At 51.0% G+C, this 243793-nt stretch overlaps 9 protein-coding genes and 1 pseudogene across 18 annotated transcripts in view; 5 read left to right on the top strand and 5 right to left on the bottom strand.

Moving 5' to 3' along the window:
* Nucleotides 1–6183, bottom strand: part of MED20 (mediator complex subunit 20) — a 53343-nt gene extending 47160 nt beyond the window's left edge. For both annotated transcript variants that reach the window (XR_014795555.1, XM_084890314.1), the window contains exons 1-2: nucleotides 6058–6183; nucleotides 3795–3949 (exon numbers count right to left, since the gene is read on the bottom strand). Coding sequence is in view for 1 of the 2 variants with exons in the window: in XM_084890314.1 (XP_084746440.1) it covers nucleotides 3795–3949; nucleotides 6058–6071 (169 nt within the window). In the remaining variant the exon portion in view is untranslated. The remainder of the gene's footprint in view (nucleotides 1–3794; nucleotides 3950–6057) is intronic.
* Nucleotides 6184–6224: 41 nt separating this feature from the next.
* Nucleotides 6225–15903, top strand: BYSL (bystin like). Its single transcript, XM_084890275.1, has 7 exons — nucleotides 6225–6850; nucleotides 10668–10830; nucleotides 12424–12562; nucleotides 12875–13008; nucleotides 14014–14174; nucleotides 14341–14443; nucleotides 15203–15903. The coding sequence occupies exons 1-7, from the start codon at nucleotides 6583–6585 to the stop codon at nucleotides 15546–15548; spliced, it is 1314 nt and encodes a 437-aa protein (XP_084746401.1). The 5' UTR covers nucleotides 6225–6582; the 3' UTR covers nucleotides 15549–15903.
* Nucleotides 15904–17498: 1595 nt separating this feature from the next.
* CCND3 (cyclin D3) lies at nucleotides 17499–67073 on the bottom strand. Of its 2 annotated transcripts, none has more exons than XM_084890304.1 (5): nucleotides 66949–67073; nucleotides 22885–23100; nucleotides 19820–19979; nucleotides 19120–19256; nucleotides 17499–18637 (listed from the first exon to the last, which is right to left on the bottom strand). In XM_084890304.1, the coding sequence occupies exons 2-5, from the start codon at nucleotides 23053–23055 to the stop codon at nucleotides 18470–18472; spliced, it is 636 nt and encodes a 211-aa protein (XP_084746430.1). In that variant the 5' UTR covers nucleotides 23056–23100; nucleotides 66949–67073; the 3' UTR covers nucleotides 17499–18469. The 2 variants fall into 2 exon arrangements, with proteins under 2 accessions (XP_084746430.1, XP_084746429.1); XM_084890303.1 differs by lacking the exon at nucleotides 66949–67073 and adding an exon at nucleotides 23820–24204.
* Nucleotides 67074–107885: 40812 nt separating this feature from the next.
* Nucleotides 107886–131458, top strand: TAF8 (TATA-box binding protein associated factor 8). 2 transcript variants are annotated; one of them, XM_084890276.1, is made up of 9 exons: nucleotides 107904–107995; nucleotides 108736–108892; nucleotides 111938–112036; nucleotides 112350–112412; nucleotides 113473–113597; nucleotides 117305–117452; nucleotides 118796–118938; nucleotides 122182–122321; nucleotides 122632–125655. In XM_084890276.1, the coding sequence occupies exons 1-9, from the start codon at nucleotides 107951–107953 to the stop codon at nucleotides 122642–122644; spliced, it is 933 nt and encodes a 310-aa protein (XP_084746402.1). In that variant the 5' UTR covers nucleotides 107904–107950; the 3' UTR covers nucleotides 122645–125655. The 2 variants fall into 2 exon arrangements, with proteins under 2 accessions (XP_084746403.1, XP_084746402.1); XM_084890277.1 differs by lacking the exons at nucleotides 122182–122321; nucleotides 122632–125655 and adding an exon at nucleotides 130968–131458 and having other exon boundaries at nucleotides 107886–107995.
* Nucleotides 131459–141045: 9587 nt separating this feature from the next.
* On the bottom strand, nucleotides 141046–176481 carry LOC311625729 (uncharacterized protein C6orf132; the record flags this gene model as incomplete). The annotated part of the gene is made up of 5 exons (XM_084890261.1): nucleotides 141046–142922; nucleotides 143596–146563; nucleotides 149343–149418; nucleotides 165396–165502; nucleotides 176340–176481. The coding sequence occupies 5 exons, from the start codon at nucleotides 176479–176481 to the stop codon at nucleotides 142817–142819; spliced, it is 3399 nt and encodes a 1132-aa protein (XP_084746387.1). The 3' UTR covers nucleotides 141046–142816.
* LOC311625684 (large ribosomal subunit protein uL6-like) lies at nucleotides 170906–190632 on the top strand (annotated as a pseudogene). The gene is made up of 3 exons (XR_014797063.1): nucleotides 170906–171058; nucleotides 188073–188590; nucleotides 189139–190632. The product of XR_014797063.1 is annotated as a large ribosomal subunit protein uL6-like (transcript).
* On the top strand, nucleotides 176365–196055 carry CIMIP3 (ciliary microtubule inner protein 3). Of its 3 annotated transcripts, none has more exons than XM_084890326.1 (2): nucleotides 176365–176651; nucleotides 195516–196055. In XM_084890326.1, exons 1-2 carry the CDS (start codon nucleotides 176553–176555, stop codon nucleotides 195849–195851), a joined length of 435 nt encoding a protein of 144 aa, XP_084746452.1. In that variant the 5' UTR covers nucleotides 176365–176552; the 3' UTR covers nucleotides 195852–196055. The 3 variants fall into 3 exon arrangements, with proteins under 3 accessions (XP_084746452.1, XP_084746453.1, XP_084746454.1); XM_084890327.1 differs by lacking the exon at nucleotides 176365–176651 and adding an exon at nucleotides 192382–194691; XM_084890328.1 differs by lacking the exon at nucleotides 176365–176651 and adding an exon at nucleotides 194875–194959.
* Nucleotides 196056–202004: 5949 nt separating this feature from the next.
* Nucleotides 202005–208100, top strand: GUCA1A (guanylate cyclase activator 1A; the record flags this gene model as incomplete). The annotated part of the gene is made up of 4 exons (XM_084889163.1): nucleotides 202005–202205; nucleotides 206984–207133; nucleotides 207431–207524; nucleotides 207776–208100. 4 exons carry the CDS (start codon nucleotides 202005–202007, stop codon nucleotides 207937–207939), a joined length of 609 nt encoding a protein of 202 aa, XP_084745289.1. The 3' UTR covers nucleotides 207940–208100.
* A 3335-nt stretch (nucleotides 208101–211435) lies between these two features.
* On the bottom strand, nucleotides 211436–221041 carry GUCA1B (guanylate cyclase activator 1B; the record flags this gene model as incomplete). The annotated part of the gene is made up of 4 exons (XM_084889760.1): nucleotides 211436–211563; nucleotides 212418–212538; nucleotides 215413–215562; nucleotides 220835–221041. The coding sequence occupies 4 exons, from the start codon at nucleotides 221039–221041 to the stop codon at nucleotides 211436–211438; spliced, it is 606 nt and encodes a 201-aa protein (XP_084745886.1).
* An 8238-nt stretch (nucleotides 221042–229279) lies between these two features.
* MRPS10 (mitochondrial ribosomal protein S10) lies at nucleotides 229280–243333 on the bottom strand. Of its 4 annotated transcripts, none has more exons than XM_084890318.1 (7): nucleotides 243253–243333; nucleotides 238843–238907; nucleotides 238683–238755; nucleotides 233887–234023; nucleotides 232681–232789; nucleotides 230936–231025; nucleotides 229280–229614 (listed from the first exon to the last, which is right to left on the bottom strand). In XM_084890318.1, the coding sequence occupies exons 1-7, from the start codon at nucleotides 243298–243300 to the stop codon at nucleotides 229531–229533; spliced, it is 606 nt and encodes a 201-aa protein (XP_084746444.1). In that variant the 5' UTR covers nucleotides 243301–243333; the 3' UTR covers nucleotides 229280–229530. The 4 variants fall into 4 exon arrangements, with proteins under 4 accessions (XP_084746444.1, XP_084746445.1, XP_084746446.1 ...); XM_084890319.1 differs by having other exon boundaries at nucleotides 238683–238752; nucleotides 243253–243305; XM_084890320.1 differs by having other exon boundaries at nucleotides 243249–243304.
* Between the last annotated feature and the right edge of the window lie 460 nt (nucleotides 243334–243793).

Raw genomic sequence — 243793 nt, forward strand, 5'->3', positions numbered from 1 at the left:
TCCTTAAAAACAAAGGTGTGATCAGGAGGAAAATAGCCCACACCAGGTAATTTCATAGAAGTAGTGTTTCTGTATATATACAAACCGGAGGCCCAGTACACGAATTTGTGCACCAGTGGGGTCCCTCGGCCTGGCCTGCGGGATCGAACTGAAACTGGCTCTCCAACATCCCCCGAGGGGTCCCAGATTATGAGAGGGCACAGGCCAAGCTGAGAGACCCCACTAGTGCACTATCAGGGCTGAGAGGGATGCAGGAGGTTGGCCAGCCAGGAGGGACCATGGAAGGGCTCCAGGGCATGTCTAGCCTATCTCAGTCCCAATCGGCCAGACCCCAGCAGCAAGCTAACCTACGGGTTGACTGTCTGTCCCCTGGTGGTCAATGCATATCATAGCAACTGGTTGACGAGTTGACTGCCCCCCTGGTGGTCATTCCATGTCATAGCGAGCGGTTGAGCCACCTTGGCATATCATTAGCATATTACGCTTTGGTTGATTGAATGGGTGACCAGATGACTGGACACTTAGCATATTAGGCTTTTATTATATAGGATGTTTTATTTTCCAAATGCTTTCGTAACCATTATATCTCTTGATTCTTATGTCCTTCCTACTGAAGGCAAAACAATGGTTAACACTGTAATTTTACAAATGATGAAACTCAGTATAGGTCTTAGCTACCGCTTATTAAAGGTTCATTACAGCTGAAACTGGTTTGGCTCAGTGGATAGAGTGTCGCCCTGCGGACTGAAAGGTCCCAGGTTCAATTCCGGTCAAGGGCATGTACCTTAGTTGCAGGCACATCCCCAGTAGGGGGTGTGTAGGAGGTAGCTGATTAATGATTTTCTGTCATCGATGTTTCTAACTCTCTATCCCTCTCTCTTCCTCTCTGTAAAATATCAATAAAATATATATATATTTTTAAAAAGGTTCATTACATGACAACCTCAGTTCTTGTGCTTTGCATGTATTAACTTATTTAATTTAATAAGTACTACACTAAACTTAATTTTAGGGTGCAAAAACAGAACCCTCACCAGACAGTTTCATTGGCGGTGAGGTGGGGGTGGGGTGGGATTTAATACAGGGGATAGAAAAACTAAAACACCAAATGGAATGATGATGTTATCCAAAAATTAGCAACACAAGCAGCCATTATATCCCTAAGCCTGGAAGGAAATGGATAGAGATGTGCTGATATTAGAGCCATGAGCAAAGGCTGCACAGCAGGAGCTAGAACCAAGAACACAGCCGGAGACACTGCCTGAGGGAGAGACAAACTGTGGTCTCCCTTTCTCCCGTCCTCTGATCTCCCCCAATGCCTTTGCAGGAGAAGTCCAGGGAATGGATCTACGGGGAAATAGGAAAATTACCAGCATAGAAACGGCCGCAGGTTGTGGGACTTACCTATGTGTGGTTAGTATGTGGCAGAGCTAGGATTCATTTATCTGATTCCATGTCTAGACTCTGAATCACTGTGCTATGGAACTGTCAAAGGGAAAGTTACTGCAGAACCCAGATTCCCCAACTCATATTCAAAGATCCTCTTCGCCTCCTTACCATCACCACCACCACCACTATCCACAGCCATCTCATCTCTTAATACATTTAATACAAAAGGTGATTCATCAGTTAAGGTTATGCTAACAAGGTAGCCAAAGCCACTGTCCAAGTGTGGGAAACAGGAAGCCTTTCTGCAAAAAACTCTAGAAACTCTAAAACTCTATCAGAATCCTACACAAAAACATCTGAGCTTAAAGGAGTCTTTCTCAAACTTAAGAGTGCATTAAGGGAAGCTCGTTAAAATGGAGATTATGAGGCCCACAACACCAGTCAGTCCATAAGCAGAGCCAGGAAATTGCATCTTTAACAAGTAGCCAAGATGATTTTGATGTAGTTAGTAACCAACCCTCTGAGAAGCACTGCTTTAAAAATGCAAAGTGCAAAAAGACTAGAACATGAGCCAGGTCTAAGATGAAGGATCAAGAATTAATGAATTGCTGACACTGGTTTGGCTCAGTGGATAGAGAATCGGCCTACAGACTGAGGAGTCCCAGGTTCGATTCGGGTCAGGGGCATGTACTCTGGTTGCGGGCACATCCCCAGTGGGGGCTGTGCAGGAGGCAGCTGATCGATGTTTCTCTCTCATCGATGTTTCTAGCTTTCTATCCCTCTCTCTTCCTCTCTGTAAAACATCAATAAAATATATTAAAAAAAAAAAATTAATGAATTAAGCCCTACCTGGTTTGGCTCAGTGGTTAGAGTGTTGGCCTGGTGACTGAAGGGTCCCAGGTTTGATTCCAGTCAAGGGCACATGCCTGGGTTGTGGGCTCGATCCCCAGTAGCGGTGGGGGAAGGGGAGGCTTCAGGAGGCAGCCAATCAATGATTCCCTCTCATCGTTAATGTTTCTCTCTCTTTCTCTCTCTCCCTTCCTCTCTGAAATCAATAAAAAATATATATATAAAAAAAAATCTACACTAGCCAAAACCAGTCTGGCTAGTGGATAGAACGTCGGCCTGTGGACGGCAGGGTCCCAGGTTCGATTCTGGTCAACGGCATGTACCTTGGTTGCGGCAGCTGATCAATGTTTCTCTCTCATTGATGTTTCTGGCTCTCAATCCCTCTCCCTTCCTCTCTGTAAAAAAATCAGTAAAATACATATATATTTTAAAATCTACACTAATAAAAGAGAAACACACAAATTAACCATCACTCCACTACGCTAAGCCACACCCACCAGCCAATCAGGAGCAAGTGTGCAAATTTACCCAACCAAGATGGTGGCTGGCCACCGAGCTAGAGCAAGCAGGTTTGGGTTTCCCCCAATGATAGAGGAAGCCAAGCTTCCCACCCGCCCTGGCTGGCCCTGGCTTCTGCTCAAGGCTACAAAGTTTCAATTATAGAAGATAAATAAATCCCAACAAAAATGGCAGTAGCCACAGAGCTGGAGAGAGCAGGAGGCTTGGGTTGCCCCCAGCATTGGAGGAAGCCAAGCTTCCTGCCAGCCCTGGCTGGCCCTGGCCTCCACTCAAGGTTACAAAGTTTCAATTATAAAAGATAAATAAATCCTAGATACTTGCTTCCAGCTGGCCCTGGCCTCCGCTGAAGGAGGCGTTGAAAAAGAAAAAGAAAAAGGAAAAGGAAAAAGTAAAAGTAAAAGGAAAAGGAAAAGGAAAAGGAAAAGGAAAAGGAAAAGGAAAAGGAAAAGGAAAAGGAAAAGAAAAATAGGAGGGGCTGGGACCTTGGGTCCCTTGGGGGTAATCAGGCCAAGATGGAACTGCAGGGGCTGTTGGTGGTAAGTAGATCAGCAGGGGGCCCAGTGGGGGTGAGTAGGCCATCAGTGGGGGTCAGTTGGAGGTGATCAGGACAGCGGGGGTGGGGGCACAGTTTGGAGTGAGCAGGCCAGCAGGGGGGCAGTTGGGGGTAATCAGGCTGGCAGGGGGCATTTGGGGGCAAGCAGGTAGGCAGGTGAGCGGCTGGAGCCAGCAGTCCCAGATTGTGAGAGGGATGTCTGACTGAAGGTTTAGGACCGATTCCTGTAAACCAGCAGTAGGGCATCCTTCGAGGGGTCCCAGATTGGAGAGGGTGCATGCTGGGCTGAGGAACACCTGTGCACAAATTTCATGCACCGGGCCACTAGTGTGTGTGTGTTTAAAAAAAAAAAAAAAAAAAGAATAAATTCAGAAACACATCTGCCACATGTTCAAGAATATCACTCTTAGAAGATATCAGTGAACATAAATGTCTATCAACTCCAAGCCAGGATGCAGCCATCCCGCAGACGCATCTCACTGACCTTGGCTGCCAAGGGTAGAAGCAGCCGTGTGATAGGTCTCACAGTCTACACAAAATGTTCCTTGCTTCTCTGCCCCGAGCATCTCCAATTTCCGGGTGAGGAGCTCCACGGTCTGCTGGACACTCTTGCCCTCCGCCACAGGCATCTGGGACACACTGGAAGGGAGAGAATCAAATTGTCAGTATCCAGAGACATGAGCACTGGCTAAGCCACTCCATCTCCCACGGAATCACAGCTCACCAGGACCATAGAGACCACCTACTGCGACCCATTTATTTTAAAGATGGGAAAATAAAAGACCTACAGTCCCTAGGAACATAGATCTTGTGATTCTCTCACAACAGCGCAGTGAACGTCCTATCACACCAGAATTTCCTAAGCATGGCAGGTGCACCAACATTCAAGAGAAGATTTTAGGAGACACATAGACAACCCTTGACAACACTGTCGTGTAATGAGTTTCCTTCACAATTATTTCAGTTCTGACTATCTCAAGGAGATAACCTTAATGTGAGGTATGTTTATCCCAACTCTTAACACTCCGAATGTGTGTAGCCAGTACAGTAAACCACAAGCCACACGTGGCCATTTACACTTAAATAAGAATGTAATCCAAACAATGAAACAAAAAGATGTTATTTCAAAGACTTCCTTCTATGGTAAGTAAAACTAGCTTCCCCTTTAGAGTGGTAGTTAACAGTCCCAAGCCCCAATTATATGCCAGACAGTGTCCAAAAGCCTTGAGATAAATAAACTATTTGAATCCTCACAATGGCCTTAGGTGTGCTATTATTTATCTCCTTATTACAAACGAGGAAACTGGAATACAGAGCGGTTGACTTGCACAAGGTCACACAGCTTGATGTGGTGTAGCCAGGATTCAAAATCAGGCAAACTGGCTCCATATCTGTGTCCTTAACTCCTATAGTAGACTACTTCCCTAGGGATATAATTAAAATACTTTTAAGAAATAGATTTAAACGGAAACATTAACAAATACTAGCATATGTAGTACTTAGCTATGTAAAAATCAGAAAGATGGCCATTTGTGAGGGAATTTGGGGAGACACTGCATTACTTGATAATCAATCAACCAAATGAAGCTATAAAGGTGGAGTCCTAGTTGTTGCTAAAAATTGTCACCACTCTCCATCAAAAAAGTACTAATAAGGAATGATGATGATGTACCTTATTTTGAAACATAAGAACATTCCTAAAATGATGCTACTGGGGTGAGAAGTGCCAGGAGTCTGAAAAAGTTGATGAGGATCCTAACAGAGAGCCCTTTCCCTCGGTCTGCCCTCTCTACCGAGAGAAGAGGGGCTTCCAGGGCTCCAAGCCTCCGTGCTGCACACTCGCCATTCCCATCGCCCACACATCCCCCTTACCCTGGGAATCAGAGGAGGCCCGTGGTGTCAAATGTAGTAAACACAAACGCAATCACTGACAAACTGGCAAGAGCCTGTGCCAACAGGAGTTTCCACAGGCTCTGACCCGGGAAGCCGAGAGTCAATGACTTCAGATAGCCTGGCCTCCAGGCCTCTCCGATTGGAAATGCTTACACTTACTGCTGTTAAAAAAAAAAAAAAAAAAAAAAAAAAGGCTCTGAAATCTAGCATTTTGGAACTAATGACTCCAAGAGCATATCTTTCCCTATCACCCTGACTTACAGTGAGTTAGAGATTTTAGAAGTTCACAGAAACAACACAAATCATGTAGAAAACAGGTCCCGAAGAAGTGATGTGCCTAAAACCCAAATCTCCTAATTCCCAATAGCCCTCCCCTGACCCCCAAACCGAAGACTTTAAAATGATCAAGCTAGAAATTGACATAGACTGGTCTAACTACATTTAGTGGCTGGAAGGAGAAACAGGTGAAAACCTAAAAAAAGATACTGTCTCCTCTTAGCCCAGCCCTGCCTGCTGATGAGTTCTAGCCCACACATCCTCTTCCCGACCTTGAGGTCCCAACCCCGGCCTCACCGGCGGGAAGATGTGCCAAGAAAACGGGAAGCAGGCACCCAACCACTGATGGCTTCCTAGGATAAAACCCAGGAGGAAAGGGGCGCATCTCCAAGGCGCCAGGCCCGGAGACTCCACAGCCCTCCCTCAAGGTGTCCCCGCACCCACACAACCCGAAGACACGGTGCTCAACTCCCGAGGGACGACAGACCCGAGCCCGACCCTCCTCCAGGGTACACTCCGGGCTCCGAGGGCCCTTCACGACCCCAAGTCCAGCCCCACAGTGTCCCCTGCGGCCCTACCAAGTCACTCCCATGATGTCGGAGCAGGAGGATGGCAGGATCAAAGAGCTGAAACGCAGAGCTCTCCGGCCGCGCGCAATTAGAGAAGCCCCCTAACGCAAGCTCTGGTGGAGGGGGTGCGGCGGGGGAGGGGGGCGCTCCGGAAGTGACGTAAAAACAGAGCGCCCAGTCGACGCACCACGAGGAACAGGGGCGTGTCTAGGCGCCTCTTCTGTGACGCCTTTCTTGGTATCACCGCCCAGCTGCTGCTCCCAGGCTGGCAGCACCCTGGCCCAAATCCTCCAAGGTCAGGGAAAACAACGTTTAATGCACAGAGTTCATCTGGGAGTCTAGCAGCTCCAGCACCCGCGAGTTCTTAGCACGCGGGCGGCGCTGATGGCACCGCCGGCCTCCGAGCGGTAGGGGGCGCTGTGCTTCTCGGTGGCCTCTTGGGAACGGGGAGGACCCAGCGCAAACGCACTCAGGACATCTTCTGCGTCTCCACGTGTGAACTTTCCCGGCAACTTTTTGAGAAGAAAAAAAAAAATGCCCAAATTCAAGGCGGCCCGCGGGGCCGGGGGCCAGGAGAAACATGCTCCCCTTGCCGAGCAGATTCTGGCCGGGGACGCGGTGCGCGCCGGGGCCCGGGAGAAGCGGCGCGGGCGCGGGACCAAAGAGGAGGAGGAGGAGTACGTGGGGCCCCGGCTGACCCGGCGGATTTTGCATCAGGCGCGGCAGCAGCAGGAGGAGCTCGAGGCCGAGCATGGCACTGGGAGCCGGCCCGCGGCGCCCCGGGAGCGCACCACGCGGCTGGGTGAGTGGCGGGATGGGTGCGAGAAAGAGGGAGGTTAGGAGAGGATGGACGGGCATCGGACAAGGGAATAGCTTGGAGTAAAAAGGGTCCGTAGTACTCCCTTAAAAAGGTACTGCAATGGGAGGCTCAGCCCTGGAGCGGATGTAGGATAGTCAAAGCCCTCTCTTCTAGGTACCCCTGACGTTGGGAAACGGGAAGTGATTGCCGGCACCACTAAGTTCTCCTAGTATTTATCCATCCATTTGCCCTGTAAATACTTACGGGATGTCTCCTAGAGCTTGGTACGGTGTTAGAAGTCTAGATCTAGTTTGGATCAAGAGGTAAACGAGGTAGACATGCGCCTGACTTTAGGTTATAGACAGTAGACAATGAGAGAATAGACAGACAGTAGACAATGAGAATAATACATTCCATGGAAAAGTGTAATAGATTCTCTGGTAACAACAGCATTGATCTTGGGGATCGGGCTCCCCAGATTGCATGACCTTTGTGCTGAGCAGAAAGAACAATATTGTTTAGGGGCCACAGAGGCAGTGAGGGTGAGTAAAAGATGATGGACATTTTCTTAGGGTGGGAGTGTTGATTCCTATCCAGCTCTCAGATCTCTTTCCTTGGTCCTGGCACAATTGAACATTGGCCTCCTGGCTATGGTATCTTTACTGGCTTCCAAGACTTCACATTCCCGTGGCTACTCCTTACCTCTCAGTAGCCTTTGCTGGCTCCCTTTTGATCCCCAATCTCTCTCTTTTTTAAAGAATATATTTTTATTGATTTCAGAGATGATGGGAGAGGGAGAGATAGAAACTTCAATGATGAGAGAGAATCATTAATTGGCTGCCTATGCAGGCCCCCTACTGGGGATCCAAGCCCACAACCCAGGCATGTGCCCTGATAGGAATCCAATCCTGACTTCCTGGTTCATAGGTCTACACTCCACCACTGAGCCACACTGGCCAGGTGACCCCCCCCACCACCACCACCACCTCTTATGAAATGTCACAGGGTTCAGTCTTTGGACCTCTTCTCTTCACACACTTCTCTGGTGTTGTCATCAGTTTTGTGGTTTAAACACCACCTATTTGGTGACCGCTGTCAACTATATTCTAGCCTTCATTTCTTCCATGAAACCTAGATTATTCAGTTGCCTACTTGGCTTATTACAGTAGCATCCTCATTAATATCCCATACCTCCTACAGTCCACTCTCAGCTCAACGGCTAGAGAATTACAGTGGTTTGCAAAGCCCTATATGATCGGCTCTCATTGCCAGTCCGACTTCTACTTTCCCCTTTTCACTCCACCCATATCGGCTTAAACATGGTAAGCTAGGGCCTTTGCCCAGGTTGTTCCTGTCCTCATACACCTGTAGGCATACTCTCTCAATTCTTCACCTTCTCAGGCCTGTTATGCAAAGAGCTGAGATCCGCGGAAGATAACCCAGAAGACTGGCTGTGAAAGACGTGGGTTTATTAGCACTTACTGCACACCGTGGTGGCCCACTGGTAAAGATTTTCCCCAGTGTGGGGTTGGGTAGAATACAGAGAACAGGGCATGAAGGAGAGACTGCTCAAGTACAAGCTCTATAAGATCAAAACACTAGTAGTTTCCAATCGGGCTCACACCCAAGACCCGTTTCTGTTTGGCTGTTTCTTGACTGAGGAGCTGTCCAGGCTCCTAAGGTTGCTCCTACAGTCCCTTTACAGGTGGCCTTCATCATATTCCCACAGGGGCGGAGGGGGGGGGTGGAGCTTGGGAAGGGGCCCACAAACCTTCCCTGACTACTTCATTAAAAATTGCAACACCCCCTCTCTGGCCTGGTGGTTCCGAAGGTTGGAGCATAGCATTGTTCCATATACCAAAGAGTTGCAGGTTCGATTCCTAGTTAGGGCACATTCCTAGGTTGTGGGTTTGATTCTGGTCGGGCTGGGTACTAGAGGCAACTGATTGATGTTTCTCTCTCTCTCTTGTTTCTTCTCTCTCTAAAATCAATGGAGGGCATGTGTCTTCTGGAGAGAATTAAAAGGAAAAAAGAGAGAGAAAATTTCAACACCCCACCCCTATCTTTACAGTCCCAACTTCTCTATTCTGCCCTATCGCTTTATTTCATAGCACTTGTCTTTTAACCTATCATGTTATATTTATTGTCTGTCTTCCCTCATTAGAGTGTAAGCTCTATAAGGGCAAAAGGTTTTGTTTTCTCTCATTCACTAGTATAGAACATATACCAGGCACTCAGTGTTTGCTCAATGAATGGATTAATGAATGATAGTGAGGTGGGTGGGAACCAAATCTGCAAAAGACTTGGAGGCTGTGCCCAGGATTTAAAGCTGTCATAAAGACAGTGAAAAACTATTGGAGAACATGGAGACCAGTTAGGGCACTGTTTAATTAGTCCAGGCAAGAAATGATGCTGATCTAGGCTAGGAGTTGCGAAGGATTTGAAATATTCTCTGAGGTAGAATTGGATCGGCTTTAGTAACTGCGTGTTGGGGATGAGGCAGGCCTGCCTCCCAGGTTCTGGCTTAGCATGGGGTGGACGGTGGTGCTGTGTACTTAGAGGCAGAGCACAGTGAGCAGTATAGACCTAGGAGGAAAAGACAGTGAGCTTGGTTGATACAGGTGAAGTTTGAAGTTCTTGTGAAGAGCAACTGTACAGGCGGCAGCTGGAGTTATGGTTTGGAGTAAAGGGACATCTATACCTCCAAGTAGAGGTTTGGGGGTTGTTAGCATGTGAAGACAAAACACCTTCGCCACATCACCACCACCACCACCACCATTTAGCTTTTATCACATATTTCCTTTGTTAATAACCTGTTCATATGCAGCAACTCATCTCCCCGATTGGAGTACGGCATTCCTTACCAGATGCCCAATCAGCTGTGGCCTTCCGGGAATCAGTTCTTCAGTGGGTTGGTCCATTGGAATCTGAACTACACTGCCTGGGTTCACTTTACCCATCCAGCCGTGTTTCCTGCTGCTGCTTAACAGACAATCTTGTAACCAAGCCCTTTTGCCGGTGTTGTAACCCAGGTTTGGACCACACTCCGGCTGCACCCATGCTCCCTATCCAGACTCGAACCATCGTCGGCACTCATCACCTTCTAAGTGCCTATGGTATATACTGTCTCTGCCACTCATTTGGCATATGACCAAGTCCACCCATGTGTGTAGAATATGGGTAAAGAATGCACAGTCTAGCCGAAACCGGTTTGGCTCAGGGGATGGAGCATTGGTCTGGGGACTGAAAGGTCCCAGGTTTGATTCCGGTCAAGGGCATGTACATTGGTTGTGGGCACATCCCCCGTGGGGGGTGTGCAGGAGGCAACTGGTTGATGTTTCTGTCTCACTGATGTTTCTAGGTCTCTATCCCTCTCCCTATCTCTCTGTAAAAATCAATAAAACGTATTGTAAAAATTAAAAAAAAGAATGCACAGTCTAGGCCCAGACTACATGCCATAGGCAAATTACTTAGCTTTTCTTGTGCTTTAGTGTTCCCACCTGAAACTGGATATACTAATAAGACCTACTTCTTGGGGTTGTATTGTGTACAGTATTTAGAACAGTTCCTGCTACATGACTGAGCATAATGTGTTAACTATGATATATTGGCATCACTGTGTCATTGGTTCACATAGGTACGTTTTGTTTCTCGAGCAAGATTGTAAGCCCCTGGTACAGGAAGATAGCGTGTGCACACATCTGTATCTATTACAGGCACACGTGAGGCTTACACTGTGCGTGGTGGTTAAAGTTAACTTGACCTCTAAATCCCTCAGCCATCGCTTACCTTTTTCACCCAATCATCGCCCCTCTTCTAGGCCCAGGAGTGCCGCAAGATGGATCAGATGATGAGGATGAAGAGTGGCCCACCCTGGAGAAGGCTGCCACAATGACAGGGGCCGGCCACCAAGCAGAGGTGGCCGTGGACCCCGAGGATGAGCGTGCCATTGAGATGTTCATGAATAAAAACCCTCCTGTCAGGTAGGGCTGGCATGGCCTAGAATTTGGGGTAGTGGGTCCTGATAGCCACTTCCCACAAGGAAGCACATGCCCTGGCAGAGTTTGATTTCCTACCTTTGGGAAGGGCCTGGGCGTTGCTAGTTGTAGGGATCCACCTTAACAAAAGTGGCCCGTCCTCAAAAGACCATTCTGAGTGAGAATGACACAGACTCAGAATGCTCCTCCCCCTCTGTCCACCTCTTCTAGAACTGCCAGATTACCTGGGAAAATAGCTACCCGACCTTTTTATTTTTCTGGGGAGATATATCCCATTGCTTTTGGTCTTGGCCTGCTCAGTTTCCTTGGCCAAATCTCTTTTGTACCCTAAGCTTCATTTTACTCAAGGTTTTTTAGCCTTAGCACTATTGGCTGGGTAATTTGTGTGTGTGGAGGCTGACCTGTATAATGTCGGATGTTTAGCAGCATCTCTGACCTCTACTCACTGACCCCAGGAGTGACCTTCCCACCAGTTGTGATAACCAAAAAGGTCTCAGGCATTGCAAATTCATCCACACTTAGAACGATTGTCGTTTTGATTTGCATCTCTGACTCCTGGCAGTTTTGAGAAATGACTGCTGGCTTCGGAAAGCAGACCCAGACCCACATGAGCTCAGCGGTCAGAGGCCGTTTAGTGTGGAGCACGTTACCGTGTGCTGTAAAGAACCTGAACTTCAGAACCCGAGCAACCGGGCCTGACTCTTTCCCCCCACCTGAGAACTCTGAGACCTTGGGTGTGTATTAACCTGCCTGAGGGTCAGCTCCCATGTGGAATAGATGTCGCACGGACTATAAAAGATAACGTCTGAAGTCCTTCACTCGGTGCCTGGCCTTGAGAAGACCCTCAGTCTTAAATACACGTTAGCAGCCTCTGGAGATCCCATTCTTATACCGAAGCCCAGTGAAAGGAGAATAAGGAGTCATCACAATAAAGTTATGTTGGGCATACTGTTTAAATATTATTAATCATAGAAATTCTTGTATAAGTTTTAGTAAATTTATAGAAGTTTGTGCTCTGGTCTTTTCCCAAATTATCCCAGCTACTTGAAATCTTGGTACACACTGAGAGGCCAGACCAGTATTTTATAATTGGAGAGACTTCAGCATGGGAGGGATGTGTCTGAAATAGGCAACGCATTACACATTCTCTATGTACTGATAGTTCCAAGTAACGTACATGCATTAATTCGCTTAATCCCGACGTTAACTCTGTGAGGTAGGTGCGGGTATTACCTGTTTTATAGATGAGAAAACTGAAGCATAGAGAGGCAAAATAGCATGCCCAAGGTCATACAGGGATTGGGAGAGCGAAGATCTAGACCCAGGCAGACCGGCTCCAGAGTCCAGGTTCTTAACATCCACGCATTTGTCTGCTTCGTCCGAAGTGGAATGGCTTTCAGGTCATTTGTGCTGTGCAGTGATTCCATGGTGGGTCCGGCCCCGAGGGAACTGAGGTCGCACACCCCAGCAAGATGACAGGTTTATTGGAGCTCACAAGAAACCGTGTGTGGAGTCCAGAGCTTCCTGGACTGTGACCACAGCTCTCCCGCCCCTTCCTTCCCCTCTCCCAACCCTTAGGCGTACCCTGGCTGACATCATCATGGAGAAGCTGACGGAGAAGCAGACGGAAGTTGAGACGGTCATGTCCGAGGTGACGGGATTCCCTATGCCCCAGCTGGACCCCCGGGTCCTAGAGGTCTACCGCGGAGTCCGGGAGGTGAGAGCTGGGGCACCTTCGCAGGGCCTCTGGGCGCCCACCGGAGGTTCTGGGCGCCCACATCTCATACACAGGAGCCTGGTGGCCGAGAATAAGTCAGAGTGTGTGGGCTCAGAGTCCTGCTGTACCAGTTAGTGACCTGGTGGCTGTGGGTACGGGCTCCGTTTCCCCATCTGGAAAGTGAGGATGGTAGCAGCATCTCCTTATGTGGTGGTTGTGAGGATTCAGTGAGTTTTTAACAGGAAAAGTACCTGGCACTCGCAAGCAGGATGTGTGCTAATGGCAACGATGGTGTCACTGCCTCCTCCCCAGGTGTTGTCCAAGTACCGCAGCGGGAAGCTGCCCAAGGCGTTTAAGATCATCCCTGCGCTCTCCAACTGGGAGCAGATCCTCTATGTCACAGAGCCCGAGGCCTGGACTGCTGCTGCGATGTACCAAGCCACCAGGTAGAGCGGATGGGAGTTCCAGGGGCCTTGGGTCTATAGGTAAAGGGCTGGGGGCATAGGAAGTACAGGCTTTCCTGGTCTTTGCCATTATTTTTTTTTCCCCTCTTATATTTATTTTATGCATTTATTTTTATTGGTTTCAGAGAGGAAGGGAGAGGGAGAGAGAGAGAAACATCAATGATAAGAATCATTGATTTTCTGCCTCCTGCACACCCCTTACTGAGGATTGAGCCATGTGCCCTCGACCGGAATCGAACCCAGGATCCTTCAGTCTGCAGGCTGATGCTCTATCCACTGAGCAAAACCGGCTAAGTGCTGCCATTACATTTTTTCAAAAATATTTTTTATTGAGAGGAAGGGAGAGGGAGACAGAAAAACATTGGCTGCCTCCCACAGGCCCTTCCCACACTGGGCATCAAGCCCACAGCCAGGCATGCCCCCTGACTGGGACTAGAACCAGCAGCCCTTTGGTGCATGGGTGACGCCCGACCAACTGAGCCACACCAGCCAGGCTGCCATTGCATTTTAACTTGGCCCCAGAGCTCTCTCTTGTGTTTCTTTATATCATCATTTCCCCAGCTTTTCCTGTTTCGTGTTTTGGGGCCAAGAACCTGTTGAAAATTGCCTGTGATGAGTTTTTAGGGAAGAGGCTTATAACTACGGGGTGTGTCAGACAGGCCTCAGAAGTCTGTGGCTCCCCACACGTGCTCAGGTCCCTGGAAGAGTAGGGTAGAGAAGGCCCATGATGGGGAGAGGAAGGTGAATGAATAGCTGAGTCGCCATTGGTTTGGGAGCACTCTGGCTCTCTGGGTGTTCACCTGATTGGATGCCTCTTGTAGACGTCCTGTTCCCTCCCATCTGATTTGGGTGTTGCCTGCACTCAATTCACACACTCCCGCACACCCCTCAGTTCTTTTGCATGCACCATCCACAGTGATATTAAAAGGGCCAGCTCCAGGCTGTCAACTGACCTGGGATGTCTCTGCTACCCCCAAAAAAAACTAGGATTTTCGCATCTAACCTGAAGGAACGCATGGCCCAGCGCTTCTACAACCTTGTCCTGCTCCCCCGTGTACGAGATGATATTGCCGAATACAAAAGACTCAATTTCCACCTCTACATGGCCCTCAAGAAGGCCCTTTTCAAGCCTGGGGCCTGGTTTAAAGGTGAGAACCCCGGAGGCGGCAGGAAAGGGAGGGCCGGAGCTCCTGCGGTGTGGTCGCGGTGAGCACGGCTTGGGAGATGGCCGGCGCCGGCAGGTGGGGGAGCTTCCCGCTTTGCCTCCTTTCTCTCGCCCTCAGCTCTAAGTGCTGCCCCTCTGCCCCTCCCCAGGGATCCTCATCCCCCTGTGTGAGTCGGGCACCTGCACCCTCCGGGAAGCCATCATCGTGGGAAGCATCATCACCAAGTGCTCCATCCCCGTGCTGCACTCCAGGTGGGGTTTCCGCCCAGGGGAGAGGGTGGTGCTCAGGGACTCGCCAGGGCTTGGAAGGTCGGCGGGGAACAGAGTGGGGGAGGAGCTAGGAAGAGTCCTGGTTTGTGGCTTAAGCCACTAGGTACGTTATTACTCCCCTGGATTGTAATTACATCAGAACAGGGTCCCGGGTTGAAGGAATGAATAGGGAACACGGGAAGGAAATGGGTCAGGGGTGGAGATGTTGAGATATTTGAACATATCCTAGTTGGATACCGAGTGAGGTAAGCACTCTGAGACAGAAGTGGGGATTTGGGTGAGTTAGCATCCCAATTAGAGATGATAACTGCAGTGCGGGAGGAGGAAGATCAAGACTGCATTAGGTGCCCTAGCCAGTTTGGCTCAGTGGTTAGAATGTTGGCCTGCGGACTGAAGGGTCCCAGCTCCAATTCGGGCCAAGGACACATGCCTGGGTTGAGGGATTGATCCCCAGCAGGGGGCGTGCAGGAGGGCAGCTGATCAGTAATTCTCTCTCATCACTGATGTTTCTATCTCTATCCCTCTCCCTCTTTGAAATCAATAAAAATGTAAAAATAAATAAAATAAAATTACTTGAAAAAAAGATTGTACTGCATAGGTGAGAAGGCCTGAGACGGCCCTCTTAGGCGGACCACAGTGTAAGGGCCAGTGGAGGAGAGGAGAGGAGGGGAAAGCACAGAGGGAGGGGTAGGACCTCTCCCCCAACCTCTCCCCACCACTCACCACCCGTCTCCCCACCAGTGCGGCCATGCTGAAAATTGCTGAGATGGAATACAGCGGTGCCAACAGCATCTTCCTGCGGCTGCTGCTGGATAAGAAGTACGCGCTGCCCTACAGGGTGCTGGACGCTCTGGTCTTCCACTTCCTGGGCTTCCGGACGGAGAAGCGTGAGCTGCCCGTGCTCTGGCACCAGTGCCTCCTGACGTTGGCCCAGCGCTATAAGGCAGACCTGGCCATGGAGCAGAAAGAGGCCCTCCTGGAACTGCTCCGGCTGCAGTCCCACCCCCAGCTGTCCCCTGAGATCAGGCGTGAGCTTCAGAGCGCAGTGCCCCGAGACGTGGAAGATGTTCCCATCGCCATGGACTGAGGAACAGCCCCTCATCCTGGTCTGAGGGGTGGGAGGACAGCAGGATCCCAGTTAAGGTGACACTGAGCCTTTACAACTGGGCAGTGAGAGTCCCTGGGCATCTGGGACTCCCCAGTACCCTACAGGGAGGACTGAGGGTCAGGCAGTTGTTCCTGCTCAGTTCTGGAACCTGTGTGAGATTCCGCACCCCAGCATTCCCCTTGCCCTGCTGGCGTTTGGAGTACTTTCTCTCAGGCTATGTCAAGTCACTGGGATGTGGATGAAAAGGTGGGTATTTATTGAGCGTCTGTGTTTTATTGTGATCAATGGAGATCTGTTTTCCCTCTTTATCTAAAGGTAGGATTACTCTTCCCTGTTTCTGTATAAGAGTGGATTCTTACCCAGTATACTAAGAACCCCCACCCTATCCTATCTATTGTACAAGCTAGGTTCTCCAGGCTGTACCCAGAGTTACCCCTAGGGGGCTCATCGCTGCCTTTCCCCAATACAGGCTGCTTTGGGAGAATGCCAGGAACAGGAGGTTGTTCAAAAGATGGTCTATCTCAGCTGTGGGTGGAAGAGCTAGAGGAGAGTGCCCCTAGAGCAAGCATGTCAAACTCAAAGGCTAACACTGGTCAAGTAAACGAGGCCTGTGGCCCGAGAGCCACGAGCTTGACATGCTTGCCCTTGAGGGAAGTGGAAATGCAAAGGCCCAACAGATGAGGGAATATTGGTTGTGCCGGGATGATTAGATCTGGATCACCACCAGACAAGTTCCCTTTCTGGCTAACGAGAGCATTAGACTGGAGGTTGGCAAACTAGGGTCAAATGCTCATTTTCTTATGGCCCATGCACTAAGAATGGTGTTTACATTTTTTAATGGGTGGGAAAATTTTTTTAGAGAGTATTTTGTGGTAGGTGAAAATTATGTGAAATTCTAATTCCAGCGCCCATAGTTTCATCGGAGCACAGCCACTCCCATCTATTTACATGTTTTCCGTGGCTGCTCTCATGCTGCAATGGCAGGGTACAATCCTGGAAGCCTTGTTTGCCTTTGAAAATGTGACTTTGTTCCAACCCAGTTAATATATTTGGAAACGATTTTATCATAAAACAAATATCACTTATTTATATGCAGTTTTGTCCTTGAGAAACACCACATAAAATCAGAAAACTGCACTGAGCTGAACCAAGCCAGATACACAAGTATAAGCACCTCTGGCATGAGGGTTAGGAGTCACATCCACAACCTGCCCTCCACGAGCAAACTTCTTTTTGAAGGTAAAGGACTCTATTTGTTTCTCAACCATTTAGTATATAAAAACTATGCTGTCCTTTTAAAAAAAAAAAAATACTTTTTATTGGTTTCAGAGAGGAAGAGATAGAAACATCGATGATGAGAGAATCATTGATTGGCTGCCTCCTGCATGCCCCAGGCTGGGATCAAACCTGCAGCTCAGGCATGTGCCCTGACCAGGAATTGAACCATGAACTGGCTCATAGGTCTGCTTCCAACCACTGAGCCAAGGCAGCCAGGCTTTTCAAAAAACACGTCACTCAGCCCCGCTGCGTGATTGTGCATAGATCCATGAACCACGTGGGTTGGAACAGGGTAGTGGGCTTGATCCCCAGTAGAGGGCAGCCATAGATTATCCTCCTATCATAGATGTTTGTATCTCTCCCTCTGAAAATGACTTACTAAAAAACATCGCTCAGCTTTTTCATGTTGTGCCCATGCATACATCCTATGGATTTAATTAGGCAGTTTTGCAAAACACAATGATTTTTAGGCATGTTCCATTATAAAGTAGCACTGACTGTGGGGCAGTTACTATCCCACAGGCCTAAAATATTGAATCTGACCCTTTACATTCAAGGCTTGATGGACCACTGATTGAACCACTGATTTCTGCCCTCTTTACCTCATGCTTTTACCCACATCTCCATCCAATCCAAGAAGCCAAGGCCAACTTTATTCCATAATCTTTATTAAGGTAGCATGGTCCTAGGCCAACAACTGGACCTTGTGGCCTTAGGAAAGACCTGTTAACAGGACTTGCGTCTCCAGACGGGGGGCTTGGTCACCTCCAGGTCATCCCTGATGAAGGATGGGGCGGAGGGCCAAAGGGAGAGGAGGGCCTGGCCCCTCCCAGGCTGTAGCAGCTCCTCGGTCACAACGATCCTCTAGCCAGAAGCAGAGGAGGGATGCAGCAACCGCCAGGGTCACCACTTTGGTTGGTGGACCCCACCACACCCTCTTACAGTTGTATTCAACAAATAAATTAAAACCACCTCTTCCTTCAGCACTGACCCCCCTCAATCACACAGGAGAAGCTGGGCAGAAAGCAAAGCAAAGAGGAACTGGTTGGTTCTTGAACCTCTGACAGAGGCCTGGGCCCCTCCCTCTAGGAGCAGCTGTGGGCACGGATTATGCAGGGCTCTCCAAAGGATGTTGAGAAGAACTGTTCAGGAGTGTGTCCCCTCAGAATATCAGAAATGGCTTCAGGAAGACCCCAATCCAAATGCAGTAACTCTAGAAGGTACAGCACCTTTGTAAGGCACCAGGTTATTTTGGCAGTTGAGAATGTGAGAGCCCCAGAGACGGGGCCTCAATAAGGAATGCTGGTACATGTATTTTATCTACTTCAATTTTGTCTCTGACCAGCTGACCCACCCCCAAGCCGGGGAAGGAGCTGGGCTGGTCAGAGGCAAGGAGAAGGAGGGGCCTGGCTAGCCACCCAAACATGGCTGGTCGGGCCCCTTAGTGCACACTGCAGGGATAGGTAGGACCTGCCCCCTTCTCTTAACAAAGGGCAACTAGGAAGGAACCCCCCAGACTTCAGTTGTGGCAGATGTGACGTCATTCCTGCAGGCAGGGAGGGAGGGTGGCAGTGTCCCCTCCTCTGCTGTCAGCGGCCACTGGAGGGGGCCGCTCCCCGGGGCTACAGGTGGATGGCTGTGACATCTGTGGGAGTGCTGGTCTGGCTGGGCCCCTGGCTGCTGGAGCCTCGGGGGGCTTTGGATGCTGGGCTGGGGGACGACTGGGCGGCTTCCCTGAGGCTCTCCCTGAGTGCAGCTTCAATCTGCTCCTGGCAGGCGCGCAGGCAGTCCTGGGAACAAGGGGGGACAGTGAGGAGGGGCTGCTGGGGGAGGTGGAGGGAGGTCCCATTGGAGCCAAAGGTCCACTTCCCTCCTCCCACAGCAGGTGCAGGGGACAGACACCGCCCAGCACACAGGGAAGCCTGGGGAGGTTAGGCCACAGCCCAGCCCCAGGAATCCGCCTTCAATTCTCAGAAACTGGCAAGAGGATGTGGCAACGGTGTGAGCGCAGCCCTGCATCCGACAGCCTCCCGCCCCCACTCCTGCACACCACTTGGCAGAAAAGGGCACCAAGGGATGGTGCCCTGCAACCCAGCCAAGACAACCTGCTTTTCCCCAGGGCAAGGCAGGAGAGGAAACCCCACAGAAGCCCCAAGGGCAGGGTATGCGAAACCAGGAGTGGGCAGCAGGTTGGAGATGGACGCCTCCCTCTAGTGGAGGCTCAGGGAATAGCAGCGCTTCATGAATTGACAGGCTGCTGCTCAGCACTCACCACTTCAGTGCCTGTGATCCCTGCCAGCAGCTCCGTGAGCTCATCTGGGGATGCGGACCAGGCACCCAGGCCTTGCACTGCAGCCCCAATGCTGCCCGTGGCGATCATGGACGGCGGGTACATGGCAAAGGTGTAATCTTGGAAAGAGGGGGAGGGAACCATGAGGCAAGGGGAACATCGAGAATAACAACCAGAGGGACTTCCTATTCCTCACAAAGTGCCCGGCAGCAGGGATGGAGCAGGGGCATAGTGGAAAATGCCAGCAGTGCGTTGTGTCAGACGGGCAAGAGAAGGCAGGAAAGACCCTGTCCTGGAAGGCCAGGGTGAAGGGCAGACTTGTGCAGGCCAGGCCCAGGGTGGTCCCTAAGGGACCCCGGCCAGGCACCAGGGAGTGAATGAGTCTCTCTCCCTGGTGTGGAAACAAAACCAGGGTCAAGACCTGGGTTCTGTCCCCAATTTAATCACCATGAAACCTTGGGAAAGTCACTTCTAAGCCCTGAGGCCCCACCGACATTGGTACTGGGGTCTCTTAAGATCCCACACAGCTCAGGTTGTGCTCAGCATTTTTTCTGTACTGAAACGGGGGCTCACGGGGGACATCATTTTCACAAATTTTATAAGGCGTATAACAAGAATCTCCTATGACCCTTCCAAGTCTTGATTTTCCTGATTTGGCAAAAATATGCCTGGCGTTTATTACCTGTAGCGCAGAGGGCCAAAAAGGTCTGAGCGTGCTTTTTGACCAAGGCCTGCCGGTCACTGGGCAGAGAGAGCCGGTACAGGATCAGGGCCAGGAAGTCATGGGCGATCACAGCAGCCAGGTCCCACTTGAGCTTCCCCAGGACCAGCACCTCCCAGTCCTGCAGAGGGGAGAAGAGGGCGGGGCCGGTGACTACAGGAGGCAGGGGAAGGGAGTGAACGAGAAGGAAGCCCGTCACACTCGAAGGTCGAGACACCAGTTTTGCTTCTGGGTTTAGGGCCTGGCCCGGTGGAATGGGGAGTCCAGGGGGGGGGGGGGGGAGAGCTGGGGACATGTGCTTTGAGCATTTGTCCATCTTTTACCAGGTGCCGGACTGCATGCTGCACACAAATTGTCTTTTGATCTTGTTTGGTTATCTTTGGGGGCCAATAATACATACAGGCCCTTTTCTGACGTGACCCAGGGCTCTGAGCACTTCTCTAACTCGGGCTGGATGAAAAGACTGAAGCAACAGGTACCACCACCACCATCTCCATGAACGTGAGGCTCCTCGGGGGTAAAGCAGACTCTCCCTAATCCCAAGGATTTGTACAAGGGGAAATCGCCACTAGCCTCTCCCAAAGCTGCATCCCAGCCAAGCCTGTGCCCCTTGTGAGCCTGAGGCCACACCACCTCCGATACAGTCACTGAACTGACGCCGAGGTTCCTCAAAGGGGACGTTGCCCAACCCAACCCACATCCCCTTGGTGGGACATCAGGGCTGGGTCCTGAGATATCACACCCACCCCACCCCCTTCCACTGGAACCCGCAGCGCTGGGTGCCATGTGAGTCCCAGAAAGAGCTGTGGAGGCCGTGCCAAACAGGATGGCTCTGGGTGGTCTGTCTTTGAGGGACCAAACCCCGTCTCCCCCTGCCCGCACCTGCACACCCCTGCTAGGTCCGAGGGTGGGCGGGAGCCCCCATGCACTTGTCTGTGGCTCCCAGCCCTGGCCCCACTTCAGAGTTGCACCGATGAGGATTTCTTCATTGTTTTATCTCAGGAAGGAACTCGAGGGTTTGACTCCTTACAGAGAGAGAAATAGCAGCCCCACCCAACCTCTTCCCGGCCCCGGCCTGGGTGTCATCCTCCCAAACCAGCCCCGAGCCTCCCCCGGGGCCCCACAGAAAGAGGCCTGGAGCCAGAAGCTGGGCCGAGACGCTAGCCTTCCACCCCTGGTGCCAGTCCCAGGGGCCGGACTCCTGACTCCGAAGTGAACAGAAAGCCCCTGGCCTCCGAGGCAACCCCTGGAAGGCCATTGGGAGTGGGACTCGCCCTGTGGGGAGGCATGGGGTCCTGTGTGAGGGAGGGTGGCCACTCTGTCCTGTACCCGGGCAGCCCCTGAGAACCTCGGCCCTCGTCTGGCACAGAGCATACCCCAGGGAGGGATGAGCTGCCCTGGCTGGCAGCTTCCATCGTCACTCTGGCCCTTGGCTGGCCGGAAGACCCAGATTTCTGTCCCCCGCTTCAGGGCTGCCCCCCTCCTCTGGGCCTCACTCAGCCTTCTCAGCTTCACAAGCGTTTGGACAGCCGAGTTCACCGAGGTCCCTTCCAACTCTGACCTCCGAGGAAGCCATGTGCACGGTCCACCCCGGCTCAGGCGGAGACGGCGGGGGGAGAGTGTTTTCTGCCTGTTCTGAAAAACTCCCCTCATACAAAGGCACACATCCCATCCCAAACGTCTCACAAAAAAGGAAGTCCCCTTTTACCTCCCAGCCCAAACCCCTCCGCAGACTTCTTCCCCGCAGGCCCTGGAAAGCAGCTCCGCCTCCAGACGTGCCCAAAACTACCAGCTCCATCACAAAGAGCTGCGGGCCTCCCAGATTCCCCACTCCGGCCTCCTACTCCCATCTCCCAGAGCTACTTGGCAGGAAGAGGAATCCCGTTCCTGGACAAGCAGCAGTCGGGGCCCCAGGACCCTGGCTTCCAGGCCAGCCAATCACAGCGGCCCCCATGCGGCCCTCCTCCCCGGGAGATGGGGCCCAGAGACTCTCTCAGGGTCAGGAGAAGACTCGGCAGTATAGATTGAGGGTGAGGAAGGTGCCCGCTCACCCACCCTCTCCCAGACACCCCCCCACCCGAGGTGACCTGCATCCTCCTCTAGATCCAAGCACCCCACACACACACAGCCCCCCCCTCAGGCTGTGGGATAGGAGCCCCGGTGACTCTCCTGCCCTGCCTCGGAAGAACCTAGGGCCAAGTTCCCAGCAAGAGGCCCAGGGAGCCACTTCCCAAACCACAGGAGTGACAGCAGCTCCCCGCAGGGTTATGAAAGATCTCGGTCAGAGTGGGCGGGCCAGGGGAGGGGGCATCATTATCACATCGGAAGCAGCTGCAGCCCAGCTCCCTGTCTGTCCCTCCAGCTCTGGCCTCTGGCTAAGGGGGAAAGGGAGAGAGGACTCCGCCAGCCTGAAGCAGCTGCTCCGGCTCCTCACAATGAGGATTAGGAAGGAGTGTCTCTTCTGGGACACCAGAGGAAGGAAAGAAGGTGGGATGGAACTCCTGGAGCCCTTCCTTAGAGCAATCAGGGCTGGGCTTTAATCTGCTCCGGGCGGGCGGGAGGCTTTTCAATCACAAAGTCCACCCGGGGATCGAGACTCACACCCCAAGCAGCCCCCCTCCCCCAGGAGAAGCGCATTCCACTCCCCCACTCCGGTGGGGGTGTGCAGGCATGTCCTGCTGCTGCCAATAAATAACTCATGATGGTTGTGTAAACCCAGAGGCAAAGTACTAGTGGAGTGTAGACATGCAGTTCGACTTGTTGCTATCTGGGGGAAAGACCAAGAGGAGTGGCACCCCCTGGAGGTCACGGGAAGGGGAGTCAGTTCAAGCCGGCAGTTTAAGCCTGGATGGGGGCTACTCTAACCATCACACGGCACTGCCCGCCTTCTGTCCAAATATCTAGCGTCTGCGGCCTCGAGCCCTCCCCAGGGGGCAGAAAGCCCCTGAGGTCTTAGCTTTCCTTTTCCCGGGGAGGAGCGAGGCGGTAGGTGTTGGGGGGGGGGGGGCGGGGGAGTATGCACGCACCCGCATCTGGCGGGGGGACACGGCGTGGTCAGTGTAGATGCACAACTTCTCGATGGTCAGGGGCGCGGTCTCGCGCAGCTTGGAGGCCAGCAGCATGCAGACCGCACCCAGGAGCTGAAACTGCGCCTTGGGGGTGGGGACGCAGGACAGGTAACGATCCAGGTAGTTCATGGCCAGCGGGAAGACTTCCTCCTCGCAGCGCTGCTCCTCGCACACCTGGGGGAGGGGGAGGGGAGGAGGACACCGTCACTCGGGGCAGGAACCTGGGAAGGAAGCCCAGCGGCCCTGAAGGTGAAAGGGGGCGCTGAAGGGAAGTGGGACCGGGAATCGAAAATGGAAGGGGTACGCCGGCGGCTCCCTTACTTCATGAAACCCCCCCACCCCCATGGGGACCCCAAGAGTCTCCCACAGTAGCCAGAGAGCCGGGGACCTTCCCCCCATGACCAGCACCCACGGCACACCCAGAGGGAAGGGAGGAGACTCCCGCACTTTTCAGTTCCCTGGCCGCCGGCCAGAACCCCGGCCCCGCACCGGAACCGGCCCCGGGGCGGCGGCGGCGGCGCCCAGGGCTTTCCCGGCGCGCTCCTAGGAGGACGGGGCGGGGGAGAGAAGCCGGGGACGCCGGAGAAGCCGGAGGGGGGACGGCGAATCCTACCCCGCTTTCCCGGCCGAAGAGATGATGATAAGCGAAGAGGGCGCCAGAGTCGAGGTTGGGGAGGGAAGAAGGAATGGGACGCCCCGAAGGCAGCCGGCTGGGGTGCCGAGTGGAAAGGCCAGGCCGGGGAGGGGGGAGGGGGGGAGTCTGGGCCACCGAAGCATCTTGCAGAAATCGTTGCCGAGACCGGGATGTCCCCGCAGGGCGGCCCGGGCGGTCCGGAGCCGCGGCGCGGGGCCGGGGGGAGGGGAGGGCCGGGGGAGGGGGGCCGCGGCGGTACCTCCAGCATCCAGTAGGCCAGCATCTTCCGCATGTGCGGCTTGATCTCGCGCTGCACGCACTGGAAGTAGGAGGCGCGGGGCACGTAGCGCTCCTCCAGGCGCAGCAGGCTCTGCAGCACGCGCTGGTCCCCCAGCAGCCGCGGGTCCGGCCCCGCGCGGGGCGCGTGCCGGGGGCCCTCGCAGCACAGCAGCTCCATGCTCGGCGGCGCGCGAGGGGGACGGGTGCGGGCTCGCGAGCCGGAACGCGGGCGGCGGCGGGCGGGAGAGCGCGGGCGCGGGGCCTGAGGCGGTGCCGGTGCTGGTGCTGGTGCTGCGCGGAGGAGCCCGGGCCGCCTGCCTGCGCCGGCGCGCGGCTTTCCTGACAGGCGGGCGCCCCGCCCCTCGCGACGCGGTAGCAACCGTGGAATGCTCCCGCGTCACACGCTCCCGGGGCGGAGCCGGCGCCGGACGGAAAGGGATGGCGGCGCCCCCTCCCCCGCCGCGGCCGCGCGGGTCCTCGGGCGCGGGCCCCGGCCCGGCTTCCGGCCGCCCCGCCCCCTCCTCCGACCACCCCGCGGGGAGAGCGCTTCCCAGGAGGGGTCCCCTTCCCCACCAGCGAGCCTCCCCTGCGGCTCCTCTGACAGCCGTCCCCCCAAAGAACCCTTCTCCAAAGGTGGTCCATTCATTGGGCAAACCCTCCTTCCCCGCCGCTTGCTCTAGGGAATATAAAGAACGAATACCTAGTTCTTAGTGAACACTGGTTCTGAATACTTCACACGCGGTCACTACTTATTATTTTTTAAATATATATATTTTATTGATTTTTTACAGAGAGGGAGGGAGAGGGATAGAGAGTTAGAAACATCGATGAGAGAGAATCATTGATCAGCTGCCTCTTGCACACTCCCCACTGGGGATGTGCCCGCAACCAAGGTACATGCCCTTGACCGGAATCGAACCCGGGACCCTTCAACCCGCAGGCCAACACTCTATCCACTGAGCCAAACCAGTTAGGGCAACATGCAGTCACGTATTAAATCCTCACGGGAACTCACTGGGTTGGGCGATACACTTATTCCGCAGGTAAGGAACTGAGCGCACTAACAATCAATGGGCGGCCGAGCCCGGATGGGGACGCCGGCAGTCCGGCGGCAGGATCTGCGCTCTCCCCGCCGGTGCCCCGCGGCTGCACAGGAATGCCGAGATTAATCCCGGAGCCCACACCATCGGCAGCGCCGGAGAGCTGGTTAGAGTTAGACGTGCGGGCTGCGAGGCCTGCGCCGGACCCGTGGGATCAAAATCTGCATTTCCACAAGATCGGTTCCCGGGCACAGGGAGGCGGGGGAAATCGGCCCATGACCGACATACAGCGGGGCGGAAAGGCCGGCTATCCAAGGCCTCACCTTGTCGCGAAGCCCGCCGTGTGGCCTTGGACGGGCCCTGAAAGCCGGCCTTAGCTTCTGTTGGAGGAAAACGTGGGCGGCGGAGAAACGAGATCCTCTCTGAAGGGAGCTTCTTGCTGAGACCCTATAAAATCTCCCAATTGCCATGTCTTCCACCTCCCAAACTTCTGGGTTACTTTGTAGTTTCCCCAAAGCTGGATTCCTCATGACCAAGAGGCAGACCACAGGCCTCCAGGAATGCTCCCGGAGGGGGAGGCCCTGGGGAACTCAAACCTCTCCTGAGGTCCCTCCTCTTGAGGGAAAGGACACCCACAGGCAAGTTTCTATGCTGTTTTCTCAATAAATTGTTCTTTAAATGACAAATTTTATTATAGTTCTAATATCATGGAAATATTCATTGGCATTGTAGAAACAGACAATCCAGATAAGCCACACAAAAAAGGGGAAAAAATTACTTGCAATTTCACCATCCATAGATAACCCTTTAAAATGTCAATATTTGTTTTTCTAAGACTGTTCTATTTTTTAAAATGAGGTCATTGCTAATTGTTTTGTAAGCTTTTTTCCACAAAAAATTATATTGTTAGCACTTTTCCCTGTCATTTATACTACAACATTATTCTTAATGGCTTCATAATAGTAGTGTGCCATTGGGTGAATATATAATGCATTTTACCCAACAGGTATTGTTGAAAATTAAGTTGTTTCTCATTCTTCCCTATTAGAAGCAATACTGGGAAATATTTTTGTGTGCACTCATCATTAGTTCTAGAAGTGAATTAATTTCTAGAAGTGGAATTTCTAAAGTTATGAAACAATCAAAGACTTTTTTAGATTTTTCAAAATTTATTTTCCAGTTATAGTTGACATACAATAATATATTAGTTTCAGGTGTATAGCATAGTGATTAGATATTTACATAACTATAAAATGAACCTCCCCATAAGTCTATTACCCATCTTACCCCATCCATAGTTATTACAATATTATTGACTATATTCCCCATGCTGTACTTTATATCGATGACTATTTCTATAACTGTCTATTTGTACTTCTTAATCCCTTTCACCTTTCACCCCTCCCCCAAAACTCCTCCCGTGAATTTCTTTCTAAATTTCCTGTGAAATGCTGAACCAATCTAATGGATAAACATTAGGTATCTATTTCCAAACAAAATAAAGCAAGCAAACAAACACCTCTGCCAACTGGAAAAATGAAAACTAGTTTATTAGTAATAAAATATATGTGTGTTTGTTTTAAATTCAAGAACTCTTGTTATGCCAACATGAATGTGTGCCATGTACCTTATCTAATCTTGCAAACCCATTACTCCTGTCTTCCAAAATACAAGTATGAAGTTTTAGTTAATTAATCATAACACTGCACTCTTTCATTAAAGAGAACAAGGTATTGTAAATTATAAAGAATAGATATGGCCCAGCTGTGTGACTCAGTGGTTAAGCATTGACCTATGCACCAGGAGGAGGTCACAGTTCGATTGCCAGTCAGGGCACAATGCCTGGTTTCTGGCTCAATCCCCGGTAGGAGGGGTACAGGAGGCAGCTGATCAATGATTCTCTCTCATCATTGATGTTTCTCTCTCCCTCTCCCTTCATATCTAAAATAATAGATATGAAGTTATGGGAAGACAAAAATGTTGAAGTGTAAGAGGTCTTTAGTATGCAGGAAGACTAAAAAGTATAGCTTTGAAGTACATAACCAGAAACCAGATCTGTCCTGAAGGAAGTGTTTCTTTATTCTCAGAATTATTGAGTAGACTGTTCAGGCAAGAAGGTCATTTATCTTTGATGAGAAAGTAAATCATCATTATTAAAGTTTTTTCCCCAGTTTTATTGAAGTATCAATTGTATTAATTTAAAGTATCAATATTTATGATTTATCCTTAACCGGTTTGGCTCTGAGGATAGAGCGTTGGCGTGCAGACTAAAAGGTCTCAGGTTCGATTCCGGTCAAGGGCATGTACCTTGGTTGTGGGCACATCCCCAATAGAAGGTGTGAGGAGGCAGCTGATCAATGTCTCTAACTCTCTATCCCCCTCTCTTCCTCTCTGTAAAAAATCAATAAAATATATTTGAAAAAAAAGTATACATGATTTAACATATGTATATATTTCAAAATGATTACCATAGTAAGTTTAGTTAACAACCATTACATAATTACAATATTTTTCCTGTGATGAGAACTTATTTTCTTATTGAATATATTGGGGTGACATTGGTTCGTAAAATTATATAGTTTTCAGATGTACAATTTTATAATAATGTTGAGATTTTTTAAGATCTATTCATTTAGCAACTTTTCAAATATGCAATACAAAACGATTAACTCTCATCACCATGTTGTACATTATATCCCCAGGACTTATATATCTTATAACTGGAAGTTTATATCTTTTAACCACCTTCACCCACTTACCTATGAGGTACAGCTGCTATTATTACCCTCCTGTTACGGATGGAAGCAGAGTCACAGGGAAGCTAACTATCGCTCGACGCCATGCCACTAGCAGGAGGCTGCCTTGGTTGGGTCTCCCCAAAGACAAGGATTCAAGTGAAGTAACTGACCCAGGAGGTGATTCCAGGAAGCACCCGGTGTGGAGAAATGAGGCAGAAGGGAAGGAAACCAGTGAAAAGTACACTGTTGAGTAAGTTAACACTGTGGGCAAATGGAGCTCCGTCCTGTTGAGGAACTCTGGGACGTGATGAAAAGTGCATGCTTCTGCCTCGGAGGGAGCAGGGGCACCTGTCCCCCATTCCCAGCAGCCAGGGGTGGAGGGCTGCTGGGACGGAGAAAGGGGTCTGCAGTTAGTTCCCCAGGACGTCCAGCTTTCCTGCGGGAAAGCACATGGGCTCTGACAACCAGGACCAGCCACCAGGCAGTCACAGCGCTGGCACTGGAAGGGGCGGTGCGCTCGGGGAGGACGAGAGCCGTGGGTATCCGAGTGGCAACAGCTGCATGTGCTGCATCGGGTTTGAACCCAGGCAGGCGCCAGAGCCTAAGTTCGAAGTCAGAATAAATATTTTTAACAGTTTTATGCTCACTTTATTTTTTATTTTTTATTTTTAAAAAAATATATTTCATTGATTTTTTTACAGAGAGGAAGGGAGAGGGATAGAGAACTAGAAACATCGATGATAGAGAAACATCAACCAGCTGCCTCCTGCACATCCCCCACTGGGGATGTGCCCGCAACCAATGTACATGCCTTTGACCGGAATCAAACCCAGGACCCCTCAGTCCGCAGACCATTGGCTCTATCCATTGAACCAAACCGGATTCGGCTACTTTTTAAAAATATATTTTTATTTATTTCAGAGAGGAAAGGAGAGGGAGAAAGATAGACATATCAATGATGAGAGAGAATCATTAGTTGGCTACTTCCTGACCCTGCCCCCCGCATTGGGGATTCAGCCCACGACAGGGCATGTGCCCTAACTAGGAATTGACCTGTTTTATAGGTCAATGCTCAACAACTGAGCCATACCAGCCGGGAAGTTTTATATTGTATTTGTGTGTTTTAAAAGGTTTCCTTTTAAAATAAATTTACTTAATGAAAAACTTAACTTTAAAAACATTTAAGTAGCCCGGGCAGGGTGGCTTAGCTGGTTGGAGCATCATCCCATACACCAAAAGGTCGTGGGTTTGATTCCCAGTCATGGCACCTACCCAGATTGTGGATTCTTTCCCCATTCAGGTCTTGTGGGAGGCAATTGATCAATATTACTCTCATATAGGTGTTTCTCTCTCGCTCTCAATAAAAAATAATTTAAAAATGCCCTGGCCAGTGTGGCTCAATTGGTTTGGTGTCATCAGGAGGTTGTGGGTTTGATTTCCAGTTAAGGGCACATGCCCGGGTTTCGGGCTCCATCCCTAATGAAGGGGAAAGAGGGGTGCAGGAGGCAACTGATAGATATTCCGCTCTCACATCAAGGTTTCCCTCTCCCTCTCCCTTCCTCTCTCTCTAAAAGTCAGTAAACTATTCTTTAAAAAATAAATAAAATGGGTTGTATGTTTGACTGCATTTACCTTATATAAAAAATAAATGGTTAGTTTATTATTTTTAAAAACATCAATATAATTCATCAATATATTGATACACAATTGTTGATATACATATTGATGAATTATATTAAAAGATTAAATTAAAATATTAAAGGTGGGAAAATCATGATAGAATCAACAGATGCCAAAAAAAAGTTTTTGGATAAAATTCAACAGCCATTCACAATAAGAAAAAACTATTAGCAAAGTAGGGATAAGTGGGAACTTCCTATGTCTGATATAGGGCGCCTTCTAAAACCCCACAGCGAACATCTTCTTTAGAAATTGATACACAAAAGTACACCAGGCAAAGTGTCCAGCATGCAGGGCAGTGGGAAAAACCAAGAGGTCCCTCCTCCATGATCAGCCTGGCTAGTCTTCCCTGGGACTATTGAGGCCATGCGTTCCCAGTATCCTCAAGGTGGACCATATATTTCCACGCCCTCTTTCAATGTGCACATTTTTATGAATAGCACCATCTTTCTGCTGAGTCTTCAGACGTTAAGCCCTGGCACAATCTTGGATTTCTTCCTTTCTTTGGTTCCCTGTATCCAATCAATTACCTACACACACACACACACACCCCCCCCCGGAAAAAAAAAAAAATTAGGGAAAACTTACTTAGATCTTATTCTTCCCATTCCTCCAGTAGACTGTTAGCCAGTTTCTCAAAATTTGCCACCAAAGTAAACCGTTCACAGCAGAGAAGAAAGCACCTCTCAGAGGAATCTAGTATGATCTAAAACAGTCCTCTGCGAACCTGAAATTTATTTGAAGTCTAACATTCTGCCTTAGAAACATATACACATTTAGGATTCTGGTCCATAATACAGCCGTAATTGTCATAAGGTAAAAAGTACATTTACTTTAGATTACTTATGGTTAAGGAAAATTAAACTTCCCGGAAGCCACATGTATCCTGAGACTGGCGGGAGTAATCTCCAACCCCCTTTGAAAAGCCTGGGCCTCCATTACTGTTATTGCAAAGGCCTCCCTGAGCGCCTCTCAGCCCTCGCAGCGCTTCCAGAGAGATCGGATCAATGGCGCGGGGCCATCAGATTAATCTCCCACAGACACTCCTTTCATCTCCAGTCCAAGGACCTGCTTATCAGGTCAAATTTAAAAGTCAACCAGCCTGGCTTTTAAAGTTCTCCTTCAAGAGGCCTCAGCCACCCTATCCAATTTTATCTCAGCTGGAGCACTCCAGCTCACCCCAAGGCCTTATCACCCACTGCTGGCATCCTGGCCTTTTCTCCAAATCCAGTTCCTTCCTTCGAGCCCACCAGGCTTGTGGCGTTAGAGAGCAGGTTAATTTAGACCAGATGGATCAACAGTGGCCCACCGAGGGGAGCTGACTTTCCCAAGAGCACACACAGTTAACGATTGCTTTAAATTAGTCTCATTGTTTCCTGTTAATAAATCCTATTGTCCTTCCAAAATTGGAAACTCCTGGGGTAGGTACTACACCTTTTTCTGCAGGAAGGACTCTGCATAAAGCTACATGCTTTGTTTCCAGACCCCTGCTCCTGCAATTCCCAGGCTTGGTATATCTCTCCTCCACCTTTTGTCAGCCACCCATACTTACAAAATCAAGTTTAAGATCCCTCTAATTGTAGGTTATTTCATTTTTTTCTATTAAAATTATCATTAGAGTTGTGCCCTTGCCAGTGTTGGTCAATGGTTAGAGTGTCAGCCTGTGTACCGAAGGGTCCAAGGTTCGTATTCCTGGTCAAGGGTATGTACCTGGGTGACAGATTCAATCCCTGGCCCGGTTGGGGTGCATGGGGGAGGTAACCAATCAATGTGTCTCAGGATTCCAGTCAAGATGGCAGCACAGGTAAACACAGCACTCGTCGCCTCCAACAACCACATCAAAATTACAACTAAAATACAAAGCACCAGAGTTGACCAAGTCACTCCTATTCTGAACCAACCTCAAATCTCCTGTGAAATGTGGGGAAGGGGCTAAACCAGGGTGGAAGAATCAAGTGATTTCAGAGGTGGGGCAGGTAAAATAAACGAATTCAAAGTATGGGACTAAGAAACAAGAAATAATGAAATAAAATATCAAACAACCATGATTCAGAGCCACCTGAAATCTAGCTGAAAGGAAGTCCTACAACTGGGGGATTAAAGAAGAAGCACATCGATCCTGATAGAAGGGATGGAGATGTGGGGTGGAATCTACACTCACATGTGATGGTTTAACACTGGGAGGGATATCTTGGCAGTGGAGGTTTTCCTGAGGAGCAAGGAGTCCCAGCCCCACACCAGACTCCTCCTTGCCCCTTTTCCCCCCAGCCCACGATTCTACTGCTAAGAAGAGAAGTCCCCACAACTTCTGGCTGTAAAAACCAGCAGAGATTGTGCATGAATGACACAGAAGTGGCTGGAGCCCCAGGCAGTTCCTCTTAAAGAGCCCACACACAAACTTACCTGGACTCCACCCCCAATGAGCTCCAGCACTGGGGCAGCAGCCTGAAAGGAATGTGGGACATTTGGGGAGGAACTAACTTGTCTGAAATCAGGGAAGAGCTGAAAGGGCAGCTTTCTCCCACACAGAAATGCTGGAAGAGGCCACTGTTCCTTTGCTGAGCCCTCCCCACCACAGAGCTAACAGGCAATCACCACATCAAAATCTCCATCAACTTGGCAAACACTTTTTTCCCTCTCCTGATAATTCCCTGAGACCCCACCCCTCCCTTCTTGAAGGCTCAACCAAGCCATTTCCAGTGGCTTTTCCTTAGAACTGGCCTCTCTTGCCTCATGCTAGACTTTCCTAAAACCACTCTAACAAGCAGTAGCTGGTCTCAGCATGCCCCATATCTCTCAATAAATGGCCCCAGGCCAGACACTAGCAGAAGCCCATCTTGATTCACAGGTTGGCCTCTCCTGGGTACCACAGAAAGCTCAACACAAGTAGAAGCCATCTGCAGATTGCTCTGTAGCTCATGCTGGGTGGTCCCAAGCAGAGCACAGGGAGTGGCTGACTTTTCATCTCCCCAGAGGCTCCAGAGCCAGAGCATCCAATGGCCAACTTCTACCATGCCAGATTACAACCTTACCACCACCAGGAACGACACACACAAGGGACTGACTCAGTGAGCACCAAAGCGACTGACTCAGTGAGCACCAAAGCTCCACTGAAGTAAGTCCTGCTCCATAAGGTCAGCTTCTGCACAGCAGTTCTTCCACTGTAGTTGCAACTGATCCTCGAAATCCATTGGCCTGGGTTGCACCAACATCAATCAAGGCTCAACTATAATAGCACAGAGCTCACACAGGGGCACACAGAGTTCAACTCCAGTGACTGGGAAGGCTAAGCCACTGGGCCCTGCAGGACATCTACTAACATGGCCACTCTACCAAGTCCAGGAGACATAGCAGAGCTACCTAACACACAGAAACAAACACAGGAAAACAGCCGAAATGCAGAAACAAAGAAGCATGTTACAAATGAAAGAAAAAGAGAAATATCCAGAAAAAGAGCTAAATGAAATGGAAGCAAGAAAACTACCAGATATAGAGTTCAAAACAATGGTTATAAGGATGCTCAAAGAACTTACTGAGTACTTTAAGGAACTTAGAGAGAACATCAACAACAACAACAAATGACCAGTCAGAAATGAAGGATACACTAACTGAAATAGAGAATAATTTACAGGAAATCAACAGTAGAGGAGCCTCAGGGACAGCTTCAAGCATACCACATTCACATCATGGGGGTACTGGAAGGAGAAGAGAAAGAGCAAGAAATTGAAAACCTATTTTTAAAAATAGTGATAAAACTACCTTTACCTGGTGAAAGAAATAGGCATACAAGTCCAAGAAGCATAGGGAGTCCCAAACAAGATGAACCCAAAGAGGACCACATCAAGACTCATCAAAATTAAAATGCCAAAGGTTTAAGACAGGGGTCCTCAAACTTTTTAAAGTGGGGGCCAGATCACGGTCCCTCAGAGAGCTGGAGGGCCGGACTATATGAACTACTAATTTCTACTGTAACACCTTGGCTGCGCTCACTGCCCAAAAAACCTGGCGGGCAGGATCAGACTCCCCTGGGGGCTGCATGTGGCCCGAGGGCCATAGTTTGAAGACCCCTGGTTTAAGACAAAGAGAGAATCTTAAAAGCAGCAAGAGAAAAGCAACTCATTATCTACAAGGTAGTGCCCAAATGATTCTCAGCTGATTTCTCAAAAGAAACTTTGCAGGCCAGAAGGGAATGGCAAGAAATATTCAAAGTGATGAAAGGAAAGGACCTACAACCAAGATTACTTACTAAGTATAGCTATCATTAGAATTGAAGGTCAGATAGAGAGCTTTATAGACAAGAAAAAACTAAAGAGGTTCATCACCATCAAACCAGTATTATTATATGAAATGTTAAAGGGTCTTCTTGAAGAAGAAGAAGAAGAAGAAGAAGAAGAAGAAGAAGAAGAAGAAGAAGAAGAAGAAGGAGAAAAAGAAATAAAATGGCAATAAATACATATCTATCAACAATTGAATATAAAAATCAAAATAAATGAACAGAACAGAAACAGAATCATAGATACAGAGAACATTTTGATGGTTGCCAGATTGGGGGGGGGGGGGTTGGGTGATGAGTGAAAAAGAAGAAGGGATTTAGAAATACAAATTAGTTATAGCCATGGGCACAGACAATAGACCGGTGAAGGCCTGGGATGGGGTGGGAGATAGGTGGAGAAATGGGGGGAATCTGTAATACTCTCAACAATAAAACAAAAACTTTAAAAAGCAATAAATAATAATATTTTTAAAAATCGGTGTCTCGGACATGGATCTCTCTCTCTCCCTCCCTCCGTTCCTCTCTCTCTAAAAATCAATAGAAAATATATTCTCAGGTGAGGGTTAACAATAACCAAAATTAACATTATTGTTCTTAAAACACTGAGCAGAAAATTACATTTTTAGAAAAAGACTTATACCTCTCCCAAACTCACAAATCCCCGTCAATTGGTTCATTCATTTTCTTTCTTCTTTTTTTTACATTCCCTCCAGAAGAGTTTGTGTCATTCCTTCTCTCACTCACTCATTCATTTATTCCATGGATCCTTACTGAGACTCTGTAAAAGGCCATGGACAATTATATAGTGACAAATGAGACAGTTCCTTTTTTTTTTTTTTTTTTTTTTAAATACATTTTATTGATTTTGTACAGAGAGGAAGGGAGAGAGATAGAGAGCTAGAAACATCGATGAGAGAGAGTCATCGATCAGCTGCCTCTTGCACACCCCCTACTGGGGATATGCCCGCAACCAAGGTACATGCCCTTGGCTGGAATTGAACCCGGGACCTTTCGGTCCCCAAGCCGACGCTCTATCCATTGAGCCAAACCAGTCTCGGCGAGACAGTTCCTTTTTTTAAAAGAGAAAAAATTTTCCTAGGGGAAATAAAATGTACTTTGCTTTCCTTCTTAATAATTTACCTCCACTTGATTCTTTAATTAACTCAAGCATGTGGGTTTTGGGGCTCTGACTCATCATGTGGCCAGAAAGTTCTCTGAATCAGGAATTGAATCTTCTAGTTTGTTGGTATCTAAGTAGACGCAGAATATGTGCCAGCTATCCTGGTATAATTATTAGTGCTGTACCTTTCACTCTCAAACGTGTCCCAAGGTGGAATAACAAGCATGGGAAGGATGTGGAGAAAGTGGAGCCCTCATACACTGCTGGTGGGAATGTAAAATGGTGCAGCCACTTTGAAAAACAGTCTGGCGGTTCCCCAAACGTTAAACATGGTTGCTATGTAACCTAGCAATTCTACTCCTGGGTATATACCCAAGAAAAATAAAAGCACATCCACAAAGACATCTGTATTCAAATGCAAGAGCATTATTATTATTATTATTCATACTATATATGAATATATATATTCATACTAGCCAAACGTGGAAACAACCCAAATGTCTGCTCACATATGAACAAATACAGTGACTATAATGTGGAATACCCATATAATGGAATACCATTTAAGTCATTCATAAAAAGGAGTTACGTACGGAAGCATGCTACAACATTTATAAAAAGAAACGAAGTACTGAGGCATGCTACAACATGAATGAACCCTCAGAGCATTATGGTAAGTGAAGGAAGCCAACCAAAGACCACACATCATGATTCCATTTATATCAATTGTTCAGACTAGGCAAATCTACAGAGACAGAAAATAGATCCGTGTTTGCCTGGGGCTGGGGTGGTGATGGTAACGGGGAGTGACTACTAATGGTTACCGAGTTTCTTTTGGGGGTGATGAAGATTTTTCTAAAATTAGCTTATGGTGATAACTGCACAACTCTAAATATACTAAAAGCTATTAAACTGTATACTTTATATAGGTAAATTCTATGTTATGAAAGTGATATCTCAATAAAACTTTTTAAACTCATTCCAGTCTGGACAATACATTATAGGGTCATTTTCTACCTATTGGAGCCTTATCGTGAGTGACTGAGAGAGCATCGGGGCTTTTGAGTTAGAATTAGTGCTGAATCACACCTCTATCACTTGTGTGAGCTGGGGGATAATTAACTGATTCCTTCACCTGCAAAATAGGGTAACCGTGGCAACCTCAGAGGCCCGTTGTAATGTAAGCAAAATAATGCATAGAAGGTACTAGGAGCCCCCCAACCCTATGTTCAAAGTGCTCAACTTTTATTTATTTACTTTTAAATGTATTTTCATTGATTTCAGAGAGAGGGAGAGAGAGATAAAAACGTCAGTGATGAGACAGAATTATTGATCAGCTGCCTCCTGCATGCCCCACATGGGGATCAAGCCCACAACCCAGGCATGTGCTCTGACCGGGAATTGAACTGTGACCTTCTGGTTTATAGGTTGATGCTCAACCACTGAGCCATGCCAGCCGGGCAAATTGCTGAATTTTTAGTAGATATTTACACTGGCAAAAGTCTGACACAGAATGCATGGGTGGACCAATGGATGGAGGGAGCCTGATGCATCTCATGCCTGAGAGCAGATTATACTCATTCCTGTAAACCGGATGTTCCCCTTAAAAAGGAACTCAAGCCCGGCCAGCATGGCTCAGTGGCTGAGTGTTGAATTATGAAGAAGGAGGTCACTGTTCGATACCAGGTCAGGAAATGTGCCTGGATTGTGGTCTCGATCCCCAGCGTAGGGCATGCAGAAGGCAGCCAATCCAGGATTCTCTCTCCTCATTGATGTTTCTCTCTCTCTCCCTCTCCCTTCCTCTCTGAAATCAATAAAAATATATTTAAGAAAACAAAAAGGAACTCAAGAAGAAGCAGCAGACCAAGTTCAATGCTGCTGCCCATTCTGCTTGGTCATTCAGTTAGCATTCTCAGCCCGACTGTGTGCAAAGTCCTAGGCTGAGCTTCCTGGAGAATAAGGGGGGAGAAATCGGGATCCCTACTTCCCGGAGTTTCCCCTCAGCAGTGGGAGGCTGGGCATGTGCAGAGGAAAAAGCTCCTACAAAGGCCAGGTAAACAAGCCCAGGATGACTGAAGCACCCTTGGTCTGAGTGCCTCTGAGCTGGTAACCCAGACTAGGTCAACCGAGGGCTCCGCCTGAGAGGGGGCCTCCACGCCCACCACCAGACGCCGAGGGGCGTCAAAGAGTCCCAGCGATGCCTTAATCAAAACACTCATCTCCTCGTGCCCCCCACTCCCACCCCCGCCCCCATTCCCTGGCTCCTCTTTCCTTTACCGGCCTCTAGAACTACAAATGTCTGCCAGGCCTTAAGCCAAGGCCCGGGCGTTCACACTTCAGAGGCTGTGTTCTATTCTTTCAGCCTCAGCTTTCATGGTTCTCCAGTTCTAACCTCCATGGCTCACATCCCCACCTGGATGTCACAGGTGCCAGAGCGCAGGATGCTCCAAGCCTGCCCCTCCTCTTTTGTACTATGTCAGGTAACCGTGAGCCAGTGGACATCCAAGCTGACATGATCCCTCTCAGCTCTTCCTGCTCCAAACATCCACGTTAACCTGGAAGCAGATCCCGTCACCTCTGTTTTCCAAATGTGTCAGGAGCCTGGCCCCTCCGCTAGCTGCTAAGGTGTCCCATCTAACACTGGTGCAATGCCCTTCCTCACCGGCCTCCATTCTCCCTCTTCTGCCCACGCTCCCCACTGCTGCCCGAGCCCTCCTTCAGAAACCTCGGGAATGCACATGTGCTTTCTTTGCTTCTTAAAACCTTAAAATCCCAATGTCTTCAGGATAAAATCCTGACCCCTTATCTGAAAGGAACAAGCGAAGCCTGCATTTAAAGTTTTTAAAAGGCTGCCATGATCTACCTTACATTCTCCCCGAGCCTCATCTCCCCTCCCCCAACACATACGCCTTCCTATACCTATATTCCAGGTCCCCTGAGTGGTCCAACACTGATGTTTCCGCTAAGCTCACACTCTTCTTTCTGCCTAAAACACCCACCCCCACCTCTTTAAAATTTGCTTTCTGTCCCTCAAGGCCAGCTCAAACACCACCCCTGCAAAGGCGCCCGCCTCAGTTCCTCCTGCGCAAGTCTGAAGAAGAGTGTGCCCTGAGACGCAGGGGTTGTCCACAGAGGCCTCCCTGACTGCCGACCGGGGAGGGGGAATGGGTCGTTGCCAAGACCTCGTATCTCGGGTGTCGCCCTCAGCTCTGCAGGAGAAGCCTGCGTTTTGAGTCTGCCTCCCTGGAGAGTAGACACAATCTACTTGTCTCCAATAAAGGCCACAGGAAGAAACAGACAAAACAGAAAAGCGGAGGCAGCAAGTGAACCTGAACACCCAGCCAGCCGATCAGCCCCTGCTCTCCTCAACATGGGCAGCCAAACTCCAACTGGGGGGAGGAGAGCCAGCTTGCCCTCAGCCACGGCGCCGGCGGTGTTCCACCAAAGACAGTGTAAAGTAATGGCGGACAGCGTGTCAGGCGTGACAGAACCTGGGTTTGAAACCAAGGTCTGCTACGTACTCTGTGACCTCAGACAACTTTCCCAGACTCTTGGTTTCCTCATCTGTCAAGAGCTAATGATGTCCTCTGTCCCGGTGACTCCCTCGGCCTGAAGCACCCTTCCCCTCGGCACCCACATGGCTCCTTACCCACGTCCCTGTCTCTGCTCCATATTCACCTTTCCAGAGAGGCTCTTCCTAACCTCCCCACCGCCAGCACCCCTCATCCTCCTCATCCTGCTGTATCCCTAGCGCCTGGCCCAAGGCTCGGCCAGAGAGAACTGTTCAATAAATGTGGTAGAATGAGTGAATAAAGCATGCCTACCACGTAGAGTGGTGAGGATGCTAAGTGTTTGGAATTGTGCTTGGCCCACACGAATGTTATGCTTTATTAGGATCCATGAATGTTATGCTTTATTAGGACAGCCTCCTACTGACACCCTGCTGCACACCAGGCACCCAGGGGTGCCCGAGAGGAGTTGGAAAGACAGAAGGAAGCCTTGGGAGAAAGGCACCTGCTCCAGCCCATGTGTGAATGTGTGCAGATGTGTACGTGTATGCATGTGTGCATGCATATGTGTGTGTGTGGGGTGGGGGGGTCTTCTCCCAGGAGAGACTGACTTATGCTGCAGTGAGGCCTGGGAAGCTGGCATACTTGGTGTGTGGCTCAGCACTGCCACCAGGGAGGGTCAGGGGTAAGACAGGAGGGTGGCAGGGACGGCGCTGGACAGGAAGGCAGGACACATCCTGAAAGGCCTGTGGCTACGAAATGTGAGTTGTGCTCTGAAGGCAGCCAAGAGCGACTGAAGGTTTTTTTTTAAATAGACTAGCATTTGGAGTTTAGGAAGCAGGAAGCTGAGGAAGTAGTTAAGAGGTTCTTGCAATAACCTGGTGAGAGATTCAGAGAGCTGCTCATGACAAAAGAAATGCAGGAAACAGAACCCCTGGGCCCCGGTGCCGGTGCCGTTGGATGGTGGTGGGGGCAGGCCAGGAGGGGTCTGGCTTCAGCCGTTTGATGGAAAGTGTCTCTGTTTCCTCTGGTCAGGAAGAACGGATTTGGGGGGGGGGGGGGAGATTCTCTATTTCACATGTTGTTTTGAAGGTGCCCCCAGACGTTCAGGCGAAGTCCCACCGCTGCTGGACATAAGAAACAGGCACCCTGTACCACCGCGTTCCTACCGTGTGCTTGGGGCGCCTGGTGTCTCTATTCATCCTCCCCACACTCATTCCAGGCGGGCATCACTAGCCCATTTCGCGGCTAAAGAAACTGAGCCGGAAAAAATGATGTAACCTCTAAGGTCCACAGCCTGCAAGGGGCCCAGCTGGGCTGTGAGTCCGGTCACGTCTGACGACAGCCTTCCCTCTCCCCGACCTCAGCCTTGAGGCCTGAGGTCTGGACGTCAGGAGCGGGCACCTCTGGAAGGCCTGGGGGCAGGCGGCTGAGCCCCGCCTGGGAGTGTGGGGAGAGAGGGATGCAGAGGAAGAAGGAAACAGCAGCCAGAGAGGTCGGGGAGGGAATGGAAGGCCAGGGAAACTGGATGCCGGAGCACAAAGCTGCCAGGGGTCGGCAGGACGGGACCCCTTCCTCAGCCCCATTTGGTGTCAAACTAACAAACGCCAGCTCCCTCCACCCCCACTGACGCATTCCTCCTTTAGAAATGTTAATAGAGGGCATGGGTTAAGGTCGAGCCCGAGCTGGGGGCCCTTTGTGTCTCTCTAAATCAGTTTGTATAGCTTTGCTCTGACCTGTGATGTATCGACTTTATAGTTTACTTCAGGGCAGGCTATCCTCATTTCAGTTTCTGGGAAGGTTCTTCCAGGCTGACCTCCTGCCGTGTGCGATGTAGCAAAGTCCATCAGGCCTTCAGATTCAGACCGAGACTCAAACAGGGGCTCTGCTGTGTGACCTCACTCAAACCGAACTGCTTAAACCACAGGTTCTTACCTTTCTTACAAAACAAACAAACAAACTTTGGGTTTTAGAGAGAGAGGAAGAGGGAGAGGGAACAGCGCTGAAAAAGAAACATTGATCTGCTGCCTCCTGCATGCCCTTTCCTGGGGACTAAGCCCATAACCCAAGCATGTGCCCTGACCCGGAATCGAACTGGTGACCTCTTGGTGCATGGGAAGATGCTCAACCAACTGAGCCACCCTGACCAGGGCAGGTTCTTACCTTTCAAACGGGGTGGTTATGAAGGCGAGAGAAATGTACCTAACGCAGCCAGTTTATAGTACGCGTAGCTATTATCACATTGTCTCCACTTACAGCCTGCCTTCGTTCCTGAACACTTGCTTAGATTTTAATTCTGATGTCTTGTTCATTCCCAGACCGGGAGGTTAGAATCCCCAGCAGCGAGGCTGAGGCTCTGTCTATTTATCCCCAGGTGATTCTGAAACATCCCGGGCTGAGAATCAGAAGCCAGGAATGACTCTCTCCTTCCCCTGCAGCCTGTGTGTGTGTCTTCATACCGACCGTGTCCCTCCGCCAGTGGACTCTCGTGGCAGGCAGGCCGCTCCGGCCTCGGCCTGGAAATTCTCACAGGGCCACCCCCCTCCTAGAATGAATGGTGTTATTCCCAAATCGTCAATCTATGGAGTCATGCCTCTTCATCCATCACAATAATCTCATTTTCAGAGGGCAACCCAGAGCTTTCTAATTTATTCATTTATTCACTCTTTTGCAATTGCCCCCTTCGGCGCTCTGCCACATGAATAATTGGGAATTCAAGTACATTCTGGGGCGAAAATTAGAACAAACGAGGAGAGAAGTTTAGCACGAGTTCACAAAGTCTCCTCCAGGTATGACTAACTCTTCTATAAGTAATAATAACAAGAATAACAACAGTTACATAGCAATTACTTCGAGTCATTGTCCTAAATGCTTTACATGAATTATGTTAATCCTCTAATTCAACCATTTTCAACCGGGGTGCTGCAAGAATTTTAAACATGCAATACATGACTATTTAGAAGTCTCTTAGATTGTCAAGTAAATAAAATGGCAACAGTCAACGCAACAATAGCCATCTGGTGTGAATGAATCACAATTGCACCAATTTTTTTTCCTGTCAGATCACCACAGAATTTTAGTTATTAGTCTGTGTATGCCGGGTGATGAAAAGGTTAAAATGGCTGCTCTAACTTACAGTTACCCCTCCTGTACAAGGGAGGAAATGGAAGCACTGAGGAGTGAGGTGACTTGCCCAAGTTCACACACCTAGCAAGAGGCAGAAGCAGAATTTAAACCAGGTATTTGGGGTCCAGGGTTAGAATTTTACTATTTAAGGGCAAACTAAGAGAGGGGCTGGCAAGCCCTTGGTGGCCTAGAATCAGAGGCCACCGAAGGCCTGATGCTGCCCCCGGCCTGAGGGTCAGAGCTGACCACAGGCATGGCTTCCTGGGTTGCCTGGCAGAGGAATGAGAGCTATGAAAGGGAAATTCCTCCAGGAAAAGAGAACATTCTTGAGGTTTTGTTTTTCCCCCCTTTGGCCTCATCTCTGATTTCAGGCCCAGGGTTTCTTTGCTGAGTCATGGATGACATTCTGAAAGGGGTGGGGTGGTGCAGGGGTGTCACCTCCACACGCCCAGGGCAACACAGACCCCAAGGCTGGGCACTCTGGGGGCCTCCTGGGGCCAGACAACACCTGTTCTAAAAACAGTGCACCCAGAGGAAGCGGATTCTACTGCTCTCTCCCTCATCTCCGAGTCTCTTCAATAAATAAATAAGAACATCAATGGATGCTTGGATGAATAATCAAGTAAATAAGTGATTGAACAGATACTTACTGATCCCTTACTGAAGGCTCTAGAATCAGCTCTGCCACTTAGGACTCCAGGCAGGTGACAGAGCCTCAGTTTCTTCATCTATAAAATGGAAATATTTGTTCCGGTCTACAAGCAAATGAGGGAAAAGCTCCTGGCACACAGTAGGCACTGCATAAATACACCTCTTGGATGCCTGGCATTGAGAGGGGCTGGAAATCAAAGAGGAATAACCTCAGCCTCTAGGACTTCGTGGGAGGGAAAATAGAGATGTCATGAATCAACACAGTGGATGATGCTAGAAGAGAGGCCAGTTCCCAGGGATAAGGACTGAGAGAGGAAAAAAGACCAAGTGCCAAGCTGGGGTGGACACACCAGGGCGATCCTGCCAAAGCCTGCGTCCAGGGCTCCTGACAATCACCTGAGCAGAATCACCAGGGACTTCGTGAAAAGACAGACTCCCATTGGGCAGCCTTGGGTGGGGCCCAAGTGTCTGCATTTGTGCCACCTCCCACAGCATCTGCAAGGCCTCAGGACACACCTGGAGCCACCGGCAGGCGGTTTTAGGGGTTCTCATTCACAGACTTTTACCTATTATACTTTGCATCCATTTTAGGGTCACCTGCTCCAAGTTACTTGCTCAGCCTGCTAACTAGGCAGCTCCTGAGCTCCTCCAGCACCTGGGGGTTCCAATACCCACTGAGGTTCAGGTCCTTAAAGACGGTGTTTGCTTCCTCCAGCCTTCCCCTTTCCAGGCCCAATCATTCAAATGCTTCAAATGTTTTCCTCTCTGGTATTTTGTAATGAATTCCTTTTAAAAGGTCATAGGTTTATAAGAAAGGAGTTAATTATGAATCTTTTATTTTTTTAAGCGATGTATTTTTAGAGAGGAAGGGAGAGGGAGAGAGAGAGAGAAACATCGATGTGAGAGAGAAACATGAACTGGTTTTCTCCTATAGGCCGGGACCGAACCCCTAACCTGGGCATGTGCTCTGACTGGTAATCAAACTGGTGATCTTTTGGGCAACAGACGACTCTTAATCAAATGAGCCATATCAGCCAGGGCAATTAAGAATCTTTTATTAATATGAACCATTTTCATTCCATGAGGGGAAGCTTTACTGGAAAAGATGAGAAATTTTTGCTGATTTGACACAAAATACTAATATCAAAGAAGACCACATTTAGCCGACAGCAAGCAGGGTAAGAGGTCTCACCAATTTAAAGATTATTTTAGTTGAATCACTATAACAGAAAACATAAGATGCCCTAAAGTCTTATGACTCATATATGGAAGAAATTTTGATGGAGATTTCCCCCAAATGTGACTATATCCTGATATTTTTATGCCATCATAAATTATGACTTACGTAGCTGCAACAATCCTTTTCATATCATCAATCAACCATGCTGGAGGAAGACTGGGTTATCTTTTTAATTTTGTGGAGATTTTGTAATATGCGGAGAATATTACAAAATCATTGTCCTATGCGGATGCAACCAAAGAGGGTGTAGCCAAAAGACATAGGAAACAGGTGTTAGAGGGGAGTGTCAAGCAGTTAACAGAGATATTACGTTATTTTCCTGGATTTTATGATGGTTCAGCTTTAACATATTCTCTAATATGTTGTGATTTTATTTAAACATCTAAATCAATGTTCACTTTTGTATACTTGTGATTTTATATTGCTTTTCTCAAAGAGGGCTTCTAACATGGCCTAAGCTTTAGACCCAACAAAATCGGAATCTACCCTTGGACATCCCAGAAAGCACAGGTTTGGGGGTCAGACCATTGATCACATCTCGTATCTACCCCTTGCTAGCCGTGTGCTGTGTGCTGGGTGGCCTTTGACAAATTACCTAACTTCCCTGCACCACCGTTTTCTCCTTTATCTAAAGCAGGGTGGTAATATCTATCTCCCAGGCTTGTCTGAGGGCTCAGTAAGATACTGCATGGAACGTGGTGATCATGTGACTTTGTGGTCAAGAGACACTGAGGTTCCTTTGAGGTCGCACAGCTGAGAGCAGGTACTTCAGAAAGAAACTGGACTCCACGTTCAGATGAACAATCCTCATTCCTCTCCATCTCTCTCCCCTTTCAAGACAGACAGGACAAGGCAATCCTGTGCTCTCCCTGAGCCCGATCCAATCTAACCCTCCCCTCGCTCTTCACCAAAGACAGGGCACAGAGACGTTTCCCGCCGCCACACAGCCCGTGTCCACGTGGGGAAAGTGAAACGAACACCCCGCTGGCAGGGCCTGTCAGAAATAATGAATCAGATGAAATGAAGAAATACTTGGTCTTTTGTTGAAATAAACTTGGTTTTGTGTTCTCCTTTTTCCACCAACTCAAACAACCCCAAGATTCTTTTCTTTCCACAAACATGTGCCCGTTTCTCTACAAGCATTATCTCATTTCATCCTCACAGGGGCCCATATAAGTAATGACAACCCCACTGTGTGTTTAAAGACGCTGAGGCTCAGGAAGGTGAAGCATCTTGCCTGACAGAAATCCTGATCTGTCTATCACACCCAGGTTCTGATCATTAGGCCAGAATTGGCTTCCTGTCAATCGCCCCTCGTGTATGTTGCTGGGCAATGGAATTGGGACTTAGGTGCTGGAGTAGGGAGTGGACAGTCAGAGGATCCTTGTGGCTCCATATCTCCCCGAAACCCTAGGGTTGCCCAACTGTGCCAAACTACTCCTGTTTTTCCTCAACCTCCCTTCTGATCCATGCTTTTTCTCCCAGTGCTCCCAGCAGAACAGAGCTAAAAGCTGCTTGCTTCTCGAGGAGTCATCAGGTAGGCGTCAGAAGGCCCTGATTCTAATCTGATTTGGCCACCATCTTGCCCTTAACAAGTTGGTTGCTCTCTCTGGACCTCATTGGCCACACTTTAAAAGTAAGTTAGGAAAGAGGTACTTTCAGGATCCTCTGCAGTTCCTACATCCTCTAAGTGAATCTATCAGGTGCACATAGAGTGCAGGTCTCTGAATGTGTTCTTGCTGATTTTTTGAAACCTCCCCCACCACGTTGAAGCAGCCTGTTTCTAGTGTATCACAAAGGCTGTCATATATATAGAGTGATTAGTATGATGTGACTATGAAGGCCATTCAGGTCATTGCCACACATGATGTCCTTAGGCCTCCTCATCTGTTTCTGACCTGGGATACGGAACCTCAAAGGGATAACCTCCAAGGAAAGCTGAGGGAGAGAGGGGCAGAGGGGCACGGGATATGCGAAGGACAGATGGAGGGATCTTAGGTCCACATAGCTGATCTGGGGAAGAGAATGGGCTCACTCGTTGCCCAGCCCCACCCAAACATGACTACCCAATGTCAATGAGATGTGAATAAGACGATGCTAGAGAACACTAAAATAGCCAAAGTGTGAATTACAGAACATTGCTGAAATGCTGCCCAAATTTCCTATTGCACAGACACCGCCAAACCCTGGGCTAAAGCTCAGAGTCTGTTCTTTTCTTCTCTCCACACTGGCACCCTTCCTAATCAGAATTTCACTCTCCATTCAAGCACTCAACTTGAAACCTCCAATCCTTCTAGCCTCTGGGAGCTCAGACCACTTGTTCTAAATCCTTTAAAATGAACACATGAACTAATAAACCAAACAACATCCCTACCATTTCTCTCTCTTTAAAAAAATCTTGGTGAAAAATTAAACCAGCCTAAATGTCCAACGATAAAGGCTTCATTCAGTAAGTTGTAATCCTATTTTAGAGTATTCTACTATAATAGAATAATATATTATGATAGAATAATATACTATAATACACATGTGTCAAACACAAGGCCCGCGGGCCAAATCCAGCCCGCTAGGCCTTGCAATGTGGCCCGCACCGCGCTGTCATCATTGCACTCCACTGTCAGTTTATGACATTGTCAGTTTATGACTGTTCAGTAAACCATTCGGCCCGCGATTTAGGCTGGATTTTAGATTTTGGCCCCTTCTCTAATTGAGTTCGACACCCCTAATAGAATATTACAGTACATTAAATAGAATATTATACTATATGTTACAATTTAATATTAAAAGCAGCCCGAAGATGTAAATTAGAGTGGCGGTTACCATTGTGGGTCCTGGAATTGGACGGACCTGGTTTTAACTCCAGATCCACCACAGACCAGCTGTGCGACCTTGACAAGTCTCTCTGCCTTAGGTGTGCATTGGAAAAATGACAATGATATTTAAGAGGTCTGACTCTATAGTCAGACTTCCTGACTGGTTTAAATGCTGGTTCTGTCACTTTTCTTTCTTTTTTTAAAAAAATATATATTTTATTGATTTTATACAGAGAGGAAGGGAGAGAAATAGAGAGTTAGAAACACTGATCAGCTGCCTCCTGCACACCTCCTACTGGGGATGTGCCCGCAACCAAGGTACATGCCCCTGACCGGAATTGAATCTGGGATCCTTCTGTCAGGCTGACGCTCTTTCCACTGAGCCAAACTGGTTTTGGAAGGTCCTGTCACTTTCTAATAGCTGTATTTGGACAGTTCAATTAAAGCTTCCTCATCTATAAATTAGGATCTACATACAGGGATTTTGGGGGTCAGAAATCAATAACACGTTAAACCCTTAGAACAGCACTCAGCACAGCTAATGTGACACTAGCATTCTCCCATCCCCACCCCACCTTGAACCCCCCTAAGTAACTTCTAAATGTAAATGCATATCCAAGTCACGTAGAGCAGGCCACCTTGGAGAGGAGCACCTGAGCTACTCCAGATGTGCAACATCAGCCTGCATCCTGCTCAGGGGGCTCTCGGCAGGGTTGCCTGTCCTCAGCAAGAACTGGCTAAGCGGGCACTAACCCTCCACAAGAGCAGCTGGGGCTTGTTGGGGGCTCAGTTTAGTCTGCTGGAGACACAACAGCCTGACTTCAGTCTACAGTGAGTCACATGATGGTGTGCACTGCCCGTGAGCTTAACTGGAAACTCACCAGCTTTCTGCAGAGGGTTCCTGATGGAGGGTCCCAAGTGCCCTCGTTGCCACTCAACAACAGCCCAACTTAGCTGGGGTCACAGAGAGGCAGCCACCTGTTGAACCACAGCACGGTTCAGTTCCCATCTTAGTTCTTCTTGGCACTACCATCAACTTAACCCTTAACAGGGGGCTGTGTGGTGGTGGTGGGGCAATCTGCTGTTTTTATTGAGCCTAACCGTCAATTCTCCCTGGTCCTTGGCTTCCGACAGAATTAGGCTCCAGGGGTCTTCAAACTACGGCCCGCGGGCCACATGCGGCCCGCAGAGGAGTCTGATCCGGCCCGCCAGGTTTTTTGGGCAGTGAGCGCAGCCGAGGTGTTACAGTAGGAATTAATAGTTCATATAGTCCGGCCCTCCAGCTCTCTGAGGGACCGTGATCTGGTCCCACTTTAAAAAGTTTGAGGACCCCTGGAAACCATAGGGCACATCGCATTTTTCAAAGGGTTTGGTACACACATGATCCCATTTGAAAATGACGATCATCCTTTACATGTATATAATGTTAACCATTTTAGAAAATGCTTTCTCCTCCACTAATTCCATCTTCACACGAACACCGGGAGCTGAACTAGAGAAACTCAAGCCAAAAGAGGGCTGGGCGTTGTGGGGGAGGTAACTCCGAGGCCTCACGGTGCCATGGCCTCACCAAGGATACCTCATGCTTGGGCCTTCCTCCTCAGCCTCTCAGGCTCCAAAATGTGACCTGTCTGCATGTCCAGAAGGGCCTCTATTTCTGGGGGGACTCAAGGTAACCAGGGCCCCCCACACAAGGGGGCATCTCACATAGCCGAGTATCAACAGACAGTGGCAGACACAGCTGCTGAGTGCACAGGACAGAGGCCCCGGGCCCCTGGCCAGCACATTCTCTCCCTACAGGCCCTTCGCCAGGGGCAGCCAGAGGGGGCTCAGAAGGGGGCTTGCTGGGAAAGCGATTGGAACTAAGGGAGGCAGCCACAGTGTTCAGTGTTGGGGGCACAGGCCAGGAAAGGCGACTCTTTCCGCAACAGGAAAACCGCCAGGCCAAGCCAGGCTACCACTCCACGCAGTGACCTCTGGCCTCTGTTTAAAAGTATCCAGAGCTATTGGATCTTCCTTTGTCGCTATGTCAGTGTCCCAGCCCAGTGACAACCAGGCCTCATTGGTCTCAAAGCCATTCTGTCTCTTTAAGGTAACTCAATCCTTTCTGGTTTGGTCTCATCGTCTGCCTCTGAGTCTGATTCTTCTTCCTAGCTCTGGGTGGAGATGAGGGAAGTAGTGAGCGATGCATCTCTGTACTTATTAGATGGTGGTATTCTTTAAAAAAAAAAAAAAAAAAAAAAATATATATATATATATATATATATATATATATATATATATATTTTATTGATTTCTTACAGAGAGGAAGAGAGAGGGATAGAGAGCTAGAAACATCGATGAGAAAGAAACATCAACCAGCTGCCTCCTGCACCCCCCTCCCCCCTCACTGGGGATGTGCCCACAACCAAGGTATATGCCCTTGACCGGAATCGAACCTGGGACCCTTGAGTCCGCAGGCTGACTGATGCTCTATCCACTGAGCCAAACTGGTTTCGGCTGGCGGTTTTCTTCTTATTCTTATTCTTATTCTTATTTTATAGATGAGGACATTGAGGGTCTGAGAAGTTATAACAAAACCGTCTTTCTGGATATGAAAGATATCAGACTATATGCCTCTTAGGAAGAGATCCTGCTGGACGGACCTCAGTAATCCCTCCTGGCCCACAGCACAGCCCTCCCCATCAGGAGCCTTCAGCATGCGCTTGCCCATTGGAATGCAGAATATGTGAGGCTTAGAGCCCCCGGGCAGCTGTCCCTAAAAATGACGGACTCCCAGCCAGGAGGGTATCTTCAAAGAACTGTACAATCTCCATAGTGACAGAGTGTAGAGATCCATTCCCATCTCTAACCAATGCCCCATCTAAAAGTTCACATTTGCAGCACTACGCCCTTGATATAGGCTCTAGCCTGGGCCCTGAAATGAGAGTCTCGAGGTCAGGGTGGATTCAGAAGTACCTAACTCAGCCTACCCAAATTATTCACTTTCCCCCAACCCCAGTTCCCAGAAACTCACATCTCAAAGGCCAATAAAATTTCCCCCCAAAACCTAAAAACCAAAAGTAAGGCTATTACCAAATAAGGTTATTAAGGGAAAAAACCTATAGTCTATATATAACGTATTTCATAAAATAAAGAATACCTGAATGCCAAATCCTTAGAGAGGACTCAGAATGAAGGACATTACCTTTAGTGGAAAGAACTTAGTTATATAAAAAACTCACTCATCTAGGGGAAATGGTGAACAACATAGACTGATGTTATAACTTTGTTATAACCTCTCAGACCCTCAATTTCCTCATCTATAAAATAAGAACAAGAACAGACCCAGAGATAAGGAGCCATGGGTCAGACTGTTGGCCCTCAAAGGGGAGGGTGGGGATAAAAGAGAGAGATCATACAAAGGACTTATGTGCACACATATGAGCCTAACCAGTGGTCAAGGACAATAGGGGGGTGGGAGCATGAGTGGGGGGGGATTGGAATAGGGGGTTGAGGATAAATATGTGATACCTTAATCAATAAAGAGATTAATTAAAAAAAAAAAACAACCCAGTACATCATCTGATGAGAGCTTGCCTGGAATCAGTCCGATACCAGCCCCACTCTGATCCCTGTAGCACCTGGCACTTCTTCAATGATGGTAGCTCAGACTACCTGAGACAGCTCATCTATTTTCAAAAAACTTGACTAAGATATTTTTATTTTATTTTATTTATTTATTTTTTAAATATGAACACACCAATTTGCGTGTCATCCTTGCACGGGGGCCATGCTAATCTCTGTATCGTTCCAGTTTTAGTATACGTGCTGCCGAATAGAGCACAAGATTTTTTAAAATGTATAATATATAAATATATTATAAAAAATTAAACTGTTAGGGATAATGCTTCAGGAACCTGTGTCTATCCACCCCATTATATATGCTGTATCTGAGGCCAGATTCCTGGGAGTAATTAGAATAATAGCGAATATACTGAGCACCTTCTATGAGCTGAACACTGTTCTAAGCGGTTAATACGCATTCACTCAGTTCTCCTTAGATCAATCATAGGGGGAAAGTACAATTATTATTCCCATTTATAGATTTAAAAACACACACAGAGTGGTATGCCCAAGTAAGGGGCCAAGTTCAGATTCAAATCCCAGCAACCTGGCTCCAGAGCCCACACATACTCTACCCACCACACCTGTTTGTGCTCAGGCTTCCTTACGTAGACGTTCCACTTCCCTCTTCCTCCCGTGGCCCTTGGCCCAGCTCATCCTCTCCCTCCCTTTCCACGGCCCTGAACCTGACCTCTATTCCTGCCTCCATCCTCTCCATCCAGTGTACTCCCTCCAGGCCTGCACATACTTAAGTTTAATCTAAAATTATTCCCATTATAAAAGTAGTTATGCTCAATTAAAAAAAAAAATAGCAAATACAGAGTAGAAAGAAAAAACCCCCAACCTATTCATAGCCTTACCAACAACTGAAACCAACTCTATGACACATTTTGATAATGTTCCTTCCAATTTCTTTTTCTAGTACACATGCCATTTTTTAAAACATGAGATTAAAAAACAAAACAAAAAAACCCAACTTGGCTCTAATCATATGTAGAATTTTAGTGAAAATTATCTTGAGCATTTTTCATGTTATTAAATGTATTTACATTGTCGATGTAAATTTAAGCTCTGATCATACTAGTTATCGCTCGAAAATGTCTAATATCTCACCCCATGCCTATCAAATAAATTTCAAATTCCTTAGTCTGACATTAATGTTCTCTGGAATCTATTACAGAGTGTTTTCTCTCCTATTTCCCATACCCTAGTCCTGTCTCAACATGTATTCTTAACAAATGGGATCTCCATTGCTTGAATACTTCCTGTATTTTTCCACATTCCCTGGGTCTTTGCTGACCCACATGATCTAGATTTTAGAGGACACACACATTTTGATTGGTTTATGCTTAAAATGAACTCTTATTTCACACACAAACCTATTCCCACTCCTACCCCAACCGCAAGCTCCACCATCATTTGCCTTAGGGCAAAACTCTTTTCTTAAGCTCTTATTTATTGATGAGAGAGGGAGGAAGAGATGGAGAGAGAGAGAGAGAGAGAGATTTGTTGTTCCACTTATTTATGCATTCATTGGTTGCTTCTTATATGTACCCTGACCGGAGATCAAACCCGTAACCTTGACGTATTGTTATGAGGCTCCAAATGAGCGACCCAGCCAGGGCCCACTCAGGGCAAAAACTTGGAGTCATCTTTGAGACCTTTCTTTCTCCCACATCCCACATCCAATCAATCAGCAACTCCAATGGGTTCTGCCTGGGAATATCTATCATGAACCAAAACACTTTTCAGCATCTGCCCCGTGGCCTCTCAAATCCAAGCCTCTATTTCTCTAACATAATAGCCTATTCCTGGGCCTCCCTGCTTCTCTCTGCCCTTCATGCAGGCTGTTTCCAATGCAGCAGCCAAAAGTCTTTAAAAACAAAACAAAACAAAACACAAAACATAAATTAGAGCAAACCATTTCTTGCCTTGTGAGTGCCCAATGGCTTCCATCACAGTTAGAATAAAAGCCAGACACTAGGCCATGACTATGCCTTAGGCCTCACTTATTCCAACTCCCAACTTCTTTTACTCCCCTCCGGCCACACTTGCCTCCTACTGATACCCCAACCTCAAGAATCAGATCTTTGCCGAAAAAGGTTTGGCTCAGTGGATAGAGTGTCGGTCTGTGGACTGAAAGGTCCCAGGTTCGATTCCGGTCAAGGGTATGTACATTGGTTGCGGGCCCATCCCCGGTAGGGGGTGTGCAGGAGGCAGCTGGTCGATGATTCTCTCTTATCAATGTTTCTAACTCACTATTCCTCTCTCTTCCTCTCTGTGAAAAATCAATAAAAAATATATTTTAAAAAAAAAGAATCAGATCTTTGTACCTGATGTTTCCTGTGCTCTTCCTCCATATCTGTGCTGACCAATATGGTGGCCACAGGTGTCCATTGAGCACTTGAAACGTGGTTAGTCTGAATTCATATGTGCTTCTGAATGTAAAATACACACTGGATCTCAAAGACTTAGTGTAAAAGATGCAGAATATCACATTAGTAATTTTTATATTGATTACATGATGAAATTATAGTTTAGATGAATTAGATAAAATTAAATATGCTATTAAAATTTATGTCACCTGCCCTGGCCAGTGTGGTTCAATTGGTTGGGTGTCATCCCAGGCACTGAAAGGTTGCAGGTTCAATTCCCAGTCAGGCTCCATCCCTGGTAGGGTGCCTGCAGGAAGCAGCTGTTCCCCTCTCATATCGATGTTTCTCTATCTCTCCTTTCCCTTCCTCTCTTTCTGAAAATCAATAAAACATCTTTTAAAAATAACCATGTCGCCCAAGCCAGTTTGGCTCAGTGGATAGAGCGTCAGCCTGCGGACTGAAAGGTCCCAGGTTCGATTCCAGTCAGGGGCATGTACCTTGGTTGCGGGCACATCCCCAGTAGGAGGTGTGCAGGAGGCAGCTAACCGATGTTTCTCTCTCATTGATGTTTCTAACTCTCTATCCCTCTCCCTTCTGCTCTGTAAAAAATCAATAAAATATATATTTTAAAAAATAACCATGTCATTTGTTTCTTTTTTACTTCTTAAATGGGGCTACAAGGATATTTAAAATTACCTATTTGGTTTGAATTGCATTTCTATTGGACAGAGCTGCCCTGGATCACTGGTTCTCTACCTTGAATGCACATTGGAATCACCCAAGGGACTTCAAAAGTATGAGTGCCTGGCTTCCATCTCCAGACATTCTAATTCAATTGGCCTATAGTGTGAGCTTTAAAAAGCTCCCCCAGGTAATTCTAATGTCCAGCCAGAACTGAGAATTACTATTGTTCTAGATTTTTCTACAACTCCTCTTTCAGGACTCAGCCCTAAAGTCATCACCCCAGAAAGACCTTCCCTGACCAGCCCAATTAAAATGGCACCACCATCCCCAGGCATTTACTATCTATCTAAGCAGACCCTGCTTTCATAATTGTTTCACTGTTAGACATTATATTACACACTCGTTTGTTTCACTGTTAGACATTATTTTACACACTCGTTTGTTTATGTGCTTATGGTCTGACTCCCCATCAGAGCTTGTAAGATTCCCAATGCAGAAAGTTGGCCTTATCCCTAGATAAGTATTTTCAGCCTAGATGGAGAAGGTGCTTAATAAATATTTGTTGAATGAATAAGTGACTGTTCAGGCCATGGACCCATGAAACTAAGGGCCCCAACTGCAGGAGGGTGTTACCAGCCATCAAGATGGTCACTTCTCAGAAAGTCACTGTAAGTAATGACCACAGGCTGGGCACCCCCTAGCTTTCTCTTTCTCTCATTTCCTCCCATACTCCCTCGCAGTTAAACCTCAACTATGTAAATTTGGTAGGTTCCTGGAAGACGATTGGACAATAAGTACCAAACATTTTAAAAATATTCATGTTCTTCTAGGATGTAGTCTAAGGAAGCCAAAGAAGCATACAGATACTTACGTTTATTTGGATAATCACCCCAAGAGTACATAGAACATTAAAGAAATGGAGAAATGCTCCCAATAGTGTCAGAAAAAAATATAAGTAGAAAAATGGTTTAAATGGTTAAAAACAAAAAACAAACAAGTAAAAAAAAAAAAACCTGGCTAGAAAAAAATGATTCCTACTTTATTAAAATATTAATGTATGATGGAGGGAGGCAGGGAGCACTGACATGTTCTATCTCTTGATCTGGTATTCTGTGCTTGTCACATGACACCTGTGATTTGTGCTCTCGTTTTATGTTCAGAGAGGAATATTCTAAAACATTAGTATTAGTCATCTACATAGAGGAAGTATGGGTGATTTAAATTTTTCTTTGCAAATGTTCCTTATTTTCTGTAATAACATGCTATATTGTACAATTAGAAAAAAATGAAACAAATTTTAAAATCTCACTCTTATTAAAAATGATCATGCCTTATTACAAGTCTTTTGGAAGGCAACATATCAACAGATATCAAGACCTTTAAAAATATTCAAACCAGACACAGAAAATGGTTGGGAAAATCTACAGCACACCATTAACAGTGATCACTTCCGTAGAGTCTGTCTGGAGTAAGAGAGTGAGTGTTGGGAAACGTTTACTTGTATACTTGGTATACTTCTGTATAGTTTATTTACTTAACAATGAGCATCTCAGAATCACACACACAAAATCAAACCCTTGACAAGGAATCTCATTTCCAGAAATCTATTCTTAAGAAAAATTGTTAATAAACAATATGAATGAGCCTATATTACAGAAATTGAATCAATAATTAATAATCTTCCAAAACAGAAAGCACCAGATACAGATGGGTGCACTGGTGAATTCTAACAAGCATTTAAGGAAGAAATTATACTATTTTTTAATGATCTCTTTCAGAAGATAAAAGCAGAAGGCATACTTCCCAACTTATTCTCTGAGGCCAGCATTATGCTAATACCAAACCCAGAAGAAACATAAGAAAAGTATGGACCTAATCTCTCATGAATATAGATGCAAAAATCCTCAATGAAATATTAGCAAACTGAATCCAACAATGTAGAACAATTATACAACATGACCAAGTTTGACTTATCCCAAGTATGTAAGGCTGGCTCAACATTCAAAAATCAATTAATGTAATCCATCACATCAATAGACTAAAGAAGAAAAATTATGCATATAAATACAACCAATGGACACAAAACTCTGGGGAGGGAGGGCATTATCGGAGGGGGGGCAATGGTATATGTACAAAGATAATAATTTAATAAAAAAATTTTAAAAAAATATATATACAATGATATCAGTAGACACAGAAAAAGCATTTGACAAAATCTAACACCCACTCGTGATAAAATATCTTAGCAATCTAGAAATAAAGGGGAACTTCCTCAACCTGATAAAGAACACCCACCAAAAGCCTACAGCTAATAGCACACTTAATGGTGTGAAACTTGAAGTTTCCCCACCAAGATCAGCAACAAGGCAAGGAGGTCCCCTCTCACCACTATTTTCAACATTGTACTAAAAGTCCTAGCTAATGTGCGATAAGACAAAAAAAGGAAACAAAAGATATACAGGTTGGGAAGGAAGAAACAAAACTGTATTTGTTCACAAATAACATAACTGTTCATAAAGAAAATCTGAAAGAATCAACCAAAAAAATCTTGGAACTAACACATGATTATAGCAAAATTATAGGATACAAGGTTAATATACCTAAACCAATTGCTTTCCTAAATGCAAGCAGCTAGAACAAGTGGAATTTGAAATTACCATTTACATTAGCACATGCCCGCCCCCAATGAGATAGTTATACATCTAACAAAATATGTACAAGATCTAAATGAGAAAAACTATAAAACTCTAAAGAAAGGTATTTTTTTAAAAATTAAATTAACAGTTCTGGCCTGTGGCTCAGTTGGTTGAAGTATTGTCCTGTATACCACAAGGTTGTGGATTTGATCCCTGGTCAGGACACGTACAGGGAGGTCTCTCTCTCTCTCTCTCTCTCTCTCTCTCTTTCTCTCTCTCCCACTACTATCTCTCTCAACAAACAAACAAAAAACCACCAGAAAACAACCATATCCTCCAGTGAGTTTTTTTTTTAATGAAAATAAAAAACAAACAAATACCACATAAGTAAAGAAACAGTCCATGTTCATGGATAGGAAGACACAATATTATCATGATGTCAGTTCTTCCCAACTTGATTTATAGATTCAACACAATACCAATAAAAGTTCCAGTAACTTATTTTGTGGATATAAACAAACTGATTCTCAAGTTTATATGGTGAGACAAATGGCCCAGAATAATCAACTTAATATTGAAGGAGAAGAACAAAGTCAGAGCTTGACACTACCCAACTTTAAGACAGTATAGTATTTGTGAATGAATAGATACATAGGTCAATGAAATAAAACAGAGAGCCCAGAAATAGATCCACATAAATATAACCAACTGATCTTTGACAAAGGTGTAAAGGAACACAATTGAGCAAAAATACTCTTTTCACTAAGTGATGCTGGACCAACTGGACATCCACATGTAAAAAAATGAATCTAGACACCAACTTACACCCTTCACCAAAACTAACTCAAAATAGATCATAGACTTTAAATGGAAAGCGTAAAACTATAAAACTCCTAGAAGATAACATAAGGGAAAACCCAAATGACCTTGGATACGGTGATAATTTTGTAGATGCAATGCCAAAGGCATGGTCCATAAAAGAAAGAAGTGATAAACTGGACTAGATTAAAATTAAAAACTTCTGCTCTGCAAAAGACAATGTCAAGAGCGTGAGGAGACAAATTACAGACCGGGATAAAATATTTGCAAAAGACACAACTGATAAAGGGCTACTGTCCAAAATATACAAAGAACTCTTAAAACTGAAGACTAAGAAAATTAACAATGTGATCTAAAAATGGGCAACAGTCCTGAAGATTTACCTCATCAAAGAAACTATTCAGATGGCTCATAAGAATATGAAAAGACACTAAACATCATATGCCATTAGGGAATTTCAAGTTAAAACAAAAATGAGATACCACTTCTGTAGGAAAAACTTTAGTCTTCCTCCTGTATCTCTTTCTCCTTTACTCTCACACTACCATATTCACAACACTTCTGATATGAGATCTAGGTCCCTCCTCACTCACACACATTAAGCAATTCTGCAACACCAGCTGTGTGTCCTACAATTTAACCTAATTCTAACACTACCTAGTTTCAGATCCCACAGGTTAAGGGCTCAGTCCCATGTGACTCTCCCCCACTTCAGATGCCAAGGTACCCACAACTTCTGCCTGACATGGCTACAAATCTGAGGTTCCTATAAACTGCTCCTCCTTAGATTCAATTAATTTGCTAGAGAGAGATCACAGAACTCAGGGAAACACGTCAGCCAGTTTATTAAAGACATGATGAGCAGCTAGATGAAGAGATTCATAGGGCAAGGTCTGGAAGGGTCTCTAGTAGTCTTCTACCTCCTTGCTTAAGTTTATTCCTAGGTATCTTTTGTTGTTGTTGTTGTTGCAATAGTAAATGGGATTGTTTTCTTAGTCCTCTTCTGGGAGTGTGTTATTAGCATATAAAAATGCCACTGATTTCTGGACATTGACAATACCCAACCAACTGAGCCACACTGGCCAGGGATGATCAAGTGATTTTTATCTTTCATTTTGTTTATGTGATGTATCACATTTATTGATTTGTGGATATGGTATCAGCCTTGCATCCTAGGAATAAATCCCACTTGATCATGGTGTACGATCTTTTTAATGTATTGCTGTATCCAGTTTGCTAATATTTTGCTGAGGATTTTAGCACCTATGTTCATCAGCGATATTGACCTATAATTTTCTTTCTTTGTAGTGTATGTATCTGGTTTTGAAATTAGGATAATGACGGCCTCGTAAAAAGAGTTTTGAAGTCTTCCCTCCTCTTAAAATGTTTTAGAATAGTTTGAGGTGGATAGGTATTAGTTCTTGGAATGTTTGATAAAATTTGCATGCAAAGCCATCTGTTCAGGACTTGGTTTGCTGGGAGTTTTCTTTTCTTTTATTTCATTACTGCTTCAGTTTCATTAGTTGTTATCTGTTTGTTCAGGTTTTCTAATTCTTCCTGATTCAGTCTTGAAAGGGTGTATCTAAAAATTTGTCCATTTGCTCAGGTTGTCCCATTTGTGGCATATAGTTGTTCAATTCTTTGTATTTCTGTGATGTCAGTGGTTACTTCGCCTCCTTCATTTCTGATTTTATTTATTTTGGTCCTCTCTCTTGTTTCTTGGTGAGTCTGGCTAAAGGTTCATCAATCTTGTTTATCTCTTCAAAGAGCCAACTCTTAGTTTCATTGATCTTTTGTTTTTTGAAGATTCTGTCACTTATTTCCACTCTGATCTTTATTATTTCCTTCCCTCTATTTACTCTGTTTGTTGTTCTTTGTTTAGTTCTTTTAGGTGTAGGTTTGATTGTTTATTTGAGATTTTTCTTGCTTCTTGAGGTAGGCCTGTAATGCTATGAACTTCCCTCTCAGAACTACTTTCTCTGTGTCCCATAGATTTTGGGTTTTTATGTGTTCATTTTCATTTTTTCCCCCCCGGTAATTATTTATTCTTTAGTCTCCTTGGTAACCTTTTTATTATTTAATAATATGCTATTTAGTCTCCATGTGTTTTTGAGTTTTGTGTTTTTTTCTTTGTAGTTGATTTCTAGTTTCATGCCATTGTAATCCAAGAAGATGCTGGGTATGATTTCAATCTTCTTGAATTTGTTACGATTTATTTTATGTCCTAACATGTGGTTTATCTTTGAGAATGTTCCATGTGTACTAGAGAGAATGTATATTCTTCTGCTTCGGAATGAAATGTTCTATAAATATCAATTAAATCCATATGATCCAGTGTCTCATTTAAGGTCGCTGTTTCCTTGTTTATTTTTTGTCTGAAAGATCTATCTAGTGATGATAGTGGGGTGTTAAAGTAACCCACTATGACTTTTTTGCTGCCCATCTCTCCCTTAAAGTCTACCAAGAGTTATTTATATACTTAGGTGTTCCTATATTGGGTGCATATATGTTTAGGGGAGTTATGTCCTCTTATAACAGCAAAAATTTATAAACAAGCTTATAGTCCAATAGAAGGGAAATGGCTATAAAACTACATCCCACAACCATTCAGTTGTACTTTTGAAGCATTTATAATAGCAGGGCAAATGCTGAGAAGTTAAAAAGAGCAGGTAGATAGCCCTAGCTCCGTGGTCAGCAAACTGCGGCTCGAGAGCCACATGTGGCTCTTTGGCCCGTTGAGTATGGCTCTTCCACAAAATACTATGGCCTGGGTGAGTCTATTTTGAAGAAGTGGCATTAGAAGTTTAAGTTTAAAACATTTGGATCTCAAAAGAAATTTCAGTCGTTGTACTGTTGATATTTGGCTCTGTTGACTAATAAGTTTACAGACCACTGCCCTAGCTGGTTTGGCTCACTGGATAAAGGATCAGCCTGCAGACTAAAGAATTCTGAATTTGATTCTAGTCAAGGGCACATGCCCAGGTTGTGGGCTCGATCCCCAATGGGGGGGCGTGCAGGAGGTAGCCGATCTATGATTCTGTCTCATCATTGACTTTTCTTTCTCTTTCTCCCCCTTTCTCTCTCTAAAATAAAAAAAAGAAAAGAAAAGCTATCCTATCTAGTAAAAGAGTGATATGCAAATTAAACATCATTCCATTACACCCACAAGCCAAGCCCACCAGCCAATCAGGAGCAAGTGTGCAAATTAACCCAACCAAAATGGCTGCTGCCACTGAGCTAGCAGGAGGCTTGTGTTCCCCCAGCAATGGAGGAAGCCAAGCTTTCCGCACACCCTGGCCAGCCCAGGCCTCCACTTAAGGCTACAAAGTTTCATAGAAGATAAATAAATCCCTCCAAAAAAAATGGCTGTGGCCATGGAGCGAGCTTGGCTCCACTCAAGGCTACAAAGTGTGTGTGTGTGTGTGTGTGTGTGTGTGTATGTATGTATATATATATATATATATATATATATATAGAGAGAGAGAGAGAGAGAGAGAGAGACAGACAGACATCAATTTGTTGTTCTACCTATTTATGCATTTACTGGTTGCTTCTTGTATGTGCCCTGACCGGAGATTTAACCCGCAACCATGGCGTATGCAAGCAAGGGGAACCTTTTTTTCTGCCAAGGGCCATTTGGCTATTTATAACACTATTCTTGGGCCATACAAAATTATCAACTTAAAAATTAGCCTACTATATTTGGTCAAACCGTTAATTAACTCACCCCTGATGCCTTGGCGTGGCCAGACCAGAGGATTTGTGGACCTTACCACGCGCCTGTGGCCAGACGTCCCCCCTCCCTGGTGTTTTGGGATGATGCTCTCACCAACTGAGCTACCTGGCCAGGGCTTATTTTCCTTTCTTTCTGTGTTCTATGTGTAGATTTTTTAGCATTCGTAGAAAACACAATATACTTTTATAAAATCCTCTTCAGGTATCAGTTCTCAGGCCACCATCAACCTCCCCATGGAATCATGCAAAACTTCCAGTCTGAATGCATCTCTCATCCTTGTTGGTACTCTCACGTGTCTCTGTGTTAGCTCGAGATATAGTTTCTTTGTATGCTTATTCACCGTGTGCTTTTATTTCCTTCAATCTTTGCAGGCAGGGACAAGTCTTACCCATTTTTATATCCTGCCCCACCCACTCAGGCCCCTAGCTCTATGTCTAGAAGTTTATTGGCTCAATGTCCTTCCCAATTCCCTTGCCATGTCCCTGCCAGTATCCTTATCTGCTCCCCAGCCAACAGGATGGATGCTCAGAGAGGACCTGTCTTCTTTCAGGAGTGATTGATGGGCTAAATACCTCCCACTCCTACGTGGAATGCTGCTCCCTCTCCCTCCCTCCCACATACCAGGACCAGGACACCAAGGGTGGGGCCTACGGTATTCCCCGGAAGGGCCCCAGTCAGAATGGACCTTTGTATGAAGCAGCAACCTTTGCACTGACAATTGGGACTTTCAGAGGAAACCATTAATCAGATTAGCTAGTTGACACTGACATGCAGAATCTGACTGGAGGGCAGAGACACAAGAAAACTGAGGTGGGATGGTGAGGGGGTGGCAGAGTAGAGACCTGTGTGGTAGGGAAAAGTGTAAGTGTTCTGGGGAAGAGAAGTCAGATTGGGGCAAAACAGGCAAGGGGGCAAGGACTGGACTGGGGCAGTTGGCACTTAAACTAAATGCCACCTACTTTATCAAACAGCTTGGAACCAAACTGTGAGTTGAAAACCAGGAGCAGGAAGAGAATCCAGCTGGACACCCCATGGTAGGGATCAGACACGGTCATCTCTAAGGGCCCTTCCAGTCTGTCAATTTGGGACTTCGAGCGACCATTCCTTTTCTGTCCCTGATGATAACAGTATCTGCCAGTATACAGCGCTTACATTGTGCCAGTCATTGGTCTATGCTTTTTATTATAGTAACTTGCTTAATCTGAAAACCAGAAGAGGGAGGTATTATTATCTTTAAATTACAGATGAGAAAACTGGCACAAAAAGATTAAGTAACTTGCCCAAGGCCCCACTGCTAGAGGCCACCAAGCTAGAGTGTGAAAAACCATCAGAATCTGTGCCCAACCATGCCTTTCTGGCTTCTGTAAGTGCTAAGGTCTTCCCTTCCAGCTCCAGACCCTTGGGGCCTTTGCTCAGCCCGGTAACATTTCTTTTCTTTTAAAATATATTTTTATTAATTCTCCAGAGGAAGGGAGAGGGAGAGAGACAGAAACATCAATGATGAGAGGAATCATTGATCATCTGCCTCCTGCATACTCTACACTGGGGATTGAGCCCGCAATCCAGGCACATGCCCCAACCAGGAATTGAACCATGATCTTCTGGTTCATAGGTCGATGCTCAACCACTGAGCCACTTCGGCTTCACTCTTTTTTACTTATTTTTTAATATATTTTTATTGATTCCAGAGAGGGAGAGGGAGGGAGAGGGAGAGAGAGAGAGAGAAACATCAGTGATGAAAAGGAATGACTGATTGACGTTTTCTTTCTGGTTCTACGGGAGGAAGCAGAAATGCTGGAAAGCTAGCACTGAGGTGATTCTTAGTTACCCGCAGGGGTAGTTCAGAGGTGACCAATAAACAAGCTCCCATCCCTGATTGTGTAGGATTCCTCCATCCATCCCTCCCTCCTTCCCTCCCTCTCTCTATCAGCTCACTCAAGTGCTTTAGTCTTGCAAATAACTTCTAAGTCAGTCTTGGAGCTGAGAGGGTTCATACATTTAAATACACTTACAGCTCAGTTGGTTAGAGAATCATACTGATACCCCAAGGTTGCGGACTTGATCCCTGATCAGGGCACATACAAGAATCAACCATGCATAAATAAGAGGAACAAGTCAATGTCTCAATACCTCTCTCTCTCTCTCTCTCTCTCTCTCTCTCTCTCTCTCTCTCTCTCTCTCTCTCTCTTTCTCTCTCTCTCCCCTCTCCTCTCCTCTCCTCTCCCTCTCAAATAAAAAAATTTAAATATTTTAATATTTATTGTATATCTACTATGTGCCAAGCACTGATCTAGGTGCCACAATAATTTTTTTCTTGACTTGGAAGTATCATTAAAATGAACAAGATGGCAGAAAAAAAGTTGAGGTCCTCTTCAAGCAGGGATTGAACACATGAGACTATTGAGGTGGTTCTCTGCTCCATGGCCGAGGACTTTGCAAGCAGAGTAGCAAAAGGAACATGCCAGGGGTTGCTGATGTCAAAGATGTCTCTGAGGCAGCTACAGCCAAGACTGGTTAGAAGCCCGCCAATCCCTTTTCCTCTTCCTGGTGCACAGAAAAAACAATTCCCAGGTAGGTAGGGGCCATGGCCCTGGGTCTGGCCAATGGACTGCGAGCAGCCACGATGCTGTCTCTTCAGGCCTGGACATGAAAGGCCAAGCACAGGCCTCACACTCTCCGTTGTGAGGGACTAGGATGCAGAAGAAGCTAATAAAAGACTTTCAGGATGCAGACACTGTAGGAAGTAAGGCCACTGGATGCCTGGTCCACTTCTTGAAGTTATGAAGTGAAAAAAGATGTTTAATTTTATGTGCCCCAGTCTTTTGTGTTGGGAGAAGAACAGATGATGGCTCTGGTATCGATATATTTGGTGGAAATGGGGAAACGGGCTTTCCCTGGTCTGGGAAGCTTTCCCTGGCTTGGTCCCCCTCCTCCCCACAGGGTTCATGTCTTCTCTAGGGTCTCCTGAAGCACCTTGTATGGATTTCTACAATGGCATATGTTAGAGCAAGTCTTCTATTAGATGGTGAGCTCCTTAAGGGTAAGGCTTAACGTAGAGCCATCACTTAGGTTCTCAAGAAGCTGAAATGATTGGTGGGGAGAAAGGATGCAGAATTTATATAACTTTGGATATAATGGTTTCCATTGATGGTAAAATTTCCAAGTGGTTCTACTCAACTACATTTTCAATAAGGGCTTCAAATTCAGGTCGGAGGTTATAGATGATTTGGGGCATCAGACAAGTGTCAACATTTGGAACTCTAATAGCAGAAGTTATCTTCAAAACTAAGATTATGGAAAGCATGACACTGTACCAAGCTCTTTTTAATCATTATTTTACATTATTCTCAGAACAACACTATGAAGTAGTTATTAGCTTCAAAAATGAAGAAGTTGAGGCTTAGCGAGGTTAAGAGATTTGCCTATGATCAAGCACTGGTAAATTGAGGATCTAGAATTCAGGGTAAACACAATAATCATAATGATAATCATAAAAATGAGTTACTTTTTATTGAACACTTACTATGCTCCAGATAATGTAGCACTTTTAGTGCTTTTACAACCACCCTATGAAATGGTATTTGCAAATGCAAAAACATGGCGCTATCTACCAACTAAGCCCTCAACCACCATGGCTTTAAACAAACTCTGGGGATACTCAAAAAGCCAGATGACTAGAACAGTAATAATTTGCAAAATTATTTAGAGTTTGCAAAATGATCCCACATAACTTATCTCGATTCTCACAACATGGTGAAGGGTATTGTTCAAGGCACGTATTCCCAATTGAAAAACTGGGAATCTAAGTCTCCAGGACACTTTCAAGACTAGAATACAGGTCTACTGACTTCTAATCTAGGCCTCATTAAAAGCAGAGGTAGAAAAAAAGTAATACAGAGAGAGGCTAAAAGTTAAATGATGGAACAAATGCTAAATAAATGCTGAAGAAAGCTGACACCAAATATTAACATGAGATAAATAGGCACTAAAGCAAAAAGCATGATAAGAAATAGTCACACTATGATGTTTTGAAAATTGGCTACAATAATAATTTATTTTATGTCAGAGGGATGGTTACTCCTTTTTAAAATTTTTACTTTTCAATTACAGTTTACATTCAATACTATTTTGTTTTAGTTTCAGGTGTACAGAACAGGAATTAGACAATCATTTACTTTCTAAAATGTTCCCCAATATTTTCAGTACCTGACTGGCACCATACGTAGTTATTACAGTATCATTTACTACATTCCCTATGCTTGTACTTTGCATCCCTGTGGCTATTTTGCTACTACCAATCTGTACTTCTCATTCCTTTCACCTTTTCACCCAGGCCCCCAACCACCCTCCCCTCTAGCAACCATCAGTCTGTTCTCTGTATCTCTGAATCTGTTTCTATTTTTGTTTTGTTCATTTATTTTGTTCTTTAGATTCCACACATAAGTGAGATCATATGATATTTGTCTTTCTCTGACTGACTTATTTCACTTAGCATAGTACCCTCTAGGTCCACCCATACTATCACAAATGGTAAGATTTCCCTTTTTTATGGCTGAGTAAGTGTGTGTGTGTGTGTGTGTGTGTGTGTGTGTGTGTGTGTGTGTGTTATAGCTTTTTTATTCACTCGTGTACTTGTGTATTGATGGGCACTTCAGTGGCTTCCATATCTTGGCTACTATAAATAACATTAAAATGGGAATTCTTTTGAATTAGTGTTTTGGGTTTTTGTGGACATATACCCAGAAGTGGAATTGTTGGGACATAAAGTAGTTCCATTTATAATTTTCTGAGGACCCTCCATACTATTTTCTTGATTTCAGAGAGGAAGGGAGAGAGAGAGAGAGAGAGAAATATCAACGATGACAGAGCCTCATTGATGGGCTACCTCCTGCATACCCCCCACTGGGGATGGAGCTGCAACCTGGGCATGTGCCCTGACCAGAATCAAACCGTGACCTCCTGGTTCATAGATCTACGCTCAACCACTGAGCCACACCGGCTGGGCCATGCTATTTTCCACAGAGCTGCACCAGTCTGCATTCGTACCAACAACGCATGAGGGTTCCCTTTACTCCACTTCCTTACCAACATTGTTGTTGGTTGATTTACTGATGAAAGGCATTCTGACAGGTGTGAGGTGAGATCTCATTGTGGTTTTCATTTGCATCTCTCTGATGACTAGTGATGTTGAGCATCTTTTCATATGTCTATTGGCCACCTGCATGTCCTTTTTGGAGAAGTATCTATTCAGCTCCTCTGCCCATTTTTTTAAAATATATTTTATTGAATTTTTACAGAGAGGAAGGGAGAAGGATAGAGAGTTAGAAACATCGATGAGAGAGAAACATTGACCAGCTGCCTCCTGCACACCCCCCCACTGGGGATGAGCCCGCAACCAAGGTACATGCCCTTGACCGAAATCGAACCTGGGACTTTTCAGTCTGCAGGCCAACACTCTATCCACTGAGCCAAACTGGTTTCGGCTGCCCATTTTTTAATTGGATTTTTTGTGGGTTCTTTTTTTTTTTATATTGCGTTTTATCAGTTCTTCATGCATTTTATATATTAACTTCTTATTGGATGTCTCATTGGTGAATATGTTCACTAGGTTGTCTTTTTGTTTTATACATGGATTCCTTTGCAATGCAAAAATTTTATAGTTTGATGTAGTCCCAATCAGAAAAAAAGAATATATTTTTTCTAGAATAACATAGTAATTCTAAATCTGTATATATCAAATAATAAAGATTCTGAAATATAAAGTCAAACTTGACAAAACTATAAGAAGAAACTGATAAATCTACCATTGGGTAGGAGGTTTAATACATCTTTTTTAGTAATTGGTAAATTAAACAGACAAAAATCAGAAATGATTTGGAAGAAAAAAATGATTTGGAAGATTTAAACAATGCCATTAATAAGCTTGAGATCTATTATCTATAAACTTATATATATTTACGTAAGTGTGTACATATACATTAAGCTTATTAAATAAATGTATATAAGTATATGTGTGTGTATTAAATAATACACTTTTCTTTTAAGCATACAAATTAACTACACAAATTAACAAGCAAGTCACAAAACACTTCAAAAAATTAGTATTTCAAAGACTATATTAAGCGACCAAACTGCAACTAAGTTAGAAGTAATCAAAAACAATAACAAATCATCCCACACATGGAAATTTAAAAACACATGTCCAAGTAACATATATTGAAGAAAAAAAACCTTTATGTAAAAATGTTTAAGAACTAGAACTAAATAATAATGAAAATACCACATCATAAAACTTATTGGATAGCTACACTAAGACCCTGCCTTTCCAAATCCAAACAAGAAAGCAATGAAGTCACAGACGCACAGCTAACCCACAGTCCTACACCTCTGGCCACGCTTAACATGACCAGGGGAATCAGGAGCTGACTTTGCATACAAGTCCCTTTTCCCCACAAAACTGGATGAAAAAACGAGGTCAACATTTTTTTAAAAAAACCAGTGTCCACATAGTAAAACAGTACATCAAGCATCAAAGGCTAATACAGGCCAAATACACAAGGTTTAAGTTTATGTGGGCCGAAAAAAACCAAAAGCTTCAATTTTCATAGAAAGGTAGGTTTATTTCAATAGCATTATACTGAATACAAAGGGCTGAAATAAATGAGTAATCATTAACTTAAAATAATAGAACATTTTAATAAAATTATATTTTTTCTGAACATTAACTTACCAGACATTGAATAACTGCACAAATTAATAAGCGCAACGCAAATAAACCTATTTTTCTTGTTCTCTGAAAGCAAAATATTCCTGTTGCGCACACCAAACGAGTCAGTCCAAGACTAATGACGTGGCAATCGGCTGCTAAAACATTCGCTGCTAGTATTAGTGGAGAGAAATGGTGCGCTTGTGTGTAAGGCACATTAGGGAAATGAGTGCAACACGATTATAGTAATCAGTCATTAACGAACATTGTAGTTCATTATTAATAATTATGTATAACAGGACATTGTAATTAAGTTATAAAAATAGAGAAATTTTTATTAAAACGTTCCTTACATACCGTTATATTGGCTGGGCTTCAAAAATATTCGTTGTGGGCTGCTTGTGGCCTTTGGGCTGCGAGTTTGACATGCTTGCTGTATATAGTGCTCTGGCCAGGTGGTTCAGTTGGTTGCAGCATCAATCCTGTGTACCAAAAAGTATCAGGTTCAATTCCTGGTCAGGGCACATACCTAGGTTTAGATTCAGTCCCAGTCAGAGTGTCTATGGCAGGCAACCAATCAATCTCTCTCTCTATCTATCTATCTAATAAAAATATATTCTCCAGTGAAGATTAAAGTCACTAGGATGGTATAAAAGTAATGACCAGTGCCTTTTTTTTCTTTTAAGGTTCAAGTCCTTTTTTATTTATTTATTTATTTTTTAATATATTTGTATTAATTTCAGAGAGGGAAGGAGAGGGAGAGATAGAAACATCAATGATGAGACAGAATCACTGATTGGCTGCCTCCTGCACAACCCCCACTGGGGATCGAGCCCAGAACCCGAGCATGTGCCCTTGGCCGGAATCAAACCCAGGACCCTTCAGCCCGCAGGCCGATGCTCTATCCACTGAGCCAAACCAGCTCGGGTGTTCACACTATTTTTAACAGCAGCTTTTTAACATTTTTAAAAATTATTTTTATTTATTTTTTAAAATATATTTTATTGACTTTTTACAGAGAGAAGGAGAGAGGGATAGACTGCTAGAAACGTCGATGAGAGAGAAACATCGACCAGCTGCCTCCTGCACACCCCCCACCGGGGACGTGCCCGCAACCAATGTACATGCCCTTGACCGGAATCGAACCCGGGACCCTTCAGTCCACAGACCGACGCTCTACCACTGAGCCAAACCGGTTTCGGCTTTATTTTTATTTTTTATTTCAGAGAGAGGAAGAGAGAGGGAGAGAGAGAAACATCAATGATGCGAGAGAATCATAGATCAACTGCCTCCTGCATGGCCTCTCTTACTGGGGATTCAGCCTGCAACACGGGCATGTGCTCTGCCTGGGAATTGAAATGTGACTCCCAGGTTCATAGGTTGATGCTCAACCAATAAACCACACAGGCTGGGTGTCTTTTAGTTTTCTGATGATGAACAAATCTTCTCAGAGATTGAGAATGATCTCCATTCTCAATTCCCACTACCCACGAGAAATGAAAGCATACTATGTCCGCAAAAGACTTGTATAAAAGTGTTCACAGGTGCTTTATGCATAGTAGCCAAACACTGAAAACAACCCAAACAAACATCGGCAGAGACTGGATAAACAAATAGTACATACCCATCCATATAACGGAATAAACTCAGTGATAGAAAGAAGTAAATGAGCTGACATACGCAGTGCATGCTGATGAAGGAAGCTGCACTCTGAAGAGAATACTGAATGCTTCCATTTAGATGAACGGCTAGCCTCGCATATCCTCACACTAATGAACTGGTGAAGGAGGGAAGACGGATCCAACATGGGCCCTTCGGAGCTTTCCAGGCTGATGGAGATAGCCTGTACCTTGATTTGGATGATGGGAACATGGTTGTTTACATTCACCCAAACTCATAAAACTGTAGACTTAAGATACAATCATTTTATGATACAAATATTCAATAAAGAAAAAAAAAAAGCCCTACAGAATTAAACTTTTAACTACACTTACAAGGAAATACACTGGGTGGCCAGATTATTATGACCTCTGAACGCATAATAATTTGGCAATAGAGGCCCAGTGCATGAATTAGTGCATGGGTGGGGCCTGGCCAGCCTGGCCAGGGTGGGGGAGGAATATGGCTGGTTGGCCGGACTGCCTGCTGGTCAAACTCCTGGTGGGGGGAGAAATTTGCATATTAGCCTTTTATTATATAGGATATACACTGATATATTCAGAAATCATAATAATCTGGCCACTCAGTGTATATAGCCTTAAGTGCATATATTAGAAAATAAAAGATTCAAAACTGATTATCTATCAAAGATAGATAATAGGAAATTTTATAAAAAGAGCAGCAGAATAAATTCTAAGCAAGTAGAAAGATGAAAACAATAAACATGCGCAAAAATTAATGACATAAAACTAAACAGTAGAGAAGGTCAATAAAGTCAAATGCATACATAAAAAAAGACTACCCGTATTTTCCAGATATAAGACAACTTTTGAAACGAAAAAAAGTCAACCGAAAATGGGGGGCAAAAGACCAAAATTGCACAAAAATCACCTGTAGATCTTGACGGCAAAGTAATTCTTTTCTTTGAAGTGGGGGGTAGTCTTATACAGCGAATATAGGCCTAAACATATGTTTTAACTGTAAAATTAGGGGGTCGTCTTATACGCCGGAAAATACGGTAGTAAAAATGGGGAAAACTTAGGTAATATTGATCAAGGTAAAGAAAAAAGTTGCAAATAAACATTGTTAGAGCGTCTTAAAGTCATATATTGAAAGCTACAGCAGAGTTTTGTATGCGCTTTTAATCTTCACCTGAGTATCTGTTTTTTGTTTGATTTTAGAGAGCGAGGAAGGGAGAGAGACAGACAGGCAGACATTGATGCGAGAGATATCAGTCCCTCCCGTGCTCACCCTGACTGGGATCAAACCCACAACCTGGGTATATGCCCTAACCAGGAATCAACCTGCCACCCTTTGGTGCCCAGGACTACGCTCCAACCAACTGAGCCACACTGGCCAGGGCACAGCAGAGTTTTTAAAATGAGAAAACTACAAACAACTTTATGCCGATAAATTTGAAGCAAACTAGAGAACATTATGTATTGTAATTAGCCAAAACTAATTCAAGAAAAAAGAGGAAAACCTATATAGTCCTCTACCCACAAGAACCTCATATTTTATTATCCGAACAAGGAGATCTTTGAAAGTGAAAAGAGGCATTATTAAAAAGAGGAGTATGCAGGGAACAGACGTAACTTGGTCCTAGTGCAGGCATCTGACTACTTTACACACAGCCAGGAACAAAATTTAAATAGGTGATTTAAATTATTCCTACAAAGGTGATACCAGGCTCAGAAGGTTGTATAGGAATGATCTACCAAATATTCAAGAAAACATCAATTCCAATTTTAAGCCACCTTTTCTTAGATATTAAGGAAGGAAAAACATTCTGAAGGTATTCAGTGAGGTTGGGAAAATTCTAATTCCAAAACAGACAAATATAGAGAGAGAAAAAACAAGTTAATATCACTTATGAACATAAATGTTGATACCTTGTTCAAAATATAAACAAATCAAACCCAGTAGTACATTAAAAAGATACTATATTATGCCCCGTTTGACTCTATCCCAGAAATACAAAGAATGTTTAACATAAAAATATTAATGTCATTTATAGCATTCACAGAGGAAAAAAGAAAACCCATAAGATCATTTCAAATAGATGTAGAAAAAGCATTTGATAAAATTTAACAATAAACTAGAAATAAAAAGAAACGCCCTTTGCCTATTAAAGAGCATGTACCAAAAACCTATGGCAGTCAAAAACAAAACAAAACAACAACAAAAAAACACACAAAAACACAAAAACCTATAGCAGTCACTGTTATGAAAAAACCATTAGAAGCATCTATTTTATATTTGACAAGTCAAGGATGCTTGCTATTCCTGCTTCTAGTTGACATCATATTGAAGGTCTTAGCAAAATTGGAAAGCAAACTGAAAAGAGTAACAATAAATTAAAGGCATAGAATTGGAAGGAAACAAAGATCATTATAAATAGTCGATATGTTTGTCTAGATAATACACCTTCAAAACTGCAAGTTATTAAAACTAATTTAGAGCATGATAAAACTGCAAGTGATTAAAACTAATTCAGAGCTTGATAAAATAAACCAAACCCTGAGTGACTCAGTGGGATGATCCAGAGAGAGCAGCAGAGGAAGGTTCCATGGAATAAGTGTTATATTTCTTAAGTTGCAAGGTAGGTATAATATGGGTTTAGTTTTATTATACTGCTTCATAATCTACACTAATAAGAGAGAAAGATGCAAATTGACCATACCTTCATGGCACCCACCAGCCAATCAAGAGTGAGTATGCAAATTAACCCAACAAAGATGGCAAGTTAATTTGCATACACAGGCACTGAGTGACTAGGACGCTTGCATTGTTGCTGTGGCAACGACACAGGCATTCTGCACTGCCCCAGCTGCTCTGGGCCTCTGGGCAGCATGGGAAGGTGGAAAGGTGGCTCCGAGTCAAAGCAAAAGCAGTGCTGGCAGCCAGGGGAAGGAAGGCCCATTCTTGCATGAATCTTCGTGCATCAGGCCTCTAGTATATATATGTGTGCGTGTGTGTGTGTGTGTGTGTGTGTGTGAGAGAGAGAGAGAGAGAGAGCGAGCGCTTTTTTGTATTCTTTTTAAAAAATATATATTTTATTGATTTTTTTACAGAGAGGAAGGGAGAGGGATAGAGAGTTAGAAACATCGATGAGAGAGAAACATCGATCAGCTGCCTCCTGCATACTTCCTACTGGGATGTGCCCACAACCAAGGTACATGCCCTTGACTGGAATCGAACCTGGGACCTTTCAGTCCACAGGCCGACGCTCTATCCACTGAGCCAAACCAGTTAGGGCTGTATTCTTTTTGAATGATATAATTCATAATTCAGTTCAATTAAAATATAATATAATGTATTTTTACTTTCTATATTACCTAATTATTAGTTATTTTATTCTTTTACAATGAAAATGTAAAAATGTATTTGGAAGAAAGAAGATTACAAAAAGAAAAAAAACAAAAGCCAATGAAGGGAGCCTGGAATTGCACCAACGGTTTGATGGATGGGCTGATGGGTGGCGGTGCGGGTGGTTATTAAGGCCAAGTTCAATTTAAGTCAGGACAAGGGCTCAGTCAAGGACTGAGAAGAGGCTGCTAGATTTGGAAGGAATACCCATAGCAGTGACCTTTAAGAGGGCAGTTTTTATAGGCTGGCAGGAGGCGGGGCCAAAAGGAGGGGGTTTAAGTCATGAATGAATACATAGCAAAGAACTGGAAACCACCCAAAGGCCTAACAATCAGGGCCTGGTTAAACAACCGCAGTACCATTCACAGAGAAATGATGCTGTGTCCATCCACAGGCGGGCTCACAAAATTAGGTGACGTAAAAAATCTCAGCACACAAAATAGCGTTTGTGCGGATTACAATCATGAAAGGACACGTGTGTGCAGGGAGCAGCAGATAGGACCGGACAAGATCGAGTCATGCTTGCGGATGCTGTTTTAGGGCTGTGGGGTGTTATTTTCCATTTTTGGAATGTTGGTGATCATCAAACAAAAACATGTAATGTTTCTTTAAAACAAAAAGCATGGCTGTTGAAGAAATGGAGGCAGCAAGTGAAGAAATCTGACGTTGGCTGGAAGGAATGAGATGGCAGAGCACTGGAGGGGTGCGGAGGGCTTGGGGCAGCCGCTGGGGGGGGGAGCCAGGGCGGCGGGGGAACAGGCAGCGGAGAGAGGGAGGCTATTTCCTTCATTGTCCATCTGCCCTTTAAAAAAAATTAAAAAACCAACAACCCACTTTTTAACAAATCCCAACAGCCCAGAAGTGAGTGTGTGTGGAGGGGAGGGGGGGGCTAACGATAGAACGCCCAGCCCTCCTCCTATTCCCTACCATTGATGGTTGAGTGTAGCCCAGTGGCTGAGCTTTGACCTATGAACCGGGAGGTCATGTTTCAATTCCCGGTCAGAGCACATGGCCAGGCTGTGGGCTTCATCCCGCCTGGGGCGTGCAGGGGACAGCGAATGGATGATTCTCTCTCATGAACAATGTTACTAATCTCTCCCTCTCCCTTCCTCTCTGAAATCAATAAAAAAATATATTTTTTAAAAATAGTTGAGTGTATCTTTCCAGAACTCTACCCTTCTCTTTCATCTGCATTTCACTGGCACTTTATTTTATTTTATTTTATTTTACTTTATTTTCTTTTAATCGGCTTTTCATTACAGAATCAGATAGACTTATTGAAATATAGGATTAGAGAATGTAAATAGTGAGATTGCCCATCCTCCAGAGCTAACATCTGTTGGTGGTCAGGAAAAGGTCCTTCCACACTTTTTTTGTGGGATGTAAATACTTATATATACATACGTACATATACATGTCATATTTATTTATAGCTTCATGGTTGGTTGTTTTCATAAAAGCAATACCATATTTCACTCTACAATATGTTATGGCAGATCACTCCCTAGTCACCACATAGGATTGCCTTCATGCTTTTGAATAGCTGACTAATATTTCATAGCATACAGTTGAAAAGTAAGATTCAGAGAACATAGAGGTCATCCTTCTTTTCCTGTGATTGGCCGGGTAGGAGATACAAAAATAAAAGATTCAAGATCGCCCTGGCTGGCTTGGCTCAGTGGGTAGAGCGTCGGCCTGCAGACTAAAAGGTCCTGGGTTCGATTTAGGTCAAGGGCACATGCCTGGGTTGCAGGCTCGATTCCCAGTGTGGGGCCTGCAGAAGACAGCTGATCTCTCTCATCATTGATGTTTCTCTCTCTCTCTCTCTCTCTCTCTCTCTCTCTCTCTCTCTCTCTCTCCCCCCGCCCCCCCTCTCTCTCTTCCTCTCTGAAAGCAATAAAAATATTTTAAAAGTACATAAATAAATAAAAAGTATCAGGAATATCACATGCAAAAACAAACAAACAAAATTCAAGATGGCAGGAGGCATTGCTTACAGGGGACTGGCCGTGAGAGTGGGGCGTAAGCAGACAGAGGTTTCCTTCCTGTCTTTTTCTTAAGCCACCGTCCTACCCAAATCCAGTGAAAGCTCACAGACCTGCACAGGGGGAGGGCTGTGATTTGGGCCTGAGTGATAAGGCCACTGCCAGGGGCCCCACTTCCTTGAGGGACCTGTTCTTCCCTGGGGATGGCTAGGCAGAGCCCACTGACTTATCAGAAACCTTAAGGGGATCCCCCGGAACAGGGTCCTCTAGGTGTGGCCCCTGTGCCAGCAGGAGCAACTTGGTCTGGGAAACAAATTAGAAATGCAAATTCTCAGGCCCCGCCTCCGTCCCACTCATCAGCATCTCTGACCCAGGACCCAGAGGCACCTGTGTAATAGGCCCCTCAGGGGGTGCAGGTCCAGGTGCACGCTCAACTTGGAGTCCTCCCGTTCTGGAGTGTGGACTGAGTCTGGCTGCACCCACTTTCTTAGGAGACAGGGAGAGCCAGCCCGGAAGGGGACAGGTTGGCCAGCTTCCTAATTGTTCTTCGGCACCTTCTAGGCTGCAGGCAGAGTCAGTGACCTGGGGAGTCCCAGAAACAGCCCTCCCCCCCCCTTCTGGTGACATCAGTCCTCCCTCTGCAGAAAGAGCGCCCCAGAAAGGGAGGGCAGCTGTGCAAACCCACTGCTTTCCCCTTTGCTTCCAGCGTGTCCCCGCCCCGTTCAAGGCAACCCCTCTCCTGGGGGCCGCCTTGGCTGGACGGGGTGGGGAGGGTGGAGAGCAGCTTTGAATGTTGGGGAGGAAATGTCCTCATTTCACCCAGCTGCTTCTGCCCGCACCTGCTCCGAGGAGGCCCGAGGAACGACACCAGAAAATGACATGCAGCCGCCCAGAGGGGCCCCTTCCCACAGTGCAGCGGGGCTGGGGTAACTGACAGGAAAACTGTGAATGGGCTCAGGTGGCTGAGACGAGGGGCTGGGGAGAACAGCTGGGCTCCTCTGGTGGGGGGGCAACTGTCCTGTGTCACCCCCAGGCTCTCAGAGAAGGGCTGGGAGGGTTGGGCAGGTCAGGACCAGATCAGAGATCTGCCGATTTCCCTAGGATTCTGAAGGGGACACAACTGAAGAGAAAGAAACTTGAGTAGAAACAGTCTACACCCAAACACTGAGGAGGTTCCGGCTGGTAAGCCCCACAGCATTCTTTAGTTATGCTATAGGCAATAACTCTCCTTTTTAAAAAGGAACTTCATTTTGGGGAGCATGGTTAGGTTCACAGAAAACAACGTGAAAATTGACAGGAAGGTTTTAGTTTCTTCTTGGTCTGCCCTCCGTAGAAACACAGCAGAGAAGTAAATTCATGCAATCAATTGGACCACCAGTCCATCAATCATTTTATAAGCATCCAATGAGGACTCTCAACAGCAATTCCCAAACTTATAAGAATCACTGAGAAGTTTATTAGAGGTAGGCTCTGGATCTCTTTACCAGAGATTCTAAAAAAAAAACAAAACAAAAAAAACATATATATATATATATATATATATATATCTCAGAAAGGGGGAGAGAAAGAAGAGAGACAGCAATGATGAGAGAGAATCATTGATTGGCTGCTTCCTGCACACCCCACATTGGGGATTGAGCCCACCACCCAGGTATATTACCTGACTGGGAATCAAACTGTGACCTCCTGGTTCATAGGTCGATGCCCAACCACTGAGCCACACCAGATGGGCTTCACCAGAGATTCTGACTCAGGAGGTCTGGAGTGGGGCCAGACACAATGGACACTGTCGGCAGGAGATGTTGTACATTGGACGCCCTGTGCCCTACCTACTCTGAGAAGCTCAGGCAGGGTGTGAGGTACAAGGGCCCTGAGACTCTGGTGAGAAGGGAGGCAGCCATGGACAGAAAAGTCCCGAACCCCATCCCCCACCCCACCCTGAGAATACAAAAATCAGTATCACCCATGTCAGCTGAGGCACAGGGCACTCCCAGGCCCCGAGGATTCCAGAGGGCAGGCCAGGGACTGGAACACGCCCCAGCTCTCAGATCCCTTCTACAGCAACCAGCAAGAGCCCGGGAGGAGGAAATAAGCCAGGGAACTGTCAGAGTATTTGAGGCCTTGAGCAAGTTCTTCCCGTGCCTCCATTCCCTGATTGTTGGGGGGGGGGGGGGGGGCATGGATGGGGGTGTGGAGATGGCCAGCAGAAAGCCTCGAGTCTGGGGGGTAGCAGGGTCCCCTTGAGGACAATTACTGTGATTGGAGCAGAGAGACCACATACGAAGAAATGCAGGCTTAGGCTGGAAAGATAACGTAGGGGTTCTGGGGATTGAGTTGTGTCCCCCAAAACAGTATACTGGAGTTCCAACCCCCAGGACCTCAGAAGGGGCCTTGTTTGGAAACAGGGTAGTTACAGGTGTAATTAAGAAGAAATCCAATGGGAGCAGGGTGGGTCCTTACACCTGATAGGGCTGTCGTCCCTGTAGGAAGAGACACAGGGAAGACGGCTCTGTGAAGACAGAGGCCGAGGAGCGATCCACTACAAGCCAAGGAATGCGGGAGTTCCCAGAAGATGGAAGAAGCAGGAAGGACCTCCCCGCGGGCTTCGGAGGGACATGGCCTGCAGGCACTTTGGTTCTGGACTTCCCGCCTCCAGAACGGTGAGAGGACGTGTGTATGTTGTCTTGAGCCGCCCCGTTGTGGTCCTTCGTCATGGCTGTCTTAGGACACCAAAGCAGGGGCTTTGGGATGCTTTGCGATGATGAGTGTGGAGCCAGGACGGCCTTTGAAGCAGGGAAATCACACTTGATGAATAATCCACAGGGACCTGAGGATCCGTATCAAAACCTTCCCCCTGTCTTAGCTCATTGTTCAAAAAGTCTTTCCTTGCCGAAACCGGTTTGGCTCAGTGGATAGAGCATCGGCCTGCGGATTGAAAGGTCCCGGGTTCGATTCCGGTCAAGGGCACGTACCTTGATTGCGGGCACATCCCCATTGGGGGGTGCAAGAGGCAGCTGGTCGATGTTTCTCTCTCATCGACGTTTCTAACTCTCTATCCCTCTCAATTCCTCTCTGTGTAAAAAACAATAAAAAATATATATATATATTTTTAAAAAGTCTTTCCTTAAAAGTCCTTTAGCCACCCATCAAGATGCTGATATCATGAAAGATGAAGGGGAATTAAGGAAACATTTTAGATGAAAGGAAACTTAATCTAAAGCAACACGACAGCTGCATACAACCCGTGATCTGGGACTTTTTTTCTTCGGGGCTATAAAGCGTATCATTGAGACCATTGGGACATTTGAATAAAGTCTGTAGGTTAGATACTAACACTGTAGAAATGTTAATTTCCTGTTTCTTACCATTCTACTGGGGTTATGTAAGAGAAGACCTTGTTTGAAGAATGCACACTGAGCCGTGGCCGGTGTGGCTCAGTTGGCTGGAGTGCCCTCCCATACACGGAAAGGTCGCAGTTCGATTCCCAGTTATATATACCCCCAGGTTGCGGGTTCCATCCCGGCTCAGGGTGTGTGGGAAGCAACCCACTGATGTTTCACTCTGACATCAATGTTTCTCTCTCCCCCTCTCCCTTTCTCTCTCTCTAAAAATCAGTAAAAGCATGTCGTTGGGTGAGGATTAAAAAAAGAATGCACACTTAGCCTTGGCTGGGTAGCTCAGTTGGTTAGAATATTGTCCCCAAAAGCCAAAATCTCAGGCCCTGACCCCCCAGTCAGGGCAAATACAAGAGTCAATCAATGAACGCATAAATAAGTAGAATAATAAATCGATGTCTCCTTCTTTCTCTCTTTCTAAAAATATAAAAATGAAAGTATTTATGAGTTAAGGGATATGATGACTGCAACTTACATTCAAACAATAGATATAGATATAGATATAGATATAGATATAGATTAGAATTATAAGGCAAATGTGATAAAATGTTAACATTTGGGGATCTGGGTGAAAACTACAGGAGGACTTTCTGTATAATTCTTGTCACATGAAATCATCAAATGAAAAGGTGGGCGGGTGGATCTGCTGACCAGCCCATGGCTCTCATGCTGAACCTTCTCTAACCCTCGGAAGCTTCTAGAGCTCAGATCTGGACACCAAACCAGAGTGATGAGTGAAAGAATTCTGAGAACTTCTGGTTTCTACATGTTGGGATTCTACTGATGGCCTTGGTGGTTGCTGATTACCAAAATGTGGTTAATGTGGAATCATCTGACTTACGGGTTCTCTCCTTCTCATGCACAGAATGACCTGGAACTGGAAGGAGCCCTACATATTGAATCTAAGTTCCTTCCACATTCATCACACCCTCGTTAATATTCCGAGACAAGTGAATCCAGGCTCTTCTGAACAATTTTTGGACAAGTGGAGTTGCACCCTCTCTCACGGCCCATTCATTCTATTGCTGGTCCGTTCCGACCATGAGCAAACTCCTCGGCCTGCTGAGGTGGAGCCTTGCTCCACTGAAACTGGTCCTGTCTCCTGGGTGGTGTTACAGCACCACCTCCCCCCCATGGTCGTTTTTTAATTTTTTAATCATTATTATTTTATTGATTTCAGAGAGGAAGGGAGATAGAAACATCAACGAGGAGAGAGAATCATGGATCGGCTGACTCCTACACGCCCCCGACTGGGGATCCAACCCACAACCCGGACATGTGCTCTTGACTGGAATCGAACCTGGGACCCTTCAGCCCGCTCCCCACATTGTCTTGTTATCCTCCCCTGACCAAGTTCCGGTTGGTCCATGTCCCTCAGAATGTAAATGCGATCCTGCACGCCTCGCTCGATGATCGGAGAGCAGAGACCATGGCCTCCCCGGCGCTGGGCAGTCCGTTCACACGGCCTCAGTGGAACTGGCTGTTAGGCAACTGCGTCCCGAGGCTGACTCATAATGAAGGCAGACCCGGCTTACACCACAGTTTTCTCTTGAGAACCGTGCCTAACTGCTGGTGGTGTCAGCTGTTATCACCGCCCAGCATCACACCGTACCTCTGGCTGCTCAGCGTCAGTCTCCTCCCACCACAGTGCAGCCTCCACGGAGGCAGGGGCTTTGTCTTGCTCCGAATCCCAGCACCTTAGCAAGTCCAGGCCCACAGCAGACATTCAATCAAGACACGCTGACTACATGAATGCTGGGAAGCCCTATCTCCCTCAGCCTGTACTTAGCAACTTACCAATAATTCCCGCCCCGTCGACTAACAAGAGGGATTTGGGTGACTTGCTTTGCAGAGGACTTTTTGAGCAAACTTTGTTTTTGTTGGAATTTGTATCTTATTAAGTTTACAGCATTCGTGACAGCTGGTTGAGGTCTAATTCCTGGTTCTCTCAACCAGCATGTCGGCTCTCCCTCCTAGCGTCCAACCTCAGTGAGGCTCAAAGAGGTTACAGTAACTTCCTCAAGAATGACCCCGCTGTGGCCACACTGGTCCTCTTGCATTTCTCAAATACTCCCGGAAGGTTCTAGTCCCAGAATCTTGGCTTTGGCTGCCCTCTCTGCTAGCACATGCCCTCCCACCCCCCAGGTAGCGACCAGGCCAATTCCTTAACTTTGAGTCACTGTTCAAACGCTTCCTTCTCAGCTGACGCTGGCCATCCTGTTTAAAACTGTAAAATGTCCCCTCTCCAACACTCTCCCTCTTCCTGCTCTACGTGATTGTTCTGTGTATAGTCCCTATCACCTTCCATGGGCTGTATAATTTAATGTGTTGTGTGTACTGTCTGCTGTCTGTCCTGCCAGTCCTGCTCCTTGCTGTAACAGGAGAAATGCTTGCCTGTTTGTTGTTGTTTATTTTTGTTTGTTTGTTTTTTGTTTAATATATTTTATTGATTTTTTTACAGAGAAGAAGGGAGAGAGATAGAGAGTTAGAAACATCGATGAGAGAGAGTCATCGATCAGCTGCTTCTTGCATGTCCCCTACTGGGGATATGCCCGCAACCAAGGTGCATGCCCTTGACCAGAATCGAATCCGGGACCCTTCAGTCCGCAGGCTGACGCTCTATCCACTGAGTCAAACCGGTTTTGGCTATGCTTGCCTGTTTTGTTCACCAATGTATCCCAAGTACACAAAACAAGCCTGGCACATAGTAGATACTCAGTAAATACTTGCTGAATGAATGAATGGATGGTGCCATCCCTTCTGGACCCAGAAATGTCTGTGACACCAACATGAGCAGGGCGCAAAAGAGCCGGCTGATCACGTGCCACCCACATTACCTCCCAATCATTGGTAAAAATGTGCCACGGGACAGATTTCCTCCCTCCAGAATGGCAGCAATCTATTAACCAACTCCCTCAGTGTGCAGTCTTTCAATCAGTAAAACAAGACAGAGCGCCGGGGACCCTATTTCAAAAAACACAGTGGCCCTGGAACATGCTCATGCTATACACCAGGAGGTCAGTGGGGGATTCAAAACTGTAAGCTAGCACATGATCCCCATTTTAGGAGAACTGCCGTCTAAACAGAAACAGCACTGGAAAGAAATATTACCAAAATGTTACCAATGGTTATTTCTGAGTAGTGGGATCATGGTTTGTTTTCATTCTCTTCTCTGTTTTTCAAAGTTTCTACAATAAGCAATTATTTCTCTTAGAGTGAGAAGAATTCCAATATATGGGTACTTGTCGTTGTTATCATTTGGACCACGCAGCCACACCTGTCCTCACTCAGGCCAGGAGAACCCAGTGGGCACCTTGAAATAGACCCTGCCCTCAGACAGTGTCCAGGCTGGTTAACATCAGCAGCAAATATCGCATGCAGAGATACACTCATTTCAATTCCTAAAGCAACCTGTGAGGAAGGTACGTTATGGTCTTCACATTACAGATGAAGAAACTGAGGCTCAAAGAGGTTAAGGTCATTGATCAGAGCCTGGCCATGGATCGGAGCCTGGATTTTGAGTTCAGGCCATGTGGCTCCAGAATGAATGCTCTTAACCACTCCACCAGGCTACACAGCCTCAAACTAGCTCTTCCCCAGCGATGCGATGCTGAAGGAGTGGCGGGGAGGCTACGACAGGAGGAGTGGGAGCCGATAAACATGACTTCCTTTCGTTCTTGCAACTATTATACCCGGAGAGAAAGGTATTGTGTTCACCTCCCTGTTTATATAAAGAAGGAAAGTGGGACTCACTCGGGGGTTTGAACCCCCACTGTCATACTTCAAGCTTGCCCTTTGACCTTTGCCCTTCAGTTTCCTCCTCTACATTAGGATCATAATAATCCCACCTCACTGACTGCGGGGAAGCGCTTGGTGAGAAAATAGCTTCAAAGCACGTTTCACCATGGTGCCTAGCATGAGCTAAAAGCTTCATAAACCTTAGCCACTTCTACTCTCATTCTTGATTCTAAAGCTCACAGGTTGACTTGCTACCTGAGCGAAGGAGAGGAATTCAGTCTTAGTGATGCCCTCAGGAACCGTCTGACCAATGAGCGAGTCTCAGAGGAGGTGCCAGCCCAAGGGGCTCCGATGGGGTTGCCTTGCACCCTGTGCAGGGGAGCGGGGAGGGCACATGCCCTGGAAGCACACGGGGCCGGTTGGTTCCTGTCCCTCACCCTGGCTGTCCCTGCCCCGCACCCGGCTCTCCCCGCCTCTGCTCCCCACTGCACCTTCTGGTTCTCCGCCTCTCTGCTGGGGTCCCTTGCCTCAGCTGTTTCCTTAATCAGGGACTCACAGCCTCTGCCGCGGGGAGTGGGAGCCCCGAGGCCGGGGATGGCCCCTGATAAACAGCTGGAGCCCTTGCTCGCGGAATCTGTCATCTCCAAAGGAAACACAGACACAAACTCCTGGAACCAGGGGGGGCGGCTGATAATAAGTCACCCCGGCTCCAGGGGGCCCCTCCACTTCCCTGGGCTCCAGCCTCTGCACCTGGAACCTCCCGCTCGCCCTTCCAGAGCCAGCGCCACAGCGTCTCCTCTCCACAAAGCCTGCCCTGACTCCCCCGGCCCCGCACCCCTGCCAGCGTCCACGGCACACAGGACGGGATTCATTCCTCCGTTTATTGCGTTCAGTGGAAACGGCTAAGGTGCTGGGGTCCCAACCAGCCCGGGCGCCCCAGAAGGCGGGCGTGCCGCGAGGCACAAAGCGTAGGAAATGCCTGTGGGAATCCGCAGGGCCCGGGAACACAGGCCCACTGTTGCAGGGGCATCCACACACCTACAAACGGACAGAAAGCACAGCCGGCTGAAAAGCAGTGTAGTTAGATGTCAAGGAACTCTTCAAGTTTTATAAAAATAATAACCAGCGTTTTATATGTTAGCCGTGAGATGTTCGCTTTGAGCGGCCATTTCCATCTCACTCGAGCGATCTGAGAAGAATGGCTCCTTTTTCTGTTAGTTTCATTACCTGAAACAAAATAAAAATAACTATCTCCCACTGCATGTACGAGTGCTTTAGCAAGACAGCAAATGTGAGGGTTTTGAAATCGTTTTGATCAATCAAGGAGATACTGCAGTCCTGTTCTAAAATTAGAGATTCCTGTGTTTTCAGGCAGTTGTGAATTGCAGTCTATAACTGCATCATCATGAATGGTATGAATTTTTGTATAACATCGAAGTTTAAGTAACATATGTAGCATAAAAAAATGTTATGTAAAAAAAAAGGGAGATGCAGCATTGGGCATGCAAAATGGCCCTAACTTTGCAGAAGTATAAACGATTGCATACGGATAGTATTCTATGATCTTGTTTTAAGAGAATAAAACGGTAAGTGAATATGCGTAGAAAAAGGGGTCTGAGGGCCACAAACCAGCCCTTCACACTGGTTTTCCCTGGAGGGTGGGACTTGCATCTGTGTTTTCTTCCAGTCTGTAATGTGTTTTTACAATGAGAATGGCTGTTTTACTTTCCTAACTACAATTTTTGTTCTATTCAACTTCATTTAAACATTAAATGTAAAAATTAACAATCATTTAAATAGCTGTCAATATAGTCGCGTGGAAATTGTTTAAATAATAAAGATAAAAGACGAGGGGACACATCAAATGTAAACGAGGCTGCCTTTGGGTGTTTAGAACTAGGAATGGTTTTTCTAGCGTTTTCCTATATTTCTGCATCGTCCACATTTCCTATACTGAGCAAGTATGAATTTTATAATTTTTAAAAATGTATTTTACTGATTTTTTACAGAGAGGAAGGGAGAGGGATAGAGTTAGAAACGTCGATATGAGAGAAACATTGATCAGCTTGCCTCCTGCACACCCCATACTGGGGATGTGCCCACAACCAAGGCACATGCCCTTGACCGGAATCGAACCTGGGACCTTTCAGTCAAACCGGTTTTGGCTGAATTTCATAATTTTTTAAAAGCTTATTTAAAAAGACTGAATGAATAAGAGAACGAATGAAAGCATGCCTTTTTCCCAAACCCACCGGCTCTTTGCCTGTGTCTGACCCAACATGCAGGAGATTCTTGGCCGTCGCTCTGCCCTCCTCCACGTCACTGTGTGGATTAGGGCCTCAGAGGGACCCTGTGCACCAATGTGCCCGGCCCAGGCTCCATCCACAGTGCCCTCACCACATCTGGACACCTGTGCGGCGGTGAAGGGCTGGAGCGAGCATCCCTGGCTCTAGTCAAGGTGGTCGTGGTGCCTGCCCTGTCCTCACCGCTCCCCCCACCCAACCTCCCAACTCTCCCCCTTCACCTGGACACCACTCAGCTCTTCAGGAAGCACCTCCTCAACCCCAACCTTCCCTGCCTCCCCTCGCCCTGGAATGCCCACAGAGAGCTTGTACCCCAAGACTCAAACGTGCTGCCTTCTGTTCTATTTCCCCTCGCTCATTTGTTGGACCAACATTTACTGAGAGAATCTGTATGCAGGGATGGGCACTATTGGAGAAACAAGGACTGGGCCCCAAGACCTCAGGTACAGAACAGTCCTTCGTCCTGTGGGCTACGTGAATGAGAGGAGGGTGAAGGGCAACGAAGACGCAGTGCAGGAGGGCAACACGGAACAGACTGCCCAGGAGGACATGCTACCCAGGAGGCAGGACATGTGGGGGGAACAACCAAGAGGATTTAAACTTGAAGAATGGCCAAGTGTGGATGGAGAGGGTGGATGGGAGGAGGATAAAGGGACCCAGGAAGGGGGCGGTGTGAGGAAGCAGGAACGCCCCAGGGAGCAGGCACCCTTGTTGCCAGGAATGGGTTGTAAAGGTTGATTGTGACTCAACTTTTATAACCCCATGAGCTTTTAAAGAGGTGGAGAGGGGGGTTGGCCCAGATGCTAGGAGACCAGAACTCCGTGATAAGTCGGATTTGATGTTATAGGCCCTGGGCAGCTCCTAATGGCTCTGAGCAGCAATCCTGGCGGCCAGGGAGGAGGTGCAGAGAGAACATCACGGACTGTAAGTCACACACACCGAGTGCTGGCCGTGAGCAAGTCACCATTCTACCGACTTAAACCCTGAAACAGTTCGGAGGGCTTGCAGGGCGCCATGATCCCACAGAACAGTGTGCCCACAGGCACCTGCTAGTAAGCAGGCCAGGAGACGTGGATCCAACGCCAGGCGCCCCTCCCCATCCCACGTTCTTCCAGCGCATCTTTCACATCCGCCCGCATCGGGCACCCCGTTGGTCCAGCACACACCAGAACGCATGAACGAAGAAGTGAATGAGCAAACGACTGGATCCCAAGCTGGTCATGGTGCCTGCCCTGCCCTCGCCACTCCCCCCCCAACCCTCCCAACTCTACCCCTTCACCTCGAGACCACTCTCAGCACACACAAAGGGTGGAGCGGAGAAGGCCTGCAAGGGTAAATGGAAAATAAAACAAACAATCGTTTCTGTCACCACTTCCTCTGGGCTGGGTCACGGTTTTTAACGGTGTGCAGCAGGCACATATACAGTCTGGCACATGCACATCCACACCAAGAGCTATTTATTTACTTCCTTTGTCGGGGGTAAATACAGATCAGGTCAAAACAGGCTCCCCACAACCGCCAGGGGGTCTCCCCCAGGTGTCGAGGCAGCCCTGGGCCCAGCGGAGGCGCAGGTGGCCGCCTGCGTGTGCGGCCCGCCTCCCTTCATGCATGTGCACATCTGGCTCACCCGGGAGACCTCCCGTGCAGGGGGGAAGAAGGAGAGGGGGGAGGGTGGCAGGACGACGCTTCCTCGCGCCTTCTCCAGTGTGGGCCAGAGCAGCAAAACTCACCCACCCAAAAGAGTCAGCCAGTGCTATGGCCTGGGTGCTGGCCTGAGAGTTGGCACAGGATGCCAGAGCCCCTGCTGGGCCCGGCAGTCAATCCTCAGATTGCTAAGTACTATCTCAGGGAGGACTGGGGAAGGGGTGCCTCTGGGAAGCAGGTCAACAGCCACCCAGGTGGCGGGACCATGGATCCTCGTTCTCTGTGGACGAGCTGGGGGAAGTGCAAGGCCAAGAGGGACCGGGGAGGAGCCTGAGAAACCAAAGGCCCCACAAAGGAAGTGTCCCCACACAGATTTCCACTTTCCACACCACCCCGCTTCCTGGACCCAAGAGATGCAGTTGGTGAGCTGGGGCTGTGGGCAGTGGGAGGAGGGATCCCCCCGCCATGGAGCCCTGGAGGGGCAGCGAGGCAGGACACGGCCCCCCGGCTCAGAGGAGAAGTCACCAAACTCACCAACTGAGAAGAGGCAGATTCCATACCCAGGCAACGAGAGAGAAGTGAAACCGCAGCTCCCAAGCGTGCTCCACGCCCTCCCAGCTGGCACCCCCACTCCCCCGCTGCCCCAGCCCGCGCTGAGCCTGGCCACCCCAAGATGGCAGGCATCCCGTTCCAGGTGTGGGCCTGCCACGTGCTCTCATGGACTCCTGCTGGGCCTTCTGAGCTCTGAGCCACAAGGCTGGCGCTCCCAGAGCTTGGATGGCCGGGTGTGCCCTCTATGGGGGCAGGCAAAACCCAGGGCTTGCAAGCTCCATGAGGTAAGGCACTGTGCCTGTCTTGTTTGTTTTCTCTTTTGCCCACACTGGACACATCTATAACAGGCACTCAAAACACAGACACTGGGTGGGAGGATGGATGGATGAATGGAATGATGAATGAATGAATGAATGAATGAATGAGTTAGTGAGCGAGCTCTGGACCCGGAAGCCTGCCTTCAGCACCTAGCCACCTGAAGATTTACATCTCCAGAGAGGAAAGCCATTTCCCTCCGCTCCCTTTCAGTCCCTGAGACGCCGAGAGCTCTGGAGTCTCCGCCTCTTGGTGCCACAGATGATGGCATCTGATCCCTCAGCCCCCTCGCTGAAGTGTGACCGTCTCCTCCCCATCTGAGAACAGCAGGGCCTCCCAAAGGGGTCTCTTCAGTGAACCTCACCCTGACCCCACCGTGCTCCTGGGCAAGGGCTCCGGAAGGCCCTCCAAGGGCTTCTGGTTGCAGCGAGGGAGAATCAAACCCTCTACCTCTGACCAGAGAAGGGGCAGTGCGGGGAGAGAGCAGTACCCAAGGCGGTGCCAGCCCTCTGCCCTGGGCCTCCCCCAGAGAGAAGTCTATTTAAGAATACTTCTTTTTGCCTGGTCCTTGTGGCTCATCGGCTGAGTGCTGACCATGAACCAGGAGGTCACCGTTCCATTCCTGGTCAGGGCACATGCCTGGGTTGTGGGCTTGATCCCCAGTAGGGGACGTGCAGGAGGCAGCCAATCAGTGATTTCCATCATTAATATTTCTATCTCTCTCTCCCTCTCCCTTCCTCTCTTTATTTAAAAATAAAGACAGCCGAAGCCGGTTTGGCTCAGTGGTAGAGCTTCGGTCTGCGACTGAAAGGTCCCAGGTTTGATTCCGGTTAAGGGCATGTACATTGGTTGTGGGCACATCCCCGATAGGAGGTGTGCAGGAGGCAGCTGGTCGATGTTTCTCTCTCATCGACATTTCTAGCTTTCTATCCCTCTCCCTTCCTCTCTGTGGAAAATCAATAAAATATATTTTTTAAAAATAATAATAAAAATAAAAATAAAAACATTAAAAAAAAAAAAAAAGACTTCTTTTCTTGAAGGTTCCACATACAAAAGCCATCCTCACCCTGTGACATGGCTCTCATGGTCCTTTCCCATCCAGATCCTGTGGCAAAGATGGCTCATTGCCTCCTAGAATCCATTCCCCTTCGTATTAGAAACCCCGGTACGTGTGACCCCCAAACTCCCTTGCAGCTAAGTGTGACATGTGACCAACTGTTGGCCAACAGGACAAGTGGCTGGCGATCTCCAGACCACATCCTGAGAGGGAAGGGCAGAGCCTCCTCCTCCCCCCTCTCCCTTCCCACTGGCGGGGCCATGGGCCCGGGAGGCGAGGTGCTGTCCTCAGCTTCTTCACATCCGCGGGCAGAGGAGCGACCGGGAGGAGCTGGTCCTCCGCACTGTCAGGGGCAGATCACCCGCCAGCCTTGTAGGTGAGAGATTTCCATTGTGTTTAAGGCTCTGACACGCTGGACCTGTTACAGCAGTCTAACCTCCCCCAGTGCCTATCACAGACCTTTCTTTTGTTTAAATTTTAAAATACCCTCACCAAGGATGTGTTTTTATTCAGTGAGAGAGAGAGAGAAAGAGAAAGAGAGAGAGAGAGAGAGAGAGAGAGAGAGAGAGAGAGAGAGAGAGAGAGAGAGAGAGGGAGGAACATCAGTGTGACAGAGTAACATCAATTGGTTGCCTTTTGTATGGACCCCAACCAGGGATCGAGCCTGCAACCTTTTGGTATATGGGACGATGCTCTAACCAACTGTGCCACCCGGCCAGGGCTATCACAGTCCATTCTTTGGTGCCAAGATGCCAGCAGGTGAAAGGTGTGTGACTTAGGCCTTGGTCCTCCCCCGCCCTTCAGCCCCCTTCCTGTCAGCTGTCACCAGATCGGCTTTCCCAAGTGTCAGGAGGGCCTCCTTCCTGGTGCATAAGATGCCTCCCAACCCCCACCCAGCCACTGCGGAGTGGAGGCAGGAGGTGACTGTCTCCGTCTCTCACAGCACATGATGGATTCTTCCCTCAAAGTGACTATTTCTCCAACTGTGTATCTCCTTTGCGGGAAAGGTTCTCCCGTGCGCAGGGAACTGCTGCACCTTGTCAGGCGACCCCACCCCATGGGGAAGGAGTGAGGAGGGGCAGAGAATGTATGGGCTTCGGGTCGGAGCCCTAGTGGCTTCACAGGTAGCAGCCGTGTAACTCTGGACAACACTCTTAGCCCCTCGAAGCCTCAGTTTCTTCCTTTATAAAATGAGGATAATAATCGTTTACAGGTTTGTGGAGAAAATTCAAGATTATACTCTTGTAAAGTCCCCAGCAGCGCGCCTGGCGCACAGTAGGCCCTCACTAAGCCGTGGCTGTTATCGCTGTGGAGGTGTGTGGGAATTCGGAGGACACAGCTGCAGGAGAGCCCTGAGGGAGCCCCAGGGGCGGGTGCTGGACAGGGGGGTGGCAGGGAGAGTGGGGCGAAGGGGAAGAGAGAGGCCGAGCTGGAGGTGATAGGAGGGAGAGGAGAGGGCCCAGCAGTGCCCACATTGGGCAAGAGGGTGGAGGGCGCTGCTGTGGTGTCTATCAGCTGCCTCCAGCTCTCACAATCCCTGTGCCATCTCACGGTGTCCCCGCCCGGCGCTGCTGCGGGCTTGGCCGCCCTCACCACCGCCACCATTGTTGCTGCACTGTCAGCTGCTGCTTCTTTCCTCATCTTCCTTCCTGCCCCTGATAGGGCAGCAGATGGGGACGGGAAGCAGCTGCCTTGCCCAGCAACCTCTCTCCTGCAGGCTGGAGCTGCCGAGGGGCGGGGAGGCGGGTGTGAAGAGCCAGGCTCTGCAGACAGACAGGCTGGGCTCCATCCCCCACTCTAGCCCTGGAGAGCCTGTGACCTCAGGAAGTTATGCGGTTTGTCTAATCCTTCAATTTCCTCGTCCACACAATGGGGATAATAGGGCCACTGAGAGGAAGGAATGAGATCATGCATGATGAGCACCTCGCGCTGTGTCCGGCAGGCGGGCGGTAAAGGCCAGCTATCGCCGGGGCTGGCCCCACGGGCGTGCGGCCTGTGCAGTCACACAGAGCCCGGGCCCAGAGTCTAACGCTCTGCTGTCACCGCCCGGACATTCTTAATAAAGAATCAAGATTCTGGACAAAGGGCTCTGCACAGTGTGAGCCAGCCCGGCCATTATCAGCGGCCATTATCAGCATGCACTTTCTGGGTCTGCCCTGCGGGTGGGGGGTGGGGGTGGGACTGGGTCAGAGAAGAGGTGCCCAGCAGGCTGCTGGCGATGCGGGGCATCAGAGGACCCTGGGCACCGCAAGGGAGTCATTTAAGCACAGTCATGTGGGCCGCCGCCAGGGTGCCAGCAGTCAGGGACTGAGAGGGTAGCAAGGCCCCTCCATCCACACCCTCACTGGGCAATGGGGGTGTGTGGGGCTGCCCTCCCCACAGCCAGCCAGGCCAGAGCAGCCTTGGGAGCCCACCACCATCCTCCTACCCCATCAGACATCAGAGCAAACACCCACCCGCCTCCCCCCGGACTTGATCCTCTGTGCGCCCCGGACACAGGCCGCGGACGAGGCCGGAGTACAGGAGTCACGTCCAGAGGCCCCACAGCTTTGGGACGCAGAGGCACCGCATGGTGGGAGCCAGTGCCCCACCAAAGCCCCGCAGTGCCCGGGTCTAGCTGAGTCCCACTGTTCAGGCTGCAATTAGAACGGCGGTGACACAGGAGGGGTGCTGATTACTACTGGTGGCCCAAGAGCTTGGCCCAGTCCCAGGAGGTTGACCCTATCCGCTCCTTCTATCTTCTTTTCCGGCCCAGGTTAGCATGTTTAGAAAGGAGTCCGGGGCGTGTGGAGCAGTGACCTGAACCCTCAGGAGACATGGAGTTCCTTAGAGCTGGGGGTACCCCTGGGCACTAAGATGAGGAATGACTTCCGTCCCTGGCAGGAGCCACCTCGGGAGCTACACGTCTTGTACCTGCTGTCCGTCTCGCCTCCTGGACGGCACGTTCCCAGAGCCCAGGGCCCACCCGCAGTGAGGCCCGGCCACATGTTTGCAGACCCAGCCAGCAGGACCCCGGCACTCTCTCCGCCCCATCCACCCCACGCTGCCCCAGGTTCTGCCTCAGCTTCCCCAGACGTGCCACCACCACCACCCAGCCCTCTCCTGTTCCTGGGCCTCCCTGGAGCAGCCCACGTGTGAGCGTGAGGGTGGCCCAGTCTGACAGTGGAGCCCAGCCCGGAGGAGGCCTCCCTCCACCCGCCTCCGGCCACCTGTCAGAGTGCTCACTGCCTTTCGGACAGCTGGAGCGCGGCCCCAGAGCCGCTGGCTGAGGAAGGGGGTGGGTGTGGGAAGGTTCTCAGGGAGCTCAGCCAAGGCCCGGCGGAGGCCCTTGCAGCTCAAGGGGATGCTGAGTGTGCACACATGGGGGTGGGGCAGGGGAAGGCACTTGGGGGTGGGGTCGGAGAATGGAATGTGGAGCTCATTCTCCTGGGGGCACAGCTGTTTATTTTGATCTCCCCTGTCAGCTGCCGCCTATTCCTTATCTCGGGGCTCAATCCAGACTCCACCTCCTTCTCTGTTGCTGGGCTGGGGAAGGCAGATACTGGATACAATCCTGCTCCCTGCTCTCACCACCTTAGTCACCCACTGCTGAAAGGGGAAGAAAGCAGGCCCCTCAAAGGCCTGCGCCCACTTCAGACCACCCTGTGCCCATCCACGGGTAACGAGGTCTTCAAAGTGAGTCCTCGAACCTCAAGACCCGCTCTCCACCGCCATGACCACCTGAGCAGGTCACCCCAAGAGGTGCCCGCATTTCAATGTTATTGGTGCCGCCGGACTTAAAGGGCCGGCACACAACCCTGGCTCATTGGGAACTTGGGGCCCAGACAGCTGACACCCCCCAGGCCACACCAGGCTCTCCTCTAGGAGGTCACACGGTACACTTAGCACCCACTGTCTCCAGTGAGAGGCTATGAAAATGATAAGATGATTTCCTATTCACGTAGGGAAATAAACTCATGACTGGTTTTGCAAGTTTCATGTTTTTGCAGAACCGGAACATTTAGAAAAAAGGGGGGGAAAGTAGAAAACAAGTCACCCATAGTTTCACTGCCCCCCAAAACAACCACTGCTAACATATTTGGTATGTTTTCTTCCAGTCTTTTCTCTATTTGTGTGTGTGTGTGTGAGAGAGAGAGAGAGAGAGAGAGAGAAAGAGAGAGAGTGTGTGTGTGTGTGTAAATATATAATTGTAAATACACTGTACATATAATTTGGCATTCTAATTTTTTCCTTAATGATACCATAGAAATAATTTTTGTGACATCACATATTTTTGCAGTTGACATTTTAATGGCTATCTAATATTTCACTTGATATACAGTTAATCCTTGAATAACATGGGTCCATTTATATACAGATATTTTTCAATAAATACTGTAAATGTATTTTCTTTGCTTTATGATTTTATTTTCTTTATTTTTAAATATATTTTATTGATTTTTTTTCAGAGATGAAGGGAGAGGGATAGAGAGTTAGAAACATCCATGAGAGAGAAGCATCCATAAACTGCCTCCTGCACACCCCCTACTGGGGGTGCCCGCAACTAAGATATATGCCCTTGACCAGAATCTAACCTGGGACCTTTCAGTCCACAGGCTGATGCTCTATCCACTGAGCCAAACTGGTTAGGGCTGCCTTATGATTTTTTTTACTAACATTTTGTTTTCTCTAGCTTACCTTGTTGTAAGAATACAGTATATAATGCTTATAACATGAAAATGTGTGTCAACAGACTGTTCTTCATTGGTGCTGCTCTGGTCAACAGTAGGCTCTTAGTGGTTTACGTTCTGGAGGAGTCAAGAGTTATACATGGATTTTTGACTGTGTGAGGGGTCAGTGCTCGGAACCCCTATGTTGTTCAAGGGTCAACCGTGCTACACTTTGCCTGACCATGCTCTACCACGAGGCATTTCAGTTGTCCCAAATTTTTGCCACTACACATAACACGTTGATGAAAATCATTGGACAAAGTCTTTCCTTCATTCAGAATTATTTAAAGTAGAATTGAGCCTGGAAAGTAGAATTACCAAGACAGGGTCAGGATGTTTTAGAGGCATTCGATTTTGATACCTAGAGCCAACCTGCTTTCTGAAAGGAGAATTCACCACATGACAAAGCCACCAGCAGGGCCAGGACATGCCCAGGACACCATCCACTGTTAGGGAGCTTTTTGTGCGCCTAGACTACGGCTCCTACCTCGTGAAGACTATTCTTTTTCCAATGCCGAGCGCCCAATTCCTTTTCCAGTGACACTGCTGCTCCCTTTCAGGGGATTTCCTCTCCTCTAGTGCAAAGCCAGAGCCAGCCTGCCTGACCTGCATTATACAAGCCGGAGAGGCCAGTCCGTCCATTCCTGTCCTGCCTGGCCAGACACGGGCAGCTGGTCAGTTGCTGTCATCTCTTCATGTCCTGCAGGTCCCTCCGCCCAGCCCTCGAGCACTTTGTTAGTTTCCGCCCATGGCCGAACCTGTTTTTGTAGCCTTTCTGGTGAGTCTGTGAGCTCCCTACCTCCTTCCAGTGCATTCCCTGTGCTTCATATTGGACAATCCATTCTGTGGCTGGAGAAGACTGATACCTCTCCAATTCAGTGTCTTCCAAATTGCAAGTCGGGACACTCTACTGGGTCAAGAAACTCAACATGACCACCATTTTTTTAAAAAGAAGCAACATTATAAAAAAGAAAATATCCAAGTACATCATCTGGACTATCAGCACTGTTTAATGAAACTTGTTTTATATATACACTAGAGGCCTGATGCACGAAGTTTGTGCAAGAGTAGGCAGTCCTTCTCCCGGCTGCGGGCACTGGCTTCCCTCTGGCACCCAGGACCCAGGCTTTCTTCGCAGCCCTGCTTGGTCCGTCTGGAAGGAGGTCTAGTCTAATTAGCATATTATGCTTTTATTATTATTACAGAATAGAGGCCCGATGCACGAAATTCATGCAAGGGGCTAGGCCCTCGCAACCCCTCACAGCCTTGGCTGATCCTCGCAGCCCCTTGCAGCCCTGGATGCCTTGGCTGACCCTCATAGCCCTGGCTTCATCCAGAAAGTTGTCCAGACAGTCATCTGGAAGGATGTCCGGACAGTCGTTCTGTTGTTCAGTCTAATTAGCCTATCAGCTCTTCAATATATAGGTTACACACACACACACACACACACACATATATATAATATATATAAAAGCCTAAATGACCGTTAGGACCCAACAACCGGAATGACCGGAACAACCAGTCACTGTGATGCACACTGACCACGAGGGGGCAGACACTCAATGTAGGAGCTGCCCCCTGGTGATCAGTGCGCTCCCACAGCCAACCTCCTGTGGTCCCTTCCCCCAGCAGGCAGGCACAGGTGGCAGCAAGGAAAGAGGGAGTGGGGAAGGCAGGGAACTGCGTGATCGCAGGGCACCGAGGGCGGCATCACCATCTGGCATTCATTCCTTCCACACCCAGCCTGGTGACCATTGCCTCCTCTCCTGACCCTGCCAGGGTCTTTGGGCCCTGATGGGCCCTGATCACCAGCCAGGCCTAGGGACCCCATCCATGCATGAATTTCATGCACCAGGCCTCTGGTACACACACACACACACACACACACACACACACACACACGTATATGTGTTTGATTGTGTATAAAATGTGTTAAAACAAAATAACATTTCTAGTTTGGAAAAACAGCCCTAATTGAACTTGAGTTACTTGGGAATAAAGAGCAGATAATCTCTGATCCCTCCTGGATGTTTTTCATATTTCTGCCCAAATCTTTAGCATCTAGAAAAATGTAATTCCTTGCCAAGAGAACAGTATAATTCAAGGTCCACCCACTGTTTTTTCCTCATTGACAGCTTGACATCTCCTCCTATCCTTTATTTAATGATTCTTAATAATAACGGATATCTTCTCCTCCTGGTCTTTAAATTCCTGTTAATGGCGCCAATATTCTACCAGCTGAGATATCCTGGGATCATAATTCTTGGTTACTGTCATTCATTCATTTACTGAGAACCCACTGTCGTCCAGTAGCAGAGAAGACATGCAAGCAGCCAACTACACCATGTGGCCACATACTTCATCTATGAAGAATGCATGGTGCCTAACAGAGGGAGGGAAGAGCAATTTCACAGAGCAGATGCTTTTTCGTACCTTCCTACCAAATGATTTACTAAGTTCTGTTGCTTTCTACCTTCAAAATATTTTGCCAAATCACCCCTCTTTCCATTTCTACTGGTATCACCCTAGTTTCAGTCCTTTTCACAGTTCTGTAGACAGTGGTTCCCAGTGTGGGGCACAGGGGGGCAGTTTGATTTTTAAGGGAATGTTTTGCCTTTCTTATGGTTCTAGTAGCCTCACGTACAATATATATTGTGCCATATTTATGCATTTCAGTTCTCTATCATATGTTTTGAAACTTTATTTGCTGCTGCTGTTATTTTTCATATCATTTCATATTATTATTTTTAAACAATTTCTCAGTGATCTCTTCCTCAGTACTTGAACTGTCCTTGTGTTCTTTTCTTTTTCTCTTTCATGGATGCCATGTTGTTTGGAAGCTTCTTTAGACCAAGTTAATGGCCTTTCAGGCTTCCTCCACATGAATAGGGGTTCACTTTTTGAATAATAAGAATTCTATTGTATGTCACGGCGAAGGGGGGGGGGGCATTTTAGAGATGCTTAGGTGGGGCATGGCCCAAAAAAGATTGGGAACCACTGGTGTAGATGCTCTTTCCAATTCTATTTTTCTACTAATGCTCTAGAAATCATCTTAAAATTGTTCTCATGTCACTTCCTTTCTCAAAAGCCTTCCATGGCTCCCCATTACCCACTAACTAAAGTCTAAACTCCCCAAGCCAATAGTGTTGGTTCAGCTTCTTCCCCATCGTCCAAAAGAGTCTTTCCTGCTAAATGTCCCAATATGCCCAGCTATCCTCTAGAAGAGTTGGCAAGGTTCTTCTTTCCCACTGCTTTATCTGTCTTCGTATACATCGACTAGAACAACATGCTAGGACAGACTGAAGGAGAAGAGGACCAGTGATCCAGCTGTCTCCCATTAAGCCACACATTAAAGAGATTTTGCAAAAATGTATAACAAGGCTACACTTCTCATTAGTTTTTTTTTTTTCACGTTGGAACATATAGTTGTAACTTATAAAGAATATGATAATCTGAAAAAAATCTGATGCTATGTGAACAGGAAATGAGTTTCTTCTTGTTACTATAAAGGAATTAACAAATACTCTTTAAACTTCTCATTTAAAATTTTTTAATAGAAATTAAATGCCAACAGCTACAGCCTTCAAAGCAAAAGCTCTCTGGGACCCTCATGATAACATTTTGAAGGATGTAACGTGTTTCTGAGACCACAAAGCTTGATGAACTACTGCCTTAGATTGAGCACATTGGGTTAAGCAGACTTGGGGGCTCTGAAAGGACCCCACCCTCAACATTGTTACATCCCTGTCTTTACATCATGTCTTACCTCCCTGCCCCAGTGTGCTACAAAGCATTAGAGAAGCAAGAAGTGGTCACCTTAGGAACAATTATTGGTATAGAAATGATAGTGATTCTAGAAAAAGCCGCTAATTATTTTAGAAAGAATCAGTAATAACAAAGAATAAGTTGCCCTAATGATTGCCATAGAAATAAGGATAGAAAATAACTATTTCTACAATATGGCTTTTGGTAAAACAAAAACAAAAACAAAAAACTTACCTATTCAGAAAAGTAAAAACATAGAAAAGCTGGAACCGATTTGGTTCAGGGGATAGAGCATAGGCCTGTGGACTGAAAGGTCCCAGGTTCGATTCCGGTCAAGGGCATGTTCCTTAGTTTCGAGCACATCCCCAGTAGGAGGTGTGCAAGAGGCAGCTAATCGATGTTTCTAGCTCTCTATCCCTCTCCCTTCCTCTCTGTAAAAAATCAATAAAATATATTTAAAAAGAAGAAAGAAAAAAAACAGAAAAGCAACCACCACTTAAAACTGAGTTTCTCATCAAGCCCACGCCTCTTGTTTTCTCACAGGGTACCTCGGAGAAAGAAATCCCTGGTTAATCCATCCAAAAGCAACCGCTCCTTCCTCCCGATTCCCACCGCAGTCACCCCACCCTTTCTTGTGGCTCAGGGAGCACGTAAGCAAGTACTTACTGAATTCCTACATGCGTGCACTGACTATCACGAATTCAAGGGTGTCCACTGGAGGAGACAGCAACCAACCACAGAACCTCCCTACTGTGTACACACGGTGGCCCTCACCCCGAGCTCAGCACGATTTAGTTCCACCGGAGGCTCAGCCGTCCGCTCCAGGGAGATCTGGCTCCGCTGGAGATGGTTAGGGACAGGAGAGAATGCACAGAGGAGGTCTACTGTTTTTCATGAGCAGCTTAAAGATGCTTTAACGGTAACTTTTAGGTGTTTTGTTTTTACACTGACTTTGAAGCCACCACGATAAATGCAGCTCTACTGTGCCAGACGGGACGACTCTGAGACCTCGGGATTGCTGGAGGGAGATGCCAGGCGGGGGAGTCCGGGAGCCCCGGACATAGGCAAGCCTGTCTTCTGGACCGCGTGTGTGACACCCACCCCGGGCCCGGGCTGCTGCCCGTTTCTGGGTGGAGTTACCTTGAAGATCAAAGTGCAGTTCTAGCATTACGACCAGCTTAACCACCATCCCCAGAGGTGTTTCCCCTTAGCCACGGCCCCGGGTGCCACACCCTGCCGAAGGCCGGGTCTGGGGAGAGAAGGAAAAGGAAAATGCGTGTCGGAGGGGGAGCTGGACGAAAAGCGTGTTTTCACCATCACTGCCGTTGGGGTGGCTGTGGTCGGGCTGATTCATCCAGGGCTCCTCAGATGCGTTAGAGGCCCGGCCCCACCTAGCAGAGCTCACATCGCCACCGCCCACTCCTGCTTCCTGGGTCCTGTGGGAGAGCTGGCCGGCCGGCTGGGGCAGGGCTGGGCCATCCTTGCTCCTTCCCTTCCATCTTTCAGAGTTTCCAACCCTGAAAACGCTAGCCAGGAGCACAGAGGGACAGGCCAGACTCCGGCCTTGCCTGGGGCACTTGACCCACAATATCTCACCTCCACACAGACATGCAGGTCAGACACAGATCCACCATCACATATGGAGGCCTGCCAGCCTGCTCTACCTACCATCCTGACGTGGTCTTAAAACCTGCCGTCTCACACTCCCCCTGGTGGGTGGGCACGCACACGCGTGCACAGACACACACACACAGACACCATGCGCATGGGAAGGCAGGTCAGGGTTCCCTCGGCCACCAGGCTCTCCGGGCTGTCCAGCTGTTGGACGTGGGGCGAGTTCCTTAGCCTGTGGGCCTCAGCTCTTCCTCTGTGAACCAGGGAAGCTACATGGGATTCTTAGGAGGAATCAGTGAGGAGTGAGTGAATAAATGTCCTCCTTATTACAAACTCACATCTTTACAAATGGCACACAGTATATACAGGCACTTATGACGGGCCCTGGTGGGGGGAAGTACTGTGCCAAGATACACTATTATTATCGCCAACATCTTCCCTGCACGGGCCCAGGAAGAAATGAGGATTAGAGAAGTCCACATCATCGATCCCTACAAAGCATACCAAAAACTCCCACAAACGGGGTCAGAGGGAAGGCACGGAGGGGCCGGGAAAAGCAAGGCTTTCTGGGGACCACCCAGGAGGCACCGAGCTCACGCCCAGCGGCTGCACGGGGAGGCTGGAGTGAGAGCTCCAGAGGCTGGGCCCGAGCAGGGAAAGACTCCGTTGTCCTTGGAGACAGAGAGACCTGAGAGTAAAACAGCTTGGCCTTCGAGGGGCAAGTTGAGTCAATTCCAAGAACAGATGGAGGCTGTCCCAAGGACCAGCAGGCACCGGCTGACTGGGAGGAAAGGAGACGGGCCCCGGGAGGCTCGGCCTGTGCTCAGCCACCCCGGACATCCGAGAGTCTGTAACCCCGAGGTCCTCTCCCACTGTGAGGAGAGCAGATTCCGCCTCTGAACAGGCTCCAAGTGTGTGGGTCTGTAACAGACACCCCTCGGGGAGAAGGGAAGGGCCTGGAAGGAAAGGGAAAGCAGCCTTGACTCTCAGAGGCCCCGTGTTGGGAGGGACAGCCCTCCCCCACTCCGTAACCCGAGGACGGCTTGTGATGTCCACCTGCCAGAGGGGAAAAAGCACCCTCCCTCCTCCCCCTGGTCTTACTCAGAGCGGTTTCTCACCAGAGCACCCCGCAGAGTGAGCTGAGTGAGTGGGAGCTGAGGAAAGGGTCTGTGAAGGGGAGACAGATGCTTCCATGGGGACAGGCAGCCCGGGGGCCTCTGTGTCCCGTCCTCCCTCTCCTCCCCTGGCCAGTCCTCTCCGTCCACTCCTCCTCCCTCAGCCTCCAACACCTCCAGCTGGGCCCCACGCTGGAGCTGCGTCTGTCTGAGGCCCTGCTTCGACTTCCTTTCCCAGAACTCGGGGGCCCCAGGGAGGGGGCAGGAGGACTGGTCTGGAGGGAAGCGAAGGGAGAACTGGAGGGAGGGTCAGCGGGAGCAGACAACGCTGGGGCCAGAACTGGGAGTTTCTGGGACGGCCCCAGCTTCAAGCATTCTGTCCAGTTATCTGACCACAGGCCAGAACTTGTGGGCTGACTTTTATTTTATAAAAAAAACGGTGAAATGAAGTCATGGGTGGGATGGTGAGGAAAGAACACAGAGCTGTCTCTTGGTTTTGGGGTAGCCCCCATGTCCACCCAAGGGGCTCAGTCTAGGAGGTGATGAGGACGATAGGACAATGATACAATGATATAATGATGACTGTGGCCATCACTTATAAGGGCATATGACCTCCTTGGCAGGGCTTTGTGTGTTATTTCATGAACCTAGTTCAGAATGTGACTCCATGAAACCATTCTGCGCCTCAGTTTTCTTCTCTATCTATATATATAAAGAGCCAGTGTCCGTAATGTCCAAAATAACTGAACGGGTGATAGAACACCAGAAATCAGTCCTGCACCCCCGGTGACCCAACACTGAGTACCGCTGCTGCAGGTGCAGCACCAGCACTGAGAGGCCTGGGAGAGAAGCAGGGTCTGATCCGCAGCCTCCATGGCAGCTGTTGATCAGCCCTTGCCTCTCTTTCTCTCTGGGCCTCATCAGCAACCATGGGGGCTGCTGATCTGCCCCACCTCTCTGATCAGGCCCGGAGATAGGTCCAGAGATGTTGACTGGCATACAAACTGACCAATCAAAACCAAATCTGGTAAACTGCGAGGAGCAAATGGCTGCCTAGGAGGTGGAGCTTTTTGCCACTGACTGGCATAAAACCAACCAATAAGAACCTAATCTGAGTGAACTGCGAAGGCAGAAACTAAGGTGGGGGCTGAGGAAGGGTTTTAAGGACAACAGCTATTTGGTGTAAGGTGTAAGAAAGTAGTTTAATTTTTTAATTACCAGTTTGGCAGTATAGTGCACGGGGCTAACTATCAGTCCAGATATAGGGATTATGTATTTTTGTCTGCCAAGAGTATATCTTCTTCCTGAAAAAGGCTTTCCCCCTCCCCTATTTAAGCAATCCTATCCTATATAATCTATACTAATAAAAGGGTGATATGCTAATTAGACTGGGTTGACCAGGCATCTTCCAATTGTCTGACTTTCTTCTGGACACAGCCATGGTTGTGGGGGCCGAGACAGAGGCAGTTAGGGGCAATCAGGCCAGCAGGGGAGGGCACTTGGGGGCAAGATCAGGCCTGCAGGGGAGGACAGTTGGGGGCAACCAGGCCAGCAGGAGAGGGAAGTTGGGGGACAAGATCAGGCCTGCAAGGGAGAGCAGTTGGAGGCAAGATCAGGCCGGCAGGGGAGGGCAGTTAGGGGTGATTTAGGGGTGATCAGGCAGGCAGAGGCAGTTAGGGGCTATCAGGCTGGCAGGGGGGGGGGGCAGTTAGGGGCAATCAAGCAGGCAGGCAGAGGGGTTAAGGGCAATCAGGTAAGCAGACAGAGGCAGTTAGGGATGATCAGGCAGGCAGGCAGGTGAGTGGTTAGGAGCCAGTGGTCCCAGATTGTGAGAGAGATGTCTGATGGGAGAGGGTGAAGCTGGGCTGAGGGGAACCCCCTCCCCATGCACAAATTTTGTGCATCGGGCCACTAGTAAAGGCATAATAATAGTGCCTCCCACCCAGCCGGTGTGATTCAGTGGTTGAGCATTGACTTATAAACCAGGAGGTCACCAGTTTACTTCTCAGTCAGGGGACATGCCCAGGTTGTGGGCCCGATTTTCAGTGTGGGGAGTGCAGGAGGCAGCTGATCAATCATACTCTATCATCATTGATGTTTCTATCTCCCTCTCCCTTCCTCTCTGAAATCAATATATATATATATATATATATATATATATATATATATATATATATATAATTTATTTTTTTTAAATAGGGCCTCCCTCATAGACCTGTTGTGAGGACACAAAAAGCTCACACTTGTCATGGGAGTATGCACGCAATGAACATTAGCTATTGTTGAATATGACTCACCCATAACAAAGAATGAAGTCTTGCCATTTGCAACAGTATGGATAGGCCTAGAGGGCATTGTGCTGAATGACAGAGAAAGACAAATATCATATGATTCACTTACATGTAGAATCTAAAAATCAGAATAAACAAAACAGAAACAAGTTCATAGATACAGAGAATAAACTGACGGTTGCCAATTGGAAAGGGGGTATGGGGTGAGTGAAAAGGGGAAAGGAATTAGGATGTACAAACCGCCAGATATGAAACACAGTCACGGAGATGTAAAGTACGGCACAGGGAATATAGTCAATAATACTGTAATAACTACATATGGTATAAGATGGATACTAAACATACCAGGGTGATCATCTGACATATTTGTAAGTTGTATAAATGTCTAATCTCTATGTTATACACTTGAAACTAATATAATATTGTACGTCAGCTATAGTTGAAAAATAACAAATAACAACAATAATGATTATAATTGTTAACCCTCATACTAACCCAGTGAGGGAAGGGCTATCTTATGCCCACTTTACAGACAAGGATCTCAGGGAAGTAGCTAGGACTCCAATCAGGGTGCTTTGTCTGAGTACAGCCTCTCTTGGCCAATTCATGAGCAAAAGCACAGGTTAGTGGTTCTGTGCACAAATGTTATAGCCAAGTCAGACTTCCAGCTCAGCTACTGACCAGCTGTGTAAATGCAAGCGAGCTGTTTAACCCTCAGCACCTTGATTTGCTCATCCATAAAATAGGTGTCCTGCCGAAACTGGTTTGGCTCAGTGGATAGCGCGTCGGCCTGCAGACTGAAAGGTCCCAGGTTTGATTCCGGTCAAGGGCATGTATGTTGGTTGCGGGCACATCCCCAGTGAGGGGTGTGCAAGAGGCAGCTGATTGATGATTCTCTCTCATCAATGTTTCTAATTCTCTATCCCTCTTTCTTCCTCTCTGTGAAAAATCAATAAAATATATATTTTTAAAAATGGGTGTCCGGCCTCACAAGGTTGTTGAGGAAAGTACATGAGTTACTGAGAGCTTGAAACTACTAGGTCTGGCCTCTTTCTCTGGCCCTGCTCTCCTTTTGTCCTATAGCCACGGGGCTTACAATGAACTCTATCCCCTGTTCACACTGGGCTCTGCCTGCTGGGGCCCTGGGGCCCCAGGGGCTCCGTGCCTTCCTAAGGGTCTGGGTGGCAACAAGCAGATCTGAGTCAACAAACAGGCACCAAGCAACCCCTCTCCTCCCCCTTCTTCCTCCCCTCCTGCCCCCTCTGAGGAGTGGCTGTTCAGGGGGAATTTCTACCAGGGTAGGAGAACTGGTCAGACCACTGAGGACAAACAGTTTCAGAGAGGTATGGCTTTGAGGCCCCTTACAGGATATAAAACGGGTGTCATGCCTTTGAAGGGTCCGAAAAGCCACGCCACACGAGGTACCCTGCCATGCCCACGAGGGCTGCTGTCCTTGCCTATGGCACCCACAGATGGATTTTCCTGTTTCAAGGGCAAAAGAAGGTCAATGAGGGGAAAGAGAAAGTGTCGGAGGGAGGGAATCTGTAACCTGGGGAAGAGAGCCTACCCTGGGGGCAGAGGCCTGCCCCGTCTAGCCTGAGCCCAGAGGAGCCTAAGAGGTATTTTATGGGTCAAAAGTGGCTCTCTGCGCCTTGGTATGCAGATAGCTGGGGACCGGGTGGAGGAGAGGCCTCACCCAGCCGGATGGCGGCTGAGGTGGCGCTCCTCACCCAGCCCAGCTGCCTCTGGAGGACACCCTGGGCAACAGCGCCACCTGGTGGACGGATGTGGAGAGAAGCATGGCATAGAAGGGATGATGCGGGAGGTTCAGAGGTGGAAGGACTTCAGGATCTCCTCCAAAGCCTGTGCTCTAGACTCTCTCACAGGAGGAACTGACTTTTTGGAAGGGAACTGGGCAATTATTTGTTAGAAAGTTCTTACACTTTTTAAATATATATATATTTTATTGATCTTTTACAGAGAGGAAGGAAGAGGGATAGAGAGCTAGAAACATCGATGAGAGAGAAACATCCACCAGCTGCCTCCTGCACATACCCTACCAGGGATGTGCCCTCTACCAATGTACATGTCCTTGACTGGAATCGAACCTGGGATCTTTCAGTCCGCAGGCAGACGCTCTATCCACTGAGCCAAACTGGTTTCGGCTCTTATGCTCTTTAGAAACCTGCCTCCACTGGTCCCCCCTCCCTGGGGGACAACAGGCAACATTTCCAATACTTGGACACAGCTATAACGTCCTTCCTAAATATTCTCCCCCTGTGGCTCGGCCTTCCTGCGTGTGACTTCGACCTTTCACCCACAATGCCTGCTTTTTTCGTGCGGTTATTCTTCACTGATACACTAACTCCCACGGAGTGTCTTCCCATTCTGTGCCCACGCCATCCTCTCACCACGCCAGCAGCATCATTTTTAAACACCTTTGGGTTGCAGCATCCCTGCTGTTCAGGGAGGGATATGTCGGGGAGGCGGGTGCTCTGTTTGGGGCTTCAACGGAGACATCAAGAGCGCAGGCTCTGACATCGGAGGCCAGAGTTCACATCTGACCTCTGCCAGTACTTGCTGCGGGGCCCTCGGGCAAGTTTCTTAGCTTTTCGGAGCCTGCTTCCTCGTCTGTACACTGGGGCTGAGGGTATTTATGACCTTAAGGTGCGGTGAGCGGTAAATGAGATGACGCAGGCAAAAGCTTTAGGAAAAATCTTCTGGCGCCATCACGCGGCCCCCCCCCCCCCCCCCCCGCCCCAGCCCGCCCCCCTCTAAGTGTCCTTAGAACCACAGTCCTCTGAGGAATGCAGGGCTGCAGGGAGTGCTCTGGGGAAGAGGAAGGTGAAAGGGCAGAAGGTGAGAAGGAGACTTTCTGGAGTCAGGCAGCCTCTCCCCAGCAGCCTGGGTCCCCGGTGAAAGGCCCAGAACGGTTACCTCCTTCTGATGCCAGCCTGCCTCTGGCCACGCCCTCCCGCTGACATGGGGCAGGCCCCGACAGCTCTTTAAAACTCGGAGGGTTTAAATGTCTTTGAGGGCAAGAGCGACACACCAAAATAAACACATCTACCCGCTGGGCACCGAAAGGGAAACTTGGCAGGGGCCCCTGAACTTTCCCCACCCCAGCCCTCCCTAAACTTCCTCTTGTGGTTTCTCTAGAGCACAACCTGTTCTCTCCCCGAGTCAGAAGCGTGCTGGCGCCGGGGGCGGGGGCGCCTGAAAGTGCCCGCACCCACCGATGAGGAGGAGGAAGGGGGGTAAGAGTGGCAGAGGAGCAGCCCAGAGGCCGGCACAGCTCTGAATGTCCCCATTCTCCTTACCTAGGGGTGTTGAACTCAATCAGAGAAGGGGCCAAAATCTAAAATCCAGCTTAAATCGCGGGCCGAATGGTTTACTGAACAGTCATAAACTGACAATGTCATAAACTGACAGGGGAGTGCAGTGATGACAGCGCGGTGCGGGCCACATTGCAAGGCCTGGCGGGCTGGATTTGGCCCGCGGGCCTTGTGTTTGACATGTGTGTGGACCTTACCTGTTACCACCCCCCAACACACACCGCGCTCTCAAAGACACACAGTGGGGTGGACTGACTGCAGGCGGAGGAGACAGCCCCTGGGCTTCCCAGATCTGTGCAGAAGGCCTCCTGTGAGAGACCTAGAGTCTCAGGAAGGTAACGGGAAAATGGCTGGAATCCATGGGACCTCTGTCCTGTGGCCTGGCTTTTATCGTGGCCACCGCCCCAGCCTGCCTGGAAATATGGGGTCAGCGCCACCGAGGCAGCTCTGGGATGCAGCAGCTGTGGGGAGGAGGTGAGCATCTTAAGACTGTTTCTACTCCGTTGGCCGGCTGCCTTAGTCAGCTACCAAGAAGGGCTGCTCCTCCTGCAGTCTAGAATGTGAGGTTCACTGCAATTTTTTTTTTTTAATATGCTTTTATTGATTTCAGAGAGGAAGGGAGAGGAGAAAAGAGCTAGAACCATCAATGAGAGAGAATCATCGATAGGCTGCCTCCTGCACGCCCCCTACTGGGGATCGAGCCCGCAACCTGGGCATGTGCCTTTGACTGGAATCAAACCTGAGACCCTTCAGTCCGCAGGCCAAAGTTCTATCCACTGAGCCAAAGCGGCTAGGGTTCTCTGCTATTCTTTCTTTTAAAATATATTTTATTTATTTTTTTACAGAGAGAAAGGGAGAGGATAGAGAGTTAGAAACATTGATGAGAGAGAAATATTGACCAGTTGCCTCCTGCACACCCCCTACTGGGGATGTGCCCGCAACCAAGGTACAACTGGAATCGAACCCGGGACCCTTCAGTCCGCAGACCGACGCTCTATCCACTGAACCAAACCGGTTTCGGTTCTCTGCTTTTCTTAAAGATTCCCAACAAAAGAGGTTTCTTGGTTTCCCACCTTCCAGATTCCGGCACATCACATCCATATTGAGTTCTTTCTTACATCAAACCCTGGTCTGCTCCTCTAACACACACACACACACACACACACACACACACACGGCCATTAGGACAGGATACAAGATACCAGCTCTGTGCAGTCACCCCAACCATACCAACCCTACTCTACACCTGCGGGGCTCCTGTAAAAGGCATCAGCACGCATGCTCAGCTAACAGATCAGTCCCTTTGGACACTCCGAGGCCCCTGGCTCCAGTGCACACACAGGTTTGCTGACTGGTTAAGAACCGGGCCTTCCCAGTCAAATGACCTAGGTTTAAATCCCAGCCCTGCCATTTCCTTCTGGGGCCCTCTTTGGGAATATTACTTCTTTCCTCTTGGCCTGAGTCTCCTCCAAGTACTTACCTCATAGGACTGCTCGGAGAATTAAAAGACATTACACCTAAAACATTGAGAAGAGTACCTGACAGAGCTATGTAAGTGTGAGCTCGTATTCCGAACCCTTGATGGAAGGAAAACAGGAAAGAGAAGGTGTTTGGGACCTTGGAGGCCATGGTCTCAAGGACTAGGCTTCGACTGGGATCCAGCTGGAAATCTCAGAGATGCTTTTGATTCTAAAGTCCAGGAGGGTAGACGCCCTGACTTGTTTACCACTAAGTCCTCAACATCTAGCCTTTGCAGACAGAGTATGGCCCCAGCAGACAAGGGTTGAATGGATTCGTAAATTGTTAGTCATCTCCCAAAGGAGCCTGGGAATGGAAAGAGCAGAAATGTGATGGGAGAGCCGGTTCTCTTCACTCAAAGAGAATCAGGGTGAGAGGCATAAAACTAGGATTTGTTCAAAGAGATAAGTCCTAGAGTTCAGAGGTGAGGAATTGGATGCCCCAAGATTGTGTGGACTGTCACAGAACCCTCAGGTGAACCCTCCCAACTGTAGCTGAGAATTTCTGGGTTTGGGGGGACCAGCCCTCTCCCTGAATTCATCCCGTTTATAACCACCTCTTTTTCGCACCTAGAGAGGGGGTTAAATCTGGGTCCCCATTACCTCAACGCTCAACAACACAATCGGAGTTCAGTACAACCCTGTGGAATGAATCAGTGCCCCCAGAGACTGCCCACGTCTTCTCTCAGAACCAACTCTAGTGTCCTCTTCTCTCGGACGCCTTCCCAGCCCCCCTGCTTGATGCCTTATCGCCGCTGTCCATGACCCACACTAACTGCAGGGCAATAACACCATGGCACTCACAGCATCCACTACAATCCCAGACACACAGCAGGTGCTCCATGTTCGGAAATGAATACATCAATGTTCCCTTAGTAAAAGCGACTGCTCTCTTCAGCTATTCCTCTTGACACAGAAGAGGCTAAGGCCCTCGTTTGTGCCCCCATCAGATGCTCGAGGATGAGCACTGAGGGGTTCTTCCTTCCAGGACCGTCCCTGTGGCTTCCTCCCTCAGCCCAGGCCGGCAGGAGAACCCCAAGGCTGCATGCCCTCCTCCTCACCTCCCACCCTGGTTCTGCCCTCCTCCTCACCTCCCACCTCTCTCTCTGATGTATGAAGAACAACAGCCCACTGGGCTTCCAGATCGGCGTGGAAAGGGGCTGTGTGGACATATAGGGCACTCAGGGGGTTTTGGGGGGGGCTTCTCTGCCCTTCACTGAGAAAGTGAGCCGAGTTCTGGGGGACAACCAGGAGGTGATGAGAGCATGGTGACCTCCTCCACCCACCCACCTCCCACCCCCCACCCCCCACCCCAGGCTGGGGGAGTCCAGCCTGAGCTTGGAGATCCCAGCAAAGGGGGCGAGGGGTGCTGAACCCCCGTTATCTTGGCTTCTCCAGCCTTCAAGCCTACCTCCTTGGCAGGTGAGCCCTCCGAAGGATCTGTTGTGGCCGAAGACACGCTCCCCCGCAGCCTCCGGCTTCAGTCTCGGGGAGCTGAGGCGCGGGGTCGCAGCCCTCGGCAGCCGGGAGGGGCGTGAACTCGCTCCGGAGCCCAAATAAAAGGAGTCTCCGCCCCCGCAGGCGCGGCGTGTTTACAAAGTTCTAGCCGAGCCGCGGATCGCGAGTTTGAAGCTGGGCAGGAAGTGGGGAGGAGGGGGCGGGGAGGCCGAGGGGCTGGATGCTCTGCTCGGCTGAGGTTAGGGCCTGACTGAGACCGTGTGCCCGGGTTTGGGGGTGCAGGTGCCCCGCTGGCTCAGGGGCGTGGGGCCGGGAAGGTGCGTTTCCAGACTCTGCCTCCGGGGCACTAGCCACTCAGTCACGTGCTGCCCTGGGGATAAACAACAACAGCAGGCGACGTTTTCTGACCTTTGTCAGACCTCTGACCTCTGTCCAGCACCGTGATAGACCCCGTTTGTATTCGCTTGTTCCCTCCCCTTCCCCCCCACCCCGCTATCAATCACACCCCAGTTTCACGAAAGAGGAAACTGAGGCACAGTGAGGGTAGGGCATGTGCACGGAGTCCCACAGCTAGAGATATCAGCATTCAAACCCAGCGTCTGCGTCCTGCCAGCCTCCTGCAAAAGGAGAAGAATAGCCCTAATCAGTTTGGCTCAGTGGATAGAGCGTCGGCCTGCGGACTCAAGGGTCCCAGGTTTGATTCTGGTCAAGGGCATGTGCCTTGGTTGCGGGCACATCCCCAGTGGGGAGTGTGCAGGAGGCAACTGATCAATGTTTCTCTCTCATTGATGTTTCTAACTCTCTGTCCCTCTCTCTTCCTAGCTGTAAAAAATTAATATATATATATATATAATTTTAAAAATTTATTTTTTTTTAAAGGAGACTAACGTGCGATGCGGGCCCCGCAAGAAGAACCCCCATCTGGAGGGGCTGGCGAGCAAGTGAATAGAAAACCCGCAGGCACCGTAGGCCCTGGGAGCGAGGTGGGCAAGGGCAGAGCCGCCTGCCTTCCGCGCCTCCCTGCCAGCCCGGCGAACACCGGCGGGTTGAGGGCAGCAGGCTGCAATGGGAGACCTGGACGAGGCTGCAAAGAGGGCCATTGGCGGGCTGCAGACTCGCAGCACAACCTTACATCTCCCCAAAGTTCCCGCTCCAGAAGCATCACCTGGAGAGGAGAATAACACGTGGTCTCGGCCCCTCCCGCAGACAGCGAGGCACTGACCCTGGGCGGGACCCAGCCAGGTGTTGCTAACAGTCACGTTTGGGGCGCTCCAGGGGGGATGCTCTTTATGAGAAACGATTTCAGGAGGAAAGAGGTGTGCAAGCGAGGGCGCATTTCCCGGGCCAATTCCGAGGGTCCCAGCAACCCGTCGCTCAGTGTGGGTCACGTGCCCAGGGTCATCAGAAGCCCCTATCCCCCGCCTCGGCTGAGCTTTGGAAAACCCAGAGGTGCGAGCGCCGCCCCGCCCCGCCCCTCCCCGCCGGGCGACTACAAATCCCATCCTGCCCTGCGCTCGCGCACGTTACGCCAGAGCAAGATGGCCGACACGACGGCCTCTGCGGGGGCTAGCAGCTCCGGAACGGTAAGGGCGGGAGGCGCGGGGTTGAAGCTGAGAGAGTCGGGGCATTCTGCAGCTTTCCCCTAGCCGGGGCCACACGCTCATCCCCGGACATCCAGCCCCGCCATGAGCTCCGTATGGAGGAGAGCCTTTCAGGCCGTACGTGCCCCCCCTCTCCTGGACTTGGCGGCGGCCTCCCGAGTTGGTGGACCTGTGTGCTGATTGGCTGGTTTCGGGGTTGGGAACCCGGAACACCTCCTAATTGGTCCGAAGAGGCCGTTTCCGCCTTCTTATTGGCTAGCCAAAGTTGGGAGGGATTCCTGTTTCAAAATATTATCTTTCCTACTTTCCGGTGCTGTTATCCTTTGCCCTCCTCTTCTCAGCATCATGTGTTATTATTTTAATTTCCCTTGTTAGTGAAGATGGGAGGAACAAGAGAGATTTTTTTTTTCTGAGAATTAGAAATAAATACGGTCTCATACGTGTTTCTTCAAGCTGTATATCCTGATAATCTGCGAAAATAGAAAGTAAGAAACAGCCATTTGTGTTATTAGAATTTTACGTTTTAGGGAAGCAGAAAGGCTGTCTCCGTATTTAGAGCCCCTTGGCTGCTCAATTATTACTTATTTGGCTATTACATTTTGCTAAGTACTGGTAGGTATTTAGCAAATGAATGTTTGCTCGCCATGACGATGTGTGAACTATGTGATTGCATCCTTGTTTAGTGGATGAAAATCTTCTCTTTCTGGGCGCCTGATTCACAGAGATCAGGAAGTAAACAGTCCACTAACCCAGCTGACAATTACCATCTGGCCCGGAGGCGAACCCTGCAAGTGGTTGTGAGCTCCTTGCTGACTGAGGCAGGGTTTGAGAGTGCTGAGAAAGCATCCGTGGAAACACTGACAGAGATGCTTCAGAGCTGTAAGTATCAGGAACAATAGGCCTTCTTCAAGTCAACCAGACATCAGTGCTGTGTCCTGCATTGTGATCGTGTTAGAGAGGATTTAAGAAAAAGAACATAGTCAAGTGACTTATAGGCTTTAGAATCAGATAGACCTGGGTGTAAGTCATCACTCTACCACTTAATAGTTGGGGCAAGTTGCTAGACCTTCTGACTCTTAATTTCCTCAATTGTGAAATGGAATAATAATCTGCACCTCATGGAATTGTGAGTATAGATGAGGCATATATGTAAGTCATTCCATGCTGGGAGCATTGTAAGCTCTTGATGACTTGCAGGTGCATAATAGCTGTTTATGTTCTATACTCAAAGAACCTATAATTTTATTGGAGAGTTAAGATTAATTTCTACAAAATAGATGCCACCACATAATATAATAAAACTAGAGGCCTGGTGCATGAAATTTGTCCATGGGGGGAGGAGGGACCCTCAGCCCAGCCTGCACCCTCACAATCCTGGACTGATGGCCCCTAATCACTCACCTGCCTGCCTGATCACCCCTAACTGCCCCCCTGCTGGCCTGGTTGCCCACGAAGCCTGTTTGTTCAGTTGTTTGGTCATCCCTCACTACCCACCCTGGTCATAGGCAGCCATCTTGTGAGGGTGTGGGGGTCAATTTGCATATTACAACTTTATTATATAGGATGCTGTATTGTATATGAAGATACAAAGGGTAAGGGTGAATATGTTTTATAGAATGGGGGAGAAAACACACTTTTAAGAGGAAATGCCTTGAGTCCTCGCTGGTTTGGCTCAGTGAATAGAGAGTCAGCCTGCTGATTGAAAGGTCCTGAGTTCAATTCTGATCAGGGACACATGCCAGGATTGTGGGCTTGATCCTCCCCAGTGGGGGGTGTGCAGGAGGCAGCAGATCAATGACTTTTCTCTCATCATTGATGTTTCTATCTCTCCCCCTCCCTTCCTCTCTGAAATCAATAAAAATATATTTAAAAAAAAAAAAAGGAAAGGAAAGGAAATACCTTGAGATTTAGGACCTCAGAATGGTCTCATACTGGCTTTTCTGCATATACAATGTATTTCCCTATTTGGGCCTTTTAGGGGCTAGGATAGGATGAGGGATGGAGATACAACTATAAATACATATGTGTATATATTTTGCCACATTAGAAAGTAAAACAGAACATTTAAAACATGAGCGTGAACAAGCACATGATCCATTATCCACCAGAGCCATGATTCATCCCTGGTCAGATTTCCTCCGGAAAACTGCCTCAGAGAATGAGTAGAAAAATTAAAAAATGTCTTAATTTGATTATGAGCCCTAGCTGGTTTTGCTCAGTGGATAGAGCATTGCCCTGCAGACTAAAGGGTCCCAGGTTTGATTCCAGTGAAGGGCACATGCCCAGGTTGTGGGCTCAATCCCCAGTAGGGGGCATGCAGGAGGCAGCCAATCAAAGATTCCCTCTCATTATTAATGTTTCTATCTCTCCCTCTCCGTTCCTCTCTGACACTTTTGACCTATGGACTGTGGAAAGGTTTATAGGGTCGCCTAGGGATTCCAGACCATGCTTTGAGAACTTTTGTCCAAAAGGAATGGACTAATAGTCCCCATTAGATCCCCCCTCCCCCCCCCCCACACCCCCTTCCCTCCCTCCCAAGTAAACAGATGCCGCCCACCGTGTTCCTGTGTAGAGGCTAGGATTAGTGGCTTACTCAGGGTAGCATGGCAAGTTGGTGATAGGTTTTCAGTAAGATACCTTTCCCTACTTGCTTTTATCTTCTGAACCTTTTTGGATCCCTTACATCAGGGGTCCTCAAACTTTTTAAAGTGGGGGCCAGATCACGGTCCCTCAGAGAGCTGGAGGGCCGGACTATATGAACTACTAATTCCTACTGTAACACCTCGGCTGCGCTCACTGCCCAAAAAACCTGGCGGGCCGGATCAGACTCCTCTGCGGGCCGCATGTGGCCCGCGGGCCGTAGTTTGAAGACCCTGCCTTACATCTGATGAGTTCTGTGGACCCATTCCCGGAAAAGGGCTGTGTGTGTGTGTATAATTTTAGGTTTCATGGAACCTCCCATTCCTTTTGAAACCCATTCATGGAGTCTGATTCATACCTTCCCCTTTCTCTGAAGGACTAAAGCATGACTATTAAACAGAGGTTCAGCTTTAGACAGACAATGCAGACAATAGACCTTTTTTTTTTTGGTTGCAAAATATACGTAACAAAATTTATTATTTTAACCATTTTTAAGTGTATAATTCAGTGGCATTAAATATATTCACAATGTTGTACAACCATCAACACTCTTTATTGCCAGAACTTTTTCATTATTCCAAAAAGAAACTTTAAACCCATAGAGGATAACTCCCTAATCACCTCTCCCCCCTGCCCCTGGTAACCTCTAAGCTACTTTTTTGGCTCTATGAATTTTTTTTTTTCCTGTCATATAAGTAGAATCTTAAAACATTTGACTTTTTGTGTCTGGTTCAGCTCACTTAGCATAATGTTTTCAAGGTTCATCCATGTTGTAGCATGGATCAGTACTTTGTTCCTTTCTTTTTAAATTTGTTTATTTAAATAAGTTTTTATTGATTGGAGGGAGGAAGGGAGGGAAGGAGGAAGAGAGAGAGAGAGAGAGAGAGAGAGATAGATATCGGCCACCTCTGTTATGAAACAGGCATGTGCCCTGACTGGGAATCAAACTGGTGACCTTTCGGTCACAAGACAACACTCAACCAACGGAGCCACACCAGCCAGGACTATTTCATTCCTTTCTTATGGCTAAATAACATTGTCTTGTATGGACCGACCACATTTTGTTCATCCATTCATCTTTTGATGACACTTGGGTTGTTCCCACCTTACGGCTATCGTGAATAATGCTGCTATGGACATTAGTGTATAAGTATCTATTTATGTTCCTGCTTACAATTTGCTTGGGAATATACCCAGGAGTCGAGTTGCTGGCTCATGTGTCAATCCTTTGCTTACCTTTTAGGGAACTGAGAATAAGACTTTATGCTTTTGATTCTTTCCCAGACATTTCAGAAATTGGGAGGAGTGCCAAGTCTTACTGTGAGCACACAGCCAGGACCCAGCCCACGCTGTCAGACATTGTGGTCACTCTTGTGGAGATGGGTGAGTGCACAGTTTCCAGCTCTTCAGTGCAGCTGAGTTGGAGTTACGGGAGAGAGAGGAGTGAGCCACATCTACTGAGTGTTTTTTAATTCCCTTATGGTTCTTCCGGTCAGTTTCTTGTTTGAGGGGGTTACCAACAGAGGGTTCCTCTGACCCATTTAAGAGACCTAACTCCCTGGTGGGGATCTGCTGGAGCTTCTCAGTGGCAGCAAAATGCTTGAGTGGGGAGTTGAAGCTATTTCAGCACAAGGTGCCTCTCCCAAGTTCAGTATCTGGTGGTCTGGGCAGTGACTTTTGCTTTCCTGTTTCTTAGGTTTCAACGTGGACACTCTCCCTGCTTATGCAAAGCGGTCTCAGAGGATGGTCATTACTGCCCGTAAGTGACTTTGAACTGAGGTCCTCAGCACGTGCTCAGTTAATGCTTGTGCAATGAATTAATTAAACAGGGCAGGGATCTGTTTGTTCAGCTGCTACTTTATTGCAGGCTCCCTTCCATCATTTGGGGCTACCTGTAACATCCTCTTTGTTTGGGCTAGTAGGACCGGGATGTGGCGTTCAGTCACCAGAAAGGAAAACCATCTTTGAGATGTTGCCGTGATTCTTGTGCTTTGGCCCTAGAAGGGCAGTTGATGCTGCTTGAGAAATGCTAGTGCTCTAGTTCTTCCTTAGATCAAGAGTCAGTAAACTAAGGTCTGTAAGCCTAATGTGGCCCACCACCTGTTTTTGTAAATAAAGTTTTATTGGAACACAGCCATGTATACTTATCTTTGACTGCCTTGTGCTATAATGGCTGAGTCGAGCAGTTGTGACCGACTGTATGGCTTGCAAAACCTAAAATATTTACTCTGTCTCTTTGTTTCTGTCGAAGGCACAGTTTGACGACCTGTGCCTTGGATAGAAACTGGTTGCCATAAACTGAGCTGGGAGTAACTAGTGTGGGCTGGTAGGACCTGGGGAGACTTCACTTGATTTTTTCTCACCACTTTTTTCTGGGTGACATCTTGTGAAGACCTTCTTCCCTCTCAAGTAGCAGTGAAGGTGTCATTTTCAACCCCATGCCTACTTACCCTGGCGTGCTGTATGACTGCTATCTGGGTTCTTTGAAAAGAGAGTTAGCAGCTCATCTAACTCCTTGGTCACTCAGCAGCCTCCGTGTGCTCTTTTGTGATGTGAACAGTGTCCCAGCAAAGCACTCACCTCCCTAAGAGGCCTGCAGGCAGATTGCTGTGGATGGGAATGTCAGCCAGGGTCATTCAGGGCTAGGCCTGTCGCGGTGACCTGAGGTCCTTAAGTCCTCAAAGGCCTTTGTAAAATAGAAATGCAAAGTATCCATTGTTCCGAAAACTGAGACCCAGCATTTACTTTGAGAAAAGGAGGGTTTGGGTAGAGACCCAAGTCCTGGGGTGGAAGAGAAACCAGTTGTGACTCTGTTTTAGCTCCAGTGACCAATCAGCCGGTGACTCCCAAGGCTCTCACTGCAGGGCAGAACCGACCCCACCCGCCGCACATCCCCAGCCATTTTCCCGAGTTCCCCGACCCGCACACCTACATCAAAACTCCGGTGAGTGTGAGGGTATGACGGGGGCTATGACTGAGGCGAAATACTCAATTTCTACTGATTGTTGGATCAAAAGCTTATTGATAAAAGGTGGGCTCAGAACTCAGAATGTCTTTTCTTATAAACAATTTGGCAAAGGAGAGTTATGTTCTCCCGTTGGCTAACAAAAATGTAGTTAACGAGAAATTGAAGCCTGTCCTGCCAAAACGCTAGAGAAGAGACTGGAAGGGCACTCAGAAAATATTCATAGTGATTCTCAGTGGGTCATGGCTAACTCTTGTTGCTTTGTGTGTACTTAGTTTTAGTTCTAAGTTTTCCAAACTTTTTATAGAAAAGTGTTATTTTTGAAACCAGGGGGAAAAGATTATTTAAAGCATACTTGGTGATAACATGGAATTAAACTTAGCGTACTCTGAGTTCTGGGTCTGATGAGCGCAGATCGAGTTGTCCTCCATAGCTTAGCTGTGTTCTCCTTCACCTCCTTTGGGAAGGGTGCAGCGTGCAGAGCAGTCCCAGAGGCTCTCCCACACACTTCCTTTGTCCCTGCCTCCGCAGCATGTGCTGGTGCAAATATGGCATCATGCGGGCGGGTGGGGCACCTCCTCCAGGCATTTCTCCACACTCAGGATCCTGGGGGAAGGAATAGGTAGTCAGTCACCATGGCAACACAGCCGCTGGCCATGACCTGTAATCTCTGTATTAGTGTCCTAGAGCTGCTGCAACAAAATGCCATATACTAGGCGGCTTAGAACAACAGGCACGTATTGCCTTACAGTTCTGGAGGGCACGTGGCCGAGCTCAGGATGTTGCCAGGGCCATGCTCTCTCTGAGACCTGTAGGAGAATCCTTTTTTGCCTCTCCTAGCTTCCAGTGGTTTGTGGGCACTCCTGGCTGGGGGAAGCAGGACTGCAGTCCTCTGTTACGTCTGTGTCTCTGTCTTCACATGGCCTTTTTCTTGCAAGGGCATTAGTTGTATTGGAACAGAGTCCCACTCTGCTCTTGTGTGACCTCTTTTTAACTCATCACCTCTGCAATGACCCTATTTCCAAATGAGATCATACGCTGAGACACTGAGGGTTAGAACTTCAACATTTTTTAACTTCTTTATTGATTAAGGTATCACATATTTGTCCTCACCCCCCCCTTTCCCATACATATTTTTTTTAGGGAACACGATTCAGAAGACATTGGGCCCAATCTCAGAGTGGTATGGCCATATACTTGGGACACAATTCAACCCATCACAGTCTCTAACTCTTTCAGAGTGTATTTCTGTCAGTAAAAATACTAAGTACACTAGAGGCCTGTGCACGAAATTCATGCATGAGAGGTGCCTGTTGTTCCTCAGCCCGGCCTGCACCCTCCAATCTGGGGCCCCTTGGGGGATGTCCGACTGCCGGTTTAGGGGCATTAACATCAGCCATTAGGAAAATCACACAGAATGTTCTTGACATGCAAACATTGTGGTTTTATGAGTTGTTTTAATAATAATGGCTATTCCTTTAAATAAAGTACAGCTGGTACTATGTGAATTCAGAATGTTAATATCACAAAATCATAGAAGGTTGTAGTGGAAATAACCTTGAATTGTCTAGTCCAAACTTTTATAAATAGTGGAATTCCCTTTTCAAAGATTTTGAATGCTTTTTGTCCTAAGAAGCTTAACCAACTTTGAAGAAACCCATTTTCTGGGAAAGGACTGGGGGACTTCAAGTGAAGCTGAGGGGACTGGGCGCTGCCATCTTGTGGCTATGGACACCACCATCTTTGTGATAGCATGATGGTCAATTTGCATATTCCCTCTATTAGATAGGATACTCCAATAAATATTCATGCTGACTTACATGAATATTATAATGTACTAGAGGCCCAGAGCAAGAAATTTGTGCATGGTGGGGGGTGTCCCCCTCAGCCCAGGATGCGCCCTCTCACAATCCAGGACCCCGCAGGTAGGGTCCTTAGGCCTATTGGGACTCTTCTTCCCCCGGCTGCTGGCAGCTGGCCCCACCCTCGCCACTGCCACTGTTTGCCATTTATGGCGCTGGCTCCCCACCACCATCACCACCAGTCACCTCCCTCTGTAGGCGACAGGCGTGGGGTGTGATCACTTGGCTGGCCTGGGCCTCCCTCTGTGGGACGATCCAGAGGCGATGGTGAGGCCTCCTGACCAATTGCATGGCACCCGCCTTGGCTGGCTTGGCGCCAGTGCGTGTCATAGTGTGGTCATCTGGACGGTCGTTCTCCTGTTCGGTCGTTCAGTCAATTTGTATATTATGCTTTTATTATTATAGACTACTCCACCAACATAATGGCATTAAAGATAATCTGACCCTTATTAAAGGCTCAGGAAACCTGTTTGCTCCTTTTCAGTGGCAGCCATGTGACGGCCCTGCCTTTTAGGTTTTGAACTCTTGGTGTAATACGTGGTGGAATAATAAGTTAGAGATCAGCTTATTGTAATACTTTAACAGCTCTCATAGTTGAAAAAGGTACATTACAAAGATATGTAGCATTGTTGGCTCCACTTAATAAATCACAAAATGAATTTGCTTCAATCATAAAATGAGCTTGCATCATCTAATTATTTAAAGAATTTTGTTTAAGCCGAAGCCGGTTTGGCTCAGTGGTAGAGCGTCGGTCTGCGGACTGAAAGGTCCCAGGTTCGATTCCGGTCAAGGGCATGTACATTGTTTGCGGGCACATCCCCGGTAGGGGGTGTGCAAGAGGCAGCTGGTCGATGTTTCTCTCTCATCGACGTTTCTAGCTCTCTAGCTCTCTCCCTTCCTCTCTGTAAAAAATCAATAAAATATATTTTAAAGAATTTTGTTTAAAATTTTCTATTCAATTTCCAACTTTTTAAATCTCAAACAGTGCTCTCTCTTAAATATATTTTTATTGATTTAAGAGAGGAAGGGAGAGGGAAAGAGAGATAGAAACATCAATGATGAGAGAGAATCGTTGATCGGTTGCCTCCTACCTGTCCTCACTGGGGATCAAGCCCACAACCTGGGCATGCAACTGAGGATTGAACCATGACCTCTAGAGTCATAGGTTGATGCTCAGTCACTGAGTCACACCAGCCAGGCTCAAATAGTTCTCTTAAAAATGATGGGAAGTTCTTGCATTTTTAATGTTTGTACCAAGTATGTTCAAAATCCAGTCAAATTCTTCATTTTTGGAATGATTTTAAACATGTCAGAGAGTCTTGTTTCTGTGTTTAAGTGTGAATATGGGAACTGTATGCAGGCTGTACACTTGAATTAACATTGACAACAGTGGAAATGTTTTTAAGCACCTCCTTCAAAAATCCCATCTCCATACCAGAAAGAGTAGTTAATTGTTTTTTGGTCATCGTTACAATGTCACCTATACCATCACAATTTAAAATGCTTTGGCCCTCTGTTTTGCTCAGTGAATAGAGCATCAGCCTGAAGATTGAAGGGTCCCAGGTTCAATTCCAGTCAAGGGCACCTGCCTGGGTTGTGGGCTCAATCCCCAGTAGGAGGCCTGCAGGAGGCAGCCAATCTATGATTCTCTCTCATCATTGATGTTTCTCTCTCTCCCTCTCTAAAATCAATAAAAATATATTTAAAAAAATAAAAATAAAAATAACCGAAAGGTGGAAGGCTATGGAAACAGCAAAGCCGGGCTCAGGGAGGACAGGATGACCCGTTGGTATTACTCTGTAGTGTATTTGCTGTTCTCTGCAGACGTACCGCGAGCCTGTGTCTGACTACCAGGTCCTGCGGGAGAAGGCTGCATCCCAAAGACGTGACGTGGAGCGGGCGCTCACCCGCTTTATGGCCAAGACGGGCGAGACCCAGAGTCTGTTCAAAGACGACGTCAGCACGTTTCCACGTAAGAGCTAGCCCTCTGCAGACCCTGTCTCGTCATCTGAGATAATAGCACCTTCCCTTACTGTCAGCATGGTAGGAAGGAGCAAACAAGCTTTGTCCTTGTCTTGGGTGCCTATGTTTCTTCAGATCTCTGGCTCCTTTTCCTAGTTCTTCGGGGCCTGTCCCTAACTGATGCCTCAGAGCAGTAATGGCCTCCGTTGGGATTGGATGCTTGAGATATGTTGAGTTTAGGTTACCTCAGGAGTAACTGAGCCCTGGGCCCCAGAGACCTCATGCAGCAGAAGTGGCAGCCCTGGTTGCCGAAGGGACGGTGGCCTCAGGGGAGCGGGGCAGTCACAGAACACCTGCCGGGCTTTGCGCTTCACCGTGTCCTCACACAGGCACCGTCTCACTTAATTTCCCACCTCGGCACTACCATTTCGCCATGTGACCACGCCGCTCCACCTCCATAGGCCTCAGGCGTTCCAAAGGTGAACGAGGGAGACCATTCGTTCCGCAAGTGCTCGCCGTGTGCCTGGCCCTGCAGTCATAGCAGCTAAGTGATCAGGTGCCAGGTGAGGTGCCAGGCATTTCCCCTAATCAGCAGTCGCCAACCTTTCGGACCTCTCGGACCACCAGTGGTCTGCGGACCATTAAATCACCTCATTCAATCCTCTCAGGAGCCCACGAGGTAGGAGCTGTTATTCCCATCATTACAGGAAGCCCAGGCTTATAAGGAGGAGAAAAGAAGTAACTTGCCCAAGGTCACGTAGCTAGTGACTTTCAAGCTAGGCTCACCTGATAATCACATTCTACCAGACACAGAGACCTTCTGTTGTTTATTTATCTCATCGCGATTTCTTCTCATCCTCAGTGCTGTTTGGAAGTGCTTGAAGCCCTCCAGCTCAGTCCATGCAGGGAGCTCTCAGATCCATATTTGAACTTGACTCCTTCAGACTGATGGGCTCAGAATCTCTGCTCTAAAAATGAGGCTTAGAGGGGTAAACCAGGTGTCAGACCACGCAGCTGATGCTTCACTAGGATGTAGCCACTAGGATGCAGCCCCTGTCTGATTTTAGCCCTCCAGCACTTGGGGAAAGTGGGCTCTGAAGTTACGCTGCTCAAGTTCAGATCCCACCCTGTCACTTAACCTCTCAGCGTCTCGGGTTCCTTCTTTATAAGATGGGGTTGGCGATAATATTTAGCCATTACAGTGGATTAAGAAAATCCGTGTGAAGCCTGTAGGACATGGTGAGTGCTTGGAGTGTGACAGCCATTATTGTCATTGGGTGCTGCTCGCTGTGAGGCCCTGAGCCAGCTGCAAGGACACCATGACTGGAGCTGTGCTCTCTTCCCATCCCACAGTGATTGCTGCCAGACCTTTCACCATCCCCTACCTGACAGCTCTTCTTCCGTCTGAACTGGAGATGCAGCAAATGGAAGAGACGGATTCCTCTGAGCAGGATGAGCAGACAGACACAGAGAATCTCCCTCTTCATATCAGCACGGTGGGTCCTGCCTCTGCCTGCTTCAGGGTAGCCCCCAAACTAGCCCACACTGCCCGCAGCCTGTCACGCTGAGACCTGGACATGACCGACCCAGGTCTCTGCCTTCATGTTAGGGACTTGCAAGATGGGCTCATGACGATCCGAGTGTGATGGGATCTCTAGCTTGAGAGGCAAGTCCTGTCTGGGGCTTCATTCATTCATTCATTCATTCATTCAGTAAATATTGAATGAGTGCCTGCCAGAGCCAGGCACAGCTCCAGGTGCTGGGGAATTAGTAGGAGACAAAACCGACAAAATGTCCTACCCTCATGGAACTAAGGTATGAAGAAATAAATTAAGAGATAGGAAGTAACTATGGGCACAGGGGGAATGTGGTTTTAATCCTAAAAGTCTTAGAAGGTGGCATGTGAGTAAAGACCTGAAGGGAACAAAGCTTACACACCTGGGAGTATCTCACAGGGCCACAGCAGATGCAAAGGCCCTGAGGTGGGAGCTGTTATGTTGAAGAACAGACGGCCATCAGGGTGGCCAGAGTGGCACAAACAGGGAGGAGAGCAGGAAGGGATGTGGAGAGAGAGCATATGGGGTGGGGTGCCTGGCCCAGGACAGCTCCCGCCCCCATTGCCCCTCCCTGCTGTTCTGGCTGTACAACCACATGCTGTCCTGTAAAAAGTAAGTGAGAAGACTTTGAGAGAAGGATTCTAGCAACAAAGTTCTATGCAGTGACTGGACTATAAAAGCACATCGTTATGTAGTTTATTAAAAGTGCTACTGGGGATGGGAAGGGAAGGTCTAGGACGAAGGGTGGAGGCTTCAAGCTCAGAGTGCTCAGGGTAGACATCTCTGAGAACTGACATTTGAGCAGAGACTTGGAGGAGGCGAGGGAGGGAGGGAGCCAGGGCTATCTGTGGAAGAATGTTCTGGAAGGGAGCAGCCTGTGCAGAGGCCCGGAGGAGCAGCACGGAGGTGAGTGAGGGTGTGGCTGAGGAAGGAGAGAGGGAGAGGCACACCAGGACCTTGTAAGCAGCCTTAAGACTGGGTTTCAGCCGGGTGAAATGGGAGTGGTGGGAGGCATGGTGCAGGGGAGGGACGGGTCTGAGTTATTTTTTTCCAGGATCGTTGACTGCGGTGAGGAGAAGGGACTGTAGCCGGGGTCGGCAGAGCGTGGGCTGTGGAGGGAGATCAGTTAGGAAGCATTTGAGAGAGGAGTCTAGGCCAGAGCCAGTGGTGGGTCCTCGCAGGATGGTCTCAGAGGGCTGTTTACGCCCAGGGGAAGGTCCGGGGCTCAGTGTTAGGCACACGAAGTTGGAGGTGCCTACCTCATACCCCAGTGGAGATGTTGAGTGGCCGTGGCCGTGGCCGTGTGAACCTGAGGTCGGCAGGCAGGTATGGGCAGGACACTGAAGCTGGGCTGGGGCAGTCCCCAGGGTGGGCTAGGTAGCACGCAATGAACTCCAGGCTCCAGGCGCTCTTAAAAGACCCTTCTGCTCCCAGTTTTTACAAAATCTTGGTTGGATTGCTACTTTACTCTTTTACCTGCTCCTGTCCCTGCCCACCTCAAGGCTGCCTGTCCCTGAGGGAGGCGAGGGAGTGGCATTGCCAGAAGCTCTGCTTGGGAGAAGAGAGGCCGTGTTCGCGGTTGGGACCACATCCTGGCCTGTGAGACAGTGAGCCGGCAGAGGCAGCCTCAGTGCCTCCAGCAGGTCGAGGCTGGCTTTTCGGCACCCTTGTCACCTCCATCCTTATTTCAGGAAACACGTAAGGCACAGCTGAAGTGAACTTCCAGTAACTCTAAGCTGAGGTGTTGACCATGGAGAAATGATAAGAGGTGGGAAGGGGGTGGTTGCTAAATTAAGCCGTGAAGAACTTTGGAAAGCTTAGGAGCCAAACGTCCCAGGCGGTCTGGCGGTGGTCGGACCTGTGTCTGGCGCGAGCGAGGCTGATCTTGGGCTCTCGCTTTCAGAAGAGCCTCCGGAAGCTCCACTGTGGCTCTAAGTCACCTCACAGTCCCGCCAGCTCAGGTGTTGGAAAGGAAAGCACAGGGTTCCTGCATGGCAACGCACAGGGCCTCTGGGAGGACACAGTAGATGGACTGTGTGAGCATGTGCAGCGGAACCCAGAAGCAACCCATCTCTTCCGGTTCATGGAGCTGACTGTTGCCTGCCTGCTGGGCCAGCGGTCTCTGCCTCTGCGGGAGAGCCTGCCCTTCATTTCCGGTCTCTGCCTCTGCGGGAGAGCCTGCCCTTCATTTCGTGGTTCATTTCGCGTCCTCTGCTCTGGTTGAGGTCAGAGCCTCCACAGAACAGGAATCTCAGTGACAGAACCTTGGCCTGTCACCAGGGGGCGCAGTCCCACCAACACCTCTGGTCACTCAGTCTCTTAGGAATGAACCTCTAGGTCAAGTTCTTCCTCTGATTTTGTCCTCCTTCCTCTGCAGGGCTCATTTTACAGAACTTAGAAGAGAGTATAAATAAGGAAAGGAGAATCAATCACCCATATTCTCAGAACCAGTTTTTTAAATTTCAACATACTACTTTTTTTCTGTTTACACATGATTGTGATTTAAAAAATTTTTTATTTGGGGTCATATTGAATATATATAAATTTATGAACTTTCCAGCAAAATCACTGTCTTCAAAAACCAAACCTGAAAGGCCTGACCCCCAGGGGGGGTATGGCAGATGGGAGTACGGATGGTGTTCCTGCCTTGGTGCCAGACGCTCCGCTTTGCCTTGGTGGGAACGCTCGAGGTTCTGCCGTAATGTGATCACTGGTACTGTGTTGCAAGTACCAGATAATTTGAGAATTTGGGGGGCGGAGGGCATCTCTGATGCTTTACATCAGCTTTGGCTCAGGAGAGGCCTCTGCATATGATTGTTCTCACCCCGTCTCAGTCCTGCAAAGGGTGGAAGCTTGCTTCCCTTTTTCTTCATCTCCCCACAAGTGGGGCTTCCTTCTTGAGCACCTGCATTTTAGCCCCAGACCCCCTGCCCCTCCCAGATCGCTATTCTTTCTAACTTGTGTCCTGTCTTGTCAGGAGCTCAGGGCTTTGTGTCCTGCGCTCCACTGTGGGAGCTGTTGGGCTCGCCTTCCTCTGAATGCCAGTGCGGCCTGGGCCTCCTTCCATCTGAGGCCCCTTAGAGAGAAGCGGTCCCTGAGCTTCCAACCTCCCCCGGAAGGGGGCGCTGCAATTTCTTTCCTTACGCTGCTGGTGTTTTGCTTTATTTCGGCTTTTGCTCAAAGGATGACTCTGGAGCCGAGAAGGAGAACACCTCTGTCCTGCAGCAGAACTCCTCCTTGTCCGGGAGCCGGAGCGGGGAGGAGAGCCTCATCGATAACCCCTACCTGCGCCCCGTGAAGAAGCCCAAGATCCGCAGGAAGAAGTGAGTTGGGAGCTGGGTGCAGAGAGGCCCTCTGGCCAACCGAGGTCTCCTCTGCTTCGGGGCAGAAAAGAGGCCACCGGTGGGTCTGCACCACCAGTGGGTCTGCATGTCGGGGTAAGCTACTCGAGCGAGAGGAAGTATCATCCCTTTTCTTCTCCTTCCTCGCCTGCCACATGTACCTCTTGTTGCACAGAGGTTGAGCTTCCTGCAGCCCGGGACTAACCCGCACAGCCCTGGAGCTGTTGCCTCCTGGAAGGAGAGCAGGTGGGGTCCCCACCAGGCAGGCTCCATGGATTCCTCTTCTTTCTAGGTCCCTCTCGTGAGCTGAGGAGGAAGCCTGCCTTGTACAGAGATGCGGACACCACGCTCCTGGGGAGTGAAAGCCACTCGAGGGAAGCAGAAAGAGTGGCCTCCCATGCTCCAGCCGAAGCTGCTGGGTGTGACTGGGCATGCTTTTAATAGCAGATTCTGTGTTAATATTCCCCATTTTCACTGGATGTTTGGGTTGAGGAAGATATGATGTGGTGATAATAACGAGGCTTTCTTAATTAACCAGGCTGGACTAGGGCATAGGAGCAGCTGGTGACGTCATTCATTATCACAGGACCTCATTCATTATCACAGGACCTCATTCATTATCACAGGACCTCACTCCTTTGAACTGAGAGACCAGGGAAGGCAGCAGAAAGAAGGGGCTGTGCCTTCTCTGCTTACTCCAGAAGGACTGTTCGCCTAGTTTCTGTTTCAGGCTATCCCGGTCCCTTTTATTGACTCACAGACAATGTGTAGCACCAGTTTATCACTTGCTTTGCCTCGGTGGGAACCCTCCAATGAGGTGGGAGCCTCATTCTTATTTCTCTTCTCACCTGGGCGCCGAGTGCCCTGCTGAGATGACCGAAGGTGACTTTGTCTTCCCACATGGCACTCCTTGACCTGGGCCGGCAGGAGTCAGGAGGGGTGAGCAGGTATGTCACGTGGAGGAGGGTGGTGCATCACAGCACACCAGCTCTCTCATCGCATTTGGTGAACTCTTCCTTCAAGGCAGCGCTCTCTCGGGGGGATTGGTGTTTATTGTCCCTCTGTGGAATGTGTGCTTTGGGACCACTGAGTCCTGCCCCGTCCAGGAAAAGAGCTTTCTCTGACAAGAGCCTCTGCAGGATCTATTCTGCTGTGACTTGCTGGAGGAATCCGACCTTAAAGAGCAGGAAAGGGATTGGGGGGAAGGGGGAGATCTTGAGGGCTGGATGGCCTGTTTGCTGAGAGCTGGGAGCCCGGGGCGTCTGCTGGAAGCCGGCACAGAAGGACGCCATACGTGGAAGCCAGTGGGCCAGGCCATGGAGTTCTTCCAGAAGAAGGTCTGAATCTGTTCAACCGCTTTGCATCCTGGGGAGAGATTTCATCCTGCCTGAACCTACAGATCAAAACACAAGTGTTTAAGGAAGATGCTGGACAAGCTGATACCCTTTGGCTGGTCTCTGAAAGAAGAGATTTGAAAACCCAAGTCTAAGGAAGAAAAATGCAGTGAGCCTGGAAGTTTACACAGTAGCAATGAGGAGTCCTTAGAATTGTACTGAATTTTTCTTATACTTGGCTTCCACAGTCACATCTCTCTCTCTCTCTCTCTCTCTCTCTCTCTCTCTCTCTCTCTCTCTCTCTCTTTTTCTTTTTTAAATTATTTTTTTATTAAAAAAAATTTTTAGTTGATTTTCTTTTTTTAGAGGAAGGAAGAGGTAGATATCGAAACATTGATGAGAGACATTAATTGGCTGCCTCCTGTATGCCCCCTACCGGGGAACTGAGCCTGCAACCCAAGCATGTACCCTGACCTGGAATCGAACCAGTGACCTCTTGGTGCATGGGTCAACTCTCAACCAACTGAGCCACACTGGGCAGGCCCACGGTCATCTCTTAACCTGCCATGAGTCCAATTCAAAAACTTGGTGACTTGACAGCAGGCTCCACACCCATCTGGCCTCACCGTTCTCTAGGGCTCCCTGACCCGTCCCCCCAGAGAGAGAGAGCTGCTTGTGAGTAACTGAAGGGGGATCCCAGTGAGACGTGGACTCCAGCTCTGGGCCAAATAAGAGTTTTTCAGGTTTGTGGTGAACTGAAGCTCTGCCAGTGAAAGCAGTTTGTGATCCGGCTGTTGGCGATTCTTGGCCTGTTGATTTTGACTCAGGTTCTGAGTGTGCATCGTGGCTGAGGCAGGAGGAACCTCCCAGCTTGCTGTCTTCACGGCTCTTGGGAGTGGTCGTCCCAGTCAGTATTCGTGCAGTTCCTCTCGTACCATCCAAAACCAGCGCCAAAGGGAGAAGGCCGGGTTTGGAAAGGAGTCGCCATTTCTGCTGCGGGCTGTCAGAACAGAGGCTGTGCTGCTGTGATTCTGTTCTGGATGCGACACTGGGAGATGGCTGGACAAACTGAGACACTGTGTGTGCATATTCTCGATGTATACTTATAAACTTCTATTTTTTCATAATTTGTGGGGAATTCTTGGAGGGAATTAGTAGTAGACACACCTAGATGAAGAGTATAATTTGTGAGGTCTTAATAAAAGGTCAATGAGGAAACCTTCATAATGAAACAATTTTATAAGCTTTGAACTTCATTTGTATTCAAAAGTCACAGCACTGAGTAAGGCTATAAACAGATAGGTGAGGCTCAGCCCTTCTGTTGACTAGGTTCCGCTGGGAACTGTCTAAAACTTTATTTTGGAAAATTTCAAACCCAAAATTAGAGATGAAAGTTTATATATTTTCTCTGTTTAAGTCTTCATTCAGCTTTAACACCATTTTTTTTCTATTCGGTTTTATCTATCTCTCCCACTTTTTTTCTTTATTTTTTTTCTGCCTAGAGTATTTTTAAAAACTCATCCAAGACCTATATCATTTAAAGTGCAAATATGTCCATATGCATCTCTGATAGGCTTTTTAAAATATTTGAAATAATTATAAGAATCACAGGATGCTGGGGGGGAAATTTTCACGGTGGTCATATGCACCCTTCACCCAATTCCCCCAGCAGTAGAATCTTATATAAATGCAATATCAAAACCAGGAAATGGACATTGGTACAACCCACAGAGTTTATTCAAATTTTACCATTTCCTCTCTGTGTGTGGTTCTATGCAGTTTGTCGTGTGTAGATTCAGGCATCCACCCCCACAGTGAAGGTACACATGTCCATCACCACAAGGCTTCCTCAGGCTCTCTCTTTAGGATCACATCCATCTCCTTCCCCGCCCTCATTCCTGAAAAACCACTGCTCTTTCTCCACCTCTATAATTTTATTTTCTAAATGTTATATAAATGGAATAATAAAGTTTGTAATCTTTTGAGGTTGGCTTTTTTATTTGTTTTTTATTTATTTTTTATTAATTTAGGGAAGGAAGGAGAGAAGGAGAAACATCAATGATGAGAGAGAATCATTGACCGTCTGCCTCCCACATGCAGCCCCCACTGGGGATCGGACATGTGCCCTCATCGGGAATTGATCTGTGACCTCCTGGTTCATAGGCTGATGCTCAGCCACAGAGCCATGCCTACGCTGGCGAGGTTGGCTTTTCTCACTCCACAGGAGTGGGAGCCTTCCAGGCTGCTGTGTATGTCAGAAGCTTCTTTTCATTGCTGAGTAGTATTCCATGGTATGGATGTCCCACGATCCGTTTAACTTGTCACACATCGAGTCATCTGGGCTGTTACAGTTTCGAGCTATTATGAATAAAGTGGCTATGAACATTTGTGTACAGGCTTTGTGTGAACAAGTTTTCATTTCTCTGAGATAAATGCCCAAGGTTGCAGTTACTGGGGCCTATGGTAACTGCATGTTTAATTTATTTTTTTTTAAATAAATCGTTATTGTTCAGATTATTACAATTGTTCCTCTTTTTTCCTCCCATAGCTCCCCTCCACCTAGTTCCCACCCCACCCCATACCCTTACCCCCCGCCCCAACTGTCCTCATCCATAGGTGTATGATTTTTGTCCAGTCTCTTTCTGCACCTTCCACACCCCTTTCCCCCTAAGGATTGTCAGTCCACTCCCTTACTATGCCCCTGATTCTATTATATTCACCAGTTTATTCTGTTCATCAGTTTTTTTATTCACTTGATTTTTAGATTCACTTGATAGATAAGTATTTGTTGTTTGTAATTTTTATCTTTACCTTTTTCTTTTTCCTCTTCTTAAAGAATACCTTTCAGCATTTCATATAATACTGGTTTGGCGGTGATGAACTCCTTTAGCTTTTTCTTATCTGTGAAGCTCTTTATCTGACCTTCAATTCTGAATGATAGCTTTGCTAGGTAGAGTAATCTTGGTTGTAGGTTCTTGCTATTCATCACTTTGAATATTTCTCGCCACTCCCATCTGGCCTGCATAGTTTCTGTTGAGAAATCAGCTGACAGTCGTATGGGTGCTCCCTTGTAGGTAACTGTTTTTCTCTTGCTGCTTTTAATATTTTCTCTCTGTCTTTTGCTCTTGGCATATTAAATATGATGTGCCTTGGTGTGGTCCTCTTTGGATTCCTTTTGTTTGAGATTCTCTGCACTCCCTGGGCTTGTAAGTCATGATTTCTTCAAATAGGTTTTCAATGTCTTGCTCTCTCTCTTCTTCTGGCACCCCCATAATTCATATGTTGGTACGCTTGAAGTTGTCCCAGAGGCTCCTTACACTATCTTCATATTTTTGGATTCTTTTTTCTTTTTTCTTTTCCAGTGGGTATTTTTTGCATCTTTGTATTTCAAATATTTGACTTTATTCTTGGGATCCTCTAGTCTGCCATTGGATCTCTGTATATTATTCTTTATTTCAGTCAGTGTATGCTTAATTTCTGATTTGTCCTTTTTCATATCCTCAGGAGTCTCAGTAAATTTATCAGCAGTTTCTAGAAACTTCTTGAAAAACCTTATAACTGGTTTTGAACTCTATATCCTCAATTTCTTTAATTTGTGACCTGTTTCTTTGTCTCCGCATCTTGGCTGCTTTCTTGTGTTGCTAGAGTATTTTTGTGTGCTAAGTGTCCTATAGGGCCCAGTGGCTCAGCCTCCCCAGTTACCTGAGATGGACACTCTTGGTACACCCCTTTGTGGGCTGTGTGCACAGTCTTATTGTAGTTAAGCCTTGATGTTGGTATCACTGGGATGAATTGACCTCCAGGCCATTTGGCTGGGAGGATCAGCTGTATCTGTGATGGGAGAACTGTGCTGGAGAAACCTTATGAGGCAAGACTTGCTTCAGTGGGGCATTGGTGCTTACTGAATCAGCCCCCTGAGTGTGCATAGAGTGAGGATCTTGTCAAAGGAAAAGCCAGTGCTCTCTCTCACCTTGGGACCTGGCAGAGTTGGGCTGGAACAACTTTTGATCTGATCTGAGGCATTTCTACTGGATTAAGTGGTGGGTTTCTATATGAGTTAGGCTGTTCTGACAAAAAGACCTCAAAATATAGTGACTTAAGACAGGAACGTATGCTTTCTATGGAAGTCTGAGCAGGTGGTCCAGGCTGACTTGGTGGCCTGATGGTGGCCTCTGCTTCTGCTTCCTCCATCACCTTGGTAATGTTTATGTCCATCTTCTGGGTCCACATCCCAACGGGCTAGAGGGAGAAGGAGGTATACACAGAGGAGACCTGAAGACCCCATGGCCCCACCAGGCTGCAAGGCAAGGAAATGTGGGATTTACGGCGGTTGTGTATCCAGGTAAAAACTGAGAGCCTTGTCACCACGGAAACAAGGAAAGAATGGATTTGGAGGACAACTAGCAATCCTTGTCACAAAGAAGGATTAGGACATCTGCCCACCCAGGAATGCCAGGTGGGCCAGGAGCAAACCCTTCTGTAACACGGAACCCAGCTAAGCTGGCTCTCCGAGGGCCCAGACACCCGGCACTCAGCGCACCTCGAGGATGGGGCCTCTGGAATCCAACCGACTCCAGCCGCCGGCCTGGGCTGCTGGCTGCCACCTCCTCCTATGAAGTTGTTCCTTGGGCTTCCTTGACATTGCCCTCCTTTCTTTGTTATTCTGCCTCTTGGCCTCCCTTTTCTTTGCTGGCTTGTCTCCCCAATCTGCCCAGCCGTGTTTGGTCCCAGACATCCTCTGCTATCCAAGGTGATGGCTCCTCGGCTCCTCCACTTTCAGCTGTTCTCCTCCCCACCCCACTCCCCTCGGAAGTCCTCAGTATCCATCTGTCTGTCACTTGCTGTCCCCTGAGCCAGCTGGTTATATTGTCAGTGCACCATGGTCAGAGTGGATTTGATTCATGCTTCCCCCAAACCACTTCCGCTCCCAGCTTTCCCACGGCAGCTGGAAGCTGGAAACAGGCCAGCTGCAGTGGCCCTGGGTACTGCTCTTGGAGGCTTCTTTCCTCATCTGCACCACGTTCTGCCACCTCTCCCTGCTGGTCTGATGATGCGGCCTGTGTTCCCCACCAGGCCCAGCCTGCCCGCCGGCTTTGTCATCTCCCTTTCTGCAGCTGGCCTTGCCTGCAGTTCTACCTATTGCTCTTCGTTCCAAGTCCAGACCTCCCAACCTGGCTCTCGAGATCCTCTGCCAATTCATTGTTTCTTCTGGATAACTCACATTTCTTTCATTTGTTCAACAAACACGGATCTAGTGCCTCCTGTGCATGCCAGGTGCTGCGCTAGGCACTAAGGATACCACAGAGAACTAGACGGGACATGGCCCCTGCCCCCAGGGGTCTCATTCCAGTGGGAAGACGTACAAAGAAAACAAACGCAGAGCCTCTCAGATGGCAGGAAAGTGCTAAGGAGAGAGATGGGCCTTTTGCCTTGAGGGGTGCTCTCCTCACTGCTGCACCTGTGCCTTCCTCTGTGCCTTTCCCCTAACTGTGGCCTCCTCCCAGCCTCCATGTCCTTCTCAGATTACAGCGATCCTCCCCTTCCTCATTCATGCATTCAGCAAACATGCACTGAGCTGCTTTGTGCAGGTGCTGAGCCAGATGTTGTAATAAAGTCACCAACTTCTCTGACTTTATGGTCCAGTGGGAGACAGTTTCAAATAACAGATATGTGATGGCAGGTGCTGCGTTGGGGTCCTGAAAGAAAATGGAGCAGTGAGGGGCGAGTGCCTGGAGAGAGGTGGAGAGGGGCCCGTCAGGAGCAGGGGCACATCGTGCAGAGCCTCCTGGGCCTGAGCAAGGCGACTGGGTGTCATTCAGAGTGAAGCAGGCAGCAGCCAAGTGGCAGGAGTTACTTAGCTTGCCAAAAGGTCATTCTGGCCCTGGCCAGGTGGCTCTGTTGGAGTATCATTAGGTACAGCAAAAAGTTGTGGGTTCGATTCCCAGTCGGGGCAAGTATGGGAAGCAACTGGCTGATGTTTCTCTCTCTTTAAAAATCAATAAAAGCATTTCTCGGGTGAGGGGAAAAGAAAATCATTTTGGCTGTTGGGTAGTGTCCTGGCTGGAGGGGGCATGGAAGACTATTTCTCTTCAGGTAGTTTCACATAATTTGGCATTGAGCAAGCATGATTAAACTGGGGGGACAGCCCGCCACCCCAGAACTAGGGAGAAGGTAGTCCTGGCCCCAAGCGAGCCAAGTAGTGACTGCTCCCTGCAGACTGAGCTCGGAACCAAGCAAGCAAACAGTACGTGATAAACCCTTCCGTGGGGCGTGGCCTTGTAGTCAGGGAGACAGATAAACACGGGAGCCTGTCCCACAGCTGTCAACAGAGGATTGGACTGGAGGACTGGCGGGCAGAAGCCTGTGCTGAGATCCAAACAGGGTGGGGTTAGCAAAAGACGTTCTGGAAGAAGTGAGTAAGGGATGGGGAGTGCCGAGATGGCCGGGAAGGCAGGAGGCAGGTGACCAGCCTGAGAGGACTCGGGTGCGCGCCTTCCCTAGGCCCCGCCTTCCCCAGGCCCCGCCTTCCCCAGGCCCCGCCTTCCCCAGGCCCCTCCTGCCCCGCAGAGCTCCGAGGCTCCTGGGCCTGCCGTGATGCCTTCCCTTGGAGGCTAGTTTGCTGCCCACTGTAACCAGCCTTCTCCCTAAAGCTGGCCGAGGTCCCCTCAGACCTTACCTGGCTGGGCAGTGAGGTTTCAGAGCATGGATTTCCCCGGGACGGGGGTCATCTGAGCTGGGGGGTCTTCCCAACAAGGCCCCTGGGGGCCAGGGTTGGAGGGGCCCTGCTCCAGCTGCTTTACCCAGGTGAGTTCCGGTGATCTGAGCAGCTTTTAACCAGAAGAGCCAGACCCTGAGGCACTGAGAAGCTCTCTGTTTTGTGGGTACAAGAGGAATGACCCAAGACCATCAGGGTTTGCCATCATGAAAGAGCAAATTCCTGTCCTAGCCAGTTTGGTTCAGTGGCTAGCGTGTCAGCCTGCGGACCGAAGGGTCCCGGGTTCGATTCCGGTCAAGGGTATGTACCTTGGTTGCAGGTTCCCTGGCCCTGGTCAGGGTTCGTGTGGGAGGCAACCAATCAATGTGTCTCTCTCACATTGATGTTTCTCTCTGTCTCTCCCTCTCCCTTCCACTCTCTCTCTAAAAATCAATGGAAAAATATCCTCGGGTGAGGATGAACTAAAAATAAATAAGAAAGAGCCAGATTCTACTTCTGTTTCTTTTGGACTTGGCTATGCACTCACCTATGAATTTTCTTCGACCACTGATAATGAGTTTATCCTTCTGTTTTACTCAGGCTCACACTGAAACCCGTTCTTAATTCTCTGAACGTCAAGTGCCCGGGTGCCAGTGGGGGCAGCTGCCCTGAGGACACTCTCACCCCTGGAAACAAGTTCAAGGTCTTTCCCTCCCAGAGCGGTGGCTTACCCATCGCCTCCATCTTATGGCGGGCTTTCCTTTTCCTTCTTTACTGAAGAGTTATTTTATTCTGAATGGATATGTCCACGGTATAACGTTTAAAAGAGAAGAGGGTGTGTGAGAGCATCTCCCTCCTCCTGTTTCCCAGGCTCCCAGTTCTCGCCCCAGAGGCTCCCGGTGTGCTGGCATCAGTATAGTATGTTTTTTGTATTCATCTTGAAATAGCCCACACATCAACTGCAAATATTTGTATATACGTTTTCCCCTTTTTACACAACGGTAGGCACTGTATAAACTGTATTTCCCCCACTTCCCAGTGTAACTTTGGGCCATGGTTCCATGTCAATAATAAAACTTCTCTGTTCTGTTTCTCGGCTGCACAGTGTCCCATTGTCTGGTCTCCCGTCGCTCGCGTCCCCAGTCCCCAGCCGGTGGAAGGAGCGCGGTGCGTGTGCTACTGAGTGTGGACAGACGCCGCCCCGTTCTCCTCCCCAGACCATCGGCGTGCGCTGTGGCCTCAGAGCCTGTTTCCACCCCAGTGTCACCTTAACCTTTGTAAGAAGCGAGTGTGTGTATCGGCTGGAATCGGGGGCTTAATCACGATTGGTGTGATGATGCCCCACAGAAGGGCACCCGGTGCTGTGCCATCGCAGAGCCAGGGGCACAGCTCCTTCCCAGCGGGGACTTCCGGAGGAGCCCGGCGCCGGTGACATTCGAGCTGGCCATGGAGGCTGAGCAAGACAGGCCGAGGGAGGGAGGCACATTCCAGACAGAAGACCACAGCAGGGGGAGCGCAGGTTGACGATGGGCCCGAGGAGTGTGCGTTTGATCCTGTCAGGGTCAAGGTTCAGTTGAGAAACCACGTGGTCTGCTTTGCTCGATGTCCAAGATGTACTGGGAACACAATCATTCCCTGAGCGTTGCTGCATGCCAGGCCCTGTGCTGAGCGCTTCACATAGTGTTAATCCTCACGGGGACCTGGTGAGCTGGTGCATTTATCCCACTCACACGAGTGCCACCTCATTTGTTAACAGCACCGGCACTTCTACTGCTTCACAGAGAGGAAACAGAACGTAGAGGTTAGGGATCTGTGTGAGGTCCCCAATCTACTAAATGGAGAACAGCTGGGCTCCCAGCCCCGCCCTCTCCCGTGCAGTGCGGGGCCCCTGCCGCCAGAGGGCGCAGGTATGCTCAATCTTGGATGGGGAGACCCATGGGGACCAAGGCCCCTTCCAACCTGCAGGCTGCGATACACCTGGGATACCAGCTTCCGAGGTGTCTTCTGGAGATCTCTGCACACCCACAGAGACAGACAACACGCGCTGCAGGCCTGTTATGCATTTGCTTTCCCCATTTAGTGTCTCCAGAAGCTCATCCATGTTGGTCCATGTGGAGCTTCCTCCTCTGTGTTTATGGCCGCCAGTGTTCCCTTGAGCCTTGTTCTCATTTATCACTACTTCTCTACTGAGAGAAATGGAGGGTACTTCCTGCACACAGTGCTCCCATGACAGAATGCCATTTCGCTGGTACATCTGTAGGTCAGCTTTCTCGAAATGGAATTCCTCGCCCACAATATACAGCTGGCATTTGGTAGCTATTGCCAGATGCCCCCATGGGGCCGCACCGGGTCAGCTTCCCTCCAGGGAGAGGGGCCGGGGCCCTGGTCACACGGTGCCACCCCGAGCAGTGGGAAGTGGCATCTTAGAGAGTGTGCATCTGTGCTCCTGTGATTATGGTGAAGGTGAGCTCTCCTCGGCGAGGCTTACGATCCAGCCGCCCCGCCCCGCACCCGGAAGGCGGCCTCCTCCACTGGCCCCAGGTGCTGGGGCACCGCCCCCCCTGGCAGTTCAGGGATCACAGGCGTGTGTGCAGGTGTGAAGTGGCCGCCCCTCCTGACGCCGCCCTCTCCCGGGGCAGGCCTGGGCTGCAGAGAGCGATACCCTCCACCGCGGTACCCTCTACAGTGCCAGGATCGTCTTCCTTTGGGAATCCCGAGAGTCAGCAGAGCAGTTATCCCTCCCGCCTCCCGAGGATGTGACCTCTCAGTCCTATGGGAGTTATAGGCTGTGTCCTAGGCTCCCGCGTGCTCCCCAGGAGGCCAGACTCCAGTGGAGCAAAAGCCAGCAAAGACATACATGTAAGCACCAGCGTCTGCTAGACTCCCCAAGCCCTACCGCTGCAGGACGCTGCCCCCTCACGGCCCTGAGCCCTGTCCTGATGGCTGTGTGACAGGGCCAGCTGCAAGCCTCTGGAAGGTCATTCGGCCAACCCAGAGGCAGGCCCCCTGAAACACTCCTTCCTGTGGGCGGTCTCGCTGCCCAGCCTGCACGCCCCGGGCCTCCTGGCCTCTCCCGAGTCGCCCTCTGCACGCACAGATGCTCGGGGAAACCGGGGATCTTGTCAGGGTCCGTGTCCCCAGGTTGGACAGGGAGACCCACATCCTTTCCGGTTCTCAGGACCCAGAGGCCCTGTCCCCCGTCACCTCTCCAGCAGGGCCTGGCTCTACAGCCACCGCCAGCCACTCGCCCAGCTCTGCTCGCCCTCCCCTCCCAGGCCCCAGCCCCTCCAAATAATTCTATATGATTAATAAAAACCATCATATTTATACTTACTATGTGCCAGGTACTATGGTAAATGCTTTATTTGTATTAATTCATTATAAATGGACACAACACAAAATTCAAAAAGTGCAGGACCAAAGTCTTCCTCCTCATGCCGTGACCTCAGCCACCCATTGCCACCCCAGAAGCTTGCACTCCTACTGGTTCCCGTGTGTCCCCCAAAGCGACCCAGTGAATAAACACACAGCACACAGGTATGTGTCCTTTCATGGGTGTCACTCAGGCGGCGGCATAAACAACACCACGTTCTGCATCTTCGGGTTTGGGGTTAATTTCCCAGGTTTGCTTTTCACTCCTGCGAGAGAGATTCGTGTGCCCCTTCCCCCGCTAGATGCTGAGCGCTGTGATGGGGGGTGGGGGGGGGCAATCTGCAGCCATCCCCTGCCTGCACTTGACTGTCTGCAAGGGACTGAAGGGCTGGGAGCCTCACCTCCCTCCTCTCCTAGGTGCTACTGAGAGATGTGGCATTAGAGATGGCCGGTGTGGCAGTCACCGCCGTATGGCCATTATTCCCCGGTGAGCTGCCTCCCTCCCTCAGGGATGTGGTCACCTGACGAGGGGACACCAGGGGACACCGCTCACACCCTGACCTGAAGGTGACACAGGAACGGGAAGTACGGGAGCGCCAGGGCCTGCCCCCCACTCTTCCCCAGATTCGCGGGGAGGGCAGAAAGGGCGAGGAGGGTTGTGCTCTGGGCTGAGTTGCAGAAGGTGGCGGGATGAGCCCGTAGCTCTGGCCTCTTTTGAGGTTGATGTGGATGCTTCCCACCCACCCCACCCCCCACCCCCCATCCTGGAGGCCTTGAAGACTCCCTCTTTCCCTCTTTCATAACCTCAGCAGCCCCCAAAACACCCCCACTGCAGAGCTCCCGCAGCCACAGGCCTCAGCTCTGGGCACTGCAGCAGCTGGTAACCCTGAGGCCTCCCTCTCTGACCCCACAAGCGCTGGCAGTGCCTCAGGAGCCACAGGCTGTGGAGGAGCTCGGTCCAGCCCAGCCCCTCAGTCCCGCCCTCACTGCCATCCTGTTTCTTCCACATCCTGGCTTCGTCCACCGACCACCCTCAGCAACAAAGCCCACCTGCACTGGGCCTGGCGGGAGCTGAGAGCTAACAGCCCCAGTCCTTCTGGAAGCCACGGCCAACGAAGGCCCGGGCACCACGAGCGGCTGGGACATCCACGAGCCTCCGGAGGCGGGCCTGGCAGCCGGAGGGCCCTGGGCCCGGAGCAGCTTCCCACAGGCTCCTCGTTGGTGGACTTATTTCCACTGAAGCACTTTGAGGAAAAGGTTTTATAGTTGGGAAAAAGTGAGAAAAGTCCATGAAAAGTCAGGCCTCGAGGAAGCTTGAGGAGGTAGGATAGCGTGTTCCACTCTGCTGTGTGGGAATCTCATGGAAAACCTTGAGAAGGACTAGGCCCCTGGATGGTTCTGCTGTTGGCCATGTGATCAGCTAGTTCTTTTTTTTTTTTTTTTTTTTAATATATTTTATTGATTTTGTACAGAGAGGAAGGGAGAGAGATAGAAAGAAACATCAATGAGAGATAGACATTGATCAGCTGCCTCTTGCACACCCCGCACCGGGGATGTGCCCGCAACCAAGGCTCATGCCCTTGACTGGAATCGAACCCGGGACCTTTCAGTCCCCAAGCCAACGCTCTATCCATTGAGCCAAACCGGTCTTGGCAGCTAGTTCTTTTCTTATGTTTCTTTTGATTCCACAATAAATAGAGGCAGCTTATACCAAAAGCAATAATTAAAAGCTTATATAATTAAAAAGCAGAACCAGCCCTGGCCTGTGGGACTCAGTTGCTTGGACGTCTGTTGTCCTGTGCACCAGGAGGTTGCTGGTTTGATTCCAGGTCAAGGACATATGCCCTGGTGGCAGGGAATGGGTGGGAGACAGCCAATTTATGTTTCTCTCTTACATCAATGTTTCTCTCTTTCCCTCTCCATTCCCCTCTCTCTAAAAACAAATAAAAAATTAAATACACTATTTAATAAAAAATTTTTGAAAAAAGGAGGGCCAGTGGAAAATAGACATTAAATGAGTCAGGAAGAAAAGGGCCAGTAAGCATATTGTACATCAGGTGGTGATAAGGAAAAAAGTAAAGCAAGCTCATGCGATGGGGGGAGGAAGGGTATTTTGCCCTTTTACGCAGTAGTCAGGAAGGCCCGCCTTCTCCCAGAGTAACCCTTGGATTGAGATCAGCACCCAGTGGTGCAGGTACCGCATGTGCCAAGGCCCTGAGGCAGGAGTGGGCTAGCGTGCTGGGCGTCCATGTGACTAACATGGAGTAGTAATGGGCAGAGTGGCAGAAGTAAGGTCAGGGCTGAGGGCGGGTGGACCGTGTGGGGTCTGAGGCCTTGCGGTCTTTCTTTCCTTGGGCCTGTGGGGCTGCAGAGGTTAGGAAAGAGGGAAAGAGGGAGTCTCCAGGGCCCTGGCCAGGTTTCTCTCTTCTCACAACCCAAGTGACTTCCTGGTGCTCCAGTCCCGTCACCTGTTAAATGGGATAATACTCGTTCTTCAGGGTTTGTGAAGTTGGAGGTTTGCCCTTCCTCCACCCCCATGCTCAAGTATCTCTCTCTTTAAAAAAAATAAATAAATGTAAGATTTATCTTAACTTTTAAAAAATATATTTTATTGATTTTTTACAGAGAGGAAGGGAGAGGGATAGAGTTAAAAACATCGATGAGAGAGAAACATCAATCAGCCGCCTCCTACACACCTCCTACTGGGGATGTGCCCGTAACCAAGATACATGCCCTTGACAGGAATCAAACCCGGGATCTTTCAGTCTGCAGGCCGACGCTCTATCCACGGAGCCAAACCAGTTTCTGTTGCTCAAGTATCTCTGATCATCATCACCAAAGCCTACTTCAGTGGTCACTGCATCGGGACAGTGCGAGCCAACAGTGTCCCAGGTGGCCACCTGCTCTGTGGGAGACCAGGCCGTAACCTAGCTTTCAGGGCGTCTGAGCTGCCATTTGGGCTGGATCTGTGTGTGTGGCGACCCAGTGCACTGCAGGACACTTCGCAGCATCCCTGATTTCCACCTCCTAAACACTCTTAGACCCCCCCCCCCCCCCAGGCCTGATAACCGGAAGCCTGCCGTCATTGCCGAAAGTCCACCGAAGAGCCACAATCCTCCAGGTCAGAACCACTGGCCTGACCGTGAGCGGCAGGGCTCCGTGTGCAGGCACCGAGAGGCTGATGGGAAAGACTGCGGGCAGCAGAGCAGCTTCCTTCCCTAAATCCCAATAGATCTTAAGCCGCTTCCTTTGTTTAATCCCCCCTGAGGCTCGACCACAGGAATGTCCTGGCAGAGTGCTGTATAATGAGTGAGGCCTGCTTCAGAGCTCCAGAGCCTGCTGGGAGTCCTGGCTCTGACACGGCCAGCTCTGGGCGAGTGATGCAGCCGCTCCGCTCCTCCTGCTCCTCCGTAGACAGGACAGAGCCCTGCCCCGGGCTGGGCTGCGGCAGCCTCACAGGGAAATGACGTGTGTGAGCGCTCAGCACCGGGCCGGGGCAAGGCAGCCGCTGCAGGAGGGACTCCCCGGAGACGAGGGTCTGGGTGCGGGACACATGGGGACGCGGTCAGGATGCACATCGAGGGGGAGGGAAGCCCAAGAACGGGAGGGGCGGGGGAGAACCGCGGGGCTGGCTGCCTGCACTGGCAGCGGAGGCCATGCAGCCCCGGAGCTACGGCGACCCCTCCGGGTCGTGCTGAGACCTGCCAGAGAAGAGGCTGCCCCAGGGAGCGTGGCCTCGGGCGGGAGGCTCCGGGTGGGGTGGAGAGGACCGTCCAGAGGGGACCCGGCGGGAGCAGCCGGCTGCCGCCTCTCCCGCTGGAGCTTTCGTCCCGGTCCCGGAGCGGGAGGCGGTGTGGCCGCGCACGGCATCCGCAGCAGGAAGCTGTGGGCCGGGCTGAGGCCGGGTGAGCAGCAGCGGACATGCTTTGGAGACGCTGCAGACAAGCCTCCCAGCCCCCAGGGCCCGCACACCCTGTCCCAGGTCCCTGTCCACGCCCGCTGTCTCCTTACCGCCGCCCTGGAACCGGGAGGGGCAGGCGGAGCGAGAGGCGGGGTCCCCCTTTTCACCCCCCTCTCCGCTCCTCCAGACACGCTGCCCGAGGCGGAGGGCAGGGCAGCCGGCTCCTCGTCGCGCTCCAGCCTGTGGCATCGGCAGCTCACTGGCCCGACCAATTTTCGTTTCTTCCCGGGAAAGCTGGGAGCGGCGCTGCTACCGGCGCGGGTGGGGCAGGGTGGGGCCAAACGGGACACTGCACGCAGCCCTTCTCGAAGCTTCCGGTCCCAGGACTGGCTGCCATCCCCCCCCCCGGGGACTTGCCAAAAGCCTGAATTCTTGGGCCCACCCGAAACCCACTGGCTCAGGAGCTTTGGGCCAAATGTTGGACAAGCCCTCCAGGACTCAGAGTTGAGAATCACTGGGGTACCGGACAGCCTTTGGCTCCGGTCTGGACCGTAGGAGGAGCGGCGGGAAGCTCAGCTGAACTTGAACCCGAAGTACACCTGTCGAGCTGGAGGTTAGGTGAGCAGAGCGCCACCTGCTGGTCAGAGCCCCGCCGCGCAGGCACGCACAAGGCGCAGGCAGGGTCGCAGGGACCCAGGACAAGAGACACACGGCAGCCGTGATCTTGCCCTGAAGGAACTTAAATAGTGCTCAACAATATCTGAATAAATACTAACATGTATTCACTCAACAAACACGCGTTCAGTACCTCCTGGTGCTAGGGGCTGGGCTAGATGCTGGGGTTACTGTGATGAGTAAGACAGGCAGTCCCTGTGCTGTGGAACTCACAGGCTGGGGAGGGAGGAGGGGAGCAAGGACCCCAAGGGGAAAGGACAAGGGGCTGCGGGAGTCTTTGGCAGGAGCTGATGTGGCCCAGGCGGGGAGGAAGGTCTGAGCCTGAAGACTGGGGGGGGTGGGGGAGGGAGCGGAGGGGCAGTGGTGCAGAGGTGTGGAGGAGGAGGGTCTCTGAGCAGAGCAGGGCAGGAAGAGGGGAGGTGTGTGTGGGGGAGGGGGGAGAGAGGGCGGGATCTCTGATCTGAGCGAGGCCTTAGGAGGCAGAGGGGGCAGAAGTGGTGTGGGCACAAGTCCTTGGGGATAGCGGGGCCTCACCATGATGTGAGGAGGGGGGATGGGGTAGAGCAATGCCTTTGGGAGAGGCTGGGTTTGAGGGGCTGGCCAGGCACCCACAGGGAAATGTCCAGGGGGCTTTCCCAAGGCGGAATGTGCAGCTGGGGTGCAGGTGAGCAGGGGGTGGAACAGTCTTCAGAAGAAACCATAGAGAAAGAGACCAGGACGGGTGCCCAGACCCCTGGGTGGAGCGGGGAGCCGGCTGGAAGGCAGAGGGGATCAGAGAACCATTCTCCAGGAGGGGCAGGAGGCCTGGCTCAGAGCCCGGGCAGGGGCCCTGCGGAGCTGTACCTGCGGGAGCTTTCAGAATGCACGGCCTGTGCCCGCCCCTTTCTCAGGCCGCACTCTCTCCCTTCCGGCCAGAGCTCAGCCTTCCTGGGGCTCCGAGGGGGCAGCCCGGCTCTCAGCCGGTGTCAGTGGCCACCCGTCCCGGCCAGCTGCCTAATGATGGACGCCAGCCCCCCTCGGAGCTGCAGAGATGAAAGCGGCCACAGGCGGCTGGGGCGGGGCGAGCAGGCAGGGGCAGGCCTGCCGCCAGCTTCCCACCGAGCTGAGGCTCAGCTCACCGAGGGAGGGGAGGCCCCTCTGCTTACGTAAGGGGGGTGCGGGAAGCTATGCTCTGAGGACAGGGTCTTCCCACATGGCTGACTGTGGCCCCAGCTTCCCGCACAGCCGGCCCCACACCCACCCCCCATCCCCGCTTTGGGCGAGGCCAGGCCACACCCAGAGGGCAGTGAGGAGGCCCCGAAACCAGGGTGTGGCCACCTGATCCAGACTGCACATCCTGCACCTGCCACCCTCATTACCCTTGTTGATTCGCTTACCCTCCTCCTTCTCCTCCTCCTCCGAGCTGCATCCACCCCACCCCCACTCTGATAGGAAGCTATAAAATGTGGGGGGAGGGCTGGTGGGGAGGGATGCGGTGGTCAGGAGGGCTGTTCTGCACAGTTCACGTCTCTCCTGGAGCCTTAACTTTCTCACCAGCAACATGGAATGAGGGCACACAAGCCCAGCACGTTTTAGAGGACGGGCGTGAACAAACTCCAGAATGAGTGAGTCAGCTTTCCAAACTGCCGGGGTAGGTCCTGGGGGCTACCACCACCACTGTGACATCAGTCTCCACGTGCTGCCCCGGAGCCCGGTTTGGGGAGGATCTGTGGAGCGCTGAATTATGTGCAAAATGCATGCGAGGCATCTTCCTGGGAGGGGTCCACAGCTCTTAGAGAGGTCTGGGCCCCCGCACAGGGTCTCAGACACCTTTGAGGTGAGCCAGCTGAGACCCAAGCTCCCACGGCTTGTCCGAGGCAGAGCCAGCCCTGGGACCCTGGCCCCCCACCCCCCACTCCTCCCTGCGGCCCCTCCAGTCAGGTGAGGGGAAGGAAGAGCTGAGCTCAGGAAGGGGAGAGCAGACAGACGGGGAGCCCCGAGTCCTCACGCTGTTTCCAGGATAAGGACATCCCAGTGGAGGGGGGGGCGGCAGGATGGGAGAACGAGGAAGCCTTAGGATTTGGGTGAGGGTAAGGGGGGAGGTCAGGCCTAGGAAAAGCTTCCTGGGAGCTGAGTCAATGAGGCACCTTCCCAGTTTCCGTTTCCCATCACCCCCCTCTCCCCCCACTTCCCAGAAAAGGGCTCCGAGGAGGAGAGACAACCCTCCCTGACACCATCTCGGGGGGACTCTCTGGTTCCGTTGCCACTTTGGGAAAAGCTGAAGGTGCCGCGTCGGAGCTTCCTGCGAGAGGGAAGGCCACACACACGCATGAAGCAGTCATCACCCAAAGATGCAGTTTATTGAGCAGCTACCACGTGCCAGGCCGGTGCTGGAGGCTCTGCCTAACTTGGCATAAATGTCGCCACTTTCCAGGCCTCCTCCGACTCCCGGGTCAGACTAAATCCACCCGCTCCCTCACCTTCCGGTTACTCTCACCTTCCTGTGCCTGCTCCCTCCATCCCTCTCCCCTCCACTCGGCTACAACCTGGCCATGGGCAGGAGTCAGTGCACTGACCACTGTAACCCCACGCGAGGCACAGGGCCCGCCCCCTGGTGGCCACGCAAGTATTTGTCTCATGAACTCAGGCCTGTCTCAGTCTTCACAGCAGCCTTATGAGGTAGGAATCATGGCCATGCCTGGTGCACGGCTCAGGGAGCCAGAGACTGGCTGAAGGACACGGGTGGTTACCGCCAGGCTTCAGCTCTGCTCCGCTCCCTGAGGGATTCGTAGAACAAGAGAACCCAAGAGTCAGAGAGAAGGTTTGGGTCCAGCAGAATGGCCCCCAGTCAGGTCAGCCTTCCCCACTGAGCTCCCCCAGCCTCTCCCCGCGCCCCGCAGCTCCGAGTCCCCCGTCTGCAGCCACCGAGCTGGCGGCCAGGCCCAGCCGGCCTGTGTGTTCCTCAGGCCACGTGAGAGCCTCTCCTTCCCCCCACCCAGAGCAAGCGGGGAGCCCACGCCCCACCCCTCCAGCACCGCAGATAAATTAGGGGCTCTTTTATAAACATGTACAGGGGAAATACATACATACGTACATACATACACACACAGAGCCAGTGACAGCGCTGGGGTGGGGTTCGCTTCTGCCCCGTTAGGGTGCCTGCCCTCTCCCTGAAGTGGCTCACTGCTGTCCCCAGCAGCTGGCACCTCGGCAGGTCCCCACAAACCAGAGGTCCACCATCTTGCCCCAAAGGGAACCGCTTCCTTGCTGCCCCCTCCAGGCTTGCCCCTCTGAGGTGGGCCCCTCCCTCCTCACAGGCAGCCTGCCTCGGCCCGGCCCGGTCCCAGGAATTCGGCCCCCCCAGCCCTGAAGGCAGGGAAGGCAGACCGAGGAGCGCTGCTTCCTGACAGGTCCTCCACACCAGGACTTCTGTGAGGGCGGAGAGAAGGGGTCTGATTCACCGGAAACCAGGCCTACGCCAGGACCGCTCCGGGGAAGGAGGCACGGCCACCCTACCGCTGGGCCCCTGCTCTGGACTGGCCCAGCCCACCACTCCTGACTTTCCGAAACATGCGATCTCTCAGCTCACATCTCCCTCCTCTGCCACCCCCCACTCTCCAAGACCTCACAGCATCGTGGCGACACCTGTGAAGGCCTCGGTGACGCTGGAGACCCGCAGTACCCGGGCTGGGAGGAGCTGGGGATGATGCCCCCTCCAAACCCCGGGCAGGACTGTGGTGCTGAGCCCCGGCCTTCTGGCTCCTGGAGCCCAATCTCCAAATCCCGGCCGCCTGGGTCCAGGTAGAAAAGCCAGCCTCATTCCCTGTCTCCCACCCCAAACTCGCCAAGGCTTCTTCCTGTAGACTCCCTGTAGCTAACGGCCAGGCCAGAGAGAGACGAACCATCAGGTCCCATGACCCTGCCCTGGGCCGATCTCTGCAAAGCACTGCCTGGCGCCGGCTCCACATGCTGTGTAGGCACATTCCAGTCCCACCTTCTATGCTACGGCCCCCAGGACTCAGCTCTTGGGGTGGCAACGGATGGAGGCTGGAGAGAGCAGCCTGTGGTCCCCTGGACCCACCCCCACCCCCCACCAAGCCCTTCATGAGGGCCTGACAGGCAATCACAGCCACCCCAGGCCCAGGTCCCGCTCCGGTGTAACGCCCCGCCCCTTGTTTTCAGAACCTGCTCAGTAGGCCGTGCTTGTAAAACTGCTTTAAACGAGCCTACCTAAGGCAGATAGTACCAGATAGCAGACCAGGCTCCTGGCCCTGGGAGCCACCTCCTCGCCTCCCTCCTCCCCTCCCCCCATTCCGGGCAGTCCACAGCTCCCTGGGAAACAGAAGCCCACTCGGATCTTCCTCCAGCCACTGCTTCTTGCTGGCTGTCCGTCTCTCTGTCTTGTCCATCTCTGTCTTCTGGGAACAAAGGCTCCTCTGCGTCTGAGTCTGACCGCGTCCCTCCCACCCCCACGGAAACCAGTGCCCAGATCGACCCTAGGAGGAGAGCTGCCAGGCCCGGCTCAGGACAGGGCATTCCGATGGGCCCCTGAGTAGGCGTAGGAGATGGGATGGCGGGTCCCCGGCCTCACGGTGAACGTGTTGACGGGGCTTCCATAGCGGGGAGACCTGGTGGGGAGCAGGAGAGAAAGGAGGTGAGTCTCTGCAGCTGGTTAGCCAATAGCCCCCCTTTTCCCCAGGGCATAGAGGAACAGATGCCGCTCAGCGCCCTGGTTTCTGCCCCACGAGCCCTGGGCTTGATCAACCCAGGCCTCCCCCTCCAGGCCAGGCCCCGGTGGCCACAGAGCACTACCCAATCCTTCTCCTCAGAGCCCGTGGCTCCCAGCCTGGCTCCGGGTCTTCTGTGTGGAGGGGAAATCGGCTCCCAAGGACCACTCCGACCTCCCTCCACCCCACACTCTGCCTGAAGCCCTGGGACTCCACCTCACCCTTAGCCTGAAGCTCTGGGACAAACGGGGCTGGGGAGGGGGTGCAGAGAGGGGGAAGAGGGCGAGGGAAGTGGGGGGAGCAGGAGGATGGGAAAGAGAGAACAGGGGAGATCAAGGGAGGTGAGGAAGCAGGTGAGGGGAGCGCCCTCTGCAGGTAAAGTGAGCCTCCCTCCCCTTTCTCTGGGCCCCGAAAGCCAGAGGGTAGAACACCAGATGTGCCCCAGACAGATGGCCTGCCAAGGCCTGGTCCACGGGGCCTCCCCCTCACCTGGCGCTCCCTCCATCGTCCTCTATCGCCCTCCATCACCTTCCACCGTCCTCCACCAACCTCCATCGTCCCGGACCCAGCTCACCTGCCCGCAGCAGCGGCGAGAACCAGGTCGCCGGCGCTGGGCACCGCCGGGCCGGCCGCCTTGAACTTGGCCTCCCCGCGGGCGGAGCCCTCCAGCGACATCCTCCGCGCGCGCAGGCCGCCAGGGGGCGCGCGGCCCGCCGAGTTGACGCGCCGCATCTCTGGGCCGCCGGGCGCCCCGAAGGGTCCCCCGGGCTGCGGCCCGAAGCTGTTGGGGGAGCTCAGGCTGCGGCCCGAGCCGCCGCGGGACGGCGCGGGGCCGCGGGGGGGCTCCCCGACGTACAGGCGCTTCTTGATGAGCGAGCGGCCGCCGCCCGAGAAGCGCTGCAGGCCCCCGGCCCCCGGGGAGGGCTCGCCCGCCGCCACCGCCGCCGCTGCCGCCACCGCCGCCGGGAAGCGCGCGTCCAGGGGCCGCCCCGAGTCCGGGAACCGGCTCCGGGGCGGGGAGGCCCGGCGGCCCGGGTGCGGGAGGGCTCGAGGCTGAGGCTCGGGGTCGTTGCTGAACTCGGGCGGCGGCGGGATGACCTCGAAGCTGAACTCGCCCTCCTCCTCCCGCTGGCGGGAAGGGGAGGACGGGGACGAGAAGGACCTGGGCGGCGGGCGGCCCTGGGGGAGGCGGGAGGATGCTGATCGGTCCCAGGCCTGGGGCTCCGCCTTGGTCCAGCCGTGCCCTCGGCCGGGCTCCGTGTCCTCCAGGCCTCTGCCCGGCTGGGCCCTCCACGGGCGGGGCTGGGGCTCCCTCTCGGGCTCCGAGGGCGGCCTGGGGACCACGGTGAAGGAGTTGGGCTGGGGCCCCCGGAGGAAGATGCTGTCGGAGCCCGCCTGGGGCTGCCCTCGGAGGCTCCCGGGCAGGGAGGTGCGGCCCGGGCCGGCCCCTCGAGCTCGCCCCTTCTGTGCCCTCTGCCTGGCGGCGAGGAGCAGGGCCATCGGGGAGCCCTTCTCCACCAGCTCCCCGGTCACCGGGTGCCGGAGGGGCTCCTCTGCAGGCGGGGCGGGGGCCGGGGCTTTGTCTGGCCGCCCTCCGGGCTCCCCCGCCTCCACAGCGCCTCCTCGGGCCACGGTGGGCATCACCACGGCCACCTCGCGGCTGGGGCTGCTCTGGCTGCCGCTGTGGCCGCGGTGGGGTTTGTAGAGACGGGTCACCTCTCCCCTCCCCGGGGACAGCTTTGGTGGGAGGGCCGGAGGGGAGAGGGCTCCCTGTGAGGGAGGCTTCCTGGCCTCGGAGGGACGCCCTTCTCCTGCCTCCGGCTGGGAAGGCGCTGCAGATTCTTGGGGTTCTGGCTTCTTCCTCTGCTCAGCGGGGACCGGTTTCTTCTCTGTCCCTGGGAATGGCGTGGCGGGCAGGGCTGTGGCTGTGGCTGGTGTGGCTGGCCCACTCTTGGCTGCATCAGGTGTGGCCTTGGGTGGCGTGGCCGGCCCGGGCGCGGCCGTGGGCTGGTGCGGTGCCGCTGGCTGGGCGGCGGCGGGGAGGGGCGGCCCGTTCTTGGCCGCGGGCTTGGCGATCTGGCCGTTGGCGGCTCTGTGTTCAAAGACTCTCCCCGCTTCCGGCCGAGGCTTCGGAGGCAGAGACCCTGCGCCCGGCTGGGGCTCCCTCTCGGCCGACGCGGACAGCCGCGCCTCCAGCTCGCTCCGGATCTGCTGGACGCTGAGCGCCGGGGAGTCCCGGGGGGTGTAGTCGGCGGGGGGCAGGGGCAGGCTGGCGGGGTCCTCTCTCTCCGGGCAGGGACTCTTCTCGGGGTCCCCTGGGGGGACCTCCTTCTCCGGCAGGCCGGGGCCCTTCCGGCTCTCCTTGGCCGGAGAGGCTGCCGTCGGGCCGGGCCGGGGGCCGGGGCCTCGGTCCTCTCTCTTGGAGCCGAAGAGGTAGGCCGCCAGCTCGCTCCGCAGCTTCGCCATCTGGGCGGGGTCCCGCCAGTCCACGGGCTCTGAGGAGGCCGTGTCCTCCGGGCTGGGGGGGTTGGGTTTGGGTCTGGGAGCAGGAGAGCTGGGTTTGGGGCTTTTCATAAACCTCGGAGGCGGAGGGGTTGCCTTCTCGGCAGAAGGCAAAGGAGGGGCCGGCGGGGGGAGCGGGGGTGCCGGGGGAGGGAGCGGGGGTGCGGGGGGAGGGAGCTGGGGTGTGGGGCGGGGCAGGGGAGAGGCTGGGGGTGGGGTCTCAGCGTGTCCACTGGTCCTGGCCTGGGGCTGGCTCAGCCCGGGGCTGGCAGGGGCCTCGGTCCGCAGCTCTCTGGGGCGGTCTGGTTCGGGGACCCTATCCGGGTAGACCTGGGAGGCGGGGCGGATGTGGAAGCTGGGGGGCAGGGGCATTCGACTGGGGGCCTTCGGGGCGGCCCCTTCTCCCTCTGCAGGAGCCCCGTGTGCCTCCTGCACTGGGATGGACGAGGTCCTGACCGGGGTTGGGGGAGGCACCTTGTATGACCGGGGGAAGGTGAGGTGGGACTCCGGCTTAGGCCCCAGGGGGCTCCCCTTTGGCTCAGCAGGGCTCCTGGGGGGGCTGGTCCCGGGGGCCTCTGGCTGCTTGCCATTCAGCGTGACCTCTGATTTCCATTTGGTGACCCCCGCAGGCGGGGAGAGGTGAGTCCTCGGAGTGTGAGGAGACACCGGGGCTGGGGGTGCCGGGGCCGGCATAGGGGGCGGGGGTGGGGCTACAAAGGCCAAGGGCGGGGCGGGGGGAATGAAATCGGGAGGGGTGGGTGTGGTGGGGGGGGACAGGGCCCCTGATACTGGGGGTGGGGGAGGGGCCATGCTGGGTGGCGGTGGGGGCTCCACCAGCAGGGCAGGTGGCAAGGGAGGCGGCGGTGGCGGCAGGGACTGCCCCGGAGGTGGCGAAGTGTCCGGGGCAGGTCCCGGAGGTGGCCTTGGGGCGGGGCCGGGGGGAGGCGGGGGGATGGGTGGGTCCTCGCCATAGTGCACAGGCCTGAGGTCGCCCACAGAGCTGTACAGTCGGAGGTTGCCATTGGCTAGTGAGCTGGCACCTGGAAGGAGGGAGAGACAGAGAAGAGGAGTGTGAGGCCGACCGGCTCTGGCAATCTGTGTGTGCCCAGGGCACGTGGTGGGCGCCCCAGGGGTCACTGGCCAGGCCATGCCTTCCTTCCTGAGCACCGAGTGAGGGAGCGGCAGTGTCCCGGGGCTGCCCTGGGAGTGGCCCCGTCCCCTGGGGGGCAGGACGCCTGCCGGCCCCCGGCCCGGCCTCTGGACTGTGCTGTGCACCCTGTTTGCTCCGGGGAGTCATATTCAGCCCTCCCCGCCCTGCTCACACTCTGGCACCTCACCCCTTTACTGAACTCTCTTCCGTTACCCACTTTGAGGGCACCATCTGTTTTTAAAAATACATATTTTATTGATTTTTACAGAGAGGAAGGGAGAGGGATAGAAAGTCATAAACATCAATGGGAGAGAAAAACATCGATCAGCTGCCTCCTGCACACCTCCTACTGGGGATGTGCCCGCAACCAAAGTACATGCCCTTGACCGGAATCGAACCCGGGACCCTTCAGGCCAATGTTCTATCCACTGAGCCAAACCAGTTAGGGCCACCATCTATTTCTTACAAAACCAGAAAGACCAGGGTTCAGATCCAGTCCTACCACTTACCAGATGTGTGACCTTGGACACACTAATTAACCTAGATGAACCTCAGTTTTATCCTCTCTAAAATGGGCACAATATCAGTGCTTACCAAAGTAGTTGTGAGGATTAAATAAGATAATTCACGTAAATCCATATAAAGGCCTATCACCGTGCTGTGCCTGTCATAGGCATTTACAAATGAATAGTAACCACTTTGATTACTACCGCCCACGCTCAGCGTTTCAGGCTGTGCCAGACAGACAGGGGAAGAAAGAGAGAGGAAATCATGGATCAGGGGCAGGGCCTGGAGACCCCTCAGTGAGGAAGTTTAGGTGAAAGTTTAAGAGGGAGCAATTCGTATGAGCAACTGCTCTTTCTAAAGACCCTGAATCTGCCCAGACCCCAGCTGTCCACCTCACAGAGAACTTCTAGAACACGCTCTGGCCTGTGGGGTGCAATGGAGGTGTGTAGAGAGAAGGGGACCAGGACAATCTGTCACCAGAGAGAAGCGGAGTGCCCTGGGCCAGCGGCTCACACCCTGCCATTCTTACAGCCCCTCCCAGCGCCTTAAAGCCTGCACAGCTGGGATCCCAGGCTGCTTCTCTGCTAGGGGCACCCCTCCCCCCCGCCCCTCCTCTTTGCTTCCAGCACAGAGCGCGACAAACCTGGGGATGTCAGCTCTGAAGGGCTTCCCCAGCTATCTGACTTCAGAACAAAGAACAGAGGAGAGCCCGGCCAGTGTGGCTCAGTGGTTGAGCATCAGCCTATGAACCAGGAGGTCACAGTTCGATTCCCATCAGGGCATGTGCCCAGTTTGCAGGCTTGATTCCCCAGTAGGGGGCATGCAGGAGGCAGCTGATCAATGATTCTCATCTCTCCTGCTCTCTAAAATCAATAAAAATACATTCAAACAAACAACACACACACACACACACACACAAACAACAACAACAACAAAAAACAAATCAAAATGCCCAGAAGAGAATAGGAAAGGGAGAACTAACATTCATTGACATCCTAACAGCCCAAGTGTTAGGAGCTGAGATACAGCAGTAAACAATCAAACAAAGCTTAGTCAAGTCTGGCTGGCGTGCCTCAGTGGTGGAGCATCGACTTATGAACCAGAAGGTCACAGATCAATTTCCGATCAGGGCACATGCCTGGTTTGCGGGCTCAATCCCCAGTCCTGGGATTTCTCTCCCATCGATGTTTCTGACCCTCTATCCCTCTCCCTTCCTCTCTGTAAAAATCATTGGCATGCAGGAGGCAGCCAATCAATGATTCTCTATCGTCATTGATGTTTCTATCTCTCTCTCCCTTCCTCTCTGAAATCAATAAAAATACATTAAGAAACAAACAAACAAAACAACTTGGTCAAAATCCTAGCCCTCCTGGGCCTTATGTTTAAATGGGACAATGAGACAGAGCATTAGTAAGTTATGACCACATTAGGTGGTAACATGAGGGGGACAGCCGGAAGGGGTGCTGGAGGTGCGGTCTGAATAGGTGATGAGAGACGGTCTCTCTGAGGAGGTGCCATTGGAGCACAGAGGGCAGGCCTGGGGGAGGGAGCTGCCGGAGGTCCAGCGGGGACAGTCTGGGCAGAGGACGTGCAGTGTAAAGACTCTGGGCGGAGACGTGCCTGGGCACTGAGGGAGCGGCAAGGAGAGCGGCTGGTGGAGGAGAGTGAGCCAGGAGCAGGCCGGGAGGCCTGGTGAGGCCGGGTTCTGCCAGTCCCGGCGAGAACCTCCCTCTGAGTGGCCTGGAAAGTCGCTGGAGATCGTGAGCAAGAGGTATGGCAACAAGTGACTTACACCCCATCCGGGACTCCATTACTCCGCCAGCGCCGGGACTTTCCCAGGGGCGTGGGAGGGACAGGTGTCAGGGGTTAAGTGATTTGCCCAAGGGAGCAAAGCGCATGTGCAGGGGTCCTGGCATTCGGAGCCAGGTCTTGCTCCCGCTTCGAGCTGCCCTTCCTGCTGTTCTGGCCATCCCCTCCCCTCTGGAAGTACGCCTTACCCAGCCCTGGCCTCCTCAACCCCCACCCTCTGCAGCCAGGAGCCAGAGGCCTGGGGACTCCGGTTTTATCACCAGCTGGGGAGGTGGGCCAGACACCTGGGCCTAAAGAGGAAAGAAAGACGGACAAGGCCCAAGACGGACAAGGCCCAAGGCCCAAGCTCTTACCTGTCACTTCCTTGTCCGCAAAGTCTTCTGGGACAGAGGGGGTGGGCACTGCCAGGCCATGGTTCTCCTGGGCATTCTGAAAGAGAGCGGAGAGATCAGGAACGGGGAGCCGGAGGGGTCATCCTTACCCACGGCTGGGTGAGGGCACGCACGGACTGCTGTGAGGGTGACGGGCACAGCCTCCGGGTACACTAATGTATACAGGGCTCATTCCAAAAGCGGAATGCTATGATACAGACAGTTCTGTTATTCACACCAATTGTGGTCTGTAAAGCTGCCTCAAGGACAATGCAAGGTTAGGTTCCTGCAAACCTTGGCTACAGAGTTTTCATCAATGGATCAATACATAATCTTGCTCTAGATGGTTTGGCTCAGTGGTTAGAGCCTCGGCCTGCAGACCAAAGGGTCCTAGGTTCGATTCCGATCAAGGGAACATGCCCAGGTTGCTGGCTCGATCTCCAGTAGGGGGCATGCAGGAGGCAGCCGATCAATGATTCTCTCTCATCATTGATGTTTCTAACTCTCTCTCCCTCTCCCTTCCTCTCTGAAATAATATATATACGTATATATGTTTAAAAATACATAACCTTGCTTTATGTGTATTTCTGTTTAAAGACACCTTGTTTAATATACACTGTTGGCTCACTGACATTGACCTCATGGCCGATACTACAACTCACGATTGAGCGAAGCTGATCTCACACACGTATTTTCTCTCCCAGGTACATCACAGCCTTCCTGCACCAAGGGGTCTTAGCATTTCAGCACTACGCTTGGGACCATCGGAAACAGTGAGATCACCCACAAAAAGCACAAAAATGCAAAAAAGCAGGGCAGTAAACAACACGAGGCCTGAACAAGAAGCAGAGTGTCCTCTTGTTCCACCTCGGCTGGGAATGTGTGCATCAGGGGGGCTGAAGTTTTTACCCTTCTCTCTCTACACATGACTGAAGCATCTCATTGGCTTTGGTGTAGCAAATACCTTTTAGTGGGTAGATGAGTTTCCAAATATAAAGCCCATAAATGATGAGAATCAACCGTATATGAATTATGTCAATGAAAAGGAGACAAAACAGAACATCCGGGGGATGTCCCTAAGTTCCAAGCCGAACCCCAAGGCCCAGCCTGCTGCTCACTAGTTCCATCGGGAGCTACAGGAAAGCAAATGAGGGGAGAGAAGCGCAGGAGCTCTGACACCCTGCGATGCCCTTCTCGGCCCTCTGCTTCGCAGGCGATGTGTTTGCACAGCTGGCGGGTTTGTACATACTGTTTTGCATTCCATTTTTCTCTCCAAACACACATTTCCATATGTCAACAAAGCCTCACACCTGTCCTTTGAAGAGCAGAGAGCATTTTACGGCAGCTTTGTGGGTCCCCAACAACCTGGCCCCACACTTCCCCGCCAGCTTTTATTTCCCACTCACCTTTCACACCCACCGACCGACCGACCCACTCCCTCCCAACCATCCTTCCAGCCCAGAACCTCCCCCGGCCTGGTGTTGGTCAGGCTGTGACCCTCTTCTCCTCCGTTTCTGACAGTAATACCCCTTGCACTGTGCTCTGAACACGAGATTCCAGTCACATCAGCTACTCCCTCATGGGCTGATGCCGCTAGCCCTCTGGGCAGACTATATAAGAAGGGTGTTTCAGAAATAGCTACGAGTCCTGGGTTACCAAGGGTCATCCCCTAATCACTCTTTGGTCTTTTGGGGGCAACAAACACCTTCCTATTCTTAACTGCAGCTGGAATGACCTGAAGTCATCATCTCTGCCTCCACTGATGCCCATGGCCCCCACACACCTGCTCTCAACATCTCTCCACCCCAGTGATTCCGACAGGGGCAGCTGGTCTGTGCACACTCATGCACACACACACCACCAATGTCTAATCACATCCTCAAACATGCGCACTTCCATTTTGATGAGATGGAGACCAGGCCTTCAAAGGCCAGGCTGTGGTCTCTGATTACTCTTTTTTATTTTAAAAAAATATATTTTGTTGATTTTTTACAGAGAGGAAGAGAGAAGGATAGAGAGTTAGAAACATCGATGATAGAGAAACATTGACCAGCTGCCTCTTGCACACTCCCTACTGGGGATGTGCCTGCAACCAAGGTACATGTCCTTGACCAGAATCGAATCTGGGACCTTTCAGTCTGCAGACTGATGCTCTATCCACTGAGCCAAACCGGTCTCGGCTCTGATTATTCTTTTGAACAGCACTGGAAAGTAGAAAGATTTAGGAACTTAGCACCAAAATGCATACTTTGGCCCTGGACAGTTTGGTTCAGTGGCCTGCAGACTGGAGGGTCCTGGGCTCGATTTCGGTCAAAGGCCCATACCGAGGTTGCAGGCTCGACCCCTGGTGCAAGTAAGGACACATGCGGGAGGCAACCAATTGATGTGTCTCTCACGTCGCTGTTTCTTTCTCTCTGTCTCCCCCTTCCCCTCTCTCTGAAAAATCAATGGGAGAATATCCTCATCCTCGAGTGAGGATTAACCACAAGAAGAAAGCCCATGCTTTGAATTTTGCCCGCAGGGTGACGCTGATGAGCTGTGGCGAGGAGGGGTGGAGACGTCGATGTTAAACTCTCACTTCTGCACCTACTGTGTGCCGGCACCATCCTGAGTGCTTTACCCATGTCACCTCAATTCCCTTACCAGGGCCAGGGTGCAAACCCAGGCCTCCCAGCGTCCCTTCGCTACACATCTCCGAGAGCCATTCTCCTCACTCACCAAATTCTCAGGGCCGCTCTGAGAACCAAATGGGATACTATTCCTGAGCCAGGAGATCGGTGCTCGGTGGAGGTTATGTCACTGGCCCTCCCCCCACAAGGTGAAAACACCGAACAGGCTAGGCTGCCCGCAGTCCGGGAAGTGCCCGGGCACCGAGTGCGGAAGTACAGTCACGTCTGGGGGAGGAGGAGGAGGAGGAGGAGGAGGAGGAAGAGGAGGAGGAGGAGGAGGAGGAGGAGGACTGCGGATTTATGGGCCGGAGGTGACACTGCTCACCCAGCTTTGATCCTAAGACTCTGGAAGCCCAGGACGCCCAACACCACGTGGCCTGGGAGCAGCCGCCCGGCAGAGCCAGGCTTTGCCAGGCCCCCGCATACAGGGCGTCCCAGGATGTACCCACCTCCCACCGCCGGGCTTTGGGTGGGGGCAGGTCCCGAAGTCCAGCCGCCTCCTTCCAGGAGCCCCAGGACTGAACTGAACACAGCACACCACACCCACACACACACACACACACACACACACACACACACCACCAATGTCTAATCGCATCCTCAAACATGCACACTCCCATTTTGAAGAGACGGAGACCAGGCCTTCGAAGGCCAGGCTATGGTCTCTGATTCCTCTTTTGAACAGCACTGGAAAGTAGAAAGACTTGGGGACCTAGCACAAAATGCATACTTTGGCCCTCGTCAGTTTGGTTCAGTGGCTAGAGCGTTGGCCTGCAGACTGGAGGGTCCTGGGCTCGATTTCAGTCAAGGGCCCGTACCGAGGTTGCAGGCTCGACCCCTGGTGCAAGTAAGGACACATGCGGGAGGCAACCAATCGATGTGTCTCTCACGTCGCTGTTTCTTTCTCTCTGTCTCCCCCCTTCCCCTCTCTCTGAAAAATCAATGGGAGAATATCCTCATCCTCGAGTGAGGATTAACCACAACAAGAAGAAAGCCCATGCTTTGAATTTTGCCCGCAGGGCGACGCCGATGAGCTGTGGCGAGGAGGGGTGGAGACGTCGATGTTAAACTCTCACTTCTGCACCTACTGTGTGCCGGCACCATCCTGAGCGCTTTACCCATGTCACCTCAACTCCCTTACCAGGGCCAGGGTGCGAACCCAGGCCTCCCAACGTCCCTTCGCTACACATCTCCGAGAGCCATTCTCCTCACTCACCAAATTCTCAGGGCCGCTCTGAGAACCAAATGGGATACTATTCCTGAGCCAGGAGATCGGTGCTCGGTGGAGGTTATGTCACCGGCCCTCCCCCCACAAGGTGAAAACACCGAACAGGCTAGGCTGCCTGCAGTCCGGGAAGTGCCCGGGCACCGAGTGCGCAAGTACAGTCACGTCTGGGGGAGGAGGAGGAGGAGGAGGAGGAGGAGGAGGAGGAGGAGGAGGAGGAGGGGGAGGAAGAGGAGGACTGCGGATTTATGGGCCGGAGGTGACACTGCTCACCCAGCTTTGATCCTAAGATTCTGGAAGCTCAGGACGCCCAACACCACGTGGCCTGGGAGCAGCAGCCCGGCAGAGCCAGGCTTTGCCAGGCCCCCGCATACAGGGGGTCCCAGGACGTACCCACCTCCCACCGCCGGGCTTTGGGTGGGGGCAGGTCCCGAAGTCCAGCCGCCTCCTTCCAGGAGCCCCAGGACTGAACTGAACACAGCACACCACACCCCCACACACACACACACACACACACACACACACACACACCTCCACACCCCCGCTGGCCCTGCCCGGTCACACTTGCGCCCCACGGGCTCTCATGGCTCATTTTTGCTGTTCCTACGTCCACTCTGTGTATTCAGAGAAGGAAACACAAACTCATTGTAAAATCAGTCCTAGAAACCAGACCCAGAGGTGCCCTCCCTCAGCTTGCCACAGGGCGGGCAGCCTGCACTGAGCATGCTGCGCGATGGCAACCCGTTTCTGTGGGCAGAGGCTTGGGTGCTGGGTCTCCTGACCTGCCTCCTGGCCTCAGAAAACGAAGGAGAGAAGGGGACTTGGAGGTGACACCAAGAGGCAACGCATGGAGGACATCAACGGGACCTTCGGAGTAACTAAATGTGTCTGAAGGTGTATCCGCTAACAGCATCACATCATCATCCAACTCCTGGATGTGAGCGTAGTGCAGTCGTCTCTGTTCTTCGGTAGCACCCCCTGAAGCATTTAAGAGTTAAAGGGGTGTGATGTCTCGACTTAATGGCTCAATGAAAGAAGCAGTGTGTGCATGTCACGTGAGGGAGGGAGCCAGTGGAGCTATTCCTGAAACTTGTCTCGCCTTAGGATTGGTTAGAGAGAAAAAGTTACCGAAAGCCACCGAATTGTACATTTAAAAGTGATTGCGTATCTTACAATTTCTTAAGTATATTTTTTATTGATTTTTTACAGAGAGGAAAGGAGAGGGATAGAGAGCCAGAAACATTGATGAGAGAGAGACGTCAACCAGCTGCCTCCTGCACACCCCTACTGGGGATGTGCCCTCAACCAAGGTACATGCCCTTGACTGGAATCGAACTTGGGACCCTTCAGTCCACAGGCTGACGCTCTATCCATTGAGCCAAACAGGTTTCGGCTGTATCTTACAATTTATAAAAGGTATTTTTTATTGATTTTTAGAAAGAGGAAGGGAGAGGGAGGAACATCGATGTGAGAGTGAAACACCGATCAGCTGCCTCCTGCACCCTGCCTACTGGAGATCCAGCCTGAAACCCAGGCATGTGCCCTGACCAGGAATCGAACTGGCAACCTTTCTTTTTTTTTTTTTTTTTTTTTTTTTTTTTTTTAATTTTATTTTATTTATTTATTTATTTTTTTTACTTCTTTTTTTTTAATAAGTTTTTATTTTTCATATTATTACAAATGTTCCTTCCTCCCCCCCCCCACCATTGCTCTCCTCCACCAGGTTCCCACCCCACCCTCTGCCCTTTCCCCTCTCCCCATTGTCCTCATCCATAGGTGCACAGTTTATGTTCAGTCTCTTCCCACGCCCCCCTCTCCCCTTTTCCCCAAGAATCGTCAGTTCACTCCCCTTCCATACCTCTGATTCTATTATATTCAACAGTTAATATTGTTCATCAGATTTTTTTAATTTCCTTGGTTTTTAGATTCACTTGTTGATAATTACGTATTTGTTGTTCATAATTTTTATGTTTACTTTCTCTTCTGAAAGAACCCCCTTCAGCAATTCATATAATTCTGGTTTGGTGGTGATGAACTCCTTTAGCTTTTTTTTATTAGTGAAGCTCTTTATCTGGCCTTCGATTCTGAGTGATAGCTTTGCTGGGTAGCTTATTTTTGGCTGTAGGTTCTTGCTATTCATCACCTTGAATATTTCTTGCCATTCCCTTCTGGCCTGCATGGTTTCTGTTGAGAAGTCAGCTGACAATCGTATAGGTGCTCCTTTATAAGTTACTACCTTCTTTGCTCTTGCTTCTTTTAATATTCTCTCTTTATCTTTTGCTCTTGGAATTTTAATAATGATGTGTCTCGGTGTGGTCCTCTTTGGATTCCTTTTGTTTGGAGTTCTGTGCGCTTCCTGGACTTGTAAGTCAAATTCTTTCACCAGGTGGGGGAAGTTTTCTGTCACTATTTCTTTCAGTATGTTTTCGATATCTTGCTCTCTCTCATCTTCTGGAACCCCCATAATTCTGATGTTGGTTCGCTTGAAGTTGTCCCAGAGGTTTCTTACATTATCTTCAATTTTCTGGATTCTCTTGCCTTCTAGCTTCTGTGGAGGAGTGTCTTCTGGCTCTTTATGTTCCAAATCTTTGACTTGATTCTTGCGATCTTCCCTTCTGTTTTTAGGACTCTGTAGAATATTTTTTATTTCAGACAATGTATTCTTTATTTCTTGTTGATCCCTTATCATTTCTTGTTGACTCCTTATTAATTCTAGTTGATCTCTTTTCATATCCTCATAGGCCTTATCCATCTTTTCTAGGAAATTCTTGAAAAACCTTATAAGCGTAGATTTGAACTCTATATCCAGACGCTTTTTGTCCTCCATTTCTTTCGTTTGTGATCTATTTTGTTGTCGCATTTCGCAGTTACAGATGGGACGGGGTTTCAGGGTGGAGCCTGCAGCTTTGGCTTCCGTCAGCCCCGCCCTATGCGGGTCCTTCAGTGCTCGCTGCCGGCGCCTCTGAGAGAAAGGTGCCCTCGATTTTCGACTGCTGCCAAACAGTCTATGCTCTCCCACAATGAGCCCGGTATTGGGGTTCAGTTCAGTTGGAAGTGGAGTTGGAGGTGGCGTTCACAGCAGTCTGGAGCCCCAGTCTCCTTCCGGCCAGGGCAATCCCGCGGCACAGCTGACCGTCCCTTCTCTGGGGGCAGTGTGCGCGCCTCCGGGACCTCCTTTCTCTGCTACCCCGGGGTTCCGCTTTACAGCCCAGCTCCCTATGGCTGAGCCTGAGTCCCCGGGGTCTGGCCCAGAACTGGGGTTCAGAGCAGTCAGGGGCCCAGCACAGTCGGAGTTTTATCTCCTTCCCGCTAGGGAACGCCCGCCAGGCACTCGGCCTCCCTCCTCTCCGGCTCCGTCCTCTCCGCGCGCCGCGTGTCTCCGTACCTTAGGCTTTTACAGCTCCTCCGCGCTTCCTTCTGGTTTTCTCCTTGCTTCTTGTTGTAGGATTTCCAGTCAGTCGACTTTCCTGTAGTTCTGGGTAATGTCCATTTTATATTTTAGTTGTATTTTATTAAAATTGTTGTGTGCGGCTGCGGCTAGTTGCCTACCCGAGCAGCCATCTTAGATTCTCCAAACTGGCAACCTTTCGGTGCAAGAGATGGCGCCCAACCAACTGAACAACACCGGCCAAGGCTGTATCTTACAATTTAAAAAAGTTAAACAAAACAATGACAAGAGAAAGTGTTGGGCGAGACTCAGAGCTTATCCATCCACTGGTCACCAGCCCCTCCCCTGCCCTTTCTCCCACCCTCTGATGCTCCCAGTCTTAACAATAATAATAACAACACCAGGTGCTCGTCCTGCGCTTCCCATTTCTTAACTCGTTTACTTTTCACAACGACCCAATGGGACAGGCACTGTCACTTCCACCTCCGTTTTGCAGATGAGGAAACGGGTGCACAGAGAGGGTGGGTGGCTTGCCCAAGGACCCAGAGCCAGCTGTACATCACTGTCTTTCCAGGCGCCTGGTCATCGCTGGTCCACCCCGCTGGGCTGGGCAGCCTGACGTAATGTCTCTCCCCTCTGTGGTCCTCCCCTGTGTGAGGTGAGGCCCACAATCGACATTAGATGCCGGTGTGTGCAAGGCACCCCTCTCAGTACTTCACTTGTAGGAACACAGTTATTCTTCACAGTAACCCTAAGGGTCAGGCCATTGCTTTTGTTTTTTTTTAGACGAAGAAAGAGGCACAGAGAGGCTAAGTACACTGCTGGTAAGTGGCAGGGCCGATATTGGAACCTCAGAGTTTGCCCTCCAGCACGGGCCCCACACTCTCCTCCAGGAAAAATCAAGCTTATGGTGGACGACTATAGCCTTTGCCACCCCAGCCCAGCCCACCTGTGGGTGGCGGCCGATTCTTGGTACAGGCCTGGCACAGATGGCAGTTCAACAAATGTTTGTTGAGTGAGCAACTTCCCAAACGAGTAGATGAATAATAGAAAGAACACAGGACAGAGAGGAGACAACCTGTGTTCTAGTGCCAGCCCCCCCGCCCCCCCCCCCCCGCCCCCCCATATTAACTCGGAGCGAAGTCACTTCTCCCTGGGCAGTCTTGCCTCTGCTGTAAACAGGACCGAAGGATCCCTGCAACCACCATGCTCTGTGAGCCTAGCCCCGCCGTTGGCAAACTGCGGCTCATGAGCCACATTTTGCTCTTTGGCCCCTTGAGTGTGGCTCTTCCACAAAATACCACGGCCTGGGCGAGTCTATTTTGAAGAAGTGGCGTTAGAAGAAGTTTAAGCTTAAAAAATTTGGCTCTCCAAAGAAATTCCAATCGTTGTACCGTTGCTATTTGGCTCTGCTGACTAATGAGTTTGCCGGCCACGGGCCTAGCCCATAGGTGTCCTGCCTGTGACTCAGCTCACGTAGGCCACGTGGGCGGGGGCCCGGACCTTCGGGGCCACCCCGTGATGACGGGGTGTTGGGACAGAAACTGCCATTGTCTCCGCATAGTTATTTGCCTCCAGAGAGGGAAAGGGGCAGGTGGGGAAAAGGTCGAGCAAAACTGGGAGGAGGAGTGCCTGAAGCCACAGGGTGAGGCCAGCCAGGCAGGGCTGGGCCTGCGGTCACTTCAGACACGGGACGCCCACTGCTGCATGCAGTCCGTGGGCACGCAGGCTGTGCCCCACCCTGGGCACCCCCACCCTGGGCGATGGGTGGACCCTGCGCCCTGCAGGGGCCGGCTGCCCCTGCCCACACTCAGGGGAGAGACGCGTGTGACCTTTCCTCAGAGAGAGGTGCACCCCCTGTGGGCAAGCAAACACCTGAGAACATGCAAATGGGCATCTGAGTGCTCTGTGGGGCCGGCCCGCCTCGGGCCAGCGGGCAGCCGGCCATGGCCACGCCGCTCCCTGCCCTGCTGCCCCAGCAGGCCTTGCTCAACGCAGGGGCAGAGTCCAGCCCCGGCCCTGCCGGGTGGGGCACTCACACGAAACTGGGCCTCAGCCCTTCCTCGTCCTGACAACGCCCAGAAGCTAAGGTCCCGGGCCACCGCTCTCACCTCACCCAGGGACAGGAGCCAGCTCCCGGCTCAGCCAGGCAGCCCTTTCACAGCCACCCCAGACCAGTCTTCTGAAAGTTACCCAGCAACAACTCGTTGGGGGACACTGGGGACAAGGGCGCCATCCCAAGAATATTTATAATTATTTCCTTCTTCATAGTTATCTCTATTTCTACGTACTTAACAATGAACTTCTGTTTCCATCGCAATTTAAAAAAACAACAACAAAAAACACCAATACAATAATAAGTTAAAAAAAAAAAATTCTGGTGATCAAATGGGAAAGAACACAAACTTTGGAGTCAGGCAGGCCAGACTGGCGATCTTACTTTCACTCACTGTCCCGAAGCAGTCGTAGGCAGCCTGTGACACGTAGTCAGTGACCAATAAGTGTGCCCCTCGCTTGCCTTCGGGGGCTCAGTGTTTTCATCTGTAAAATGGGGACAATCCCACTTTCCTTGTGTGCTGCCACCTACCTGAAGATGCTGTGGAGTTAGTGTTCAGGAAAGGCCATCTCGCCCTGGCCGGTTTGGCTCAGTCATTAGAGCGTCGGCCTGCGGACTGAGGGGTCCCAGGTGCAACTCTGGCCAAGGGCACGTGCCTGGATTGCGGGATCGATCCTCAGCTGGGGGCGTGCAGGAGGCAGCCGATCAATGATTCTCTCTCATTATGGATGCTTCTGTCTCTCTATCCCTCTCCCTTCCTCTCTGAAATCAATAAAAATATATGGAGGCTCAGTGGAGTCCTTGCTCCGGGAAGTGTTTGCCTGGTGGATCTGAAGAGACGGTCAGGGTCAGGAATCCCCCACTGCCCTCTGACTACACACGTCTCAGAGCCGAGGAGGAGGAGGAAGGACATACAGGAAGGAGGAAGGAGGAAGACACTCTTCAGGGTTTAGAGGGTCAGGGCCCGCTGCTGACACCCTGCTGACGGCCCCCGCCTTGGCCTCCTCATGCATGGGACACATCCTCATGCCTGGGATTACTCTGCCTCCAGCCAAACCCCAAGGTGGGTCCCCAGGGCTGGGCTAATGGGCAATACCTGGTTGACCTTGGGCACAGGCCAGCTCTGAGTTAGCCGCACATCGCGGAATGCAAGCCTCCTCACCAGGTTCCTCGCCAGCTCAGCTGGGGCGCCTCAGGGTGGGGAGCGGAGCTGCTGGGCGTCAGGGAGACGACCCTGAGCCAGCCTCAGAGCCGGGCAAGGCTGGGGGCACCGCTGGAGGCTGGAGGAACAGGGGACGGGACCCCAAAGTGACAGCCACAAGGAACGCCGTCCAGGCACCAGGTCCCGGGCTGGTGAAGCCCAGCCAGGTGTCTCCCCACCGTTGCGGGCAGGGGGAGGGGAGGGGCTGTGCTCCCCATCAGGCGGCTCCTCTGAAACCGGCAGCCAGTGAACTTTCTATAAAAGAGCCAATTGCTGCTGGAACCGGTTTGGCTCAGTGGATAGAGAGTCGGCCTGCGGACTGAAAGGTCCCGGGTTCGATTCCAGTCAAGGGCATGTACCTTGGTGTGGGCACGTCCCCAGTAAGGGCTGTGCAGGAGGCAGCTGGTCGATGTTTCTAACTCTTTATCCCTCTCTCTTCCTCCCCTCTCCCTTCCTCTCTGTAAAAAAATCAATAAAATACATATTTTTTTTTATAAAAAGAGCCAATTGCTTCCCTGCCCAGCCGAACCCTCTGCCATAGCTCACCCCACTCCTGGGGCCAAAGAGGAGTCCACCACGAGGCCACCAGACCTGCTCTGAGACCCGGGCTAGCAGGCCCTGCCCTGGGCTGTGTGCTAGGGGCCCAGCTCTGGTTCCTGAGGGCAAGGGGTCCACGGGGCAAGGGGCATGCCCTCACCTATACCACCCTCTTCTTGGCCCCGTCAGGCCCCGAGGGCCCAGAATTCCCTGTCCAGACGGTCCTGGGCCCACTGAGCTTCTTCCCCGTCAGCCCTCCGAGGTTGGCAGGGCGGCTGGTGTGGTGAGGTTGAGGGCGTGGGTGGAGCTTGGGAGTTCCGGCTGGTGGAGGCCCTCTCTGCCCAGGAAGGAGCAAGGTGGGGAGGGGAGGGGAGGGGTGGGGAGGGGAGGGGAGGGGTGGGGAGGGGCGGCACTCTGCCTGCAGGTCTCTGACAGGAACACGTGGAGCTCAGGTTCAAGAGCGTGTTCGTGACGTGTTCCCCACAGGAACACACAGAGCTCCCTCACCCACAGCCCTCCCAGCCAACGCCAGCCACATACACCTGCCAAGAGCCAGTCCGGCTGGCACGGGCCCTCTCGGAGCTTCCGGGCGGGGGTCCAGGGCAGGTGGGGGCCTGCCCCGGGCACAGCGGGCCTGCCTGACTCAGAGGGCGGGGTGGCCAGGGAGCTCTCACTGCCCGGGGCACCCCGGGGACCTGTCTGGCCAGTTTGCCCATACTTGCCACATTGGCATTTAATGTTTAATTCCTCACACGTATCACCCTGGGGATGGTTTCATGCAGACCAGGGTGGGGAAGAGGGAACCCCAGAAGGAAGTATAACCCTCCCACGACCAGCTGAACCAGGGCCTGGGCTCTGAATGCTGTGGACAGGCTCCGGCTGAGCCCTGGGCCCGGCTTCCCCTTGGAGGTGAAGGAGGGGTCCTTCCCGCCCCGCCCAGGCCCACGTGGCGCGGGCAGGACTGGGCGGGGAGACCAGTTCGGGTCCCATCGCTGCCTCATTGAGCTGTGTAATGGGCAGGCCCCGTCCCCGAGGGTCACTCCTGTGTTGAGGGGCCCGCTTTGGGGGGGCCTCCAGAGAGCTGACCACACTGGGAGTGACTTTAACCCAGTCGCAGCAGGGGACCCTCCCGTGGGTGAGGAGCAGGGACGGGTGCCAGTTACCCGAGAATCAATCAGGTCCTTCTCGTGCTAGGCCAGTGGCTGCCCGGCACCTGGGGAGGCATTTCCTAGTCCTCTGAACTCCCCCCCAACAGAACGAGGACGCTCCAGGGCGGGCAGACACCTGCTGTTGTCCTTACCCCTCACCGTGCCCTCTCCCGCTCTCCCTTCTATCCCCCACCCCCGCCCCGCCCCATCGCAGGCTCATGTGGGACCTGACAGGGAGGGTGCGCTTGGAAGACCAGACGACCAGGTCCCGGCGGAGCAGGAAGAGCACGGGCCTGGCCGGGCTGAGCCTGGCTCCTCGGCGCTGCTGCCCCCCTGGGTGGGGCGGGAGGGCACGGAGGGAGAGGCCCAGCTGGTTAGGACGGTGCCACTCCCCACCGGCCTGACTCGGAGGGGCTGGGAGCGTGTCTGTGTGTGGACCACACCCACAGGAGCTGTGCCTTCCTGCTTCTCCTCCTTCGTGCCCGGCCCCTGCCCCAGCTGGAAGACAGCAAAGGGCCTGGCCCGCGGCCTAAGGGCGAGGAGCCAGTTTCCCCTCAGCCCAGGAGCCGCTGATGAAAGAAGATGGGGCTGCTGTGTATCTTGTTACCTAAGTCGGGAAGCACAGCGATGGCCCCTGGATATGGGTCATCAGGCCAAGGGTTCTAACCTAAGGTGCCCATCGGAGGGCTTCCGGGGGCCCGAGAGCCCTCGGCATTAGCAACATCGCATGTTGTGGCCCAGAGCCTCGTCTCGGTCTCAAAGGGGTCTGTGTCCCCACAGAGGCAAGACAGCCTGGTGCCCAGCAGGCCCAGCTGCTGGCAGGAGAGAGAGGCAGCAGGCGGGAGGTGCAGGTGGTTCTGCAGGCTGGTGCTGGGAGGGAAGATCAAAGCTTCTAGATAGTGGGTGGAGGGCGAGTAGAATGGCTTGAATAGAGCTTGGAGCCTGGAGCCCGGCTGCAGGGGTTCAAGTCCCAGCTCCCCCACTTAGGAGCTGTGTGACCTCAAACAAGTTCCCGCCACACTCTGCGCTTCTTTCCCCTCTGTGCGACAGGGCTTAATGACAGCACTTCCCCGATTCCCGATAGGTGGCTGTGCCTGACACACCCCGGGAACACTGCTCGCCACTCCACCTGCCCTTCCCCATTCAGAGGGCACCCAGCGGGCTCCGGAGGCGAGGGGCGAACTTCCCTTTTGGGGTTCAGTCCCTGCCTCTGTAAAACGAGGCCGGCGTGGACCTCATGAGCCCCTTGGAGTTGGCCATTTTCCCCGCGTTCCTTCTCTGGCGCTCACCAGTGAGGGGGTGCGAGTGTGCTGGGGACGCCCCACATCCTGGGCTGGCTCTGGGGCTTGCCTGGAAGGGCCGCTCCCCGAAAGCAGCCTCAGGTCGCCAGGCCTGACCAGCCGGCCAAGCCCCCTCCAGTGGCTGCCTGCCTGACTGGGGTCTGCCGGGCCCCTGAGCCAGGACCATGTTGGCCCAAACCAGATCGAACCAGAGTGTCCAAACCAGAACTGAGAGCAGAAAGGCTGGGACTCGCCCTGGTCCCCAAAGGGACCCAAAGTGGGTGGGTGGGGCCTACAGGGTGCCAGCCCCTCAGGATAAACTCAGCAGCAACCTGTTCGTTGTTGACTCAGATCTGGTGGAGAAACCAGGACAGCAAGAGCCACTCCAGGGGGAACAGCCATTTATCTCAATATTTCACAACCAGACTGGGCCTGGGCGCGTCAGCCACGGGCCCACAGGTCTGTGATCTGAGTCCGTGTGCTGGTGTGTGTGTGTGTGTGTGTGTGAGGGGAGAGGATCTAATCACCTCCAGCAATAGGAAAACGACTTGGTCTATATTTATGGGTGCAGTGACCCCTGTAACAGGTCTATGCACCCTGGAAACAAAGGTAGGGCTGACTCATTTGCCTTACACCTTTTTGTTTTCTTTCTGTGTTTGTCTGTGAATTGTTTTTATAAACAGAAAGTAAATTATTTAAAGCTGTATTTCCAGAGGTCTGTGTGCTCAGCCCTCCACCGAGAGGCCTTGGGGATACAGCAAGGAGAATGTAGGCTCGGTCTCTATCCCTCCTAGAATCTCAGCTCTGGTTGGTGAGGTTGGATACACCAGGAGAAAAAACGGTGGTGGAGAAAGGTGGTTGTGCCAGGCGGTGCTGGGCAGAACCTGCCGGTGCCCAGGACAGCGGTGCGGGGTGCGTGAGGTCCAACAGGCCCTGGGCACTCGGGCCAGGACTTGGTGCCTCATCGGTGCAGGCGGTACCAATCCTCCTGGAGCCCAGAAACAGCCCTGTCCCGCCCAGGACCCCCTGACAGACAGGAGTGAACCTAGAATCGACGGGGCTGACTGCTGAGGCTCTAGACCTGCTGTCCAACAGGAGCCGCTGGCACACGCGCTGCGGAGCACCTGAGATGTCGCTGTTGGAAGTGGGCAGGGGTGTGCTCTAAGTGCAGTACCCCACATTGTTGTTGTTGTTGTTAATCCTCACCCGAGGATATGCTCCCATTGATTTTTAGAGAGTGGGAAGGGAGAGGGAGAGACAGAGAGAAACATTGATGTGAGAGAGACACATTGATTGGTTGCCTCTTGCATGCACCCCAACCAGGACTGGGGAACCTGCAACCAAGGTACATGCCCTTGACCAGAATCAAACCTGGGATCCTTTAGTCCAGTGTTCCCCAAAGTGTGGTCCGCGTCCCCCCAGGGGTTCGGGAAGAGTTTGGTGGGGGTACGCGTTGCACCGGAGTTTGGTGGGGATATGCACTGCACCGTGCTTAGCTGCGCCTAATTCTGCGTCCTCATGAGTACGAGGGGTACTCAGCGTTACGAAAATTATAGAAGGGGTACACATATGTCAAAAGTTTGGGGAACACTGCTAGTCCATGGGCCCATGCTCTATCCACTGAACCAAACCGGCGAGTGCAAGATTTTAAAGACTTAGTGTGGAAAAAAGAATGTAAAATTTCTCATTGGAATTTTCCCACATTGACTCAATGTTGACATGATAATCTTTTGAATACACAGGGTTAAGTAAAATATGTAATGAAAATTAATTTTACCTATTTCTTTTAAGGTAGCTACTAGAACACTTAAAAATTACATACGAGGCTTACGTGGTATTTCTATAGGACAGCGCTAGTCTAGGCTGTCCCAGAAAATCCAGAAACTCTCATCGCAGTAAAAAGAACCAGTCACAGAGCAGTCTCCCTTGTCAAAGAGCAGGGGTCCATCGCAGGCTCCAGAAGGGAGTTTTGGGTTGTTCTGTGTGTGTGTTTTTTTGTAGTTTCACATCTACAAGCAAATGCCCTTCTCCCAAGGGTGGCTGCTCTTTGTCCTTCAAGACAGCTCAGGTGTGACCTCTTCCAGGAAGTCCTCCTTGACCACCCCTATTACTGGATCAACTGCCCCTGCTCTGGCCCATGCTCTAATAGTCTGTTCATTCACTCGTGACCTGCCTAGAGAGCTGCACTGTTGGCTCAGTCACCTCCACATCCCAGCACCTAATGAGGGCCTGACAGCCATCAGTGATTATGAAATGTGAACCCTCCTTAGCTGGAGGTACTCACCACTGCACACAAGTTCCCCTTAACCTCTCCCTGGGTTTCAAACACCCCTGATCCCAGCCTCTCTGCCGTGAGTCTCAGCCATGCCTCCTCCCAGTAGCCACCCTGGGTTGGCATCGGAAGAAAGGGAATGGGCAGAGGGTGAGGCCGGTGTCCACTAGCCCAGGGCAGGTGGGGCTCCCTCCTCCGTGGCTGCCGCGGTGGCCCGCCCAGAGAGGACCCTCAGAGCCCAGCGCAGCGCTGTACTCACCAGCGGAAGGAAGGTCAGCAGGGGCCGGACTCTGGGCCGGGCCTTCAGCGTGGCTGTTCCGGACTCGCTCACCGTGTCAAACCGATTGTCTCCATAGTAGATCCCATCTAGAGGAGACAGGAGAGGGGAGACCGTGAGCTGGAGATCAGAGGCACGCTGGCCACTGAGTTCAATCCGCCCAGTGGTTGGCCGGTTGACTCGGACCCCACAGATGCGGTGTGTGCTCGTGGGGCAGGATTGGGGGGACTTCCGGGGCCGGTTTCTTGGGGTCCTCTGCAGCCTTCCGGGGACGCTCAGCTCCCAGCAGCCATCGCTCTCCTGAGCCAGCCCCTGCGGGTCTTACACTGTCCCTCTCACAGGGTGACTCTACTTTGGGGGCCCTGGGAGCTTGGCCAGGGCCCCGGCTGGAGCTTATCTCGGAGAGAGGGGGGGAAAACAAGCTGCCTTTCTCTCAAGTGTTTGGCTTTCTAATCAGGAACAAGCGGAGGAGATGAGGCCACCTGCTGGCCCGTCACCCAGCACCCACCTGGGCTCCTCCAATCCCCATCCACCACTGGCTGTGTGCATGGCTGCGTGTGATGCGCCCTGGAGGGCAGAGCGGAAGGAGCAGGACAGCAGAGTCCACGTGACCCAGTACTAAGGTGACCAGACGTCCCACTTTTGAACAATTTGTCCTGCGGTGTTTTTAAAAAAATCGGGACTTTTTTAAAAACGCCGCGGGACGAGGGACAAATTGTTAGAAATCGGGACTGTCCCGCCAAAAGCGGGACGTCTGGTCACCTTACCCAGTACACATCCCAGCTCTGCCACCGACTGACTGGCTGTGTCCCATAACCTTGCTGGCCCAGCCAAAACCGGTTTGGCTCAGTGGATAGAGCGTCGGCCTGTGGACTGAAAGGTCCCAGGTTCAATTCCAGTCAAGGGCATGTACCTTGGTTCCGGGCACATCCCCAGTAGGGGGTGTGCAAGAGGCAGCTGATCGATGATTCTCTCTCGATGTTTCTAGCTCTCTATCGATCTCTCTTCCTCTTTCTGTAAAAAAATCAATAAAGTATATTAAAAAAAAAACAAAAAAAAACCTTACTGGCCTCAGTTTCCCCAGGTGCACCATGGGAGTGATGATAGTGCCTGCCTCTTAGGACTGTTGTGAGGAAGGAGTGTGACCAGCACACGGTAAGCGCTCCACAAGCATGGTCTCCATCCCTGCAGGCAGGTGATGGGAAGGGTTCTGCTTCCAAAAGCAACCAGCCTGTGCCCCAAGCCGTCTCTACAGCCCTGGGGAGGGTGTGCGGAGCCCCCGCACTTTCTCAGCCAGTCTTCCTCATGACCCTTCACACACACACACACACACACACACGCACACACGCACACACATCGGTATGAACCTCACGTCCCAGCTCAGGTTCACACTGCCGCCTCCCAGAGGCAGGGGGCTCTGTGGCCTCCTGCTATGTCCCTCACAAGCAAGGCGGGCTAACCTACACTTCCCGGGCAGGAGGGAGCTTCTTTCTCTGCAGCCGGAGGGGAAAGAGAAAGGTCGGAATTCTACGAATTTAAGGAATGATGCTTACGTTCCCCTTTGCAGGCGACTTGAGGAAAGAAGTGCCAGAAAGCCACATAATGTATTCAAAAGAGACGGGGCTTGCCCTAACCGGTTTGGCTCAGTGGATAGAGAGAGAGCATCGGCCTCAGGACTCAAGGGTCCCAGGTTTGATTCTGGTGAGGGGAATGTACCTTGGTTGCAGGCACATCCTGGGTAAGGAGTGTGCAGGAGGCAGCTGGTTGATGTTTCTCTCTCATCGATGTTTCTAACTCTATTCCTTTCCCTCCTCTCTCTGAAAAATCAAATCAATAATATATATATATATATTTTTTATTATTTTTTTTATTTTTTACAGAGAGGAAGGGAGAGAGATAGAGAAACATCGACCAGCTACCTCTTGCACACCCCCTACCGGGGATGTGCCCGCAGCCAACGTACATGCCCCTGACCGGAATCGAACCTGGGACCCCTCAGTCCGCAGACTGATGCTCTACCACTGAGCCAAACCGGTTTCGGCTCAATAAAATATATTTAAAAAAAGAGAGAGAGACTGGGCTTGTCCAAGAGGTCCTGGGATCAGAATATATCCAACCCTGAGGCATACAGCTATGGCCTCTATGTGACAAGCCGGGCTTTGAATGTGACCTTGACTCCTGGGGTAAGGGTGCAGTGCCCTCTGTCTGCCATCTACCAGGCAGAGAGGCAGTGGTACATCTAAGACTCCAGGGCCAAAAGGGCCGGTTTTCCCCGTGCGCTCCCCAGTCCCAGGGCGGCCGGTTCCCTGCCTGCCTGCCTGCCGCGTGTACTCCCAGTCAGGACTCCCCAGTCCCGGCTGCTGGGCTCCAACCGGAGGCTGCAGACCAAGAACGGGGGGCGGGGCGGGGGGGGGGGGGGAAGCCCAGGAGAATGCAGAACCAACTAAAGCAGAGATAACGGCAGGCACCAGCAGCTACTCTGCAAGCCCACAGGATTCTCTGGCTCCCAGGAGTCTGAGTGTTGGCGCCAGGATCTCCTGGGACATTCTCTAGATAGTGCGTGGGGGTGGCAGGGGTTGGGGGAACACGGGGGGGGGGGGGGGGTGTCCAGGTCTTAGATCTGATAGGGCTTCAGCCCTTAGCAGTAGTGAGGGTGGGGCGGGGGCGGACACAGGCCCTCTCTCTGAGGCAGCCCCTCTCCCTAAGCTGTGCAGCATGTTGGGGTCCAGGGAGCCTCTTTCTCCAGCTGGGTTATCACAACATGAACGGCTACTGCTCTTGTGCACCTGGGAACTTCAGAAGCACCCTGGCCAGGCAATCACCATAGGTGTAGAGATAACATAAAGCTTACGGAACCGTTTTAACGGGCCAGGCACCTTAAACATTATTCATCCCTTTCATTCTCAAGACAGCCCCGTGCCATTTGCATGATCATTCCCCCAGTTTTACAGGTGAGGAAACGGGGCACAGAGAGGTCTAACACGCTGCTGTCCAAAGCCCCAACAGGGTGAAGCTGGGGTCTTGGTCCTGGGCTGATCTCTGAACACACACCGTTCCCAACGGGGGTGGGGACGTGGAGGGGAGGTGGGGGTTCAGGGGCCGGGGAAGGAGGCTCAGCCTGGTCACGGAGCTGGGGAGGAGTGGGAGGCGAAGCCACTGGCCCAGGCCCACGCAGGGGTCAGGGCACAGCCAGGTCTGACCCACCCACAGGCTGGCCCTCCAAACACCTACAGGGTCCATGACTCAGCCTTGACTACCAGGCACTGCTGTCTCGGTCGGTGTGTGGCTGTTTTTAGCAGGGAAATCCTTCTAAGAACAACTGTTCTCTGGAAAAGCCGCTGACGGGAGGGGCTGGGCTGAGGCGGGTGGAGGGCCCGGTGGCTCCCGCCCCACTGGGAGTCCAGTCTCATTTGGAGGTTCTAGGAGGTGTGGCTGGGCATCTAGGAAGAGTGAGGCAGAGTCACAGGGGTGTGATGCGAGGAAGACTTGACTGGCCACTGCTGCCTTCGAGGCGGCAGGAGACCATGAGCCAAGGACCACAGGCGGCCTCGGAAAAGGGGAGAAAACAGTCTCCCCACAGCCTCCAGGAAGGAGTGCAGTCCTGCTGACACTCTAGTTCTAATCCACAGAACCCACCCCCACCCCCAATAAAGAGCGGTGGCCAGGTGGGGGGTGCGGGGTGCGGGGTGGGAGGGTTAATAGGGGGAGGGGCATCTGTAATACTTTCAACTATAAAGATACTTTTTTTTTTTTTTTAAATAAAGAGCTGTGGCTAAAACCTGGCAGACCTTCCCTGGCCCCTCAAACCCGGGCTGCCCACCCACGATTGTGCACGGCACACCAGCAGGGGAGGCAAGTGTGGCCACCTCCACAAGCTAGGTCCTCCGGGTTCAAGGTCAGGAACGAGGTTTTCTGAGCCTCTAAGTCAAAGCCCACAAGGACACAGAAAGACAATAGGGGATTTTCCTGTGCAGGCGCAGGGCCCCGCAGAGAGCAGGGTCAGGGACCAGGATGGGCCAGGCCACCTCTTGAGGGAGGAAGGGACAGTGAGGAGCTGGAGGGGGTGTCGGAGAGGAGGCGGGACGACCTCTCTGAGGACACGATCAGACTTAGAAGAGGTTCCAGAAACAACTCAGACAACAGGGGGGGGGGGGGAGTTCACCAGAGGTAAGGGGGTGGGGCAGGTGGAAGAGGGCAAAGGGGGGTCCATGGGGGTGGAGGACACTGGACTTGGGGTGAATACACAGATGCTGTGATGGAATGGCACACCTGAAACCCGTGTGATTTCATTAACCAATGTTACCCAATACATTCCATTAAAAAGAAATCAGGATTTTACTCTGAATGAGCACTCGGAGATGACTTGTGGAATGCAAAAATCAATGTGTTAACATTCAGTATGTTGACATACATGCAAATGCTATGCATGTTTGATTTCCTTTGGAATTTGTCACAAGACAGCATGCTGCCATGTGAAATGCCCATTTATCTGTAACCTAAGCCTGAAAGAATAAAAGAAGAAATAAAGGAAAGAGGTGCCCATCCTGGCGCCTTGTCCGCCCTGAACTGGAAACGTCCTGTGTCTGCCTGTCACGGCCCTTCCCCTGGGAGGGTCCTGGGGGTCTCAGAGGGGTTGCACTGGCCCCACGGAGCAGAGAGGCAGCCGAGGAGCGTCTGGGTGGGTGAGAAGGCGGGAAAGAGAGCCACCATGGATTCAGAAGCTTCCAGAGAAAGGGGGCGGTACCTCAGGAGACCCCGAGCAATCCCAGCAGCCGGGAAGCCGGGAAGCAGGTCTGGGCAGAGCCATAGCCCTGTCCAGGTACTAACTCAAGCCTCTCTTTCTGGCAAATTCTTCTAAAACGACACAGTGATAAAACAGGAGAGAGTCCAGGCCTGCCTCCATTTACCAACCCGGTCATTAAAGCAATCTGTTTCCCCCTGAAGTCCTCTTTCTCATGGGATTGCCCAAACGAAGTCCTTTCTGCGGGACTGCGCACAGGACTCCGGCCAGTGGTTCTGTTTCTCCCTCCCGGACGGACAGGAAGTGAAGGCGGCTTTGCTTTTATTTACACGCCCTCAAGGGCTCGAGTTCACGTAAAAACCACCTAATATTCTAAACACCTGGCTCCAGCATGGTCCTGGTGCCACGCCTGTTTCGGCAGGAAGGCTCCACCTCAGACCCAACCGGGGAGGGCACTCCCTCCTCCCGCAGGAGGACCTGACCCTGTGGCCGGAGGTGCTGGGCTCTGAGAAGCCTGCAGCCGAGTCGGAGACCCTCAGCAGGGAGGGAGGCAGGACGGTGTGGGGTCGGGGCCGGGGGACAGAGCTGGCCTGAACTTGGGTCCCAGACCCTGCTCCACCATTCTAGCAAATTGGAGTGTTACTAGATCACTCCGAGGCTGTGTCCTCCTCTTTGTAAAAGTGAGCGATGGCCCTGCTGGGGGGTTTGAAAGATCCTCCCTTCCTCCAGTTGATGGACGGACTTAAACCCCACCTGCAGCCAGACATTCCTGAGCACTGAACTACCAATCAGCACCTGCCAAACACCCTAAGCCCCCTACCCCACTCCTAAGTGCCTAGGTCCCTAATCACCAATCAGCGTGTGCTGAGTGCCCTAAGCCCCATCCCCTGTCCTCCCCTTAAAAGTGGACCCCGGCCCTGCTCTCTCTCTCTCTCTCTCTCTCTCTCTCTCTCTCTCTCTCTCTCTCTCTCTCTGGAAGCAGCTGGCACTCTTCTCTTCAATAAAGCCTGTGTCCTGCCATCCCGGTCTCCGGCCCTCTTAGTCTTTCAGGGTTGGTGTGAGGCTGAATGAGATAAGTGTGCCACGGGCCAGCACAGGGCCTAGGAGGTAATTTGTGCCCAGGAGTTGGGAGGGCTGCTGATTAGGCTGTGTCACTAGCAGATTGTGGGTGAACCCCTCTACTTGGGGGTGAAAGCCCCCGGGAGGCAGGTGGCCCGCTGCTCTCTTGTGGGGGCGGGGAGGAGGGGACGACTCTGAGTCCAGACCCTTGAGGCTGCCCTCTCTGTAGGTGAGAACACTGCGGCCCAGAGTGGGTGGGGCAGGCCCAAGGACACAGCGCAGCAGGGGTGCCGGGGCCCATATAGGACCCATAGAGGGTGCTGGGACCCATATAGAGTGGTGCTGGGCGTCAGGCACAAATAATGCAGTGCCTTCCACAGGGCCCGTGGCTCACTGCCTCTCCCCAGACAGGCCGGCCTGGTTCTCTCGGTCTGGGGCTGTGTATGTGTATACACGAGTGTTAGGTAGAGGGAGGAATGCCAGCTTTGGGGAAGCTGAGAGCTGGGCTCAAGCTGCTGCCTCACACCCAGCCCTTTCCCCCCAAGTCTGGAGCCTCCCACCAGGTTTGGGGAGTCTCTTTCCTCACACAGTCCAAGGCCGACAGCCCAATCAGCCGCCCTCCCTCCCCAGCTCAGAGCTGCCCCTGGCTCTCCCTGGAAGCTGAGGTCCAGGACAGTTATTTAGCTCTTTCCGCAAATCCTAGACGGGTCCACACTAGAAGAATATTAATAACAAAAACGCAAATGTCTAACATGCATTAAGCTTGTGTGACGAGCCAGGCGCTACTCCGAGTGCCCTTCACAAACCCGTGGGGGAGGTGCTCTCACTATTTGCATTTTGCAGTTGAGAACACTGAGGCTCAGAGAGGTTAGGCCCCCCTGCCAGGGCGGCCCAGCTGGTGGGTCGTAGGGGCCAGGCCTCATGCCCAGGCACCTAACTCTGGAATCCAGGTTCCTCTGCTGTCAGCCAGCGCAGCAGGGAGAGTGTGGGGACCCAGCAGCTCTTCCCCGGATCCTGTTTTCCAGAGTGAAAGTCGGGGAGGCCTAGAGGACCAGAATGAACCAGGAATCAGACCTCCCTCCCCCCATGGCTTTGAGCACTTCCTCAGGCTGTCTCCCCACCTGTCAAGTGGGGATAAATTGCTCTTATTTGCAGGAAGCCTCCCAAAATTAGGCTGGGAGGGAAGAAGCCAGCAGGGATAAGATGAAGGCTGGGGTGATGATGTACAATCCCAAATTGATAGGAGCCCCCAAATGACCCCGCAGCACTGGCCTCGGTTCTAATTGGATTCCAAGGGCTTAGAAGGGGTGCTTAGAAGGGGTGGGGCTTGAGCTTGTTGCTTTGACCCAGAGTAACCCAGCACCCCAAAAACAGACGCCCCTCCCCTGCCTCTAGCTCACTGACTGGAGCTTCTAATTCCTGGCCATCGGGGCAGCCCCAGCTTTGCAGGGAGGCAGTGGGGGATGGGAGGTACCATTTCCCCCCGCACCCCCCCCCCGCACCCCCCCCCATGTGAATGAAACCCACGGTGGCGTTAATGAGGCCCTTCGCCGCTAATTAACAGGCCCACATGACAGGAACCTGCAAAGGCCAGTCTGTCCCAGCAAGCTCCAGCAGGCCTGCCCCCAGCGCCAGAGCGGACTTTGTCCAAGGGCAGAGGGGACGCTGAAGGTGGGGCTGGGGTGGGGCAGGGCCACAGAGCAGAGGAGGGGGAGCAGAGAGGAAGCAGCCTTGGGGGGTGGGGGGAGCGATGGGGGCAGAGCTCAGCACACAGGCCCTCAGCTTCCCAGCTGGGATGTGCTGCTCCCAGCAGGCTCTGACCTGCGGGAGGCCAGGCCTGGGAACCAGCGGAGAGAGCAGTCTCCCTCCATCCGTAACTGGCCGTCAGCATCGGAGCTTAGCCAGGGCCCAGGAAGAACTTTACTGCGCGAGCCACCCTGAGCTGAAAGGAGAGCCTGCTGAGTCTCTTTCCTCAACTGAGAAAACATTTGTAGTGCTTAGCACAGTGTCTGGTTCAGGAAATGCTGATAATGCCGGTATTATTGTTATTAATTGATTGGCTGGGAGAGAAGGGGCGCCCTGAGCTGGTCCACAGTGGAGGGAGGGCCTGTCTTTCTGAACTGAACTGTGGAGACAGGAGGAGCTTATATAATGGGAGCAGAGAGGGGGTGTGTGTGTGTGTGTGTGTGTGTGTGTGTGTGTGTGCTCTCACTGCCAGCAAACCACAGCACACCTCCAGGGGGCGGGGCAAACCACAGCCTCCTTCCCAGCCCTGCCGCTCAGGGCAGCTTTCCACAGGCCAGGCCGCTGCCAGCGGGGCCCTGGCGGGAATTAGGTGCTCGGCCTCGGGGCTCATGGCTTCCTACCCTGTAGCCTGGCCTGAGACTCAGCTCAGGGGACGCTAGGTGCAGGGATGACGGAACCAGCAGCCACCACCCTAGGAGCACGGGGCTCTCCTGATCCCACGCATTTGCCCGTTTCTTCTGGTCCGCAGCAGTGCTAGGAAGAGGGGCTGCCTCCTGCACACCCCCTCCTGGGGATGTGTCCGCAACCAAGGCACATGCCCTTGATGGGAATCAAACCTGGGACCTTTCAGTCTGCAGGCCGACGCTCTATCCACTGAGCCAAACCGGTTTCAGCAGAGCCAGGGCAGGGAGAGCTCAGGGTTGGGGAAAACCTGACAGTAATAATAAAGGGCCAACTAGTGAGTATGTTCAGCCTTGTGGGCCACACAGGCTCTGCTGCAGCGACTTAATTCTGCCACTTTAGCAGGACATTGGCAACAAACGATACGTAAATGGTGGGTGTGGCTGTGTTCCAATAAAACTTTATTTACAAAAACAGGCCATGGGCTAGAGTGGAGCCAGGTCCATAATTTGCCAGTCCTTGCTTTAGGGGATTTCTTTTTTATGCTCTTCAAAGCACTAACGTGTACAAACCTCAAGCAGACATCGGTAGGCAGACTGCACACCGTCCCCATTTAACGAAAGAAAACGTTGAGGCCCAGAGCTGGCTCGCCCTCACGTTATTGGCAGAGGCAGGACCCTGAGGCAGTTCTGAAGTCTCCATCACATCACAGAATCTCCAGCACCGGCCCCTCCCATCCCAACCCCAAGTGCTTGTCCTGTTCAGCAGGAAAAGGGGACCTCTGCCACACCCACCGGCACCGGTGGAACACCCCAGAAACACCGGAGAGCCAGTGCCCTGAGTCTCCCATCCCTCCATGTGCAGGGCGCGACTAGGCTGAGTCAGCGGGCGGCCCAGCCCGGCCCGGCCCAGCCAGGCCCAGCGAGGGGCCATGGAAGGAGCCGCCCCCTGGGCTCTAGCCCTGCCCAGGCTGGTGAAGGCAGCAGCTGGCTGGAGATGCCCCCATTTCTCTCACGGAGGGAATGATCCCCACCAGCAGCTGGCTCAGTGCAGGCCAAAATGTAGAGAAGGGTGTTTGTGTGTGTGTGCGTACTGCCTCAAGTCAAATTCACCCTTGAATTACCTTCCACGAAGTCAATTCAACAAACTGGCTAAAAGTATGTTCTCTGCAGCCCGACTGCCAGGGTTCAAACATTGGCCCTGCCTCTGAGAGAAAGGTCGGGGTAATGGAATGTTCTAAAACCCAGTTGTGGTCATGGTTGCACAACTCCTTAGGTCTACTAAAAAAATCATTACAGCGCACACTTAAGAAAACCCTGGCTTGGCCATGAAAAGCGGTGTGATCCCTGCCACGCTGCTTCACCTCCCTCGTCTGTCAAACGGGAATAATGGTGCCTACAGGATCGGCCAGCTGAGGACTCGGGAGTCAACAACACAGGACTTTGGAACGGTACCTTACACCGCAGGGATCGATAAACGCTTGCTACACAGGCGAGGGGAGGTGTCTGGGCCGCACGTCTTTGTACATTCTTGCACCAGGCCTCCAAGCCGCCCAGCCCCTCCCAGCCTTTGCTCCCGCTGTTTGTTCTGCAAAATGCTCGATGCCCTTTCCTTTCAGTTGCAATCAGAGGTCGTCTTTCCTCTCTCTCCTTCTGCACTTAACCTTTTGTAGCAAGGGCATGGGAAGGGCTGAACAGTGTGTGGTTAACTGTTCACCCTCTGGTTTGAGATCCCCGGGTCAGGGAGGGGTGCCCTGCTCCCGTCCGGGTGGCTGGTGGCCGGTGTCCCTGCTGTGACAACCCGGGTGCCGAACCGAACCCAGCAGCAGCGGCCGAGGCTACCACACCCTGTGGGTCCCAGTCTGGTGGCCATAAAGGTCAGTGAAGGTAACGGGGTGGCCATGAAGGCAGGTGAATTAAGAAAAGCAGGATGGGTGACCCTCCTTGGGCCCAGGGCCTTGGGTCACAGGCCAGCAGGGAGTTCCTGCCCCTCCCGCCCGGTGTCCTCGCAGTCACAGAAGGTACAGAACGCAGAGAGATGCGGCGATAGGGCGACCCGCAGCCGGCCAGAGCCCCGGGGCTGGGCCGGCTGGTGTGCTCAGATGCCTGCAGCCATGCACCACCCTGACTGTGGCCAGGCTCAGGGTCAGGACGGATCCCCGGCCTCCCCGGTCCCACCCCGGTTCCCATCGGAGCACGCAGACAGCCAGGCCCGGGGGCGCGCCGGTGTCTGGCACAGGCTGGCACCCAGCGAGCAGGGCCTCCCCGTGCAGAGCGAGGGTGTGGGCGCCGGAGAGCAGACCCTCCCTTTGTCTGAGCCCCGGGGCGGGGGAAGGAGGGAGGGAAGGAGGGGAGAGAGTCCACTGGAGGGGTGAGGGCTGAAGGGGGCACCTTCTCCCGACTCCACAGAGCTGCTGGGGGAGGAGGAGCCACTGCGCCCCAGGAAGCCTGCGGGCAGCAGCCCCAACTTCCAGCAGGAGGGAGAGCAAACACCTGGGAGGAGGACGGGCCCGGGGCCCGGCGCCGCGGACCGCAAACATCGCCGCCCTCCGGGAGGGAGGGTCCCCTCCTTCCTCCTCTCCCCCCAAACAGCCCGTTCCCAGAGACTCCCGCCCGGCGCACCTCCCTTCCCGGCAGCTCCCTCCCGGCCGCCGGCCCGCAGGTTCCGACGTGTCCCTCCCCGCCGCCCCGCGCCCGCCGGGGGCCCGGCCCGGACCCGGAGCCGGAGCGGGGCGGGCGCACCTCTCCCCGCGCACTCACCCAGGTCCCGGGCCCCCTCCTCCGCGGCCTCGCGGGTGAAGATCCAGGGCGGGTTGGTGACGTACAGGGAGGCGGTGGGGCTGGCGTGCTTCTTGCCGAAGATCTTGCTGAAGGTGCCCTGCACCGTCTGGCCCTTCTTCATGCTGCCGCCGCCCCGCGCCGGGCCGGACCCGCGCCTCCTGCTCCTGCCCCTGCCCCCGCGGCTACCGGGCCATGGCCCGCGTCCTCCCCGCGTCCTCCCGCCGCGGACCGGACGGGCCACAGGTGGTGCGGGCGCCGCTCGCCGCCGGGAAATGCGAGCTACCTGGGCAGGTAAGAGGCTGCGGCCCCGCCCCGCCCGCGCCGCCCGACTCCCCGGGCCGCATTCCTGCCCGCCTCCTCCCACTGCGGGCCATTGTGGGCACGGCCCCCGCCCCGCCCCGCCCCGCCCGGGGAGGGCCGCCCCCTCCCCAGGTCCCTCCCGCCCTCCTCCCCACCCCTCCACCCCCCCCCCGCCCCGCCCGCCGCGGGAGGGAGGGAGCGGGCTAGTCCCTCGCTCTACCCAGGGTCACCGGCAGGTCAGGATGGGGACCTGGGGAAGGGCTGTGCCCGACGCTGCGAGCAGCTGCCCTCCAATGGACAGGACCAGACGCCCCTAAGGAAATGCAGGGTGAGCCCTAACCGCTTTGGCTCAGTGGATCGAGAGTTGGCCTGTGGACTGAAAGGTCCCAGGTTCGATTCCAGTCAAGGGCATGTATGTACCTTGGTTGCAGGCACATCCCCAGTAGGAGGTGTGCAGGAGGCAGCTGATGGATGTTTCTCTCTCTATCCCTCTCCCTTCTCCTCTGTAAAAAGTCCATAAAATACATTTTTTTTTTTAAATGCAGAGTGAGCGGGGAGAGCAGTAAGCTCGCACCCAACTGACGGCAAAGGGGGAAATAGCTCCGCTGACAGAGCTCCAGGAGAATGCAGGGTGACTGAATCTGGGCGTTTTTAGTACGTCACATTTTTTTCCTTCCTGTCAAGATAAGTGAATATACATTTCTAAAAACTCAAGGTGAGCCAGCCCACTTAGGGTGGGGCTCACTCTCCACGGAAATGAGCTGCGGGCCTTTATTTATTTTTTGTTAATCCTCACCCGAGGATATTTTCCCCATTGATTTTTTAGAGTGAGTAGAAGGGAGAAGGAGACAGAGAAAACGAAATTGAAATCGATTGGCATTGGTTGCCTCATGCATGCATATGGGGAAAGGGAGAGGGCGGGGGTGGGGGTAAGGGTGCCAGCCTGCAGCCCAGGAATGTCACTGAAATCCAACCGGCCACCCTTCAGTCAGAGGGCTGACGTTCTAACCACTGAGCAACCTGGCGAGGGAGAGCTGTGGACCTTTAAGGCGCATGGGGTAGGTCCTGGCTAAGGGGTGGGGGGTGGTTGTCCTTTGGGGAAGGTTGGGTCAGATGAGGTCCCCAGGGGACGGTGGGAAAGATGCGGAGGCAGGAGAGTCAGGCCACAGGGTTAGATTTTGACGCTTTCTGGGCAGCAGGAGTGAAAGGCTGGGAGTGGTGCTCATTCTGACAGCGTTTCTGCGAAGCTCCTGGAACAGCGCCCACTGCTGCGCTTCCCCGGCTCCTGCTCCCAGGAAGCTGGGATTGTATCTTTCTTTGTACTAAAGGCATTTCCTCCTCAACCTTTTATTTCGAGAAATTTGAAAGACCGTAAAATGACCACCTGTATTCCTTCCTCCTGGATTTCTCAATTGTTAGCATGTTGCCATAATTGCATTCTCTCTCTCTCTCTCTCTCTCTCTCTCTCTCTCTCTCTCTCTCTCTCTCTCTCTCTCTCTCTCCACACACATTTATTTTTTGATTTTCATTTTGCTAAAGGTAGAAAGGTGTGGATATCGTGGCATATCTCCCCACCCCATCAGTACTTCCCTTTCCTTTGCCTAAGAATAGGATATTCTCTGGGAGACCAAAATACAGTCATCACACTCAAATTTAACATCAATACACGATTGCCATCTCCCAAAATGTCATTTTCATTTTTTTCAATCCACAATCTAATCAAGACTCACGCACTGCATTTGCTTATCATGTACCTTTAATCTTTTAATCTAGCACAGTTTCACGCCTTTATTTTTCAAGACAGTGACTTTTTTTTTTTAATCCTCACCCGAGGATATTTTCCCATGGATTTTTAGAGAGAGAGAGGAAGAGAGAAGGAAAGACAGAGAGAAATATCGATGTGAGAGAAACACATCTATTGGTTGCCTCCTGCATGAGCCCTGTTCAGAGCCCAGACCGGGGAGGAGCCTGCAACCGAGGTTCATGCCCTTGACCAGAATCGAATCTGGGACCCTTCGGTCTGCAGGCCAACTCTCTATCCATTTAGCCATACCGGGTAGGGCAGCAGTAACATTTTTAAAAAGTCCCCTCTTCTTGCTCCAGAGACAATGAACAGGTTGAGTTGGACCTTCAGAGACCGTGGCTGTGAGGTGTTCCTCAAATGTTTTTGGTTAGAGACATGCCTGTGGCCAACCCCTGCTCACCACCCACCCACCCACCGCCATGGCATTCCCAGAACCAATTCCTGCTCCTTGGAGGAGTGTCTGTGGGGGCCCGGAGCTGTGCTGAGGGTTTGGGGTACATGGGGATGGATATAAGAGCATTTGGAAGTATTATTTATACTGGAGAGCATCTTGGGGTCTCATCCGGTAGGTAAGGTTTTTCATGATTCAAGGTGGCAGGCCACGATGATGCTGTCAGTAAAACACACAACAGGAATTTTGGAGCAGGTGGTCAGCGTGAGCTGGAAAAGTCCGGGAAGGCTGCTTGGAAGAATTAGGACTTGAGCTGGCCCATGGAGGATTACGAGGATGTTAATAGAGAAGGGAAGGAGGGCATTCTAGGGCATACACACCTGCCATCCATCCTCCCGCCCTCCTATCTCCACGTCATGGTTCCTCCTACCGTCTGCCTAGGAAGAGCCCAGGCAACCCCGATGCCCCATCATGCCCTGGACATCCTCACCACCCACCCCAGTGCTCTAGACACTCAGGTACAAGATCATAAGGGCTTCTTGCGTGGAAACCTCTGAGGTGTGAGGTCCTCTCACCTGGGTAGCGCCTGGCTCTGGCACCCAGAACCAGCCCCGGCAGGGCCCTCAGGGAGCGCCTCCATTCCTGTGCAACTTCCACCATGGAACTAACGTTCTTCAGACCTGCCGTGTGCCCGGCTCTGGGCTGTGCAGGGTCCAGAGAAATCAAAGGCGTGGTTCCCGAGTTCAAGTTGCCTTCATCTGTTTGGAGAGATGAAGAATTGGGAGGTACATGAGGAGGAGAGGAACAGTGGTCAGAGGTTCAGAGGAGGAGCAGCCGGGGTGGGCTGGAGGGCCTAAGGAGGGCGTGCAGGAGCTGTGAGGGCCGCTGCAGGGGCTCCGGACGGCGGGGCTGGGAATTCGGGGACAGAATGGAGGCCACAGCGAGGTTGGCCAGCATGTGGAAGGCTTAAAAAAGGCCAGCCGGGAAGGTCAGAAACAAGTCCACCTGGAGATGACTGATTAAATAAATGATGGTGCATCCACACAATGGAATAATAACGCAATCCTAAAAGTGAATGAGTCAGCCAACCGTGTCCAGTTATCTTCAAGATAAACTGATAAGCTGTTGACAAAACGGTGTGTGTGGTGTGCTGCCATGTGGGGCAGGATAAGATCTGTTCGGAGAGAAACTTTGGACAGATCCATAATAAACGAACAAAGGTGTTTACCGGCAGGTGGAGGGACGGGGACCTGGGCAAAGGGGCGATAGGCATGGGGAGGAGAATTTTCACGGAAGGCCCCTTTACGTTTTTAAATTTCCAACCACATAAAGGTATTTCCTAGTCACACATGAGAGAAGAATAACTCGGCAGAACCAGCAGCATTCGCATCACGCTGGCCCGATCCCAGACACTGAGCAGCCTGTTTGGGCCTCGGTCTGTTCACCTGTAAAGCAGGCTATTAATTTAAGGTCATTATGAGTCTCGGCGAGCTGACAGATGATGGGGCCCGGGAGAGCATCCTTGTTTGAACAGGATCCCCGCGTGACTCAGGAGCGTGCTAAGGTTTGAGAAAGCTCTGGCTGCCAGGAGCAGGCACGGCTGACCGTGCAGGCAAGGGTGCCTGGTAACAGCTGTGCGTTCAGGATGTTCATCTAACATCTGAAAGAAGGATGGGTGGGAGGGAGAACGTGGAGGCTGCAGGGCGAAGGGAAGGGGCTTCATTCATTAGTGAACTGGATAAGGAGGTGGTTCATGGATACCAGCAGGAGGGGGTGGGGCCCCACGTGTGTGCTGGTGGCAGAAACAGAAAGAGCAGAGTTGTTTGTGGGACCTTTCTTAGGAAGAAAGGAAGGTACACAGCTTGCATACAGGAGAAATAAAACATAAACAAACAAACGCAGGGATGGTAGCAATCCCCCGGTTTCCTCAGCTGTGCACCGGGTGGTAGCAATCCCCCTTCTAGGTGGTTATGAAGATGAACTAAGATGATGGATGTGAAGTGTCCAGCACAGGGCATTCCTTAAGGGTTGTTCATTTCCCCTTGCTTTTGGAGGAAAAGGGGGAAGCAGGGTGATGCCTGAACACCGGAAGGGCTTGAGGCTGCTCTCATTGCCCCTACACCCCCATTGCACCCCCATTTCACCCCCTCTCCCTGCCCCTACACCCCCATTGCACCCCCATTTCACCCCCTCTCCCTGCCCCTACACCCCCATTGCACCCCCATTTCACCCTCTCTCCCTGCCTCTACACCCCCATTGCACCCCCATTTCACCCCCTCTCCCTGCCCCTACACCCCAATTGCACCCCCATTTCACCCCCTCTCCCTGCCCCTACACCCCCATTGTACCCCCATTTCACCCCCTCTCCCTGCCTCTACACCCCCATTGCACCCCCATTTCACCCCCTCTCCCTGCCCCTACACCCCCATTGTACCCCCATTTCACCCCCTCTCCCTGCCTCTACACCCCCATTGCACCCCCATTTCACCCCCTCTCCCTGCCCCTACACCCCCATTGTACCCCCATTTCACCCCCTCTCCCTGCCTCTACACCCCCATTGCACCCCCATTTCACCCCCTCTCCCTGCCCCTACACCCCCATTGCACCCCCATTTCACCCCCTCTCCCTGCCTCTACACCCCCATTGCACCCCCATTTCACCCTCTCTCCCTGCCCCTACACCCCCATTGCACCCCCATTTCACCCCCTCTCCCTGCCTCTACACCCCCATTGCACCCCCATTTCACCCCCTCTCCCTGCCCCTACACCCCCATTGTACCCCCATTTCACCCCCTCTCCCTGCCTCTACACCCCCATTGCACCCCCATTTCACCCCCTCTCCCTGCCCCTACACCCCCATTGCACCCCCATTTCACCCCCTCTCCCTGCCTCTACACCCCCATTGCACCCCCATTTCACCCTCTCTCCCTGCCCCTACACCCCCATTGCACCCCCATTTCACCCCCTCTCCCTGCCCCTACACCCCCATTGTACCCCCATTTCACCCCCTCTCCCTGCCCCTACACCCCCATTGCACCCCCATTTCACCCCCTCTCCCTGCCTCTACACCCCCATTGTACCCCCATTTCACCCCCTCTCTCTGCCCCTACACCCCCATTGCACCCCCATTTCACCCCTCTCCCTGCCTCTACACCCCCATTGCACCCCCATTTCACCCCCTCTCCCTGCCCCTACACCCCCATTGCACCCCCATTTCACCCCCTCTCCCTGCCCCTACACCCCCATTGCACCCCCACTTCATGCCCATGTTGGTGGGGGCTCAGGGGAGTCTCTGGACAGCCTGAGTTCCGCAGCGGGCAGATCGAGCCGCCCACACCCCCGGTTGCAGTTTCACCCTGCCAGCCTGGCAGCTTTCCCTGAGACCAGGCTGGGGCCCAATTGTCTGTGCAGCTCAGCACCCTGTACTGTCGCTGCTTACCCCCCACTCCCCCACTGCTTCATCTAATAACAACACCTCACTCCTGCTCCCCCTGAGAAGAAACAGCCAAATAATAGGCTCGCCTCGAAACAGCCCAAAGCCCTGTCCTGTAATTAAATCTCTGCTGGGCAATTGCGTAGTAAGTTCTGGAATGTGGGGTGGGATTGGGGCCCAGAAGTGGCAGTCTCCCCAGAGACTCGGGCCTCTGTCAAGTGTGTGGTCTTCCCTCCACCAAAGTCAAGTGCTCCTGGCGGGGAGAGTGCGCTCTGCCTCGGAGCAGGGCAGGCTGAGACGTCCCAAGAGCCACCTTCATCGTCCCCCCAGGTCCCTGCAGCTGGCTCTCCAAGGCCAAGGTCAGACCTCCGGTCATCCTAACTCCCAAACCATACTGAGCTGCAGGTGGCCTGGCCCAGCCCCTGGTTCCAGGTAGGCCACACCGGGTGCCTGGCCAGCACCGGAGGCAGCTTCCTCTGGCTGCGGGCGGTGGGCTCCAGCCCCTGCCTGGCACTCCTCTGAGCTGGGCAGGCGCAGAGGAAATCTGGCTGGTGTGGACCCCAACAACCTGAGAGGGGGCTCAGGGAGGTCATGACCTGGTGCCTGAGAGCGTATGGTCCAAGGTCCAGGCCTGGGTGGAGAGAGGTGTGTTCAGGGGTGCTGGGGAGAGACCATGGACTGTTGCTGGACCAGGACACTTGGGAAGGTCCCTGCTGGGGAACAGGTTTCAGTTCTGAGGAGGCTGCTCAGGCGGCTGTGACTTGGGCTGAGTTACCACCTCTCTGAGCCTCAGCTCCTTCCTCTGTAAAACAGGGCTATTCAGTCAGGTCATCAGACTCAGCGAGGTAGTGGGTTCAAGTACCCAGCCGAAGTCAGCGCCTGCGTGTTCCTGTCCCCCTTCTCCACCCCGACTTTGGCACGGAGATGCGAGGCAGAGAACACAGAGGCCGTGAGGGGCTGTAAGAGAGCAGTGCCCATCAGCAAAGGTCCTCAGGAGCGGTGGTCGCCAACCGTTCGGACCTCATGGACCACCCATTGTCCGCGGACTGCTGGTTGGCGACTGCTGTTGAGGGGAAAGTCAATGGGGCCCAAGAGACAGGGTGGGGCAGGTGTCTACAAAGTCACCCTGAAGGCCAGGCGAAAACATCCCACTATAAAACACATCCTGCCATCTGAAGTAATGTGTGTGGAGCGGGAGGAATTGGTAAGAACAAAACCCAAAATTCTATGCAGGTTGCAACTGTAAATATTTATTTATTTAAATATATTTTATTGATTCTTTACAGAGAGGAAGAGAGAGGGACAGAGAGCTAGAAATGGCACACCCCACAGGGTATGTGTTTACAACCAAGGTATAAGACCTTGACCGCAATCGAACCTGGGACCCTTGAGTCCGCAGGCCGACACTCTATCCACTGAGCCAAACCGGTTAGGGCACAACTGTAAATATTGAAAGTGTATCTGTGCGTGGCCAGGTCCGGGAAGCACACAGCCTGGGAATGCCAGCACTTCTTGTGGGCCTTTCCCTTGGAGTGAGCTGCTCTGTCGGGAGAGCATTTGTTTTAACTTAACTTTGTTAACAAATAACAAAGAGCACAGTTTAACATGGACTGCATTCTCTTAGTTTTTTTTTTTTTTTTTATATACTTTTATTGATTTCAAAAAGGAAGGGAGAGGGAGAGAGAGATAGAAACATCAATGATGAGAGAGAATCATTGATTGGCTGCCTCCTGCATGCTCCATACTGGGGACGGAGCCCAAAAACCAGGTATATGCCCTTGAGCGGAATCAAACCTGGGACTCTTTAGTCCGCAGGCCGATGCTCCACCCACTGAGCCACACCAGCTAGGGCGATTTCCTTTTTTTTTTTTTTTTTAAGAGGGGAGACCTGGGGACGCGGACTCTAGTGCCACTTCTCCTACTCGCTGTGAGACCATGAGCCTTCCCGAGCCTCGGTCTCTCCATCTGTAAAGTGGGATGGTGGAGCCAACACTCAGTTGTGATTTCACATTTGGTTGGCGGGCAGAGCAGAGGCAGAACAACAACCGCCTGGCACCTCCTGTGTGAGGGGGCTACTTCCGGCTCTGAGGAAAGAAGTGAGCAATGGGACGCATTAAGCATTTTCTGGGCCCAGCCATTTGCTCTGAACCGGGCCCTGCGCTCGGGCTGTGGGACCTTTTAACTTCAAGATCAGTCCTTGCCCTCACCGGTTTGCTCAGTGGTTAGAGTGTCGGCCCCAAGACTGAAGGGTCATGAGCCCGTACCTCAGTTGCAGGCTCAATCCCCGATTGGGGCACATGTGGGAGGCAAACAATCGATGTGTTTCTCTCACATTAATGTTTCTCTCTCTCTCTCTCCCCTTCCCTTTCTCTCTCTCTAAAAAAAACCAATGGAAAAAATGTTCTCAGATGAGGAGTAACAAAAAGTAAGATCAGTCCTTACCCTTGGGGGACCTGCACTGCCCCACACACTTCTCACATATTTTGGAGACCAACTCTTGAACTGGGACTTCGAGCCTTGGGAGCAATTTCTATGCAACTCATCCTGGGTCCAGCTTCTTTCTCTCTCTTTCTTTCTCTTTCTCTCTCTCCTGAGAAGAAAAGCAGCCATATCTACCATTCACTGAACATCTTTCTGTGTCGACACGCGGCTGAGTAGATTGCATGCATTAACGCCCTACCATCACGTCAGCCCTGCAAGGGTGGGGGCAATGCACCCATTTTATGGATGGAGAAAAGACGACCCCAAATGATGTTTACTCATACATGCCTTCTGCCATAGCTGACATGGATGTGATGTCATTGCTATGCTGTTTGTGGGGGTGAGGAGCTGCAGGCACCCCGGGGAAGTAAGATATAAAACGTGGTGAACACACTGGGTGAACCACACAGTAATTGGAAGCATGTAACTAGATGTTCATAGAGCAACACAGATGAGTCTTAAAAACATTAGGGAGCCATCAAAGTAAACAGAATGAGATCTAAATCACACATGGCACTTATGTAAATAAAAGCAACATGCATACAAAAGAACAATATGTGTATTTTGCAAGAACACATATAAACAAGAAGATACTCATTAAGCGCATGAGAATGGTTGCCTCTGGCTGGGGTGGGTGGGGAATGTAGTTGGAAACCGGAGATTAAGGAGGGAAATTAAAACAATGAGAGAGGAGGCCCTCCTGGGCCAGGGATGATAATGCACCACCAAGAGAGAGGTGTGAATAGCTCATGTGTGAATAGCTCGGCCTCCAGTACGCGGGGCCACAAAGGAAAAATAAGTAAGGATTAGAGAGGTTAAGTAATTTGTCCAAATCACAGAGCAGAGCAGGTAAGGAGGGGTGGAGAGAATATTCAATTAACCGGGCCTGCTTCGACCAAGACACTTAAAACCATCTGCCTGAACCTCAACGGCAGAAAGGCGGGAGGGAAGGAGGCTGTGTGTGGGGGAAGGTGTGGGGGCGGTCAGCGGATCCTCCTGTGAGCCAGCCCCAAGTCTCTCCTTATCGTCCCAAGCATCCACTGAGCCCTGTGCGTACAGATCACAGTTCTTCCTTCCCGGAACTTGGAGGATCCGTACAATGAGGCCATGCCAGGAGTGTGGCGGAGAAATCAGAGGAACTGGCTTCCAGGGAAAAGTTGAGAAAGAACAAGGATATGACTCTTAGCACTGAGCTTCAGCAGGCAGGCACTGCTCTAAAACGTAGTCCTCACAATAAGCATTTCAGATCCATTCTTTCTCTCTCTTTTTAAAAAAATATATTTTATTGATTTTTTACAGAGAGGAAGGGAGAGGGACCAAGAGCTAGAAACACCAATGAGAGAATCCTTGACCAGCTGTCTCTTGCACACCCCCTACTGGGGATGTGCGTGCAACCAATGTACATGCCCCTGACTGGAATCGAACCTGGGACCTTTCAGTCCGCAGACCGACGCTCTATCCACTGAGCCAAACCGGTTTCGGCGAGGTCCATTCTCTTATCAGCCTCCCTTTGCAGGTTAGGAATTCAGGCACAGAGAGTTTACTGATTTGTGGATGTCACACGGCTGGGAAGATCTGGGGTTAAACCCAGGCAGAGTGATTTAGAAGTGAAATAAGACGGATATAGCTTGACTAGCCAGGCCTTCCTAACAGAGGTCTCCCAAGCCACTGCCCCTTGTTGAGGTTCCCACAGGGGACATGGGATGAGGACAGTCCTGGCAGGGCCCACTCCTGTGCACAGTCGGGTGGGTTCCTATCTAAAGTCTTCAGAAAGCGACTCAATTCCCCTTTTTCAAATGTCCCAAGTGGAGGAACCCAGTGTCCTCCCTGTAACATAAGGAAACAGGCCCAGGGTGGGATGGGATTTAGCTCAGGCCACCTGGGGCTCCTAGCAACCAGCCCAACACTCAACCCCTCCTGGGCTGAGACAGAGTGGGGTGTGTCCTGAGTCATGGCACCCTGCTCCCCCAAACCCTCTCCACCAGCTCCAGCCTCCTGGGTTCCTTTCCGACAGATGCTGAGCTGGGACCCAAGCCACTTTCCCCAGAGCCAGACCTGCTGGCCACTCCACCAAGAATGCCATGTTCCTACCTTCCTGCCCTCTCGCAAACAAGATATTACCACCCTAGAGCCTTGGAGATGTCCATCAGGGGCAAGCCCTGCTTGCTGCTTCTCCGCCTCCCTCCCAGCCTCCTCAGAAATTAGAGGCCATTACCATCAGGGCGTGAGATCTGAGCACAGGGCACACGCCATCAACACCCCAACTTCCAGTCAGCCTCTGGGCCACAAGGTCCACCCACTGACCAATCGTCAGGGCTGACACAGTGCCAGGAAGGAAACAAGTCCTGGGCCCCACCCAAGTCAGGGTGTCAGTGGGCAGGAAGTCGCCAGCTACTCTGTTTCCCTCCCCTTGGTCTTCCCCTCACCCCACCCCCTGACCCCAGGAAGAAGCCCAGGTCTCTCTACATGTGGGATTTCTGGCACATTCCTGGGAGGTTCCCACCACATTTGGTGTTGGGGAGATGCTACTCAAGGAAGGAGGGGGGTCTGGTGTTTGAAGACGGGGACAGGGCAGCCCAATCAGCAATCCTCCATCAACCCGATTACTCACACATGATGATAGCTGCTAGTTATTGTGTATTTATTTTGTGCAGACACTGACCAAAGTACTTTGTCCAACTCTTTTATTTAATTTTTTTTCATTTTTTATTAAGGTATTATATGTGTACACATCTTACCAATCCCCCCCGCCCCACTCCCATACATGCCCTCCCTCCCCAGAGTTTTGCGTCCATTGGTTATGCTTATATGCATGCATACAAGTCCTTCGGCTAATCTCTTATCTCCCCCATATCTTCCTACCCGCCCCACAGTAATTTGACAGTCTGTTTGTTGCTTTACTGTCTCTGTATCTATCTTTTTGTTGTCCAACTCTCTTGATAGAGACCTTTAGTACACTCATTGTATATATGAACAAGCCGAAGTACAGAGAGTCAATTACTTGCCCAAGTTTAAACAACTAGTAAAATAGTAATTCCAGGATTCAAGCTCAAAAGAGCCTGACTCCTGGGTCTGCAGTCCCATCCTCTATATAACATAACCACCCATCATCTACCCATTTACTGACCATCTATCCATCTACTCACCCATAGCCAACCAACCCAGCCACCTCTCTACACATCTATTCATTCATCCCTGTATCTCCTAACCTCCTACTTAAATGGTCTAGGAGAGGGAACAGCAGATGCAAAATCTCAGAGGAAAGAAAATAGGGTACGTTTAAGAATTTAGCTATTGCATAGAGCACATGTGTCAAACACAAGGCCCGCGGGCCAAATCCAGCCCGCCAGGCCTTGCAATGTGGCCCGCACCGCGCTGTCATCACTGCACTCCGCTGTCAGTTTATGACATTGTCAGTTTATGACTGTTCAGTAAACCATTCGGCCCGCGATTTAGGCTGGATTTTAGATTTTGGCCCCTTCTCTGAATGAGTTCGACACCCCTAGCATAGAGGAAAAATAGCAAGAGTTGAGGTTAAAAAGGTGAGCAGGACTCAAATCAGGAGGGATCACCCATCTATCATCTATCTACCTACCTACATTCTGCCCCTCCCCTCCCCCACTCTTCCGTCCGTCCGTCCGTCCATCCATCCATCCATCCATCCATCCATCCATCCATCGTCTCTGTAATTTGGAGGGCATATAGGAGGAGAGAGAAAGAGCTCTTTGCTGCATTTAATGCAAGGATGAAGACCATTCTTAGCAGTCAAACTGTCGACGTTCCAGAAAATGTTCTATGCAGTTACTGTAAAGGGCCCCAGAGGCGCCCTGTGGAGGGACTTCACATAATCTCCTTTGTCTTGAACTTTAATAAATCAATGTAGAACTCTACAAATATTTCTCTCTTCTCCGAGTCCAGTGTGACTAGAGAATGGTCTGGTTCCTGAGTAGGGGTGATGGGGGATTGAAAAAATGAGACAGGCACAAATACAGTAGGGAAAGCTGGGACTGGGTGGGACCACTGACCTCTGACTGAGAGACAGGGACCAAGAGCAGATACAGCACGCTTATTTTATACTGCAAAATAACAGGAAGTTTTACTAAAGTTCAAGACAAAGGAGATTATGTGCATTTTTGTGGCTTCTGTGTATAGTCACTTCTGGGTGGGTCCGGATAATTGTGTTTGTTCCTGGTGCTTAGATGGATTTAGATAATGAAACCTACCCTCTGGCGCCTGAGCTGAAGGTCAGGCTGACAACACTCCCGACTCTGGCAAGGTGGGTTTCCAAGACGTGGTTCTGCCAACACCACTGGATTCAGCTGACAATAATTAAAGAAATGCTCATGGGCCTTCCCAGGTGCTCTCTACAGAACTCAGTCTCCCTGGAAAGGAAAAGAAGAGACTCTGGGTTGACAAATGGTGGGGAAATAGAAAGGCACTGGCCATGATTCACTTGATCTGCAGTCACGTACAGAACGTAGCCAGGTGTTCCACTGGGCTGCTGCTACAAGGTGAGGTCTGTGTGCACTCATTCCCCATCTGCTGCTATTCAGAATGGTTTTCTTGTTGAAATCAGAAATTTCTTGGGTGAAAAATATATCTGCAGGCTTTGCTGTCTCAAGCCCAGAAAGATGAATTGATTCTTGAGGGAGACGACGCTGAACTTGTATCAAATTCACCTGCTTTGATTCAGCAAGCCACAACAGTTTAAAAACAAGGCTATCAGAAAAACTTGGATGGATCTATGTTTCTAAAAAAGGAACCATTCAGGAAGCTGATGAATAAGATCTAAGTTGTCCAGCTACAGAAACTGGGAGATGCTGACTGATTCCACAGACTTATTTGTGACATTGTAAAGATGCAATAAAAGCCATGTTTTGAAAAATAAATAAGAAGAAGAGGAAGAGGAAGAGGAAGAGGAAGAGGAAGAAGAAGAAGAAGAAGAAGAAGAAGAAGAAGAAGAAGAAGAAGAAGAGAGAGAAGGAGAGAGCGAACTCACCAGCAAGTGCCTGGGGAGATGGGGACTTCAGGAAGTACCTAGATAACTCTCCACTTGTCCCATTACCCAAAGCTCAGGGGTCCTGGGAGACTGTGGGAAGAGGGAATTGCAGCGAGGGTCATTGTCAAGGTTAAAAGAAAGACCTTTCCAGGCCTTGAAACTTCAGCTCCCAGCCCTGCCCCCTGTCTAAAAGGCCGCGCTGGGCTCTGCCTGAGTGGGTGCGGGCATGGAGGCAGAGTTCTACTCAGATGCCTTTTTTTGGCTCTAGCTCAAACCCCAAGTGGAAACAGGGAGGGAAGGGGCAGGTGGGACCTTCTGCTTAGGAAGACAGAGGAATTGTGTTGTCAAAGGGACATCACAATGTCACTGCCCACCCACATTCTCCCCTCGGTGGCACTCCCAGTAGCCGCCCAAGAGCTCCCAGGGGCCCCGGGAGCCCCTGACTACCAGATGTTCCATCTCACCACCAAGGAAGACCTGGTCAAGGATGCTCGAGGTGGGATGACTTCACAGGGCTAGATCAGGGCGGCCCCGTGTCGCAAGAAGTTTGACTGACAGGATGGAGTAGGAAGGCCCGGCCTGGCCCACCTGGGTGGCTAGGAGCTGGGGGCCGCTTACAGAGACTTAGGGGCCAGTATCACTGTCCGACCCGCTCCCTCGCTCTAGGGCCTGGTGGGGGCAGGAAATACGCCACCATCCAAGCCCCCTGGTTCTTTTTCCCTTTCACATCCCAAGACACGTCCTGGACTCGTTGGCATGACCCGGTCTCATAGCTAAAGTTTATAGCGTGCTTGAATGGTCTAGGCACTTTATAGGAACTGTTTCCTGAGTTCTCATGGTAGCCTTATGAGACAGGTCCCCGCGTTATCCCCACTTCCTAGGTGGGAAAACTGAGGCACAGAGCATTAGAAATGCCAAAGGTCAGGTGTCAGTGGGTGGTGCACCTGGAATTTGAACTCCGGGCCGCATGTCACACCATTTGCCTCTCGCCATCCAAGCCCTTCTGAGTCCCTGCCCCCAGCGCAGGCAGATGTGCTCTCAGCAGGGTTCAGAGAGGGTGCTCAGAGGCAGGCTGATGGTAATTACCGTTTGCATTGTGCTTGCACGGTTCCCACCCGCATCGCACCCCCACGGCAAGCCGATGGAGCAGATAGCAGCCTTATTATCCCCATTCTGCAGATGAAGCAACCGGCTCGGCCACTTGGCCAAGGCTGCCTGACCTGTAAGGGCAGAGCCAGGCCCGGAGCTCAGGTCTCCAGCCTCCGAGAGACCCAGGCACGTTCCACGGAACCAGGCGCCTCGCCCCGTGCCATTTGCATGTCAACAGGGAGGAGGCCCGTCCACCAAAGAGCGAGCTGCTGAGGGTGGAATGCCAGGCGTGGGCCAGGCGGGCGGAGGTGCCAGGGGCCTGGCGTAGTTGGGAGGATGGTGTCTCCCAGGAAGACCTGTAGCAATGTCACGTACGAGGTCCTCTGGCCCTGCCTAGAAAGCTGCACTCCTGACTCACCCTCTTCCTTATTCTCAGCCCAGGCTGAGGGACAAACACATGCCCAGACGGTCCCGAAAGGCCGCGCTGGGCTCTGCCTGAGTGGGTGCGGGGCGTGGAGGCAGCGTTCTACTCGGAGAGCTTGCTTTGGCTCTAGCTCGAACCCCAAGTGGAAACTGGGAGGGAAGGGGCTGGTGGGACCCTCTGCTTGCCCTTTAAGTCTCATTGCTCCCTGTGGAATGGGAGGCTGAAGCCAGGGCTGCCGGAAGCAGGTAGGGGAGAGGGGCCCTTCCTGAAACCTCTAAGCCAGGGTTCTTACCTCGCCGCTGCTGCCATTGGTGCTGCGCTGTCTGTGCACTGGGCCTAAGCCTCAGCAGCACCCCTGGCCTCAACCCACGAGATGTCAGCACCCCCCCCACCCCTCCTTGTGACAACCAGAAATGTGTCCAGAATTGCCAATGGCCCCTGGGGAAAATCTCTCTTCTCTCTCTCTCTCTCTCTCTCTCTCTCTCTCTCTCTCTCTCTCTCACACACACACACACACACACACACACACACGCACGCACGGACACCTGACAGGGAGGACCTGACTGGGGAGGAGATGGTTAAATGAAACCAGATGTTAACCTGGAAAGTATGCAGTGAGGCCCCACCCTCCCTCCGGAGCTGCCTGTGCTCCGGGCTTAGTCACCTGCTGCCTCGCTGGGCCCCCAGAAGGGGCAAGGCAAGGAGAGGGCTGCCTGGGCTTCCCCCTCCTCCCCTCCTTGCCAAATATCTTCCCTTCCTCCTCCCTCTCTTCTTCCTCCTCCTGGAGACTGTCCGGTCCCTCTGTCCCTGGTTCAGTGAAGCCTCATTCCTGGGTGTGCTTGGGGCCCTGGGGCCCCCCCACCAGGGTCTGAAGGTTGCAGCAGCAGCAGCAGCTGGGACATAGCTGTCGGGTAGGCCCAGGGCAGGTGAGCCGGAGGCAGGGCCTGAGCTGGGCAGAGGAAGGGCCGTGTTCAAATCCTGGTTCCCCCACTAACCAGTCACTAGACCTGGAACTTGTACAAGGCGCTTTCCCAGCACCTCACTACCTGCATGAACTCAACCAAGTGCTCAGACGCCCTGAGCCTCAGTCCCTGCATTTGAGGAATAGGAGTGACATCTCAAGTGGCTCTGAGGAGAACTGGCACTGATAGATTCTCAATTCTGTTGGCAAAGAGGGTCACCCTTCCTTCTGTGGGGTCTCTGGTAAGACCCCCCACCCCAAACACTCTGAACACACCTGCCCCCGTTACCCCTGACACCAGCCTCCCGAGCCCCAGGGGCTGAGACTGAGGGTGGGGTGGGGAGCAGGTGTGGTGGGGGTTGGGCCTCTGCAGGTCCCTCGTCGCCATGGCCACAGGCTGAGCCCTGCTGTCCTGTCGGAAGGGCCGGAACCCCACATTCTCAGAATCACACTTCACAGGAAGAAACCCGAGCTGCTCCCGCGGCCCAGGAAAGGGAAGATTCCACTGGCCAGGCTCTCACCCTCAACGCCCGGGATAGAGGTTGTCATGGACTCCACGGCAGTGACTCTCACTGCCTGCAGGTGGCGCTGGCAGCGATGAGGGCCAGTTTTGGCTGTCACCACTGGGAAGCGGGGTAAAGTGAGTAGATGCCAGGGATGCTGCAGACAGGCCTGCCACGCACAGGCCAGTGCCCACACAAAGAATCATCCAGCCCCAGAGGCCAAAGTGCTGAGGTGAGAAGCCCTCTCTGCCAGCCTTCGTATCTGTGTTCCTCTCTGGGAAGTCTCTGTTACTGGCTCACCCACCCAGGGCCTGGCATATCAGGGGGATAGATTTGAATGAATGAAGCAACCAATATCGTACCGTCAGCTCTGCAGAGGGAGGGCTATTCAGAGTATAATTGTCAGTGCCTTATCCTGTCCACGCAGAGTCCAAGAACCCAGAACCCAGCCCCAGCATTCAAACCCCCAGCGGTCTGGCCACCCTGGCCATCCAGCTGCCTGGCCCTCTGGGGGGCCTGGGGTGGGAGAGCGGCCCTGCGCGCCCGGCAGGAGCTCTGCACGTAGACGTGACTTGGTAGGCCTGTCCCACAGTGTAGTGGGCACAGGATACATCGTGCAGTACAGGCTGCGGACCGTGGGGTCAGCCAGGCCTTGGTTCACATCTCCGCCTGGCTTTTCCCGGCCACATGACCTCCTTACTTTGTTTTCTCAGCTTGAAATGGGTTAACAATAATGCCTTCGCTAAGGAGTTACTGGGAGGGTGAGAAGCGATAATCCACTTAGTTCGGTGCGACGGTGCTCAGGGCCTGAGGTGGACAGTGATGGCCGATGACCGCCATCACAGCTCATTTCCCGAGCTTGCTCCTCTGTGTGTGATCCCGCATCCCGGGCTGGAGCCTGGAGTCGGGGAGACTCTGAACACCCGCTCACGCCAGCTCCAGCTGGGCTGGGTGCCACGCGGGGGAAGCCCCAGGGACACAGGCACACAGGATGTGGTCCTGGCCACTGGGAGCGGTGAGCAGGCTTGCTGGAACCTCAGCAGGAGCCGAAGAACCACAGTTTGGGAATAGGATGAGGCAGGCACAGTGCCTGGGGGCCGCCCTAAGGAGGCACTCCCTGCCCCGCAGCACTCCGCACGACTCCGAGCGATGCGCTGGCCTCACCCTAGTCCTACCCTGCAGCCTCACATGCCAAGAGGAGGCCTGAAGCATGGGGGTGGGGGTGGAGGCAGGGACTGCAGCACCAGGGGCTTCCTGGAGGAGGTGTCCCCAGAGCTGCTGGTTTGAAAGGAGAGAGGGAATTTTGAAATGCAAAGCTAAGGCATATCATACACTCGTGGGCAGGAACCTGTAAGAGCAAGGAAGGGCTGCCTTCGGGAAAGCCCTGGGCATGTTTGAATTGTGCAAATCGTTTGTAAATTAAATGCAAAGGAGTGTGCACTGGGACTTGAGGACCAGGGATTTCTTTTGTAAAACACTGGGGCTCAGGGTCAGTAACTCTGCAGCTAGGGGTCCTTTCCCAGTTCCCAGGGGCTGCTTCTCTGCAGAAAGGAATTGGCTTCCCTTTCCCATGCTCTCTCCCCGATGTGTCGGGGGAAGCAGCACAGAGCCGGCCTGACACATGGCATCGTCCTTCCGGGAGCACTGTCGTGCCTCCAAAGATCCCCAGGGAAGTGGGCATTCGGTAGCCAGGAGGCAGTGTGGGGTTCAGAGTCAGAGGACAGTCACAGAGGCCACGGCAGAGGGAGAAATGTGGCAACAGGGACCTCCTAGGGGTGGACGCCACCCCTGACCACGACACACTTAACAATGAGACGTTCTAAAATGGAATGGGCCGGCCGGTGGCCGGGGCCAGCCCTCACCGGAACCAGTTCCTGTGCAGCCATGTCCGGTGCGTTTGCATGAGCACTCTGAGTGAGAGAAGGAGTGAAATCTTGCAGGATGAGTGTGAGCGGGAGCGCTGGGCTGAGAGAATCTCCCTGATGAAGGGAGGGAGAGAGGGTGCGGGCTGGGAGACGCCGGAGCCACGGCCTGGCGGCTGGGAGGGAACGAGTGGCGAAGGCTGATGGGCAGATGGCGAGGCCCGAACACAAGGTGCGGGAGCCCCGCGCGGAAGCTCCTCCGGGGCCTGGGCTTTCCTCTGGAGGCAGGAGAAACCCGAGGAGGTTCTGAGGAGAAGGGCCTCCGATCTGGCCATGGGCCCGGAAAGATGAGAGTGAGTGTGAAGCAGAGGCTGAAGGAGGCAGGAAGACGAGAGAGAGAGAGAGAGAGAGAGAGAGAGAGAGAGAGAGAGAGAGAGAGGAATAGAGAGAGGAATAGAGAGAAGGAGAGGGAAAGGGAGAAGGAGAGGGAGAGGAGAGGTAGAGAGGGGAGGGGGGGTAAGGGAGAGAACTGAGTGACCCTGCAGGAGGCAGGGGGTGCAGAGGGCAGGGAGAGAGGGGCCAGAGGAGTGTGACCTGGGGACCCTGACAGACAGGTGGGGTGTGGGAGGGATGGGAGGGTTTTGAGGTGTCCCCAGAGGCCTCTGCGAAGCAGGTGGAGGTCTGCATTGCGGCGGGTGGGTCGGCAAACCGAACCATGAAGGTGCTGCCTGGAGGTGCCTGGCTCCTGCAGCCTGCAGAGCTGTGCTTGGGTGGCAGGGGTAGTAGTGTAGGGGAGGAGGAGGACTCTGGGGCTCTGACCACGGCCCCTCTGCTTTCCCTCCTGCCCCTGGCCCAGCAGGCAAGTCCCAGTGTGTGATGCCCGCTCTCCCTTTCTCTCCTCCCTCCCAGGACTCCCAGAAGCCCTCCACACCCAGCTATGTGCTGAAGGCGGCGCTGGGCAAGAAGGGGAAGGTGGCCCTGGCGTGGCCGCCGCTGTCCCGGTCCTGGAAGAGGGACCGTGAGCAGGCTCTGGCCGCAGCGTACATGCCGGTGGTGGTGGACCTCAGGGGCCAGAGCCAGGACAAGTTCACCTTCAACTTCTACACCTCCCAGTACCCCAACACCCTGAGCCCCTTCCGCACCATGCAGAAGCCCACGTGCGGCTACCTGTACCGCCGGGACACGGACCACACCCGCAAGCGCTTAGACATGCCTCCCGCCAACGCGGTCCTGTGGCGGTCCTAGCCCTGTGCCAGCCAGAGGCCCGCCCGCCCCCTGCCCAGGACCCCCCGTCCTGGGGGGGAGAGGCTGCGCACCCCAGTGGCGGGGGGCCGTGCGGGGCTGGGCAGCCGAGCCCTTGACGCCTGTGCCGTGCCCACTGTCGGCACTGGCAAAGGGAGGTCTCTCTTCTTGGCAGCAATTAAAGTCTGTTCTTCCTTTTCGTTAGCATCTGAGCGCGTGTCTGTGAGCGGGTAAACGGAGGCCCTGGGGACGCTTTAAGCAAGATTATGTCCGGGCGGGGGTCTGAGGACTTGATTCTTCGTCCCCTCACCCCGAGAAGAGCTTCCAGCTCCTTTCAGAGCCCAAGTGCCAGCCGCTCCGAGGACAAGAACGAGATGCACCACCGACCACACCTCTCAGCGCAGGCTGCGGCCGCCAGGGGGAAACGGCCCTGCTGTGGGGGGTGAGCCAGTCCCGAGGGGCCTCGCTCTATAGGAAACCGCTACTTCGGACTTGCCTTTGTTGGTGGGGATGGACTTCCTGTCTCTCCGCTGGTCCCCGAGAGCTGCCTCCGAGGCTGGTCGGGCTCGTGGGCCATGGGCCATGGAGAAAAGGGATGAAGGCTGAGGGTACGTGACCAGGGCAGTGGCCTGGTGAGTCCCTGGTCACTGTCCCCCCTCACCCCCCGGTGAATGGTGGGGGCTGAGGCCAGCTCTGAGCAGCCCCTGAGAGCCCACTGTAGGCCTTTCCTCCCAACGTCACAGTGTTGACAGCTTGAAACGGGCTACGGGAGTGTTTACACCACGGAAAGCGGCCAACACCTACACAGTGGGGTTTCTTTTCCCCAGGGAGTCAGTTGTCAAATAGTCCCCAGCACAACCCTGAGCAAATCAAACCGGATTCTTTTCTAGGAGTCCCATCCCATTCTGGGTAGCATGGCATATTCAGAGGTGCATACGTCCAGAGCACAGATGGCTGGGGCGGGATAGCAGGACAGGGCTTCCGGGGACTCCGACCAGCAGCCAGTGCTGGGCCGGGCTCTCCTGGTGCCTTCCTCCGAGCAGGAGGCGGTGAGGAGGCAGGAGGGCCAAGGCCTCCGGGCAGCCTGGGCTCCGGGTCCTCTGTTTGCTGCAGGTGCCCTCTCACACCTTCGGGGTTCCTCAGCTGGCTGGGTCCGGGCTGCAAGCAGGCCGTTGGGTACCTTACCAGGTCTCTCCTGCCGGGTTGTGGGTGTTTGAGGAGCCAGCATGGGAAGGAGCTGGAGGGGAGTGGGGAGGGGGGGGAATGTCTCACTCTTCCCTTAGCGCCCCAGTTTTCAGAACAGCTCTCTCTCTTCCTGAGCATAACCAAGGTCAGGAGGGGCAGATGCCTGTTCTGCCGCCTGGCGGAGGGCACTGGAGAGGCCGTGGCTCCTTCTGCTAACAGCCCACTTGTCCTCTCATGCTTCTACCCAGGTCGTGCACCTCAGCCTTCGGGGCACCCTCTGCACCGCTCCTGAGCCTCCTGAGGCAGGGGTGGGCTTTGTGACTGTGCCAACCGCCAGTCTCAACTTTCTGCAGTCTCATCAGACAGTTACCGCTTGTCCACCTGCCTCCTGTTTTCTACAATTTTATTAGCGCCTCTAATCGGCTGTCTTCCTTCTCTCCTCCCAACCCTCTGTAGGTGGGTGGATTTGAAAAAATTCATTATTTTTGAAAATACACTTTTATTGATTTCAGAGAGGAAGGAGAGGGAGAGATAGAAACATCAATGATGGGAGAGAATCACTGATCAGCTGCCTTCTGTACACTCTTCTGTACACTGGGGACTGAGCCTGCACCCCGGGCATGTGCCCTGACCGGGATTTGAACCGTGACCTCCTGGTTCATAGGTCGACACTCAACCATTGAACCACGCTGGCCGGCCGGCAAAAATGCCTTGATTGCCATTGTAGTGGGGTTTGGAAAAGGAGCAGAGATAATGTAAGTGTTCTATGTACAGCCAGACGTCCTCATCCTCCATCCACTCCATCGTCCACCTGCTGAACCCCAGCGCCGCCTGGGTCCTCGGGCCTCAAAGATGAACAAGAACCCCCTCTGTGCGCCCGGACCAGACAGCCTTGGGTACAGTGGCGGCAAGGCCAGCATCTTCACTCCCTTACCTGCCGCCTCCTCCGTCCCCTGAAGAATGGTCGCCCCCTGGAGGTTCGCCTTGGTAGAGCAGCCTCCACGGAGGCTCCAGGAACCTGTTAAAGAAGCCGCTGGTCCCAGTGGGTCTGGGTGGGATGGTCCCAGGAGCAGAGCTGGTGTTCCGGGTTCTGTGTGCTTCCGTGTGGGAGGCGGTGGGGGCAGGCAGCCTTGAAGGGGGGTCGTCAGGCCCGGGTTTGCGGCCCCTCCAGTCTCTTCCCTCCGGCACTGCCCACCTGTCCGTTCCCTTGGTGCCATTCTGCTGGTGGATCCTGTCCCCCAGGTGTGGCATCTGTCCCGGGGGATTCCTGCAGACAAAGCAGCCCGGGGAGCCACGAGGCCTCTCTTCCCGTCCACTCCGCGTACGGCCTCTCCTGGGCCTGAGGAGTGAGTTTGCCGCCCTGACGTGGCGTCCGTGTCTTCAGGGAGAAAGGAGAGTGGGCCTGAGAGGGCCACCGAGGAGGGAGACGCTGTGGGGCCTGGCAGGTGCCCCACGAGGCAGGGCAGCGAAGCAGCCCTCCGGCCTGTGGTGGCCGGGAGCGCTTTGGCGCCTTCCGCCTGAAGCTCCTCGGTGGAGAAGGGAGAGCTCTCCCTGGAGGCCAGTGTCTCGCTCTGGTGGCTCAGCATCCGAGCTGCTGAAGGGTGCGCGCCTGAGGAAGGGCTGCTGGGCGGGGGCCCCTTTCCGTGCCAGGCAGTGGGCTCAGCCTGGGGGTGCAGGCCGTGGGCTCAGTCTGGGGGTGCTGGCGGTGGCACAGCCTGTGGGTACACGTGGGTCCGGCAGTGGGTTCGGCCTGTGGGTGCAGCAGTGGCTCAGCCCGTGGGTGCGGCAGTGGGTGTCCTGCAGTGGAAGGGGGGGCTGCTCCCTGGACAGAGCTGCCGCCCCTCTGAGCTGACCTGCAGCCCCAGGAGCCACAGCCTGACATTCTTACACACCTTGGTGCTTTCATTCTCAACCTGCCTCTGAGGGCTCGGGTGTGTTTGTTTGAACGAAGAGGGGATTCTTTTCCAAACGTAACCGGGCACGGTGCACCGTGCGGAGGCAGTGAGGATGGCCGTGGGTCAGCAGCTCCACAGCGGAAGTTGGCATCTCTGGCTTCCGTGGCCTTTCCCTCCGCTACAGCCTCCAGGTTGAAGGAGGCCGCTGCACGCCAGGCCGCGCTCACACCCGAGGCCAAAAGCAGGGGAGGGGCGGGCCGCACCAGCGCGTCGTTATCACTTTTTATCGAGAAAGCGTTTCCCCAGAAACCCTGGCAGACCTTCACTCGCATTTCTTTGGCTGCACCATGTCCTGCAGCCACGTTAGCTGCCCAAGAGGCTCAGAAAACAAGTCTCTTTTCCAGCAGCGTCTTGTAGGAGAGGCAGGCAAGGGGCGGGGCGGGGGGACGGGGCTGAATCCAATGAGGTTTTAAGAAGGCCTCCACCTTCTCTGGAGCCCAGCCGCAGGCGCAGGCGGATGTCGGTCCCCACACACAGGCAGGGCCGTGGCTAATGGGATTAAAGGGACAGAGACAGGGTTGCTGTCATCCAGGGACACTGCTGTGCCCGAGACTCAATGTAATGGCATCTAATCCGAAGGCAGCAGCACGCCGCCCCGTAGCAGATACGAACTAATGCAGCAACCGCCAATGTGGGGCTCTCACTCTTTGCCAGACCCGGCTCTAAATGCTTTCCGTTTATCGACTTTAATTCACTGCATCCTCTTCCCAGCCCTGTGCGGTGGGCACCCTTAGCTCCACCTGAAGAATGAAACTGAGGCCCAGGGCGGTTAAGGTACTTGCCAAGGTCACCGGGCAAGTAGTGTGAGCCAGAAATAAAGTTGTGCTGCTTTCAGCCACTGAGGTTTTAGGGTGGTTTGTTCTATAGCATCCCCTGGCCAATTCTGAGATATTTATGCATGTGTTCTGATATGTAATGTATGTTATATGCAACATAGATTGCATGCCATTTATATAAGTTAATTCATATGTAAGTATATTGATGTCATTATATAGTTGTATATTTTATGTATATGCTAAAGGCCTGATGCATGAAGATTCGTGCAAGAATGGGTCTTCCTGCCCTTGGCTGGCAGCACCGCCTTCACTCTGGACCCGAGCTGCCTTTCTGCGTTGGCTCTGGCTCAGAGCCGCCTTTCCGCCTCACCCGCTGCCCAGAGGCCCGAGCAGCTGGGGTCAGGTGGAATGCCCCTGGCTGCCCAGTGCCTTCGTATGCAAATTAACCACCAGCTTTGATGGGTTAATTTGCATACCCATTCCTGATTGGCTGGTGGGCATCACAAAGGTATGGTCAATTTGCATCTTTCTCTTTTAGTAGTGTAGATAAGTACATTTACATAAATACTCATGAATATACATTCACTCTGAAGAAACAGTGCTTTGCACCTGGAATAAAGAATCCTCTCCTTGCAGCCTGGCAGCATGGGAGGGCCAGGCACACAGCTGGGGGTCCTGAGAGGAGCTTGGCAAGCCTGGCGCTCCTAGAAAGACTCATGACATCTGTGCAGTATTTATTTCCTTAAAAATATATTTTTGTTGCTTTCAGAGAGAAAGGGAGAGGGAGAGAGAGATAGAAACATTAATGATGAGAGAGAAACATTGATCGCCTGCCTCCTGCACACCCCACACTGGGGATCAAGCCCCCATCCAGGGCATGTGCCCTGACCGGAAATTGAACTGTGACCTCCTGGTTCATAGGTTGGTATTCAATCACTGAGCCACACTGGCTGGGCTGTGCAGTGTTTAAAGTTACAGTCTTTGTATCAGTCAGGAGAGGGTAGATTAGCTGAGGTAACAAACCACCCCCACAAGGCACCCCTTCCCCAAGTATAAAAGATACTTTTGTGCTAGGGTATCTGTGTACAACCTGGACACGACCCAAGTGCCTGCTGGGAAAGCAGACATGTGGGTGCTGGTCCCTCTGGCTGGGGTGGGGATAGGCAGTCCACGTGTAGAGGAGGGGGAGTTGGGGAGGGGCAGAGCCGGACACTCCCAGGAGCACCCTGCTTCAGCGCACCTGGATGCTGGCTCCCAGATGAACCGCTGCTCGTCTGTGGCCGGAGCACGTCCCATAGGGTCAGAGCAAGCTGTTGCTGCACAGACGGGCCCTCCGGCTCGGCCGGGAGCTTTCACACACACACACACACACACACTCACAAACGCCCGGGCCCTGGGAGGTGAGGTGTCGGGTTCAGAGTCAGTTGCTGGGCTGAATTCACACCTCGCAGGATGGGAAAGGTGCGGCCTCCGGGGATACGGGCGTGTGGTCAGGATGGGACCGTGAGTGTCTGTGCGGCTGTAAACGCTCGCGCAGGGCATTGTGGGAGGGCGTTCACAACCACGGCTGCTTCGGGCTCGTCTCGGGAGCCACTCTGCATCACCAAGTGCTCTTCCACGTGAGCCATCAGAAGGGATTGAACCCCTCAGCTGTGAGGGCCAAGCCGGTGCACAGCCTGGTGATACACAGCACCCCAAGAGCCCCAGCTCTGGAAGGGGACCAGCCCTATGTCAGGGTCCCTCCACTCCAAGTCCGAGGGAGGAGCCTGCTCTAAAGAGGACGAGAAGGGAGTGGAGGTCACGGGATCAGAGCGGCTGCTGGCTGGCACTCATCTGCCCTGGTAAAACGGGATAAGGAGGCTGCCCACCGGGTAAGGAAATCCTCTCATCTTCAGCTTAAGGCTGTAATCCCGGGCCTCACGCCTCTCAGGTCGGTTCTATTTTCGCTCCTCTCCCCGGGAGCAGCCGTTGGCAGCAAGGACTTAGGGCGCTTGCAACCGGTTCTCTGGCACCTGCCGGATTGGGGTGTCGGCCGGCTCAGCCCCCCTGCCTTCTCCCTTCCGCTCACCTCCTCCCGACACTTCCCTGAACCGGGTCATCGGCGCCTTCCTCGCTCAGACATGGACGACTCAGGCCTGTGAGCCAGGAGGGCCCAGTTCTCAGAAGCCAGGCCGCCCGGTGCGGGGGGGGCGTGGGCACGGGCCTGTCCACCGCAGGCGTCCGCCTCGCGGGCCCGCACGATGGGCAACGTGGTGGAGGGGAAGTCGGTGGAGGAGCTGAGCAGCACCGAGTGCCACCAGTGGTACAAGAAGTTTATGACCGAGTGCCCCTCGGGCCAGCTCACCCTCTACGAGTTCCGCCAGTTCTTTGGCCTCAAGAACCTGAGCCCGTCCACCAGCCAGTACGTGGAGCAGATGTTTGAGACCTTCGACTTCAACAAAGTGAGCAGGGGCCTGGGTGTGGGTGATGGAGGGAGCCCCCATCTGCCCTGGGTGCGGGGGGTAGGGGTGGGGGTGGGGGACGGACGGACAGGGAGAGCAGATGTGAGGACAGCAGGGACTGCGGAGGACGGACTTCATTTGCACAGGTCTTTGCTCACCTGGGAGGCTGAACGCCCAGTTAGGGACACTGGTCTCACACTCACGGAGCACCTCCTGAGAGCCAGGCACAGGGGTGCGGAAGGAGGCGGGCCATCCCTGCCCTGGCTCCAGGGGAAGACAGACAGGCCCCGGGTTAGTGTTCACAGACAGCTGAGCGGCTCCCCTGCCTCCCACACACACATTGGGATTTACTCCAGAACGAGGGTGAACACTTACCAGACAGTCACTGAGCACCTATAAGTGCTTGATGCCCCTCGTGGTGATCTGGCACAGAAGCTCACAGGATGCAGAAAGAGGGGTGGGGAGTAGAGGGCAGGGTGAGGAGGTTTCAGCTCCGCTGGTCCGGGTTGGGCAGGCCCATGTGTCTTGGGTCACGCGTGATGGTCTGTGGACACTAGGCCTGGGGACAGGCGGGGTGGCCTGGCCACTGGGGGATCCAGAATACCCGGTGACCTCAGTTCGCCTTGCTCAAGTGGGCCGAAGGGTATGTCTCCTCAAGGAATCGCCTGGACGCGTTGGGTGAAGCCTGCCGGAGAAGCGAGAGAGAACACTGACAGAGGAGTTAGGCCCCGCTGGGCCCCTGGTGTTCACCAGCTGGGTGACCTTGAACCCATTCTCTGACCCTCAGCCTCAGCTTAGTTATCTGTATCTGCCATGGACATCGGAGCATTAGTCAGGATGGTTGTTAGTTTTCCAATGGCAAATCCTGCATTTATTTGGAGCAATTCAGTCAAGATGTAGTGGTGGAAGAGCCCATAGCTGGTCTTCCCGCCCTGGCTGGTCCCCAACCCCTAGCGCTCCCTGGAAAGGTGAGGTGTGAGGATGCCCTGCGGGGGGTCCGCCGCACCCTGGGGAGAGGCTGCCCAGAGCTTTCCCGGCTCCGCTCACCACCCCGAGAGCCGAACACCCTTGTAGGCAGGGCTTGTAGGGAAAGCCGGGGCTCAGAGGCTATTTATTTATTTATTTATTTATTTTTTTAAATACATTTTATTGATTTTGTACAGAGAGGAAGGGAGAGAGATAGAGTTAGAAACATCGATGAGAGAGAGTCATCGATCAGCTGCCTCTTGCACACCCCCCACCGGGGATATGCCCGCAACCAAGGCACATGCCCCCGACCGGAATCGAACCCGGGACCCTTCAGTCCCCAAGCAGATGCTCTATCCGTTGAGCCAAACTGGTTTCGGCTCAGAGGCTATTTAAAACGGGCTAATATCTGGGGTCAAAGGGCCAAAGCAGATTATGAGCTTTGAGTCCCAGCCTCAAGGGCAGCAGCATCATGAGGGCTTTCCTAAAGGGGGCGCAAGGGAGCAGAGTCCTGGAGCCTGAGCATGGAGACCTGGAGGGATGGCATCGGCACGCTGGGCCTCCCAAAGCTGCCAGAAGCAGCCATAACTCCTGAGCGGGCGGGTGGGGAAGGGGAGGGGGAGTAGAGGGAGAGAAGCCTCAACACCTTACACCCAGTGCCCCCAAATAGCTCAGCTTCTCCCGAACTACGGAAATCCTTTGGGGTAAGACATTTCTCCAAAAGGACCCTCTAAATCCTACCCACTTATGACACCAGGGAGGGGTGACCACCAACCTTGCGATTGCCTAACCCAGTGGTCAGCAAACTGTGGCTCACAAACCACATGCAGCTCTTTGGCCCCTTGAGTGTGGCTCTTCCACAAAAATACCACGGCCTGGGCGAGTCTATTTTGAAGAAGTGGCGTTAGAAGAAGTTTAAATTTTAAAAATGTGGCTCTCCAAAGAAATTTCAATCCTGTTGATAGTTGGCTCTGTTGACTAATGAGTTTGCTGACCACGGGCCTAGTCCCGCCCCGGAACACGTCTTGCCTTCTAATGCAGGATGTTGAACAGCATTCAGCCACTGTGCATCCCTGTCTCCCTGCTGGAATGTGAGCTCCGTGAGGGCAGGGAGTGTTTCCTTAAAATCAGTGCCCGGAGCACAGGGGGTACCTAACAGGGATTTGTTATATGAGTGAATGGGTGTATGCGGACTCATGGGTTTATGGCCAGTTTTATATTTCACACTACTGTTCATTTAAAATCAGTTATTGAAGTGAAGAGCATCCTGTAACATCCCCAGTGCCTTGTGGACACCAGTGGTCTGAGTCCCATTGGCCCGAGCACAGAGCAGGCGAGTGGGTTGGCCAGGACGTTGATACAGAGGGGAGTTAGAGCTGGGTGTGCAGGCAACGGCCCTGGGTCTGCATTCACAGGCGAACACACCACACCCATGCGGTTACCTTTTGTCAAAACGGAAATACTGGCCGTCGGGCCCTTTACAGAAAGTGCCTGGCAGCCTGAGTGAGAGGAGGGAGCCGCTGGGTGAGCAGGAGAGGGAGTGTGACTGGGGCACAAACGCATGCTTTGCTTATATCTAAGTTTTGCGAGGGCTTGGCCGTGCCCGCGGTCACTCAGGTGCGCCCACGCCAGGGTGAATTTCCCACCCGCATGTCCGAGCGCAGGTGGGACTGAGGAGGCCCGGGTTCAGGCAAGCACTGGCACTCACTGGCTGTGCGGCCTGACCTCTCTCAGCCTCAGCTCTCTCAGCTGAAAATGGAGACAAAACTCCCAGCTCCGGGGAGCGGTGGTGAGGTTAAAGGAGCTCAGCACAGGAGGCATAAGGAGCAGCGAGCTTGCTGCAGGGTCTTTCTGAACCAGCCACAGCCCAGTCTGGAAGCACGCACACTGCCTCTGCCGTCCTAGAGTGAGGACCCTGGCCTCCAGGCGGCGCAGTGCTTGGCCGAGGTCACCCCTCTCCTATGACGCGGTTAGGGCTTTCTGAAGGAAAAGCCTGTATCTTTCCATCGATCCCTTAGTTTTTTATTTATTTTTATTATTATTTTAAATATATTTTATTTATTTTTCACAGAGAGGAAGAGAGAGGGATAGAGAGTTAGAAACATCGATGAGAGAGAATCATCAATCAGCTGCCTCTTGCACACCCCCTACTGGGGATGTGCCCGCAACCAATGTACATGCCCTTGACTGGAATCAAACCTGGGACCTTCCAGTCTGGAGGGTGACGCTCTATCCACTGAGCCAAACCGGTTTTGGCTGCTTTTTATTTTTTAAAAATATATTTATTGATTGATTTCAGAGAGGGAGGGAGGAGAGAGGGAGATAGAAACATCAATGATGAGAGAGAATAATTTATCGGCTGCCTCCTGCATGCCCCCTACTGGGGATGGAGCCTGCAACCCAGGCATGTGCCCTTGGCTGGGATCGAACCTGGGACCCTTCAGTCCACAGGCTGACACTCTATCCACTGAGCCAAGCTGGCTAGGGCTCCATCGATTTTTTTAGTCATTAAACTACAACAACAACAACAACAACAAATTGCACAAGTGACACAGCACATTGTAGAGTTTCCAACAACACAGAGAGAGAAAAACGAAAACAGAGGCATCCTCTCCGGGGTCCCCGCCCAGGAAGCCTGTTTCCCAGCTGCCCCGGCCTCGCTCCGTGCGGTCCTGGGAGGCGGGAGGGCGAGGACCCGGGGCTAAGGCGTGTGCGGAAGCCCTTGGGCATGCGGCAGCACACGGCATTCACTGTGACCACAGTCCTCGCTGTGGGCTCACCGTGGGCACGGCCTCACCCCGGGCCACGGGCCAGCACAGAGCCGGGCCTCAGAGGCCGTGCCGCCAGCTCCGGCCACATCCCTAGGCTTCTGCTTGCACACGTCCGGCGGAGGGAGCTCATCACTGACCGAGGCTGGCCCTTCCGGGGGCAGCTCTGCCTGTGAGAGTTCTTCCAGCTTCTCGGCGACTTCCTGGCCCGAGTCATGGCTGTGAGTGGAGGAGTGGGAGCCGGACCCCGAGTCTACGTGCTCTGACCCGGTGCTCCTGCCCTTACTGGGCACAGCCCGTCTGCGAGATAGGCTTCCCTCGCAGCCTCACTCGGTTTGGAGCGAGGGGGCAGAGAACGTGGTAGGACTGGCCAGGCCACAGACGGTCAGCTGGTGAACACTCAAAGAACCCCAAAGAAATGTCCTGCAGGAATGCCCCCTCCCCCCAGGGCCAACCTCTCCAAGAGCCGGCGAGGGCCTGGGCTCCCTCAGGAAGCCACCCTCAGCCCCTGCCCCGGCCCAGCAGAGTGGGTGCTCTGTCCTGTGTCCGGACGTGTTGTTGCCAGGGGCAACACAGGACAGCACAGTGATCTCTTTACAGTGGCGGTGACAATAACAGCTAACACCGAGTGCTTACTCTAGGCCAGGCGTGTTGAGTGCCGTCCATACATGTACTCATGTCACCCCACGCCCCACGGAGGCAGGTGCCGTTATGATTATCACAGGAGAAACAAGCGGGGTTTGGGTCCTTGCCTCCACACCGACCCCCTGCCCTCACCGAGCTGGGAAAGCTCACCCAGCCCCCAGCACCCCTGGGAATCCGCGTCTCCCTCCCACCCACAAGCCGCTGGAAGGGCTGGGGTCTGAGAAGCACCGGGAAGCAGCTGGGACCGCACCAGCCCAGGGCCACCCACAGCCCAGCGGGGTAGCTTGTCAGTGACCGAAGCCTCTGGGGCAGGGCGGGCGGGCTCTGGGCGGCCAGGACAGAGGGGGTGGGCACCCGGGGGTGTGGGGGGAGAGGGCTCACCGCGGCCTCCCCCGCCAGGACGGCTACATCGACTTCATGGAGTACGTGGCGGCGCTCAGCCTGGTCCTCAAGGGGAAGGTGGACCAGAAGCTGCGCTGGTACTTCAAGCTCTACGATGTGGACGGCAACGGGTGCATCGACCGGGACGAGCTGCTCACCATCATCCGGGTAACTCCAGGTGCAGAGGGCCGGCCTGGGCGGGGCGGCGGCTGGTGGACTGGAGCTCAGAGCGGGTTTGGGTCAGCGGGCAGAGCTGCGATCTCTGCAGGGGGCAGGATGGAACGGGGGTCCCTGGGGCAGCTCTGACCCTCACGTTCCTTCCCCTGTCTGGGCCTCAGTTTCCTCCTGTGTCCCAAGAGACTGAATAGCTCTTAAGTCTCAGCTCTGCCTCCGCTCCCCACGCAGCCCCACCACCACGGAGGCGGGCTGAGTCAGGATGGGCCTCTCACTTCTTCCTCCCTGCAGGCCATCCGAGCCATTAACCCCTGCAGCGACTCCACCATGAGTGCAGAGGAGTTCACCAACACCGTCTTCTCCAGGATCGATGTCAATGGGGATGGTGAGGAGGCCCGGGCCGGGGTCCCCCGGGGAGGGCTCACCAGGGTGTAGGGTCCCAGCACAGACCCGGATGCTAGGGATCCCTAGACCTGACCTTGGTCTCTTGCTCCTTTGCCTGCCCCCCCCCCCCCGCCCCAGCTGCTTCCCCTGCAGTGGCCTTGTGCCCCTCCAAAGACTCCAGCTCTGATCTGATGGAACCCTGGTGCCCAGGAGCCACCCCCCACCTCCCCGTGACCCCCTTTCTCTCTCCAGGGGAGCTGTCCCTGGAGGAGTTCATGGAGGGCGTCCAGAAGGACCAGATGCTCCTGGACACGCTGACGCGGAGCCTGGACCTCACCAGCATTGTGCGCCGGCTCCAGAACGGGGAGCAAGACCAGGAAGGGGCCGGGGGTGGTGCGGCTGAGGCGGCCGGCTGAACCAGCCCCCATGCTTCTGTGTTGGGTGGCGGGAGGGTGTGGTGGTGCTGGTGTCGCCATTGTTGCTTTTATAGTAGATAGTCCTCAGAACGAACTCTCAGCTCAGCTGGCCTCTTTGGGCTGCACTGTGGTAGCACAGGGCCAGGCTGGGGTCCAGAGGTGTGGACCTGTGTCACTCCGTTGGTGGTGATTGCTTCCTGCTGGGGGCACTCAGCAGCCCTCTGCCATCGGCCACTCCCCAGCTTCCCCCGCCCCCCCCCTCAGCTTCTCCAGGCCCCCCTCTAGGCATGGAAGTGCCCAGGCTGATCTGATGGAACCTCTGGGGCCTGTGGCCGCAGCCTCCATCCCATTGCTACAAGGAGCTCCAGGACTACCCAGCCAATGTGTGTGCTTTGCATCGCCCTTTCCACTCAACAAGCATTTATGGAACCCCTGCTGTGCTGAGGCTAGATGTTAGGAGTGCAGAGAAGAGGAGCCTTCTCATCGTCAAGGAACTCCCAGACTAAGCTCGTGGTAATAAAACTAGTGGCCGGTGCATGAAATTCGTGCACATTAAAAGGCAATTAATTAGAGGAAGTATTTTAATATTGCTATTTGCCCTCTCTCTGTAATAGAAGTGTCAGAGATGAAAGAAAATTAGTAAAATGTATATGAAAACCTTCCTCCTGTCAGAGTCCGGGGTGTGCCGAGAGACCTAGAGTCAAGTCCTGCCCACCACCCACACGGGCTTTGAAAACGCAGGAGACCCAGATACGGCCAGCCCCACCCCCATTGGGTGACACCCAGACCCAGCTGGCCCCACCCCAATCAAGCTCAGGTCCTCCAGCCTGGTGCTGGGTGGGGGGCGTGGCCTAAGGCCTCCCATCAAGCCCCAACAGGCGATGGGCGTGGCCTGAGGTCTCCTGTCAAGCCCTGATGAGCGAGGTGGAGGGGGGTGGGGTGGGGTGGGCGAGGCCGAGGTCCCCCGGCCTGGTGCTGGGGTGAGGGGCATAGCCTTTGGTCTCCTGGCCCAGCGCCAGGGCAGGGGGTGCGGCCTGAGGTCCCGCGGGCCCAGTGCTGGGGTGAGGGGCATGGCCTGAGGTCTCCTGGCCTGGCGCTGGGGCAGGAGATGCGGCCTGAGGTCCCTCACCCCGGCCAGGTGCCATGCAGCCTCAGGTTCCTGATGTTCAGTCATGATGTTCCAGCATCCTGGCTAATTTGTATATTCCTCTATTATATAGATAGATGTGCTAAGGGAAGCTATGCATGGACTCCTGCAGGGGCACAGGGAACTGAGAGTGAGTCGGGCTCAGAGACAGCCTCACAGAGGTGGTCCTTGACTTTGAACATGAAGGAGGAATTGGGGTTGCATGTGGAGAAGGTGGTGCGGGGGGAGGTTGGAGGGTGCATTCCGTGTGATGTGTGTGTGTCGTATGGGGGGGCTGTGTGACATGGGGAGGAGTTTCCTTAGGTGTAAGTTGAGGGTGTCTCTTAGGATTTACATTTTACCAAATTTGAAACAATAAGGGGTCATCATATCCATTTTCAGGGAGCACCTCCAAGAGCTGTGGGGCCGTTTGGGGGGGAAACACTCCTTCAAGAGGTTACAGTGCTACCGAGGAGATGAGGACGGAGTGTTTGGATGGGAGCGCAGATCCAAATCATGCCTAATGACGGGCCACACGTGCGTGCATTCACACCCTGTGGGAAGGGATGCTGGAGTCGGATGTTGACCAGAAAGTGAAGGAGGATGAGGTGGTATTATAGAAAGTCCTCGATGATCCAGAGGAAACCCATATTTATTCAGAAGTGACCGTGCAAACCTCCTGCTTCCTTGCTGGCTGCCTGGTGGCAGGGGGTGCCTGCGCCTGGTCCCACAGCTCTGTGATCACTGGGGCGGCCGGGTCAGCCCATCTCTCCAGCTGGAGCGACACCGGGCATCAGTCAGGAAGTGGGGCGATCTGTGCCGGGTGGAGCATTCTTTGCACACCCCAACTTCAGGAAAACCTGTCCAAGGACCTGGGGAGATAGGCTGAAGCCCTTGTGCCCATTTTTCAAGATGCTCTCTCTTCTGGGCCGTGAGTCTTCACTTCGCTGGGTGTGTGTGGGGTGCATGGAGTTGATAAAAACACAGAGGGAGAGAGGAAAGGGGGAGAGGGAGAGAAGCCCTGGCTGCAGAGAGCCCCCCTGGGGGCTGAGAGGGCGCATGTTGCTCACACCCATCCTGTCCATCACGTGGACGCCAGCCAGGGCCTGAGCACGGACACGGAGGGAGGTGAAGGTCAATGCCGGGGCAGCTGCAGACACAGGGAGCTGGCACTTCTGCTCTCTGGCGGCAGATCCTGAAGGTCGGAGCTGGGAGGGTGTCTAGACCATTGGATAAGGATGTTCCCCCATCGTCACCCCACCCCACCTTCATGATTTGGGGCATCTCTGTGTCCCACCTGGATTATTACTTTTTCTGTAGTCAACCAGTTTTCACCTAAAATTTATTCCTATAGGAGCCTTTATATGAACATCAGACCTATGAAGCCTCAGGGTCAGCAGGTTGGTTTTATTTCTCTACATCAACATAAGAGCACACCTCTCCAGGGTAAAGCAGTGTTTTCCCGGGTCCCACTTAAGTGGGTCATGCTGGGTGGCACTGCCCAGGGCCTCGTGGTCTCAGGGGTGCCTCTGGCTCAGCCCCCATCAACCAGAGTGGCTCCATTTTAATCTAGTTTCTACATTGGGGATGTGCAAGGAATTTGTGTAACGAAAATAATTCAAATTCCAAAAAATAATCATCTGAACATGCTGGTCTGGTCCAGGCCTGCTCCCTGTGCAGACCAGGTAACTGAGGTCCGAAGGAGAAGTGGCCGTCGGGGTCACACAGCAGGTCTGACCTAGAACCCAGGTCATCAGGCGACCCCCCCCGGCCCCCCCCCCCCCCCCCCCCGTTCTCCCCAGTTCTCTCCATTCCCTAAGGAGACATGCTGGGCTTGTGGCTGGGAATTGCGGGAGGGCCATGCTGGGGAGGGCGTTGGAGAGGCAAGTGTGGGGGCCAGGGGTAGGGAGGGGAGCAGAGGGTGGGGTGCAGCGGGGGCTGGGGGAGCAGACAGCTGACCCTCCGAGGGCGGGAGAGCCCAGCCTGCCTCGCCACAGTGTCCCCACTGACACCCAGGAGGGGACAGTTGGGGAGGAGTGAGCACCCTTTGTGAACATCCTCAGGATCCGGGGGGAGGTAACTGCCCCCTCACACACCAGGTGAGTCTTCTTCAGACTCAGCACCTCCCAGGCCCGCCTCCTGCCAGCCTGCCTCCCACTGGGTGGGCATTCTCACTGTGAGCTGGGCCTGTGGGACCCACCCCTCAGGGCACCCTGCTTCCAGCTAAGAGTCATGCAGGGATTGGCGGGAGCCCCACCATGGCCCAGCCCAGGAGAGGCTGAGGGGATAAACTGAGGGGGCTGAGCCAGGCCCCCTGCCCCCCTGCTCCGGACACCCGCTGAGCCTGGGGTCTGGGCGGGGCAGGTGCCCTCAGAACATGGCGCTCCTCCGCCTCTGCTGGGAGATCCAGCCGCCCGGGCTCACGTCCATCTGCAGCATCTTCATCACCCACTGGTCCCGGCGGGCGCCCTCGACGAACTCGCTCAGAGACAGCTGGCCTGGAGGGGGGGGATGGGCGTGTGGGAGAAGGGGAGAAACGAGCAGGGGAGGAGGGGAGAGGAGAGGAGAGCCTTCTGGAGGGGGGGGTTTGGGGGGGGGCTGCAGCTCCCACACAGAGGAGCCACAGAGCGGGGCCTGAGCCCAGCGCCAGGGATTCTCCCGGTCCTCCTGGAGCCTTCAGGCTTCTAAAGGGACTTCTTTGCAAATGAGCTGAAGTGTTCCTTTGGCCCGTGGTGCCCTGGGAATGCCCTGGAGGGCTGTTCTGGTGTGCTCCCAACAGCTGCCTCCCTGCACAGCCACTCCGTCCTCTCAGCCATTGCCACCCCGTTTCCAGACCAGGTGCTGAAAGGGCAGTGCGGGGCTAACTCCCTGAATGAGAGGGCAGGGCGGAACTCCTGATCCTCCATTTTGTGTAACTGCACCCTAGCCCTCACCCAACCAATCGGGGTCAGCCAAAGCAGTGGCATCACCGCCCCTATAAAACCCTTCGATCTGCTGAAGCTCGTGCTCTTCCGCCATGTCGCTGTCGGTGTGAGTGGGACAGAGCCCACGCTAGCATGGAACAGGCTTTCTGCTACTGCATCGGACTCGGCTCCCTGGTGGTCCTTGGGGATCACGAAATCTGGGCATCACAGTACCATCCATCTGCCCACTCGCTCGGTGGCCCGGCCTCCACCAGCCTCTCGGTAGGAGTTTCAATGGCTCCCACAAAACCCTTTGCTATCTCGTGGTGTCCTCTGCACACCCAGATCGCAGATGAGGACACCAGCTGTGGAGAGGTGGAGGGGCTGCCCCAGGTCCATGGCCAGGAAGTGGGGGTGCTGCTGGGGGGCACCACCTCCACCCCTCTTACCGTCTCCATTCGTGTCCACCAGGAGGAAGATCCTGTCCACCACCTCCTCCGGCGTGAGCAGCTGGCCCTGCTGCCCGGCCTCCCCCTCCACCCTGCAGGCCTTCTTCAGCTTGTAGATGGCCTGTGGAGGAAGCCAGAGGCATCGAGGGGCCCTACAAACTCCGCCCCTCCCCCAGCCCAAGGGCCAGCACCGTCTCCCCAGTGCTGCTCCCCGACTGTGCGGCCGAGGGCTGCAGGACCCAGGTCCAAACCAGCAATGATGTGCCCACTGGCCTACTTGCACCTGGGGATCCTGCCCTCACAAGCCACCCCACCCCGATGCCGCCCCACCCCAATGCCACCCCACCCCGATGCTGCCTGTGGTTCCATTGTGAGCCCCAAAGACCTCTAATGAGCCCTGGCAGGTGTGGCTCAGGGCAGGCGTGTGCCCGGTTGTGGGTTAGATCCCAGTCCAGGCACGTGGGAGAGGCAGCAGATCCATGTTTCACTTTCACGTCAACATTTCTCTCTCTCTTGTCGCTCTCTCTCTGTTCCTCTCTCTCTCAAATCAATAAAAGCATGAGGATTGCCGAAAACGGTTTGGCTCAGTGGATAGAGCGTCGGTCTGCGGACTGGAGGGTCCCAGGTTCGATTCCAGTCAAGGGCATGTACCTTGGTTGCGGGCACATCCCCAGTGCGGGGCGTGCAGGAGGCAGCTGGTCGATGTTTCTCTCTCATCGATGTTTCTAGCTCTCTATCCCTCTCTCTTCCTCTCTGTAAAAAAATCAATAAAATATATATATTTTTAAAAAAGCATGAGGATTAAAAACACACACACACACCCACAAACCTCCAAAAACATAAAACAAGTCTTAAAAAAAAAAACAAAAGCCCTCCAATGAGGGATGTGCATGGTCCTGTGATGATTTCAACACTACTTTATGGAGGAAAATGGAGATTCAGCGAGGAAAAGAGAATTCTTTATATATATATATATATATATATATATATATATATATATATATATATATATATATACATACACATACATATATATATTATATATGTATGTGTATATATATATATATATGAGTAATATGCAAATTGACCAAACAGCTGAACAACCAGTCACTATGACACACACTGACCACCAGGGGGCAGATCCTCAACGCAGGAGCTGACCAGGGGGAGCACCACTCAGCTGGCGAGAGCAGCCTCCCCAGCCCCCACTGCAGCACTGAGGATGCCTGACCACGGCTTAGGCTGATCCTGGTGGGAAGCGAGCCTAAGCAGACTGCTAAAGGGTTCCTTAGTCTCCCAGACTGCTAAAGAGTGCAGGCTGAGCCGAGAAACACACCCCTCCAGTGCACGAATGTTGCACACCGGGCCTCTAGGTTAGCATATTTATGAATGTGTGTGTCTATGTGTGTGAGCTGGGATGACGGAGACACAGGTGTTCGGACTAGAGGGAAAGAACAGGTTTCCCTGTGTTTCTGTCAGCAAGGCCATGTTTGTGCCGTGAAATGGAGACATGCACCAGTAGGGCCTCGCTCAGTTCCCAGATTGGGTGCCCTCTGAGGACAGAGGTGTCTGGCCGATCCCCAGGGTCTCACTGCCCAGCACAGCACCTGGTACAAAGCAGCCCTCTGACGGACTGGGAGTCTCCAGGGTTACAGCCAGCTCCAGCACCCCCCATCCCCAATGGGTGAATTTGGACAAGCACAGAACCTCTGTGAGGGGATTTCTTTTACTTATTTATTTTTTAAATTTTTTTTATTGGCTTTTATTTTTTTATTTTTATTTTTATTTTTTAAATACATTTTATTGATTTTTCACAGAGAGGAAGAGAGAGGGATAGAGAGTTAGAAACATCGATGAGAGAGAATCATCGATCAGCTGCCTCTTGCACACCCCCTACTGGGGATGTGCCCGCAACCAAGGTACATGCCCTTGACCGGAATCGAACCCGGGACTTTCAGTCTGCAGGCTGACGCTCTATCCACTGAGCCAAACCGGTTTCGGCAAATTTTTTTATTTTTTTTTATTTATTTTTTTTTTTATTGGCTTTTAGAGAAGAAGGGAGAGGGTTAGAGAGATAGAAACAATGATAGAGTAGCATCATCCATCGGCTGCCTCCTACACATCCGCCACTGGGGATCAAGCCCACAATCTGGGCATGTGGCCTGACCAGGGATTGGACCAGCAACCTCTTGGTTCCTGGGTTGATGCTCAACCACTGAGCCACACCAGCTGGGCTGTGAGGGGGTTTCCTTTCCTGTAAAATGGACTGACCGTGCCCACCAGCAGCGCTGGGCAGGGACAGCTGGCACCGGTCACCTGTCAGAGTCTGCCCTCTAGTATGCTCATCCTTGTTAGCGGTCTTTTCAAGAACCAACGTTCTTTTGTGCATTTTTTTCTGTTTCATTATTGTCTGCTCTTTACTGTGTCCTTTCCTTCCTCCCCCTTCCTTTGGGTCCAATTCACTCTTTTTTCTAATTTCTTGAGATGACTGCTTGGATCATTGTCTTTCAGCCTCTCGTTTCCTAATCTATGCACTTTAAGGCGATACATGGTCTGCAAGCCCAGCTTTAGCTGCATTCCACAAGTTTTGTTGTTATTTTTGCATCATGATTCAGTTCACAATAGTGTGTGTGTGAATGTGAGTGTGTGTATGTGTGTGTGTGTGTGTGAATGTGAGTGTGTGTGTGAGTGTGTGTGTGTGTGAATGTGAGTGTGTGTGTGTATGAATGTGTGTGTGTGTGTGAGTGTGTGTGTGTGTGAGTGTGTGTGTGTGCGCTTGTGATTTTTGTGTCTTTGATTCATGGAGTATTTAGAAGTGTGTTGCCTAATTTCCAAGCACGGGGGATTTTTAGTGTATTTTGTCATTGATCTCCTGCTGAATTCCACTGCGGTCAGGGAGCGCGGGAAGGATTCCGATGCGCAGCCCCAGAGAAGCCGCTCAGGGCCGGCCCTCAGCCCGGCGCTCCCGCGGGTGCTGCCCGGGGCAGACACTGACCTCCACGATGTCCAGCAGCTCCGGGCGGTCGATGCAGCCGTTGCGGTCCTTGTCGTAGATCTTGAAGGTCCACTTCAGCTTGTGCTCCAGCGTGCCCCTCAGCACCAGGTTCAGCGCTGCCACGTACTCCAGGAAGTCGATGGTGTTGTCCTGTTGGGAGTGGGAGCTGTGAGCCCTCCCGGCCCGCTGCCCGCCTCCGGGGCACAGGGGGCACCGCGCTGGGCCATCCACCCCCACAGGCTCAGGGCTTGGCTCGTCCTGGCAATGCGTTGGGCTTCTGCACCTTTGCTCACGCCGTCCTCCCCGCTGGCCCCCGTCCTCTCCACCATCACCCGCTCCACCTGCTCGTCAGGGCTCAGCTCCACAGTCCCCTCCTCTAGGAGGCCCTCCTGCTCAGACCGCTCAGCCCCTGATCTCTCCCCGTCTCACCCTCACGGCACCTGCCGCCTGTTCTGTGCAGCTCGGGGCTCACTCCGGCATCGGCACCCAACTGCTTCGTAAGGAAGCCTCCTTCCCTAGCTAATGTGCGCTCCGGGGAAAAGGGAGGGGTTGCTTTGCTTTTATTTCTCTCTCATGCCTAGCACATTGCTGTTTCTGCAGAGTCAGGGTCTCATAAATGTTTACAAATGCTCTTGCTGGTTTGGCTCAGTGGATAGAGTGTCGGCCTGCAGACCAAAGGGTCCCAGGTTCGATTCTGGCCAAGGGCACAAGCCCGGGTTGTGGGCTCAGTCCCCAGTAGGAGGCGTGCAAGAGGCAGCCAATCGATGGTTCTCATCATTGATGTTTCTATCTCTCTCCCCTTCTCCCTTCCTCTCTGAAATCAATAAAAAAATATTTTAAAGAAATATATTTGTGAATCAATGACTAAATGATCAACTTAATCTGAATTTGAGACCACGGTAGTTTTGAAAGATTAGGAAGCTGTGCTCACATTGAAAATTCCTTTGGCGCTTCCATTCACGCGGTGCCCGGGGGAAAGGGGACAGGCCGTGCAGCCCATGTGGGCCTGACACTGAAGGACAGGCCTGCGCCCCACCCCCACCCAGGAAGCGGGGAGATGGAGCTCAGGCGCTAAGAGGCCAGAGGGAGGAGGAGGGCACAGGCCACTTCGGAGGTGACTCTGGGCAGGAAACCGAACTTTCCTGCAGCAGAAATGTGACGGCAATGATCATTCTAGCAGCAGTGAGCGGAGGCTGGGGAGCTGTGACTCAGGAGCGTGAGGGGGGCTGCTGGTGGAGGCCGCTGTGGGCCGGTGGCCCGGGTCCCAGGCTGAGCTTCCCAGGCGTGTTTCAGGGTGGGGACCTCACTCTCCAAACCAAACCCCTGAGGCCTCAGCTCCCAGGAGTGTCTCGTTCCCGTGACCGTGTCATCAGAAACGGTGCTGCCGGCCCAGAGCACCTCTGAGGGGCTTCTTGGGCCAGGCCACCCCGAGTCCCAGCCCCAGACGGGGTGCTTGGGGGAGCAAGCTGAGAGCAACAGGAGAACAACAGGAGAAGACGGCCGAAAACCGGGAAAACAGCAAAGAAGCCTCTGGGTAAACCAAGGAGAAAATACAAGGGGCCTGTCTCAACACCTGAAGTGTTTTATTCTGTATCTCTTACGTAGTTCCTTCTGGTCACCCTGCTCTCCCTTCTCCCCATCCCCACCCGCCCACACACACTGTGTATTTACATAATTGAGATCGGACTGTAGCTATAGTTTCAGTTCCTGAATTTTTATTTTAAAATGTCCCAGGTCTTCACAATTATTTAAAATCACACCTTTCATTTTCTGAGGTGTCCTGGACACTCCCTCTTTCCGAACTCGGGTGCAGTGTTTTACACGGCACATCGAACATCTCTGTGCACACGTGTTTCTCTAGCGTCTCTGGTGGTTTCTTTGGGCTAGAGTCTTAGCAGTGGCTGTTTGTCCCCACCCCCACTCGTCTTTAGTGTACTGTTTTTGTTTTTTGGGTTTTTAATTTTCTGAAACAATTGTAAAATACGTATTTTTAAAAATTGATTTCAGAGAGAGAAAGGAAGAGATTGATAGAAACATCAATGATGAGAGAGAATAGCTGATTGGCTGCCTACTACTGGCGATCAAACCTGAAACCCAAGCATGTGTCCTGACCAGGAATTGAACTGTGACCTCCTGGTCTGTGGATTGACGCTCAACCACTTGAGCCACACCAGCCAGGCAGTAGGTGTATAGTTTTATGAAATGTTTATCACATACGTAGATATGAGTAATTCTCAACACAAACTCACTTGTTACCTGTCAGTAGTCACATTCTTCTCCCAATGGTGACATCTGGCAGACACTGATCTGTTTATTCCCATCACTATAATAGTTTCTCTTTGGGAATGGAATTAGAATCATATATTGATAGTATGTAAGCCTTCAAGGTTGGCATATATATATATAATTGATTTCAGAGAGGAAGAGAGAAGGAGAGATAGAAATATCAATGATGAGAGAGAATCATTGATCTGCTGCTTACTACACACCCCACATTGGGTATCAAGCCCACAACCCAGGCACGTGCCCTGAATGGAATCAAACCGTGACCTCCTGGTTCACAGGTTGATGCTCAACTACAGACCCGCACCAGCTGGGTTGAAGGCAACTTTTTTTTCTTTATTTTTTATTTTATTTATTATTTTTTTAAATCCTCACCATGAATATTTTCCCATTGATTTTTAGGGAGAGTGGAAGAGAGAGGGAAGGACAGAGAGAAACATCGATGTGAGAGAAATATATTGACTGGTTGCCTCCTGCATGAGCCCCAACCAAGACCCAGGCAGGGAAAAGCCTGCAACCAAGGTGCCCTTGCCTGGAATTGAACCTGGGACCCTCTGGTCTGCAGACCGACACTTTATCCACTGACCCAAACCGGCTAGGGATGAAGGCAACTTCTTATTGCTAAGTAGTATCCATTGCATGTGGGCCCAAAAGAAATGTCTGCCCCTCCCTTGACTACCTAGAAGAGCTGGAATTTGGGGCCTTGTCCAGAATTGATTTCCAGTGATAACCTCTTCTGAGCTGTCTGAACCGCAGGACAAATTGCCATTTCCTGAACATCTGCTCTTCTTATCCTGCAATGACCGTGTGAGGCCCCCAAGGCACCTGAGCACACCCCTCACTCAGGACGTCCTGCTCCCACATTCCCTTCTGTCTCTGAACCTCCCGTGCACGTGGGGTGTCTGGCTCCCCTGTGTGTGGGGTTCCCGGAGGAGGAATTAAATTTGCTTATTTTCTCCTGCTAATCTGTCTCCTGTCTATGTGACGATTAGACTGGCCAGAAGAACCTTGACAGTGGAGGTCCTTCCTCCCCCAACCCCTTGCCCCACAAGAAGCATGTTCTGGAGCAGCCCCTTCCAGACAAGTGGTCTCCCCGTGAGGCTACCAGAAACCCAGGGCCCTTTCCGGGAAGCTTCCGGCTGGGACTAATCCCTCCCTGTGCCCCGCCCTCTGCCCGTCAGCCTTAATTACCCCCGAAGCCCAGGATGACAGAAACACCTGTCTACTCAAGAGGCAGGCGCAGCATGACAGGCGTGTGATCTGCTCTGGGATCGTCTGCCCTGTTTCTCCCTGAATCGGCTGCACTGGTGACCAGCCCTGACCCCAGTGCATGTTACATAAGGGTCCCAAGGAACATTTGAGCTTCAACCCTTTGCTTCCATTCCAGTGCGTCCTCCCAGATGGTCTCCACCACACCCGCTCCTGTCACCCCAGGGTTTGACGTGTGAGCTAGATCTACGAGCTCTTTTGATTTTATTTGCCCCAGAAATCTCAGACTAATTGCCCGGAAATGAGACTCACTGATATACAGATGGTGCCAAGCTGGGAAGCGGAGTTGGGTGTGGGCTTGGAGACGACGTGGGAAGAGGAGAGAAAGAGGGCTCAGTCCCTGACGGAGGAACTTACGAGTAGCACACCTCCCAGGAAAGCTCTTCCTGGCGGTGGAATGTCAATCCAGAGGGGCTGGTGGAGTCAGAAAACCAAGAACGGATGCCCAAACAGTCAGTGAAAATTTGATGAGCTACGGGGTATTTGCTTTGTCTTGAGCACCCTCTATATTATTGGGCCCGTAAGATGCTTACTGATTACAAAGGGAGTAGAGTAACTTGGAGTGGAGCAACCCAGCAGGCACCACATGACTACATAAAGAAGTCAACAACCCCAGTAAAGGGACAGACCAACGTCACTCGCCCCTGACATCGTGCCCTGAGGACAAATGCCACTTCTGCCACAAGTGCACAACCTGAATCTGAAATGTCAGGGCCAAATAAGACAGAGAAAAGCAGAAATTAAAGGCTCCAAGTTCAAGGTGAGGAGACAGGAAAGTAAACGCAATGAGAGATCACCTCCCACAACCCAAGGAAAAAAAGCATCGAAGGGCATTATCGGCACAAATTGACCAAATTTGAATATGGATTGTTAATTAGATAATAGAATTATGTCAGTGCTAAATTTCCTGATTTCAATAACTGAATTAGGTTATTTAAAAGAACGAGCTCATTTTTTAGAAAAAACACAGAAATACTTAGGGATAAAGGGCGTAATGTCTCCAGCTTTCTCTAAAATTTGAAGTCCTATCAAAGTAAAAGTTATAAAGAAAGGAGAAAGAAATTGATGAATGTATATGCTACTTTGTAAGACAAGATGGGGTATAAGGGGCCCGGCTATATTGTGCCCAGGGCTAAATAATCTATTTTGGCCCCTGAATTGTTATATTAAAATTTTAGTTGACTAAGAGGAACAGTGATACATTTAGGATAGTAAGTTTTATGACACAAGACCTGCTTTTTAAAAAAATAATTTTCTCTCTTTATAAAACACAAATTGTCCCCAGGCAGGCACACTTGTCTGGGAGTCTGGACCCCTGAGGAGATGTTCTTGGGCAGGTGGATTCACTTCCTTTTGCCCCGGTTTCCTCATCATTTAGTCTGAAGTGACAAACCCCGCTCACACCCTCACGTGCTGGCTGCTGACTCAGAAGCGGAGAGGAGTCTGGGTCTGTGCCAACGTGGCTGGTCCCATTGGGGCAGCTCTTTTGCTCCGAATTGTTAGAGTGACAGAGGCTGGTGGGGGTGGAAGCCGGGCCCTCAGGCTGCAAAACCCTAGCTATCCACACAGAGAGGACTGGCCAGTGTGCCCGCTGCCCAGCCCACCGCCAGCACCAGGAGTGGAGAGAGGGACAGGCGGATGAAAGTGGAGATGGAGAGGAGGGAAGAGAAGGTGGGAAGGCACAGAATGATCAGAGAAGGAGGAGGAGAGTTTTGGAGAAAGAGTGAGACAGAAAAGGAGAGGGGAGTGGAGAGAGAGGAAGAGCAGGAGGACTGGGAACTGGGAGCCCCCGTGAGGCTGTTTCTTGAGCTCAAGGATGAGACATGGGCCGAGCGGACCGGCCGCCAGCCCCCGCCTCAGGGCGCCTTACCCCGTTCTTGTCGAAGGCGCGGAACATGCCCTCCACGTACTGCGTGGCCTCCTCGTTGCCCGTGACCTTGAAGAAGCGCTTAAACTCATGCATGAAGAGCGTGCCGCTGGGGCACTCCACCACGAACTTCTTGTACCACTCCTGGAGCTCCGCCACGTCCACCTCGCCGGCCGCCTCCGCCTGCTCCCAGCTGAACTGCTGCCCCATCCCGGCCCCGGCGGCGGGGGCGAGGGCCCGTCTCCTCCGGCTGCTGCTGTGGATTCTCACACAGGGTCCTCTCCCTCCCTTTCCTCCGCTTAGCCAGCCTCCTCACCATCTCCCGGGCAACTGAGCATGATGGGCAGGGGAGGGCAGGCGACAAGGTGGACAGAACCAGGCCAGCTAAGCGTCCTGAGATCATTAGAAGATTCCCTCGGAAGGTCTGACCTCCAGCTTGCTAAGCTCCCCCCAGCCTCACTCCTCCTCTCCCTATTGTTCACCCAGAAGATTCTGAAGAGGGAGAAGGGGGGGAACCTGAGGAGAGGGGGGAGTGACGACCAGCTGGGAAGACAGGCTGAGACCCTCCCAGGGCCCACACACTCCTTGCCCCTTTATTTTATTTATTTATTTTTTTAAAATATATTTTATTGATTTTTTTTTTTTTACAGAGAGGAAGGGAGAAGGATAGAAAGTTAGAAACATCGATGAGAGAGAATCATAGATCAGCTGCCTCTTGCACACCCCCCACTGGAGATGTGCCCGCAACCAAGGTACATGCCCTTGCCCGGAATCGAACCCGGGACCTTTCAGTCCGCAGGCCGACGCTCTATCCACTGAGCCACACTGGTTTTGGCCTCCTTGCCCCTTTAGTTGAGCACCACACTGCTCCAGAGAGGCCCATCTTGGGGACACAGGGGACTCTGAAGTGCACAGGGGAGGCAGGATAGAGGCAGGATAGAACTCCTTGCCCGTAAGATAAAATGCACCGGTGACTGGGGCTCAGCCCTTCCCCTCAGTCTAGGGAGAAGCAGCAGCACCTACACCTTGAGGGGCTCTCGGTGAGCAGCGGTGCCCGAAGCCAGCACAGATTGTCCCCTTGAGTCTCAGAAGTTCCCCATTTTCCCGTTTAAAGTACAAATGCTTCCCTCCAACACCCTTCCCCCGAGACCTAAGGCTGTGCTACTTTCTCTCCACGTGAGCAGGGCCTGGGAGCGCGGCGTAAGATAGCTCTGAAATCTCTTTTATACTAAAGGTGAATGCAAATTTGTTTTTGAATCAATTATATATTCACACTTATTTTATTTTATTTAAAATGTATTTTATTGATTTTTTTTTTTTTTTACAGAGAGGAAAGAAGAGGGATAGGGGCTTTGAAACATCAATGAGAGAGAAACATCGATCAGCTGCCTCCTGCATGCCCCCTACTGGGGATGTACCCGCAACCAAGGTAACATGCCCTTGACGGGAATCAAACCTGGGACCCTTCAGTTTGCAGGCCACCGCTCTATCCACTGAGCCAAACCGGTTTGGGCATTTATGCTAATTTTTTATTGCAGTATAAAGATGATACCTCCAAGAAATCAGAAAGCCTGCAGCACTGATTTTTCTGGATCGGAGGGCCAGTCATTCCACTGACTGTCCGTCTAGGGGCAGCACCGCCGCCTCCCATTGGGTGCTCACGCCTCAGGTGTCGGTACCGAGGCCTGACCTCTCATGGCTCTCTGCCTCCATGTGCCCCTAACCTCTCCGCTGTCCTAACTTCCTCCCCATTCCTGAAGTAGGAGCTCCACTTCCTGTCACCTCCAAGTGCTGGTGGGTTTCCCTCACAACCCTCACCCCTCAGGGTCTGGAGAATAAGGCCAGTCTCCTCCTTCCTCTTCACCATTGCTTCCCCTCTGTCTCCTTTTCCCTCAAAAATGCTGGCCCCTTCGAAGTCATGTCCGCCTCCACCCCTCCACGTACTCATCCTTGTTGCCATTATTCACTGTGACTTCACGTGTGTCTCACAGCATCCGTGCAGGGACAGCCCGAGGGGGAGAGCTGACCCACCCCACACGCAGGCCTCCAAGGTCCGTATCTCCTTAGTTCCAAGAAGCTCTCCTTCCCTCCCACACTGGCCTCCCAGCGCTGTGGTCCCGGCCCGGCCGCAGCTGCAGCATCCGGGGCTTGCTGGACACGCACATTCTCAGGCCCCACCTCGCCCACCGAGCCAGGAACCCAGGGTGGGCCCAGCATCTGTTTTTCCTGGCCCTCTATATCCTCCCAGAGAGCAGCTTAGGAGCTGCTCCCAGGCAGGCCTTGCTATCAGGCTCTCTGTCCCCCCGCTGTGGCATTCTAAGCATCACCTCTCCTTCCAGCTCACGTATCCTAACCCCCTCACTCCAAGACACCACCCGTTTTGAGACTTGCAACCTGTTGCTCTTGTATTTTTTAAAACATCTGTCACCTCGCCTACAGTGGATCCCATTTTCCTCTTATCCTTATCCTTATCCCCAGCCTGACACACCCGACGTTTCCTGGCCGTGACCCTGACCTTTGCACCCCTCTCTCCCTGCAACTGCTCCCTTGGCAAAATCTGACCCTGGCTACAGCTAACCACCGCCTGTGCTAACACCTCACCTGCACCCAGGAGCTGAACACAGAAACAGTCATCAAATCACACTGGCTGCACACACGTCCAACAACGGCTTACCCCTCCCTGCCGGCTCCACCTCCCCTCCCTGGGATGACCATCGCACAACACGTCCCACCCTCCATCTTCCACTCACTTCCACGTTCAGCTGATGACCTGCCACGCTTCATTTCAGAGAATCAGGCACATCAGACAACCACCTCATCTTCCCACAGGACACACTCTGCATCTGAACCACGTGCTCTGCCTCCTGGCTCAGCGTCCCCTCCCCACCTCTCCCTGCCAAGTCCTCCAGGGCTCAGCTCTCTGCACTTCCTCCCCACAGTGATTCCTTTCTCTTCTGCATCCTGGTTTTCCTTCTCTTATGGAGCATTCCCACCTGAAGACATGCTTTCGGATCACCATTAATAAAACAAAGTCAAACAACAAAAATCCGGCTATGACGTCACCTGTAGGGTCCCACACTTTACCAGGCTCCACCATCAGACTTGTGGGTGAGTGAGTGACTCCAGACCTAGCCTTCCAGACACCCCAGCTGATACCAAATGGAGCAATGTCCCCGCAGGGCCTGACCAAATTGCAGGTTTGTGTGCAAAGTAAATGTCTTTGCTTTAAGCTACTAAATCTTGGGTGTTTTTCTAGGGTAGCAATCAATAACTAATCATTCTCAAGCCTGTTTTGTGTCCTCATCTTTCTTATGCTCTCAACGTACTCCAAGTGGATGCTCATCCCATCGCTCCATGAACAAGGCTTATACAGTCAGTGATCACCAATGACCTGCTTTCGTTACTTGACTTGCCAGCAGATTCATCGTGGTTCACCACGTGAATTCTTCCTCCAGGTTTCAAGGACCCACCCTTGTCTGGTGTCACTATAACCTCCCTGATGGCTCATCGCCTCCATTTTTCCAAATTTCTACGTGCTTGGGGCTTCCCAGGCTTGTTCTTGGTACCCTTCTCATCTCCCCCCTTCTCCCTGGATGAACTCATTCATCCCCAACATCACATACCAGCTGTAGGCTGATAGCTTCCACATTTACATATTCAGCCTGGACTCTTTCCAGAACTCAGATTCACGAACTCAGCTGCCTACTAGACATCTACCCTCAGATGGCAAACTTAGCAAGGCCAAGGCCAAAGCCCAACTACTGATTTTCTTCCCAAATCCCTTCTCAACTGCAGTAATGGCATCACCATTTACCCAGTTGCTTAGGCCAAAACCTAGATGTCATTCTTGACATCTTAGGTCTCATTTCGATCTATTAGTAGGTCATTCTATCAGCTCCACCTCCAAACTACATTCTGAATCAACCACTTCTCATCACCTCCACTACGACAACTCCAGTCCAGGCCACATCCTCTCACCTGGGCCACTGCAGAAGGTCCTAACCAGTCTTCCTGCCTCCTCTGGACAACCCCCTCCTCCCAGTCCATACCCAGCAGCCAGAGTAGTGCGTTCTAAGGCACAAATCAGTTCCTATCACTCACCCGCTCCAAATCCTCCAATGGCTGCCCATTTGCATGCAGAATAAAACCCACACAGCTCATCACAGCATCTGTCCCTGCCTGCTGTTGTCACGTTCCTCTGTCCCTGTCTGCAGACACACCAAGCTCGCTGGGTCCTACCCCTGCCTGGTCCTGCTGTTTGGCCTGCTCTCCCCTCAGGCATTCACATGGCGGCCTCCTTGACTGCCCCCCCCCCCCCCCCCATCGCCTCCTCAAGGAGGGCAGGGTAGGAATTATCCTACTTCATTTTCTTCAATTGCGTTTAACTGCAGTTGAAAACTATCTTATTTTTTTTCCTTGTTTACTATGTCTTCCCCTTAGAGTCTATAATGCTTGAGGACAGGGACTTCACCCGACACCACGGAATTCCCAATGCCTAGGACAGGGCTCGGCAGATACAAAGAACTCCAACACGTGTTGAGTAACCAAGTGCCTGACACACAGTTAGTGCTGGATTAATGGGAGCTATTAGTCCTTCAAAGACAACTCCTCTTGACTCCTTTGAGTGCCTGGGTTAGCAGGTTTTTATTGATGTGAAAGATAATGGGCCTTTAGAACTAGAAGAAGCTAGCTCGGGGATTTCAACCTTTCTCCCCCCTCACCACACCCGAAGACATGTGTCTGTCATCGGCTCAACTGGCTCGGTGTGAAGGCGGTGTCATGCCTGACCATCTTTTTGAATTTATGGACATTTAAGCAAGATTGAGGAGTGATTACAGGACAGTTTGTTCACATTAAGAAATTGTACGAATGAAATGTAACTTAATTTAGCCTCTGGCTAAAGAATCTAAACTTCAAATGCCTTTTCTTGTGGGTCAGTTGACCATGACCTGCCCCATTAAGACGCTGAGCTGCTGAAGTATAAATATATCATTTCAAAGAAGATTAAGACTCCACAGAGGGAAATGACAGCTTAAAGGAGTAATAATAGTAAGGGTTTAAGGAGGGCAGGGGTAGGAATTGAGCAGGGATTGCAGAGAACCTGGGGTTCACAGCCAGTCAGCCATAAGCTTGGCTCCAGATTTAAGAAATGCTTGAGCCATAGACTGAGTCTGCTGAGCCCTCCCTGGGCCTGGCCCCAGCCTACTGTCAATAACCTCCTTCATCAGCCTAAACTCATGTGCTGCCCCTCACTCCCTGTGGGCCTGAACACCACAGGGACCAGGAATCGCACTGTGTATTATACATTTTATCTTTATTCAGATCACATTTACATCCTTTATGCCTTAGATTCCCCCCACTCCCAGTTGATCATTTTACTTGTAAAATTTAGGGGAAATCAGTTCATTTTACCAATGTGAAAGGGGAAATAAATCTGGATTTTAGGTTTGAATATTCTGAGTACCTCCTACTCTTTGAAAATTAGGTTCTGGGGCTGTCCCTGTCACTAATCCGAACTCATACAAATCAGTCTCACCCTTTTTGCCTCAGCGTCATCTGTAAACTGAAAGGATACTGAATGGGGAAGCCAGAACTTGGTTTTCTGTCCTGGAAAATGGGGGTAATAAAGATTAAATGGGTTATAAAGATTAAATGAGAATATCTGTAATGTGAAATGCTTGACATAATGCATGGCGGTGATTACAGTGCTCATTACATGCTTTCTCAGCTAAATTAACCGTGACAGCCCTTCTAAGGCAACAGCTCTCCCCCTGGACACTCGGAGATCCTTCCAGCTGGTACCTAACCCGTGCAGTGCACAAGCATCTGGGGTGCCATCGGATTTGCACTCCATCTAGTGATAACTATTATTCACTCACGCCTGTTATTTACTCGGAACTGTGAGGCATTCTATAAGTTACCTAATTAAACACTCCTACCTTAATGAGGAGGCATTATTTTCTACATTTTACTAACGAGTAAATTGAGGCTCTGACAGGATTAACTATCTTGTCCAAGTTTATTGCAGTTAGTTAGTGCGTTTTAATTCTTATCTGACGCAGACCTGTCTGACTCCAAGGTCCATGTTTTCCCTACTCTGCAGTAAAACTAAATGTAGGGGAGGAATGGCAGCTGACAAATAGAAATGTTAAGAAATTAGACTCCTTTTTTAAAAAAATATTTTTATTGACTTCAGAGAGGAAGAGAGATAGAAACATCAATGATGAGAGAGAACCATTGATTGGCTGCCTCCTGGATGCCCCCACTGGGGACCGAGCCCACAACCCGGGCATGTGCCCTTGACTGGAATCAAATCTGGGACCTTTCAGTCTGCAGGCCAACACTCTATCCACTGAGCCAGACCAGCCAGGGCTGGACTCCTTCTTTAAAACAATTGTTTTATATATTTACTGTGGTCTGTATAAGGTGACTAAGGGAATTCTTTGACAGTTTTGAAACTAGGCACCAAACAAGTCTAATTCGTAGAGTTCTATCAATAATTTCAAACAGACCATAATATTATTTTGTTTAATATGAAAAGGAAATATATTTCAGATTAGAGGAAGCAACAATGAACTCTGGGCTACCTCTCAATAATGTCACTTCCCACCTCTCAATAATTTCGCTTCATACCTGCCTTCTGGTTCATTCTACCATCAGGTCCCATTTTTCTTTTCTTTTCTTTTTTATTAAAAAGTCCCAATTTTTGGAAAGAATGTTTTAATTCTTTTGGACTTTTTAAAAAATATATATATTTATTGATTTTTTACAGAGAGGAAGGGAGAGAGATAGAGAGCTAGAAACATCGATGAGAGAGAAACATCGACCAGATGCCTTTTGCACACCCCCTACCGGGGATGTGCCCGAAACCAAGGTACATGCCCTTGACCAGAATCAAACCCGGGACCTTTCAGTCTGCAGACCGATGCTCTACCACTGAGCCAAACCGGTTTTGGCTCAGGTCCCATTTTCTCTCACCACCTCCCATCCCCACTATGAACAGAAAGTGAGACTTGGGCATTAATTCTAAGTTTTAGAATATGCATTTTACGTGGGAGACCCAACTAAAAAAACACTTTCTCAGCCTACCAGGATAAAGAAATTACCTTGTTTATATCAAGATGTAGGTTTCAAATACTTATGTCACAAAAGTATCACTACTTTTTGCCACTTGTATAGTTTATTTGCATATTCATCTTAAAACAATACTTTAATATGCAATTTAAAGTGCCAACCTGAGTAACCTGGATTACGGGTTAACTGAAAATGAAAACAGTCAGACTCAATGCACCCCTTTAGCTCAGAGTAAGTCATGGGAGCTGAGTGTGCATAAATCATCCTACCACACTGCAGTGATTAATAGTGTCTAAACACATACAAAGAAGCTGTATTTATTTTTAGAGAATTATTTAAAGTTCAAATGGGTCACAAATTGCTGCTTTGCTAGATATAATTGCCATTCTATTGCTCTTGTTTTATTGACTAGTTCTTAATCCTGAGGCTTATGCCTGCTTACACCTGAGATAAGCATGCTTTAGGCATTTGTGAATGACAGAGTCAGCAGCTGAGCTCGGAGGGAAGGCGGTCAGGGGCCACAAGGCTGCAATTCTTTCCATGTTAATGACAGTAATGTAAGGCTGACACATAAGCAGTATGCATTCAAAACACCGACACCTGATAGCAGGCAAGGAAGAGAGAATGGGAATTCCAGAGCGAGGGGGGGAACACTGAGAAGACATAACTACTCCAGAGACGTGAAGAAAACTACAAAGACGGAGCCCTGGCTCTGCCATGAAAAGGAAACCAATCACTCCCTTGGGGTTGATCCCTCAACAGTTTCAGGCCGTTGTGGTCCTGCTCCTTTCAGGGCTGGAAGCACTATTTAATTTCATGGAAAAGGAGACATCTCCGAACAAAAGACTGCCATTTACCCAGAGAGAGGCCTGCTTATCAGCGAGGAGCTTAATAAGGAAAATAGTTTGTGCCTTGCACAACTTTCAAAAGCCGTTATTTCTATTCAATTTTTGGTAAGTTAACAAAATAAGAGCCTGTCGAATGAATGAAGCACAGGATGGGAGAAACGATACAGTGGTAATATCTTGAGAGCTTAAGTTCCATTACTTTTACTAGAAGGTGCAGTGTATGCCTCAAGTGTGCTTGGTCTGCTGCAAAGTATGTTCATTTTCAAGAACGGAATGCTTAAATGAGGTCACATTTGGAGGTCACACCCCCGAACAAACAACCATATGCTGGCCTGTTCTAGAGTATCAAAAACTTCAATTGCTCAGTTAAATTAATCAAATTATAAAACGTTCCTTCTAGGAATTTCAAAAGAAAAAAAAGTATGTGAGCAGTATTTCAAATATTCACTTTCGGATGAATGATATGATGTAAATTAAAATTAGTACAAACTAGTAATTGAATAGTAGCAGAATTAAATATAGACTCTTTTGTTGCATAGTGGTCAAAATGGTTTATTCATATCTGGTAAAATCAGAACCGAAATGATGGCACGTATAAAGGACAGATAAAGTGGCTCTTTCACTACAGTCCACTGAATCCTTAATGCTCCATCCCCCGCTGCCCATGATCTGACATGTGGACTCCACAGAGACCCATCTCAGCTGGCAGCACTCTCCACCTCTGCCCAGGGGCCGGCCCCCCTCATTCAAAAGCCCTCACAACTGGTCTCTGAGACTTTATGACGTGCTTCCTTCCTTCTCCTCTGGCATCTTTTCCCAGATTGGCTCCTTGATGTGTTCTGGTAACCGTTCTAATTTTGTCTAAAAAGAGAAAAATAAAACTATAATATAATGTGGTCTTAACTGAACTCTTTGGCAACAAAATAGATTAGTTTTATTCCCTGAAATCCTCTTGGCTTCTTTTACCTCCCAGCCCTACTTGCCATCCCCCCCGCCGCCCCCCCCCCCCCCCGCCCCAATACCCCTCTCATCTTTTTGTAGTCTGTGAACACAGAGAGAAGAAAACTTGATGGTATATAAAACCTGATACATATAATCTATTTGATCCTCAGTGATCTCTAGGGACTGCCATCTAATGTGGCTCCCATGTCTGGATAAAGCCTGGGAAGGAGGGAGACTTTGGAGGCAGCTCGGAGAGGATTTGGCTGCAGTGCAGGATTATTTGGTTGAACTGGCACCACTGCCCAGGGAGGTGGAGACCCCAACCACCATGGCAATTCTGCCTCCAGGTCTGCCACAGGCCCTCCCCTCCACTCCATGGGCCAGGACAAGGCTGCAACCCTATATAATAAAAGGGTAATATACAAATCAAGCGAATGGTGGAACGACTGGTTGCTATGATGCACACTGACCACCGGGGGCAGGCCCTCAATGCAGGAGCAGCCTCCTGGTGGTCACTGTGCTCCCACAGGGGGAGTGCCGCTCAGCCACAAGCTGGGCTGATAGCTGGCAAGAGCCTCTCCCGCCTTTGCACTCAGGCCCGGGGAGCGGGCCTACGCCATCCGTCAGACATCCCCTGAGGGCTCCCGGACTGAAAGGGCACAGGCTGGGCTGAGGGACACCCTCCCCCGATGCCAGTGCACAGATGTGCTGTTGATATTTGGCTCAGTTAACTAATGAATTTGCCGACCACTGCTCTACTGTATTAAAACAATACAGATTGTTGGGGAAGGTCATAAAAAGACATGACTGCCTGTTTGACCTGTGAGCTGAACCCGAGCAATCAAAGGCTCCTTGCCTCCTCCCCTGTGTTTTAGACTGTGTGTTCTGCTGCTTTCCCTGCTCCAAGGATACAGGTTTGAGACAGAAATGTGGTATTGAGGATATCTGGACCGGGTACATGACTGACCTGTTAAGGTCTCCTGGATACATGAATGACCCAAGGTGGGCCTCTATCTGACTGCTAAGGTTTGGCAGGTGTGTTCAGAAAGCACACTGTCTTGCAGCTGCCCATGACAAAGCTGGTCAATTCTCTTGCTTATTAAACCTGCCACCTACCGTTTGGAGCGGTCTCCCTCCTTGTCCTCCGCATCCCGGTGGTTTCAGATCACACCTGGGAAGCTCCCGGGAAGGTTGTGACCCCACTCACACTACCCCCAAAAGAGGTAGGAATTAGTCATACCTTTGTAACTTCCATGGCAACGCCTTCAGGTAAGTTTCGCTGAATGTATTCCAGGTAGACATCTGCTGTGCTTCCAGTTAGATGCTTTAGCTGAAATTTCAAACATGACATTGGTTCACACTCTGCCGTCAGAGTAGACATTTTAAAGCGTTAATGGTGAAAGTGGTAGGACCTTCTCTTCCTCTCGGACTCTGACACAGAATCCCATTTTAAAAACCCTGTAGATCCTCCGGTGGAACTGGATGGGGAGCATGGCCCTGAAGCATCCGCCTCCCAGGTGTCTGAGAGCCAGAGCCCATGGGACCCAGCTGGAAGCACGGTGTCGAAGCAGTACACCTACACGAGTTTCACAAGAATACTTAAGACAAAACACAAAAGGAAACAAAGACTAGATTATAAGAGTTAGTATGAGCTTTTCTGCATGCTCCATGCTGAGTTGTTTCTGTTGGACATGGGTGCATAAAATTTTGGTGTGTTTTTTTTTTCCTTCTATTTAACAGTGGAACTACATCTTAATATTTGTATCCTCAATGTATCCTCAATGCCTAGTACAGAGTTTCCAATGGAAAAGATGCACAGTTGTTTTAATAACATTTATAAATAATTTACCATGTGATGAAGTATTCGCAGTGTTTCAGATAAATACTCATTTAATCCTCCTCACACTAACCTAGAAGATGGTACCATTATTATTCCCATTTGTAGGTCAAAGAATTGAGGCCCAAGGCATACAGCTAGTGAGTGCCAGGACTAGGACCCGGCTACCTGACCCCAGAATCCAGGCACTCCTTAACCACAAGACTATGTCAACCCTCGTGGATGCAGAAGTTAATGAGGTGAATGAAAAAATCGTAATGCTGCCATAATAGACATGGGGAATCCAGGAAGCTGTGAAAAGAATTATTAGGACCGTATGAAAATTTAACTAGAATTTTTGAAAAGCAAGCAAAATTATTCCAATGTTATCTTATTGTACAAAATTAGTCAGCTGCCCTAGCTGGTTTGGCTAAGTGGACAGAGAGAGCGTCGGCCTGTGGGGACTGAAGGGTCCCGGGCTCGTTTCTGGTCAAGGGCACATGCCCGGATGCGGACTTGATCCCTGCTGGGGACATGCAGGAGGTGGACGGCTAATCAATGATTTTCTCTCATCATTTACGTTTCTATCTCTCTCCTCTTCTCACTTCCTCTCTGAAATCAATAAAAATATATTTTAAAAAATAAATAATTAGTCAGCTTCCTAGCAGGTTTGATTCAGTGCTCAGAGTGCAGGCCTATGGACTGAAGGGTCACGAGTTCAATTCTAGTCAAAGTCATGTACTTCTGTTGCAGGCCTGCATGAGGCAATCAATCGATATTTCTCTCTGTCTCTCCACCTCCTTTCCCCTCTCTCTAAAAATCAATGGAAAGAATATCCTCTGATGAGGATTAACAGACAAAAAATAATGCTGGTATGGTTTGATCTGTTGCTCTGAGAAATACAAATTGTTCTAGGGGTAATCAAATTTTTAAAAAATTAGTCAGCAGCATCTGCATTATTGAGCTGAAGTAGAACTATTCTAAGCGATGGCTTTATTTGAGTTTGATTTTCCTATCTGTTGCTCCCATAAACACAAAAGGACCTTTTACCTTCTCTGCAATCATTAGCATAAGCTGACTAAAAGGAAGTCAGCCAAGGTGAAAGGAAAGTTTTGCTAGCATGAAATGTGGGCATTTCAAAAATACCTGACTATCTGAAAGAAACTCACCTCAAAGCACCTGTAAAGTGTTCTCATTTCATACTGAACTCTGTGCTTCTTGAAAATATGCACTGATTTGAGAAGAGTAAATCGCTCTATTTTCCTTGGAGGTTCATGTCTGAAAATTAATGGGCAAAACAACATGCTCAAGCTAAGTGATGATAAATCCTTAGTCAGTGATATCAAAGCACGATCCCACAATTCTGCAGGTCAGGTTCATGCTCAATTACAGGCATTAACTACCATTTACAGACTTCTACTTGTCAGGACTGTCATCTACACTTAACAAACGATGTCATAAAGCTCAGGCCAAAATAAACACCTTGGACAGCAACACAAACATTTTTTTCTCACAGCCCCAAAATTGAGCCTTGTCATGCAAGCACACGCACCCTCTCTCTCTCTCCCTCCCTCCCTCCCTCTCTCTCTCTCTCTCTCTCTCTCTCTCTCTCTCTCTCTCTCTCACACACACACACACACACACACACACACACACACACCCCTCCAGCTTTTACAGCCGCGAAGTCCCTTACTGACCAAATTTATGAACTGTGAAAAGTCACACCAATGTGATGGACACAGTTGTAATGTCTGCTGTGTTATTTTAGGAAAACTTACAGACGATCCATAATCATAAAACCATAGTCTGTTATGGAACACGTGGATTCATTGTGTTTTGTAAAGAGGTGAGCTGGCACAGCCCCAATAGGCCTTGTTCTACATCGGGAGCAGGTGACGAGACAAAGGAGGGAGCTACACTGGACCCTGCAGTGACGTCAGGGCCCAGAACGCTCACCTTGCTCAGACATGAAATTACCGAGTGGCTGGTGTTTCTCAGGGCAGTTTTGAAACAATGAACATATTAGCCAAAGATCATCAAATCAAAGGGTCTATAAAAGGACTGCTTGCCCACCTAACGGCCTCTCTGCCTCATGGAGATCCCAGACAAAAGATCTGTTGCGCTGAGAAATACAAATGGGATCTCCTGTCTGTGAAATTGGTAGAAAAAAGATTTCCTTCATTTTCCTGGTTCACTCATTATAGCATGTAAACATTCTAGAGGACAGGAGGGATGACCCTGCTAGGATAAGCTACACCCTCCCTATCATGAGTTCTATTCCATTTTAAAAGCTCAGACGTGGCTGGAATCAGCACCATTTTCTGGCTGACCAAGTTAAAACAACTGACCGTCAGATTAGGAAAGATTATACTTACACTTCAATAGAGATCCCGAGTTCTTTAGCAGCAAGCACGGCAAAATATTCATAGCTGTCCAACACTGCCTTATCATGGCCTTTTACTAAAACTGACAGGCGCTTATACAATGTGTCTGGTTCATCAGAAATAGTTATCTACAATTTTGAAATAAAAAAGAAAAGTTTCATTTGTGGTTCCTCTAATATTTACAACTAAAATATTTAACGTATTATCCTCACTCAATTGAGCAACTTCAGAGTTTAGTAATAAAGGGGGAGAAAAATGCTATGTAACATTTTAACACTATAAGCTCAAGTATCTCATTACTATCACATTCAGATCTGCACAATGACCCTTAGAATCTGTTAAAATGCAGTTTGAATCAAAGGGACATTCAAGGCAATAAAATCACTAATGGAACCTTCTAAATTAAGAGTTATTGAGCCCCAAATTCACAAGGGAAAGGATTTTGGGGTCTGTTAACAAAGTAGCCTGGTCAGAAGACCTGGATTGGGAATTAAACTGCGACTTCCAGCTAAATGGCAATGGACAAGTCACATAATCTCACTGCACTTTAGTTTTCTCATATATAAAACAGCATACTGATGCTACAGCTCACAGCATTTCATTAGAGAACCAGAGGCCCTGTGCAGGGATTCGTGCACTCAGGGGGGTCCCTTAGCCCGGCCTGTGCCCTCCTGCAGTCCGGGAGCCCTTGGGGGATGTCTGACTGATGGCTTAAGGCAGGTGTCGGCAACCTATGGCTCCAGAGCCGCATGCGGCTCTTTTGAAGCTTTACTGTGGCTCTGACAACTTGCAAGCCTGTGTGAAAATGAAGGTAACGTCTTACAGCCCTGATGTGCTGACACTGTGCACTGAGGTTCAGGAGCAAAAATCCCATTAACCAGGTAAATTAAATATTTTAATTAGCTATTAATTTGCAAAAATATATTTTACATTGTTAAGTGAAAAAGTCCTTTTTTTCTTCAGATTGACAGCTAACTGCACGATCCGGTATATAGCATTAAGGTAAGAAACAATATATGCAGTGTTATATTTGTTTTAAATGTCGCAATGGTTTTGCGGCTCTCAGGTTTTTTTTTCCTTCGGAAACGGGTCCAAGTGGCTCTTTATGTCTTAAAGGTTGCAGACCCCTGGCTTAAGGCGTCAGTCAATATACTTAGTGCTGCTGTGGAGGCGGAAGAGGCTCGCCACCACCCCACACCTGCACTTGCCAGCTATGAGCCCGGCTTCTGGCTGAGTGGAGCTCCCCCTGTGGGAGTGCACAGACCACTAGGGCAGTGTTTCCCAACCTTCTCTCATGATGAGAATCACCTGGTGGAGTTGTTAAAACACAGATTCCTGAATCCCAACTAAGAAGTGCTAAACTAGAATTTTTGGGAACATATAGGTAAAATTGTATACTTAACTAGTGCTCTAAGACAGATTTTATTATATACAGAGCACTAAGTTAGGTATGCAATTTTACCTATATGTTCTCAAAAATTCTAGTTTAGCACTTCTTAGTTGGGATTCAGGAATCTGTGTTTTAACAACTCCACCAGGTGATTCTCATCATGAGAGAAGGTTGGGAAACACTGCACTAGGGGACAGCTCCTGCGTTGAGCATCTGCCCCCTGGTGGTCAGTGAACATCATAGCAACCAGTTGTTTCACCGTTTGGTCCATTTGCATATTAGCCTTTTATTATATAGGATTATAGGCTTGGTGCACGAAATTAGTGCACAGGGAGGGGGTCCCCTCAGCCCAGCCTGCACCCTCTCCAATCTGGGACCCCTTGAGGGATGTCCAATCCCGGGGATTGGGCCTAAACCGGCAGTCGGACATCCCTCTCACAATCCTGGACTGCTGGCTCCTAATCGCTCATCTGCCTGCCTGCCTGGTCACCTCTAACTGCCCCTGCTGCTGGCCAGGTCGCTCCTAATTGTCTCCGCCGCCCCCCCCTCCCCTCCCGCTGGCCTGGTTGCCCCACACAGCCTGCTTGTTCAGTTGTTTGGTCGTCCCTTACTAAACCCCCTACTGGCCTGGTCATAGGCAGCCATCTTGGAGGTCCTGAGGGCTAATTTGCATATTACCTCTTTATTGTATAGGACATATATATATCTTTTATTGATTTCAGAAAGGAAGGGAGTGGGAGAGAGAGAGAGAGAGAGAAAAACATTAATGATGAAAGAATCATGAATTGGCTGTTTGGTCTATTTGCATATTAGCTTTTATTATATAGGATAAGAAAACAGATTAAAGTGTTTATAAATGATAAAGCATACTATATAATAAAAGCATAATATGCAAATTGACCGAATGTCATAATGACCCATTGGCAGGGGGCAGGGCTGGAGAGCAGGCAGCACCAGGCCAGCCAAGGCGCAGTAGCGGCCAGTGGTGGAGGGGCGATGGGGGAGGCGGGCTGGCCACTCACCAGCGAGCAGCAGCCCCCAGTCAGCCTGCCCGGTCTCCTCCCTCAGAGGGAGGCCAGACTGTGGCTTACAGGACATCCCCTGAGGGCTCCTGGGCTGTGAGAGGGCACAGGCCGGGCTGAGGGAGCCCCCATCATGGGGGCATGAATTTTCGTGCACGAGGCCCTCTAGTTGTTATATAAAGGTAATTACTATTCATATTCTCTTTTTTTTATCCTCACCTGAGGATATGTTTATTGATTTTAGAGAGGAAGAGAGAGAGACAGAGAGACAAACATTGATGTGAGAGAGCAACATCAATCAGTTACCTCCCGTACACGCCCCAACTGGGGATCAAAACCTGTAAACTAGATAACCCCCTGACCTGGAACTGAACCCACAACCTTTTAGTGTAAGGGACGATGCCTCAACAGACTTAGCTAACCTGCAAGGGCCCATTCATATTCTTTATTTTAAAATGTCTTTAAGAGAGAAACATTGATCAGCTGCTTCCTGCACAACTCCCTACTGGGGATTGAACCCACGACCCGGGCCTGTGCCCTGACTGGGAATAGAACCAGTGACCTCTCCGTGCATGGGACAATGCTCAACCAACTGAGCTACGTGGGCCAGGGCCATCTTCTTTTTAAAAAATATATTTTTACTGATTTTAAGAGGAAGGGAGAGGGAGAGAGAAACATCAATGATGAGAATCATTGATCGGCTGCCTCTTGCACACCTCCTACTGGGAATTGAGGTTGCAACCCAGGCATATGTCCTGACTGGAATCGAACCACAACCTTTGGGTTCATAGGTCAACACTCAACCTCTGAGCCAAACCAGCCGGGGTAGGGCCATATTCTTTATTAGGCTTTATTTATGGTTTTGCCTGCCATAATAGAAAAATTACTCATTTCTAATTAAAATGTTATGAGACTGTACACATAACTTCTAACTCTCCCGCCCTAATACTTAAAATCTTAGAAATAATGGGTTTGATGTTTCTTTCTTCCAAGAGGTGAATCACCTTCCACTTCATTCATCCATTAAACCAGTGATTTATACACTAATCCAATGATTCAGGGTTAATTACTTTACCCCTGAAAGGAGGTCTACTTACATAACCAGGAAGCTAGACATTCACTCTCAATTATCTCAAATAGAGTTGTTGGAAGAACAGAATATACTAATATCCTATGGCAAAAGTTGGGGGACAAGAGAAGGGGGAATATAGCCCTAAGATGTATTCTAATTGGTTTCTATAGATTTTTTAAAATTAAGTAATTAATTAGTTTAAAAAAAATTTTTTTTGAGAGAGAGAGAGAGAGAGAGAGACTGATTTGTTGTTCCATTTATTTATGTACTCATTAGGTGACTCCTGTATATGCCCTGACTGGGGATTGAACCATACATACCTTGGCGTATTGGGATGACACCCTAACCAACTAAGCTATCTGACCAGGGCTCCCTACAAGGTTTGGAATTAGTTAAAAATACTAAAATTCAGGAGATTTCACAAAAATAAATCAGATTTCAGTTTAGCTTGGAAAATTTAGATAATCTGGCATCACTAGGTCTGACTTCCGACACGGCAACAAGTGGCTGGAGTAAGTAGTAGCTGTCTCACTTCTCAGGGGCACAGCCGGTCATGTGACCACGCTGTCACCCCTCCTTACAGCCGGGGCCATGCAGGCATCTGAGCTGCAGACCTAGGGATGTATGCATTGTCATGGAAATATATCCAGTATCTACTAAGTGGAAAAAATGAAACAGTACATTATGTATAACACAATTCTACTTTGGTGTGCATATGCCTAGATATAATGGTTACATACAGACTAAAAAGATTCATACTAAACTGTTACAGAGGGTTATTTGAGGGGTGGAACTGGAAAAAATGGGACTCTATAAGGATTTCAAAAAATTACGAATAACACAAAAACTGGATTGAAGGAACCATGGCTTTTACTTAAATGAAACAAGGTCATACAGCTACTTCTGGATTTGACTTGTATTACTGCTCTTTCTCACTGTCAAGGCCCTGGCTCACTGTCTTAACATGAGAACAAAGACTTGACAGCTACAGAAAACAAGTTTTCCTTGAACCTATCACATATCCTGCATCATTCATTATGACGATTCTTCACGTTATTCCGAGTTACAAGAAAAAGACTGCTCACTCCCACAGTGTGTGGGGTAAATAATTTATCCTTTTAGAACTTGCCTCGATACCCTGAAAGAGAACATGGGCACCAGGGACATCAGAGAATACTCTACTCAGGCACCCTATGCAATTGCCAGTATTTCATTAGTCATAAGGCATTTGGGAAACAGCCCCACGTGGAATAAGAAGTAGAAGCTAACGCAGCTCCCTGTGCAGGATGCAGGCAGTACATACCGCGGGCCTGGTTACGTCCTTGGGAACATCAACATGAAGGTTTGAAAACTGTACCCACTTCATGCTGGAACTGCTGTGTGGAGGGGAAAAGAGACACCTCAGTGAAATACCACAGGAGCCCACTCCTTGTTCAGTGAAGCACATCTAACTGCATACTTACAGAAGAAAGGCGCCATTTCTGGGTGCACCGATCTTAGAACTGTTTACAGAAAAATCCCTCGAACCCTTAAAAAAGAAACAGGCACATGTTAGAATTAAAGTCAATCACCAAACCGTTCAGTTTTCACTAAAAAAAAAAATCAAAAGATGTATGCTGTTTCAAATAAAGAGCTATCTTGTTATTTCCGATGAAGATATTGGGTAACTAAAATGCCAAATTAGATCTTATTTAAAAAAAACAAAACACAAGACAATAGTAGCACTGATAATCAAAAGGGACTCTCAAAATACTAGAGAATCTATATATTTTAAAGTGTAGAAGAAATTTTTAAAACAAGTAATTCTCACATTAAAATGACAGCTATAACTTAAATTTGTGGACATCAAAGAAAAAATGTGGCTTAATTCCCCCATTATTTTTTACAGATTAAATGTAATCCAATATAATACTTATTTGCCTCAATACTTTGGAACAAAAATGTCTTTATAAGTTATTGGGTCGGCAGCTAAGTAATTGCGGGTTTCACACATATATGGCTTCAGTTGAATTTTTAGGTTTGCAGACGTAGTACAAATGTAAAACACATTTTGTTATTTGATAGTTGGCTATCCAGCTGTTAATCAGTAAAAAAAGTTTTTTGATCTGTTTTGTAGTTTTCGTTTGGCGTTCGTTGAAAAATGGAAAATCAAAAGGAACATTTTCGTCATATTTTGCTTTTTTATTTCCACAAAGGGAAAAACGCATCACAAGCTCATAAAAAGTTATGTGCTGTTTATGGTGACGAAGCCTTAAAAGAACGGCAGTGTCAAAATTGGTTTGCCAAATTTCGTTCTGGTGATTTTTCACTCAAAGATGAAAAACGCTCTGGTCGTCCAGTTGAAGTTGATGACGCCCTAATCAAAGCAATAATCAATTCGGACTGTCACAGTACAACACGTGAGATTGCAGAGAAGCTTCATGTATCACATACATGCATTGAAAATCACTTAAAACAACTTGGCTATGTTCAAAAACTCGATACATGGGTTCCTCACGAACTGAAAGAATCACAGTTAACACAACGCATTAGCAGCTGCGATTTGCTAAAGAAACGTAATGAAAATGATCCATTTTTAAAACGACTGATAACTGGCGATGAAAAATGGGTTGTTTACAACAATATCAAGCGGAAAAGATCGTGGAGCAGGCCAGGTGAACCAACTCAAACAACATCAAAAGCTGATATTCATCAAAAGAAGGTTTTGTTATCAGTTTGGTGGGATTACAAAGGAATTGTCTACTTTGAACTCTTACCACCCAACCGAACGATCAATTCTGATGTCTACATTGAACAACTAACGAAATTAAACAATGCAGTTGAAGAAAAGCGGCCCGAATTGACAAATCGAAAAGGTGTTGTATTCCATCATGACAATGCAAGGCCACACACATCTTTGGTCACTCGGCAAAAATTAATGGAGCTTGGTTGGGATGTTTTGCCACATCCACCATATAGTCCTGACCTTGCACCATCTGATTACTTTTTGTTTCGATCTTTACAAAACTCCTTGAATGGTAAAAATTTCAATAATGATGATGATGTCAAATCGTACCTGATTCAGTTTTTTGCTAATAAAAAACAGAAGTTTTTTGAACGTGGGATTATGATGCTGCCTGAAAGATGGCAAAAGGTCATTGATCAAAATGGGCAATACATTACAGAATAAAGTTATTTAGTTCCATGAAAAAATTGTCTTTGATTTTCTTTAAAAAATCCGCAATTACTTAGTTGCCGACCCAATATTAAGAGTTGAAATAAGAATTCTGAAGTACACTTCTTTTGAATTTTCTATCCACCTTTTCCAGCATATGTATTTCTTGGCTTGGCTGGGACAACTAGTTTATAAACAGAAATAAACACTGAAACTTACATTCATTTTACACCATTACTGTGCCTCAAAACAATCCAGCTTTTCCAAATCCTTTGTTGTCAGCTCCCCCTAGTGGATCAAAACTTCTATATAACATGGTACTATATATATACTTAATTTGCTATCTGTTTTTCCTTTAAGCTTTCCTGAGATTTAAAGACAGATCTGGTAACATAGAAAGCCATACCAGAAACCTACATGATCCTATTAACCAATGTCACCCCAATAAATTTAATTTAAAAAGTGTAACCCAAGAAACTGGAAGCATGGATCCTTAAAACTACTCTGAAGGTGAGAATAACTGTTTAGCACAACTGAAGTTTAATTATAACTGAAGGTCATCTAGAGAAAGATTTGTGGAATATAATGAACAGCATAAACTGATCAACAAAAACAGATCCAGAGACAGAGAAGCATCGACCAGACTGTCAAACCTCAGAGGGAAGGTTGGGGTAAGGGAGAGAGATCAACCAAAGGACTTGTGTGCATGCATATAAGCCTAACCAATGGACACAGGCACCATGGGGGCGAGGGCATGAGGGAAGGTGGAGAGGAAAATGGGGGGATAAGGACACATATGTAATACCTTAATCAACGAAGAAAAAAAAAAGCTACTCTGAAGATGAGAGTAACTGTTTAGCACAACTGAAGTTTAATTATAACAACTGAAGGTCATCTAAACATGTTAAAAAGCCCATTCTTAGTTTTTTGTCCTCCTTCCCTTCCTCACCCAAGATGGAAGCAAATTAAGTATTTTATTTAATATAAATAAATTGTATTTAATATTCTCCCTTGGATCAGGGAAAAACAAAAAGAGGAGGAAGTCGGGTACAATACCAGGCAGGAAGAAGTAAGAGCCATTCTTCACACAGAATCACCCAGAAAACTCCCCCCCACATTTCTGCCAGTGACCCCACTAATTCAGTGTACACCTGCCACTTCTATTCTCCCAGTATAAACCTCTGCTTCTGCTTACTTATTGTTTAAATGCATTACTTTTTTGGAGACAGAGGATGGGAGGAAAGAGAGTAACATCACTTAGCTGCCCCGCTTATTTATGCATTCACTGGCTGACTCTTGCAGGCGCCCCGACTGGCACTGAATGAAACCCTGGACCAGCTCTCACCAACGAAGCTACCCGGCCCAGGCAAACACCTCTCTGCTAGGAGCTGGAGGCTAAGTGCTGTTACAGCCAAGACTAACCTTCAAATGTTCTTAACATTTTCTTTTTGAGGAGGTTAAAGGTTACCTGGGTACGTGTCTTTGTTCAACATTTCAACCTCTAACACCATCAGTCTTTTCTTTAAAAAAAATTTTTTTATTGACCTTTCTCAGAAAGGAAGGGAGAGAGATAGAGATCCAGAATCATCAATGAGAGAGAAACATCTATCAGCTGCCTCCTGCACAACCCCTATTGGGGATGTGCTCGCAACTAAGGTACATGCCCCTGGCCGGAATCGAAGCTGGGACCCTTCAGTCTGCAGGCCAACGCTCTATCCACCGAGCCAAACTGGCCAGGGCACCATCAATCTTTTCTTAAGAACCGTGGTTCTCAAAGTGTGCGCTGAGGGCCTCTGGGGAGCCTGGCACACCCTCAGGGGCCTGCAAGACTGAAGCGACCACCACAGGAACACCGAGGCTTTGCGGGCACCTCTCATCCTCACAGTGAGCTTTCCCAGAGGCGGAGTGATGTGCGGTATGAATACAGAAGCAGATACAAGGCTCCAGCTGTCTCCAAAAAGCCAGACCTTCAAGAGATTCGGAAAAACATAAAACACTGCCAGTCGTCTCATTCTCAGTAAATGTTTTGGAAAATTTAATTATTGTCGTAAATATGTTAATTAGGTTAACATGTAATGAGTGTATGGGTGTTATTTTTAAAGGCACAAGCACTTTTAGGATTCTCAGTTTTATTTTCTGAAAAGCTACATATCGGTAACTGAGACCCACACAGACAAGTCGTCTGGAGCTGACCATTTTTAGGGTGTCAAGGGGCGCTGAGGCCCCAAACCTGCAGAACCGCTGCTTAAGCTTCTGCTTCTGCAAAGGACCTCGCAGCGGCTATTTCACCCCCACCTCCGACGTGAGTGACTCGGACCTAAATCTCAGAACCCCTGGGCCGGAGGAGAGCGTCTCGGTTTAGTTTGTGGGGAGGATCTGAGATCTCAGCCCCTCATTTTCTCCAGGCGGGTTTCTGGCCTTCTGAGCCTCGATTTATTTTGCCAACATAAAGGGGGGAGGGTCTGGGATGTGTGTCGTTCAACATCCTTTCCAGTTCTGTCATTCTTTTTTGTTCCTGCCTTTGCCCTGACTTCTGCTTTATCCCATGCGAGAATTCGAGATAAAACCAATCCCTTCCTGGCCACCGTCCTGCAAACGAGCCAAGATGCGGAATAAAATCGCGGAAGGCTCCTGGTGGCCAGAACGACGGCTGTCAGACAGACTTGGGGGCAGCTGTTCCCGCGGGCCCGCCTAGCTCCCCCGCCTGCCCGGTACCTGCCTGCCAGAGGCGCCGGCACAAGGCCCCGAGCGCTGCGCGCGCCGCCATCTTGCCGTCGGCGTCCCGGGATTGCTTCCGGGGTCACGGGGCGTCCTCGACCATAGAGTTCCGCAGGAGGAGAGAGTGTACCCTCTGTTCCGGCACCGGAAGGACCATAGAGATAGAGTTCCATGCTTTGTAAGGGCGCAACTGGGACTCTGGTCGGCTTCCCGGCCCGGTACCCGGTCTTGGTGAGGTTCCTGCAGCCTGTTTGTGGATAGTTTCCAAGGTCCTGCAATGTTTTCCTCTACAAATCGTTTTTTGTCCTGTGTGGTTCCTGTTTTTTTACAGGCAAACATAAACACGTGCTTGGAACAAAAATACGTTGACAGCGGTTATCTCTGGGTAGAGGATTAATGGTTGATTTGTGTTCCTAGTTCTGTAACTTGAAAAATGTTACAAAATCCCTTTTCCTTACTGCAGGAGCCTTGTAGTTATGGCCTCAATCCTGCCCGCCTTCCCCATACCAATTGGCATTTTTGTCAGCCATGCTGTGCACCGC

Source organism: Pipistrellus hanaki, assembly GCF_964339955.1.
Source record: "Pipistrellus hanaki genome assembly, chromosome: 7".
NCBI lineage: Eukaryota > Metazoa > Chordata > Mammalia > Chiroptera > Vespertilionidae > Pipistrellus > Pipistrellus hanaki.

Bases quoted from the DNA above. Each gene is read 5' to 3' on its own strand.
- BYSL (XM_084890275.1), top strand. From the start codon at position 6,583: ATGCCCAAATTCAAGGCGGCCCGCGGGGCCGGGGGCCAGGAGAAACAT. The intron at 6,851-10,667 runs GTGAGTGGCGGG...CCCCTCTTCTAG, and splicing joins GGAGCGCACCACGCGGCTGG to GCCCAGGAGTGCCGCAAGAT. The intron at 12,563-12,874 runs GTGAGAGCTGGG...CCTCCTCCCCAG, and splicing joins TCTACCGCGGAGTCCGGGAG to GTGTTGTCCAAGTACCGCAG.
- CCND3 (XM_084890303.1), bottom strand. From the start codon at position 24,017: ATGGAGCTGCTGTGCTGCGAGGGCCCCCGGCACGCGCCCCGCGCGGGG. The intron at 19,257-19,819 runs GTAATAAACGCC...CCTCTTTCCAAG, and splicing joins TTTGGCCCTCTGCGCTACAG to ATTACACCTTTGCCATGTAC. The intron at 18,638-19,119 runs GTGAGTGCTGAG...CCTTGTTCCCAG, and splicing joins GGATCACAGGCACTGAAGTG to GACTGCCTGCGCGCCTGCCA.
- TAF8 (XM_084890276.1), top strand. From the start codon at position 107,951: ATGGCCGACACGACGGCCTCTGCGGGGGCTAGCAGCTCCGGAACG. The intron at 112,037-112,349 runs GTGAGTGCACAG...CCTGTTTCTTAG, and splicing joins GGTCACTCTTGTGGAGATGG to GTTTCAACGTGGACACTCTC. The intron at 113,598-117,304 runs GTGAGTGTGAGG...TGTTCTCTGCAG, and splicing joins ACACCTACATCAAAACTCCG to ACGTACCGCGAGCCTGTGTC.
- CIMIP3 (XM_084890326.1), top strand. From the start codon at position 176,553: ATGGCCCGCGTCCTCCCCGCGTCCTCCCGCCGCGGACCGGACGGGCCA. The intron at 176,652-195,515 runs GTAAGAGGCTGC...CCTCCCTCCCAG, and splicing joins AATGCGAGCTACCTGGGCAG to GACTCCCAGAAGCCCTCCAC.
- MRPS10 (XM_084890318.1), bottom strand. From the start codon at position 243,300: ATGGCGGCGCGCGCAGCGCTCGGGGCCTTGTGCCGGCGCCTCTGGCAG. The intron at 238,908-243,252 runs GCAGGTACCGGG...TTCTTTTTTAAG, and splicing joins TGTGCCGGCGCCTCTGGCAG to GGTTCGAGGGATTTTTCTGT. The intron at 231,026-232,680 runs GTGAGTTTCTTT...TTGAAATTTCAG, and splicing joins CACTTTACAGGTGCTTTGAG to CTAAAGCATCTAACTGGAAG.